Genomic DNA, 288358 nt, shown 5'->3' on the forward strand with positions numbered 1-288358 from the left:
TCTGTGGTTAAACTCCACAAGCGTGTCCTGCGGCTCACCAGCAAAGACCGTTGCAGTGCTTTCGTCACTCCCTTACCCCTCCTACCAGTCCCATATGGCCACTTGGCCAGTGGGAATGCAAACGGAAAAAAAGATTTTGGGGGAGAGTAGTTCTTACAACTGCTTAGAAGTGTACTTTTCCTCTAAAAAGTACAAGTACTATCCGGTCGGAAAGCACCTAATGATACCTCACACAAGGGTCTACCTTAAACGGTTCAAATGTTATGAAAGGGGGCGTGGCTTACGCATAAGGGCCGGGCCAAGCCATCACCAATGAAGAAGGAACTCTCTGCTGAGTTCAATGACACCTCACACAAGACTCTACCTTAAACGGTTCAAATGTTATGAAAGGGGGAGTGGCCTACATAAGTGGGCGTGGTTAAAGTATAGGGGGCAGCTCAGTATCACATGTCACACATTATATGTTTCATGTAAATCAGATGATGTTTGTTAAAGGCAGATTTCTTGTTGCCAGCTGGGGGCGCTATGACCAAAAGTCAATTTTGGCCTGTATATGTCCTCAGGCCTGGACTCTTTCGAGAAATTTCGGGCAGATACAACAACGTACACTCAAGTTACAACAACTTCTTTATTCATCGCTAAACACTCAAAATGGCCGCCACGCCCACACCATTTAACGAAAAGTTTTTCTTTTAATATCTTTTCATCTTTAAGGTGTTGAGATGACACAGACCAAGTTTGAAGTCCATCGGATGAAATCTCTAGGAGGAGTTCGTTAAAGTATAGCACCTTGACTTTTAGGCCTACTTCCTGTTGCCACTAGGGGGCGCTATGACTTTAAGTAAATTTCGGCCTTTAATTGTCCTCAGGGTGGGACTCTTATGAATCCTGAAAAGTTTCGAGCCAATTGGACAATGTACACTCAAGTTACACCCACTTTCTGTTTTGATGGCGAAACGCACAAAATGGCCACCCCGCCACAGCCACACCCTATGACGAAAAGTTTTTCTTTTAACAACTTTTCGTCTTCAACGTCTTAAGATGGCACAGACTAAATTTGAAGTTGATCAGATGAAATCTCTAGGAGGAGTTCGTTAAAGTACGACATGTGGAAATGGCCAAAATCGCAGTAATTTTGAACATTGAAATCAAAATGGCGGACTTCCTGTTGGGTTTAGGGTTTGTAAGGGGCGCTGGCGAGCCATTTTTGTGCGCCTATTTCCGAAACCCTTAAAATACGTACATTTTCACCAGACTTGATGCGACCACCAAATTTGGTGAGTTTTTGAATATGTTAAGCCCCTCAAAAAGGCAATTAATTTGCCGTAATAATAATAATAATAATTCCTTCAGTTTCAATAGGGCCTTCGCCGCTGTCGGCGCTCGGGCCCTAAATATTGCCATTGTGTAGATATAATAATAACAAAGACATTCTATGTGACCCCATATACTGTCCCTGGTCATTTTTTTATAGGACATGAAAAAGTATTCCCACACAACTTCCCGAAATCAGCTAGTAATCTGGTGAACAATCCCTCCTACACTGCCATGGTGATAATAAAGGGAGAGAAAAAACTAGCAGCTAATGATGTGCCAACACTCTCATGCATGGACACAAATGAGTTTGGGTTCATCTCACACACTGAGGCAGGTAAGTTTCCCTGTGGAAAACGTGGACCCACTCGTTAAGAAAACAGCCCCATAACGCTAATAGAGGTCAAAAGCTCCACAGGGAACCTTTAAGTAGCCGACGTGACTACAAACGTAATCCTGCTGCAGACTGCATGTGATCTTCATGTGATCCCAGCGTGGCTTAAGTGACAAAGACATGAGCCAAACATGTTTGTCAGCATAGTAGCAGTAAGGGACTGTTAGTTAGTTTTGGGACCTTTAGGCTAAAAAACCTTGACCCTCCCCTCGCCAGTAATAATTTTTCTATGACCCTCCAAAATGATTTGAAAAAATGGCATGACCCTCCCCTTATGTGCTAGTTTGCGCTTAGCAAAGAAGCACCATTTGATTTTTTACAGCTATGACATACACAAGTTAACCTCTGCATTCTCATCTTTACACATCACACTCCTCTGTTATGGTGTGGTGGCCATTTCAGTAGATTTAGTCACTAACGTGAAAACACAATAAGCATGGACACTAAATGCACACTTCCTACATTACTGCATTACTTCAAATACTAAGTTACTCCTCAAGTAAACCAGTATTCATATGAAATAAAACAATAAAACATTGAGACCATTCAGCAAAGCACACTGGGAAATAACCAATTCAACACTCGTTGCTATGGACTCGTCACTAGGCTTCCTCAGTCATTGTATATGTTAGCATATAGGTAAAGCTGCCGAAGCTGAACATTATATTCCAAAACATATATGTTTATTTTTAAAGCAGATTTTAAACTACATTGTAACAATTTAACAATTCGCCCTTATGAAATCCAATCGCGACACAGCTGTCTTGGAACACAATAGACAGACGGTGGCGGAATGCCCCGACACTTACATTCAACTAAAATGTAACAGTGAACAATCAGTGTTGGACCTCCAGTCTGTTGAGATGCCTCTCCAAACTCAGAAACGAAGCGCAGTCACACCATAAAATGTTAAGACATGTTGAGAAAAAAAGATCCTTATTTTGCCGTAATCCAATGACACAAAAAAAAGTAATCCACAGCGATCAGTAGGTAAAGGTAAATGACACGGTGTATCCAGCAAGGCCTATACGAGCGTCACATTCACCAGCCAGCTCCAAACAGGTGAACAAGGCTAACTTCGGCGTTTAAACTATTAGTAAGCTGACATCACATTTATATACATGGCATTTAGGAAACCTTTATTGCAACGTTGACACGGCAAGATTTCCAGACATCAGCAACAGTAATTTTCGTTTTTTGCGTCCTGCTGCTCCCATCGTCAGCCAGGTAATATTTTTTTTACTAAAGCAGTATATGAAATCTGATGTATTACCAACCTCTATTTAGTTGTTTTGTGTTATTTAAGATATTTATAAAATATCTGGTCATGCCAGATATAATTAATTCTTCCCCTCATTTTTTAAACAATGCAATTACCCTTTTCAGCCACCAGGGGGGCAGTGCTCCCTCTGCCTCCCAGCAAACTCATGGGTCAGACCCATCTGGTAGCGAAGGAGGCCCGAGACTGAGAGCTACATGAAAAAATATGCACCAAACAAGCCACTTTGAAATGTTGCTTTTTTCATAAATACAAAAGTTGGGTGACCGCCGCTCCTAGACTAAAAAATGTTGGGTGACCCTCCCCTCAACAAAGAATAAAAAGACATGACCCTCCCCTATTTTCCTCCGGTGGTCCATTCCGAACGGTCCCTAAGGATCAAGGGTCTCATTTATAAACGTGGCATACGCACGAAACGGGGCTGAAAATTTGCATACGCCACTTCCCACACAAAGGTTGTGATTTATAAAAAACAAACTTGACGGGAGAGTGTGCGGTCCTCCACGCAAACTCTGACCCATGCGTATACACATTTTGGAGACAATGGGAATTGGTGACGCAAATGGTGAGGTGGTGAACTGAAGTCAGACTGTAGAAAGTAAATGTGGGAATAACCATTACTCTTAATATTTTCAAGTATTGATGTCTCACGCACATTTCTTCACTCCATATCATCCACGTTGTCATGAAGATTAAATACAGCAGTGTTATTTGTGCTTGTACTGAGTGATACTTGTTCCATAAACACCTTGTAAAATCCAACTCAAATCTTCAATCAAAATTAATTCTTAATATTTAATCGCCGCTGTCTCACCGTCACATTGTCCACTACGGAGCGCAGGAGGAGGAGATGGCTCGACTCCATGGAATACAGGATAGCATCAAATACCCTAGCATTAGATAATGGCAGAACACAGTGTAAATAACTAAATATCTGTCTTTAATATGGTGCATATATCATCAAATGTCAAAGTATGGAAATACAGCCGTCAATGGAAGAAACAGGAGAGAAAAGAGGCTTCAGGGACCACGACAATGACTGGCTAATATGCCGATTTAAATTCCCTAAAGCTGTGCTCTTGGTGTTGTGACGAAAGAGAGCTGAGCCAGAAGGCAAAGCTCTCAATCTACCGGTCAGTTTTTGTTCCTACCCTCACCTATGGTCATGAAGGCTGGGTCATGACCGAAAGAACAAGATCCAGGGTACAAGCGGCCGAAATGGGTTTCCTCAGGAGGGTGGCTGGCGTCTCCCTTAGAGATAGGGTGAGAAGCTCAGTTATCCGTGAGGAGCTCGGAGTAGAGCCGCTGCTCCTTTGCGTCGAAAGGAGCCAGTTGAGGTAGTTCGGGCATCTGGTAAGGATGCCCCCTGGGCGCCTCCCTAGGGAGGTGTTCCAGGCACGCCCAGCTGGGAGGAGGCCTCGGGGAGACCCAGGACTAGGTGGAGGGATTATATCTCTAACCTGGCCTGGGAACGCCTCGGGATCCCCAGTCGGAGCTGGTTAATGTGGCCCGGGAAAGGGAAGTTTGGGGTCCCCTGCTGGAGCTGCTACCCCCGCGACCCGACCCCGGATAAGCGGATGAAGATGGATGGATGGATGGATGTGCTCTTGGATCAATGTGCTGAATTGGGTCCAGTAGAGAGGGCAACGCGCCGGAACCGTGCCATCCCGGTACAAATACGGGTCCTCGCCCATGCACCAACAACACCATGACAAATTCCTTGTATGTGTAAGAAACGTACTTGGCAATAAAGCCCTTTCTGATTCTGATTCAATTCAATTCAATTCAATTTTATTTATAGTATCAAATCATAACAAGAGTTATCTCGAGACACTTTACAGATAGAGTTGGTCTAGACCACACTCTATAGTTTACAAAGCCCCAACAATTCTAGTAATTCTGTAATAAAACTGATTCTGATTTGAGCAATGACCCAGTGGCGGGTCCAGCAGAACTGAAGAGGTTAAGTATATCCAACGTCCTTGCAGATACACACACACAAACACAGTTCCCAAAGTACACACTCTGGGTAAATACTATGTGGAAACCTTCCGCCCAAAATTAGAATCTAATTTGATTCAATCTCTTGCGTGCCAATCAGTCTTAACAGCAAAGTTTATGTACAGTGCATACTGAGGTTTCTGTTAACATCAAACATCCTCTCATTACATACCACAAGTTTCCTACCACTTGCTGAGTTTCCAATCTATGCACTCTGCCGCTACGCTAAGTGAGTGTTCCCTCGCGAGGAAAAGAAGCCTGTAGGGGGTCTGTGTGTGTGTGTGTGTGTGTGTGTGTGTGTGTGTGTGTGTGTGTGTGTGTGTGTGTGTGCGCGTTGCACATGAGGGAGCATGCTCACTTTCTAGAAAGACCTCACAGTTTAATTGAATTGTGTGGTGAATGCGAGACAAGGCCAAGAAATGAGCCATAAGCAACCCCACGGGTGTCACTTTTCTTTTCACTGAGCTGTGTGGGGAGAGGTGACCAAATATGAACACCAAATACTGCTTTTGTGTAATGGCAGTGAAGCAGGAGTCTGCTCATTTTCTATCAAAACAGGGTATCACTATTATGATGCTAAAAGACAACATAAAAGCGTCAGATACAGTGTTGAACCTCATGTCTAGATACCATAAGCACCACTCATGTACTGGTAATAGAAAAATGCATCCTGAAACACTTGAATGCAGTAATAAAGAACGTAGTGGCCAATATAACAAAAAGGGTTTTGTGTGTTACTGTTTTGTAGTATGTTTTGGGGTCACTCAGAAAAAAATCTTTCTTTGTACAGCAGGCAGCTGCCATTTTGTGCCAACACAGGAACAAATCCACAGTAGAACAGGCAAAGAGACCAATTAGACCATATATATATATATATATAATAGACCATAATAGACCAATAGACTATAATGCAACGCAGCCACTAGATAGTTTTAGTAAGGGACTCAGCCGCCAAACACACTTGCCCCAGTGTTCAAGAACTCATTGGTGAGACATTTATATTCCAATACGCCCACCTTTGATCAAAAGTAATAAGTTCATGCCGCCCTTCTCCCCAGGTTATGTTGTCTTTTTGGGTGACAAAGGAAATCACAAACTGAAGTAGAAGTGCATTAGCCAGGTCAGGGGAAGTGTGTGTACCACAAAATTAAATTACAAAGTTAAATAGAACACTTCACAAAATAACTCCTGAATGTCACTGAATATCTCAAATTATCTCAAAGTGATGATATCTGTCAGAGTCTATGAGGGCTGATTTCTCCTTTTAAATGCAAATAACTTCAGGGACAATAGTAATTGCAGCTTCGCTAATGGATTAATCAACACCCCTTTTGGGAGGCATTATTGTGAGAGAAGTGATGACAGTCTTGTTGTGAAATCACACAGTCAAGTGGAAACCCCTCATAAAGCTACAGGACCCTAAAAATGTAAGAAGCTGCATTATAATTAAAATAAAATAATGGCTTTCAGATAACGAAGGTGTAGAAGAGTTTGGGGCAACATATATAACAACACTGTTACGACTACAATACATTACTCTCTCCACATGTTAGTGAACACAAAGGGGGGCGGATACTTAACTTGCAATGACAATTTGAAAGACATTTTCAGTATGTAACACTTCTATAATTCTTTTATAGGTGCTGTGGAATTAAACAAAAACTTCACTGTGGTTAAGGTACATTTAGAAGAAAATAGAAGGGACATTTCAAGTCAAGAACACCTTGTCATTTGTAGTATTGTTAGAGACAAGAATGGATTCTAAGAAATATCAGCAAAATCTTTTAAGCCAATGTCCCAGAGTCCAGGAAGAAAACAAAGCTGAAAAAGAGAATGGATAGAGCATACAATGATTCTTTACATAACTTAACAATGAACTAGCCAATGAAAAACCAGGTTAGGTGTTACAATTGGCTTCACAGCCCACAAAAAGAATTGAATCAAAAATCTGATAAAAATGCAAGATAACCCTGAAGTGAAATGTTCTGCAAGAAGGAAGGGAAAATCAGGAATAGTGACTTTCTGCTGGCCTTAAGAAACATTTTGTGACGTCTGCTAAAGGAAAACGTAACTGTAAGTGAAGTAATTTTCCACAGTAATTAAAGTGCTCATATTGTCCTTTTTGGCTTTTCCCCTTTCCTTTATTGTGTTATATATCTTTTTTGTGCACATTATAGGTTTACGACGTGAAAAAGCCCAAAGTCCACCCCAAAGGGACTTACCATCTCCAACAGAAAATACTGTTCACAAACTGCTCCAAACAGCTCTATTGTAGTCCAGCCTTTACTACCGTGACAAACTTTGTAACACGTTATAATGCTCGCCTAGCTGCTAGCATGGCACGCCCTCATACTCTGCAACTGACTAGCTAGCAGTACTTACTGCGCATGTGCGACTCCCAACAAAGATGGAACAGAAGTGAGATGCCTCACTCTGTAGCTAAAACAGAGAGCTCAACACACAGGGTGAAAAGAGGAGCTGCAGCAATGTTCAGTACAACAAAAATATGGTGTTTTCTGAAAATTAAACCACATAAACCTATTCTGGTACAACCGCTAAATACAGTTCTGAACCTGAAAATGAGCATAATATGAGCACTTTAAGATTCAGTGTCTTATTTGTTATTTTTCCAAATTGGTAAATTAAGCAAATTAGGAGAAATGTGTTTACTTCTCCTCATCTAAATAATAGGCAGGTTTACAATTAGACCATGGGTGATTTCTCCAAACCACCGCAGAGCTTAATAGACCATATTCTTTCAAATCTTTGATTTAACAATTTCACTTCCCTCCTATCCATTTTTTAAGTTTTCTTTCAACTTAAATTAAATGATAAGCCTCTAGAAACTCCACACATGTGTTTCTTACTCCATTTATTAATATGAAAGTCACATTCATTCATATCTGTTTGTCTAGTAAACATCACGTATATCTTGCAAAACCTGGATGGATTACGCATGAATAACAAAGAGCAGTGCAGCAGCATGCAACCACACAAGATTGCTGCGATGGATATCGCTAAATGGAGGTACAGATTCAGATTCAACAGAATCTGCACTCCTCGGGCTTATGAAACATCTTTCCTCTCTAAAGCATCTGGTTTTCCTACACAGGCTTCTGTTTAGCATTTAATCATCTGTTGTATGAGAATCTTTGTGCACTAATGTCTACAAATACAATGCAATTCTGCTCTGGCGGATAAGAAACTACTGATGCTGTCTACTCTCTCAGAGGAAATTAAAGTATACAATCTAATAAAGAATCTGCTCAAATGACGAGAGTCTGCCACCCTGTACATTTATCTCATTCTACCACTGTGCTCTCTAGTAAAGACAAGGAGCACTGGCTTGGGAGCACAATTAATTACACTATGATATTTTTCCAGAGGGGAAAAGCTGAAAATAAAGTTTGCTGTGTGAATGACAACATCTCTAATTTGTTATGACCTATAGGCATAGACCATTTGGAAATTTCGGCTTCATGGCCACTGAACATTGTTATGAATCAATTTGAGTGATCTATTGGACTGTTGATGGCTTTATATACTTTTAATTTGTATTATTCATGAGAAAATGTTATAACTGTGTAATGAGGATGAGCATAATGATCATATTTGAAACTGTATCTGACATTTCTCTCACATGCACTGAGCATTTTCTACTACCAATGTATTAAAAATGGCGAGTGTGTATTTTAGGATCGCATTCAACATGACTGCTAATTAGTACATTTCTGGCCTCAAAGGCAGGAATTTAGTTTTAGCTAGCAGAGTGCAAGAAAGCAGCAAAATGGGAAGTTTTGTGGCACTCCATTTTCCAGCCAGTTATGCAACTCAATTGTATACAATATGTGTAGTAGGGGGTCCCTGCTCTTCTCTCTTTCAGGTTAGGAGTCCTTGGCCTAAAAAATGTTAAAGAACCCTGCCAAAAATCTTTCTAGGCCAGCTTGTGCATTATGGACATACATGAGAGCTTCATGGGACCACCATGAACTAAGCCAGTCTCAGAGATTTATAAACTGATTTATAGTGTTTTACCTTCCTGGATCGTATGTTATGTCTTACACCCCCACAAACCCAGCCCCCGGTAAGGTGAGGAAAGTTGTGTTATTTCTAATTTCTGAAAGTTTTTTACATAATGTTGCCTTGATGTGTATGAAATATTGATGTACCTCACAAGACAGACTCAAAGCGTGTATAAATGTGATTACTGTAAAGATTTTACAACCATAATTACCATGATATCAATGACATACACCATAACAAGGCTATTAAAAAATCAAGTTTGATTGGATTTTATGTGAATATCAATGTACAACCAAAATGATCACGGTTTTCGGTATTATTGCGGTATTCTTTTAAAAGTGTGTTCAATATGTTCAGAAAGCACTGATAGGACTACACAAGCTGAAATAGTTTCAAAAAACAGCGTTTATTATATTACAAAAATATAGGCAAAAACTTATCAAAAGTGCAACTTACTGAGCGCTGTCATCTCCTCCTTCCGCCATGATTCCAACTTCAAGAAATGCACGTTGTAGGCGTTGTGCGCCTGCGCGGCAACTTCAGGAGACTCGGATGAAGCTGGGAAGTATTAAACTCACGGTTTCCACAAATTAAAGCCAGAGCAATAATGGAATTTTGAGGGCCGATACTGGTATGAATCATTATGAGAATATCATAGAACAGACAATCATATATCGTCCAATATCTAAACACATAACATACACAAACACTTTGGATAAGGATCCCTTAAATTTGCTTATTAAAGAATTTTGTACTTTAAAATATGTCCCTCTAGTGAACAAATGATATACTAGTAATAGCAACATTGTTCCTAAATTACATAAAACATGTCTATCTTGTCAATTTCTGTACAGCAGTCTGTTGGTACTTATGGATATCATTAGAGATGTTCCAATAGGCAATTTCCTTCCCAATACGGATTCCGATACCTGAACTTGTGTATCGACTGATACTGAGTACAGATCCAATACCAGTGTGTTAAGATATTATTAGGGCCCGAGCGCTAACAGCGGCGAAGGCCCTATTGGAACTAAAGGAATTATTATTATTATTCTTTTCCTGGCAAATTAATTGGCTTTTTGAGGGGCTAAACATATTCAAAAACTCACCAAAATTGGCGGGTTCATCAGGTCTGGTGAAAATGTACGTATTTTAAGGGTTTCGGTAATAGGCGCACAAAAATGGCTCGCTAGCACCCCCTACAAAGTTAAAAAAAATTGAGCCCCTGCAGTGTGTTTAACGTAGACTCACAAACGTTGGTACACATATGTAACATGTCAAGATGTACAAAAAACGTCATTGGAGCCGTACCCTAAACCCAACAGGAAGTCCGCCATTTTGATTTCAAAGTTCGAAATTAGTGCGATTTTGGCCATTTCCACGTCATACTTTAACGAACTCCTCCTAGAGATTTCATCTGATCAACTTCAAATTCGTTCTGTGCCATCTTAAGACATTAAAGATGAAAAGTTGTTAAAAGAAAAACTTCTCGTCATAGGGCATGGCCTTGGCGAGGCGGCCATTTTGTGCGTTTAGCCATCAAAACAGGAAGTGGGTGTAACTTGAGTGTACATTGTCCAATTGGCTCAAAACCTTTCAGAATTCATAAAAGTCCAACCCCGAGGACAAATAAAGGCCAATATTTACTTAAAGTCATAGCGCCCCCTAGTGGCAACAGGAAGTAGGCCTAAAAGTCAAGGTGATTTACTTTAACGAACTCCTCCTAGAGATTTAATCCAGCGGACTTCAAATTTGGTCTGTACCATCTCAACACCTTAAAGATGAAAAGTTATTAAAAGAAAAAAACTTTTCGTCAAACGGTGTGGACGTGGCGTGGCGGCCATTTTGAGTGTTTACCGATGAACAAAGAAATTGTTGTAACTTGAGTGTATGTTGTCGTATCTGCCCGAAATTTCTCACAATTCACAAGGGTCCAGATCTGAGGACATCTACAGGCCAATATTTACTTTTGGTAATAGTGCCCCCCGCTGGCAACAGGAAATGCGCCTTATATGACAAACATCATCCGATTTACATGAAACTTAAATGTGTGGTAGACATGTGATACTGAGCCGTCCCCTCTACTTTAACCACGCCCACGTACTCTGGCCACGCCCCCTTTCATAACATTTGAACCGTTTAAGGTAGAGTCTTGTGTGAGGTGTCATTGAACTCAGCAGAGAGTTCCTTCTTCATTGGTGATGGTTTGCCCCGCCCCCTATGCTTAAGCCACGCTCCCTTTCATACCATTTGAACCGTTTAAGGTAGACCCTTGTGTGAGGTATCATTGAACTCAGCAGAGACTTCCTTCTTCATTGGTGATGGTTTGGCCCGCCCCATATGTTTAAGCCACGCCCCCTTTCATAAATGCTGACCATTCTAAGGTAGAGTCTTGTGTAAGGTATCATTGAACTCAGAAGAGAGTTCCTTTTTAATTGGTGATGGTTTGACCCGCCCCCTATAATTTTGCCACGCCCCTTTTCACAGCTAATGAACTGTATGACGTAGAGTCTTGTGTGAGGTATCGTTGAACTCGGCAGGGAGTTCCCTTTTCATTAGTGACGATTTGCAGTGTCTGAGTACCGCGCAAATGCACGGTCGCAAGGTGCGGCGTCCTCCAGTAACCCCGACACGGGCAGAGGCGCGAGGGCCCGTCCATCGCTTCTTGCAGCTTTAATTATTATTATTATTATTATTATTATTATTATTATTATTATTATTATTATTATTTTAACAGCTGTATACTACTAACCCTGTATGGATGTGATATGATTGCTATGGTTGTATGGCCTGGCTCAGGTTAAACCCTTAGTAATTCATGAACAAATACACACAGAGAATGAATGCAATACAACTTTCTTTTATTATCTAGTTTGACAGTCATAACGAAATAAGAAAATCAATAAACCGCTTTAAAAGTAGTTTTTTTCAGGGCTAAATTACATGGATTGTATCAGATTGATACTTACCGATACCAACATTTTAGGCAGAATCGGAAGCATTTTTTCGATACTGGTTTCAGTATCGGAACAATATATCTGTAATAAGCCAAATTGCCAATAATATCAACGATGCCGATGTAGTTCTGCACTTGATAACTGCTAGCTCATGCTAGTTATAAGCTACCTGCAAATATTTGTTACCAGAATTGTTGATCATGCAGAACTTAAACATTGTGATGTCAAACAAAAAAAATGTGTGATACAAATGAGTTCTGCTCTGCTATCAGTCAAGTATTTGAAAGCTGAATTTATTTGGCACACAGAGAACACTTACTTCCAGTGAGGAAAGTCAAGAGGCCTTCAATGTCATTAAGTGATGTTGGTGAAAACTGCAAGTTAATGAACCACAGCCATAGTAAATGAATGGCCTGTGCTGTGAGTAGCATGGTTATTTACTTTATAACGATTACTGGTATGTTAATTTCACATATTACAAATATTTGTGTACAATGTTATTACTTTTTTTAAAGTAAATATAAATGCCAGTGAAATACAGTGAAGGTCGTAAGAGAAATAAGAATTGAGAGAAGAAATGACTATTGACCATGGTGTTACTCGCACTATCAAGTTGTTGGAAAGCAATTTCCATGAGTCCAAAATTATTCTGAACCATCAGAGTTAGGCCTATAAAAGACGTTTGGAGCAGGGCTGTATGAGGAAATTGTTTTTCGGTTTTCAAATTATAAAACACTAATTTGTGAACACCACATTGGCATTACAGATGAGGTAATTACCAACATTATGTTCCCACTTGGACCAATAACAACAAACTCTGTGTGTTGGTGTGTGAGAGAAAAAGAGAGTGTGATGAGTGAGTATTGTATCAAGATAAAGGTTTTAACAGTATTCTGGCTCACCATTGATTGAATAAATTACCTTTTAATCAATCACACAAATGCTACCGCAGGTCACCACTTATCTTAGCTAGTTGTAGTTATTGCATAGAAGTAATACTTCATCCAAAATGTTCTCTATATGTACCCCATAGGGGTATAAAATGACAGTATTCTTTTGTTTTTGTCCTTCATAGGGAACAGCAGCTGTGGTTTCCTTGAATTCCGGTTGATTACAGTGTACTTCCTGATACTTGGGCAGTGTATTTATGTGTTTTGGCACATTTTGGTAAAATAATGCAGTAGTGGTTTGAGCAGAAATTTCTATTAACTTTGTATTACATTTGATGCACTAAGGTTGGGCGATATATGGCTGAAATAAATATCACAATATTTAAACATGCATTAACTGATTGTTGGCCCCAAGCTCTATACACAAAATCAATACACCATCAGGTTTTAAGTTGATATCATAAACTGCACGCATCAACAGACACGAAGCAACAATAACACCCATCAGTCGTGGTTTTGCGCCTGATGAATTCAAGTCCAATATTCACTCTTCTTTTGGTCTCCACTCATATCTGAGCAATATATCTCTCTGGTTCTTTAGCTGCTCAATGCTCCACTATGTTCACTAGCTAGTGACTAACTTTGTTTGCTGCCATTTGGTGCTGGGCAGATAGTGTACAGTGGCTTAATCAAAGCTTACACTGGCTTAATTAAAGCTTTTACACTTAAAACAGCTTCCCACTGCTGGAGACTATGCTGACAGCTTTAAGAGTGAATCAAAACAGTGTCGTCGTGGGCCAGAAAACCACAACAATGAGCTCAGGCGCTTGATAGTAACGAGTCAGGTGAAAGTTATTAAATTAATATAAAAATATTAAAAACAGTAGCGTTAACATTATTTTTCTGATTCATCACAGTGATATAATTATCTAGATCTGTGTTTAAAAACGAAACAAAAGCAAATTCATTTATCTCCCACCATCAAAATTAAATGAACACAGCGATTCAAAACATTAGGCTAAGAAGAGAGTACATTAGAGAGTAAATTGCAATAATTAGATGATTATCTCATTTGTGCTGGTGTCGGTAGCACGTGCACTGGAACCTGAACATGTGGAGGAATGTTATGTTCAGTGATGAGTCCAGATTCTGAATACGGCAGTTGGATTGTAGGGTCAAAGTGTGGAGAAGATGCGGAGAACGTTATGCTGATTGCTGCACCAATAGAGTAACATCTTTTGGTGGAGGCAGTTTGATGGTGTGGGGCGGCTTCTCCCTCACTGGAAAAACAAGGCTTGTCATCATTGGAGGCAATCTCAATGCAGAGAGATATAGATATGAGATTCTGCAACCAGTGGCCATCCCATATCTCCACAGTCTGGGACCAAACTCTATCCTCTAAGATGACCATGCTCGCCCCCACAGGATGGGGTTTATCAGAGACTACCTCCAGAATGTGGGAGTGGAGAGGATGGAATGGCCTGCCAGCAGTCCTGACTTCAACCCCATTGAACACTTATGGGATCAGCTTGGGCGTGCTGTTCGTGCCAGAGTGACCAACACAACCACGTTGGCTGACTTGAGACAAATGCTGGTTGAAGAATGGGATGTCATCTCACAGCAGTGATGCTGTGGAGGAGGTGCCAGGCTGTTGTGGCTGTGTATGGTTCTTCCACACGCTACTGAGGCTCCTGTTTGTGAAATGAATATATTGTTAAACTGCCAATATGTCTTGTTTCTTCAAACTTCAATCATCCAATCCACCAAACACCAAACGAGTCAATGGTAGAATAAGCTGTTTGGCATTGGCAGAGAAGATTTGGCAAATTTTTCATGGGCGCAACCCACATACTCAGCGCTGCTGCTCATCCCACAAATGCATGTTCCTTACAAATGGGGCACCATTTGAAAGGGAACTAAACAGGCTTTCCAACGGTATAAGATCTATTGCCAAAAAGCATTGTTAGCACAGAGAAATAATCTACCAAACACAAATTTCCTTAGTTTACATACAGATGCAGGAAATTTGAGGAAATAATCTCTACAAGTGTTGTATTCTGGATGGCTGATCATGGACTGATTGACTGGTTAGACGAGACGATCAAACTAGCAAGTCTTGACACCTTCGGTGCCTCTGCCTGAATTAACATGTAATGCTTTGATTTAGACTCAAAGGGATGTTATTGATACCGTATGCTATCATTAAAAGACGTACTTAAACATACAAGAGTTTACTTTCAAGGTTTGAGTCCGTTTATGAAGTTTTGATTAAAGTTTATTCCACTTCTCTCATGCCCGAATTACACCTCTTTTAAACCACAGATATTTTTCAAATCTGTTTTTATCACAGTAAATGTATTCATGTTGGTGAATATTCTGGTCTTGAGGTGCTCATGTGTAAAATGATCACTGCTGAACTCACTCTTTGTGGTTATCTTCCAACCCACCCAAATTCTCTTAGCTATTATTCACACTAAATTCCTCCAAGAGGTTATACAGGTTGTGGGCTCTTGCTTGCTGTCCATTGTGAACATCTTCTATCTGCTGATGGCATTCCTGATTATTTGAAAAGTAGCCTCCTTTGATCCATGACAACTTTACACATTTTTTCAATGCTACAGTACATGTTTCATCTTTCAGTATGTTTGCAGTCTCCAAGAATTGGCATGCAGATTTCCTTTTCAAAGAGTCTAATCACCTTTGATCACAGTATTCAACGGTAGCTTCTCTTTCTTCTGGCTTCATTTAAAACCACTACTTTAACCACACTGATATTCATTGGTTTTAAACACAACAAATTGAGCTTTAGCATCTACTGTATGACTTACCACTATACATCAAGGTTGGACAAGTTTCTCTTGATAAATGTTTGAACCAGAGTATAACCCTATTCAAAATATTCTATTTCACAAGTGCATTTCTCTCTGAAAAAGCTCCAACCATTCATCTCTGCACGTCTGTGCTCTGAATCTGTATGTGCACTATGTACTCGGCTAATAACGATGAACCTACTGAACCCTATAAGACATCAACAATACAGCTCCCCCATCCACTTTCCTATAGCTCAGAACAAATATGAGAAGGTATACAGTTATTGTCTAAAAATTATACATATTATACATTATAATTATACTTATTTGACGAAAATAGTTCACCGAAACTTGTTTCTGAAAACATTTTAAGCGAGAAATAGGCCATACAGTTGCTGAATCTGTCTTCATTTCAGATTGACAAAGGTCAGTTTGAAAGATTTTCGTCTACTTCTATTGGATGGTCGCGTTCAACGGATTCATTTGCATAAGATGGGCATGAGCCAGCTTTTTTGAAGCCCAGCATTTTTTGAAATGCAGCGCCGCCTTCCCGGGATGCTTTGCGGGCACGTTAAAGTCGCTTGCCGTCACCCACAGGAATAAAGTGGCGCGCGGCGCGACAGAAATGTTGCACGGCCAGGTGGATCTGCAGCGTCAGTCCTCGACGCGGCGGCCACGGGTTCGGTTCTGACCTGCGGCCCTTTGCTGCATGTCATTCCCCTTCTCTCTCCCCTTAAAGGCCTAAAAATGCCCCCCAAAAAATTGCACATTAGCAGGGATGTAGCACAAAAAGAGAGTGAAAGCAGCACTCTTATGCTTATTTAAATGTGAAAGGGCAATAAAAAATATTGTGTTACTTAAACCAGTGAATAATCGTGGTCTCAGTATTGATCAAAATAATCTTAAATTATCATTTTGTCAATAACCTTGCAGGCCTGAATTCATCTGGGTGTTCATTATATCACTCTTGCAGTTCTTATCAGTGTGCTATCGTGGTCCTGTAAAAGGCCCTCATATTCTCTGTCATTATACACCCATACAGAAAGAAATTAATCTACATAATAATGACCCAAGCTGGATGACTGCCCATATAAAAACTATTCAAATCCAACAGCATGTTTAATAGCTGGCAAGAGACACCAAATACTAAATGCATTATTTAGCTTATCCCAATGTAAACCCTTTCTTAGTTACCTCATGGCATAAAATAACTAATAAGAAACTCAGAAATGTAGTGCTTATCAGAATGTTTATGGATGCTTTGTGTATACCTTTTAACTCCATGTTGCTGTTGTTTAAATATTAGCCTCACACAAATATCAATGTGTAACATGCTGTCTAAAATAATTTCAAATATGACATGACAACATGTGCTGTAAGTCAAGTGCTTCACGAACCTTTGACGACATATGCAGCATTCGTTTATTAATATCATAAGCAAGAGACCACTACTCTCTCAACTGGAAAAATGACTTTGGCCAAATTTTATTGACCAGATTACTTAGACAAGTGAAGTGATAAGAAACACTGAAAAACCTGTAGCACAGAAAAAAAACACCGCACCCTCTCAACACAAAGCAGAAAAACAAAACTTAGAGAGGTTAAATAGATTTGAAAACCCCTGATGCAGAAAATGAAATCATGCATATGAGTATGTGATTGTGAGTGTCTTTTTAAGGGAATGGTATGAGAGGCCGTATCTTCTATCAAATTCATTTGCATTCTGCGTTTATCTAAGAGTCTTTCATTTGTTTTAACATTTGTTTCAACAATCCCTTTAGGATTTCACATACACTCAGTGGAAACGTCACTGCAGAAATACTCACACGTCCTTAGTATTCACACGAGTGTCACTGCATAAACAGGTAAATGAAACAGCAACAGATGAGTGAGAATGGGCTTTATAAAAGACATCATGATGGTGGGCATCTATGAGCAACCCCGAGACACTGGAGCTGTTTGGTTTGTGAAGGCAGCTGTCTCAAAAGGTGTTCAATCAAAAAAGCAGACCAAAACAAGACTTCCACTAAAAACATTTTCCTGGTGGGAGGTAGCCAGGGGGCTATCTATTAATCTGCTGATTACTTCCGTGATTAATCAGGTAATTGTATTTAAACAGCACACCAAAATTCACACTTGCCATTTCAAACATGGCATCTTGGAAAGAAATTCTAAAACAATGACAGCCTTAGGCCTCGATCAAACAGAGCGCCTTTTAGCAGCCTGGGGCGGCTTTTTGTAATTGTTTTCAATGCTCGCATGCTTTTGCATTGTTGAGCACCTCACGTTTTTTTTGTGAGTGCCGTGAACGCCTGGAGTCGAAAAAACTTAAAACTCAGAGCGAAAAAATAAAACGCCCAACGTCATTTAACACCACAGCAACATAACGGCTGGCTGAGGACGGGTTGTTCGTGGTTGTTTAGCAAGAATAACAAAAAAGACGCAACTGGTCTGATCGGGGCGACTACCAGAAAGGCAGTGCAGTGCACCTCGCAACCTGAAACCTGTCTGTCTCTCTTTTTTGTAGGGGCATTTTCGGCCTTTATTTTGACAGGACAGCTGAAGACATGAAAGGGGAGAGAGAGGGGGGAATGACATGCAGCAAAGAGCCGCAGGTCAGAGTCGAACCTGGGCCCACTGCGTCAAGGATATATCGGAGCACGCTCTACCAACTGAGCTATCTGGGCGCCCAAGCCATCCTCTTTCTGAGTTTTCTGTCCTGTCCAGTTTTTTGTCTTCATAACCTACAATATTCTCAATATGGACATATTCAAGTCTTCAAAATATTCATATGTTTGGTAATAAGATTCACATGAGGTCTCCTGGACAAATGTATCCCATTGAAACATTTGGGATGCACTCAAACACAGATCACAGGTCAGCTTCAACTTCAATCCAGCTGTTGTTGGGTGCTCCAACTAGGTCGTCCACAATGGTTGCTTTACTTGGTTCAGTTTTTAAACTGATGGCGTAAACAAAAATGTACAGACAGCTTTGAAAAAAAGAGTATTTCTTATTTTTGTTTATTATTTTTTATACATAGTAAATAGATGTCCTATATAGAGAAATGCCAAAAAACAGTAGTTAATAATTTTAAGAAATATATACTTTTATCACTAATCAACTACTGAGTGCCTTCATTTTCAGCAAATCTAATGTAATTTATCTGAGGGAAAAACTGAATAGGGCCAGAGAGTTAACTGTAGAGGCAATATTGCATCCATCACTTTCTCCGTGATAATCCGTCCATCCCACAAGACTGGATTTAAACTTAAATAACATTCGCTGCCTTTCTCTCCATCCCTAGACTGTGCATCACTATTACGGTAATGGTGTTCAGTTCATATGCTCGATAAAAAAATGGATTTAGGAACCATTAGCTTATTAGGCGCAAAATGACATTATCTCCCCTCAATGTGAACTCCATAGCAGCCATTTGGAGATAAATTATGGCGTAGCAACACCCCCCTGATCTGTCAATCAATCCTCTTATCAGTGTGTCTCCCGCAGGGATTGCAATCACCCATTCATTGCATACTTTAAATGAATGAAGTGCACTGGCTGATCCATGCAGCATGTTTGTAAGGATTAATCCAACTGATATTATAAGTATTAGAAATGCTTAAATAGAGATAAAAGCCTTATTGAGGGTGCATGGACTAGACTATATTTTTGGTAAGTGTTTATACTGTAGAGTTCAGTCCAACCTTGCAATCACCAGACATTGAACTCTTAACTTAAAAAAATCAGAATGGCATGAGTCTTGAATGCACAGCTTGAACTAACAACTAATAAGGATTAACAATAGAGCTGTTCAGAGTGTTCATTTTGTCACCAGAATTGAATTGAGTTTTAGTTCAAGTGATTTGTCATTTGATTGTTATTAGTCTAGTTTTAGTCAACAAAACTAAAAAACATTTTAGTCTTGTTTTCTTTAAACAGAATTTTTCTTCTTCATTTTTGTCATGCAGTTTGAATTATTATTCTATCTATTTATTGTCGGTTTCATCTATTGCAAGTTTAGAGGAAAAGGCACTGTGTATTTGTTCACACACAATGTCCGCTGTGCAGTAACAAACAGACTGGCTCAGTAACTCCAGCTGTCTGTGTAAACCCCCCGCTGTTTGAATTGCACAATCGTCACTCCTGCTCACCTAGCATTATCATTAGCATTAGCAGCTACCTGTTCTTTCCACTGTAGAGCAGCGGTTACATTACATTAATTTAGCTGACGCTTTTATCCAAAGCGATTTACAATTTATCACTCACTTCACTAAAATACTGTTTATTATGCAGATTTAGCTTAAAAAGAGGGGCTAAAACATTCCAGTGATATTTCCTTAGAGGAAGATACAGATGGATTAACCCTGGAACTTACTCATTCCTTCAGATAGCAACAGGAAAGATAACCAACTGACAGTAACATTACTGTTATATCCACAGCATGCATTTGACAGTGTTACCTTAGCCTACCTTTTCATAAATGGCAGCGTGCTGCCTGCATGTTGTCGTAGTCTTATTTTTATTGCGATTGCAATTTAAAATGTGATTATGTTTTTAAGATCTTTATCTGCTGTATTATTCAACAAAGATAATACATCATTGTGTAGTATGACCAACACAATATTTGATAGATGAAACATAAACTGTTCTTTCCTGTAGGCCAGGCATGCATGTTATTGTATCGATGATGCATGAATTTATATGAATGACATTATTATTTATTTATAAACTACTTCAATCACAGTGGCTGATTTGCCTGTAATACATGTAAACATGTAATAATTACCATGACAACACAGAGCACTGACAAATAAGCCAAGTCAAACGAATGTCTGCCTTGTTGACGAAGTGACAAGACCTTACGTGTAATGAAAGGTGCTTTATAAAAAAAAAAAAATGCCATTGCCAAAGTTAATCACTGAAACAGTGAAAAGCATCAAATATTCCCATACGAGAAGCTGGATCCAGTGAATATTTGGGATTTTTGCTGTTCTTATGTTGATCATCTAATGGATTAATCAACTAATTCTTTCAGCAATAGAATATACAGTATACCGATCAAATATACTGTATATGAAGTGCTTCCAGAATTATGTCCCCCATTTAATAACCTTCATAAATATGGTCTTTCATGACTACAGATTCACTTTTTAAAATCTTTACAATATGAGGTGGTTAAACTGAAACTTCCAGTGTGGCCTTGGGAGGATGAATTAGGAATGAATGTTAGCTGCACTCCAAATTGGAATCTCTCTTCTCCTTGCTTCATTATCACAACTTTCTCTTTGTGTCTGCTTGGAGGCTAATTAAGGGGGGGACAGAGAGAGCGAGAGAACAAGACCTCACTGATGGAAATCAAATGAGAAGGACAGGAATGGGAGAATAGAGGAATAATTGGTCGTCTGATGAACGCTTACGGTGCCCTTCATGAATAGCGCCAATGCCTTCCTAAAATGGATGAGAGGCGAGCGAGACAAGTACCAGGGACAAACTAGACTTTGTTCTTGTAAAAAAAGAGGTGTAAGCCGAGTGTAGGAAGAACCAAGAGTGGAATCAGCTTAACTTACTGGCTTGAGTCTTAATAGGTGTCCTTCTACCACCTCACAGTCAGAACACAGAAAAAACTAGCTTGCCAGCATTTATTCTCTCCCATTTTCAGTTTACACTGCTACACTAGATAGTCCTACACTGCTGGGCTTTTATGGCATCTCCAAGCAATAAAGCTGCAACTAACAATTATTTTCAGTATTGATTAATATGCTGAATATTTCCTCAGTTAATTAATAAATTGCCTAATTTTCAAAAATTCAAAAAACCTCAGAGCCCAGGGTGGCGTGTTCCAACGACTGTAACAGTTGGGAATCCAAAGATGTTCAGTTCATACAATGGTTCACAATGATTCAAACTGGAACCATGCAGAGAATAATTGGCATTTTTTTGGGTTGAAAAATTTAAAAAAAATGTTTGCTGAGCAATTTTCTGTCAATCGACTAATTATTCAACTAAAATCATTTTAGTGAACAAAAGAAACAAATCCTCACTTGTGAAGCTGATCTTTTTTGACAATTCAAGAAAAGTTAAAAATTGTGAAAGAATGCAATTACAATTTTCTAAAGCCCAAGGTACTTACTTATGCCTGACAGCATAAGCGCGAAACAACAAAGCTTGTCAGGAAAAGACGAGGAGGTGGAGCTGCATGTTTGTCTGATGATGACTGGCACAGTCGACCATGATAAGCCACAGCACAGCACCCACGGGAGCACTACTAATATCCTGAGCCTCGCAGCCCTTCAGCCGCTGCTTGAGAGCGAGAGGCAGCGGGGCAGAGGAGGCTGAAGCAGACCCTCCTCTGCCCGCTGCCACTCGCTCTCTCTCTCTTCTCTTCATCCGCAACGTTGTAGCCTACTCTGGCTAAAATGAATAGCATACGTATGGTCATCGAACTATAACAACCTTTACCACATTGTCAAAATCACTTAAATATTGAGCCATTACATTGAAAATCTTTTAGATAACAGGAGCCTATAATTTCTGTAGCCTACTCCGTAACAACAGACTACCTGGACGCCTTTTTCTCGTCTCTCTCCACACCGCTGTCTTCAGACTTTAGCGTTTTTACCCTAGACGGTAACGCAACGGTGGAGCGTTTTCAAGATTTCCACTCTGGAGGGTGGTTTCACTATTTCTGCGTTTTTAAGCCCCAAAAACGCAATCGCCGTATAAACGAAAGGCACATCCGATAAAAGATTTTTTCGTTTTCACCCGCGAGCGTCATCGTGTAAACAGGGCCTAAGTCCCTTTGGTTGCTGGGATCTGGGGATTGGCTAATGAGGACTGATGATTGACACCTGGATCAACTGATTGCTCACATGTCTATAATTAGGAGTGCTTAGGCAATCATTCTCCCGCTCCCTCCGCTTGGTTTGTTTGGATTTTGGCTTTAGTTACTTTTGCGGTCTAGCCTTGATACATTTACACACATCCATACATTACACACATTACTGATTAACTGATTGCACGTTTATCTTTGTTTATTTTAATAAATTGGATTTAGTTGAGCAAATGTGTGTTCTCCTCCTTTTGTCATACCTTTGAGCCAGGTCATGACATGCGTGCCTCGTCAACTCAGCCTTTGATAGCAATTCTTTATCTTGTTATGTTGGGGTGGAGTATCACATGTGACTTTAGTTGGTAAGAGTTTTGTTTGAAGACCTTAAAGGGGGGGGCTTTTCTTTTGCTCGATGTTGAGGTAAACAAGTAGTGTTTAAATGTTTGGTATGGCCTTGTTTTAATTGGGGTTCTCCTCTGTGAGGTTTAGCAGCAGGTTCTATTAGAGAGTCTCTTGCAGGGGACTTTGTTAGTGTGACGGGGAAAGTGGTTGGAGTTAAAAGCTCGAGATCACATCCGTGGTGTTCTGAGGGTAACTGCATAACAGGGGCTTTTTCAGACCCACTGGTTTATAGTGAATAAATACCCGTCACCTGTACCTGTCCGATTAGACTAGGGATGAGTTTAGTTAGCTAGTTTATTGTACTAGTTAGTTTAGAATGAGGAGACTCCGGTTTGTTTGGATATATATATATATATATATATATATATATATATATATATATATATATATATATATATATATATATATTTTGGGCCATTTGGTTTTGGGAGGATTTGTTTGCTTCACATTGTGTCATGTTTGCTACATTTGATTTGTTATGTCTAATATTGTTGACAATTTCATTCAGGGTCCATCTGACGAGTTGCTGGAGCAATGTAATAAAGAGCAGCTGAAGAAGATTGCTCAGCATTACTCTATTGATGTTGACCTCAAGCGCACAAAGGAGGCCCTGAAGTGTGTCATCATGGCCAACTTGAAGGAAGAGGGAATGCCGGGGGACGAGGGAGGTAAGAGTGGTGTAACTACTTCCACTGCTAACATTTGAAGAACAAAAATTATTATTGGTTTTCAAAATGGAACATGAACAGGAACTGGAGAAAATCAAATTCAGAAAGGAACAACTGAAATTTGATTTGGAAGTTCAAAAATTGACATTGCTGAAAGAGGGCAAAATTTCTGCATCGGCTTTGAATTTGGAAACGCCTCGTGTATGTTTTGATGTTGCAAGCAATTTGAGGTTGTTACCAAAGTTTAATGAAAGTGATGTAGAGATTTTCTTCAGTTTGTCTGAGCGGGTTGCAGATTCAAGAGACTGGCATGACAAGGAGCGAACTTTGTTGTTACAGTGCGTTTTTACTGGTAAAGCACAGCAGGCTTACTCAGCTTTGTCTTCTGCAGCATGTAAAGAAATCAGCTGTCTTGAAGGCATATGAGCTTGTTCCTGAGGCATATCGGGAAATTATTTTGGGAAATGACCCGGTAGGATGTTGTGTGTGTGTGGCCAGATGATGTGAGACAAAACGGTGTACATTTACCTGACCAGCCAATACACATACATGTCTGCTTTCATTTCAGAAACTCCAGAGGTCCCTGAAATAGAAAAGGCAGTGAATACAGTCTTGTCTTCAGAGACGCAAGCGGCCACTAATCCAGAGAAAAATGTTTCTACAGTCTGTGTTGTGACTCGTGCTATGACGGCTGCTCTGGCTGACAGTGAGGAGGTTCCAGAAAAACCTTTTAATGTGGAAAAGTTTATACTGTCAATGCCAACTGATCTTTCTATTTCTAGCTTAGAGTTAGTGAACGAACAAAGAGCCGACAAGTCTTTGAAAGATATTTTCGAGCAGCAGGTTTTGCCATTTCCTCAGGTAGACATTACACCGGGGTATTTTACGGGATGACCTGTTCAGAGTGTGGCGTCCACACCGAGATGGATTTAGTGGTGATCCAGTTGTGCAAGTTGTAATGCCTACAAAATATAGGACATCGGTAATGCATGCAGCTCATGATAATGTTGCAGGACATATGGGTGTAAAAAACTTCAATCGTGTGATCCAGCATTTCTTTTGGCCATATTTGAAACGTGATGTTTCGGCATATATAAGAATGTGTCACGTTTGCCAGGTTACCAGCAAACCCAATCAAACCCTGCTCCTTTGTATCCACTTCCTGCAGTGGGTCAGCCATTTGAACATCTCGCTATTGACTGTGTGGGTCCGCTTCACACAAAATCAGGTTTTGCTTACATGTTAACTGTAATGTGTCGATCAACTAGATATCCAGCGGCTTATCCATTGCGTACCATAACTGCGACATCTGTAGTTAAAGCACTGAGCCAGTTCATATCTGTGTTTGGGATCCCTAAAACATTAGAGTGATCAAGGGTCTAATTTTACATCTTGTTTGTTTGCACAAGTTCTTCAATAACTTAACATCAAGCAGAACAAGTCCTCCGCATACCATCCAGAGAGTCAGGGTGTACTTTCATCAGCATTTATAATCGTTGCTGCAAGCTTATTGCACAGAGTTAAAGGCAGATTGGGAGGTGGGTTTGCCGTGGGTTTTGTTAGCAGCTAGAGAAGTTGTTCAAGAAAGTACAGTGTTTAGTCCTAATGAGCTGTTTTTTTACACATTACATATGTAAATGGTTTCAGGCAAAGGCTTTATGAGGCTGGAAAAATGGCTAAACAAAAATTGCATTTGTCTCAGGAAAAAATTAAGACTGTTTGACCGCAAAGTGGAGCGTCAGGAATTTAGTGCAGGAGATCAGGTTTTGGTTCTGTTGCCACTTGTTGAATCTCCTTTTCAGGCAAAATTCTTTGGTCCATGTACAGTTATCTGTTGAGTTTCTGAACAAAATTACTTGGTAGAGAGGCCGGGTAAAAGGAAGAAAAATAAGATCTGTCATGTAAATCTGCTTAAACCCTATCAGACACGGTCTACTCCAAGTGAGACTGCCCATGTTGTCCGGTTTTGATGGCAAGTGGTTCTGTGGCAGTAACTGAGGGGGACAATGACATTTCGGAAGAGGTGTTACAACCGCGACTTAAAAACTCTGAAGCCTTTGAACAGTTAGATACAACATTGGGACATTTGGATGTAAATAAACGTAAACAGTTAATTAAAGTTATTAAGAGTTACCCCTGTCTGTTCTCAGATATTCCTAACCGCACTACTTTGATCGTACATCATGTTGATATTGGGGATGCTAGACCCATATCTCAGAGGTTCTATCGGGTTTCTCCAGAAAAGAGGAACATATTGGATTCTGAAGTCATTCGTGTTGGAAAATGGCATTGCCAAACCATCTTCATCTAGTTGTATCTCCCTTTCTGTTGGTTAGTAAACCTGATTCCACACACAGGCCCTGCACTGATTTCCGAAAGGTTAATTTAGTGACAAAGCCTGATTCCTTTCCTCTCCCGAGAATGGAGGATTGTGTTGATCAGGTGGGGGCAGCCAAATATGTCAGTAAGTTTGATCTTCTGAAAGGGTATTGGCAGGTTCCTCTTTTCGGAAAAGGCCAAAGAAATTTGTGCTTTTGTAACGGTGTATTTGGATGATGTGGTGATTTATAGTAACATGTGGGAAGAACACATTCATAGGGTACAAGCTCTATTTGACAGGTTGGTTTGGGCACGTTTGACTGTCAACCTGTCTAAATGTGGGTTTGCTAGACGAAAGTAACCTATTTGGGCAAGATAGTGGGGCAGGGGGAGGTTCGACCCGTTCATGCAAAATTTCTGGCAATACGGACTTTTCCTGTTCCGTCTACTAAGCAGGAGTTGTTGCGTTTTCTTGGAATGGCAGGTTATTACCGTGGGTTTTGTTCTAATTTTGCTTCTGTTGTAACCCCATTGACTGAGTTGTTGAAGGCTGGTGTTAACTATGTTTGGTCTCCAGTTTGTCAACAGGCTTTTGATCAAGTGAAAATTCTGTTATTGAGGACTCCTGTACTGGCAGCTCCCAGGATGGATCTACCTTTCCAGTTGCAAGTCGATGCGAGTGATTAGTTGGGGCTGGTGCAGTATTGTTACAGATTGATGAACAGGGAGTTGAAAGACCAACGATTTACTTCTCTAAGAAGTTCAAGGTGTATCAAAGACATTTCTCGGTCAAAGAAAAAGAAGTTCTTGTTTGGGCCCTTCAACATTTTGAATTGGGGCAAGTTCCTCATTGGTAGTGTACCCTGATCATCATCAATTCATTGACTTTCTTGCGTTCCCTTCAAAATCCAAATTAAAGGTTAATGAGATTGGCCCTGTTCTTACAGCCTTATCATTTGGATATATGCCATATTAAGGGCAATGACAACGTGGTGGCAGATGCCCTGTCGCGTGCACCATTGTCATAATGTTTGTTAGGGCTGCCTATCATTTTCATGTTTCATGAAATATTCCAGTGCTTCCTTGGATTTATGGCTACTGGGTTATGTAGATAATGTGCTGAACTGAATGGGTGTTAGAGATGATATAAACATGGTCGGATGTTTGATATAAAAATGTGATTTATTGTATCTAACAGTTTTTTGTTTTTTTTCAAGGGCATGGTGGGACCTCACTCTTAAGGAGAGGGGTGAGATGGCTCCTAGGCCTATTAAGTCCCTTTGGTTGCTGGGATCTGGGGATTGGCTAATGAGGACTGATGATTGACACCTGGATCAACTGATTGCTCACATGTCTATAAATAGGAGTACCTGGGCAGTCATTCTCCCTTCTCCCTCCTCAAGGTTGCTTGGTTTGTTTGGATTAGACTTTTGCGTTCTAGCCATGATACATTTACACACATCCATACACTACACACATCCATACATTACACACATCACTGATTAACTGATTGCAAGTTTATCTTTGTTTATTTTAATAAATTAGATTTAATTGAACATGTGTGTTCTCCTTTTGTCATACCTTTGAGCCAGGTATAGCCCATCTTTTTTATGTCTGTCTGAAACTCCCTCTGCCGGGTGTTTCTAGGCCAACCTCTCTTTCACTTCCCCTGGGGGTTCCACGTCAGAGCCTGTCTGGTGGTATTCGACATTGGTTTATGAAGGGTGTGCCCAATCCATCTCCATCTTCTTTGTCCAATTTTGTCTCTAGCTGGTGTTTTCTTTGTCCTAATTTGGGATCTTGTCTGGCCAATGGATTTTCAGAAGTTTTCTCATGCATCCGTTTATGAAGTTTTGAACTTTGCTGGTTGTGGAATTTGTTCTCCAGGCAGAGATGTTCACAAGTCATTTTTTGGAAGTCCAAGTCGAGTCTCAAGTCTTTTGCCACGAGTCCAAGTGAAGTCTCAAGTCTCTGGCCATCTGATCTGTCCCTAACACTGTATTGTTAAATCTTATGAATTCAAAACATGTCCTGTAGCTACCATCCATACAGTACAGTATCAAAATCAGCTGTAGGATAACTTTATGGGGTCTACTTAACACATCCCTCTAGACCTCGGACCTGGTGAAATATTAACCTAAGTCTGTCACATCATATGGATACAACTATAAAGATACAATTTGCCTGTTCCCAGCATTAGCACAACACTTTGCAATGGTTAGCTTGTTACCTGTGGTGATATATGCTAAATGTAACGTCTCTTTCACTAAAAAAAGTAATGTTGAAGTGGAAATCAAGAGAATAGTGGCAGCGCCACACCAGTTACAGAACAACATGCATCTCATGCGTGTCAGTCCAAATTATGCACAATAAGCAGTATGAACTCACTGATGTAATGGCATTTATTTTCTCAGTGTTAGTACGCTCAGTGAAACGGAGTCCAGCGCGAGGGAGATCCGACTCGGAGGAGGAGAGGTTAGTGAGCCCAGGCGTCTCCACAGCAGGTGACAGTGCGCACAGATCCGCTGCGCCATGCATGGATGAAATAATGAAATAGTAAATAGGACTACAGCAACAGAAATATGTGCAGAATTAAGACAGTCAAGACGGCCCAGTGTTTGGTGGACCGGGTACACCTTGTTCACTTAAGAGCCTACAAATCATGGGATCAATTACGTATCACATGAGTTTGCCCACCCAACACAGTGTTTGTTCCTGGGGAGATGGATTTGTGCATCCTGCCTCCTGTGCGCCATGGATGTCTGAGCCTTAGCAACTACTAACTATAAAGATACAATGTGCCTGTTCCCAGCATTAGCACCACACTTTGCGATGGTTAGCTTGTTACCTGTGATAATATATGCTAAATGTAACTTCTCTTTCACATTAGCATGTAAGTGACTGACCTATTTGGGTGCGTTTTGAGATGCCTGATGAAGTTCGACGTTGTTGATCCGGTGCCACATACCTTGCATGTAGCTGTTGGCTTACTGCCACTGTTTACCAAGTTATTGAAAGCAAAACTAATGACAAAAGGCACAACTCCGGGAGGACTTGGTGTCACCATGTCATTGTATTTTGTTTTATGTGAGTGTGCGCACATTAGGCATAACGCATGCGTTACGTTGCACATTATGGCAAGGCGCAGGGGACATTAGGCTCGTCATACGTTTCCCTGTATATGCGGCAATAACAGAAAATAGAAATACATGAATGAATTTAGATTTAAAAAGCAATAATTGCATGAAAACATGTTGACTTCTGTTGAGTATTTTGGGTTGAGTCGCAAGTCAAGTCTGAAGTCTTTTGAGTCGAGTCCGAGTCAAGTCTGAAGTCAGCTGTTTGTGCAGCTTAAGTGCAACTCGAGTCCGAGTATCAGACTCGTGTCCCCATCTCTGTCTCCAGGTCTCGGCTCCATAGAACAGGACTGATTTTACGTTTGAGTTGAAGATTCTTATTTTTGTTTGTTGTTGTACCTCCTTTGAGCGCCATGCAGGAAGGCTGCCCTTGCCTTTCCTATTCTGGCTCTGACGCCTGTATCTGTCCCTCCCTCTTTGTTGATGATGCTGCCCAAGTAGGTAAAGGACTCCACTTCTTCCAGTTGTGTATCTTTGAGTGTTATTGGCTCCCCACTATTTGTGTTCATCTTCATGATTTTTGTCTTTCCCTTGTGTATGTTAAGGCCCACTTGGACGAGTAGAGTAGTCTTCTCTTGTATCTGATGGTGATTGTGTGAAAGTAGTGCCAAGTCATCTGCGAATTCCAGGTCTTCTAGATGTGTCCATAATGTCCACTGGATTCCATTTTTCCTTCCTTGCAGTTGCAGTTTTCATTACCCAGTCGATGACTAAGAGAAACAGGAATGGGGATAACAGGCAGCCCTGTCTAACCCCTGTCTTGATTGCAAACTGGTTAGTGAGTTGCCCCTCATGTGTAACTCTACAAGTCATTCCCTCGTAGCTGCTTTTAATAATAATCACAAGTTTAGTGGGCACTCCATGATTTCTCAATAGTTTCCAGATAGTCTCTCTGTGCACACTATCGATAGCTTTTTCGTAGTCCACAAAGTTGATATACAACGGAGAGTTCCACTCTAAGGATTGTTCAATGATTATGTGAAGGGTGGCAATCTGGTCGACGCATGACCATTTTTTCCTAAATCCTTCTTGTTGGTCTTTTAGTTGTTGGTCCACTACGTCTTTCATTCTATCCAGTATTCAATTTAGCACCTTCCCTGGTACCGAGAGTAGTGTGATCTCTCTGTAGTTGTCACACTTTCCAAGGTCACCTTTCTTGCCCAAGGTGATTGCTTGTTTTTTTTCCAACCAACAGTACAAAACCCACAGATATTATCACTTTACATTGTCAAAAGCAGCAGATCCTCACTATTGAGAGGCTAGAACTATGTGATGTTTTATATTTTTGATTGGAAAATTACGTAAATGAGTCATAGATCATCAAAAGTAGCTGATGATTAATTTCCTGTTAATTGACAAACAACTGATCAACTTATTCTGCACGTTTTGACAGTTCAACAGCAGACGCAGAGAGCAATGTGTGCCTCTCTTTCTTTCTCTATACTTACTCTGGGAGTAACCACTTTGAGTTTTGCTTTAAATCTTTTTGACAAGTGACCTTGCAAAAAGGCTTTTGTTAACATCCCTGCATTGTTATTCATGCTAAACGACACAGCCATGACTGCGCCAGTGCAGCATCATTCAAATTGGTCATCTAATCTAATACAAAAGTCCACTTTATTAAATAAGCCATGCCTCCTGTCATGTCTGAATGGAATTAAGTCTCTAAAGTAACAAAAGAAAGTCAGATAAGTCAGAAGAAGGAGAACTCTTTTTGTTTGCGGTCACTGCTTTAAATGCAGAGCTTTTCAGTCTGCAATCAGGGTGAGGCTACTGAGCATTTACCTTTCCCTGGCAGGCTATACATTTCAGCGCATGCTGCCATTTGCTTAACATGTAGATGAATGTGCCTGTTTTTTTTTTTATTCTTCCAGGCATTCCCAGACATGATAAAAACTCAATCATGCCAAAAATCTCAATTCACTCAGCCTCTGCTTCGATAATTAAGGGGAAGCACATGAGAGCGCAGAGGCAAAAGGTTTCCTATGTACGTCCGGAATCACTGTGACAAGACAGAATGGCTGGCCGTGTAAAGTAGAACGGGTTATTTGTCCTCAAGGCAGAAAGAGAGAGAGCAAAAGAGGGGGGAAAAAAAACAAAGCAGCGGCTTTTGTCTGTCATCAGGGAGAGAATGATTTGAATGGCATTACAGTTTGTTTACTGCATTTGTACAATCACTCTATCAATAGATGTTCAATGTAGGTATTAGTCTAATGTCTTTGAAACAAAATTCTAAAAAAACACAATCTCTGATGAATAGACTGCTGTCATGTACAGACAAATAGCTGTACACACACACACACACACACACACACACACACACACACACACACACACACACACACAAACACAAACACTTAATAGTTATGTAATGATGCAACAAAAATAGCAGCTCAGGTTTGGGATCACTCTTTATAGACATATTTCAAACAAAGATACCAAAGTAGTTGGAATATGTAGTTCAGATTAAAATAGATATGCAATTGCTCCACAGGGAATGTGTTAAAGAAAACTTGAGAAAACAAGACCAAAAAACATGAAGGAAAATGTGCATACTGTTTGCATCCCATGAAAACTAAAAAATGCTACAGATAGCTTTATCTAAAGAAGATGGTTTGTCTTGAAAAATTAGTCTGCTTAAATGTGAGCACCTATACTGCTCAAAAAAACGCATATCTGACTGTCACCATTCATTTGCTTTTCTAACAGTGATAGGTTCAATATATGGAGATTATCTTTGTTTTTTAAACCAAATAGGAGGAAGAAAATAAAACAGCTGTTGTGCCATTTCTTGCCAAGCGCATATAGGCTTGGGCATGTTGTATGATTCATATCAGTTTGGCAGGTGGAGAGCATCTACACTGCAGCCTCTCTTTACGTAATCACTACAATCATAGAGAGGGGGTTTGTGTAATTTATATATGTATATCTATCTATCTATCTATCTATCTATCTATCTATCTATCTATCTATCTATCTATCTGTTACAATGCCTTAAACAACCCAAGTTTACTTGTTAGTAGTCTCGCATTGCCAGACCTTCCTCCACAGCGCTGCAGAGGAGGGTCTGGCGAGTCCACACAGCATTCCAGGGTGGGAGAACAACGTGCTCTGGTTTATTGGCATTTCTTTAAATCAATCATAATTTGCTTGGGCGGCGCTAAGCGCCGTACGGAGCAACAGCGCCTTTGCAAAATAGCCTCGGAAAGGAACTTGTTTTGGTGGAACATGTACGTTCAAAAGTTGTTTTAGTCGTGCAACAGAAAACTCAGATTGGACAGATAGTCTAGCTAGCTGTCTGGATTTACCCTGCAGAGATCTGAGGAGCAGTTAACCATAGTCCTCATAAATGGATCAGAGTTTAAATTGCCAACACAAAGGAAGCCCAAGGCAACAGATATCCGGCCTAAATGAGTGAAATCCGGCGGAATTTCCGTCGGCAAAGGAGCAATCCCAGAAGTGGAACTTTGAGGATATAGACTAACTTGACAGGAACCCCGTGACTTCGTTGTGGGGCTGTAATCAACATGCTCCGCTATTTTGGCGTACCTTTTTTTGTTGATGCAATCCTTGCCCCCAGAACTATGCAGCGGATCTGCCAAAACAACATGGAGTGCCTCGTTCTCACTGTATCCAGTTACCCTGCCCTGACCCAACAGCAGACATTTATCAAGGCCAAAATGTGAAGCTTATTTTGCAGAGCTTGGTTCTAATAAGTAAAACAGTTTATGTTTACAGCTGGACTTATGTTGTCCACTTCCTACTTACCACTACTACCAGTTGTAGTGATGGTCCAGTTTCAAAGAGTTTGGAAAAACCAATGACTTCCAGTCTACAGTACATTAATCCAACAATGTTGTGTGTAGTTTTTGGGGTGGATGGAGAGCTCAACAAAATGTTTAACTTGAACACAAGAGGCTGCTGTTTGTTTATTGTTTCCCATCTACAGTCATTGTACATTGCGCTCTTTTAACTATAACCACAGTCTTCTCCAAATACTTATTTTAACCAATCATTTTCTAAGCTTAATAAAGTGTTTTTCCGCCTAAACTAAGGTGTCATATGAATAATTGTTATCATTTGTAACGGTAGGAGGCAATGAGCTGAATCCACATTGCCCAATCAGGTGCTATGGTGCTCACAAAAACCATGCTTTTAGTGTCAATAAGGCACACAAATCCCTCCACCAGAATGAGATTTTTAATTTGCTGCAACACCATTTGATTTGAACAAAAAGATACTTTGATGATGAATAGATCAAAATAATACAATTTGAAGGGGAGCGTCCAAAGCTGTGAAATCGCATAGGCTCAAATTTCATCAAGAAAAAGTCAGACAGAATGCAAGGGGATCTGCAGGATAAAATACAGGCTGAATTCAAACTGCAAAATTGTTATAATCTACATTTTTACTATCTCACAGCACATAATGACCATCATTTATCTGGGGGGGAATGACAGGGTTGATCAGCATCAATAACTCAATGGTTACTTTGCCACAAGCTGAGATTTGTGGCTTTTAAAAGCTCCATTTTCAACCTGTACTGCCATGTACTTCAGATAAAACTACTGATCTCTGCAGGGGAACGATGAAGATTGTTAAAGTTGCAAAACAAACGGGAATTAGTGTGGATCAGGGAATAGAGCCAGGAAGCAACTAGTGGGAAGTCAAACAATAGACTATAACAAAGTTAATAAACAAACGCAGCCCATAATTTCAACATGTTACGAAGACTAAAATGGAAAACAGTCATTAACTGTTATGTTGCTCTCTCAAGGCGAGCACAGTATAAAAACACATGCATAGACTCAATCCAAGGACACCAACAACAGAAAGTAACACTGTTTATGCCACTAAACAGAGGTGAACTGCAGATAGTGTCAATGCATAAATTAACAGTCTGCTCTGTCAACAATGCACATTGAAGCTGTAAAGATTTTCTATGGACAAAGTCAGCTCTGCGGAGAGGTAATAAGAACATTTGCAATCTATTGCTTCAATTTCTCTCGAGAATCCAATGAACGAGTCTCAGCACACTCAATACGCACCAGTCTCTTTTATTCATTATTGGTAGTAGCCTAACCATAGCCAACGTTACTATGTTGTCTCCTGTCTCCAAGTTACCGGCTGTTTGCTGTCCAAAACGTGGAAAACATCCAGGAAACACAATAAAGATCTCTCAGGTTTAGAAATATATCATTATAGAAAGCAAAGTGACTCTTCCGGTCTCTAAACACTACCTTACTCATTTTCTGTAAATTCAACACCTGCTGGCTGTTCAGTGTTTATACCACAGGTCTGATTCATTTGAACAAAATGTGAGCAGAGATGCTGCAATATAAAGATCTTTATTTCCTGAAGTCTTGGCAACCATGGTAAACAAAAAACTATTTTGATTTTTTTTCCTAGAAAAGTCCATACGCTTTTATCTAAAAAGTCAGTTCTCCAATGCATTTCCTGTCTGCTATTAGACATCAGGGGGCCAAATCACATTCTTCCTGAATGACCTGCAGCTCTGCCTGCAAAACACGCACGCAATAAAAGAGGGTTGGAAATGATTTGCTTTCATTTGTTTTAAATTCAACAAGCAATTTGTTGTATTTTAGCAGAATGCTGAAAGCAGCCGAAATGCCGAACTGAGTACACTTTAATATCCGTTTATTTATCGCAAGGAATATCGTTTTCGTGATATTCAACAACATTAGAAAATATTGCATATTTTCCTCATATGGTGCAGCTATCACCACTGGCGCTGGATCACATCCATAGACTATTACTGCCAGCGCATTTGGAGATCTATAGTCGGAAAGACAGCCTCTGGTTGGTAGACACACTCACGCCACTGCATTCTTGGAGTCAAAATGGCAATGAACAACAAATCGACACGATTTCATGCTAAAGAAATTGTTAACCGTTTTTGATTTATCATTTTGAATTTATTGTACAAAGGTTCTGAAAAGACAGTGCCGTTCTGGGCTGGACGACATGGCTTCTGAAGGCCCTACGGTCTTATGGCAGCACTCGTCGGAACGGGGACGCTTTCAGGTTCCAGGTTGAAGAAAAAAAAAAAGAAAAGTAAGGCGCAACGATAACAGGACGCAGATATATCTCTTTTCAGGTAACAGGATGTATGATTTCGTCATTGTGAATTGATTGTACAAATGCTCTAAAATGACACTGCAGTTCCAGTTGGACTACAAAGCTTCTGGAAGGCCTACAATTGCAAGAGAGACCTCATTGAAATGGCGCAGATCTTAGCTTTCCCACCCTCCAGATGTTAGCCCCACACAGGAACACAATTCTTGGAAAAACTGTTTTGGGAAATAATTATATATTTAGCTGAAAACCTCTTAGTTTTGTTATGTTGAAATCTGGCATCCTGTTATTGCACTTTTCTATGCTATGACACATTTGGAAAGTCTTGGAACACACTTGGGTGTCAGACTGGCACTCTATTGGTTACACAATAATCAGGGTCCAAAAGTTCACACAAAGGATGGGGGGTTTTTTCTCCCTTTTTTAATCATACATGAAGAACATTCATATTAAAAGCATAGGCCTAACCTATGGTTTTCTACCACAGTACTGTTATTAAGCACACTGTCTGACATAGGCTACAGGGAGAAAAAGGCATTGTTTTTATTAATTGATTCATTTATTTTATTTCCGCCAACCATTGTTGCTCTGTATGCTCACAGTCAAAGTGGCAAGCTCCAATTGAAACTTCGGGCCATCATTATAGATAAAGTTAATGAGTTCACACCATAACAAAAAGCGGGAGAGTGGTGCGTATGAAGAGATTGGTGCGGCCTTCACTGAATTAATCCACAACATTAACTCTCTGATCACAGTCATTGATGCAAACAACACAGAGCTACTGAGACTATATGTGCAATATCTAACACTTAACTAACTTGAACTCAATGCTGACTCTCTTATCAAACTAAATTTAGCCTAGTGTCTGACCAGCAGTAGTTTTTTTTTGTCTCTTCTTTTCCCACAAGTTTTTTTTCAATCAATGTCACCCACTGAGCTGAATCAGGCAGATCGGGACACATATCTTGTGATCAATTTAGTAACTAGATGATGGTCTAAATAGTCCATTCACTGCTTAAATACATGGCTGTTTGAACTAGCATCTCTGCCTGTTTTCCCCAAAGCTAAATATATTTATATTTTAATTATTTTTCCCAGTGGAAGTGCTCTTTAAATCAGGAGAGGTGGAGCACCACTATATGGAAGCATATGCGTCCAACAAGACAAAGTGACAGACATAAAAAATGCTACCAGAGTGGATTGCCCTTTGAAATCACAATTAACTCACTAACCTTGTTTAGTGAAACAAAGCCCCATGGACTTTATTTTACCATCTAATGAGAACATTTTGCAAAACGATACAAAAAGTATTTAGTGTCATCCTGTTATGGATAACTGTGCATTACCTTATGGATAACTGTGCATTCCAGTGTTTCTGGAAATACACATATATTTGCTCTTATAGTTAGGATGCCATGACTATATTTTGCATTGCTGACACTAAAAATTACATTATTACAAAAAACATCACATGGGACTATTTGTAGCAATGTTTTTTAGAAGTCTGAAACATTGTTAAAACTTCTGTTGCTTTAAAATGAGTTCCTTTTCAGTTTTTGTTTTCGTTCCACTTACAAGGCTTGAAGTCCTTTTAGATTGCTTGCCTCTCTCCTCTCATCCAACAAAAAAAGAATGGCTGATTGCTTTGGGGCGGACAAAGTCCCACAGAGTAGCTCAATTATTGACTTTGCTAAGTCAACCTTTAATGTACAAATCCTGCTCAGACTCTTGTCCTTGTGGCGGCCGAGGGCCCATTGAAGGCACGCATTCAGCTCACAGTCCAGCAGACATTAATTCCTCTCAATCTTCACACTCAATTTAGTCTTGAATGTTCCTGCCAATAGGGCTGAGCCTTGGAATTAGAAGTGGTAAGTTATACAAATAACCCCTTAATAGCATGCTGTGCCCGAATGAAGTGAACCCGCCAACATGGCTGCGATTTGCAACGTGGCAAGTGAAATGGAAGTGCAAGTCCAATCATGTACGTACATGTGCTCGGTGAGCAGACTGTGGTGGGATAATGAGGATTGGTGGTCATAACGCCCAAGTATCCACAGTGTCTATTTTGTTGTTGTTTGTCGTGTCATTATTTTAGGCCATCCATCCTCACAAAAGCAACAACCCAGTGTCTGTGGCAACGGAAAATCAATTCAACACTTCTGTTTGACCCCATGATTGTGTCAAAACAAGTGATGGGAGAAATATTATAGTATAAGAAGAAAGATTTTCAACAAGGGACATAACATATGGGTCAAGATTGTACTAGAAGTTGCTATGAATACATAAGATAGAGTGCATTTCAACACCAGTAAGGATATAACCCAAATGGCCTGCATGAATCAGGATTTTGTGAGTAAATTGTCCTTCAGAGTTAATAAAGAATTTTAAAAGGATCATCCTTATTCATTTGTCAAGATGTGTAACTATTTTCAGACAGCCAATTCACATAGAACGGATTTATTACAGTACGTAAAAAGTATGTTCAGGGTTGATATGTGGTGTCAGACTCGATGCTCGTCGTTCCCCGCAAGCAAACACCAACCTCAGCACAGCAGCAACTGGGGAGTGACGATAATAAACTGCCCCCAGGGGGAACTTAGACTCAGAGCCTACAGGTAGATGCTGGGGTTTATAAAAGGCTCCAAGAGAGCAGCAGTGGCAGCAGGAAGTTTTTGCAGTAGTGTTACAGTTACCAAAATTGGCTGATGGCGTTAAACACTGTGTTGCCATTCCCATGCTGGGCACCTGAGACCACGAGAGAGATATACTGTCAAGTGAATTGTCAATTGAGATATATCAATCTAAACCCAGCATTCCACCGGATATGCAGCAGCAGGCTTAGACACATCAGCTATGCAGCAGATAATTATGAATTTATACATATTGAAATCATAAGACTTAAGGCTTGGAGAAGACAGTTAAGAAGATAAGCAGTAGATGATGGTTGATAATGAAGGAAGCAGCAGTGTAAAACGTAGAACAAGAGCTCAGCAGTTTAGATGTAATTATGATATGAAGAATAGTAGCCTACAGAAATATGCCAGATAAACCCATTTTACTGAGTTTCAACAATTCTATACTGAATATGACATATGGGAAAAATTATGAATGTGAATTTATGTTTTGTGACAAAACCATAGACTTTACAAAACAGGACAAAACACGGTCAGTTTTCAATGAAGCAAATATTAGGCTAATTATGGTAATATAATTTAGCCATGACAACAGTTAGCCTATGTTTACACCCCAAAAGCCAATGTAAAATGTTAATCTCTGTACAGGACCCAAGTTTGCAGTGAGCAAGCCATCCAAAAACAACAGCAACAACCAGTTTAGGGAGAAATATGCGCAAAACCACTTTTACCCCTATTATATGGGATTATTTTTGTGACTTTAATTCCAAAGAAAACTTCTCAAGTATCAAACAAAAATCACTAACTCAAGCAAAAACATTGTCATCTCAAAGGTAAAACTTAAAACTTGCAAACAAAACATATGTGTAGTCGTAAACTATTGGTCTTTTATTTGTTTGATATTATGTCCTTTTGTTTTCAGTTCCCTCTGCTTCTTTCTCAATGATCAGTCTTTTGCTCTCTCCAGCACGTTTGCAGTTTTGCTCCCAGCTTTCTCCTTTGCGCTTCCCAAATCTTTGTTTGCGCTTCTGACACAAAAAGGGGTGCGTCCCCATTGGCTAATTCGTTTCCAGTTAGTTTGAGTGACAGCTCAGTGCCTGCCGGCCCCCTGATGTTTCAGTGCAGCTGACGTTAGAGATTTTGGAGGACACACAAACCACTCTACAGCGGATTCCTACAAGATTAATAAAGTTTAAGTATTGATAATATATATTGTCTGTGATCTACGTTGCAAGCATGGTTAAGTTGTACAATGTAGAAGCTGTGCATATAATGTATTCTAAGATTGACACATACTGTACATATGCAGTGTTAGTTCTGCTTAACTGGTTAATCTTTATAGTTATGTGCATTATTATTGTATAGCATAAAAACGATAGTTACGTTATTGTAACTCCAGAGTCTATGAGTATAGGCGTAGCCCTCTAAGCCACGCTATGGGTTTATCCCTTCGCGCATGCGCAGTCGTGAAGATTTTCTTTCCCGCCCTTGCGTACCGCTCGGGCTTCAACTACGTCCGCAAAACTGTATATAAACAGAGCGGACCCGTTGCTCTGCTCCCAACATAAGCTTTTTCTTCAGCTAATGTAACTGGAGCAGGTGGCCCGGATCTTACAGGGCTACGCCTATACTCATGGAATCTGGAGTTACAATAACGTAACTATCGTTCTATTTCGTATAGGCGTCGCCCTCTAAGCCACGCTATGGGTTAGGGCGAAGCTGATGTAGTCAATGCCACCTGCGACCCAGAGTCCACAAGTGGAACACAGACTAAACTTTTTTCCCCTCACTGTCTCTCTCTCTCTCTCATGCACTGACAGGAGACTGTATCAGATAAGCCGTTATCTAGGTAACGGAGCCTGCCATGGTAATGATTTGGCCTAGCTTGCTGTAAGACCCAAGCCGAGAGTGCAGGCATGCATGATTGGTGAGGGTAATACATGATTGATAATTATGGGACGCCCGAGTTCCCCCCAGGACCCCAGGCAGTACACATGCAGCGGCACATATCATGATTGTAGGCGTGCATGGTAGAGGATGTGTGATAGTGACAAAAATATATACATATGTACATTATATATATATATATATATATATATATATATATATATATATATATATATATATATATATATACATACACATACATACATACACACATATTTGGGACGCCGCTCTCCTCCCGGCAGCAGACAGAACACACATACGACGGGGCATCATCGTCGTTGAGTGAGGATAGGACCGAGTGGGTCAGGGAGGGCTCGGACATAACCCGCAAATAGAAACGGATGAAAGGGCATGGGGATGCCCAAGAGGCCGCTGCGCAGATGTCGGCTACTGACATGCCTCTGAACAGAGCTGTTGGTGGGGGGGGGGAACCCTCGACCGAAAGGAATTTGTTAAAATTTTCGGTGTGAAAGAAGGGTTAGGCTGTAGGGTGGCTGCGTTCCCGTCCCCTCTAATGGAGAGGCAGGACGGCGAAACTGACCGTGCGCATAAGTCGCTCACTCGCTTGGCTGAAATCAGGTCAAGGAGAAGCGCCATTTTTAGAGACAGCAACCACGATATAGGGTCTGTTTCCCTCTCCGTGCACCAGCGCTGGAAAGCGGACCAACGCGCCGCGTAACATGCTATTGTAGAGGGGGCTCTCACACTCTGAATAGTGCGCACCACGGCAGGAGGCAAGCCTAACCTCTGCAAGCGTTCCCGTTCAGCAGCCAGCCCCACAGTCGCTGGGTTATCACCGGGGGGTGGGATAACGCGCCGTCCAGCTGTGACAGGGCGTCCTCGCGCCACGGCAATTGCCAGGGGGAAAGTACAATATGGCTTCATGTTGAATTTACTCAAATTATCCATCTGCTTTTCCCTTGGGTAATCTGCCAAGGTGGTCCAGGGCAGCCACCAGGACCCAAGCTTCATCAGCCATGCACATCGCTAAAAAACAATAATGATCACTTAGCAAAGTGTGTTAGTTAAAATACATTGTTTGGGCAGTAGTAACAATGTGCATTAATAAATAAATATTGTTGAAATTTACAGTGTTAAAAACAAAATACAAAAAATATGTCAGTTATCTGCCATCTTGCAGCGGTGCAATACAAGAAGATGGAACATTATCTAATGTATGTGTCAATCTTAGATACAATACATTATATGCACAGCTTCTACATTGTACAACTTAACCAATAACCCAGCATTGTGTATTATCAGATATAGCTACGTTACTGCCCTAGCTAACGTTACCTGGGACAACATCGTAGCTCTGCTGGGGGTCTTGCACGTCCCACAATGTTTCATTGTTCTACAGAGAGAAGATGATAATTAATAGGCTACAGCTCCTTGAGTAAGGCACTAAGACTTCATGATTCCCATGGCAAATTAGCTCAGTAGCCTAACATAGCTACAAGTTTTAGATAACGTTAGCAGTTAGCTAACGTTAAATGCTAAGTTAAACAGCTTTACTAGCTAGCTAGTAACTTAACACAACGAAACAACAAACGTCTAGTAACAATGCTTGCAACGTAGATCACAGACAATATATATGATCAATACTTACACTTTATTAATCTTGTAGGAATCCGCTGTAGAGTGGTTTGTGTGTCCTCCAAAACCTCTAACATTAGCTGCACTGAAACGTCAGGGGGCCGGCAGGCACTGAGCTGTCACTCAAAATAACTGGAAACGAATTAGCCAATGGGGTCGCACCCCTGTAAGACCCGCCCACGTGATAGCTTTGTGTCAGAAGCGCAAACAAAGATTTGGGAAGCGCAAAGGAGAAAGCTGGGAGCAAAACTGCAAACGTGCTGGAGAGAGCAAAAGACTGATCATTGAGAAAGAAGCAGAGGGAACTGAAAACAAAAGGACATAATATCAAACAAATAAAAGACCAATAGTTTACGCAATTAAAGTCACAAAAATAATCCCATACTATTAGCCTATTCGTATTGCATTACAGTATGAGAGGATTGTTATACACATGCCAAACAACAAGCAAGACAAAAATAAGCTCAACCACAGCAAAATTCCACAATTAAAACCAGTGCAAAAGCTGCGCATACAGACATGAAGCTAAATGAACCAAATCACTGGCAACCAGCGGATGAAGCAAGTGACTGTATGGGAGCCACGCAACGTTAACAAGCACACAAACAGCAGGGCATTCAACATTTGCACGAAGCAAACTTAACTTGATGAAGTCATGCAGAAACAAAGACAAGCTCTTTTTGAAGAGTTGCTGCTGTTGGAAACTCCACAGCAGGGGCATGAAAACTCGCCTTGGTGTTAGAGTTTAGATTCTCTGCCATCCTCGATCCGGGCCGGGCCCTTCATCAAGCATTTATGTTTTTTTAATCATTACTTTATTAGCCTAATTGAGAGAGTCCTGCACTGACTTAGCGTGGGAGGTAAACTGTGCTAAATCGTGTCTCCCCCATCTGTAGCACTGTCTTCGATAATTGCGCAACCAGGCCAGATTGTTTCAGATATCTCACGCGTCCTTTAGCAGCAGATATGATCCTATATCCGGCGCGTTGTAAGCCAGTGCGTCAGCATGCAGACCGTGGCGAAGGACAGTATTAATTACGTGATCGAGACAAGAAAGTCTCCTATATGGTTCCACGGCTTTGATTATGTTGCTGCCTTGATCTGTTACCCACAGGTAAAAGGAATTGTAGTTGAGAACGTCAGTTATAACGACCCACGTATTAAAAAGTTGTCGGGTTTAAATCGGGCTCGGGCTCATAGCTTTCTAAGCTTTACTTGGTGTTGAATTATAAAGCTGACAGTTCATTTGGCGAATCAACGGCTGATATCACAAACATGCTGTAGGCTAATTGATAGGCTACTATCATGATGAACACAGGAATTTAACTGGATTGTGGCAGCAGCACAAACACGACTATTCCTCCACAAAGCCACCCTGAAGCCACATTACCAGACACTTGGCAGGTTAGCTTGTTTAAGATATGCTACAGTGTATCAACTCTGCTGCACCCACAGCTGCAGGTAGACACAGCATCACGCGGTTTCAAAAAACCCGCCGCCATGATGAAAAGGGTGCGTTTGATGAATGGCGAACAGCAGGATAGCCATCACATGTGAGGCTGCCTCTATTTGTAGGATAAGTTAGCCTACCTTAAACAGACAGTAATGTTCCGTGCAGCATTCATTTTCATTCTTGACCTTGGACTTAGTTGAACTAAACTTTAGTTTATGACTACAAGTAGTTTAACAAAAATGTTTTATCAATTATAAGCGTTTTACTGCAGCTTTCTCCCATTTCTCTGCCTCACTTTCTTCTTCAGCAGATTGCGCCAATCTTAGCGAACCTTTTATTACATATTACATGAGAGGGTTTATTTTCAAAGTCCGAAAGGTGCATCACTGCAGTGTAGGCCTCCTCAAGTGTAATATTGTGATTATACAACGGTTACCAACAAAATAAGTGCTAATCAATCTGTATTCATATTGTGGAGCAATTCGCTCTTGAAATACAAAAAAAACTCTATTAAAAACTAGTCACTCCCTGTTTAGTCAGCCAGCCAATTTGAGCTACAGCTTTGTAGAGACCGTGGGATTTATCAAACTAACGAACAAATCCCGCCCGCACATATAAACACAAAACTGCTTTGCTAGCTCCATCGTGTTGTAACCAAGACATCTGCTGAAAAAATAATTGTATTCATTAGCATGATTGCCGTACTGTTTAGTTTAAAAACATCTAAAACACCAAAGTACGAAGACATAGCGGACCAGACGCAAGCTTTTATTTTGAAAAGTCGACGCTCGGGGACTGCATCAGCCGGGAGGGCATAAGACGGGAGGCATGAGACGGGAGGTCTCAAGGCTGCAGCCATACCGGACTCAACCATTTGGTCAAAGCCAATTACTTTGAGTGAACCTTAAGGTGCTGACACACCAACCCGATTATCGGCCATCGGACAGTTTGGCGAGGTAAGTGACTTAAGTCTGTTCGGTGTGTGCTGTGCCGTCGTCAGTCGGAGGAGCCGTTGGCTTTAATTTGGGCCGATTTGACTTGTTGAATCGGCCAGTGGGCAGTCGGACTCAATGACCAATCTGATTGGTGGAGTACTAGCCGGAAATGGCGAGCGGGATGAGCGTGACTAACGCCTCTCAGAATCTGCCGAAAATCTTTTAAACTGACCTTTGTCGATCTGAAATGAAGACAGATTCAGCAACTGCATGGCCTATTTCTCGCTTAAAATGGTTTCAGAAACACATTTCGGTGAACTATTTTTGGGTTGGTGTGTCAGAGCCTTTAGGTGTACCTGGACTTAAGATAGATTGATTGATTGATTGATTGATTGATTTTGTCAAATGCTTAGTGTTTCATGAAATTAGGCTACATAAATGTATAGGCTGCTACGCATATTGACACAATAATAATATAATATACTGTATAAACATAGACCATTTGACATTTACAATCAAAAGAAAGAGAAATCATTGTTGCATGCCATATACTACAGTATGCAGGTTTCTAAAGAAAAGAAAAAGATATAATATAATAGAGACCAACACCATATAAAAGCTTAAACATTAAAATATATTTCTCAGTGTCCCTGCTTTGTCTAAATAACCTGATTATGCCAAAAATGTATGTTTTCTAAAAATAGTCAGTTATTCTATCAAATACACTTTTTCTCAGCTCGTGACATAAAAGACAATATAAAACAAAATGTATGGACTGCTGTTTCTTATTCTTTTAGCTCACACAACATAACCTATACATAAGTGAATTAAACTATGAAATGTCTAGTTTGTCTACACAGTAATAAAACACAGAGGCAAAGGAAAGGTCACACGTTAGCTTACCGTATGTTGCTTTTGTTTATGCTTTCCTGCTATGCAACATGATCAACTGTCTCAGAAAATGTAGTATAACTATTGCATCTTTTATGTTTGCAGAATGACCTGTATGAAACAGCACAATCATTCCACAGAGCTTCACCGTAGGAGGGATATCCTTCATCAAAAAGGAGATTTTAGCAGTTTTCGTACAGAGCTTTCTTGCACTGTGTGCTTATCCTCCCTGTATTTGCTTGGGTTTTTTCATCCCACAGGCCAACTCTAAATTGCCTACGTCAGTGTAAGTGGTCTGTGTTAGGGCTCCTGCACGCTGCCTGCTATAGCACAGCTTAGTATTCTAGTCACTAAAAAGGTATGTAAAGGCTTTAGGCCGCCCTACACTTTATTGTATGCACCAGTTTTTACAACATATGTAGTAGGGGGTCCCTCCTCCATCTATCTTTTAGTTAAAGGGTCCTTGGTTTCAAAAAAGTTGACCAAGAGTCAAAAATGATGGTGGAACTATCCAGGCTTTGACTCTCAGTAAATATTAACCAAAACTCTTTTCTCTAATTAGTTTTAAGAAACAACGCTGTGCAATCTTGTTGAGCAAATATATGTCAAAAAAGTATGTTTATTCATCAGTTAGTTTCATCAAACTTAGATCAGGTGTTTTTTAAATGATTAAAGGTCCAATGTGTGGGAATTTCTCCCATCTAGCGTTGAGATCATATATCGCAATCAACTCTCTCGCACCACGCAGTTCAAAGTACGTATTACAGCTACGATAGCCTTCGCGCTTCAAAAAGCCGGTCCCTTGCTCTTTTCAATATCCTTTTTTTTTTTCTGGCCTGAAGAAGAAGACTCCTGTTCCTGAAATTTGGATTTTTAATACGTGTGGCCCTCCATGTTTCCTTCTTCAAAACTTATCGGGGGCCGGGAAGCGACGATACCCAACAAGTTAATCATGCGACAGCGAAAACGCGAAAGGCGGAGCGGTATGTCCTGTATGTCCCTTAGCAGCTAACGTATTTCAAGATGGCGCATGAATATGGAGCGTCTACCCCAGTTCATGCAAATGCAAATGTAAAATTTCAAGCCGAAAGGAATACTTGGAATTGATGGTGGTGGTAAATATTCATGGAAAAAAGGACAAGTTTGTGAACGCGTAACACAGATTTTGATAATGAACAACTAAACACTGGACCTTTAAACAAAACAGTGGACCACACAAAGTTTTGGCAGGAAAAAAAAAACAGCCTCTAACTTCAACACCAGTGCAGTGATCACTGAATTAACTGGAGAAAAACAGAGAGTTGTTCTCTTGCATGCACTCACAAAAGGCTCCCTCATATTTCCATAACAACCAAAGATGAAACAGGCTGCAGCTTCCATACAGTATCTGTAATTGAATACAAGCAGACATCTGCAGAGCATATTTAAAAAATATATATATATATTTGTTCCTATTTTCTGAAAACCATCAAGAAATTGAGAGTGCAATCCAATACACATCCATGATTCTAACAACTGTTCATTCATCTTGCAATAGCTGCTTCATAATTGTTTGTGAAAAGTATCACATTCTTTAGTGTGCAAAGATGACATAGAGCTTGACTGTATGAAAAAAAACAACCCAAAAACACCCTGAATGTAGCAAACATGGTGGGAATGAATTGGTCACAGGAGGACTGATTTAGTGATAAATAAAAAGGGAGCCAGAAAATAGTCTTCACAGTTCAAAGGGTGAAATTGTGTGTTTATTGCAAGGCCCGAGAAGTGCACTGCATGATAGCTGGGACATTCACGCCTCATGACTGTGATTTTGTTTATCGATTTCTCTGAAACAGGAGTTTTCTATTTTTTATTTATCTGAATCAAAGATAAAATAAACTCATGGCTCAGTTATATCAGAAATAGCAGGGGTCATTTACAGATTACACGTGTCAATGTGCAGTTAGGCTGGACTGAGAGGAGGGATATTTGTATAGTGCACTATAGTTTGTGCTATTTAGCTCAAAGACGTGTATCAATAGTGCCACCACATGGAAAAGCCTGACTCTAATGGCCTTCTGTGAGCCAACATTTCCCCTCAAAAACACAGCTTCTATTGCTACACTTCAAGCAACATTAATAGGACATTTGATGTGTAAAGTGTGTTTGAGTTGTCTAAATATAACGTAACTGATTTTTTTCTTTCTTTTACCTTTATAGCAGAGAAGGAAGACCACGAAATAAATGTTACAACATCAGCTTTATATAATACATTCAAAATCTTAGCAGCAGGCAATGTTATGAACGTTAAGAAAAAATAAATGCAATCATGTAAAACAAAACATAGCATTGTGAAAGTAATGCTTTGCAGGAAATCTCTATAAAGCTAAGCATATTTACTTTTAAAATAAAGATTAAATATGGAAAACGTTTTTCTTGCCAACGCCTTTTGACTAGCTCTTAGACGCGCTCCATCACAGTTCTTTAAGTGTTTTTTTTTGTTTTTGGACTCAGTGCAGTCTCATCCATCGCCATATATGGTGTCCATCAGTGGTCGACAGTTTCACCAAAAAGTTTCACCGTCGACAGATTTAAAGTCAGCATCCGTAATAGCGTAGACATCTGTTGGTCTCTAAACTGGTTGTAGGGAAGCCAAATAGGTCGAACATGTCACAATCATGCTTCTCTGGAGGAGCTCATCTGGTGCTCCTCCTCAGGCTCTCCACGGTCTGCAGGAAGGAGCGCAGGGCTTGGACCTCCTCCAGAGTGGAGCAGTCCTCCTCCTCCTCCTCGATGATGCCACACTGTACGCAGCGGAGGCGGGGTTCACGTTGTCCAGCCCTGCAGACACAAGCTGTGGACAAAGACTGGGGGAACTCCTCCATCACCAAAGGCAGCAGATGGGCAGGGAGCCTGTCCATGCTGGTCGCCATGGTGAATGGTGGCCCAAATGTGAGGAGGATGAGCTGTAGAGAGTAAAGCTCTAGGGTAGATGCTGCGTAGGATGTAGGATTTTCAAGCGTCTTTTTGTTGAAAATGCTGGTCTATCTGATCAGTTGTGTCCACAAGTTTTGGTAGAGATGATGCAAAAAAAAAAAAAGAATTGTAAAAAGAATATGAAATGCAATACTCAATCAGTGAGAGCTGTTTAATATTCAGTCCTGAGGGTTCTCCTTGATGAGATGATTTGAGAGATCCTGTTTTGCTCTTTTTTCCAATCTGCTCTTCGTTTTGCTGTGAAATCAGAGTGTGTGTGTGTGAGTCTGAGCGAGCTGTGGACTCTCAGCACCACTGAGCTCCTCTTTATATACATCTCTGCAACCCACTCACTTCTTACTTTGGGCTTCCCTCCACACACACAGCTCCTCTCCCCTCCTACATACTCTGTGACGACACATTTCCGCAGCTTCCATACCAGTGCACCGGAATGATCTCCCAGAAACTGTTGGCATGGGGACCGGACGATCATGTTTGGAAGGGAAGAGGCAGAACGTGAAAAAGCAACACATTTGTATGGACTGTGAAAATCATGAAGAGTAGTAAAGCCGCTCAAGGCAGTTCTACTGTATGAGCTGACTGATGTATAACATATTACAGAGAAGAGTTAGTGCACTTCGAAAGGTAATGTTTAATGTGTGATGGCATCTGACAGAGATGCCACTTACTGTAAGGAGATTTACAGACATTATACACTTTTTACATGCGATACCCGACTCCAAGCCCATTTATATTTCATCTAATTAAAGCCCAATGAGAATATGAAACTAAAACTGTTTTCTTATCAGGCCTTTCCATGAATTCAGTATGAAATAGGCTAAAATCAGTTCCCTCCATGGTCTAAATTGTGCAGCCACTTGATACAAAACGCAAGTGACAAGGTGAAGCCGAGCATAAGAAGTAAAAACAGATGACTGGAATAAAACCAGATGACAGAAGTTATTTGAATTGATATTTATTAATGGCTGGAAGGACAAATGCATTGTAGTTTTCCAGGGGTTCTGGTGTGCTCTGCTTTCAGCCCAAACAAAATGCATCCCAGGTATTAGGAATATGCTTTAATACCTAATGCATTTACCCTTGAGAAAAGCACTTAGAACTGAAGTTGGTCCCCTGCTTCTGCACCTATAGAGTTATTAAGAGTGAAATGCGAAGTAAAAGCTGATATCTGAGCAAATCAGCGAACACATTACTGTATGAGCAAACTCAACATGCATGTCGTTTTCAAAAGGGAAAGTCAAAGAAATGTAGCAGAGTTTACACCAGGCTAATGTCTCAACTTCTGGTTTGGTTTAACATTTTTAGTAAATCCAACAATACAGGAGAACGGATCGAGAATAATGTAGCACACTTACAGTCACACACAAACAAACAAACCAACCAACCAACCATACCGGGATCAGGTGTATTTTTTGAGAGAATTTGAAGAATATCAGTATATAAAGTCGTGCCAAACAATAACCGCTGTCGAAAAGAATGAATTTGAAAATCAACTTAACTTTGTAAACAAAACACCCATTTTCATATTCCACCATCAGTTTTCCCTCTGTGCTGGTTATTCATCTACAGAGCCTCCTCCATCATTTTTTACAGATGAAATGTGGTTTGGTTTGAAATTAAACATGCGGTCCCTTCACCAACATTATTGAGAAAATATTTAAAAAAGCAAACAAAAGATCTTTAATGGTTTTGAGTTGGTGCTTAAGAAGAAGTGTGTATATCTGATTGCTTTGAAATTGATATTAAATGGAAAGGTGAGAAAGAATGAGGAAATAAGCTATTAATGTCACAAACCCCCCCCATTTCTTTAAATTTTAATAAAGAAAATTGCGTAGTGTTAACAGTAAGGAAGAACCATATCCACTGCTGTGATACAGTAGTCAACATTGCTAGAAGCTGGTCCACATACTCACAGGAGGCCCAAACATACACCCACATATACAAATCATCTGTATCCTTCCCTCATCATCTAGGCTCCATTTTCGATCAGACAGATGGATAGTTTTGGGAATCGTTTTTAGTTTTCCACACTGGTATTCCATTCAGTAGAGCTGATCACTCGATGAAGAACACCACGTTTGTTTTTTTTCCCACACAACTGTTTGGATAGAATACTTGTTAACGGCAAATGTGGCCAGATGCCGCCTCGCATCATCTATGACTGGGAGTATCAGAGGGAGGGAAACGGATGCCCAAAACTGTCACATTTTCTCTTCTAGCTCCGTGATGATGGTAGTCGGACGCGTCGTTAAAACAGCTGGTCCCCTCTGTCTGCTGCCGCCGCCCCCAGCCACAGCCGATCCATCTAACCCTGCTTCTGCTTCTTAAGGTAACGAGCGCGCTGGGACAAACCCATGCCCATCACGTGGCTGTTGAGGATCTTGGCCGGGAGCAGAGCTGAAGTCACCCAGCCCTACGGAGGGAAATTACATGGTCAGCTGCTGGCATTTACAAATAACAGATTAGCATTCATTATTCATTTCCAACCCACAGGAGCAACAACTGTGGCAAGCAAAGGAAAAGTCAGACAATTGGGCTGTTTTAATGCCTATGCACTTAGAGCCAATTTGGCACAAGTCTCTGCTGTAGCTGCCCAGACAATGGCAGTTGAAACAGTTGACTTTGTTCTAAAGAAACCCCCTCACTGTCTTTAATCCTCTCTTTAAGTAGGTAGACGTTTATGAAGCATCGTAAATGGTTCTTTCATAGACTTATATTTAACTACTTACCAATACAGATTTCCTCTTAATTGAATTGTTTTCATTTCTACCATTAAATCCAAGGTGGATCTAATAATGGATAATGCATTTGAATTATGGACACGGTTGAGTATGGTCATTAACTGTGGCAAGAGACACTCAAACAAACTCTGCTTGTTGATCTGAAGATCGTTGGGTCACACCTGTCTAGTTGAAAATGATAAATGTGTTCAACTTCATCACCTCATATAATGTTTATGCTACCTGCAAACCAACTTTGTTTGAACTTTTGTTTGAAATGAACACAGCGGAAATGTTTATGATCACATGATTGAATTTGAGCTTGTATTCGTATTGGAAGGGTGACTCTTCATAAGCATTATTCACTTCCTTAGCCATTCGTTTTTTTATTACTATTATTATTATTGGTCTTTTGTCATGACATCGTAATTGTGCAAACAAAAATATACAGACAAACGAATCACAGCAAAGATGACAGAACATCTATTTGTTGCTGGAGAATATGTAGAAGGTTTCAGATTGCAGGTTTACAGCAGTCTAAATTACATACTGCTGAATTGTGGATTATTACTGGGAGATGGGGAGAGCTGTACTGCACAGTCAAAGTGACGGGGATTATCAGATAATCAGAGCAGATGCTACTTGTCTGCAGCTTGTGGTTTAGTGAAATGTATGGGCAGATGACAGGAAAAATCTGTGCTGAGTGTACGTTATCTGCAAACGGATGACTGTTGACTGCACAGGATCAACAAAGGCTTGTTTGTGCTGAATGATTTATTGACTACCTGTATACTGTAAACGGATGGTGTTGCCATTTATATGTAGATCAATAAACATGATCATGGGAAAATCTGAACTAAACTTTGTGGTTCCGTCTCATCTGCGGTGCCCGTGTCTCTACAGAGTAATTACCGTGGTAGGACGCAGACAATACTGCAAGGTAGTGGAGCATCCCACACAGAGGATGTTTACCTTCTAATAGATGCTTTAGCGACTGTTGACAACAACATTAATTCAGTGAATGGAGATGTGGTGAAAGGAAGCAGGTAGGAAGCTCTTTTGTCTTAAGTGAAATTGCAGCCTGATGAGGTTTTCCGTCCTGTTGCCATAACAGAACTTGACTATTACTCTATTATTATTGCAACAGAGAAACCAGTTGTGTTAGAATGGTATCACTCTTATGTGTTCCCCTACCTCCTACGGTCATTCAGATTGTCAAATACTCAAGGTCTATTTCAATTGGTCGTGCTGATTATATAAATGGACGCCAATGTGCCGAGGGAAAACATTGTTAGCAATGGCTAGTTCCAGCCGGGCATTGAATTAAAAGCCTTAACAGGTGGAGAGAGAATGAAGTTTTGAATTGTACAAAAGGAACTGTGGTAATGGTTATACAATTCCTTGCTCTTCAGCAGCCTGAAATGTGTTTCACCTAGTTTTTGGATCCTTTCAAAACTAATTTCAGCTTGAAGTTTGGTTCATGGGTAAATATTTGGCAAATCATTTCGGATGTAGGGCGGCTTTTTGTGAAAATTAAAATGAAGCCCAAAGAGGAGACTTGAAAAACACATGAGATGTACAGTATTTGACTTTCTGTTCTTTGCTCCTAGCATTACATACCCAGACTTACCATAATGGCATGGGGCAGGTAGCCATTGGTCTGGGTCTGTAGCCCCACAGTGTTGAGCTCAGCTGAAACGTAGCGCTCTGGACTGGGCTTGTCCAGCGTAGCCCGCCGAATTTTACTCAGCTTGGTTGCAACAAAAAACGGCAGAACACTCTGAGGGGGGGGGGGAGAAAACACATAAATACACCTGCAGGCCTGCACGATAAATCGTTAAAAATCGCGATCTCGATTCACCCCTGTTCGCGATTTAATAAAAGTAGTAAAAATAAAACATGTTTTAATTATGTAAATACATGTTCAAGGAGTTCGGATAGAGCCTGTATCAGAGACATATTTAGTTCAATGTGTTATATGTCACCATTTCTGGTAGCCTACTGTACTTAAATAGCCAGTATGTACTTTATTTTCTTTATTCATTGAAGCCTCTATGTTTACAGGCTTGTGGGGATGCCCAATGTGCTATAGGTGCCAAAAAAAAAAAAATCTATGTTTGGTACTGCCAATTTGTTTTGTCATGGTTCATGTGTGCAATAAATATTACACTTCGTGAGAAAAAAAATCTTGGCAGATAATCGTGATATCAATTCTAATCTAAAAAACTGTATCGTGCAGGACTATACACGTGTCTAGTTTTGTAGCTTGGTGAAGTATCAACACAGTGTTGAGACAACAATGCTTTTTCTTAAAGCTATAGTGCGTAGTTTCTGTCGCCCCAATGAGGAATTCCAAGTAATCTTATCATCTTATCATCTACATGACAAGTCTTCCGTAATCGAGCACGCGCCCCACCCCACACAGTTGCTAGTAGCCAAGGAGGACATGGCGGATTAAAAAACACAGAAGAGGTAATTATCTTCACTTGAGTTTCTGCACACGAAAGTCACCGGACGACACAATCTTGTGTACATAGCCCTACTGAGAAATACAGAGAGTGTTGTGTGGAGCCGATAGCTTTGTATCAACTCATTCGGCAATGGCTTGAATGTAACGGACGTTCAGCAATATAAAAAAAAAGTTACGCACTAAAGCTTTAAGCCTTAAGGATTTTCCTTCAAATTGCATTTCTAACTAACTATCGTCATGATATATAGCAGAAGAACTAAGGTTGGTCCATTTACCTGGATGATGATGCCTTTGCTCTTGTATTCAGCTTGCAGTCCTCGTGAAAAGAAGTCCACAAATGCCTTTGTAAGATAATGATAGGTCATTAATGCTACAATTCCAGATAAAGAAAGATTGAACCAAACATAAAAAAAAAACAAAAAAAACATGGGATTTCAATTATCAAAATAATAAGAACATGACAAAATCTGGAGTCCAAAAACTAGCAAAGGGGAAATATGTGCACCAAGAGTTCAGTACAATGTTAATGGTAGGTGTAATGAACCGTGATGATCGTTAAATTGAGCATTAAACTAAAGATTTACCCTGGATGGATTTTAGATGCACTTTTCAACCTGCATTGCAGGCACTGGGATTTAGTAGATAAACATGACCCAGTATTTAGACACTGGCAAATTAATCAGCTCAAAGTGTGAACAGCAGGCTGTTTTTAAGCTACCAAACACACATGAGACAGTTATAAAACATTATGACGCCATATGCTGCTATAAACATTTTTAATTGGTACACTACCTCGGGACCCGAGCTAGTCACCGACTTATTTATATTCAACAATTAAAACGGCAAATATGAAAAAGGACAATCCCTCACTTTACCCCTGCACCCAAATAAATGCTGAACTAACATCTATCGTCATCAGGAGATACTTTTTTTCATCAAGGTGTGATGGTGGATTAGACAGAGCAAGCCATGACATGAGAACAACCATTGATTTCTCCTCATGGGCCACAGTATATGCAATATACTGTATATATGTAATAAGTTTATGATGCTGCGATGCATCTATTGATAACACGTCAGCTAACACTTGTAGAAAAGGTCATAAACCATGTATTGCAAATTACCTTGGAGGCAGAGTAGACAGTAAGGAGAGGAACAGGGTACATCCCACTGGCAGATGAGATGTTGAGGATGGCCCCCTTCTGCCTGGAAACAGGAATATAACCAAATGCTCTTTTACACTTTAAAAAGAAACACAAAGTATGAGAGAAAGCGGGGAGCATGCTACAAACCCTTCAGCCTGACATCAATACCAGAATGATAAGACAACATGGTACTATGTGTGCTTGCAAGCTTAAGCTAAACCGCTCTTGTTGTACATCAAAGAAGAGCTGGTAGAGACTGTAACATCAATTCCTAAATGTTTACAATCTGATGATAGTTTTGCTCCAGCGTGTGGTGCTTTGAACGATGTTTAATCTAAACTAGAGGTGGATGATATTTTGAGAAAAAAAAGAAAAAAAAGTTCAAATTCAAATGATTTCAACTTTGACCTCGTTGCCACCAACCTTTTAGGGCGCAACCAAAGCCAGAAGCAATGATAACGTACACCTGCACTTTGCCCCTGTGCCCCTATTTTACCTCGGATTATGTGTAGGCAGCTTCAGACTTCATTTCCCTCAGCTGCAGACTTTTACTGTAGATGTATATGTTCTATCACATAACAATAACCAACATTACAGATGGCATAGTACGTATCATGAAAGAGATTATAGTTTCCCAAAAGCAGTAATCCTGTTCATTAAAACTCTCCTATTGTAGAGAGGTATTGCAAAAGCAAACAATTTAAAAGTTAAATATAACATGACATTTTCATGCACACATATTTTAGTGTAGATCCGTTAGTTCAATATGTGATTGAAACGCAACCGTGATTGCATATAAGCGTTGGCTGTCTTAAGATTTATTCACAAAAGTAGGTTTAAAATCAATGTCATAATATATATAATCAAATTATGGTAAATGTAGACGATAAGTGAAAATCGATGTTCAGCGTAATTAAAGGAATAGTTGATAATTTTAGGAAATCTGCTTATGTGCTTACTCCAGGAAATTATTGAAGTTGTCCGGCACATAACCCCCCCCAAAAAAAGTGTTATTACACTTCAATTTTTGTACTGATGAAAGAAACGAGATATAACGTGTTGATTGGACCTGTTGATTAGGCCAGTCTAGCAGTTTCCCCGTATCCAGTCTGTCTGCTAAGCTAAGCTCCAGCTTCATTGATTCAGACAACACAAAAAAAAAGGAAAACATGATCTGATATGATATATGTATCACGGTACCATTTCCATTAAAAGCCCTAAGTGCTGCTTAATGCATTTGTGCTGGTGTCTGAATGTTACTAAAGAGTCACAGACATCAGTAATGTATTAGTCATACAAACTTACCTCTCCACCATACGAGGTAAAACAAGACGCGTCATCTAGAAAAACAATGGTAACGGAGAGAGGGGGAGGGAGAGAGAGAGAGAGAGAGAGAGAGAGAGAGAGAGAGAGAGAGAAGGGGACACGTGTGAGAAAGCACTGGACTGACAAAATAAAGTCTATTATGTGTGTGGGTTGTGGACAAGTGTGTGGAGGTGTGCATCCACATTTGTAAACGTGTGTGTGTGGGTTGTGTGTGGAGAGGTGGTCAGGGAAGGTAGACAAAAAGAGAAAAAGGAAATGATAATGATAGCAGAGGGAGCAGTTCAAAGAAATATTGAATGACATAAATTAAGTGTAAAGAGAGTAGGTGGACTTTAGCTGTTGCTCTGGGAATTGCCGAACATGGAGAAGAGGGAGGGAAGTGACTTATTATGCTTTATGTCATTGTGAGTGCGTGCGTGCGTGCGTGCGTGCGTGGGCGTCTTTATTGGTCTGTGGGACTACCTGACAGTGGATTTCAATATCCAAAGAGTCCATGTTGTGCATATTTAATAGAGATCTCTAAGTTGACTATATAAGAGTATTTGAGACCATTTTCACACCCCTTAAAAGGGATAGTTCAGATATTTTGAAGTGGGGTTGTATAAGGTACTTATCCGTAGTCAGTGTATTACTACCTACAGTAGATGGCGGTCGGCACACCCCCAGTTTGGAGAAGCAGGCAGCAGTACCGACACAGAACCTAAGCAATGTACTGCTGTTGACTGTGTAGCACGGGTAGCAGCAGAACGCATTTTAGCCACCTAAAGAAACTCAATACATCGGTTTAACTATATGCTATATTCTGAATATTTTTACTGATTTACCTTGCTGTCAGACAGCCCTTTCGACGAGGGTTAGTTTGGAATTGTACACTTTTTTTAGGCGGCTAAAATGTATTTGCTGCCTTCCACAGCAGTACCTTGCTTTGCTTCTGTGTCGAGCACCTTTTCAAGGAAAAATTGGGTAAAAACCTGACGTGGCGCATAGACACAAGGCTGTAATCACTGCCAAAAGGTGCCTCTAGAAAATATCAACTTGAAGTGGAAATACTTATGCAATTATAAGGTTTGATTTGTTTCCCCTTTTACATTAAAAGATGCAATACGTAATACTGACAGCTAGTGTTTAAAATAGTTACTGCAGTACAAATTCAAAATACTGGAGAGAGTCGTCTCCCCCACCCCCTCCTCCCGAGACTCAAAGTTCATGGAGGTGGCCAGGCTGAGATCGCAGCATCCACAACAATGTTGCAAGACCCTTGTCTCGCATAGCCAGACATTACTTCACAGCACAGCGGAGTAGCTAACGTTAGATGCTAGCTATATTGACATTCATAAAAGCCCGCGCTCATGCGGAGCCCTGTACCCAACGGACAGACGCACTTCCTAGGCTTAGAATTATGGTAGGAACCGCTGAAAATAACACTACCTTGCCGTCCTCTCCACCCGACTGAACACACTTTATTGGCTTAGAATTACGGCAACAATCGCTAAACGCACTGCAAACTCACGGTCCTCTCTTCCTGATTTAGAGCCCCCTCTCTTGGCTTAAAATAACTCACCGTTGTCGGCTACGGCCGCTAAACAGCCATGGCCCGCTTGCATGGTCCTCCGGTAACGTTAGCAGTTAGCAGGGTTAGCATGGCGGCGTTAGCCAGGACCAGTCGGGATCACTTTACTGGCTACGGCCGCTGCACAGGCTATACGTTGTAAACAGCCATGGCCCGCTTGCCTGGTCCTCCGGTAATGTTAGCATGGCGGCGTTAGCCAGGACCAGTCGGGATCACTTTACTGGCCGTGTCTCAATTTGTTTTTGCGAGTAACCAACTTGGGTACTCTAGCTATAGTCAGGTCCATAAATATTGGGACATCGACACAATTCTAATCTTTTTGGCTCTATACACCACCACAATGGAGTTGAAATGAAACAAACAAGATGTGCTTTAACTGCAGACTTTCAGCTTTAATTTGAGGGTATTTACATCCAAATCAGGTGAACGGTGTAGGAATTACAACAGTTTGTATATGTGCCTCCCATTTCTAAGGGACCAAAAGTAATGGGACAGATTAACAATCATAAATCAAACTTTCACTTTTTAATACTTGGTTGCAAATCCTTTGCATTCAATTACAGCCTGAAGTCTGGAACGCATAGACATCACCAGACGCTGGGTTTCATCCCTGGTGATGCTCTGCCAGGCTTCTACTGCAACTGTCTTCAGTTCCTGCTTGTTCTTGGGGCATTTTCCCTTCAGTTTTGTCTTCAGCAAGTGAAATGCATGCTCAATCGGATTCAGGTCAGGTGATTGACTTGGCCATTGCATAACATTCCACTTCTTTCCCTTAAAAAACTCTTTGGTTGCTTTCGCAGTATGCTTCGGGTTATTGTCCATCTGCACTGTGAAGCGCCGTCCAATGAGTTCTGAAGCATTTGGCTGAATATGAGCAGATAATATTGCCCGAAACACTTCAGAATTCATCCTGCTGCTTTTGTCAGCAGTCACATCATCAATAAATACAAGAGAACCAGTTCCATTGGCAGCCATACATGCCCACGCCATGACACTACCACCACCATACTTCACTGATGAGGTGGTATGCTTTGGATCATGAGCAGTTCCTTTCATTCTCCATACCCTTCTCTTCCCATCACTCTGGTACAAGTTGATCTTTGTCTCATCTGCCCATAGGATGTTGTTCCAGAAATGTGAAGGCTTAATTTAGATGTTGTTTGGCAAACTCTAATCTGGCCTTCCTGTTTTTGAGGCTCACCAATGGTTTACATCTTGTAGTGAACCCTCTGTATTCACTCTGGTGAAGTCTTCTCTTGATTGTTGACTTTGACACACATACACCTACCTCCTGGAGAGTGTTCTTGATCTGGCCAACTGGGAAAATATTCTTCGGTCATCCACCACAGTTGTTTTCCGTGGTCTTCCGGGTCTTTTGGTGTTGCTGAGCTCACTGGTGCGTTCTTTCTTTTTAAGAATGTTCCAAACAGTTGATTTGGCCACACCTAATGTTTTTGCTATCTCTCTGATGGGTTTGTTTAGATTTTTCAGCCTAATGATGGCTTGCTTCACTGATAGTGACAGCTCTTTGGATCTCATATTGAGAGTTGACAGCAACAGATTCCAAATGCAAATAGCACACTTGAAATGAACTCTGGACCTTTTATCTGCTCCTTGTAAATGGGATAATGAGGGAATAACACACCTGGCCATGGAACAGCTGAGCAGCCAATTGTCCCATTACTTTTGGTCCCTTAGAAAGTGGGAGGCACATATACAAACTGTTGTGATTCCTACACCGTTCACCCGATTTGGATGTAAATACCCTCAAATTAAAGCTGAAAGTCTGCAGTTAAAGCACATCTTGTTTGTTTCATTTCAACTCCATTGTGGTGGTGTATAGAGCCAAAAAGATTAGAATTGTGTCGATGTCCCAATATTTATGGACCTGACTGTATATAATTCAATGTGAGTACACAAATGTTGAAATGACATAAAATGCCCATCCCTTGTAGCTGTGATAAATTAGCCTAAAGCTAATGCTTACTTGTTCAGGAGGAAATTAGCCAACTCGGCATCCTTTTAAGCTCTAAGCTGTCTCCATCTTTCAAATACATCTCCAATATTTATCCAGGGTTTGTTATGTCTCTGGTCATGCAACATGTCAGGGTTTTTTAGGTCGGGTAGAATTTATTCCGTTCCTTTGTTTGCTGCTTTCATGGCTGTACTAACGTTACAGCTGTAGCTCACTGGGTTTATGTTTTTACAGGTAACGTTATATCTGGCAACCCGGCCTGGCTGTCAAACTGGGCAGATGATAACAACACACAGGCCAAAACACAGAAATTCTATCACGGAACGGAAATTTCAAAAGAAGAAAATACTGGCATTAGCATCGTTGTCAGAAAAGATAGTATTTGAACTTAGCATGTTTCATTAATATCTGATGACGCATTGGGGTCATTTTTGGATTTATTACAGTAAATATATTACATATTGGACCTTGAAAAGGTCCTTTTTAGTTGAATCAAAAAGCCTCAATTACCTATCAACGTTTGAAAATAAAACACTCACCTGGCACACTGATGTTATGTTAATGTTGACCATGGTGTCGATGAACTGAAACAAGAAGCATTACAGGAGCATTACTACAACTTGGGTAAGGTATTTGTATTAATCAATGAAGTTTTGCTGCTACAACCTTATTTGGTCTGGTATGACCAGTAGCTTATGGTGGCTAATGTTAGCAAATTTTGGGTAGAGATTGCTGTGTAATTCTTATGACTCTCCTCTACTTATGCTACTATTACACTCCCTTTTACATGCCCACTTTTGGCCGCAGTGGCCACCTTTTAGCAAAAATAACACAGGCTCGCTTTAGGTAAGCAAAATAGTAGAATTACAATAGGTTATCAATAACAAATTTATTACAGTAGTACAGTATTTGATCAGGTCTTAGTCAGCTGGTCATATTTGTGCAGTTTTATTTGGTCTAAAGCGCAGTTCTATCTGCACATGAGGGACCTTTTATCTATAAACTGTAAGGCAGAAAACTGATCAGAGAGCAAACTGTCCACACAGCTAACTGGAAAGGATCCAGTTCGTAGTGGAGCTAGATGAATAAAACTTACATTTACATTACATGTCATTTAGCTGACGCTTTTATCCAAAGCAACTTGGACTTGGACAATTGCTATATATGTCGGAGGTCGCACGCCTCTGGAGCAACTTTGGGTTAAGCGTCTTGCTCAGGAACACATTGGTTGACATATCGCAGTGGGAATTGAACCCAGATCTCCCACACCAAAGGCATGTGTCATATCCACTGCACCATCACCACCCATATTGCTTTCATTCTTATTAAATGTTTTCCAAACATGTTATCCTTCATATTCCTGTAAAACATAATCATTTATACACTCATGGGAAACAGAATGTTAATAAACCTTCAACTTACAGTGTCGAGATTGGGGACGTTGAGGAAGAATTCCGGGTAAGAATAGGATATTCCAACATTGTTCACTGTTAACAAGAGATTAATAATAGCACTGTCACATCGAAAATACTACCTCATGTTAAACTGATGGATGAAAAGAAGATAACATTTCTGTAATGTGGGTTTCAGAGTGTTATTCTACTTTCCAATCTTAAGAGGGCAGCAAAGGGCTGAAGGAGCCAGGATAAATTAACCTTTATGATTACATGAAAGACTTGCTTTAACATTTTACAGCATTACTGATGTCTGTAGGTCTTGATTGAATTTCCCATCTGATATGACCAACTAATTCAATTTCACGAAAAGTGAGGTGGCACAAGAACCTGCTGCAGTCTTACCCAATACTCCAATCTCCAGTCCTGCAAGTCCATCTTCAATCTTAGAGTAGATATCTACAGCGCTAAAGTCAGCTGCAATCGTTTTGGTCTCCACACCACATTTGCTCGCTGAGGGCACAAAACATTTTAATCTCGCATATGTATATGAGAAGTGATGAAAGATACCAGAAATCTGTGCAAACTTGTGTGAAGCATTTATGAATGACCATATTGAGAAATAGTCACTTGGAAAGGGAAGACCAGAGCAGAGGAAAAAATAATTAAACCCTGAAATAATCCTCCTTCATCAATGAGGATATCCCTCCCTTAAGAGAAAGCTTTCATCTAAATGGACAGATTCACTTTCAGCTCCAGCAGGAGGCTTAACTGCCTCATAGCCAAAAGCATGCGAGTCCTGCTGAATCTCCAATCAATAAAAAGGATCACTTGTAAAAGAAACACGCAATTCAAAGCAATATCATTTAGTCTTATTCATTTAGCCCTACTGGACGATCACCCAGTGCAATATGGATGCAAGATTTCAGCTTCAGGATAAAAAGAGGCTGAATAGCAGCATGGATCATTAAGAATGAGCTCCGGTCTAGAAGCTGTCATACTTAACACGTGAACTACATTAGCCGTGAGCCTTTGGACCACAGGTACTGTTGATTTCCCTTGACGGTAAGACGTGGCATTAGTTTGACTGATGGATTGAGTCATATTGCGCTACATACTGTATTTCACCGTGACTTACAAAAATCGTCACGTTGCATTTATTATTTAATGTCTGGCAACATTTTTGTCCGCATTTACGCTGCATGTTTAAACAAATAAAATAAGCATTCACACAACTCACCGATCGCCTTGGATACGTCATCCAGCTTCTCCTGAGAGCGGCTGATCAGCACAATGGCAAAGCCTCTGCGGGCAAGCTGCAAACACAAAACGCGTCAACAACGGCGACATGGATGTATGCACTTCACGCATGTACTTGTACTATTTTAGGAGTCAGTTTTAGAGATGATAGAGTGGCATTAAACAAAAGTGTGATTTTATGGTTTATTAAATCATTCATAAAAGGTGTGCTTGAAAATAGTTATTTTTTCCTCGGTAATCCAAGTTCTGTAAATTTGTAGTACATTTGAGCCTGTAATTTCTGTTTCAGACAAGTTTTTAGTCTAAGGGCGTTTTCACACCTGTAGTTCGTTTGTTTTGGTCCGAATCGGTTGGTGAGTTAGTAAACTCGGAGCAATTTGCCCTCGGTCGGTTTGGTTTGGTTTGGTTTGACACCTGGAAAAATCCAAGCGTACCAAAATGCGTCATTACAAAATCAGGCAAGAACGTCCAGCCCTCTTTTTGGTTGGATATGTCTGGGGGCGGGAGAAAGAAAGTAAATACAGGAAGAAGGTCCTGTGTTCTGGTCTAGTGGTCAAACCAGCTCATTTCATTAAAATTATCAGACAGTTTCGCAAGAAACATTACTACATCTGCTCTGGTCACCGAGACTTCGCTCTGCTCTGCTCTGCTGGCGTCTGTCTCCAATTTTAGCGGCAGTTGGTTCGACCACGGACATACGAGTGACGGACAGGAAGCTTGACTACAGTCTATTTCTGTGATAGAAACACTGAAAGCTGCTACAGTTTGCTGCACTGCTGCATCGCAGATTGCTAAACACACCTGACTACAGGAGAAATTAGCTCAGACTTGCGGAGTACATATGGTTGGTCCGGTTCGAGTACGGATCACGTTCTCACCACAAACGAACCGCTCCAGAGTTCGATTGAAAGCGTACCGAGACCACCTCTTCAAGCAGGTCTCGGTACGCTCGTTTGGTCCGCTTTTGGTGCGCACCAGAGTTCGATTGCCGCGTTCTCACCTGCCCAAATGAACCGCACCAAAACAAACAAACAAACAAACTCTAGTTCAATTCAACCAAACTAAAGGCTGTCGGTGTAAAAACGCCATAAAGCTTTAGGCTTCTGCCTGTAAACTGTGCTTCGCAAGTTTGTGCATTCAGATCCATGCCTTTCAGCGTAGGCATTTTTTTTAAAATCACACGTAAGCATCGGACTGCGCGAGCACGTTTGACAGGTTTCCTGCGTGGTCTCCGGCAAGGAACTGAGGGTGGATCTTCTGCTTCTGACTAGGCCTGCACGATTCGGGGACAAATATGAATCACGATATTTTAGCTTAGAATTGATATCACGATTCTCTGCCACGATTTTTTTCTCACGAAGTGTAATGTTTATTGCACACATGAACCATGACAAAACAAAACAAATTGGCAGTACCAAACAGATTTTTTAAATTAAATGAGAATCAAAGTCATAAAAAAAATATATATATATATTTTTTTTTAAATCGAAGTTATTTAAAAATTTAATCGTGAACAGGTTGAATCGAGATCGCGATTTTATAACAATTAATCGTGCAGGCCTACTTCTGACCAATCTTTGGAAACAGTATAAACACCGTTGGCTAGCTAGACAACCCTGTCAATCGCCTACCGGTCAGTTCCTGCTAGCTCACCCGGCGTCCGACATGTTACTCAGGCAAACTGAATAATGGCGGATTCTTCCAGGCCTCGGCAACCGCCGGTAAGTCAGGAAAATACATAACCTGGTAAAACTTATTGAAAGTAACCAATTAGAGAGTTTTTTCAAGTGAGGGTATCCTGGTTAGGTAGCTAGCCAGCTAACTTACTTTACCTCGCATTTCTAAATGGCTTCTTTGAAATTAAATGAGATTAATCTTGAAGGCATGGATCTGAATACACAAACTTGTGAAGCAGTTTATAGTAGTCTAAATAGTCAGACTCAAGTAAAAAAAACCTGCAAGCAAGGACCTGAATATACAAACGTTCAAAACAGAAATTACAGGAACAAATCAAGTGTACACGTTTACAGAACTACTATTACAGCAACACAACAGCGACTGAAATTACAATAAAAAACCTAAAACGTTCAAGTTTACAAAATCAACATTACAGGCACAAAAGTCTGCTTTAAAGCACACCTTTAAGAATTTTTTATAATAAACTTGTATGTGTTTGGCATAGATAAAAAGAAATTCCGACCAACTCCCTCTTGTTTCACTGTGGCTCACTGTTTACATTAGGAGTCTGAAAGAGTCCGGGGAATCTTACCTCCTCCGCATAAGCTTTCCCAATCCCATCTGTGGCTCCTGTCACAACTAAAAAGGGAAAAGAGGGACGGATCGAGAGTGAATAAGCAGAACAAAGTGTATATTGTTCTAAGTCAAATATGAAAACGCAAACTTTAATAAAAAGGCAAGAAACGTATATCTCGATGTTTACTGGAAAATGCACGGTACAAGAACAAGGTATAGATTATTTTCATGAACATTAAAACTGTGGCTCGATTGGCTGATCCATTTAAACTGAGAAAAGGAAGTTACACTGAAGTTTTTTTTTTTGTCATTTTATACTCCTACACTACATTTATGCACAACTCATAACATAACTAACCTAATCGGGATGGATCCATACCACAGGATGAAAAAATAATATAGACATAAATTAGATGAAAAAAGGACCACAGCAAAACAATATACTGAATATACAGAGGTCATTAAACACTAATGACAATACTGTGCATTTGTCACTGAAAAAAGTCCTCTGGTGCATGGCCTAAAGTATGTGGACACCCAAACATTACAACCATGTTTAATTGTTGGACATCTTATTCCAGGACCAAACCATTGATCTGCTGCTATAACAGCCTCGATCCTTCCAGCAAGAGTAGACTCATAAAAAGAGATTAAACAGCTTTAACGCTGCAAAAAACAGTGCAGAAAAACTATGCAATGCTAGCCATCATATTTGAAGAGACATAGAGCGCCACCCCTAGGAACTTTAGCGCCACAGAAATCCGATGAAGATGTCAGCGGTACGGAGTGTTTGACTGATCCCTGAAAAGTGCAGTGCAAAAACACCAATGATGGCCGAGCACAAAAAGCTTTAGAAAAAGAAAATGAATTGACTTCCAATGGTAAAGGGCTGAATTTCAGCGTAGAAAGATGTACTGGAGGACGAGGTACACTAGGAGAGCAGCCAGGGTGAATAAGGAGGACAAAGAAACGGAGAAGGAGAGAGGGAGAGGGGAAGTTAGGCCCTCTCTGTCATCGGTGGCAGTCGAGCGAACGGATGCCCTGGAACTGCCTGCCACAAACAGCAGCAGCAGCCTATTTTTAGCATTTCCCATCTTTCAGAAGGAACTATTCATCACACCTCTGGCTAAATATAACAAAAAGTGGATGGGAGAGGGATGGAGAGTCAGGGCATTACAATATGTCCCTGTGTAACCTGTAAGTCCTGGCTTAAAGAGCATCTTATCCTTGTGTAAACGTACGTATCGTTGTTTTCTTATGTTTATAGGTGTAATTTGTGTGTATTTATTATTCTGTTTTAAAAGGGATGTTATTTTGTTCCTTTTTTGCACCGTGGCTTAGACCAACTTGTGAGAGTACAGTGCACTTAAGATATAATATTGGCGGTTTAGGTCAACCCACATCAGTCTGGCTGGGTGAACTGAGCAGCGCTAGCAGGGCTTTTAGACTCTTAGGCTCTTTAAATACTACATGCAACAACAAAAAAACAAAAAAAGTAGTCTACAAAAGATTAGAACACTATTGGAAGAAAAAAAAAAAAAAAGGTTCCATCGTTGTTTGGCATTATTTTGGTCGTTTGTGGTCTGCTGTCAGGCTCAGTAAAATATATGGACTTTTATACTTTTAGTTGTATACTAAAGCGTCATCCATTGTGTTTTCATTTGCTGGGACTGGTAATTAAAGAATATGAAATGCATTTATGGAGGCCAGATTAAGCATGTGACTGACATTGGCACTGTGGGGGGAAAAAAATGCATCCCCCATAGGAAACGCTATCACAAAGACACTGTTTACATTACAAAGTATACGAATGTGTGCTTTGATATATTTGATTGGCCGATGCAGTTTCTTGCTGAATGATGTTGCATTGTTTGTGTTGCAAGAAAAGTTAAGCCAAGCTAAACCTTTTATTTGCTGGAGGACGACCCTCTGTATTTTTGTGTGTGTTTTTTAATGCAGTGGAGACCAATAATTAGTTGTTGTTGTTTTTGTCTCACTTGTTATATTACTTAAATTAGTGATGCACCGATCCAACTTTATTCGCTCCCAACACCTCAACTAAGACTCCAGCAGATTGTAATAATTTACCTGTTGAAATAAGATCAATTCCACTACTTGGTTTGTTTAAACATGCCCTGTCTGCTCACTTTAAGATGAACTGCCACTGTTATTAATGACGCAGTCAATCCTCATGCCTACTGTTTATACCTAATGTTTATATTTGACTGTAGTTAGTAATCCACTCACACTCTGTTTACTCGTTACTTATTATTAGTGGTTGTAATGTAGTGATGAATGTTTGCATGTTTATTTATTTATTGTTTTGCTTTTTGTATACGTTGTCGTATTGCTAATTGTATTTTTTATTTATATTTTATTTTCTGTCACTCCTCTGTTATGTAATGATTGGGTTATATGTTGGGACCCCCTCGAAAACGAAATGATACATCTCAAGGGGTTTATCCTAATAATCAAATTTGAATATATATAACTCAGGGTATCGTCCAATACAGAGTACCAATCTAAAACCAGTCCTCTCTTTCTCCCAAAAAATGTAACAACTGTATTCCTCACTGCATGCATTTTGATATTTTGTATGGGAGGTAAGATGAGGCCAGGGATGGCTGTGGCACACCAATTAAATTAATTAACTCAATGTGAACTGGTCTCATCATGTCCAACACCTGATCCGCTTATTAAGGTCAGTATCAGCATTGGTACTGATCTGGCATATCAGCTTAGTGCATCCCTAATTAATTTTATATATATATATATATATATATATATATATATATATATATATATATATATATATATATATATATATATATATATATATATATATATATATCAGCCTGAATGAATGTTGCTTTCTTCATGACACGTTTGTGCTGTTGCCGCAAAGTCTACAAATATCCCTGCAAGAAGTTTATTTTAGGCAAATATTTTGTTCTTTTGACAATACTATTCATTCCTTCTCTTACTCATCTGTCTAACTACCCATTGCTGTACCTATATCCCCTTTGTGTGATCTTCCTAAGTACAGATGATGCCAAGCATCCTCTAGGGCTGCAGCAGAGCCAAACAGAAGGGAGTGGGGAAGAAAAGAGGAGAGAAAATGACTAACACAAACATGGGGGATCCTGGGGGCAACTAAAAATAGCACAGAGAAGAGGAGCAGAGAGTCTGCAGGCACATGGATGAGGAAAACATAGGCTGGGTTATTTTTAGTTGTTTTAAGAATGAACTGTTTTGCATTCGGAACAGAAACGAGCACTTTTATAGGCGAGTGCATGTTCCCTTCAGTCAAATGAAACAAGGTCTATTTTAGGAACTGCTGTCTTCTGCAAAGACTGGCTAGGTCTTCTGGTGATATGGCTACTAAGTGTCACCATGTGGGCGTTTGGTTTGATAGCCAGCATCATTTTATTGTTGAAAATACCTGAAGGACTGGGAATAATTGACCTTTCTACATCTTCTGCACCTAAAATATAAGTCAAATACGTTCTAGAGGAAAATAGTTTATTCTATTCATATGTATTCTATTAATAACTGCAATCTATGCGTGGGCATTTGTAGAACATACATTTATAAAAAGGTGTTGGTCTGTTAGCAAAACTGTACTGGCAAGATTAGCCCATATGGGTTAGCCAAACCTATGTCGTCATTGGAACATTGACGTACATGAGAAGCTAAAGCTCAGAAGCCGTCACATAACGCAGAGCCACACTGTAGACCGATACAGGACCTTAACAAAATGTAAAGTAATGCTCAGGCTCTTATTGCCACGGTTCTCCACACACTTTGGGGTGACGTTTCTAGAACCTTTTTAGAAAGGGATCTAAAGCAAAGTTCTAACAGTGATTGCTCAAGCAAACGTGAGCCGAAACATTTAGTCAATTAATGGATTAGTCGACTGACGGAAAACTAATCGGCAACTATTTCGATTATTCGTTTCAATCGAATGCCAAAGATTCTCCAGTACCAACTTTGAAAACGTGAGAATTTGTTGCATCGCTCCTCTGTTTTATATATCACCAGAAAACTAAATATCTTTGGCATTTGGATTGTTGTTCAGACAAAACGGGACATTTGAAGATCACGGCGCCCCGGAAGGGTCACGGCAAGATTCTTTCAGGGGACCACTTTTGCGTTCCCTCCCAATACTTTTCTTCTTCTATTCCTTCTGAGCCACGTGTCTTATTTCCACCCAGCTGCCCAGTGCAACGGATCAGCTCGCTGAATTTTACTTTCAGCTGGGAATGCTGATATACTGCTCGATGGGCACATTCATATCCGTTCTATAACCAACAGGCCTTTTTCATAAATGAATGAAAAGATTAGATGAGGCGATGAACCACCACTATTATTAGAGAACCTGAAGCGCCCCTCTGTTTTACGGAGCTTTATAGAGGCTCCGCTCATTTTTTTGCTAACAAGTCGTAGCTTGTATCCATTTCATTTCTATGGTTGTATCAAATTAGACAAAAGCTAATATGTTCTTTATCAGACAGCAAACAAACATGTAAAAAATAAAAATAATAGACTACCATATCTGCAACGACGACGACTAACAAAACGAAACTCTGGGAACGTGTACATGTTGGATGAGCAACAACGCCCAAGCCCCGATAAGATAGATGGATGCTATTTTATGTCACCAACAGACTTGTATTCATTAAGTGATCCAGTTTATAGTTTACGGTACTACTTAAATAGAGGAACCTAGAACCAAACACTGACAAGTTTTGCGTTTGTATGTACAGTTTGTATTTCTAATGCAAATGTTAGAAGATTTAAAATGGATTGTAAATTTACATCGGACAGCATGCGGACATATGTCATTATACAAGCACTGACATGATTGTGAGGAATAAACAGTTAGCTGTAACGTTCATTACATTGTCTTACGAACGTCAAAAATGTAAGCACCGTCTCAGATAGCAAGACACTATTTCATTAGGATACTGCTACAATGGTTCCGTTACCCTGCCACAGGCTCTCTCTCCCTCACTCTCTCACAAACACACGAGACAGTGAGATGTGGGCACCAGTGAACCTGAAACCCGAGGATCCTGAGTCTCATTTATGAATGGCTAGTCCTGTTACATAATCAGGCCGTCCTCTCAATCAAGTCCATTTAACTGAGACAAAGTTTGTGAATGAAAGCGGAAGCCGGCGAGGCCAGTGCGCTCCTTTGCCTCAGTGGATATTCTGAATCATTTCGCATGTGTAATCTAAAAATGAAAACCCGGCCCGTCTGATGCGTTTCCATTTTTACATGACTGACATGATTATGAGGAATAAACAGGTAGCTGTAACTTTCATTACATTGTCTTATGAACTTAAAAAATGTAAGGACTGTCTCACATAGAAAGACACTATTTCATTAGGATACCGCTACAGTGGTTCTGTTATCCTGCCACAGGCTCTCTCTCTCTCCAGACAGTGAAATGTGGGCACTAGGGGTGTAAGAAAAAAAATAAAAATAAAATCGATACACTTGAGTATCGCGATATTTTATTTTGCAATACTGTATTGATTTTCAAAAAAACGCAATATTGTTTTTTTTCTTTAGTTTACGTGCAAAAATATTCATGGTAAGACAGTGGTTCACGTTTATGTTGTGTTTAAACCCCCTACCGCTAGATGGCTATGCTGAGATGCACCACTAATGTCCTCGCCTAACAGTGCCTGACTTTTTGCTAGAAGCTAACAATGTAGCTATGTCCGAACCCCATATAAGAACGGCTCCGCTCTGTGCTGAAGTGTGGAATCATTTTGGTTTCCAGAGTAAAGAGGGCACTACCGATAGACAGGAACCATGCAGTTTGTAAACTGTGTCTGGCAAAAATCAAGTCCTCGGGTGATACCACGAATTTGAAGGCACATTTAGTAAGACACCATTCAGACACTCGGTTAAGCGAACAGCAAGCTAAACGAGTCGACCCCTCACAACTGACCTTTGCTCAAGTTCAAACGCACAAATTACCACCGTGTACTGCAGACGAGAGCGATGTATGACAGCCACACCGGAGAGAACTTCGCTGCCCGACTGAAAGAGGCCGTTGCTGAGTTGCGACTGGACACAAAAGATCCCGTCTTAGTTAGAGATGTTCCGATACTGCCTAAAACGCTGGTATCGGGAAGTACTGGAGTTAATGCACCAATCCGATACCACGTAATGAAGTCCTAAAGAAAATCTACGTTAAAAGTAGTTTATTTATGTTCTTTTTCCGTTATAACTGACTGTCAAACTGCAGAATAACAGAAAGTTCTGGGGCGTTCATTGTTCATGTTTCACAAAGAGTTTAACCTGAGCCAGACCGACAACAAAGATAGAAATCATATCACATCCATACAGGGATGGTAGTATACAGCTGTTAAAACATAAAATATATGACACACTGGTATCGCAAGTTCAGGTATCGGAATCGGTAAGCAAAAAAATGGTATCGGACCATCTCTAGTCTTAGTTACAGATAACGCCGCTAATATGCATGCGGCGACTGAACTTTCCGGCATGAGCCACATACGGTGCTTTGCACACGGTCTTAACCTCGCCTCACAGAAAGCGCTGAAAGTGCCATCAGTGGATCGACTACTCGGCAGGGTCAGACACGTCACCGCATTTTTCCAGACGCGGCACCATAGCTAGCCACCAGCTTAAACAAAAGCAGGACCTGCTCAAGCTACCAAAGCACAGACTAAATCACAGACGTTGTTACAAGGTGGAACAGCTCGTATGATTTGGTGGACAGATTTTTAGAGCAGCAGCCAGCCATCTGTGCAGCACTCCTTTCAACAGAGGTCCGCAAGAGTAAGAAGGATATTCACACTGACTGATGCTGACATCACATGTGCTGAAGCAGTGCTCAAGGCACTCAATCCCATGAAGGATGCTACCTTAGTGATGTCAGAGAAGAGCACGCCTACTGTTTCCATCATTGCACCACTTTATGCAAAGCTACACAATGCAACAGCAAAATCTGCACATTACACTGCAACAGCTGAGGTTAACCGTTTTAGGGAAGAACCCCCTTTGCCACTTCCAGAGAATCCTCTCAGTTGGTGGAAGGTCCATGAGCACGGGTACCCTCAGCTATCCAAAGTAGCGAAGTGCTTTCTTTGCGTTCCCGGTACAAGTGTCTCTTCGGAGAGAGTTTTCTCCTCTGCGGGAGATATTGATACTGCACAGAGACGTGTCTTAAAGCCTGAGCCTGCTGACCAGCTGGTTTTCCTCCACAAAAACCTTAAGATTAAATAAGCTGATTGATTTAATAATTAGTGTTACATTCCTCAATGTTTTTTTTGCAACACAAAGTGTTAGGCTATGTGTTGGATGTACCCTGTGTATGAATAATAGTGCAAGCTTAATGACATAGCCAAATGTCCTTTTTTTCCAGATTGTACCTAATGTGTTATGCATTAGCCTAGATGTCACAGTCAGGGACTATGTATTTTCTATAAACTGACAGTTTACGTTTGTTCCTCAATGTTTCCTTTAGGAATTGTGTTTTTGCAACACAAAATGTGTTATGTGTTGGATGTACACTGTGTAGGAATAGTGCAAGCATTTTTTTTTTTATTTTTCTTTATTGACAGACAGATGTCTTCTTTTTTTAGATTGCACATAATGTGTTATGTATTGTGACAGGGGCTATATATTATCTTTTATTATGGCCTACTTGAGCAAACAAAAATGGGCTCACTAAGAACCTGTGAACCACAATGTTCTGTGTACTGAATTGTTTACCTAAAGTAAACTTCTTTGACTTTTATGCAGATCGTGTCTTTTTTTTTTAAATATTAGTTTTTCTAAACTTATACTTTAAAAAAAATCCCAATATATCACCTTACGCACACAGTGTCGAAATATATTGCAATATATTGAATCGTGACCCATGTATCGTGACACGTATCGTATCGCCAGATTCTTGCCAATACACAGCCCTAGTGGGCACCAGTGAACTTGAATCCCGAGGATCCTGAGTCTCATTCATGAATGGCTAGTCCTGTTACACAATCAGGCCGCCCTCAAGTCAATCAAGTCCACTTCACTGAGACAAAGTTTGTGAATGAAAGCGGCAGCTGGCGAGGCTAACGGGCTCTTTTGCCTCAGTGGATATTCTGAATCATTGTGCATGTGTAATCTAAAAATAAAAACCTGGCCGTCTGATGCGTTTCCATTTTTAGCTGCACACGACAAGATCAAAAGGCAACTTGAGTTTGCGTCCTCAAAACATTTGGGTTTCTATGGCAGCCCGATGCGACTGTGACTGCAGGGGTTGAAAAAGACTGCTCAGATTTGTAGTTGTGCATCTTGACTCTGATTAAAATGACGAAATACTGAGTGTCCAGGTTAAAAGATAACACTATTAACAAGTGTTTTGTTCTTCATCTTGTCATTTCCACTGACAATGAAGGATGCAATGTAATATAACTGTATCTGAAAAAAAAACACACTATTACTACTTCTTTCCAAACAAGTGTATGACTATATTCCACCAACCACCTCTGGTGTAACACTTTGTTTGTATTATGATGTGAACCTTGAACACCAACATTACATTAAAACAAGCAGTCTGGTCAAACTTCAGGGTTCAGTCAGTGAGCAAGGCTGGACAGATGAACAGTATTCAGTCTGAATTGATAATCCCCCTAGAGCCATAATCCCATGACAGGATTTACTACAGTTCACACCAGATGACAAAAGGCTGATCAACCCCTGCCCATCCTTTATTTCTTGTGAAAAGTACAACGGAGACTGACACTGCAGTCTGCTGTTGCTGGGACAAAGAGGCCATAGTGTGTAATGAATAGCCAATGTGCTAAAGCAATATCAGACAACTGGAGACTTCACAAAGAACGTCAGGGTAAATACATTATGTAAGCTGTGACGCAGTGCAACAGCACAGTAGTGTAAAGGTTGTTCATGTCACGTTGAAGGATGCAAACATGACTTCGATAAAGAAAATGTGTCTGCTTGTAATATGCAGGGCTTTAAATTAACTTGTTTGAGCACCAGCCAACATGGCTAGTAGAATTTTTAAGTTGACCAGCCAATCAGATTTTCCACTAGCCACATGTTTACGTTACTTTCAACTAATCTGGTTTGTGTCGCGCCGTTCCGTTCGTCATGGGAAATGTAGGATTAGGACTACAAACAGTGTTGCTGGATAAAGATAACGTTCCCAAACTAAAACACACACAAAACCGCCCAAATTTCGGACTTGTCGCATCGTTTCTGCAGCTCGCCTATTCAAACAGACGCGGAGTTAGCTTCCTTATCGTCACAGGCCAAACTGGCTAGTAGCTTTAAAATGTTACCTGCCAAAGTTAATTTTTACCCGCATTTGGCAGGTTGGCTGGTGTCAATTTAAAGCCCTGGTAATATGCATTCAGTGGCCACTATATTAGGTACACCTGTACAATCTAATGCAATCTGTTACGAATAGACTACTGGTATACGTGCAGTTTAGTGTCCCAAATTCCCCATACAATGTCCTTAATTATGAACCTACTAAACCACCTGTTTAACAGGTGTTATGGTTATGGCAACATGTCTCAAAATAAGACCCTCATCATTTGGTACACTCAGTTTTTGGAAAATAGCTTGGGACACTAAACTGCACGTATACCCTAGACTACTAATCAAAATACATATGACGAGGAAGAAAAACAACTTTTGGCAATTTAATTTAAGGATCTTTTTTTTTTTTTTTCTTCCATTTGTTTGCAAATGGCACGTTATCACGTGAATGACACAAACCATCTTAACATGAGGCAGTTAACGTCACTGCCCCCCCCCCCCATAGTCTCTCACCTGCCCATTTTCCCAGTTTGGTGGGTGACACGAGCCGTCCGTTGCCCAGCACCCACACCCTGATCCCGGAGAGCAGCCGGCACACGGAGCACACAGACAGCCAGGCCGCGGTCACAGCACCGAGCCACAACAGCGGCGTCTCCACGGCCCGTAACACTGCTTCTCCGCTGGTCAACATACCTGTACCCCACACACACCTCTGTCTGTCTGTATTATATGATGATATAAACGCCTGGAATTGTAATATCTGTAGTCATGTAATAAGAAGTGCTCTAAGCGCAAATGCGTGCGTCAAAAGAAAGGAGTCTCTGTTGCTTCCGCGTTAGACGCTTCCGCATCAGCGCTTGGTTGTCTGTGATTGGCCCCTTTATCTTCTTCTTGCTTCAGTTATTTAGCAAGACATCTGAGCTTTACTACCACCTAGTGTTGTACCACAGTCCTCCCTGTCATCAAGCCCACATTTTGTAAAAAAAAAAAAAAGAAATACATTTTTTTTTAAATGTATGTGATATGACATTTCCTGAGCTTATGAAAAGGTATGATTTTCTTACCACTTTTCTCATCAACGTCCTTATCATAATAATAATATTAACAATAATAATATTTTATGTGTGTGTTTTCTTATGTAATTGGCCTAGCTCTGTTTTATTTATGATTGTTTAATAATATCAGTCAGCCTAAGATTTTTTAAATAGTAGGTTGAAATTACTTGTTTGAAAATGCAACAACAAAAATCCAATATTAACCCCAGCCGTTCATGATTATGGATATTATTTATGTTTAATAATGTTTTCTTAATACCTGAAAGTCAGTGCCCTGTGTAATTTTTACCCCCCTAGTGTGTTTTGGTGGATTTTGTATTTGCTTTAATGAAAACCGGCAGATTATATTGCAACATTAAGCTTGCTTTCCTTCATGTTTTCTGGTTTCATGGAAATACTGTAGAAATACTGAGCCTCAATGTTCTGAGATATTGAAACTTCAGAATCAGAATCAGAATCAGAATCAGATTTATTGGCCAAGTATACTTACATACACAAGGAATTTGACTTCGGTAGGTGTTAACTCTCTATACATTCAACAAATAGACATGTAGTAGTAGCATACTGTACAATAGAGACAACAATATACATATAGGCACATATCAACATAATATACAAAAATACAAATATACAAATAAGACATAATATCAAGACAAGTACACATGGAGTGGGATGTAAAGTGCACTTGGTAAGGTTTTTGCTTTAGCAATCATAAGCAGTATTCATGAAATATATTTATCGTACCGTGAGAAAGCCATTAATACGACAAATGCATGGCATATGTACACCATATTCACCCTAAGAGTTATGTGAGAATTATTTTGAGTGCATTTTAACAAATGGGCCCACATGTGGATGTAAATAGTAGGCTACTGTAAAATTGTTTACAAAACAGCCTCATGAAGGACTTTTCCTCAGTTAGCTATATAGTTTGATTTTATAGTTTTACCAACATGTACAATAGATGCTCAGCCGTGAATGCATGTTTGTTTGTTTTTTTCATTCCTTTCAATTTCTTTTTAATTCATAAAAGTTACAAGATATAATTGAATCTAACTTAGTTTACAGACACACAAACGGACACACACACACACACACACACACACACACACACACACACACACTACACAATTCAGCCAAGTGGAGCAGACAGCAGTGGTCCATAATGGGAGAGTGAGCGTTACATAAGAGCATTGCTGCATCTAAAAATAGAAATGCAGCAATGGTAAACAGGAGCCTAAACTGTTGGCTCTAAGCTTTCAAAGGAACCTGAATGAAATTTAGATTAAAGCGCCATCGGACATAAATGGACCCGCTGCTGATCCTAACCATGAGAGCCTGCAGGCAAGTACAAGGGGCCTGATGTCCACGTGTCACTGAGTGTGAATGAGGTGGATGAAGACTGAGAGTTAAAACTGTTGCATTGATAAATGATCAAATAAGAAGTTAAATTATGACTTTGACAAAACATATAAAAAAAACTGTTGTTTTATATATATATATATATAGTATATACAGTATATACAGTATATGTATCAAAAGTATATTGCCATATTTTAATCACACAACATGGTGCACTACAGATAGACATTCAGCACCGCGTGTTGATGGACAGCTCCTCATTGTCATTGTTTTTGAGAATGGACCTTGTTGATAAAGAGACGTGTAGTTGAGGGATTTACAACGGTATATATTGAGAACAACCTGTCTGTTATTGCATGAAAACACACACATACAAAAGGAAAACCACAGTCATAGAGCAATTGTACACCACAAAGGTACACACTGATTAAACGTTTCACAAACATGGCACTCCAAAATGCTGTGGTGTTATTTATTAAAACTACACATCAATACAGACACATTATGTAAGATTTCACGCTGCTTTTATTTTTTTTAAAAGGCTGCTGTATGAAAATGGTTAAAAGCATCGTTAATATTGAAACATGCATAATCTACAAAAGTTAATATACCAGTAAACCCATTCAGTCTTTCTTAAGGTTAGGCTTTCTTTTCTTTTTTTTAAATCTATGTATGCACATTTTCAATTAGTCCATAGACATTATGACATATTGGAACAAAAAAAGAGAAAAGATATGACAAAGTAAGACAAAATGAGATCAAATATAAAATTAGGTTAAATGAATTATAACAAATAGGGAGACAAAAAAAGCACACATGAAGAGAGGGAATAAAGTGTAAGGTAAAAGGTAACACACAGACACACACACACACACACACACACACACACACACACACACTAACACACTAACACACACACACACACACACACACACACACTCACACTCACACACAATCTGAAGATCATAACAAGGATGCCCATTGACTCCATGCATGTGCAACTTTCTCTCTGTCTTGTCTATCTTTGTCATCTGTTGTTAAATTGAGAAAATTACCACAAATCAATTATTCAAGGGAAAATGGAGAGTTGAGCTAAATGGCATATTTAAAAGAGTTTTAAATGTTGATCAGTTTGCTTTTGGAGCCTAACCAGTTATGTGTACCTGGTTGTTTTCCAGTTCAAGATAGTTGAACATTTCCTTGACCCATAGACCGTGAGGAGAAATGGTCGCAGCTTTTCATTTAATTCAGTGCATGTCTGGCTGATTAAATGGCTGCTCGGTGTACATCTGATAACTATACTGCTGTATTTTACAAATAATTGTGAAAACATTGTCTCTTTCTATTGCTCCTTTTCTCTCTCACACACACACACACACACACACACACACACACACACACACACACACACACACACACATATATATATATATATATACATACAGTATATACAGTCATGTGAAAAAACTAGGACACCCATGCTAAAGTTGACTAAAAAGAGGAATAAAAAAATCATCTTTTGCAAATTGATCTTAAGCCTTAATTAAAGAAAATGAGGAAAAATCCAACCTTTAAGGACACCAATTTTCTTTGTGAATGAATAATGTATCGTAAATAAATAAATGTTCTTCCTTAAAATACAGGGGGCATAAGTCAGTACACCCCTATGTTAAATTCCCATAGAGGCAGGCAGATTTCTTATTATTAAAGGCCAGTTATTTCATGGATCCAGGATACTATGCCTCCTGATAAAGTTCCCTTGGCCTTTGGAATTAAAATAGCCCCACATCATCACATACCCTTCACCATACCTAGAGATTGGCATGGGGTACTTTCCATAAAATCATCTCTCAATGCAAATCAAACCAGCTATTAGGCTAACTGAAATAAAACCATGCCAATCTCTAGGTATGGTGAAGGGCATGTGATGATGGGGGGCTATTTTAATTCCAAAGGCCAAGGGTACACACACACAGACACACATCTGCAAAAGTAACACTATAACATGAATGGGCATTAATTCCCTATACCTATCTTTCTCCGTGCGTCTTCCCTTTTAAATAAAGATTGCACTCATAGTCATAGCTGTGATACATTACAGTGATATGTTGTCACAGCAGAAAAAATAAATAAAGGACAAAGTCAAAGAACAACTAAGAGATGGCACATCCTACAGTAATACATTTAGAAATGTCCATGCAAGGTTTCTTTCTTGTTCAATGTCCCGTCCCAAACACTTCCATCACATTACGTACCGGACATGATTTACACGACAAGGACAAATACAGTATGTCCAATAATATATATATAATAATGACACATAAAATGTGAAAAAGAAAAACACACAAACACACACACAACTTCTTTAGTCCCTGGATCTGAACTCATCAATCATTTATCATTTTAGTATTCCTAATATTTCTCTAAAGTAGGAATTATATTGGTCAAATATGTTTGAAAGACTCTTTAAATGTGTTTTTGTAGTCTTTCACTGTAGCCATCACATTATCTTTCCACTATTTCTGTATTTTTATCAAGCTATTGTCACCAACCCCACACCTCACAAAACAGGGAACTACAGAAACAGGCTGTCCTGACCAGTGTGCGTATTCTGTCAGTTTTGTGTAACTGTTTGTACTTCTCCGTCAAGCAGGTGAGCTGATTTTTGCTCATGGGCGTGAGACCTGAGACCACAGGACCCTAGGGTTGGAGCCCCTAAGCCAGATCTCCTGTATGAAGTGACTCTCATTAAAATATTACACATTGCACATTTTAAGGGATCAGTTGTAATGTCAGATTACAAAAAAAAAAGCACATTTGTAAAGCCAAAGGAAAAGCTTAAACATTCACAAGGAAGTATCATTTATCACCTTAGGGTTTTCTAAAAGATGTTCAGGTCTAGTGATCTATTTTAACTAAATACTTTACAACTGCGTGGAGATTTTGGTTGAACAACTGATTTTCACATGGCAGTCAAAGTCACTAAGCGTGCTGCCAGTGTTCGCACACTGAAGTATTATGAATGATTGATTTTCAACACAATGTGTGTGTAACACTTTCTCCTTGTTTTAGTAAATGGGTGAATGAGAGGCAGATTGTAAAGGGCTGTGTCTATAAATGCAGTCCATTTGCCATTTACAGTAGTACTGAGCCTTAATCAGAACAAATGCATTTCCTTATATGGCTGGTAACTGTTGTGATTCAGGCTCATTTCTAACTTACACAGTGCTGTGTCAGCGCTGGAGAAACATCTGGATGCATGAGTTGACATTCTGGGATAGGGGAAAAAAACATTCTGGCTTGTCTGAATTTCTTTAAACCAATCGCAATCGCCTTGGGCGGCGCTAAGCTCCAGATGCAGCGACAGTGCCCTTGCAAAATAGATACCGGAGATAGCAGGGAGGAGAATGCCTGCTGAAATATGCAGCCAATGGCAGTCTTATCCTAACAGTCTACATCCGGTGAGTCAGACTGAGCTGGCAATAATAAGTAGACAGCCTTTGTTTATTACAGATAATACTGCTAAAGCAAGTCTAATAGCCTAACTCTTTTTTTTTTTTAAATAAAGCATGTGTAGACAAAATGAATTTCCATTCTTGTAATATGTGGTGATCAAAAAGAAGAAGAAGAAGAAGAGGATAAAGAACAAGACCATTTTAAATATAATACAATCTTAAGGTGACACAGATACATGCCCATCCATGCTGCTTGAGCATTTTAACAGAAGTTGTTGCTGAAAATGATGAAAAACTATTGTTTACTTCTCTTTTACAGTTTTCGCCACTCAGTCGGTGGATTCATCCTGCGGCCCCCAATTTAGTTTTGGTCAGTGCTCCTGTCTCCAGGCGTAGCGTGTGTGATGTGTAGACGGCCTGCGAGTTTAAAAGCCATAAACAAAAACAACAAAGACAATATGAGGAATCAGAAGCAGATATATACCTTCCATATTACTTACAACCGTTCCCGTTCCAGAAGGGAAACTGATGTGACATCGGTACACATTACACAGTGAGTTGAATGGGAAACTGTACCACAAAATCAAGAAGACGTTCAAAACACTGAGAACATCCATATATACAGTACAGTAGTATGCTGTGAATGTAATGAAATAGGAATTCTTGCGCTTTTGAATTTGCATTTTCTTGACTGTTGATTAGGTTCACAAAAGCATACAGAGGTGGATTTGAAAAACATGTAAGTGTAAGTGGTGGTGATGGCGCAGTGGATATGACACATGCCTTTGGTGTGGGAGATCTGGGTTTGATTCCCACTGCGATACATCAACCAATGTGTCCCTGAGCGAGATGCTTAACCCCTAGTTGCTCCAGAGGCGTGCAACCTCTGACATATATAGCAATTGTAAGTCGCTTTGGATAAAAGCGTCAGCTAAATGACATGGAATGTAATGGAATGCACCTCAGGTTTCTGTAGTGGTGCAACATGATTTCTAGTACATCGTTTGTTTATATGACATCTATACAGAAAGCCCCAAAATCCTGATTTAAGGTATATTTAAGTACCTTAAAAATGCTTGAATCTGTGACATTGTTGAGGAATATAATGCCTCAATAACTATTTCTAATGAAAGCAAAAAAAAATCCCCACAGCTGATTCATCTTCTTCTCTGTGACAGCTGTCAGTCTACGTCCCGGACGTTTAGTCAGCAGAAATGTAAGAATCAAAACAACCCGTTGCTAAAATAAAAGCTTCCCCCGTAGAACGTTGCATTTTCATCTGCTCGTAAACAAGAAGCTATAACAATCACATACACATCACATAAGAAGGCATTACCAGGCATGTCCAGAGAACAAGTCATGATGAAGATGATGCAATTCTGATGCAAATTAATGAATAATAATTTAAAAAAAAACTATTTTTGTTTATTCTAATAATGCATACATTCCTACTGTGTTGTGAAAAATGCTCCACATCTGTTCCTCTTATAAACATGTTCATTTATAGCACAACGGAAACCAACGTTGTGCATAATGGTGCATCACAAGTCTAACACCAAACGATCCGATGGACTGCTGAATGAGTGTACACTGCTGTGGGAGGTAGGAGATGGTGTAGTTTTTGAATTTGAGTTTGTTTATTTTGCACAATAAAATCAAGGCAGACAGTAACAAAAAATATATATATACAAAAAAAGATTGTGCAGGTGAGATTAAGAAAACACCTAAGGGCTTATAGAAGGGATCTCACCTAAGGAAGAGACGAAGAAGAAGAAATATATATATAATGAGCTATTCAAATTACAATCACAAGAGTCCTAAAATCTACAAATTGTACACAAGTAGGCACTACATTTAAAAACAGAACAAGCATACGGTTGGCTACATAAAACAACAAAGGCATAAAATACAATTTACATGAACATAGATACAATGATGATGTGTGGACTTATGTGTGTATGTGTGAGTAGTTATGAGAGACAGGAAGGCCAAAACAAAAGCAGATATGAATAGTTCAGATCAATACAGATGGTTACGTTTGGTTCATCAGACAGGTCCTAAGCCTCTTTTTTTTTTATCATTTTTTGACTGAAGTTGACTGAAATGCAGCATTGATGTAACTGTTCCACAGCTGCTATGCTCCCCTGTATCTAACAGAGAATTGACAGAGCCTGTACAGAACATTGGAGTGTGTTCAGGGGTGCAAGACAAAACACTCCTTATTATTTTAGTATTTAGTATTTTAGGTATCACAGCTGGAGAGGATTCATATTGAAATCCATTTAAATGTGTAACATCATGCTATTACAACTCATCACTCTGTGTGTGTCTGTGTGTGTGTGTGTGTGTGTGTGTGTGTGTGTGTGTGTGTGTGTGTGTGTGTGTGTGTGTGTTGAAAGCATGGGTCACACCAGACCCCCGTTGTTACAACAAGCCCACTGAGCCTGTCTTGACAGCAGCAGTGTGACTTCTCTGTCCCAACAACATGAACGACGTTCATATCCTCCACAAATGCTTTTTGGGGTAAGGGCTTCCCAGATTCATATATGTACAGCAAGCCCAGACCGCAAAAAGATTCGTGACGGACAACGGCTACGGCTTCCAGATCCACATCCACTCCAGTCCACGACTCCTCGAGGGTCTTCATCCTCACAGTGTTGTGCATTATAGGGGCGTTTACGCACAAACGGTTATTTTGGTTGCTCATCCGCCGTAGATGTTGCTTACCAGAAAGAAAAAAAACTAAACCAACTGGATTGGCATTGCTTTTGCAGCAACACGCATCCTTGTTATTAAAAAGAGCGGCGACGAGAAGAGGCGGCATCTCACTGCCGTTACAGACTTTAACACGCAGCAGGGGGATGGCCGCGGTTTCATTGGACAGGACGACTCGTCATCTACCAATAGCGATGCGAGGGAAAAGAGCACCTAAGCAGGAGGCCACAGCACCTGACAGTTTCATTACTCCCCTCCAACATTCACTATATGGACACCAATGCGACATGAAACCAAACAATAACCAATAATAGATGAGAAAATATACGAGACAACATCGTAATCTAAAGTGTGGTTTCCTATGTGTGGATCCTTTTTACATTGAAAAAAAAAAATAAAAATAGTTGAAAACGACCAGTGCCTCCAGTTTCATTAATAGTAAAGTTTCCTTTATTTGCAAAGGGTTAATTTGGCTCCAAACCTACAGCTGCCGTAGCCGGGGCCCCACCCTCGCTCCGTTTCCATTGGGCCGTCCAGCCTTTCATTCGAGGACGCGTCTCCCAGCCGGTCACGATTTCCCCCATCTGTCTCGAGCGCACCGGAGCCAGACGCCACTGACGCAGCACGCGCCCTTACTCACTTTTAGCTGTCACGACTCGAGACTCATCGTGCACAAAAGAAGAAAGAAGAAGAAGAAAAGAAGAAGAAAAAAAAACTGCAAAGAAGGATCGGATCGTAAAGGTAGCGCTGTGTGTGAGGCGGCGAGCTGCTTGGGATTCTCGCCCTTCAGCTTCTTAATTAAAAATCAACGAAATCTGAAGCGATGATGGAGCTTTGCACGTTTAAAATGGCAAAAGATTGAAAGAGCAAAGCATCGAGAACAAGATATCGTAAAAGCCCCCTCCCTCCAAAAAAAAATGTGAAACCTGGGGCATGGAACTTATCAGAAATGCCCACACTGGTTCTGTAAGGACGTTCCGCGTAAAAGAGCAAAGACAAGACTTAAAGCACTTCAGCACCACAGCCAGAGGACAGCTCCCCACTCACTCTGAAACCGCCTTCAGGATATGTCTATATTTTGGTCTAATAGAGTAGCTACAGTACACATTAGGATAACAATGCTTTTGTCAACTACAGCATACTGACAGGAGACACATCCACCCTATTTGAATCATAACTGAGGGTGATTCCCGTGCAGCTGCAAACCCAGACTGGTTAGAGATCCCTGTGTCAAAACAGCATAAATCCACACAAAACACTCAAACAATCGCATTTGCTACTGCCCTCTACGTCTCGCATTGGTGTGAATAAAACGCATACATAGATAGCAGAGCCGTAAGAAAGAAAACAGGTGCGTGCAGCTAGAGGAAGGTTCACACAACTCACCGTTGTAGCAGCTGAGGCTCCTTTAAAAACACGAAAAAGTGCCACAAAACCGGGACAAAAAGCCCGTTCCTCCATTAAACATGCTCTGGCTTTTCGCTTCTTCAAACTGTGCACACACTGTAGTCTTGAATGGTGTGCCTTTCATAGGAGTGATGCCCCCTATCTATTTCTGGATCACGATCCAACCCCGTTTCTATTTTTAGCTCGCGCGTGATAAAAAGAAAAGCTCGCAGAGGTTCCTTGGAGGAATTTCGAGCGTGCGGCGTTTGAGAACTGGCACGAGCTCCCGCGTTTCTCCCTCCCTGCACGATCGAATGCGCGTGCACGGTAGCATCTCCCTAATAACGGTGCTGTGGAAAACTGCGCGCCCGGATTTCAACGGAGTCATGGAAGCGTGCAGAATTTTTTTTTTTTATTTTTATTTATTTTTTTTTTAATTCATTTATGATTTGCTACTGAAAGCATATTGGCTATACTCTCCCCCCAGTAAAAAGATAGCTCATTGGCTTTTGGTATTTTTACTCGCCATGCTCTGTATTGAACCCCAAAAGAAATGGAAGAATAAAACGGGGGGGCTCTATTAACATCAGGTGGAGAATCTCCCACTTTGAAGGCGGAAACAGGAGCCTCCGTTGTCTGCACGGTGGCCAAAAAGACAACGACGGTCCAATGAAACATCCGCTGAGAATGTAAAATAGCAGAGGATAGGCTAAAAAAAGGCGGTGCCCCCTATCTCCTTTAAACTGATAAAGGCCATTGTTTGCTGGCTTGTAGTCAAACCTTATCTTTCATGCCATTTGAAGCAAAGGTGCCGTATTATAAATATAAAATATAATGGCGAGTAGCCTAAATGACGAGATCCGCTGGCCGTCAGACAAACCAACACCGAATGTCAGATGAAGGCGTTTTCATTTTATTCTTTTCCCTCAGACATAGCTGTAAAGGTGGTTAAAATGACTCCGGGTTGGGTTTAAGCCTCCAGTAGAGCCAAAAGTGGCCCTCAAGTGTGATGATGCGGAGCTAAACACACAAAGGTGGAAGGCTGATTACAGGCTGCCGCGGTCTCCGTCCTGCAGACTCCTCCTGCACAGGGCAGAATGCTGAAACGCGTAGTAACGGAGCGGCGCTTGGCCGACCGATGATGCTATTTTTAACTCCCATACTCAACATGCCTGGCGCTGCGGGTTTCTCTACTCAGGGTAGCCTACTACTGTACGAGAGAGAGAGAGAGAGAGAGACCAAACATAAACACAGCAGGACAGCTTCCAGGAGGACAAGCGGACTGGATCTGCTCTGCCAGAAAAAAAAAATATATAGACAAGATATAATTTGATTATGTTTTCTTAATTATTATTATTCTTTTTTTTTTTTTATCAATGCATCTCTTCAGAATGATTAATTAAAGCTGCAACCTGTAGGATTTTCATGACATTACAATTGCAGGATTCAACTTCCATTTTCTATGTCTATGTGTAGGCTATGTATGTAATGAAGATTTGTATTGATCCATGGTGACATGAATTATTACTACGTTTTTTTTTATATCATAATAATAACTATTTAAATGTTGATAAATTCAAATATAATTTGTCTTTGAAATAAATAATCAAGCCTATTTACAATACATTATATGTTCACCACACACCATCCTGCACACCTGTAAATACAACTACAACTACTACTACTACTACTACTAAAATAGTAATCTTTATTTATATAGCACAAAGTGTTGCATAAAATGCAACACAAAGTGCTCAACATAAAAACAGACAATATAAATTATAATGCATGATAAGACAATAAAAAACATCAAATTAAAACAGCAGAAAAAGACAAGATGAAACAACCTTTGGCTCAAAACACTTCAGGAGAAAGCAATTATGAGAAGATGCGTCTTAAGACTTCATCTGAAAGACTCAACAGATTCAGAGCCTCTGAGACCGCTAAGACCGTACTGATGTAGGTTACCTTGCAGCTCCTGCACACAATTGATGACAGGTCTAAAGACAAAGAAATGAGGACATGGTTGCAAACAAGGTCAGCTGGGTTAATGCAGTGTATGACTCTATCCTTACAGCTTTCAATCCCCCAAAAAAGTTGTTCTCTGTGTAAATCAAAATACACCCACAAAAAGTCAAACATTCTGAATGCAAAACCAACGTCTGAAACCGTCCTGAGAGCTGCTCTGAGACCGAGAGGAGAAGGAACAGAGAGTGCTAGACTCAAGGTGTGGACTCAATTCACACGGCTCAAATCATGAAATCTGATTGTTTCAGAGTCGTCCTGACAAAACAGAAAAAGAAGACTTAGAGCTTAGAACCAATACCTCCTCATTTCACTTACATTTGAGCCTTTTGAAATTAAAGATGTGATACCCTCCACAAAAATTGGCAGGATTTCTTCATGAGGTCTATCCATACAGGCACTTTATGTGCAATTTCACTACTTTTTCTGTATTGCGACATGTCGTCATCATGGTTGCCCATGCTTTATGGTTAAAGGTAAGGAAAACGTAGATAATACAAATTGTAGAAAGCATTTATTAGTTTTGTAAATGGCCTATATTTTGAGAACGTGTTATCGCGAGAAGAAAGCTACGGGTTTAGGAAAAGAAGAACTGGTTGGGTTTAGTAAAAGAAGAAAGCGACGGTTGAGTTTAGGAAAAGTCACACGCGGGACAAAGGAACATCACACGCTGTCACACGCGGGATACGCGATCCCCGGTCCTGTGTTTTACCCATCCTCCACCCTGACCAACCTCCCTGCGAGGATTTTCGCCGTTTCATACTACTCGCTACGGTGTTAAATTCACACGCAATCGCAAGGTAATGTTAGTCAATGGAGGCCAAACGGCGTTGATAAACACGCTAAAAAGCGAGTATGCGTCTTTATAACACGCCAATAATGGCATACAAATTGGCGTGTCATACATACGCCACTTACTGAGATCAGTCTGATATCCACAATGTTTAATAGCAGCTCCATGGTACAGTTACTCTACACCTCTGCACATTGTCCTAATTATAGAAAAGTGTAAGGACAGATGTAAGCTGTGCTATGTTAATAGATTTACAAGAAGAAGAAAAGAAAAAAACCTAATGAGAGGGGTCTATTCCACAATGGCAATGCCTTCAGTAGAACTCCAGGTCTGTAACTTCAGTGGCACAGAGATTGTGACGGCATTACTCTGGAGCTGTCCACGGTACTAAAGCGACAGCGAAGTAGTCAACACAGTCAGGAGTGAGCTCAGATTAGACTGAAGATGAAGACCAGACTTTGGTGTTAATGGCAGCGAACACTATTCCCCCCCACAGGGCCAATACATTTTTATTAAACCGAACTGGAATTAAACAGCCAGTAAATCCCTTGAGGATACAGCCGAGCAAAAGATAACGCACGCTCAATGAACGTAGTGAACTAGTGCAGTGTTTAGATGAATTGTTGCCAAAACACGAAGAGCAAATGGTGATGAAAATAGATTGTTGCTGCCATACTAGCATTTTACTTCACGGTATGGTCTTCAGATCTTCTATGGTGTGTATATGTATATATGCAGACTTAGTACATGTTTACACATAGAATAAGAACTCACATATCAAATACCTGTATGTAATACATTTTCTCCACTGACTTCTTGTTTTCCTGTTTTAATATAGATTTTTTTTATATTCTGCTTATTATGTGTGATTATATTCTATTTTCTAGTTACTTATTATTATTTTATTTGTTGAAGCAAGCAATAAACTGTAAATTTCTTCTGATATCTAGATAATTGACCACGTCTTACATATCCTGTCTCAGATACACTACTCACAAAAAGTCAGGGATATTCGGCTTTCGGGAGAGATTTCAGGATGAACCTAAAATGCACTATAACCTTTACAGGGGAACTTAATGTGACCTTCTCTAAACTTCTGAATGCGCATGTCCAACAGTGGAGAGACATATTGAGACATTAACATTTTTTGTTGTGGTATACCCACCACTGTTGTTGGCTTTTGTTTCAATACATTTTTTGAGATGAGGAAATCACCATTGCATGATTCTACTTAAATGCCCTACTTTCATGATATAATACCACTGTACCTTGAACTTTTTACATTTTTCATAAATTTCACCAGAAAGCCAAATATCCTTAACTTTTTGTGAGTAGTGTATATGGTCCAGACATTCAGTCATTCTGTCCTTGTGTTGGAATCTTGTTCCACTCTTGGTGTCTGTGTCTTTAAAATATCTTTTCATTTCCTTTCATGTCCATGTAGGAAATTCACTATCATTATGTAATCTCTAGCAGCAACATCCATTCAGTGTTACTATATTCGGCAGCGCTGAGCCAAATATATCTACACACTGTGAGCTGCAATAACGCATTCCTATGTGGAAATGGGCATCAAAAGTTTTTGAATCAGAATAAATGAGAACCTCAAAAACATCGCCCACTCGTTCTGGTGTTCCTCAACCCTAAATGACTTTTCAGCATCTATTTAGCAGCAAGTGTGACTGGCCCATATATCAACAGTTGCAAACAATGCTAAGAAAACAATGTTATTCATTTTAACACCCCAGAGTGTTGCACAAAAATAGATTATTTAAAGGAGAATTCCGGCCAATTTTTACGTTAATCTTGATCGCTACAGCTACTCGAGTACTTTCGATAGAAAAAACCCCGACCCGAATCAGTGCAGGTAACACGGAGAAGCTGCAGCTACGTACTACAAGCGTCCCCTGAGCTAAAACGGCAGTGGCGGGGCAAGTTTTAGAGTGCCTTTGTGCCTCTTAACAGACACAAAATGCAATTAATATGTCTGTGCCACATGAACATGGCCCTTACGTGTCAACAAGATGCGTTTTCAACTCAGACATTGTTTAAATTCACCTACCCCTGTCTCGATCCTACCGGTAGCTAGCTTGCCCTGCTAGCTGATAGCCGTTAGCTGCTAGCTGCCATCAGTGAGTGTATTCAGACAGGCTTCTGTAATAATCATCCCAATAACAATCCACGGAGCGGCGGTGGTGTGGCTATGTCCTCCAGAGAACAGGTCATGTCAAGTCTTGAAGTGTATTCCCCCATAAAATAAACAGTAGTGCGGTAGTAGCTGTTAGCTGCTAGCTGCCCTCCGGTGAGTGTGTACAGCCAGATAGTGTTAGCCGTCAGCTGCTAGCTGCCGTCCGGTGAGTGTATTATCACAGAAGCCTGTCTGAATACACTCACCGGACGGCAGCTAGCAGCTAACGGCTAACGGCTATCTGGCTGTACACACTCACCGGAGGGCAGCTAGCAGCTAACAGCTACTACCGCACTACTGGTTTTAAAGACGTGAGCTAGCAGGGCAAGCTAGCTACCGGCAGGATCGAGACAGGGACCAGGGTAGGTGAATTTAAACAATGGCTGAGTTGCAAACGCATCTTGTTGACACGTAAGGGCCCCGTTCATGTGGCACAGACATATTAATTGCATTTTGTGTCTGTTAAGAGGCACAAAGGCACTCTAAAACTTGCCCCGACCACTGCCGTTTTAGCTCAGGGGACGCTTGTAGTACGTAGCTGCAGCTTCTCCGTGTTACCTGCACTGATTCGGGTCGGGGTTTTTCTATCGAAAGTACTCGCGTAGCTATAGCGATCAAGATTAACGTAAAAATTGGCCGGAATTCTCCTTTAACTATTACTAACGTGCAAGTGCTAAGACTGCCAGATTGGTGCCACACTCTGTGCATAAGGATATTTGCTTTACCAGTATCATGTAGTTCAACTACAACAGTGCAATATATGGATACTACAAGTTCATACAAATGTGGATATGGACAGTTTGTCCAAATGAAAATGTGTATTTAATCAATAATAAACATAGATGAGCATACTTTACTGCTAATTTATATCTGTATAAACATATGTATGCATTATTTAACCCTTGTGTTGTCCTCTGTCTGTTTTGCCCGTTCATAAAGCATAAAGTATAAATTATGACCCAATTTTGTGTTAGATCTTCTGAGCCAACTTCATTCCACTATAGTTGTGCACTTATTTATGGAAAATGAACTTTTTGTCACTTAAATTTAACGCTTTTTTGAATTCATGGTCAATAAACCTCATTTATATTAAATTATACCTAATTTCTGATAAAAAAAACAAACAAACAACAGAAATGATGAATTATTTTGACTAATAGTTACGATCAGAAGAACGTATGTTGATGGATAATCACAGCCTGTTTTGTGTATGGAACCATCAGTGGTATTTTTGGGCAACTTGGTTGACAGAAACCCAAATTTTTGACATAGAAACTTTGAAAACGGGTCAAATTTGACCCGAGGACAACATGATGTACAAAGGTGCATGCAAGGTTTGTGTTACCAATGCAATAATACAATAAGCTGCCTCAGCTGCAGCAGACTTAACAGACTCCCAGTAAGTATACTATCACTCTGAAAACACTCAATGGGAACAGAGCATCACACGCACGCACACACACACACCAATCCAATGCAGTGTCTCTATGGTGTGCCAACTCACATGCCTATTACATAACAGAGCTCCTACTCCCAGGCCTAACGCCCCTGACAAATCCATACACGCTTTGCTGCACATGAGCTATTTATATACTGCACCCAAGACAGGGCTGGTCAAAAATACCACTTCAGTCAATTATTTATTAAGAAACATTCCAAAACAGTGCGTGGAGTGTGTTCAGCTGCACAGGAATACACCAGGGGGCTAACAATAAATAATGTCCATTAGCAATGCAGCAGCCCGTTTGTCCTCAGTTGTACCGAATCTGAAAAGGAAGAGCGGGAAATGTGGAGCTGCAAATTTGCCCTCTCATGTGTTGTGCTTGTATTTATAGGAGTCTGTGCATACACTTCAGCTCCTCTGCAACCATCTTGTTCCTTTACAAGATTCTAAAAATAGCAGACTGCACTGTGCTTGGGCCATTTTTAGGTTTTGTAATTTAAAAGGGGAAAAAAGGCAGCAGGGGGGAAAAAGGGCTGCTTCACAAGAATGCTAAGTGGACACACTTTTTTGTGGATGCACTGTTCTTTGTTCTAAGAAGCTCCACGCTGCATCGGCAACATTATATTCAAATAAGCAGCTTTGAACTGCCTGGTTTTAATTCACGTCTGCCATATTTACTGCTTTACACATTGTCTGAAAGTAAAGCATTGTGTTTTGTAAAGGGCTAAAAAAACAACAAAAAAAACAGTTATGGTTGCCAAACTATGACGCTTCTTAAGTTTCTTATTATCATTCATTTGTTTCTGACTACAACTATGGATGGCAAAATAGCTGGTTAATTAAAACTGTAGGTGGAAAAAGTAGATATAAATGTTGGTGTTTTTATGTCCTCAGGTCAGAAAATAAAAGGAGAGACGCACCTAAAACATGACTTTATGATCGGATTACTGCAATTTTAAAATATTGTCACTGCACCACAAACTGTTTGGCCTTTAATAAACAGGAAATCTATTAATTTGGTTAATTCACATATCTGACACATATCACATCAAAAGAAAAATGCATCTACTCATCTGTTTTGAGTTGAAGCTAACTGTTTTCACACCTTCAAGTCAAACTCCTCAGGTTTCCCAAAGGGGAGTAGATCTTTAATCATTTAAGCTATTTCAAAATGTTTCATGAACCCATCATCACAGTTGCTGGATTGCTTTAGTAATGTGAACTCACTCCCCCTCACTGCAGTGCAACCTGACATTTTTTAAAATCAGTTCTACCTTTTATATATATATTTAGAATATACTGTATATACAGTATCTCACAAAAGTGAATACACCCCTCACATTTTAGTAAATATTTCATTATATCTTTTAATGGGACAACACTGAAGAAATTACACTTTGCTACAATGTAAAGTATTAAGTGTACAGCTTGTATAACAGTGTAAATGTGCTGTCCCCTCAAAATAACTCAACACAGCCATTAATGTCAACAAAAGTGAGTACACCCCTATGTTAAATTCCCATAGAGGCAGGCAGATTTCTTATTTTTAAAGGCCAGTTATTTCATGGATCCAGGATACTATGCATCCTGATAAAGTTCCCTTGGCCTTTGGAATTAAAATAGCCCCACATCATCACATACCCTTCACCATACCTAGAGATTGGCATGGGGTACTTTCCATAAAATCATCTCTCAATGGAAATCAAACCAGCTATTAGGCTAACTGAAATAAAACCATGCGGTTTAGACATTACTGGCTGTGTTGAGTTATTTTGACATAACAAAAGTTCATCTCAATACTTTGTTATATACCCTTTGTTGGCAATGACAGAGGTCAAACGTTTTCTGTAAGTCTTCACAAGGTTTTCACACACAGTTGCTGGTATTTTGGCCCATTCCTCCATGCAGATCTCCTCTAGAGCAGTGATGTTTTGGGGCTGTCGCTGGGCAACACAGACTTTCAACTCCCTCCAAAGATTTTCTATAGGGTTGAGATCTGGAGACTGGCTAGGCCACTCCAGGACCTTGAAATGCTTCTTACGAAGCCACTCCTTCGTTGCCCGGGCGGTGTGTTTGGGATCATTGTCATGCTGAAAGACCCAGCCACGTTTCATCTTCAATGCCCTTGCTGATGGAAGGAGGTTTTCACTCAAAATCTCACGATACATGGCCCCATTCATTCTTTCCTTTACACAGGTCTGTCGTCCTGGTCCCTTTGCAGAAAAACAGCCCCAAAGCATAATGTTTCCACCCCCATGCTTCACAGTAGCTATGGTGTTCTTTGGATGCAACTCAGCATTCTTTCCCCTCCAAACACGACGAGTTGAGTTTTTACCAAAAAGTTCTATTTTGGTTTCATCTGACCATATGACATTCTCCCAATCCTCTTCTGGATCATCCAAATGCTCCCTAGCAAACTCCAGACGGGCCTGGACATGTACTGGCTTAAGCAGGGGGACACGTCTGGCACTGCAGGATTTGAGTCCCTGGCGGCGTAGTGTGTTACTGATGGTAGCCTTTGTTACTTTGGTCCCAGCTCTCTGCAGGTCATTCACTAGGTCCCCCCGTGTGGTTCTGGGATTTTTGCTCACCATTCTTGTGATCATTTTGACCCCACGGGGTGAGATCTTCCGTGGAGCCCCGGATCGAGGGAGATTATTAGTGGTCTTGTATGTCTTCCATTTTCTTATAATTGTTCCCAGTTGATTTCTTCACACCAAGCTGCTTACCTATTGCAGATTTAGTCTTCCCAGCCTGGTGCAGGTTTACAATTTTCTTTCTGGTATCCTTTGACAGCTCTTTGGTCTTGGCCATAGTGGAGTTTGGAGTGTGACTGTTTGAGGTTGTGGACAGGTGTCTTTTATACTGATAACAAGTTCAAACAGGTGCCATTAATACAGGTAACGAGTGGAGGACAGAGGAGCCTCTTAAAGAAGAAGTTACAGGTCTGTGAGAGCCAGAAATCTTGCTCGTTTGTAGGTGACCAAATACTTATTTTCCCGAGGAATTTGCAAATAAATTCATTAAAAATCCTACAATGTGATTTTATTTTTATTTTCTCATTTTGTCTCTCATAGTTGAAGTGTACCTATGATGAAAATTACAGGCCTCTCTCATCTTTTTAAGTGGGAGAACTTGCACAATTGGTGGCTGACTAAATACTTTTTTGCCCCACTGTATATACACAAAGTACTGTGCAAAAGTTTTAGGCAGGTATGAAAAAATGCTGTAAACTAAGAATGCTTTCAAAAATGGAAGTGTTAATAGTTTATTTTCATCAATTAACAAAATGCAGTGAATTAACAGAAGAGGAATCTAAATCAAATCAATATTTGGTGTGACCACCCTTTGCCTTCAAGACAGCATAAATTCTTCTAGGTGCACTTGCACAAAGTTTTTGAAGGAACTCGGCGGGTAGGTTATTGAACTAACCACAGATCTTCTGTGGATGTAGGCTTCCTCAAAGCCTTCTGCCTCTTCATGTTATCCCAGACAGACTCCATGATGCTGAGATCAGGGCTCTGTGGGGGCCATGCCATCATTTCCAGGTCTTCTTTACGCTAAAGACAGTTTTTAATGACCTCGGGGTCGTTGTAATGCTGTAATAAATTTGGGGCCAATCATACGCCTCCCTGATGCTATCTGCCTGTATTTCTCAGCATTGAGGACACCATTAATCCTGACCAAATCTCCAACTCCATTTGCAGAAATGCAGCCCCAAACTTGCAAGGAACCTCCACCATGCTTCACTGTTGCCTGCAGACACTCATTATTGTACCGCTCTACAGCCCTTCGGTGAACAACCTGCCTTCGGCTACAGCCAAATATTTCAATTTCATTTGACTCATCAGTCCAGAGCACCTGCTGCCATTTTTCTGCACCCCAGTCCCTATGTTTTCGTGCATAGTTGAGTTGCTTGGCCTCGTTTCTATGTCGGCGGTATGGCTTTTTGGCTGCAACTCTTCCATGAAGACCACTTCTGGCCAGACTTCTCCAGACAGTAGATGGGTGTACCTGGGTCCCACTGGTTTCTGCCAGTTCTGAGCTGATGGCACTGCTGGACATCTTCCGATTTCAAAGGGAAATAAACTTGATGAGATTTTCATCTGCTGCACTAAGTTTCCTTGGCCGACCACTGCGTCTACGATCCTCAACGTTGCCCGTTTCTTTGTGCTTTTTCAAAAGAGCTTGAACAGCACATCTTGAAACACCAGTCTGCTTTGAAATATTAGTCTGGGAGAGACCTTGCTGATGCAGCATAACTACCTATATAGTATAATTGGTTGATCATACACCTGACTACAATCCTACAAAATCCCTGACTTTTTGCATGTACCTATAAGAATTGATGCTGGTTTGAAGGCAAAGGGTAGTAACACCAAATATTGATTTGGATTTTTCTTTTGTTCGCTCACTTTGCATTTTGTAAATTGATAAAAATAAACAATCATTATTTATATTTTTGAAAGCATTCTTAGTTTACAGCATTTTCTCACACCTGCCTAAGACTTTTGCACAGTACTATATACTTTTTTGTTGTTGTCAATTAACAGATTGTTGTGTCTATTAATACAATATGCATCACATTCTGTGCAATATAGGATCCAAAGCTTGTATCAACTGGCTGAAGGTTGTTACAATAGTGTATAGTAGTTGGTGACTGGTGCAAGGTAGAAAATCTATTCACAAAAAAAAAAAATATTGCGTTATTTTGAGTGCGGTATCGTTTAAAATAACATAAGTAAGACTGGCCTGAAGATGCTCATCAATCTCCGAATTGATCTATAAAAGGCCAGAGTAGTGTGAATCTGAAATCTGCAACTCATTCATCTGATCAGCTATGTTCAAGATAAGATGAATTTCAATGCACAGCCCGAATGTGACCGAATGTTGCTGTATTTTACAGTAAATGATTAGAACGTAACTAAGAATACAGGTCTATGTCAGGTTATCATGAAAACCATTATAAGAGTGTAAACCATATACTCTCCTTTCGATTAAAACAGTTTAAGCTGAATGTTTGGGTGTTATGACTGAGCTACAGTTTTGGATGTTTGAATCACGTATCAGTCATTACAGAGCTGATGACTTGTGGCTGATATTTAACCCCATATACAATGCATTTTGGGCAATCCTACAGAAAGGGAGAGATTGTAGGAGTTGATAGAAGTGTGCCTAAACAAGGTTGACATTGTCACCATTAGGCCAGTTTTAAAATGTTAACTAGGGGAAGGTTCCAGTCATGTTTATGACAGCAGTTCTCATTCAAGGATTTATTTAGTGTGGCTTTAAAGTATTACTGCTAAAATGCTACAACTTCTATGCTTTAAGCTTCAACAAGTCCAAACACTTTTTATTTCACATAGGAGACAAAGAATTGACGCAGAGAAATGAACTAATGAAATCCACACACTGCCTTTAATACTGTACATTAAATACAGATTCCACTTTTTTTTAATTTTTTTTTATAGATGGTCAATGGCAAATCCTTTTCTGCCTTATGATTTCCATAAGTTAAGAAGCAAATGTTATAGCGTATTTCAGTTTCTCTCTTTTGTATTTAAATTACCTTGGAGCAAAATCAACGTTTGAAGGTCCCAGATAAATAGGAATGATAAAGAAAAAAAGTGCAAAAACTGAGAATTCCCATCCATTTTATGAAGCAGAAATATTGAGGGCATATAACGTTCAATTCAAACTCCTTTAACCTCTGAGTCGAGAGGCACATTCCTGACCATCTCAGCAAAAGACTGTATAACGTTCCTTTTCGTTTAAAATGTCCAATCAGGTTACATTAAAACATGGCGCCATCTCCAGGCTGTATGGAGTATGTCATTATCCTGGAGAACCTCCTAGATGCCACCTCCTCATACCAAAATGCTAAAATGTCTTAACGAATGACAATCAGTCCCTCCAGGATTTCGCGGTCTTTTTTATAGATTGTTGCGGCCCAAAATGCCTGATTTCGCGGGAGCTTTTGTAAAAAAAAAATTGCGATAAAAGTTGAGATGTCTTTGTCTATTTGTTGCAATGTTGTGGGAGACAGAGAAAGTTTTTTTTTTTTTTTATAGTTCTTTCAAAATAAAAAGGGAAAATCCTGGGCTGAGTTTTCCTAGTAACCTTACCAAAAAGGCTCAGGATGCTGCAAATGTTGGTATAATATGAAAATGGCTGGTGGATTTAAGACAAAAAATGAATTTTGAATGAATCAAATTTGTCAGTAGCTTGTTGATCTTTACATTGTTAGTTAGTTTCCTATCCTAACCTGGCCTGGGACACACATTCATACGGTTTGATAAAGTACTGACTTTAACTTATCATTGCACTTACAATAACGAGCGTAGCTGTCCTCAATTTAGGTAATCGTGTCGTCTCATTTCCTTTTTCTCCTGCATCCACCGGGTGTGTGTCGTGTGTGTGTGTGTGTGTGTGCAAGCGTCAGTCGCGGGGGGTACAAAGCAGTAGCCCCGCCCGCTGCAGAGAGCCGACAGCCAGGATGGAAACGGCAGCAACTTCAGCGACTTTTAAATCGTCAAAGTCTACGTTGATGTTAAAATGTATCGGACGGTCTGAAATGTTTTGCGCGGTCTTTCGCTGTACGTTTTGTTGGTAAATGAGTCACACACACGTCTCGTCTTCATATCAAAAACAAAAGGAAATGAGCAACCCCGTTCTCACTCCCGCTTGCTCATTGGCTCTCAGAGTGCACGTGGGACTGCTGTGATTGGTTGAAGGCGCGGGAAACTTCAGGTTATTGGACAAATGTGCGGAAAAGTTGCGGTGATTGGTCAAATTCGCGGTGATTGGTTGAATTTGCGTGAATTGGCACGGCCGCGACATCGCGAAATCCTGGAGGGACCGGACAGTGGGAGTTTTCTTCCAATTAGCAGCGGTTGAAATATCGCCGAAGAATTCACTGGGATTGCAAAAAAAAAGTCTGACAATCCCAACTTCTTGATTGTTTGATAACAAGAGGTCCTGCATTTGACATACTGTAAGTAGTGGGGGGGCAAAATTCTCTACAGTTGTACTTCTGTGACGTTTCGAACCTAATTTTCCGGAGAGTTAGAGCCCAGATTCTACGGGAAATGAATCTTGACACCTCACCTTTAACCACGTAAACGTTTCTTACACTTTTATTTTGTGCTACTTATCTGTGGTCTTCAGATGAGTGTGTGTGTGTGTGTGTGTGTGTGTGTGTGTGTGTGTGTGTGTGTGTGTGTGTGTGTTGGTTATCTAGTGTGTGCATGATTGTGGAGTACTCCTTGTCATCAAACTGGTCGAGTGGTTCAGGGCTGACGGCGCTCCCTCTTGGTGAGCAGGTAGCACTGAATGGTTCTTAGCCGATCTTTGGCAGGGGCGAACTCTGGCTGCAGCTTCAACGTAGACTCGTACCAGCGCATGGCTTTCTCAAACTCCTCCTGTCGCCGAGAAACACAACAACCACGTCACCATGAGGACACATGACTTGCGTCGCTGCTTGATAAATGCCTCGACATTCCGGTTGCTTTCAGGTTGAACTTGACAAGCTGAGCAGTGGGGTCATGTCGGTACAAGCAAACAAATAATGAGCAACACGATGAACAGTGACAGAAAGTGTGACTGTAGCCATTACCATTGCTATATAGACGTTGGCGAGGGTAAAGTGGTTCACGACAAAGTGTGGGGCAATTTCTACCGCCATACGGGCGACTGTGAGAGCGTCCTCCCATAGCCGAGCGTTCTGGAAGATGTTGGCCAGGCTGATAAGGGGCACGTCCTGGTTCACAATTCAGGAGGGAGGGGGAAAAAAAGGAAGAAAAAAAAGAACAAATTATTTTCCTGTTTAACCCTTGTGTTGTCCTCGGGTCAAATTTGACCCAACGTTACATATCAAATATGGATGCATGGATGTAGGGCTGCACGTTATTATGAAAATATCTAATTGCGATTATTTTGACTGATATTGCAATATGAGTCACAATATTGGAGGGAATGATCATTTTTGTATCATTATTCTCATTTTTATTGAAAAAAAATAAAAAAAATAAAAAAATTATATATATATATATATATATATATATATATATATATATATATATATATATATGCATATATATGTCAAAAGCGCCAACAAAAGTTCATTTGCTATTCTGACCCAGAAGGACGACAAGTTCATGGTCTACGCGAAGACAACACAAGGGTTCAAACAACCCCTTTGTTCGGTAGAAGTACCCGGTGGGTTGGTGTTGGGAGCAGCTGATCTTTAACTTGCCTTCATGTGATGGGGGGCGTAGTTGAGGGCCTGTCGCAGGCAGTCGATGGCTCTCTTGCCTTGACCTTTCACCCTCCAGTACAGAGCGGCCATGCTGGATAATACCCATGATGTCTGATTCTGCAGTCATGGATCAGGGAGGGGAGATACATGTTCAATTTACATCTACAGTTATTTGGTTGTGTGTAGTAGTAGTAGGGTGTCACAATGGCTAGGTGTTACTGATAAATTACAAACAGCAATGACACTTGCTTCAAATCCTTGCTAATATTAGCTTTCCTCCTGCAATTGCCCCAGTAACGTCTTTCACATTACTACGATTTCCAGCTAGAGCACAAATAATGTGCTAATTGCATCTTTATGTTTATATATTTCTTCTTCTACTTTAGTCTACTTGTTGGCATTTCACGTTTCCTCAGTGAGAAAAACCCAGTCTTCAATCAGAAAATCTGAAAAAAGTTTGTCAAATTGAGCTAAAAGAATCATATGAGCTTTGGCACATACACTTTCACAACGGAGTGCTTCCGCTAGTCAGTTCCGTTCCGTTCCGGAGCACTGAGGGTATTCTAAATAGTGGCAGCAGAGCTATCAAAAGTTCGCTAATGAGCAAGTGTTTATGCAACCGTATTTGTTGTTACACAGCACACAATGTGTGCCATTTGATCCGTCCATATTCACATAAACATTAGTATTTTAATAGTAGTAAACTGTAGCAGTGTGCCGAGTACAGTAGGAAGGAACCACAAACGCAGGAAAAAATAAAGCTGCCCTCTATCTTTGCCGTTACATTTGGGTGATGGTCAAGATGATACAAAACATAATTATTTCAACACAAACGTTTTTCTCTAACTCAGAGATGTGAGAGCCCTTACCTTCTCCAGTACTTTAGCGATGCGCGTTCCCACCTGCTCAAAGGACTGAGGGGAGAACTTATCTTTACCGAGATTCTGCAGGACCTTGGGGTAAGGATAACAAGAGACACTTGTGAGACTATTAACTAACGAGTGGGGCTGTTCTGATTATTTAATAGTAGCCTGACTGTTTTTCTACACAGTATGAGAATAATGTTCCACTTGAGAGTTTCAATACATTAGGACTGGACTTGAGGAAGGAATCAGTTTCAGGCACGATCATGGCGAGGCACTGGTAATGACATCTCAAACATGTTTAGAGGCTAAAAGCACGTTTAAAACCTGCCCCGTTTCAGCCGCCTGGGTGCGAAAGCTAGCAGTAGCATAACTCGTTGTAGGCAACACCGATTATTTTCGTTTTTCCTTGCTACTGACAGCACTACGTGACAACAAACAACATAGCTACGTGTTGAAATCGACCAGAATTCTCCTTTAACCAAGGCTATTTCAGATGTTAACTTCTGTATGCTATACTATAATATACTATACTATATTTTGTGGTACCCAGCACAAGTTATTTGGATTCTGGTAACAGTGCAACTCCATACTGTTAAGGCACAGAAAGGGAAGAGTATGCATGTTGATTCTTGTAATCTTCAGCTTCGGCCTCAGCATACCTCGCGCAGTTGGCTCTCTCCAGTGTAGTGGATGGCGGCACGATTGGCCACCCCGGCCAGGTGGTCGAGGGTGTGCATACTGGCAGCTAGGTTGGCGTTGCATAAAGGTTCAGCAGCTGGCTCCTGAAGTGGAGTGGCAAAGTCTATGTGCTCTGTAATGCTAAAAACAAAAAAGGAAGAAATCAAAATCAAACACAAGACTAAAAACTGGATTTACTGAATGTTGGTTGTTGATATGCTGTGATGCAAGAACATCAATGAGGCAGCAATGTTTTCTTTTTTCCTTTGTTTTCCTGTCTCCGTTTCCTATTTCTTAACCCTTAAAAGGTTTTAAATTACTATGCTAAATTACTCCACACATTTCTAAGGTATCTTGAAAGCTTTGTAGGTATTATTGTTCGTTGTTCCGTGAGCAAAAGAGTGAAAAGTGTGAAAACACAGTGTGTAGATGGTCAATTTTTAAGTGCTAACTAAATTCCCAGATATATATCTATCTATCTATCTATTACTTATAATTAGGGCTGTCAATCGATTAAAAAATGTAATCTAATTAATTACATACTCTGTGATTAATTAATCGAAATTAATCGCATACATAATTAACGGTACCGATACTTTTTAAGAAAGTAAAAAAAGAAAAGAAAAAGGGTACTAAACAACAGTCGGTGACATTAAAGAACGGCTTGTTTATTGCTAAGGCCAAACGTTAGCTGCTGTTGAGTATAGTGTTAACTAGCGTCACATGCAGCGGTGTTTGTGTTTGTTGTTTCCTGTAACGTCTGTTTCAGAGCAGCAGAGAGAAGCGCAGACATATCAGTGGCACCAGATTTTCGTCTGTATGCAAACATCAATATGGAATGGATTAATCTGCGTTAATTTTTTTAACGCGTTATTTTGACAGCCCTACTTATAATACAAAATAAGATGAAAACGTGACCATGATCTTACTCAATGTTCTTGGCAGAAACAGCCAACCAGGTGCTAGCTACAGTGGTAAGGTCTACCCTTCGTGTCCGCTGGCACTCCTCTGGCCCTGGCCAGCCAAGACTTGTATAGTCCCTCCAGCGGCCTGCCCAAAAACACACCACAAAACACAAAAAGACATCTCTCTCAGTTGGGTGAGGTCCAGCACAGCAGTGCTTTTTCTGTGGTCATGCGGTTGTAAAAAATGTATAAAGAAAATGCAGGTGTATGTGGTACCTGAAGGGCCAGGCGATGGGATAGTTGGCCCACTTATCTCCAAGACAGAGTGTCCTCCAGGCAGTGACTCCCCATTCTGGCCATCATCAGAGCTGGCAACACTCTCCATGCCATCCACCTTAGCCTTCCTGACCCGCTTCACCTGGAAGGTGATCTGATGTACAAAAGGCGCTCCAATTCAGTTCGGCTACACACACTTCAGTCACATCAGTTCCGAAAAATCACACATACTTTGGCGATTAGAACTCAAACATAATTTTATGTCGTGAAAAGGATGGGGCATGTACACTTACCCACTCAGCTCCCTCGTCATCCTCACAGTTTCCGAAGCAGGGCCCACCACCGGCACGGGCACCCATGACACGGTCATTCTTTAGCACCCGGATACCTCGCAGGTCCCCTCGTTTGCCTCCGACATCCAGTGCTCCCTCGAAGGCTCCCATCAGGTCCTCTTTCAGCTGCCACTCCTCTTCCCCTTCCACTCCTCCGCCACCAAAGGGGGTGGCCATCTTAGCTGTTCCTGAGGCAGAGGGAGAGGCCCGCTGCTGTCCAGCTGCCTCACCTGACCCGTTGCTGTCCAAGATAACCTCTGGAGTGGGAAGGGGGGGGTTAACAGGTATAAACACAGGAGAAATTAGAGAATAGATACAAGTGGGGTGGAGCTATAGGAGCACAACTATTTAGACAAAAACACTATTTAGAGTCGGATTATTTTTTTCAGGGCATCACGTTAAGCCAACTGACTTGAATCCTCAATGACATTTTGTTCGTTAACTCAAGACAATTATACCATTAAAGTACATTCAACTCCAGGGCCCACAGATGCCCATGCTGTATATCAAACAGTGCTCATGCTTGCAATCATTGAAATGTATTGTGCAGTATAAAGTAGCAAATACGGCTGTTACTTTAAAATCTTGTATGTTCACTAGAGGGTGACAATTTTCACCGTTGGTAACGTGATAGGGACGGAATAGAGCATAGAAACGTGATCGGGATATGACGAGAGTACTTCCGGGGGCTCGGGATGGGATGGGGGAGACAACTGATTCCTGTGTCACCCTCTAATGTTCATGTTGGATGCAGTAGGGCTGCACAATTAATCGAATGTTAATCACGATCACGATTTTGGCTTCCCACGATCAAATTCACGTGATCGAGCGATATTTAAAACGCTTTATTCCGTTCATAGAACGCTCTGTATCGAAGTGTTTAGTTTTTTCCCCAAAGCTCCGTAAACCACTCTCTGATCACGTGCCTCCATGAGCCAATCAGAGTGGTTCCCTGCACCGCGCAGCTTAGTTTAGATGTAGACAGTCACAGAGGACAGAGTAACGTGAGGAAAATTCCACAACAGATAGCAGTCGGTCATAAGTCGTCACGAGGTTTACCAGTTTACCAGTAAACGCAACATTTGTCCCGTCTGTGTTGTTTTTCAGACAACAGCAGTGACCAGTGCTAGTTTGACTCTTTTAGCTCATAGCTTTAGCGGCAGACTGTTGTACGTCCCGCTGTTGGAATCCTCTACGGTGAAATACAGTCACACTACACCGTTTAGCTGTCAGCATTTTAGCCGTGTTTAATCCAGTTACTACTGTAGCTAACGGTAGGCTACCGTTAGCTGCTGTGTAACGTGTTGTTGGTGTTTACTAGCGTGACGAGCAGCGATGTTTCTGTTGCCTCCAACGTCTCCTTTGGGGCATCAGAGCTCAACGCAGACATTTAAGTGGCACCGTAATCCGCGTTGCTATTTCGTCCAGTAGATACCGGGCACCGGTGCCCTATTGGCACCAGATTTTAACATGCGCCGTTAACGTGAACAGAAAATTGCGTTGCCTGTATCTTTTCACGGCAAACGCGCATGTTTGGAAAGCGGTCGCACAACAGCTGAAACGGCTCCTTCAATGTATCCTTCAACAAAAGGAGGAATGTAGCACAGTATGGATGTGAAAGCAGTTATAATTAGCCTATGTGACAATACAATTTGTTTTGGTTAAAATCAACAAATAATCGTGATAATTAATCGCGATCAATATATTGATCAAAAATAATCGCTATTATCATTTTGGCCATAATCGTGCAGCCTCTAGGATGCAGTATACATTTGTTGACTGTGTCATATTGCCACTCATAGTCTTACTCTCAAACAGCAAGGAGTCCTCCATGGCAGAAATGGCTGGCACATCCTGCTTCTCTTCGATGCCCTCCCATTCCTCCAGCTGTATACCAAGGTCCTTCTCAGCCACGCAGGCAGCACCCTCTGGATAACACAAGTTTAGGCACACTTATTATCCAAACCTCACCGTGATAGTCGACCTGCAGCAGGAATTCTATTCGCTGGCAGCAAGTCAAATGTATTTGTAATCAAATGTATTAAAAAAAAAAAAAAGACTGATTGAAATGTATTCTCAAACAGTGACTTAGTGCACATTAAGTGCATCTGTAAATCAAATCAATATTCTGAGACTTGAACAATTAGCCCACTCTTATATGGGAAATGATGTGATCATAATGTTATTACAGGCAAGTTACTAAGGATAGGACAGTTTGGATATTTACCTTGAGTTCAACTTTTTTTCTATAAATATGGTTGTTGTTATTACTCTACTACGTCACTGGCCAATATATTGGTTCAAACCAAAGACAGACCATGAAAAGCTTCTGCACTAGATCTTCCTTGGGAACAATTCTCTCCAGGACAGAAAATGATGCATTTTATATTTCAAACCACAGCAACTGTGTTTGTTTATTTGGAACAAACAAATCAGTCCCTTCAGAGCCTCTCTCTATACACTCTGCTGACTCCATTCACTGTCTCAATTTACTCTAGAAAAGCTCAGGGTTTTTTTTTTTTTTCCAACTTGGAAACTCCGGCTACTGCCAGGAAGACATTAGATCTGTGCACTTCATTACCGGATGTCACAATCTTATAGGAGCCATAGGAGAGCCATGAAAACAGCTGTATAGGTGCAAGAGACACCATGGATGGCTAGTTTGCAACAGCCAAGTATTTTCTTTATTTTCATTTGTTACAACATTTAACCTAGTAGGACTGTTGCAGGCTGGACGCAGCTTTTACAAGCAATAGTAAGAAGATAGTAATGATGGGAACATGCTATGCCATGGATTATACCTCCAAACGACGTAGTATTGCAATAACGCTGCTGTTGTAACAGCCCTGTATGGCTCTTTGTTGCGCTGGTATGTTTTTTCGGGTTACTTAACAAGACTATGTGTGATATGATGTTTTTCCACAACCGTTAAAAAGACAGAGCGCCTAAATAACGACCATTTATTTTACTGTAGCAATACCCCTAACAGGATCAAACATGTGGGAGGAACTGGAGTTAAAAAATTAACATGGGAAAGGTTTGTGTATTTGTTTTTGTATATTTTGCCCTAACTTGAGGTGGGTGTGTGCTTTATAAGTGCTTGTGTGACCTCGTGTACTCAGCATACTTTAAGAGTACAATATTTAGCTTTGAAGAGTAAAATATAGACCCTTCTAAATTTGGCATCAGCTATTTTCTGCAGTCTAAATTATTGAGTGGCAAAATTTCTCCACTTCAAAGCACTTTTCTCTTAACTCCCACTGATATGAATGAAAAAGTCTCACACCAGAAGCACGACATACTACTTGTTTTTTGTTTTTGTTTTTTGTCACAGCTACTCTTCCGGCTTCAAGGGACAACAACAGGGACAGACGTGCAGTAATTTCCACCTCAACACAGGTGGCTGGTAGAGCTGGACAATTTAGCAACAAAATATTATATTAGCATTTTGCTTTTGTAAGCCTTAAAAAAAGGGGCTGTACTGGAAAAAGAAGTTGTCTTGGATTGACCCCACATGTTCTCTCAAAAACTGTTTCCCAATTCTTGAAATACCGGCGTTTTGTCACGGCCACATGCACGTGCGGCCGGACCGGCTATCAAAAAAAAAACAACAACATAGAAACTCGGATTACACCACACGCACAGACAGACAGACAGAGAGAGAGAGAGAGAGAGAGAGAGAGAGAGAGAGAGAGAGAGAGAGAGAGAGAGAGAGAGAGAGTGTCTCTCTGTTCAGGGCACCATTACTTTACTTTTTCTTTACATAGCAAATATGTATATGTTCTGAATGTTGAGTACAGAAACTTTAAAGTAATGGTTTAGACAAAAGATTGTTTGCAATCACAACAGTAACGTGATGTCTCAGACTAAATGAAACTAAATACAAACTTAGAGCTGAAATAATAGGTTGACAACTGACAAGTTGTCATATCAATCAGAACATGAGGTAAATTATATGTTAAGTGTACGCAATATATACATCTGTTGTTTTCCATCATGAAATTAAAGCAAGGATTAGTGTCTCTGGTCTGTCCATCTGCTATCTTTATGCTACAGCTTAGATACAAAAAAATAATAAAATCATTTCAGGAAATGATTATCACTGCTATATCCTTGCATGTTTGTTAAATATGGCAAGATTTACTAACAACGGTTTGTTTTGGCCCAAACGCGGTCAAATTATGCAATAGTCAGGCGTTCCAAAACCAAGAAACATCTTTAAAACCTACCCTTTACTTTGGTATAGCTTTCTAACAGTGTCTCCAAATTCCTAATTGTTATCCCAGATTAACATTTAGGTTTGGAAACTTTATCACAGTTAAGTTTAGTTGCCTGCTATAACAAAATCAGGGATGGTACCATTATAAGTAGTGCAATTCTAAGAAAAGAAAAAAAAGTAAGCAAAATAAAAAATGGGAGTAAAACAAGTCTACTTGTGCGTTTGATTCACTTACGTGGGCAGGGCTGCCGGTGGGAGAGATTGTAAAGGAAGGGGTAGAACTGCAGACAACGCAGCAGAGGTAGGCTGGTGCGACACTGTTCACAGCCAGCAAAGGATGAGAAGGAAGAGGAGGAGGAAAGGGCCGTCGCCAGGATGTGGCGGAACAAGGCCAGAGCACCCGTCACATTGCCCTGGGCCAGCTGCACGCTCACCAGGCTGAGCAGGGTGTGGGGCTGAGGAAGGGAAGCAAAACAAAACAAAACAGGGGGGACATTAGCTGATGGGTAACATATGTGAAAACTAACAAACACTCACCTTTAGCGGATATGTGTACCTACTAGAAAGAGCTAGAGACGACATTTCTTTTTCATAAAACTGCATCGACAACAAAACGTTGACGAGAGTGACGCGAGTCGTGTGCTGTATTAATATATCACCATACCCTACTAAGCTTTACCAGCTTCAGTTCTTACATATATTCCACCTGCGGCTCCTGGATTGGGATATCATCAACATCAGCGGTGGGAATCGCTAGGCACCCCGCGGTTCAATTGCGATTCGGGGGGGCTGCGTGCGATGATAAAATGATTATTGATGTATCTTGAGTTCTATAGATGACTGTTTTATTCACTGCGTGACTACTTGCTAAAACATAGCGTATGTGTAATAACAAAAAATAAACAATTTACTTATTATGAATATTATTATTATTATTATTATTATTATATTATCTTTTAGTTTAGTTAGACACAACTTGCATTAGGGATATAATATATACAGTATATATATATATATATATATATATGCATTGTCATTTACATCTACAAAAATTTGAAAACATTCAAAGGTGGCTGATTGGCCATAATTCTTAATGTAAGAGTTAAGGTACTCAAATACTGGCATTTTGTCAATCAGAAAAAAATAATTAATCAGTAATGTTCCATCATAAGATTCTGACCATTTTCTGATCTGCAGCTTTCGCTCGTTTATACAGGGCAGACACAATGGACTGATTAAAACACAGCAGGCGGGTTATGCACGTATGAAGGCACACTGTAGCGGGGCTCGCACACTTTGACCACGTGCTCTAATTCTCAGCGATTAACACTTGGGCACGGTCCCAATCTGCAGCGGGAGGCCACCTAAACGCTGCGGGGAGGAGGACTCGCCTTCCCGTCTGTTTTTGTCTTGCTCTGCTAATTTGCACAGTCGGGTGATGCCGTAGATAAATGAAATGTTTGTTCCGAGTGTGTCACTGCTGCCTTGAATGTGGGATCTGCAATCTCAGGTTTATTAGCAGCCATCCTGAGAGCTCAGCTCTTAACGAGAGCTCAACGGCAGTACATTTCCGATTATCGACTTTGCTGCATCGAGCCATAGTCTTTCAAGAGAGAATCGCGATGCGTCCAAGAATCGTATTCCCCTGTCCCTAATCGACATGCATTGCATAGACACCGTTTTTTTTTTTTTTTACGTCTACAAGTTTTTCTCAAGGCTTGATTAAACAAGAAGTTGGAAATCTATATCGATTTTAGTCCATGCTGACTCAATAGCATCTTTGCAGATCCTGCACATTTTTCTGCCACACACTCATGCTTTAAATCTTCCGAAGGTAGTCCTTTGGGGTGAATTGTGGAGAATCTGCAGGCCACTGGAGAGGACTAAATTCATATTCGTGATCCTGGAACCACCTTGAGATGAAGAGTGCTTTGTGACATGGCACAATATACAGCTGGATGCCTAAAACTGACAAAAGGTACAGTGAGTAGCCATTAACAGATGTGCTTAGTGAGCAAAGTTTTGGCATTAGGTGCCATTTAAACGTTGCTCAACTGGTATTCAGGGCAGGATTTCTTTTGTGTCAACTTGTATTGCTAGTAATGATTTTGGACAAAGTACACTTTGTTCCAGACACTTATAAACATATAAAGGCTAAAATAAATGTACATTCTCTTTTACAGTCCTAAACAAAGAAAGTGTCCAACAATTCTGTTTCATTAAGATTCAAGCCAATATTGCCCTTCTTACTCCTTATGCAGTATTCATTTCAGCCTGATTTGCCGGTTTGATTTGTCCTCCCACCTATGAGATCCAACTTTAATGTGGATCTCTAAGAATAAATGCATTGCTACTATAACATGTAATCAGCTCTGCATAGGTTTATTTGATAGGGACCATGCATATTTATGAACACTGTTCTGAAAACACCATGTAAATATGCCAGAATTAGTAAAGAAATAACTACTTCTCATCTGCAGTCCCTAGGCAGGTGACATAGGACTAACATAGGCTGCCAGCTGTCATGCAGCACTCATTCACTATAAATTAAAAAGGTACACATAATGGTGACATATACATTGACCAAAACAAAACAAAAATACAAGATGACAGAGACATTATTCATCCACTTCTATTAAGTCATTAATACTATGTGGTGTAATGGCAGATTTTGCTTTTGGCTAACCTGATGAATAAGAATCTTTTTACGCTCCAATGGTAATATTAATGTTTCATCAACACCGGTACACCAATACCAGTTAAAGTCGTATACTACATTGAAGCCATGTGACTGACTATCTGAAGGAACTGCTCGTATTTGTCTGTAAAGTAATTGTAACAGTGTATGAGTGCAACTCTAAGAGGGTAAAACCCAGCAGGTTATGTATCCAAAGTGCCTTTACCTCTGATGCATTGAGAGCCAGTGCTTGCTCCAGCAGTGTTTGTGCGTGGGTGGTCAAGCCGTGATGTAGCAGCAGGTTAGCAGCGTTGGTGAGGGACAAGTGGCGGTGGGAAGGCGCGGCTGAGCTCAAAACTTGGCGCAGGCACTGCAGGGCACGGCTGCCATTGCCTTTGGCCCGCCAGAATAGAGCTGCCTCATTCTGGACCTGCCAGCGGGGTACAGTGGCCTATATATACAAACAAACTTCTGTTAGATCTAAAAAATGAATGACTAAAGATGCGTTCAGACTACTGCAGTTGGTAGCAATTTAGAGTGATTCATCAATCACATTCTCAAATCTGATTCAATAGAGACTTTTTCTCTAAACAACAACTCTAGTTTGAGTGCGTGAGCATTGCCTCACTTGAGAGTAGAAATGTCCAATGCCGATCCTAGCGGCATCGGCTAAAATATAGCTGATCAAAATCTGATCCCGTTTTGTTTTTTTACTGAACTCCACTGTGTTTAGTCCACCTCAGCCTACTAGTGTTGCACTACGACTCCCCTTCAGCCAGGCTCTACAGTGTGAGCATTGTGCTCGGAATGAGAGATCGAATTAGAGTGTGTAAAGGTGAAAAATGATTTCATTGCAGACTGATTTGCTAAGCAGAAACAAATCTGTCACCTCTCCTGCCCCTTTCTCATTAGCAAAGATCAGTGTGCCAAACCTTCGGGAAGCAGCTTCTCATTTTTAGCCAGCTGAACATCACTTTCGCAGGATATAAAAATGAAAACGGGCGCTGGCAGCAGGTCATATCAGCTTCCGCTAATTAACATTCATTCTGTGAGCAAGTTGATTGTAGGCCAATACAAAACTTGGCCTATGTGAGGTTTACGTACTCTGCCAAAAGATCCTTTATGGAAGTAAAAGACGCATCATTCTGTCACACAACTACAAGTGGACGGAGTGTTTTTGTAGTCCAACAACAACAGAGTGACACATCTTCTCTCTAGTGGATCGCTTCAGGTCAATTTCAGGAATCACATTCTCCCAGTAAACTTTCCTTATCAGGATATCTATAATTTAAGTTTATGATTTTAATAGTTTGGTACCAGGGTCTTCAGTAATTGGATCAAGTAGCTGAAATAAACGTTTAGCCATTTCAGTTGTTAATTCAATGTGTCAAATACACATTTAATCAACATTTAGATAAATAGAAGCATATAATCGGACTTGGTAGCGGAGATGCACAATGTTAAAAGAACCCGAATCGGAAGTAGGCCCAAACAAAAACAAAAAAAAATGTAATCAAGTAATCCCTACAACAACAAAAATGTATGTGCCACTCTCTACATATTTAAGACTTTCAAGCATTTCATTTCATTGAGGTAGTGAGATATATTATTGTGCAACAAGAGCAGAAGAGTTAGGAGCCCTCTTACTTGTTTCATAGCTTGAGCTATTCTGGAGCCAATCTGCTCCAGCGTCCATCCGCCACTACGTAACTGCAGTATCTGTAATCACACAGTGATAATAATGATTGGATATTCTTCTGCACAGATCCACATACCATAGACAACACTCATACACAGACATACAGAGTAAGGTAGGGCTGGGCGATATGGAGAAAAATACCTCGATATCGATACCGCGACGATGTTGTAGTGTTGACTATCGGTGCTTTCACAAAATATTCACACAATGAGATTTTTGATAAATAATCATCAGAAATGTGGATATAATGACTAAGTGGGTAAGGGCAAATAATAGAACAGCTACAACAGTCTGGTAAGTTCAGAAAATGACATCGCTTTACTGTAATGCAGCCTTTAAAACCAGGAAAAGACAACACTTATGCCTTATTACGATATTACGATATCCAAAAGACGATATCTAGTCTCATATCACGATATCAATATATTACCCAGCTCTAGAGTAAGGGCATAGTAATTCTGTGAAACATACTGCACATGATATGCATGCTCCAATATTTTCCTATTCAAATATATATTACACACACACACACACACACACACACACACACACACACACACACACACCTGGGAGGCATAGGGATCTGGCAGCATCTTTTCTTCCAGAGGCCAGTCTAGTGAGGCAGGCAGGAGGGCTGGATATGGTTGGGGGACGGGACCACAGTTTGGCAGAGCTACTGTCAGAGGAGGACTGCTGCTCCCATAGAGAAGAGTTGCCACTGGGCTGAATATACACAATTAGACATATTGCACTCATAAGTCATTTTTTATGTGTTTTAAGTTTAGGTGTTTAAGTTTTGATATGCAACTCTGGAGGCACGAGTTGACCCTTTTCTCACTTGAGCATTCTTTGCTTTGAAGATCATTCTGTCTGCGGGAACTTCAAACTCAAGCGGAATGCAGCTATGCTGTTACTATGTACCCACACCCCCCCCCTCACCCAGTAATATGTACTGACCTGAGGCCCTGTGTTTCAGGTGGAAGGTAGTAGGTTGGCAGCAGGTGAGCAGGGGGAACACTTGGGTACTCGTGGACGCAGTTAGTCCTCGGGGGCCACAACATCTTCTGTATGTCCTAAAGCGAAAACACACTTTGCTCTCATTCCGCAAAACAACTGCATGGTTGAACTCAGGTCTATTGCAACCTATTCTTAAATATTGGTAGACTGTTCTCGCATTCATATGCAAGACTAAACACGATCCAGCTTTTTTTTTTTTTTTTTTATAAATGGTAGCAGAACTTTGGCAGGTCCAGTGTGATCTTTGAACGTTTTTTTTTTTGTACATTAGCATTGCAGAGGTATTAGGGGTGCACGATTCAGAACATGCAACGATTCAATATCGATTTTTAGGCTCAAGATTCGATTCAAAAATGATTCTTGATTAAAAAAAAAAAAAAACGATTCACGTGCGCCCGGCTAGCTCAGTTGGTAGAGCAGGCGCCCACATATAGAGGTTTACTCCTCGACGCAGCGGGTCCGGGTTCGACTCCGACCTGCGGCCTCTTGCTGCATGTCATCCCCCCCTCTCTCTCCCCCCTTCCATGTCTTCTGCTGACCAATCCAAATAAAGGCTGAAAATGCCCAAAAACATAATAATAAAAAAAAAAAAGATTCACAGTATGTAAATGTAATTACTTTCCCCATGTGATTGCAGTAGACATACAATTAAAAAAAATAAATAAATATGAATCGATTTTTGGAATTCTATGAATCGACTTTAGAGCTTGAATCGTGATACGAATGTGAATCGATCTTTTTTGCACAGCCCTAAGAGGTATCATTCGTCCTTTTGGTTTTAATTTGACAGTGTGCTCCACGGTCACTGAGCCGACCTGTGAAAAACTAATTCAAAAGCGTGATAGAGAAAACAATCAAATCCGGTTCTCCGTTCTCGCCTGTGTGTAATCCTGATGGCTGCTCCAGAGGGCAGCAGCAGGGTCGTGGTCTCCGGACACGGAGGGATGAAGCTGGGGGCTGGCTGCCGTCTGGTTGGAGTTGCGCTCGGACACGAGTGCCACACTGGACGCCACCGACACCTCCTCCCCAAACTATGAACAAAGAGAGAAACAGAAAGAACTGAGGGAGTTTTTTGGGGGGTTTTTTCCACTGGTAATGTGGCCCTGTTTGTTTGCTTTCATTTATAAAAATCCACTGAAACTGACAGATTATTTTCATAATGAAAAGGAATTTGTGCCTCTGTGTCCTCCCTTTAAATTCGTTACGCAGGAAAATAATTGGGGCTAAAAATGACCAAAGTGATCAAAAGTTCTCCAATATTGGAAAACGATATTCACCCATAACTTCATGGAACAATAGGGTCATTATAAATCAATAGGAAATCATTGTTTAAGTGTGATTGGTATGAAAAGGGCGTCGCGTGTGTGAATGACGTTACAGATGATAATGGTAACTTTTTGGAACATAAAGCTTTCTTAGACAAATATAATTTAAAATGTACTTCTAGAGAATACAACGAGATGTGTGAAGCAATACCTACACCATTATTACAGTTCAATCAAAGCACATTACCAAACTTACCAAATGTTGTTATTAATGATTGTACTTTATTTGACAATAAATGTATTATAATATATATTAGTGATGCTTTGAAATCTAAATTATTGTTTTGATTATAACAGAGGACTGTGTGTACAGGTTCCGAACATGGTTGCATTGTCCATAGAAAAGAAAAAGTTCATTACAGTAAATGGCCCATTTCCCCAAAAGTCAAAGAAACCCACTTTAAAATAATTTATGAGATTATATCCGGTCGCTGACTCTCTTAGAAGAAGATTCAAATTTGATGGAGGCCTTTGTGTATTTTGTGAGGTGGCTGATGAGACTCTGGAACACAGGTTCTTTTTTTGCCCCGTGTCCGACAGCTTCTGGTCCGAGCTACGTAATTGGCTGTCACTTAAGACTGATAATATCCCTACTCTCACCTTGCCACACAGCCTCTTTTATATGGATGATAGAGATTCATCAGTATCAGATTTAGTCAATAGGATTATTCTTTTTAAAAGATTATTTTTTGGGGCTTCACCCTTTGTTTATTGTGAATAGATATGAAAGGGGGGAGAGAGATGGGGAACGACACGCAGCAAAGGGCAGCAGGTTGGATTTGAACCCTGCGCTGCTGCAGGACTCTGCCAACATGGGGCGAGCGCTCTTACTGGGTGAGCTAGAGGCCGCCCCAATAGGATTATTCTTAGGGGTAAATATATTCATTGCAGTAAGTGGAGATGTTCCAAGCCTTCCTCGGTTTGGTTTATAAATGATGAAAAAGCTCAGATCAAGTAAAATTGTAAGTAAAAATGTGTAGCGACATATCTAGGAAACTACTGTTTTGATTATTCCCCCCTTTCTGGTTTGTTCTTTGTCGTTTCTTTTGCCTTAGGTAATTCTTTCTTGTACATGGACAACAGTTGTATTGTATATACGCATGTATATTCTTTTCCCCAACGAGAGTTTTGTATGTCGTCTTTTTTGTCAAGAAAAGAAAAAGAAAAACAAATACATTGTAATATCTCAGACTCACTTGGACATAATGGACATGCTCAAACAGATCACCGCGGTGATAGCGCACAGGCAGGTCAAAGGGGCAGTAGAGGCTGCGCTGCTGCTGACCCAGCCGACACATCTGATGGTTCCCTGGAGCACATATGACACATAGTACTCGGGTGCTGCGCTACACTGCCAAATCAAGGCATGTGTATGTAGCAGTATGCATGAATATCAAGCTAGATTAATGGGACACCGCATCTTTTCAAACATGCCTCTTATGAGTTCCATACAATCACGTTTATCTCGACTCCACAGTATTGCTACTTCAGTTCTGTTAAGCCGATAGAGCAGCTTTACTTTTCTCCAAAATTGTTATCATTTTACTGCAGAGCACCTGCCTGATCATCTCACTTCTGTTTCTGCATTTATCTGGCATTAAACATGCTCAAAAAAATCACAGCCGGAACAAGTCTACATGTTTTTCTTCACCAGTGAAAGCAATTGGCTTTTCTTCAGTTAAAAATATAATGATACTTTCCTATACAAAATCCAAAACGTAACACACACCCTTTCACACCTCATGAATGTTATGTGTTCTCAGTTGTATATGCATGGCATCTTACCAAGTTGGGCTTCCTTAGCCATCTGGGTCTCATGGATAATGTTGCGCAGGATCTGCTCTTCCTGCAGCAGCTTGTGTTTGTCCAGTGCCTCCTGCTGGCGAAGGTAGTGGTCATGCTGCTTCTGGTACTCCTTCAGTTCATTCAGTGTCCGCTGCAGAGATCTAAAAATATAGTAAAATGAGGAAGCGAAATACAGGAGAGGCACAAATGCACGGCAAGGAAACAAAGCGCATCACATGATCCTTCTACAACCACAAGACCTATGAAAGGTAGAGGAGGCTTTAAGGCCTCGGTATCTGCACACAATCCACTCTGCACTTATGAGCAAAACACGGACTCTCTGCCAGCTCCAGGGACTTTTCAGACTCCTCCATGGGGCCGGACATTTTCCCTACAGTGTTTTGGTTTTACAGTTATTAAAAATCCCCTATAAGGAATGATATTTTGCCTTTACGATTATTTTTTGGGGCATTTCCGGCCTTTATTTTTTGACAGGACAGCTGAAGACTTGAAAGGGGAGAGAGAGGGGGGAATGACATGCAGCAAAGGGCCGCAGGTCGGACTCGTACCCGGGCCCGCTGCGTCGAGGAGTTATACCTCTATATATGGGCGCCCGCTCGACCAACTGAGCTATCCGGGCGCCCATACTTTGACATTTTAATGAAATCCTACACCAACCAATCCTTCAAAACAGAAATATAGTGGACAGTCCCAGGTAGTCTGAATTGCTTACCAGTTCGGAAGCCCATTTGTAAAGAAAAGTTATGAGCGATAAATATGATATACCTGTGCTGGGCTTCCAGGCGCTGCTCCAGCTTTTGCTGACAGAGCACGGCATGTTTCCTCCTCAGGGCCTGTTCAAAGCCTGGCTGGGCCTGCAGTGCCTGCTCGTAACATAGCACTGAGTGGTTGTATTCCCCAAGCATCTGGTCAGACAGCCATAAAAATAAAAATAAAAAAAGGAGAGAAACAGACCATGGATATAGACAGAGGTCAAACGGTGATTTGTCTCATGTAGACATCATGCTGTAAGAAAATTAAAAAGTCTAAACAGACTAAATACCTTTATACCAGTGTGTGGTACTCTGTACATATGTACAGAGTACCACACACTGGTATAAAGCTTTGGGCACTCACATAGAAGTGTTTTGTAAATATGAGTTTAGTAAAACCCAGGTGATTTAAAAAAAAAAAAATCATGTTTTTATGGGTCTTGAATGGCAATATGCTGTATCTTTACATTCCGAAAATAGTATCGACCAGTAAGAAAATAAATTGCAGACCACTGAATTCAGTCTCGTTTGTGTTATGGGAACACTGAAACTCAACCACAGATGGTGGGATAGCAAAAATCATTATCAAAATATTTTGCCACCACTTTAGGTACACATCACTCTCCAGTGAGCTACTGTAGCAACGGTACAGTAATAGTACAGCTAACTAAACTCCAGTAGTTTAGATAGCTAAGTCTCAATTAGCTATGTATTTCTAACCAAACACCTGAAAATTAGCATTGGGCAGCAAACAAAAAAACTGGTAAATTGAAAGCATTTCTCCATTTGTCCAATGCACGTTGCTCTACCAATATATCGGATTAAATGCTGGATGCGTTGGATATTTTTTACTTTGAAATAGTTCTCCATGGTAGACTAAGAAGATGAAGAAAAATGCCTTTATTTATCCCGCGAGGGGAAATTCACAATTTTCACTCTGTTAGTACAGTTGCACACACATTGAACACATTGTCAGAGTGAGGTGGCTACTCCTTTGAGGAGCGCCCCGAGCAGTTGGGGGTTCGGTGCCTTGCTCAAGAGCACCTTGGCAGTGGCCAGGAGGTGAACTGGCACCTCTCCAGCTATCCACACTCTGTACTTCGGTCCGTGAGCTACTGCCACCCACCTACAAAAGTCTGTAAACTATCTTGTTTCATACACTTTCAGTTTTTTTTTTTTTACTGCTTTTATAAACACGTGCAAACATACTTAATATTGAGCTTATGCAAGAGAGTGTATGGACAAATTGCTGAAGCAATAGCTTTGATCCTAATAACCAAACGGTAGGTAAAAACCCAACTAAATAATTAACCTTACGTGGTTTAAGTTTTAAATTCCCATGCGTCTAATGCAGTGGAATGATTTGCCCGTTTACTTACAGCATAAATGTTGCCTAAGGTGTAGTGGCTGGTGAACAGATCGGACGTTAGGTCCAGGGCAGCGTGGGCAAGAATAGCGGCATCGGCTGAGAAATGGGCACGGTGCAGGATGTTGGCCATGTTGACCAGGGCTACATCCTTGTGCTGCCTACAAGTACAACACACACACACACACACACACAATGAGAATTTGAACACCTGTGAGCAGTCTCAAATAATAAACAGCATGCTACTGCAGTGGCCTTCTGACCAGCCCGACCAGTACCTTGGGGAGAAATGCAGAGCACGCACGACACAGTCCACTGCCCTCTGAGGCTCGTTCTTCATTCGCCAGTAAAATGATGCCATGTTGTACAGCACCCAGGACGATGAGTTCTGGAACACACACAATCATAAAGACGTGCACATACACACTTTCATAACTACTTCGAGGGACTAACTGCCAGGCATGGAATCTTTGTTTTTCCCAACGTAGTTTTGCTGCACTGAACAATGGATCTTGGCCACGTGTAATTGGGCTGACTTGCTAGTACTCTGAATGCGTCTGGGCTTGTCATGCTAGCTATTGCTACAGTATCTTGGGAGTCATTAACCCCAGCTTCAGAACAACGCAGCTCTTTTTTCACACGGGTGCTGACTGAGAGGAAGGCAGATAAGTACACATGTACACAGACACACGCATGACAAAAATCCTAAAAATATGGATATGTTCCCAATTAGCAGATATTATGCATTTTCCATGCTTTACAATTTCTATAAAAAGGCTTTGTCCGAATTGAATGTGTTTTCTTTCTCTGCACATTCCATGCTTTGTCCAATAAATGCAAAGGGCAGAACACAGGTATTTAAACAGATTTGTATAGTTTAGTGACGCAAAGTTGTACAGGCAGACCTTACCCTCAGTAACCCTTGATGGATGCGATGGCCCAACTCATCAACACTGCGGCCCAGCTTATGAGACAACGAACTAAAAATGGGATCCTCCTTAGAAAGCAGTGGGGAGGTCAAGTTTGCCCTCTCCTGCACACCCTGGAACAGACAGGAGGGAAGAGTCACTTACTTGGAATTTTAGCATGCAACATGACTGTAACAACATATCAACTTTAGTTATTGTTGCTTGCTCACAAAAAACACCACTGCCCTTTTATCTTTACCCAAGGGGCCTCATTTATGAAATGGTTTGCTGGACTTGAATGCAACCGTAAAACACAATCAAGTTATTCTCAGGATTCAGAGACACAGATTACGTTGATTTGCATATCTCCGCAGAGACCATTTTTATTGTTAAAAAAGGGTCACGGAATATAAATGTCCCGATGAAAGACTCGCATTTAAATATCATACAGATAACCTTGTTGATAAACTGCAACAAAACGGCCTCCCTCTGAGCACTTCTTTTTAGTCCTGGACAATTGGGATGTAATTTATTGACATGCAGCGACCTCCACTCTAGGCCTTTAGATTGCATTTCCCATTAAGCTCTTTAGCTCATTACTGAAGATAATTACAATACTCGCCACTGCAGTTTATTTGCTAAGGTCGGCTGGGCTTCCCTTTCTGAGAAACACAATACACTTCAGTCGTTATAAATTTGCAAAGTGCAACTGCCAAAGAAAATGGCCATCTTATATCTTATCTTTGGTGCTTGAACTCTGTCCATGCTTAACTTACTTTAGTGACTAGCTGATGCTTCATTAACCCCTTAAAAAAAAAAGAAATCTGCAAACGCTACCAACAAATCAAAACACCTGTATGCACACTTCAAGACAATCTTTGACAATCATCCCATATCTGCCTATGGCTGATTTAAAAGGAGCGTTATGCATGTTATCCCGTTTCTTCGCAGTTTTCTCGCTTTTTGCTCGCATGTTTCTCTATAGAGCTCCCCCTACAGCTTCGGAATAGATATTTGGCAGCTCCTATGTTTACTTGTGTCTGACTCCTCGCGAGGTCAGTCTGCCGCTTCCTCTTTCTCTGTTCCTCCGACAATGCTTTCCTAGCTTTCCGTTTCTTTTTTGCCAGCGATAGTGTGAAAAACTCCATCGCTACCTTGTTAGCCGGTTCCTGGATGGGCGTATGTGTGCAGTGCCGTGAAGGAATTCGTTACATCGCGAGACCTGATATCACGCGATACTTCCTGACGTCGAGGCCGCCGGCCCGCCGGCCGAAAGTTGCAAGGGTGGTTTTTTCCGCTCACAGGCGCTAGGGGGGAGCGAGACGACCACCGTTCAACCCGAAAAACTGTTTCTGGTTGTATATTTTTTCTCTCCTGTATGTCCATGTTCTTCTTACATTATTTAAATAATTTCCCACTGAAGATGTATGCAGAGCTTTGCTGTAAACTGTCAGCTTTGCCAAACTAAAAGGTTAATACATCGCCAACAGGATGCTTACATTTGATGGCGAACAACTGTTGAAAAAAGAAGTATGTTAAGCACCTGTAACTAATGAACATGTATGTTCCATTGAACAACATCAATGGAACATACATCAGAGAACTGAGAGTTCTTTTACACATAGTTACAGCACAGGGCTGCACGATATCAGGAAAATATCTAATTGCGATTATTTTGACTGATATTGCGATTGCGATATGATTCACGATATTGGAGGGAATGATCATTTTTGTGTCATTATTCTCATTTTCATTGAAAAATATTGACGATTGAAGTGTGATTTTGTTGCGAGGATCTGTACCAAACAAAGATTGTTTTCTTTAGTCTGTAGGATACCATTTGTAGGCCGGGACATCTCTGCAGCCCCACACTACTTTATTTTCGAATGGTTTGACACATATTTTGCCTTTACCAAATATTGCACCCCCCTACGATTTGGATATTGCGCTAGTCCGTATTGCGATTTGGATAAAATTGCGATTAACTGTGCAGCCCTATTACAGCATTGTGACTCATGAGTCATTCCCATCTACTTCCATTCCGAGCAAGCTAAGTTTGGCCTCTACTCACCCTGAGATGTTGAAAAGCATGGATACTATAAGGTAGTTCAAACACTATGGCACAGTCAGGCTTTTCTAGATCCGGGGGCAGAGCTGACCGGGAATCCACATATTCTTCAGGGCTATTGGAGGAGGGCAGAGAAATCTCTTTTATGACGACAGCGTCTTCATAATCAAATCATAGAGACGCTAAACACAAATGACGACTCAACCACTTTACAAAAACATTGTCAAGATAACAAGAATGTTTGGCAATTACGTAATTTACTGAGGAACGCGTACCTGATGTCTTTGCTTTCCAGGGAAATATAAGTACCGTCATACAGGTCCAGGTCTCCCAGGGGCACCTTAGCCATGACACAGTCCGCATCCTCTTTGTAGTGTCTCTGCTCCAGCCCTGTGTCTCTGTCCTCGTTCTCCTCAATGTGAATCTTCTGTGCCACAAGCTGCTTCTGAATTAAATCAATATCCAGAAACAATCAATCAGTGAGGACAAGTAAGCACAAGAAATGGACAGTTGACCAAATAAAAGATAATGCTCCCCAACCCCCCCCCAATGGAATTGAGATACTGTTACCATCTTTTCTGCACATATTAATCTGAAGTAGGGCTGGACGATATGGAGAAAATCAAATACCTCTATCTCGATACCGCAACGATATTGTAGGGTTGACTATTGGTGCGTTCACAAAATATTTACACAATGAGATTTTTGATAAATAATCATCAGTAATGTGGATATAATGACTAAGTGTGTAAAGGCAAATAATAGAACAGTTACAACAGTCTGGTGAGTTCAGAAAATGACATCGCTTGACTGTAATGCAGCCTTTAAAACCAGGAAAAAAACAACACTTATGCCATATTACCATATCCAAAATCTAAGATGATATCTAGTCTCATATCACGATATCGATATATTGCCCAGCTCTAATCTGAAGGCAAGAAATGCGGTTGTTAGAGAATAACCAAAAAAAGAACCCAAAGAAGGAAACCCTTTGACAACATCTTTGCACATGACACCGACAGAGTGAAAGCCACAAACCTCCAGCTTCTTGAGGTAGTTAACACGAGTCTCTTGTCTCATGAAGATCACAACGTCGTGTGGATGCTTTAGATTCAAAGGTGAGTCAACCTTAAGCAAAAAAGCAAAAACAGCGCGGTAAGGACTAGCTAGCATAGATTGAGTAAAGTCACTCCAAGTGAGTGCGAAACAGGTTTAACCAGCTGTAGAGTTAGGTCTGGCAATGCAAGAATAATTTAAGGATATGACAGTAGTTTCAAGTTCTTTTGAGTCATGTTGGAAAAAGCTATCTATCTATCTATCTATCTATCTATCTATCTATCTATGTTACATTAACATAACATACAATACAACACAACTCTAAATGAAGGTAGCAGTTCGCTGGTAGATGTCACCAAGCTACATCAACGTTATCTCTAGCATAATAAATAAGCAGGTTTCCAACGCGGATGTTGACATGGGCCTGTAATATATGTTGGTCATCTTGACCTCAGACACCTAACGATAACGTCAGGTTTGAGGTAAAATGAACGTTAGTTATTGTGAGTTAACCGATTTAGCCAAATAAAAGGTTTGGAATGCTACATTATCGCTGTATGTAACGTTACCGACACTGGCAAACGAGTCTTGATGAGATCAAATTAACTACTGAAAATCACGTTGACAAACCACATAACAAAAACGTTAACTGTTAATGCTAACGAATATAGCTAGCTCCACAAGCTAGCTAGCCACCTAACGTAACGTTAGATAGCAGGTCAATGAGCTAAACGTTAACTGTCATACTTGTTGTTGAATTTTTCCATCCTCTGTGACAACCCAGTGGGTCGTAGCTCCTCCGGAGTCCACTATGAGGATGCAAAGAAGGATGAAAAGCTTTCCCTGAAATGATGTTTTTCGCGAATAGTTGACACGACAGGGCAAATACTCAGGACAGATTTTCCTGACGTCCGCCATTTTTCCGTCTCATTTTGCTCTGTAGCAGGTCGGCCTCCGGCCTAGCGGCGGCGCTCACGTCCGCCCCTGGCAAACACTCAACAGGTTATCTTTGATGACGTCTGGAAAGGAAAACAGGAAATTCTGTGTAGAAACGAAAAGTTCGAGACGTTTTCAAACGCAAAGGTGGGTATTACATAAAAAAAGAATATATAATTTCACGGAAATAGGCAGTATCTTAATGCCGTTGTTGCTGAAGAGGACGTGTGTTTGTTGTCCCTGCTGTTTTGGTCAGTAACTTTTCTTTTAATCGCTTAGCACAGTTAACGTTAGGTTTAAAAGTTACAGTTCCGCATCCAGGGGCATGACTAAGGTTAGTAGCTACATCAAGTGACAACATTGCCAATACAGTTTTTGTGTGTACAGTAAGTCAATAATATGCGAAGGCGCCTCAGTGTTAAGATAACGTTACCACCTTAGTTAGGACCTCGTTGAGTCATGTTATTCATCAAAACGTATGACTTCCACGTTACTTTCCATTATAGGTGTAGCTTTACCTCATTTTTTTTAGCAGGAGTTTACAGCGCCAAGCTAGTAAAATAATAGTGATTTTAGCGCTAATGTTTCGACACCTCCACTATATATTTACATTACACTGGATAACAGTACAATATGAGTAATATATATGGCTTCTATGTACACAGATGCAGCTATACAGTTAACCGTTACTTAATGAATATAACGTGAGCTGCACTGCGATTGTGTTGATATTATTGTGTGTGTGTGTGTGTGTGTGTGTGTGTGTGTGTGTGTGTGTGTGTGTGTGTGTGTGTGTTAAGATACAAATGCTCAGTATATTTCTGCATATAAGGAAGTTCCACGACCAGAACAAATATTCAACTCAGTTGACAATGTTCCTCTGATGTCGAATGTTTTAATGTTAAAGGCCACATTATGAATTAGTTATTTGAACGCTAACAGACTGATTATTCAATGTTAGTGGCATCCTTTAACCATTCCCATATTAGCACTGTAAACCAACTATGACGTGTACTAATTGTGTACATAACAAAACCGTATCTTACGGTAGAGAATAATAACATCTCTGCCGTCCTTTACAGCTGTCTCGCATAAAAAAAAAAGTATTTGCTGAGCTTTCTCAGTACTGTTGAAATATTGACTTCCCTCTTTAAGAGATGAAAATAATGGCGATTTCCAACTTGGGAAAAGTAATGAATATTTACATCCAATATAATGCTTGATTTATTCTGCCACTTTCACCCTTTGATTGCCCATTTTTGTCTTGCTCTCCACAGATGGCGTGCTTTGACAGCAATAAGGGGAGTTTGGAGGAGGACAGCTATGAAGGAGCTGTCGGTGGAGAGCTGTCCGGCTGTGCGTTGGCAATGCTGGAAAAGGAACGGGAATCTCTTCCCAGCCCTTCAGAGAGCCCTGGCACCTTCATCAGCAGCACCGCCACTAGTCTTCTGGCCACTGCAGCCCTCCAGGGCTATGATGTGGAGTTTGACCCGCCCCTAGAGAGTAAATATGAGTGCCCGATCTGTCTCATGGCTTTGAGGAATGCCATTCAAACACCCTGCGGTCACCGTTTCTGCAAGCACTGCATTGAGAAGTCTATTCGGTATGCTATTGTTGCAGCTCTCTTAAAATAAATGTGCTCTAGGTACAGTATGTGTCCGACACATTATCACACTGACTTTCCTGAACAAATATGAAATGCGCTGCTTTAAATGATGACTTTTCTTCCTCTTGCAAAACAGTGATACAGGACAGAGGTGTCCTGTGGACAACGAAAGGCTGTTAGAAGACCAGTTGTTTCCGGATAACTTTGCCAAACGGGAGATTCTGTCGCTAACTGTTCGCTGTCCAAACTCTGGCTGTGCTGAGAAAATGGAGCTCCGAGGTTTAGAGGTGAGTGCTTTAAAAGTGAAGGGCATCTCTGATTTTAAGCCCAACCAACACCATGAAAACAGACAAGTTAAAAGTCCAGAATTTAAAATGACATCGGGTTGCATAATACTATTGAAATGATACCACTACTTTAAAAGCACTGCCTCAATAAAAAATAAGGTAGTAAAAAAAAAAACAGGCAACAAGTAAGATACTTCCCCCGTCAACGCCACCATAGTCAGCACAGACTCTTCCTGCTGGCTGTTCCAATATTTCCTCACACTGTATGTCAAAAAAAAAAAAAAAATAAGTAAAGCACAGCATCTTTCTCCGGCGTGGACGATGAACTTGTTATATGGAAACCACTGCCGTCTGAATACAGAATAAAATCAACTGCATTGTTTCGGCGTCTTATTTTTTCCCCTCCCAGAACCATTTGGCGCAGTGTCAGTTTGCCACTGTGCCGTGCCCACAGTGCCAGCAGTCTGTGAGAAAGAGCCACCTCGAGGAGCACACAACTGTTGAGTGCCAGAGGAGACCGGTGTCATGTCCAGATTGTGTGGCACGCTTTGTTTATGAGGATAGCGAGGTAATGTGGACTCCCTTATCTATTTTATAGAATAGTTTCTACTGGGAAAAATCGTACAGCTGCATTGTGTCTCAGTGAGGGTAAGTCTCCTTACATATATCTGGTGTGGTTGCTCCTTTAGCTTCATGAGCAGCAGTGTCCCTTTGCCAACGTGAAGTGCCAGTACTGTGAGATGGATCTCATCAGAGACCAGGTGAGTTAGACGTCAGCGTCTGCCTTGAAAAAAAAAAAAAAGGGCCTCTGCTATAAAGTTTTTATAGCTGTGTGTTGTTAATCGTTTAAGGTAACTACTGTCAACAATAACTTCTCTTTTCATTAAAAAAAAACGCAACGCACCTAGCCGCAGTGCATGTCACAGTTGATGTGGGCATCCACCATTTCTGCAGCGAGTGCAATTGATGACGTTAAAATCATTTTCGGTATGAGACAGAAAAATTAGTTATTTCCAAGAGGGTTTCCTCATTACTTTTGTCCACAATTATACAGTAATAGCTGACTTGTTATAACAGATTTTTTTTTTTTTTTGGGTTTCAGATGGAATCTCATTGTGATACAGATTGCCCAAAAGCACCCATTGCCTGTAACTTTAGCACCTTTGGATGTAAGGAAAGGGTAGGTGGTCCGATGTTGATCTACACACTGTTAACTATGACTAATGACTATTAGTCGTATCGGTCCTGCAGCTCCAGTTGTCACAAAGAAAAACAATGTTTGCCTCTGCAGATGCAGCGCCACAACCTGGCTCAGCACATGCAGGAGTTCACGCAGATGCACATGCGCTACATGGCTGAGTTCCTGCGTGGCCTTAGCCTCAATGGCACCACACCCAAGTCCCCCTGGACGCTAGGACCTTCGGTTTCCCCTGAGGACCAAGGAGCTGCAGCATCAGGATCAGCCTGTAGCGGGCCCAGAGGAGCTGCGGGCTGCAGCAGCAACTGTGCCCCGTGTCCGCCTAGTGAGGAGACGCAGAGGCTCAGGGAGATGGATGGACGATTGGTAAGGCAGGATCACCAGCTGCGTGAGCTCATCATCTTAAAAGAAACACAGGTAAAGTATGTCCTCGAGCCTTGGATTCCAAATACTTGCATGCGGTTTTGTATGTGTAATCGCGATCCCAATTTGTGACGCACGTTGCCCAGCTACATTCCGCTGCCATGTCTTTGATCTCTTTCACATGTATCAGACGGTGCAGAAATGTAATAGGAAGTTACAGCAGATTCAACGCTACGCCCCCTGAGTAGACACGGGCATACGTGCAGTTGAGTGTCCCAAATGATGAGGGGTTAGGGTTAGGGTAGGGCAGGTTCATAATTAATAAAGGACCATAGACAACGTGTAAGCCTTTTGTCATTTGAAACCATTGTCCCACCTCTTCCACAGGCTGGCCATCTTGCAGAGTTAAGGCGTAGAGTGTCAATGCTGGAGGAGACAGTAAGGGAGCTGGAGTCGCAGCAGTGCAACGGTATCTTCATCTGGCGCCTCAAAGGTTTCTCTGTCCACCTGCGGAACCAAGAAGCGGGCCAGCCAGTGGTCGAGCACAGCCCCGGCTTCTACACAGGCCGTCCGGGCTACAAGCTGTGCCTGCGCTTACACCTGCAGACCCCCAACGCCCCGCGCTGCTCCAACTACATCTCCCTCTTTGTCCACACCATGCAAGGAGCTTTTGACGGGCAGCTGACCTGGCCGTTCCAGGGCACCATCCGCCTCACCATCCTAGACCAGGGCCCCGAGGGCCAGCACCACACGGAGGCGATGGAGACCAAACCAGACCTGCAGGCCTTCCAGAAGCCCACAATCCAGCGCAACCCCAAAGGATTCGGCTACGTCACCTTTCTGCACCTGCACCAGCTGAGTCAGAGAGCCTTTGTCAAAGATGACACTCTACTCATCCGCTGCGAGGTGACACCGCGTTTTGACAATATGCTTCACCGCGAGGGACCAACGGTGCAGCCTAGGGGGCACGAGGCCTCAGTTTCGAGGGACTGAAGTCAAACTCCGATCTATAGGATTATCATCATGCTGAGATGTCAGCACAGTACATCTGCCAGAACTGTGTTTCAAATACTGCTCGGTTCATGGTAATTCTTGGACATCAGCGGGGAGGAAAATCGATGTTCACACCCATTTTAAGGTTTGGACACTGCAAGTATGCTAGTATTTATTTCTTCACCAACTTTTAAAATGTCAGTGTGTTTTTTTGTTTTAATAAATATATACAGCACAATCCTTTTAATATATTTGAAATGGATGTAGTCACCCACAAGGTACCAACATTCAGCAAGCCTCATAAAATCAAATTTTGTACATTTTAAACAGCTCAACATCACCAGTTCAAGATGTGCACTTTAAAGATACCCTGTGGAGTTTTTGACCACTAGTGGCGCTATGGAGCAATGTTTGTTACAAGCAGATCTTCATTGTATTTTTAATTATTATTATTTTTTAATCTCATGCTCTACTATCAGACACAAGGATAAGCATGTATGCACAGGGGGCATGTGGGTGATGACGAGACACAAATTGTCAAAGACGCAGAGGGTGCTTACAAAAATGAGTAGTGCATACAAGCCATAAAAACTAAAAAGAAAAAGGCTAACCGGTTAAACTAATCCCCAAGGAACAGCGCCGGGCTGTGTAACAATTGTTGTTACTTGACCACAAGACACTAATGAAGATGGAAAAAGCAACTCACCACTGTGTCAACTCTCCTGCTGATTCCTGATGAACTGGCCGGTCAAAAATGTTCAAATGTAAACTTCAAAGAAAACGCCTAGCAAATAAAAGTAGGAAGGATGAACTTCAGCTGTGATATCTCTGCAATCGGAGCAGGCATCGGGGCAAGCGAGGAGGGATTAAACGCCGGCTGAGATCCCGGCCACGTGGAAGTTCTCTTGCCGAGCATCTCCGCAAGCCAAAGTACAAAGCGTACGAACCGTAATGTCCTTTTGTTTCGCCGAAACTTGGCTTAATCGTGGGAGTAGCGGACAACGCCGTTCAACCGGGTGACTCTTTTTCTACATGCTGTTGTGACAGAACAGATGACTCTGGGAAGAGGGGGGGAAAAAAACAAACAAACAAAAAAACGGGAGGAGTGGTGTAACTGCAGGAATATTAAAATAATATCCCGTTCCTGCTCACCTGATCCGGAGTTAACCGTCAAAACAAATGCAAGGCCGCGCGTCCTACGAAAGGACGTTTACGCCGCTCATTATCACAGCGGTCTACGCTCCACAACGGGCAAATACAGAGAGCTATAGGAGAATTATTACGGATCCAAACCACCCAGGTAACCTGGATACACCAGGCCAGCACTGAGGAGGAGCCTCTACCCTCAGGCCAGTAGGATCTCTTCCCTCTCCCACTGTGTAGCGGCCACAGTTGGAATTGTGACATGCTTTGATCCAAAATGACATTTTCCCATACCAAATAGGGCTGCACGATATGAGGAAAATATGCAATACGCGATAACGTCGTCGAATATCGCGGTAACGATATTACTTGCGGTAAATTAACAGATATTAGAGTGTACTCAGTTCTGCCTTGTTGTCGCTTTCAGTATTCTTTTAAAATACAACGGCTTGCTCGTTGAATTTAAAACAAATAATCATTTCTAACATTCTTTTTATTGAACAAATTGAACATTGACAGTGACAGGCACTACTAAAAAGAGAACGACACACACACACACACACTTTTTAAAGTGCTGTTTTCTACTGATATTTTCTTTCAACTAACACACAAAAAAAAAAAAAATCTCGTAGTGTCTTATGTCACAACCTTTCGCGATACGTACATCGCGCCAGTTGATGTTGTTACATAAGTTGATATATCGTGCAGCCGTAATACCAAATCATACAAGAAATGCCTGCAAAACAATGTAAGTGCCAAAAACACAAATGACTTCTGATCACCATTTGAGACCTTAGTCCAACAAACATACAACACATGCCATTCATGCGTGCAGCGAGTCAGCCAGAAAAGGATTCTGAAGTGCAAGGATCCCAAAATATGGAAACCTGAAGAACTTTATTTTATTTCTGCGTATGCGCCAGGTTAGCAACTTTCACTGGAATGAATCGGGGTGGCTATCTCGGAATACAGCATCCATTTATTTTAAAGTATCTATGGGGGAAACCAGATGCTGAGGAGTATCGTGTCAACTGGAGAAGACGAAGCAGCGAGTCTGTGCGTCAAACAATATACGTGACATCTGTTGGTTTCATGGTAGTACACTGTATATTCGGTGGCGGTGACATGGCGAGCAAACTTTAGCAATGTTCCAGCGAAGGATGAAGAAGACTACTCATTGATGTTGACATAGCTAATGCAAGATATTCAAAAGTCTTGCTTCGCAAATGTTGGACCTCAAGGAGACGTACGGTGTATTTTGATAAGAAACACTGACCGTAAACTTAGAACTCCCAGGGTACCTTTTTTAAAGTAAGCACATTTTAAAGAATAGGAATAGCAAAAGACATTAACGTGCATTCCAAATTCGGCATTTCGTGCCTCACTACTTTTGACTGCACTGTTCTTAGAGCGTCACGGTGACCTATCAGTTAACAAATGACAGCACCATTTGGTTACTCAACGTGGAGTTTCTGTTTACCTGGTTTCATCACCACTGCAGAGTTTAGCATAATACATGTTACAAGTTGCTCATTTTGCTTTTGACAGGATTGTTTTGGTGCCTTTCCTACCTAATGTGATCTGAAACGTGTTTTAAGAATTGATTTAAATCCATTATCATGGGTCAGTGTCTTTACTTCAAACCAATATGTTGCCTTGCTAAGTCTTTACGTGGTGTAAGTAATGTATTGTATTTTTTTGTTGTAGTATTGTTTCTCCATCTGTAACATTGTTGTGATGCCATTCAGTGATTTGACTGTAAAAACTTGATTCCTGTTATCAATTGAATGAGGTGTTTCTAATGAATTTCAGCATATGATCCGATACTGATGAAATTAGCCTTGAATTAAAGTTGAGCTCACTCACAGCTACTGTAGTGTCTGTCATTTGATGTCTTCTACTGACTTGGACCATACCTTAAGACATGAAGGGGGGGGGGGTGTCATTCCCCTCTCCCCCCTTTCAAGTCCAAGGCCAGCCACACACTGCGTGTGTGGTGTGAGCGTGGCGTTTCTGTTGCGTGGCGTTTTCTATGTCTTGGCACACCAGAAACATGTCTGACGCGGCGCTGCTGCTGCTGCTAGCCTGTTTCCCATTGATAACATGAAAAACCATGTTAAACATAAATATATACTGATTTGACTACAGCAAAGACAACGTCGGCAGTATGGACCGCAAAATAGGCTACAGAATATTTTGTTCTGTATTGACAGGTGCAATACTTGAAAAGCGATAATTATTTTTTTTGAAATTACATTTATATCTGCATTTATGTCAAAACATAGAGACTTTCAAACATCAGTGTCATTTATTAATATGTATTTGTGTGAAAATGACATATAAACATCTTTTCCTATTCTATTTTGCCTGGAAACGCTTCCAACACGCTTGCGTGTCGCGTGAAAAGCAGGCGTCGGTCCTATTTTTAGCATGCACGCGTTTTCGGCACGACTCGAGCCGCGCCTGAGACGTGCGTGTCACGCAGGCAGTGTGCAAGCTCTAACCTGTTAACATGGGAGCCAAAATAAAAACGGACACGCCACGCAGCTGACACGCTCACACCGCGCAGCCAGTGTGTGGCCGGCCTGTCCTGTACAAATAAAGGCCTGAAATGCCCCAAAAAATAAATCTTAAAAAAAAAATAAAGACATGGGGGGGAAATATTTTTTTATTTTCTATTTTTGCTTTCTTTAAACCAATGAGCCAAGCGTGTATACTTTTTGCTGCACTAAAGGACCTTGGTGAAATATTTGATATGAGAAAGAGAGTTGTCTCTTCTTACAACAACAGGAAGCTTTACAAGTGTTGAAAATGTGTCCTGAAATGCTGAAGTTATGTTTTCAGATAATTAAGATTTAGTAAAAAACATTTAAAGAGCCCATATTATGCTCATTTTCAGGTTCATAATTGTATTTTAAGGTTGTACCAGAATAGGTTTACATGGTTTAATTTTCAAAAAACACCATCTTTTTGTTGTACTGCACAGCTGTCTCTCACTGCTGCAGCTCCTCTTTTCACCTGGTCTCTGTTTTAGCTACAGAGTGAGACCTCTTTTCTTCTTCTTCTGTACTATCTTTGATTGCACTCGCACATGCGCAGTAGCTCAGATGTAGCTCATGTCAGCTAGCTAGCTCCATAGACAGTAAAAGAGAGGCTGTTTCTCCAACTTCCGTCAGTTACAAGGCAGGATTAGCTGGGAGACTTCTAAATGAGGGCGCACATGGAAGTAGTTCTTTTGTAGATTATGGTGAACTTGTGTGTGTTGTAGCAGTGCTTTGCTATTGAGAACGAGGTAGCATGCTAGCATTAGCGTTAGCATGCTAACGCTACCAGCTAACGGTTGCGGTTAGCCAGCACGTTTCGGCTTGTGATGTCACAAGCCGTGCCGATTTTGAACAGCTCACCCGGAGACTGAAGGCAGGACACATTCAGAAACCGTATCTCACTCAAAACAGCATGGATGGATTTTTTACAAAGTTTGTATGCGTGTGGAAGCAACAGAGACACAAAAGAACACCCCAAATCCCAGAAAATGTGTTTTTTTCATAATATGGGCACTTTAAACTTGAAAGCTTAACTTGTAAAAAGAATGAAATTCTTAAAGTGAATTGGTTTCTTAAGCTATATAACAAACAAACAAACAACACTCAAAAACCAAGGAGACATCTGTCAATACATTCAACATCATTTTGTCAATTTAAAGTCCAAACGCGATCCATGTCCCCTCTCCCCCAACAGCACCAACATCATAACCTCAACGTATTCTGAACATCTTACACATTGTATCATAAATAGCTGTCTGGGTGCGACCAGTTACTGAAATCACCTTTATGCATCAATGTAAGGGAACTTTTTGTTAGCTCCATATCCTGAGGGACCTGGTCTGGCTTCACCCTCTTCTTGTTTGACTTCTTTCTCTGGTTGATTTTGAGGTGTGTCCTTGGTGCTGCTTGCCTGGCAGCCTGTTAGAGACGCTGCAATTTCATGTCGTATTAATATTAAATTGGATCACAATGCATACAGTGAAAAGAGTATAATCTCAGTATTCTAATGTGTTAGAAGAGAATAGTATTTTCTTTTGTCCATTGTCACATGATTATCAGTTATGAGTCAATCTTTCCTGTTTCAGATTTGTGACTCACTTGGAGCTCTTGGAGCTTCTTTCCTGCATTTCAGCGTGCTTTGAGCAAAGCACTCTGCCATCCAGGACAACACCTCTCCACAATATCTGACCTAGACAAAGCCAGAAATGACTGAGGGTTATGCAAACTGTCTGTCAGATTACTTACAAGCTAATGTTATACAGAGGTGGAAAGAGTACAAAAATATTCTACTTAAAGTGACTATATGTAACTTTTAAAGGTCCTACGACATGCTGCTTTTTGGATGCTTTTATATAGGCCTTAGTGGTCCCCTAATACTGTATCTGAAGTCTCTTTTATATAGGCCTTAGTGGTCCCCTAATACTGTATCTGAAGTCTCTTTTATATAGGCCTTAGTGGTCTCCCTAATACTGTATCTGAAGTCTCTTTTATATAGGCCTTAGTGGTCTCCTAATGCTGTGTCTGAAGTCTCTTTTATATAGGCCTTAGTGGTCTCCTAATGCTGTGTCTGAAGTCTCTTTTATATAGGCCTTAGTGGTCCCCCTAATACTGTATCTGAAGTCTCTTTTATATAGGCCTTAGTGGTCCCCTAATACTGTATCTGAAGTCTCTTTTATATAGGCCTTAGTGGTCTCCCTAATACTGTATCTGAAGTCTCTTTTATATAGGCCTTAGTGGTCCCCTAATACTGTATCTGAAGTCTCTTTCCCGAAATTCAGCCTTGGTGCAGAATTACAGCCACTAGAGCCAGGATGTGCTTAGGATGTGCCATTTCTGTGTCTGTAGCTTTAAATGCTATTGAGGAGGAGAGGGGGGGGTGTGGCCTTGACCAACTGCCACTTTGCTTGTTTGAAAGCCATGATGCCTCTCTCTCATGGGTGGGCCAAATTCTCTGGGCGGGCAAAGCAGAGAAAGAGGAGGTAACCTTTCCCCTTATGACATCATAAAGGGAAGATTCCAGATCGGCCCATCTGAGCTTTCATTTTCTCAAAGGCAGAGCAGGATACCCAGAGCTCGGTTTACACCTATCACCATTTCTAGCCACTGGGGGACCATAGGCAGGCTGGGGGAACTCATATTAATGTTAAAAAACCTCATAAACTGAAATTGTCATGCCATGGGACCTTTAAATGTTTCTGAAACTGTATAATTGTTCATCTGATGATCATAAATGACCTGTAACAGCAAACGAGACTAACAGTGAAAAGAACGCTATTTTTATATAGTTTTTTATTAATGCCTCTGCCCAGGTCCGATTTCCCCTGCAAAGTCACAGCATGATTTACGGCAGGTAGACGGCGCTACAGTAACACATTCTGAAGGGTCACAGATGTTAGCGTTAACACCGGAAAAGCCCGTGTTATTGTATCCAGCCAGGTAACAAGTAGCAGGAGATTTCTTCATATAGGCCTAACTGTATTGTAATTTTCATTTTAGAAGTTATGACTGTTGTAGTAACGGCTGACACTGGGGCAGGGCAGGGCCATCACAGAAGAAAGGAAATTAAACGAAGAACCACTAAAAGCTAAAAAGGGAAAGTGAAAGACGACGGGCAAAATCTGATTCACACTCGTTCGGGCTTTCAACAGATGGAGACAGTTACAGGATTGTAAATGATTCAAAACCGACCCCGGATTGGCCCTCAGGTATGTAATATGTCTATTTCGTTCATAAAATAACTTTAGATTGCGCAATGTGGTTGTACGTCAGTAACCTATATTGAATGACGCCCCCCTTCCATTTAGCGCGCACGTTTTATTCCTTTTGGTCCGTGTTTGTGTTGGTCTACTGTTTTCTTTTCCCTTGTCCCCCTGTACTTAAAGAGTCCCTGGGTCTCATGAAATGCGCTATATAAATCAATATTACATTATTATATAATATTATTATTACGTTGGCTATAACAAACTCGTAACGTTAATGCTTTGGCTTGTGACACAGTGACAGTGATACCCGGTTTAGCTCATGATTTAGCCAGGCTAAGTTACTGTATGAAACACTTGAAATGCAACGATGCATCTGTAACATATTCTCTTCTTGTAAATTAATGATTTTCATCACAACTATATGACCTTCCCGGTAACAGTGACTGACTCAGTATTCTACAGTGGGCAAAACAGCACCGTAAAGAAAAGACCTTTATGACAGCAGGTGTGGTAAAAACACTACCGCTAGAATTTCTAACTGCGTGTCAATCACTGCTCATGCACACGCATTCATTCTCCCTTGTGGGGGGGAGGGGCTTAGGAGACCGTTTTGGGCTTTAGCGGAAAGGGGGGAGGGACTGAGAAGTTGTCAGTGTTCACATTTTTTGGCTAAGGCCTGGATCTTCACAATCCTACCTACAGCACCTTTAAGTAAATGTACTATTACTTGGATGAACCTTCACTTACGTACAAGTAAAATTACCGGTATAAAAATAGCTTATATAAAATTTTATCAGAGTAAAAATGACTTAGTTACTTTTTTAACAAACTAGTTGTTTTTATTTAAAGGAACACCTTACCTTTACAATTTAGAGTGCAATAACAAAATAAAACGTGTAGACAAAAGGCTTTTAAAACATTTAGGGAGGTATCATGGGTCATTTTTCCTTTGAGTTCAACCACAGCAGAATTTAACGGGGTTTCGCTTTTAGCTTCTAGCTCTACACGGTGTCTGACTTTTCCATCTCCATCTTTCTTGTGATTTAAGCGACAGTAAACACAAACTGACGCTGCCCATCCTGCCCATTATTCACTGTAGTAGTTTCCGGGGAGTTTTCCAGTAACGTGAGTAATTGTAATTCGTTACTTTCCACCTTTGGTGTTATATGAAATAGGAAAATGCAACTTGATTATGGGCCATACATGGTGCTGTTGAGGTCACTTTTCCAGGTTTACCTGAGCCTCCATGGATGCCATTCGTTTCTCTTGGTCCTTGAACCCACCAACAATCGTCAGCAAGCTCTGAACCCTTGGTCACAAACACAAATCAGTTAAAATTCTATTTAATGTTGCAATCATCAATTTCTTACCACTGTGAGGCGGACAAGCTTTAAAACAGGCTACAGTCTGGTGCTGGGCAGGTAGTGTCCAGTGGGTTTATCAGAGCGCGTTTGCTTAAAAGATTATACCTTCTCATACTCCTACTATATAGACAGTTTACTGATTTTTACAAAATTACAAAAGAACAATTACTTTGAGGAGGTACTCTTAAGTCTCTCTTCACTGCTCTCCCAATGCTGGCGCTCCAGTTTGGTCAGGTAGTTCTCTTTCTGCACCGTCTCCCATGTTATCAGCCTCTGGTCTAGCCCCGCTGGCAGCTCCTTCTCTGGCAAAACACACAAGGAGGCAGTCCAATAACCAATTAACCAACAGCAGCAATTGCCATGGATAAAGCAGGTGAAGGACAGCGATAAGCACACAGTTTGTTTTTCAGTATTTCTTTTTAATTTAGCCAGATAAGACCCAACAAACTATTTCAATATCTGTTTGAAATAAAGTAGGATGGGCGTAATAGCTCCTCATTAAAATATGCAGATATAACCTCCACATAACAATCAACTCTGCAACCACTAACATCCTGCTTATTTTACTTTTATTTTTGGTGCTGAACAGGTGTGTGTGTGTGTGTGTGTGTGTGTGTGTGTGTGTGTGTGTGTGTGTGTGTGTGTGTGTGTGTGTGTGTGTGTCACAATGTGCCTTATATTGATGTAGGATTTGTGATCTTGTGGTCTTCTTGTTTTGTTAGATGTTGTCATGTTTTTACTGTTGGATTTAAATTGTGCCCTGCCTAGGGACTGCAGATGTAAATTAGCCTAAGGCTAACTCTGGTACAGTGCATCAAATGGCAACATTTATGTTAAAAATTGCACATGGTCCCTGACAAATAAAATGAATAAAAATAATACCAAGGTGCTCCTGCTTGGACGCAGGCTGTTTAAACAGGCTGAGGAGAAGCTGAGAGAGGTGGCTGATGATGATGAAGGGTGGGGCTAATGCTGGACGGCTGTGGTATTCTACAATCAGGTTGTATCTCTGGAACTTCCAGAAGATGTCTGCGTTTTCTTGCACTACCTGGAATGTGTAGCTGCAGATGGTTAAAAAAAGAAAAGAAAAGAAGAACAAAAAGCCAATAAAATCAGTTTGTGTTTTTTGATTTTATAATGTACAAAAAAGCCACAAGCATATGTAAACCCATGTCATCAGACAAGACAAACATATGGAGGGGTTTCTGGATTCCCAGCCTCTGACCTGAACATGGCAATGAGCAGGTTTAGCAGCAGGACATTGGTGACAAGGAGGAAGATGACCAGCAGCAGGATGACGAGCCAGTTGGCATAGACGTTGGGACATGGCGGCCGTAGGCCCATGATAATCTCCTGTGAGTCATTGGTGCAGTTAATGTCGGGCATGCGAGCAGCTGTGCTCCGTTAAATGAAAGAACAGTAACATTAGATTAGAAGACATAACATTCAGGCCAACGGAAAGCATGGCAGATTGCATAAATGGTTCAAATATAGCATTTACAGTGCACATTTTTCTAAAAAGGTTCATGTTCTATACCTTAAATAAATACAGAAATGAGTATTTACAGTAACACTTTACTTGAAGGTATCTACATAAGAGTGACATGACACTGTCATGACCACAACAACCCTAACTCTAACACTAACCCTAACCATAAGTTGTCATGACAAAAAACGAATGACACTTATTAAAAGAAGCGTTATGTCATAAACGTTTATGACTTGTTTTTAATGTTTATGACACGTTCATGACAGTGTCATGTCACTCTTATGTGGATACCTTCAAGTAAAGTGTAACCGTATTGACTGTAATTTACCATCTATTTCCTCCAAGGGGATCTGGCCAAAAATGTGCAGGTATGGGCGGTACAAGGCTCTGCGAAACACCCAGTCAATCCTTGGGTCATCTGGGTGGAGAAGAGCCTGGGTGGCAACACCGTATGCAATCATCCACACACTCAGGAAAAAAAGGAAGAAGAACACATCCTTCATCTGTAAAGGAGAAACAGACGCGTTTTTAATCGTCCTAATTGGCTACACGAGGTCTACCAATGGTTTCGTCTATGACCACGAACATCGCTTAAAATGTTCATAATTAGAATGTTGAGATATTTGGTCACCATTCTTTCCACGATGATGATCTTGGGGCCCAGCTGCTTATGAATGGCAAAGATGTGGATCAGACGTAGAGTGAATACCATGAAGTCTATCGCCAGAACTGTCCTTCCTGCCTCATACGTGTTGTTAGCCATCCTGCGAAATCAAAGAAAACAGATATTATTTACTGCGTGGTTCCCTACCCCTTCCCGTTCAGTAATTTGTTCACTTCCTCCCTTATTTTAATGATCTGGCCTCCCCCATCGTAAAACAACAAAACTAGAGCCCATTGTGTTGTGTTTTATTTCTTCAGTGTCACCGATGTCATTTAAGGTTAATTACCTGCATGAAACCCCAACGACAAAGAGTGAGATGGCAACCATGTCACACTTGTTCCAGTTGTCCTCTACATAGAGTTTGAACTTCTTCAAGATGTTAATCTCTTCATCCGTGAAGAAGCTCTGCATCATAAAAGATAGTTTATGCATTACTATAGGACATCATTTTTTTTTTGTAAATGTGAGACAAAAAAAAAGGTAGTTCATTAGAAAACCAGAGCCAGCAATTTTCCAGCAACCTTATCTTTGGTATGATGAGTGTGATGTGAAATGTAGTTCTGTTGCCACACTGAGTCTGGCTTTGAAAAATCCAACTCTAAATCCAACATTTTGTTAGCATATTCATTAGCTTCAGTAGCATTAGTAATTTAATAGGAAGTGATATGTGTAACAGTTTTGTTTTGCTATGACAGAAATTAAAATAAATTGTTTACTGTGCCTGGTCTTCATGTGTATCCTTGAGATGTTTTTTTGAAAATATTGGGACTCTTTTGTGCAGTCGGACTGAAATATTAACGTTATGAACTTAAAAAAAACAATTTCGAAATGTATGTGCTACTGTAAAGTGTTTGTGTGTTCACACCATATAAATAGTTGCAGTTGTTAAGAAATGAGGCTATAATAAACCTTTTCAACCTTTTTAAACTAGGTTAACCATGTAAAAAGGCCCTCTGCCAGTTCATACACTGGAGTCCTATTCAGACACACCTGCAGTCCAAAGGGATCACAGGTGCACAGCCCTGCTGCTTTACAAGCACCTGCAGTGTCCCACATACACCTGTAAGTGCATCAAAAAAAGCAGTGCTTGGTCCCTCAACGGCACAGTTGGTTTGAGAGCAAGCTGAGGGAAGTATGCTGTTTTCATAAAGTGATAGACTGGTGTGTCCAACCACAAAGCCCAACATGACGACCAAATAGTCAAAGTACTGATGACAAGTTGTCAGAGTTGTCTTAAAGGACAAATCCGGCGCAAAATGAACCTAGGGGTTAATAACACGTGTGTACAAAGTCGACCGTTCTCTGGGATATGTTTTCATGCTAATCGAATGTGACCAGTTTTAGCCTAAACCGCTAATTAGCTTATAACGCTAGTCGTCAGGGCACGGGTAAAGTAAAAAGAAATCACTATTTCTATACCACTAACGAGGCTCAAAATAGCACCACACTTCCACGGTAGCATAATGAGGGTCACTACGTGTAAACCGAAGCATGAAAAGATAGTTTATAAAGACAGTACCGTTCACGTATACGGGCAGGCGCCATCTTGGGAAAACAGTCACGATCAGTCGAATGACGAACGCCGTGCTTGAGCTATGTTACTATGAGCTATGTAACTGGTCGCTCAACTGGTCGTGACTGTTTTCCCAAGATGGCGCCTGCCTGTATACGTGAACGGTACTGTCTTTATAAACGTAATAAAAAAATCTTTTTTTTACATAAATCTTTTTAATAAACTGTCTGTACACTTACAAAGTTCTCAATGCTTCGGTTTACATGTAGGGACCCTCATACCAAAGCATTGAGAACTTTGTAAGTGTACAGACCGCAACTTGTCATCAGTACTTTGACTATTTGGTCGTCATGTTGGGCTTTGTGGTTGGACACTATGTTTAAGCGGCAGAATTCCCCAACAAACTGTTTTGATAAAAGCAGTAGTGGAGTCTGCTCCTCAATGGCTATTTGCAGCACTGCTGATGGTGTCTGACCTTTGCAGGGCATAAATGATTCGCATTAGTTTCTGTAAACTAGGTATAAGGTGTAGAGTTAGATACTCACTATAAACCAATCAAATGTCATCACAGATGCATTGGTGTTGGTTTAATATAAGGATATAATTATACATTCTGTACAAATAACAATAGTACAGCTCTGATTATCTAAAGTCTCTCCTAGACTGACATTATACACATTTCTGGAATAATAAACTAATAGCACTAAAATGTGAGGACACCAGTGACGACTGATGCAATGAGACACTACATATTGCTACCAGCTTATATCAATTCAGGCAATCACATATTGGTTTCCACATCTTTGAGAAGTATGGTGAGAATAGAGGCCCCTGTGGAATTGTCTTCCTTCAGGGAGAGGTATGCAGCCCTGGGCTTGGTAGCATGGTATAGGGCCGCCTGCAGCAGTGTGGTTCTTTATTTGGAAACCTGTGCCATATTTCTGTCAGCTCAGGGAATTTCTGAGATGCATGTTGAAAAAGTGAGCCGAGGGAACAAGGCCTGTCTCATCTTGGGCTTTTGTGCCCAAGGGAGAAGGCTCAGCGGCATCAGTGCAATAAGGGATCGTGCTTGTCTGTCCCAGCTCACTGGGAGGGAGTCAGGCAGAAAGGTGAAAGGCTTATGAATCCTTAAAACCCCAGAGAGAATGAGCTTATTGGAGCGATTCACACGACCTCAGAGATGACTGACTTTTCAGGCCTGAATGCTGTCGTGCAAACCCATCTAATAACAGTGCTTCAGAATGGGTGTGACACTGCATGGGTAGATGTAGACAGATCCTTAACAAAAGTAATCACTAAATAATGATCTGAGGAACTCGAAACGTGTTTGAAAAGATGAAACGGCATTACAAAAAGGCACCAGTGAGACTGGATGCTTTGACGTTCACCTGTCGAAGTTCCTCCAGCACCAAGGTGAAGACCCAGAAGTAGAGAATGATTTCTTGGGCTCCAGGGCCAAGGGGAGGCGGCGGACGGAAGTCTAGCAGGAGCACGTAGGTGAAGAGGAAGAGGAAGGCAAAGTACATGATGACATTACCGAGGAACACAGTGACAGCAGCACTCCAGAAGCGACGCCAGCGGCGGAGCAGGAAACGCCACCAGACAGAGGCACAGCTCTGAGTTGCTGGAGCTCCAGGGGAAGAGTCCCTGGGGGGGGGGGAGAGTAGGAAAGAAATGCTTCTTGAACTTTTTTTTTTTTTACACACAAAACATAAGTTTTATGTTGTGCCGTCACTGTTGAACACAGTGTGAGCACATACGGGAGTAAATCTGTTTCATCGGCTCAAATTCAACAGGCCAAATTCAGCTGCAAATGTAATGTTTAAAGTGTTAACATCCGGGAACCCAAGGAAAAGCAATGGATTCTAGAATCTAGATTGGGAGTTTGCCGTAGTAGCTGCAGCCAACAACTGGAAACTTTTTACAATTTTCGTCACTTCACTTCTGAGACTTTTTTATGCGAGAAATCAACTGCGTAGAGTTTGAATATGGGCAGTTTTACAAAAATTGATGGCCATCTGCACATTTGCTCCGATGTTGTCGGACTTGAGAAGCTCCAGTCTGACGAGACAGCCAGCTGGTGGCGGCCGGGATCGCTTGCTCGCCGGCTGACCAGTGATGCTCACAGACCCCGCTGTCAGCTGCAAGTCTCTCAGTAGACTCATGGACAAGTTTATTTCCTCAATCGTTTGTTTAAACAACAAAACACAATTGTCCATTATAAAGGCCCTGATACACCAACCGGATTCTCGGCCGTCGGACAGTCTGGCGAGGTCAGCCACCCGAGTCTGTTCGGTGTGTACCGTTCCATTGTGAGTCGGAGGAGCCGTTGGCCTTCATTTGGTTGTTCAATGGCTTTTTACTTTCAAAATCCGATGAAACAGATTTACTTCCATTAGCGCATGTGGTGGGTTTTAGCGCGTTTTACTCATTTTTATTATATGTCGTTTGCATTTTGTTATGTTTTTGTTCAAGTCTGCGTGTATTCAATAAGGTTGGAGTTAAACTGAAAATGTGAATCAGTGTGGTGCATCTGACTTTTATACTTTTATCCAGCACAGCTTTATTGTTAGTATACAATGCAGGGTAATTCATGCTACATATTTTAGAAAGAAATAATGAGAATAAGAATAAGAAATTGATCAGTCAGACATCTTAAATAATGATTAACAAAGATATTTTTTCAGATTATGTATCAGGAATTTCAGCTGCAAACTCACATGTGGTCATCGTCGTCAGTTAACAGTAAAGCCTTTTCTGTGTCCAGACTGTCCAGCTCCACAAACTGCTCGCGGCTATTACGATTATCAAGTTCCTCGTCACTGAGAAACACATAAGAGTGTCAGCGCACACGCCAAAGAGGCGTACAGTGCATCCACGTTGATAAGACAAAATGGTGGGGCAGGATGAGATTGATCACCTGAACTTTATGAGGTTGGTCCAGATGAGTGGTGGACAGAAGAAACACACCACGAGTTTGGAGATGGCTGTGTCTGTCGTCATCGCCCCCCACCAAATCTTTGTGAGGAGGGCCTGCAGTAAAGGTTTCCTTTTGTGTCATTTGGGTTCAAATCAGACAGGGTTACACAGCAGGGACAAACTAACTTAAAGTGCTCATATTGTGCTTTGGGGCTTTTCCCCTTTCCTTTATTGTGTTACATATCTTTTGTGTGCATGTTATAGGTTTACAAAGTGAAAAAGCCAACAGGAAATCTGGAGGAATCTCCAACAGGAAACACTGTTCACCAACTGCTCCAAACAGCTCTATCGTAGTCCAGCCTTTACTTCCGTGACAAACGTGCGTCACTTTGTAACACACGTTATAATGCTCGCCTAGCGGTGCTTACCTAGGTACTGCGCATGTGCGACTCCCAACAAAGATGGAACAGAAGTGAGATGCCTCACTCTGTAGCTAAAACAGAGAGCTCAACACACAGGGTGAAAAGAGGAGCTGCAGCAATGTGCAGTACAACAAAAATATGGTATTTTTTAAAAATTAAACCATGTAAACCTATTCTGGTAGGACCTCTAAATACAATTATGAACCTGAAAATGAGTATAATATGAGCACTTTAACATCTGAATTAAGTTTTCCACAAGAGGGCATCATAGGCATAGAGTACTTCTGCCTTACAGTCTTGTGGCTAAATCCATAGAAGCATCATAGAGGGAGTTACTTCAACTGAGACAGAAGAGCAAAAATTTTCATTTTCCCCTCCTCATTAAACCATTTCATAGGACGTGTGATCAGTTTCCTTTTCCACAGCTGACTAGTCGCAGTGTGATGAGTCAGTTACATGCAAGGACATCTGATGCTTAGTCATGGGTTTGTCCATCTTCTGTACCAGACCAGTAAAATCCCCATTCTCTTGAAACATTGTGCAGCTTTAAATAACTTTTAGTTCCTTTAATAAAATATGACTTTGATGTCAAGAGGTTCCTGCATACTAACCTTCCCTGCTGACACTGAATACCAATGAACTCTCAATGATGGCTTTGTAATGACAAGGACGTCTATTTAGGTCAAATTGTATAGTGATGGGAGTCCAGTGATCAGCAAAATGATATGACTTTGAAATAAGTATTTGATGCGTACAATGTCCCGGAACATCTTTTTTTAATAACTGCAGGCCAACACCAGTATTTCAATACAGAAGTCGGAAAAATAAACTGCATAACTCTCTTGATCAAATGCGCGATTCTTTGAAACTGTTGGGTGAAAGTTAAATGATTTACATTAGCTAAAAAAAATCATTGAAATTGGAGACACGAAGCCGGAGAGGTCGTTCAGTGAATTGATGACTACTTTGATTGATTTTGGGAAGTTATCTGGCTACAAAGTCAACATTTTAAAAACTCAGGCGATGACACTTAATTATGCAGCTCCTGCGACTCTACGTAAGAAATTTAAGGTAAACTGGGAAAATGATAAGATTAAATATTTGGGGATACATCTGACTGGGGACCTCTCAGGGCTCTTCCGGGCAAACTATGAGCCAATATCCTCGAATATAAAAGCAGATTTACACAGATGGACTCTGGTCCCCTTCCTGAGCCTTAGTTCTAGGATAAGTGCAGTTAAGATAAATATGCTCCCCCGTCTACTTTACCTTTTTAGAAACTTGCCTATAGAGGTGAATGATAATCAATTCAGGGAGTGGGACAAATGGATCTCCAGATTTATTTGGCAGGGCTGGAAACCAAGGATTAAATATGCTACCCTTCAACTTGCCAAGGAAAGCGGAGGGTTGGGTCTCCCTTGTCTAAGGAACTATTATTATGCTGCACAAATAACTCCCCTTTTATACTGGTGTAATGAAACTTATATAGCTAGGTGGAAGGAGCTGGAGTCCAATCTGTCAAATCAGTTCCCTATCCAAGCTGCAATAGCGGATAAGGGTCTAATGTGTCGTTTAGAAAAGTTGGGGAACCCCTGGTTGACCCACACACTCCAAGTGTGGCAGAAGGTAATTAATACTTGTGAGATACATAGAATGCTGAGAATCTTCAGATGGTTTGCTTTTGACTCAGATTTTATTCCCAACAGACACGACTCTAGCTTTAAATCATGGACAATGTATGGTCTCACGACCCTCCTCTCACTCACTCAAAGAAACACTGTGCACAGTTTTGAGACCTTGCGGCTCAAACATGGCTTGGCACGAAACGAATTTCATAGATACTTGCAACTACGATCATATATTGATCATGAATGCAAACTGACTGTCCTTTCAGATGTTGATTCAGATTTTTACTGCATTCTGAAACATGCCATGACCATGATCCCTTCTAACTCCATTTCAAAACTATACACAGCTCTCTCCCATGCCAATGATAATAACACTTTATACATCAAAGGTAAATGGGAAAGGGAATCAGGGCTTGAGATTTCTGAGGAGGCGTGGGGCAATATCTGGTCCTTCCAGTGGACAACATCCAACGCCATGAGCTGGAGAGAGCATTGCTGGAAGAATGTTATTAGATATTTCAAGACACCGTATCAGGAGAGGTATAAAGGTGCACATGTGCAGTACTGGAGACAATGTGGCTCAACTGTCGCTAACCATTATCATATATTCTGGTATTGCCCCAAGTTAAATGTTTTCTGGAGGGGTATCCAGGCTTCCTTAAACATGGTCTTTATCACTCAAATACCTCTGAGCTTTGAAGTTCTGTACCTGGGTCGCGTCTCTTTTTTGGAACGTAGGAGCGAGATAAAGTTGATGCAATTACTCTTGGTGGCAAGTAAGAAAACAATTACAAGTAGAGATGCACCGACAGACCGGCCGATGACCGGAATTGGCCGGTTTTCACGCGCTCGGCCATGACCGGCGACCGGCAGGTCAGTCTGACATATGCCGATTTCATGCCGGTCAATGCTACATTTAACTGACAACATAAGTTAGACGAGTTACAGTTCTCAAGGACGCACACGCACGCACGGACGCGACAGCACAGTCTCTTTTTCCTTTCTCTCAACTTTTCCGCCGTGTGTCGCGCGTACCCGTTCGCGGTGTGAAGCGCGTGTCCGCGCTATTTTCTCACATGTAGGGAACCTCGTGAATTAACCTGCAACATGTCAGCTGTTTGGAAATTCTTCAGCGTGTGTGCAGAAGATAACAAGTTTGCAATATGCAACACCTGCAAGGAAAGAGTAGGGCGTGGAGGGACGACACCAAAAACCAAAATCACATTTTTTTAGTTGGATATTGGATGTGAAAAGAAGGAAATGGTTCTAACGTTGCACTTTAGATGTGTGTGAATTCCCCACACCAGGAGTCATTTTATATAGTTCTATTTTATAGTGATCCATTACCTGTTCAAAAAATGTTCTATGTTCTGTGCAAAATGTTCTATTAAAGAAAAGATAGAAAATAAATATTTGTGTGTGCTGCAAAGTGGTTAGAAAAAATTAAATCGGAATCGGCTAAAATCGGTATCGGCTGGCCTAACTTAAAGAAAATCGGAAATCGGAATCGGCCTAGAAAGTTGTAATCGGTGCATCTCTAATTACAAGGAGATGGTTAAGCCCGATCCAGCCTACCCTGGATGATTGGATTGGAACTACTCTAGAGATATGTAGGATGGAAAAATGTACCAAAATTTTACCAAATTTGGAACAACTGGATTTCATTCATAGCCCCCACGAGAACAGACTTTATTTGATCTCAATGGTAATATTGTTTTGTAATTTACTTATTTAATTTCTGGCTGGTTTTTGATGATTATTTCTATGGCAGCAGCAGCAGGCGGCCACCCTGGTTCCTGTACATAGTTTCATATAACCTGTTCTATCTATACTTAAGTTGCTTCAGAGTTCTCTCTAAGTGAACATGTGGACCTCATCTGGCTCTGTTTATCCCGGGCTAACTGTCAGTACTGTCCTTAAGAGGATAATGAGTACCTACTGATGCTATTCTATCACAATTGCTGTGAAATCTAAGTTAACAGAGGAGAATGGGCAACACAAAGGATGAACGTCATCTGATCCACGATCCATGACTATACTTCCTTTGGCCCCGTATGCCTGGATGACTGGTGATGCACTTATTCTGGACTCAAAACAAACAAAACTGGAAGGACATGTGTTGTTATTTTTACTAATGTTGCTATATTTCCCTGTTCATTCCAAATAAAGATACAATTTAAAAAAAAAAAAAAAAGAGATTGGAGACACGTGAGCACATGGATGTGTGTCCTTGTTACCTGAACTCCATCGTGGGCAAAGAAGGATTTGGCATCTGCCTCGGTGGCCAGGTTAAGGACCGTAGATTTGCTCCAGCAGTGTGTCCTTCTCACTAACAAAGCATACGCCCTGTCTTCACTGTTGGAGTAACACTCTCCGAAGACATCTGCCACAATAAGAACAATAGGTACACAGCGTCAACCACTCGGCCACATTTGAAGAATTTGCACATTCCGATTCCTATTTCATTCCCTTGGGATCCGTTTGTGTTGTCTGAGGTCAGTGAGTGCACCTCTTGCCATGTTTGACCGTGGCTTTTGCGGATCACACTTTCAGCTGTTCATCCGACAGTTCGTGTACTCACCGAGGGCGAACTGCTCATACTTGGCCTCCTTCATACTACGTGCAGACTCAGCCTCAGATTCCAGTCGTGCCATCTCTTTCAGAATCTTACAACCCGCCAGCGCTGCCGCAACCGCCTCAGGGCCCTGAAGGATTAAAAGAAAGCTGGATCCAAGAAATAGGTCTGACAGAGCGATCTGAGAAATCTACTGCATCGGGCTGCAACAGATACATTTCTACCTGCAAGTCAACCTACTCAGTCTGATTTGCTTGAGCATGTAACACTTACACTCTAATATTTACATAAAATGTAAGCAGCCTTTGTAATTTAAGGTTATAGACATCTTTACCCTGTATTTACCACAGATGTGAGCACGCCTTTAGCAGCATCAGAAAAAAAATATATCTTAAATGGAGTTGTTGTTATAGCCCGTCTACAGCTGTTAACAGTTTGGGTATGATAGCAGGTTTCAAAACCTATGTTTTGAATGTTGGTTGTGGACTCGTCTCACCTTGGACATGACTAATGTGGTGTTTTTACAAACCTGAGATAGAAAAAAATCTACCTACAAGACTTTAGCAGTGTTTGCCCTTTGACTAAAAGCATGCATACTTCACTTTTCTGCTCACTATTGTTCAGATTTCAGATTGATTTACTCATAGACCACACATTGTGTTATGGAGTACAAAACATAAAACCAGTATCAGGCTTCAACTGGAAAATCAACTCTGAGACATTGTTGAGAAGAGGTAATTCATCATAGTGGACATCAGGGCTTCATTCACTTTAGTCTAAGTAGCATGCTGTGTTGAAAAAGTGCAGATGGATCTGAAAAATCTACCTGTTGATTTTACTAACTTACTCAAATGAATGGAGACAAACCACTCTCATATTTTGAAAAATATTTGGTAGTTTTTTGCAAACTAGCAATTTTTAGTAAATGAGTATGCCAAACCGCTCTGTGGTCCTTTCTTTTGATGAGAAAGATAGATACCACTCTCCGATATCAATCTCCTCATTTAAGACGGCTAATAAACTTATTTCCGAAAGCGTTGACCTTTCTTCCAGTGTTCCAACATCAGGTTGATTTCTTGACAGAAGGAAGAGGGTGTTTAAAGGAACACAGAAGCCAAAAGATAACGAATGTACTCTTTAAAAAAAAACGGATATGCATGATATGCATTTCTGATAAGAGACTGGCATTGTCTATTATGACATTATTAGTACATTATGTTTATTGTATTATATTGTAATTTCAATCAAAAGGTAATAGCAACCTTTAGTGGCCCGATACTTGTGTGTTGCGTGTGGACCTCTGTCCTCTTTATTCAAATAATCAATATTTTTATACATCCCTCTATAATGTTTCACTTGTGCTCATTTATATGTACAATACATATGAAATATGTTGCTAGCATAAGCCAGCCTGCACTTCAAACAATGGGAATTATGAATGCACATATCCCAGCCAGAGTGTGAGTGGTAAAAAGATTTGCAGTGGGGGTTGTACACACACTGAATGCAATTACCATAATTTCCGATGTTTGAAATAAGACGCAGGAAAGGAGCACATGAGGGTGACCGCTTGTGAGATTACAATAATTGGTTCCCTTAGTTCGGGGAAGGGCAATACAGAAATGAAAGGTGTCTTGAAAAGATGTTGAAAACAAAGAGCAATTATCGTTTATTTGGGTCTTTTAAACTATTCACAGGGCATCAATCCTATGTCATTAATTTCATTAGGACGTTAGATACGCCTGCACTACCTCACAGCTTGTTGAATATACTGCCCCACAAAGCAATATGACCTTCATTTGAGTAATGTTCTTGGAGATTAGATAGCTTTTATAGTTCACCTGAGTTCTTGATAAATATGTATGTCATGTTTGCTGTGCTCTTTTATCTGGAGTGTAATTTTCATATGGCAGGACTGACCTGCACCTGCGCTGTGCTGTGCTGTGCTGGCCCACAACACTCTTGTTCACACTAAATTCAGAATACAAACTGGCACAGTATAATTCAGCTCACTTCAGTTTGTTTTGAATCGTTTTTGCCAATGCCAGTCACATTTGGACTTTTATTGGTTGAACCACACAGAGCTGAGATAGCACAAGTTGGAGCAGAACTGACATAATTCTAAAGAAGCTAAGCAAACAAAACTGACCATAGCCCAAAAGTAGTTAGCCATCTGCTGTCGGTTCTGAAGGACGGCCCAGAGGAAGAGATCCCTCCAAGGATGCTCGCAGCGTTCCTCTAACTCAGGCAGGTTCTTCTGGCTGTGGAACAGTCGACCCTTCGCTGGCTTCTCCTGGAGCGCACAGGCAGTATTAAATGTGAATAGCAAACAGGCTAGCTACAGAGTTTACAGAAGCAATTATCACATGAGTCATTAGGGCTGTGTATTGGCAAGAATCTGGCGATACAATACGTATCACGATACATGCGTCACGATTCAATATATTGCAATATATTTCGATAAGGCGATGCATTGGGATTTTTTTTAAAGTATCATTTTAGAAAAACTAATATTTAAAAAAAGACATGATGTGCATACAAGTCAAAGAAGTTTACTTTAGGTAAACAATTTAGTACACAGAAAATCAAACTGCCAGTTTGGGATTGTGGTTCACAGGTTCTTAGTGAGCTAATCTGTATATGCTAAAGTAGGCCAAAGTTCAGCCATAGCTACGTTGTTAGCTTCTAGCAAAAAGTCAGGCAGTCAGGCACTGTTAGGCACTGTTAGGCACTGTTAGGCGAGGACTCTAGTGGTGCGTCTCAGCATAGCCATCTAGAGGTAGAGGGTTTAAACACAACATAAATGTGAACCGCTGTCTTACATGAATATTTTTGCACGTAAACTGAAAAATCAATATAGTATTGCTAAATAAAATATCGTGACCTTTGGTCATTATTGCAAAAAGAATGACTTCCTCTGCCAAGGAGGTTATTTTTGCCTGGTTGTCTGTCTGTCAGTCAACATTATATGTAGGTATTTCAAAAATGTATGACAGACAGATCTCCAGCCAAGTAACAAATAGATTTTGGTCATGATCTGAGCTTTCTTCCCCAAGATCATGACCTTTTTTTTAGCTGCACAGCATAAAACAAACAACATGCTGTACATTACACAATCTATAGATAGGTAATTCATTGCAAATCCTGAGGGTATAGTTAGGGTGTAACAGCAGGTTTGGTGTGTGATGATGATCCAAATCTTTCTTTCCACCATTACGGTGAAATTGAAGGCCCCCTCCCCCAGTGCTTCCCAACTTGGGGGTGAGGACCTTTCCAGTGGGTCACAAGACAAATCTGAGGGGTCTCATGTTAACTAGCAGGATAGAAAAATACATTGTTCTGATACACAATTTACCCCTAGATCACCTAAAAATTGCGATTTAGATTAAATTTGATGTTTAACTCTGACAAGTGCAGGATGATGTCGCCATCAAAGATTCACTGTTTTCAAGTAAGTGAGTTTACTATGAAGTCTGTGTATTGTCTATTTCATTGCATCTTTCAGGCCTTTACCACTTTCCCAATGAAACAGTCTGAGAGGGTTAGAAGGGAAAAGCACTCTCCGCTCACAACTCAGAAACAAATGCAAACTGTGACAAGGGGGCACAAATAGACACTGCTTCATTTTAAGGTGTCACAAGCCAAAACGGATGAGAAGCAATTCAAGGTGGAGCATCATTCATCAGTTGAAAGGATTTCTTATTCAGTGCAGTATATATGATTTACTAGAACATTCGAGACAGAGTATATCACTTACTGTGGGAATCTTTTGGTAAAAGCCTTTGCAGGAGTCATGGAGAAAGTCTTTCAGCACTTTGGCGACTTCGAAGAGGGTGAAGCGGGGTTTCCGGTCCCCTTGCTCAGGCGGATGGTGCCCAGGTGGACCAGGGGTCCTGGCAGCTCCAAGCAGAAGCTGCTTCTCCTCGTACTTTTTGAGGAGCAGGTTGTGAAAGAGGCTCTTCTCCGACACGGACCAGTAAAGCTCCTGGAGACGACCGTAGGTAAGGAACTCGCCCAGGTTCACACCGTTGTCCACAAAGAGGCGCACAAAGTCAGGTTTGTCGTTGATCAGTGCATCCATCATCACCTCCTCAAGGTCCGATGCCTGTAAAGTAAGTTAATAGTAGTAACAGTAATAGTAGTTAACCATGCCCTTTCATATTGATTGCATCCAAATGTAAATAAATAAGATTAAAAACAAAAGACATGCTCACGCAAAATAGATTTTAGCCACGCTAGCAGCATGGCTCTAGTGATGGAAATTGGTCGATTGATTGATTGATTGGTCCACAATTTGGCTCAGACTGAAATATCTCACATTCGTGGTCCCCAGAGGATGAAACCTACTGAGTTTGATGATCCCCTGATTCATAAGCGGAGTTTGACATTCGAGCCAGGGAGGGCAACACTCATTGTAGAAGCTGAGACCTGGCCTACCACTTGGGGAACACAGCACGAGCACATATGGACAAAACAAACATGCTAAATAAACATATGTTTATTTTTAAAGAAGATTTTAAATTACATTGTAACAATTTAACAACTCGCCCTTATGAAATCCAATCGCGGCACGGCTGTCTTGGAACGCAATAGACAGACGGTGGCGGAATGCCCCGACACCCCGAACAATCAGTGTTGGACCTCCAGTCTGTTGAGATGCCTCTCCAAACGCAGAAACGAAGCGCAGTCACACCATAAAACGTTAAGACACGTAGAGAAAAAAAGATCCGTATTTTGCCGTAATCCAATGACACGAAAAACAAGTAATCCACAGCGATCAGTAGATCCACGCCGTTTAAACAATGTGGAATAAAACGTATAAAAGTCCAAATCTACACAAAACGCGCAATCAATTAGTAGGGTGACAGCAAATTTATATACATGGCATTTAGGAAACCTTTATTACAACGTTGGCACGGCAAGATGTCCAGACTAGTGCAACAGTAATGTTCGTTTTTTGCGTCCTGCATATGCGTCGACAATGGTCTCAGGTGAGAGCCAGAGCCCTGAAAAAATGTTTTTTTTTTTACTAAAGCAGCAGGCCTATATGAAATCTGATGTATTACCTACCACCATTTAGTTGTTTTGTGTTATTTAAAATATTTATAAAATATCTGGTCATGCCATGAAACAATGCAATTACCCGCTTCAGCCGCCAGGTGGGGCAGTGCATGAAGGCACTGAATGTTTAATTATAAGAGTGTGACAAACCGCTTATCAAATAACTAACTGTCTCACCTTCCACTCCACATCTCCATTAAAGATATCACTCTTGGCAATATCCACCCTGTTCCAGGCCACAGCCAGCTTCAGTTCATCCAGGAAGTCCTGAGCCTCCTGACTTTGGCTCTTACATGCTGAGACACACACACACACACACACACACACACACACACACACACACACACACACACACACACACACACACACAGTCAACAGGTTCACATGTGGAACTCAAAATGTCAAGGCTCTCTCTTCATGCAACTCTAAAGTCAGACTCAAATTGCAAGTTCTTTGCAACATATCTCTCAAAAGGTACTTTACCCTTGACTAGCGCTTTGAGGATGACCGTGGACAGCTCAGAGCTCTCCTGTTTAGGGTCGTGGACAGTGAGGAGATGCCCGTGATCAAGTATCTTCTGGATCTGATTGGCAGATTGACAGTCAGTTATTACTAATACCTTATTTTAGTTGAACAATGTACAATTGTTTTATCACTAATGCACTGTTTTCTAAAATAACAATCCCTTCTCTGTGTACGTTAGCTTGATCAAATATTCCATCATCAGTATCCTTCCCTCCTCCTTCATATCCTTAATTAGGGCATCACGTACAAGTTTTGAAGATAACTATAAAAAAAAATCCCACATAAGCTTCCCTCACAATCTTCCCCAGTGTGCCCCATTTTTCTCTGGCAACGTTTAAAGTCTTGTGATGTTCATATTCGTGTATGCGCCTGCCTCCATGCTGTGCACATCGCTCTCACCAGCTTGACCCAGTTACTGATGTCTGTGCTGTGGTGGGCATTTGGAAAGGTGTCCAGCAGCAGCTCATGAACGCTGTCCATATCCCAGCAGCCCCTATTCATCAGCGTGACGAGGATGTCAGCCACGCCTCCCGAGCCTGCCAGGATCAGCCATGGTGTCGAATTGCCAATGCCTTTGTACATCCTCTGCAGACAGGGACATAATGTTCAGACTTGCAGGCAAACTCACGAACATCCTCAGTTTCACGAAATAACATCTCAACTAAACACAAACAAAGACTTATATTGATCAGTGTTAGCTGTATTCCATAATCTTGTATGGCTCTATTTATGCTAATGTGGTGGCTTTGACAGGCTTTCCAGCCGAAGAGATTAGTTTTGTGAAAACAGAAAGAATTTGTTTCTCAGTCTGGGTTTTGGCCAGCGACTTCGGGAAGTGGCACAGACAAAATCTGATTTGGAGCCTAGTTCTCAAGCCTCAGCTACTGCTCAAAGTCAGATTGTGCACATTCATATGACAAAAGATATCTAGCTCTCAAAAGGTCCTTTTTGCAGTGTCTTTAAAGTTCTTGAGTAACTACCGTATTTTCGACTATAAGTCGCACTTTTTTTCATACTTTGGCTGGTCCTGCGACTTATAGTCAGGTGCGACTTATATATCAAAATATATATAATTTAACATGTTTTAAATGTTATTTCATGCTGAAAACATTACCGTCTACAGCCGCGAGAGGCGCTCTAGGCTTGTGACAACTATATGCTGCTCCTAAAGACAACTGAGAAAGAAAAGAAACTGCAGGCGACTGCAGGTAGTAAAATACGCAGCCGAAAACGGTAATCGAGCAGCAGAACGAAAGTTTGGAGTGAGTGAGAAACTTGGGACTGGCGAAAAGGTTAGTCTTACTGCAATGAAGAAAACAAAGAAACCTAGTCGCGCGCTGAAATCCAGATGGCCAGAGCTGGAGGAACGAGTCCACAGATGGGTGCTTGAACAACGTGCTGCTGGAAGAGGCTCGTCAACAGTGCAGTTACGTTACGTTAACATACCGGACACCTACCGTCTTCAGCCCCTTGTTCTGTGTGCTATTGTGCAGTTTAATAACTTGCCTTTCCAGATTAAATGTCTGGATTTTGTGAAATAAATTTCTAAATAAATGCGACTTATAGTCCAGTGCGACTTATATATGTTTTTTTCCTCTTCATGACGCATTTTTTGACTGATGCGACTTATACTCCGGAGCGACTTATAGTCCGGAAAATACGGTAACACAGCATAAAGAAATGAAACTGACCTTTAGGATCCTGGGCTCCCCGTGGACCAAGAGACACAGAACAGGGATCTCGAAACTGCCTGTGCCTGCAAGCACCAACAAGAACATTTATAATAATATCTCATGCATCTCAAAGTGTCTCAAATTATCACCACACTGGTATTACACCCCACTGTTGCGTGAATGGAGCATAGGCTTCTACTGTCAACTGTAAAACAAGCATTGTCTGATCAAAGTGATTTTCATAAATATAGTGACAAATGTCTTTTTCACAGGTTCCCTTTGTGTCTGAGTTGTGAGCAGATAAACCAAAGAGTGATGTTCCCCTCTCAGATTGTTAAATTTGAACAGTTTTGGAGACCTGAAGAGGTAAAACTATCCAGATTTCAACAATAAAACAACATAAACTATGTAAAAATATGTACATGTAACTCTTAATATTTATCTTGTGACCCCTTGGGAGCTCCCGTCCCCTAGCTTGGGAGCCAATATAATAATACAGTAACTGCAATAATCCTACAAAGACAGCGGAGAAGGGCTCAAACTAGCACACATGTCACGAATCATATCATATTCATAATTTACATTATTGGCTTAACAAATGTTATATGAGGAAGGAAATGCACTAAACTAAACCTCAAGGGTATATACAATGTGTTTTGGTGAATGTATACCTTGTTTTTTATAATGTAGGCCTACATTATTTGCCCCCTTGGAAAAAAAAACAAATTTCTTTCATTCTCAAGAGATGTCAGATGTCATGATTGATCGCGACAGCACATCTGCGCCGAACAGTTAGGGGGTCAGTGCCTTGCTCAAGTGCACCAAGGTGAACTGGCACTTCTCCAGCTACCAGTCCACACTTTGTACCGGTTACCAAGCCCAGTCCTTACAGACTGAGATACTGCTGCCCCGGTAATATTGTATTGTACAATTTCACCTAATTTTGTTAAGTGCACAGGTTCATTTATTTTTCAGTCAGCCACACGCCAAACAATTCATGTTCAAAAAGGTACACATTACACTATTTATATGATTTGTAATCTACATATTTATTTGCACTTTTGGCCTTACACTGTTCAAATGGACAACACAGATTTCTACATTGTAGGGTTAAATAATGATTATTATGTAATAATAATATAATTATTTGTTTTATTCATTATGTTTTTGTTCTTGTTACCATGCTGGTGGGCATGTCCTTCCTGGTGGAGAAAAAGGTGTGGCCATGGGTGGAGGACTGTTAAATCCTGTGGCCGGCCAACTGAGCGATACAATGTGCTGCCATGTTGGAGGGGGTATTTAGGTATAGTTTGTTTTTCTTTGTATTAGTTGTAGTTCATGTCCATCTTGGTTTTCCCCTTGTGTGTCCTTTGGTTTGGCCAAGCCAGTATATACATGATGTCCCCTTGGGTCTCATTCAGTTAGGTCAGTTTGTTTAGTGACCATCCGGTTTTTGTTGGTGCTATTTTGAGAATAGTTATATTTTGTTGACCTCTTTAATAGGTCTAAATAATACATTCTTGATTTATATTGTTTTGCATTTTTTGGGTAAATACAAAATAACTATTTTCCAATGAAAACTCCTGTTCTCCTCATTTCCTCACTGCTTTGTAGCGCGAAGCGAACAACAAAAGCTGACAATTTTGTCTGGACAGACGAGGAGTTATTGCTCCAAACAATGCACACACAGACACACGCGGCGCACACACACACACACATGCACACATGCGGCGCACACACACACACGGCACACAGCACACACACACACACACACACACACACACACACACACACACACACACACACACACACTCGCACAGTGCGTTTTTACCCTTTAGACGGGGACGCGTCGGTGGAGCGTTTTTAAGAGTTCCACTCTGGAGGGTGGTTTCACTTTTTTGCGTTTTTAAGCCACAAAAATGACATCACCGTCTAAACGAAAGGCACATCTGGTAAAATATTTTGACGTTTTCACCCTCGAGCGTATTCGTGTAAACAGGGCCTGAGTTAATTGGAAGAATACTACAGGGATGACAGTAAGAAAACACCAAACGCTGGTGAGTCTACTCACTTGCTGTTCTTTAGGAGACAGTTTGTATTCCAACCTTTAATATATATATATATTTTACTACCCTTGGGCAGTGAAAAGTCCATACCCAACACACAGAATTTCAATTGCAGACGTACTGCAAACCCCCGTTCTGAGCAGATGTGCATTCCCTCGACTACAGCACTGTGTACAATTTTGAGGCATGTGATTTTACAGCAAGCCATACGAAAAGGTCATTAAATATGAAGCAGGGCTTTTTTTATGCTTTTTTCAGTATATGAAGCATCCACCTGTACTACAAACAGCTCGACAGTGAAATAATCCGTAATGCATCTATAATTTAACACTATGAAAGGGACCATTTGTTGGAATGAGTACTCCTACTTTTAATGTTTAAGTGCATTTTACTGTTTATATTTTTTTTTATAATTATATAAGTAAAAGCAGGACATTAACATTTAATTATGTCATTTTAAATTCTGGTACTGCTATTACTGCTTAAGTAAAGGATTCTGGTTCTATTTCTGTGAGATAAAGGGCTTTACCTCCATAACCAGTGCGCTGAAGAGAGATGTGTTTGAGCAGCTTCACCCTCATTTCACTGGTGGCTCCTGGTCTGTTGGGATCCTCCTCCACCAGCACAAAGTGGGAGTGGTGGCTGTCCAGAGAATACACGGACCCGTGGGGCAAGTCCTGTGGCTTGTATACTGCAGGCTCGTCCGCCTTGAGCACATGAATACAGGTATGCAGACAGAGACAGAGGACAGAGGACAGCATGGACACGTTTATTGTGAAAGGTGTAAATCTTTGCTCATAGACGTTGCTGCTGTTTTTGAATCAGCTCTATATTGTCTGTGTACGAACAGAGACCTTGGCGTAGTGGCTAGTGAGTAGTGCCTCTCGGTTGTGGATCATGTTCCAGGGGGCGATGCCAATGGCCACTACCCGAACTTTAGAGGAGGTGCTGGCCAGCGAGTGATCCCTCACAGCCTGGCCCAAGTGCTTGGTGATGCCAAAGCGAAGGCCATTAGTCAAAATCCATGCCCCTATTGAACAGAGAAACAGTTGCATGTGTGTGTTTGTGTGTGTGTATGTGGTATAGAGAGAATTTTATGCACTTAATAGCAGGATCTAAAGGAAGTTATAGCCAGTCTCTATGTGTATATCAAACCAGAAAGTTATATCCTGGATTCTATACATCACAGCTGGCCTATTGATTATGCTAATTAGGTTATTGCCTTATATGGTTATGAAGCATTCTGTGTTTGTCCTCCTAACAAGCATTAAACGTCATTAAAATGTTGTACTTATCATGCATTTTAAAAACATGAAAAAAAGACTTTACATTTAAATAAAAGAGTTCATCTCAGTGATGTGCTTTTAGTAATTCTGCTACCAGCCAATAGAGGGAAACAGAGAAGCAATTCTTTATCAGTGGCAGGTTGATTTTAAAAGCCGAGGCCAGTTTTAGCCGCTTGATTATAACCTGTGCTCTGTGCAGCCTTCACGAGTCCTTTTCTCAGAGTGTCCCTGAGCCAGGGCTTCATCTGAGCCAGCTCATCTCCTCCGACCAGGGCCACCACCAAGTGTGGAGGAGCAAGGCCCCACTCCTCTGTCAGCATCTGGTAGATCAGCACTGGGTCTGTGTTGCTGCGCACCCTCACAAACTGGGTGTAAAACAGACGAGTTGTTATGTCGTTATTCTGCAAAGTCTTTCTATGCTGTTATGAAACCGGGGCTCCAGACTAACTCTTTGCCTTGGTTGCACTGGTGCGCCTAACTTTTTTATTTAGGTGCGCCAACACAAAATTTAGGTGCACCCAAATTTTTCCTCGCGTCGCCGTTAACGCTGAATGGCGATACACAATATATAGCTCTGTATTTTTTTTACAAAGTGGGCTAAATGTTCAGTTTTAAGTCAAAGCCACTTTTCACAAGCTCTTTTATTAAAATAGATTGTGATTCAAATAAAATGCAAAGACATGGTTTCCTTTACCAGTTTGAAAATATACAGCTGCAACACATGTAAATGAAAGTTATCTGAAATAAATAGCCTAGGATATATATATATATATATATATATATATATATATATATATATATATATATATATATATATATGAGAAAGCTCCTTCACTTGTTTTCAACAACAATAACAGACTGATTAAAAGAGAGAGATGACGCCCGGGTTCTGCTCCGACCTGCGTCCCTTCGCTGCATGTCATTCCCCCCTCTCTCTCCCCTTTCATGTCTTCAGCTGTCCTATCAAAATAAAGGCCAAAATCTTAAAAAAAAAACAAAAAAACAGACAGACAGAAAGACATAGGGAGACAGAGGGAGAGAGGGGGGAGTGCGATGGACTGAAGCGTATGCTACTCACAGAGTGACGGCTGACTCATTATGAACGGGTCCAGCACGGGTCGAATGCACTTTGGCGGGTCAGCGGCGTTACACACGTCTTGTGTAGGCTATGAAATGTCTGTATCGTCACTGCGCTGCATTTTTATGAACTATGATATTCTGGCGGGTCACATCTCCCGCCCAGGTCCAGCAGACTCCGTCTCACACGCTATTACTCAACGAACTGAAGTTAGTTGCATTTAATAACTTCTAATGTGTTTTTTGCCATGGCGGCCGCAATAACAGAGAGTTATCAGCGGAAACACTAGTACCAATACAGGTTTCCCCTCTCATACTTAACAATATACAGCTGTTTACAGTATATTTAACAATTAAAACTGTAGACAAATGTCAGCATGTGCGCGGAGGAGAGATCCAAACACAGGCACGGCTTTACAGAAGGAATGGGTCATGTAACGCAACATTAAACCATATCGATATAAACGACATTGCTTCGTTCGTGGAGAGGCAGCGGATGCGAGGACGTTAGGTGCACCAATGCGACCTAGGAAAAATCTTAGTCGCACCCTTACAAATTTTGTTCACCAAATTGGTCGCACTCTAGAGCCCTGAAAACCCTCAGTATTTGTTATGTTATCTGGTTTCACCTTTCCTCTTGTCTTAGTATGGCCAGAAAAGTCAATGTCGCCCACTCTTCCAGATGCCCAGTGACTCTTTTCCCTCTTCATTCTGATGGCCATGCCTCTGGCAACATTCTCCAGAGTCTCATCCACCGTAGAGCAACAGGAACAGCCCAGCAGGACACTGAAAGAAGCACACAATCAATGGCTATGGGTATTGTATACAGTAGTTTCTACCAATTATTATTATATATAAAACCATGATTCATACACATAGTATCCAGCTTTCACCATAATTGGCAATAAACACATTTGAATTATCAGAAACTTATTCTTATGTATTTTTCATGTCATATTTGATACATAATTGGACATAACTCACTAATCTACACCATATGCTATAACCCTCACTTTTATCCTTAATTGGGCAAAGCTTACAGCATCACAGTGCATATTATGTTAAAAGAGATCCAAATGCAGAGGTGGATTACAAATATACTTGTATACTATGCATTTAACAGAAAGCATTCTTTGTCTACAGCTAGGAAAGTATGACCAGCTCTCATGAATAACTTAAATAGAAAACTATGCTTGGAATTAGCAATTAGCTTCTTAGTCCAGTACAAATGTTTGCTTCCTGTAGCAAGTCTTCCTTTTATGGCTTGCTTAACCACAAGTCGGATCTGATTGCTTGCAAATGATCTGATAGGGATTTCTTTATCATGAATACTGAACAGCACTGTAATGTGTTTCAGATAAGAGCTTCTGCCAATTGGCATGAATGTATTGTTTATATCGCTTTATGAGGAGGGAATAGGCCTACTGTATCTGTTCGAAGCACTTTCACACAGACACACAGACACATACACATGCACACACGCACACACACATACGCATACACACACACCTGTGCTCCTCTGACCACTCCAGCACGTCCCCACATCGCAGACATCGTGTCTGTGGCTGCAGAGGCACCTGTAAACAAATGAATAAACAGATAATATGTTGGTTTTCTATTTTCCTCTAAATCCATTATGACTCACTCGCACACTCCTTTAACAGAGGGGAAGGCTCTTAGAAATACTTGTGGTCAATGCAAAGTTGGCAGAATTTTCATCCTCGCGTCATATACAAAGTGCTTCCTGCATGATGTTTGAATTAGAAATTCACAAAACCCTGTCACTCATATACATGAAACCAAGAAAACTGGGCCACAATACTGTAGGCTCCCAACAGAAGTTCTAAACATAAAACCCCTCTAATATGTCAAATGGCAATCAGTTTTTATTAAGCAGCCGAATGTGACATCATGACTTGGTCTGTATGTAGTTATTGTTGTACAAAGAAAACAGCCAGTCTGATTATATCTGAATGGTTATTTTAATAGAAATAAATGACACTGAGTTCAGAAAAGAAACTCATTCATTATTGATAAGATTTTCCATTTGCATGAGTAAACACAGCTTTATTTGCGTGGGCTGTTTGTGAAAGATGATTAGAACAAGCGCATAGTTCTTTGACAAAAAGCTTCTGTGGGTACCTCGAATTAACGAAAGTGACTTAATAGAATTGTGGTACAATAGTTAACACACACACACACACACACACACACACACACACACTGAGAGTCAATGTGCGATTAACCTGGAGGCCTTTATTTGACTACAGGTCTAGATCTGGGAGGGAAAAGAAGACTGGGTATGCAAACAGGACGATTTGCATGCAAAGGTATGGTCAGAGACACCCTTACACACCCAAACACACGCACACGTGCGCGCACACACACGTGCGCGCGCACACACACACACACACGCGCACACACACACACACACACACACACACACACACACACACGCGCGCACACACACACACACACACACTGACATTTTGCTTGAAGTCTGGCATAATTAACCGAAACGGAAGAAATTATGATCTGGGATTTCTTAATTCATAGTGTAGCTTACATACAGACAGCAAACACACAGCTACAGTATGAGTATGTGTAAAACTGCAGAGCCCTTAAAATATGTATTCATGAGGCAAAAAGGAATATACTGGTTAGAAATCAATACTTGATTTCAACATTTTACAGCACTTGAAAATATTATTGTGGAAGGAAAAATCAATCTTTCACTTCACCATAAACCAAGAGAGACAAGATATTGCACATAAAACGAGATTGGGTGAGGGGGTGATATGTAGGAAATATGTGTCTACATTTTTAATAGGCTACTTGTGAAGAAATACTGTAGGTAGGCTACATAAGTACGTCTCTGTTTGTTGTTAAGGCTAAGAAAAACACAAAATCCACAACTTCTGCTTAACCTTCATGTCAAAATCTTCAACTGTGTTATTAGCTACATCCTCCAGTTATGAAATCATATACAACTTTTTTTTTTATTATAGAATGAATTTTTCATACATTGCCTTATCACTCTTGACATATAATATGATGTCTATTATCAACAGAAACAATTTTGAAGTAAAAAACGTTGGTCCCCCACCCCCAACCCCCCAACCCTGTCAGATGAACTTAGCTACGTAGCCTAACGTTACCCCTTCATTGCAATTCACAATGTATGTGTCAAATTTAACACGATTCATTATATAAAAATGGATACTATTAATTATTTTATACACTTAAACTGTCAAGTTGGTTTGGTCAGCAACCATACTATAGCCTTCTAGGCTACTAGCTAGCTACTATTTGGAGAAAAACTGAATGTTTCAACCATAAAGCTAGCTAGCTATTTATTAACGTTAAGCTAACGTTGGTTCTATTTTAGCCGTTAGCGAACTATTTCAACTTTTAGCTAGGTAGCTATTTTAACCGTTTCCCTTTTACTTTAGCTAAGAATTTTAACTGTTCAGTCATTACTTTTAACTAGTTATTTATACCTATCCATCTATTCATTACTTCTAGCTAAACTTCTGTGCTCGCCTGCTGACTAGTTTTCACACCTTTACATAATGTTGACTGCGACATGTAGCTAGCGTTAGCTTTTTCGTTAGTTTTCAGGTGTACACTTGACTTCATGTTAATATGTGGATATATTAACGTTATTCACATACTAGCTAGCTAGCTAACTAATAAAATACAATACAATACAATACAATATATCTTTCCACGTAGGCTACACCCTGGTTGGGAATCACAGATATATAATCTTTTCACTTGGCCAAATGTAGCTAGATAGACGTCCCTATAGTGAAACAGAAAAGAAAACAGCTGCTACACTGTACAAACTCACCAGAGGTGTGCCTTGTCTCTCCTGCATGGCTCAAATAAATGTTTCTTCTCCTCCTGCTGCTGAACACCTGTAAGGCATTTCCTTCACAGCCCTCAGGTGAACTACCTGGACCATCAGCTTGTGGTACAAAGGTGGGGCTCTTCCTCCTGTCCAATCCCAGACACTGCTGTGCACCATTGCTTTGCATGTTGGTCAGCTGCTGCAAATCGCTCTCATCAGGACCACATCATCCTGCTGCCCTATGAAACGCTTGTATTTCAAATACTTTACTTTTAAGGAACTCAAACTGTTTTTTTTTTTAACATAGGCTATATAGTTTTGCATTTTCTCAAACATCTAACAAATTTAAAAAAAAAATGCAATGGAAAATAGATTCACATAAAAACTGTAGGCTAATTTAGTAGGATATTACAACCTATCGCTAAGCCTCAGCATTGATCCTCACTCCGTCAATGTGACAGCGCTGCAATATTTAATATATGAGCTGAATGGAAAGAAATATTTCAGTTCAGTTTAGTTTATTCTTTGTCCCAGAAGGGCAATTTGTGTGCAGCAGGAAATAGCAAATGAATACACAGAGAATCAGTTTATCAGGGTTGTGGCTCATATCACCAGGCTAGTCACACTAGCTATTTGCATTCTAGCATAAAAGGGCCCTGTTTTTAATTTTTTAATGTAACCTTTATTTAACCAGGTAGGCCGTTGAGAACAGGTTCTCATTTGCAACAGTGACCTGGCCAAGAAAAGCATAAGCGTACAAGACAGCATACAGTTTCACCTTTAATATCTGTATGTTGTCTTGTACGCTTATGCTTTAAGTATACCTATGCCTATAGGCCTAGTACAAGAAAACAGAATACAATAGGCTACAAAGGTAAGCTACAGATTAAGTAGGCAGTTCAAAACCGGCGCAAAGTGAGGTGTAAGTAAGTCGATGGATATGCGAAAGTGTTATGGTGATAACATAATATACATGAATAGACAATCTATAACATTGCTGAGATGTAGTAAAGAGTCAGAATACAGTTAGTGCAAATTGTGGTCAAGATAGTGTTGTGGATCCAGTGATCAGTTATAATGCAGTATATATACTGCGTTATATAGACTATATATATATATATATATATATATATATATATATATATATATATATATATATATATATATATATATATAGTCTATATGAATGCTGAGAAGTAGTGAAGTCAATATACAGTTTGACTGTGTGAATGAGGCCTTCCTGTAGTTTCTCAGCCAAAGTTGACAAAAACAAACATTTTCTGTTTATTTAAAACAGTTTATTTAAGTATAGGCTATAATTATCTAGTAGGAACATTGATTTGGGGCTTTAAAGCAATTGCAAAAATTAGAAACACTATAATCTGTGGAAAACTCTTCTTTAATTGTGTAAAAGAAAAAAGCAATTAAAGCAAGGTCTTTTTAATTGCTGTAGTCGTCTTGACCTGATATGTAATTAAACAAAATCTCATCTCCCGATTTGAACTATTTTTTCATTTTAGACCATACATTTACTTTCCCATTACACTTTGCCATTATCACTGCAGTTCTCCGGAGGCTAAACTGCACTACTGCTGCATTTTGTTGCCCTTTTTCATTCAGATATTGTGACTACAACAATGAGGTTTTTAGGGTTGTTTTGCCCTTGCTACGCCAATGGTTCCTGTAGACTCTTAATAGCCTACATCAATGGTCTGAGCGTTCAAAAGCGACGCCAAGGTGTCCTCAACCAAGCGTCAACATAAAACGGCCTTTTAATGTGTTGGCTAAACGGTTGCAATCATATGCAAGTGAAAAGTAGGAAAATGAACTCACAATGACAACATTTGTCAAATTGTAGGCTATGGGATAGCCTATGTGCACCAAGAATGCTGTCAGTCAGATAGAAGAAGGCAGCTGGTGTAGGCCTAGTCTACGTGATGCAGGTATACGCAGTAGCCTATAGGCCTACCCACTAGGAAAGCTCTAGGATTTCCATATTCCCACTTAAAAATGCCCAATGACACGCAACAACATACCATTACCATTATATTTTTGATGTATTTTGAATTGTCATCTGTTATTTTCTTCTTCGCACAGGCTAAATAAATGTATTCCCACCGTAAATTGGTGCATAAAAGTGTATCTGAATACAGGAAATGAAGTCGTTGATGCTCAAGACTTCCACAGATGTATTAAGAGAACACACACACCCCAAATATGATATCCCCCCCCAAAAGGGAGATTCTTGCCCCTTTGGAGTGATTAACATGCAGTTAGACACCCCCCCCCTGGCCCTGAACACCAAAACAAGCATCAGCTGCTAGATAGCCAGTAATATATAGTACATTATTATAGTACATTAGAGTATACCACTGGAAGACCACTATAGGCCTATGGTTAATTTTAACAGCTCGTCACTTCATCAAAAATATTGCACAATGTAAAATGGAACCTTTGATGGTCTCAGTGGTCTTCATCACACAATGACTGGATTTTGCCCCCTCCCATTATCCGCCAATTCAGAGAGCTGCAGCCAATCAGCAGCCTCTGCCCATTGTGTACTAAACAGAACACCGTGAGCCCTTCATCCTTTAAATCGTCCTGCAGAAAAGTGATGACCAGAGCAGACCAGAGGGAGACAGCAGCAGCAGCAGCAGCAGCTTCCCCTTAAACTACAGGAAGACCTTCCCCACCAGAACTCCACCAGAACTACCCTAGAAGGATGAATCCCATCAGGCGCAGAGAGTCGGTTTGCAGGAGTTTATTTGGCCCGGTGGACCACGAGCAGCTGCGCCGGGACTTGACGCTGAAGCTGAAGGAGATCAGTGAGCAGGACAGCCGCCGCTGGAACTTTAACTTCCACGCTGAAACGCCGCTGTGCGGCAGGTTTCAGTGGGAGGAAATACCCGCAGACTGCGCTGCTACTACCTATCAGGAGTCCGCACAACTGAAGGACGATGTCTGTGAGGAAGACGACAGGCTGAGTAAAGAAGAAGAAAGCGCAGCTGGGATCGACCAGGAGAACTGCTCCAGCGTCTCCAACACACACAAGTGTCCCGCTGAAGTGACGCCCGTCCGCAGGAAGAGGACGCTCTCAAAACCGGCAGCCAAGAACAGAAACAACGCCCGAATTACAGGTGAGAAACCGATCCATAATACTTTTTTTTTTTGGGGGGTATTTTTTAGGCCTTTAGTGACATGACAGTTGGATAAATGTAAGGGGAGAGAGGGGGAATGACATGCAGCAAAGGGCCGCAGGTTGGAGTCGAACCTGCGGCCCGCTGCGTCGAGGAGCAAATCTCTATATAAACAGGCGCCTGCTCTACCAACTGAGCTATCCAGGCGGCCAGAGCCGTGATACGATTGTCACACGTATTCGATTATAATGATGACTATTGAGTAAACGTCGTATTGTTCTTGCTTTTCCTGGCAGATTTTTTCCCAAAGAGAAGGAAGACTACAGAAACCAAGAGCACCCAGAATCCTTTCCACACAAGTTCCAATGAAGCAGCTCTGTGCAAAACAATAAGATGAACATCCTGCTGAAAATATATAAATATATTTATGATTTATGGACTGGAACAAGGCCTATTCACTGCACCAAAGGATTTTGTTATATGTTATTTTATTACACTTTATTTGATTGCCATTTTTAGTATTTGTGAAGTATTTGGGGGTTACATTATACCACTTTTCTGTTATTTATTCTATTTATGGACTTTTATTTAATGTCTTTGCATTTTTTTCATTGATAAGTTGCTGTAACAGATTGTTTATAGATGTTTTTTTTGTTTTTTTTTCAAAATTTCATCTGTTTGTTATGTGAGCATTTGAAAGACTTAATGACATTTTGTTTCTGCGTGTGTCTTTTTCAATCTTGTTGGTGGATTTCTGCAATATGAGCTGCTTGGGTTAACTATACAGAAAAGCACTGTTTTGTCCTTGTCGTGTTTGCCTAAATGAACTGAGATTGTAAATGCCTACAAATACTGCAATTTGAATAAACTGCTTCATCACTATAGTTGTACATTCTGATTGAATGATTATCATTGCTGCCATCTTCCAGGAGAATCATTCCTCTGAGAAAGGCCTATATAGCACGTTGAAACTGACAAAAACGCAATAATCTGTAGTCCAAATTCATTTGTTGATAAATGCTAATTTATTTATAACGATTTTTGCATCGGCCATCATCGAGCCGGTTCATTTACAATCATAGCATCTTAGTTTTGTTTCCTATCTTGAGTAAAACGTGACAAAATAGCTCCGAAAACTTCATCAATTCTCCAAACAATGTTTCACATTCTATAGTCCAGAATATATTTCTTCCATCTAAAAGCTTCTAAATGAACTGGCCCCTGCAGCATATACTGCACACAGTTTAGGATACAAAAACACTGATTTGTAATAAACAAAATAATGTGCTGTGGCATTGTCTTTAGGAGAAATTCTTTTTACACTTTACAGAGTTTCAACTTTCTAATCCCACTCTGTTCAACATCTTGTCAGCCTCGCCTTTATACGTTGAACACTTCAACAGTGTTCTGTAGTGATTTGTAAACAGAATTTCAAATGATTAGATATTCAATATGACTGCAGTTCTAAGGGAAAGTCCATATTTGGTTTTATGCTGACTTTGTAGCAGCCACACATGAGTAAGCTAATGATAAGTGTTCGTCTAAAGTCGTAGAAAAATCAATTCAAGGTGCAAGTTTGGCAATCAAAAGAAGAAAAACTTTTTAGAGTAATTGCATTTCCTGGGTTGTATTATGAGATATTTCATATTCTCAATCATAAGGACTGTGCTGTCAGGCTTGAAATTATACCCTTTAATGTGAGCTGTAACTGCCAAATTAGCTCATTAGAGAGGCCAAATCCCACAGAGGCGTATTCACCCCCACGGTGCTGCGCTTTCAGCTCAAGAGAATTTCAAGAGGCCATCTGGCCACAGAGCAGGACAATTGCCACAAAGCAGAGTGTGCCATTTATTTCACCCGCAAATCAGCCTTTGGAGCTCCCTAACCCCCCAGGTCTTTTCTTAACTTTTCTCCTTTCACTCTGTCCCTTTTCAAAGTCGAAGCAGCTATTATCGCTGACATGTCCAAACCAACCCTACTAATGCTTACTCTGACTTTGGCCCCTGGTAACTTATATGCTACTGCAGCAAAGAGACATGTGTTCAGACATAAGAGAAAGAGCAAACACCACATTTACATTTTTTAAAAGCCTAAATGCAGAGGACAGCCAATGTTAAGTGTGTTATTTCTGCATTAGGAACAGATGATCTTACATTCTGCTCTAATGGATGCATGTTACCAGTCAATAAATCAATAATCAAACTATCCCTAGGGTCCAAAAAGTCTCATGGGATTCCAATTTCTCCACCCAATACATGAATTGAATTCCCTTAAAGATGTACACTACAAGCTGCTCAGTACATTGTCAGTGAACGAAGCTTTCAGTAGTGCAGCGATTGTGTCAATTAAAACTTGAGCGATGTTGCTGAATGCATTAGAGATGTACCGTGTATGTTTTCGCACACTAAAATAAATCCGGCTGTAAAATTTGACTCAGGAATGGAAATTGTCTTAATCTTCATGCTCGTGGCTTCTTCTGATCAGGCTGTGATCAAACTGTTCAAATTAGAAGAAGCTAAATGAGAAAACTGCAGAAGGAGGCAGACGTTAGGATTTGCAAGTCCAATAAGCCATTTGCGGAGTGTGGATTCAGGAATGCCCTTTGAAATTTTAAAGTGAAATAAAAGCACACAAAAAAAAATCATTAAGAATGTATCTACATTCGTAGCTTTGTACATTTTATTCACGCTGAAGATTCCGCAAATAGCATCTTAGTAAACTGTAGCCCGAGATGCAAATATTCCTTTTCTCTTCACACTTATTCAACCATATCAGGTGTTCACGTACTATTTAGTTTTGCTGTTTTTTTGGATGGATCGATCCTCTTTATTGTGTTTATGACTGTTGGGGTGGGGTGTCTTTTCTTTTTTTTTAAAACCTCCACGCCCTCCCTGTAGTGAAACTCTGCCCTCCCCCAACTCCGGGTCATAACAAAGGCCAACCACCCCTCAGCACACTTTTGGAGGGTGGGACCCATTGTTATGGACACCAGAGGCAGATGGTCATTTGGGCCTTTACTCCACATGGACACTTGTGTGGAGGAATGCCTGGACACCCCATGGATGGCCGGCGGGGGGAAAGGGTCACCATCTGCTGCCTAAAGGTCACCCGTGTAAAGAGCATGCTTTTAGCCGTGCTTTTGGCTATTTTACATAAGTCAGTGAGGACAACCACCCCCACCTAGCAACAATAAAGGAAATGCTGCTGCCAGCACGAGTGATTCACACATATTAAGGAAACAGTGACTTGAATCTCATTACATTTAAAAGTGAAGCATCTGTTTGATTGATGACTGAGGAGAGAAGAAACTTTTTTTCTATTTAATCTAAAACCATAACTTTTTGCTTCTATCAAACCATCTCTGGCAAAGGGAAAAGATCTCACTGTAAACTGATATTATTTTTAGCTCATTTGTTTTAGGCAGAGATTTCCCTTCAGGCACCAGACACAACACATAAGACACTTGGTGAATAATTACCACAGTTCTTTATTGCAACAGAAGAATATTTCTAAACACGTGAAAGAGTGAAAAGTGAAAACACCATTAGACTAAGATTAAGTATTGAAATGTAAGGCCTCTTCCCTAAAGATGAATTATGTCACAAGAATACAGCATACTGAATCACAGTACATGATGGTGTGGCAGGGGCAATGTCTTTGGCATTAACCTGAATAGATTTCAAGAATATATATATATATATATATATATATATATATATATATATATATATAAGGCAACTAGGAACCCTTCAGGGAAATCATTTCTAAAAATATTTTGTCCTTATGCTGATACAATATGCTGAGGTGTTGAAATGCCAATAATGATGTTTCTCTCTCACATGTTGATCTGACGAGATGTTGCACGTAAATGTCATGGTGCCAAACATTCAGAAAAGCATCAGCTGCTAGATAGCCAGATAAATGAGTAATAACGGAGCCAGTCAGGGTGAGAATTATTATTATTGTTATTATTATTTTTTTCTTCTATAATTTGGCAAACTGTGTAACAGATAAACAAAAATGGATAATGCCTTCATTTTACGCATTTTTAAGCTGATAATTAAAATCATTGCCATCTGCCTTTTGATATTCTTCACCTAATGCAAGGGAATAACACATTACCTTCCAACAGAATAAGCTTTTTCAGCTTTTTTGACCATTTGAATTAGTTTGTTAAAACATTTCAAATGTGTACAGTCCATAGCTTTTATGAATTAAGTAAATCTGTGTTGAATTCCACTAGAGTCAAAAGCTAAGATGACAGAAATTTACCAAGCTAGTTACATCTCACAAAAACTCGTGCAGTATAATTCAAGTGTCGTTCATCCAGTCGTATGCTCAGTGCTTTCCAAATGCATGCGCTTTTGCTAAATCATTACTATACAGTTCACCTCTGCTACTCGTCCGAGAAGCTCGAGCAGGCGCACTACTGCGACTCCGGACAAGCAGAATAGGGAGACTGTGTTGCAGTAAGTTTTTAGTTTGTGTTTGGGAAGTACAGAGCAGAGTACAAACTGCACGAGTTGTGTGAGAGATTGTAAACGGATGTTTTGATATAGTTTTGCTGTCGTTAAAGGTGCCGTAGGTAGGATTGCGAACGTCCAGGCTTTAGCCAAAAGATGTGAACATCGACAACTTCTCAGTCCCTCCCCCCTTTTCCGCTAAAGCCCAAAACGGTCTCCTAAGCCCCTGCCCCCACAAGGGAGAATGAATGCGTGTGCATGAGCAGTGATTGACACGCAGTTAGACCCCCCCCCCCCCGGCCCTGATTGGTGCATCTGAACAGGGAGCTGTGGATTTTTGCAAATCACACTACAGGCTGTAGGTGGAGCCAGAGGAGCTGGATTTTTTTTTATTTTTTATTACCTGCTTCATGTAGTTCTACTGGAACATAGGGTCAGTTTCAGCAAATATGACAGAAAGTTAGTTTTATAAGGCTCACCTACTGCATCTTTAAACGCAGCCTCCTATTTCTTCAAATACATAATTCAATAGAATACATCAGGACCTTTCTCCGTTTTTTTGATTCTCCTTGCACCGTGGAGGAATGCAACAAAAGTCTCATGAATCCAAGGCAGCACTCGGTGAGTAATCAACATACAAATGGTCATTTTCTGGGTGAAGTATTCCTTTATAATCATTTTAATAAAAAAAGATCTAAAAAAGTCAGAATTTGGTCTTAAAGGATATAATTTAATCTATTTTGAGAGGGCAGGTGGGTGGACAGACAGACTGACTGACAGACAGACAGACAGACAGATAGATAGAGTTAAAACTGCATTTGACATGTTATACATTCTACTAAAAAGAGAATCACTTTGAGGCTGTTTGGTTCCAGGTTTCAGCTGCTCTCATCCTGACTGGCGGTGCGCCTGAGGGGAGGGTTGGGGCAGGCTGCGGTGCTGGCGCTGTTGGAAGAGAAGGGCGAAGGTGATGAAGACAGCTGGTCGTAGCTTGGCAGGCTGTCCTGGCTGGGGAGGACATTGAAGGTGCGTCCAGGCCGTGGCCTCGACCCGCCTCCACCTTCGCCCTCGCCGACGTTCCTCTGGCTCAGCACAAAGGCAAGAGACTCTGCGATGTGGCTTAGCGTCTGGTCCATGTGCGTTATCTATGACAGTGGAATCAAATATTGAAATAATACAATAGAACTTTAACTGAAAATGACAAGCCCTATAAGCCACACTTTCACAACCACTTGATACGTGGAACGAAAAATCACCTCAAACTAACTAAACTAAAAATGATTTACAAAATTCAATACTCCGCAGGAATGTGAGGCACACTTGGGGAGGGATTTGGGGAGGAGGCTGTGATACAACATTGGAGTTTTTCTTAGTTTTGACACAAAAAAACAAAAGAAAAACAACATCAAGGTTTGTCTTTTTGCGCTGCAGAACTGGCACAAACTGTTAAAAGATTTAAATGGAATCAACAATAACAGGGCCACATGTCTGTGCACATAAGTTTTTTGTGTTTATATTACAAAGCCAGTTAAACTTTTGTTGCTTTATCTAAAACTATTCCCAATTTGAGTTTCTTTTGATAAGTGAAACTGACACTGTTCACTTTTCATAAAAGTTCAAAATATGGGTACAAGACGGTAATGGCAATGGAAGTGTTTGACTTTGCTCTTCCACAAACAAAATAAATGATCTGAAAGAGTTAAAGACGAGGGAATATTGCTCTAGTTTTCCACTGAAGTTGCATAAAATCCCACCTTGTCCTCCATCCTGTTGAGTCTGGATCCGATGGAGTTGGTGCCTTTGTCTTTCGCTCGGTCTTCAGAGGGAAGTAAATAATAGGGAAGGATGATTAGTGGTTTCTTCCAAAGTTACAGTAATACATTTTGAGAGATCAGTGGAGTGATTCATTACCGGAGCCCGACTGGAACAAAGTTATCTTCCCTATAGATTGGTCCAGTCTGAGAAAACAACGGGAAGCTCAAGTCAGAAGAACATACATTTAAAAACCCTCTCTGTGTTTCCCCTCTCATTCCCCCACCCTCTTGTTTTTTTGTTGTTGTAATGATTGTAGAAAAAAAACATCATCTAACATTGCATAACTACGGGGATCTAATTCATATGAAGCTGTTTACCTTCTTTGCAGCTCCTTGATTCGCACCATGAGGTTGAGGTGGCCCTGGGAGTATTGCTCGATCACGTCGCGCACATCATATGGCTTACGAGCTTTCTACAACAACACACAAAATGTTTGAAACTGTTACATCAAAAATGTATTTTCATCATAAACTCCTGTTAGGTAGCCTGACAAGCCTGACCCACATTGGGTCTGGGAACACACCATTGGCAGGGCTCAATCAGAGGGGCGGGATAAACGGTTGTTTTTCAAATTTCCTCTGCACGCAATAGGGTAGCGCTACAACCAGGCAGAGCAACGAAGAAGGTAGCGGAGCTAGTTGATAGATTAAACTTTTGCCTTAGCCGGTCGGCAAAACTCCGAACACATCTTCCTTTTTTAAGAATGACTTCAGTGCCGTTCTTTGTTCTTTTCTCAAAGAAAAGCTTAACTCCAAGTCTTCCAGAGTCGCGGCCAAAACCGATTCGAAAGGCCGCTGTTCGCCAGCAGCACCAGCAGCCATCTTCTTTGTTTTCAAGTAGCAGGGAATTCACAAGGGGGTAAGCTTCTTCTCGGACCGCGAACCTCCTATGGCGCCATTTTGATGCTAATAAGCCATCACCTCCCGTTAGCATTCCATTGACTCCCATTCATTTTGACGTCACTTTGACAGCGAATAACTTTACATCTGAAGCGTTTAAAGACTCTATTTGTCCATTGTTTATTTTTTAAAGAAACACGACAATGTATAAAAGGCTCCGTTACCTTGTACCTCACGTTATGACTCCATAGTAGAAGTTTTTGTAAAAATAGGCTAACGATTGTGTCATAACCACATGACTTACTGTCGCATAGTAGAGGAATTACCGTACACTACAGGAGAAGCTTGCAGGCAGTTTCGTCTCACATTAGCTGTTTAAATGTAATTACTAATGTTAACTAGCATTTTAGTTAGCAATAATTAGCCTGTGTCTATGTTATCTCCTTACATATACCTACGCTCTCCGTCTCTGTAATATTCGGAATGATTGAGATTTCTCTTGGCACAGCTACCAGAAGACTTACAACTTTCAGACACGTTGCTCACGGCACATTTATGTCGTCTCTCTCAGTTGGAGGCTGCACAGTAACGCTAGCCATCACCGGAAAAGTGCTCCTAATGGCCTTCACTGGTCTCCGTCCAGAGCAACAGGATCTGTTGGTCCATTATATATATGTCAATGGGAATTCACACGGAACCGTCGCAACTCTGCCATCATTATGTTAAGCCCGCCCACCGACTCTATACACGATGTGATTGGCCTGACTAGAGTTTGCGATTTGACAAAATGTGTGTGTCTGAAAAAGTGTTAATTTTTACCCGGGAGGACAACACAAGGGTTAAATTGGGCTGGGGCTGTCTGGGGCTCCGCCACGGCACATAGGCCTACGCTCTTCTATGTCACCAGGGGACGCTGCACTTAGCACATCTTCAACAATGTATATATAAGTAGGCCCATTCGAGATGAGCTGCACCTCGCATGTGAAGTGGACGAGAGCTGGCGGCAGCAGCAGGAGGCGATGACAAAACGCCGCGGTCAAGTCGGACAGTTTACTACCGTATCAAGCAGCCTTCAGTCTGAACAGGAAGTCACAGAAACACTCACATCTTGTTGGGTCCCATTCCGATTCAATAAAACAATTGTACACAGTTTTATTTTGACAGAGTAGCTGTTAAAATGCTCTGCATGTGATCTGTCGCTGATGTTAACATACAACAGACAGACAAACACATCACAAACATCACTATCAGCCACACAACATGTGTTCTGTTAACAGAATAAGCCTTCAAATCAGAAAAAATAGCAATTCATTTCTTAGCAAAAACCCCTTTGTTCTTTCACAAGTATGTGCTCATTTATGTGTAATTACTTCCACCAACTAATCAAAGTATTCTCGTAAGCGTAGAATCTGCCATTTAGAGTCATTCAGAACACATACTGGCGAGTTGCTCGAATGACAGCCAGCATGTTGCGCCTCCATCTTTAAAATGCATTAGCCAAAGAGGGACATACCTCCGCTTTTTGCACTTTTAGACTCACTGGCACCGTGACGAATGTCAGGGGGGAGATTACTCGCTAGGGAAGCGAAAAAGAGAATTAACAACGCGATAGGCTAAGCAACAAGACCAAAGTTAATACTGGAGTGGCTAGAACAGCTGCGTGTAAACGATGGAGATACTAAGAGCTAATTTTGGGTTCGGCCAACGTAGGGCTTAAAACGCAATCGCAACCAACTGAAAGTAATATTCAGTTGGTTGTCATATACAATGTCACTGCTAGATGGGAGAAATTCTTACACAACGTAGCCTTAAGATTATTTTTTGGCCCTTTTCGGCCTTTATTTTGATAGGACAGCTGAAGACATGAAAGGGGAGAGAGAGGGGGGAAATGACATGCAGCAAAGGGCCGCAGGTCTGAGTCTAACCCTGGCCCGCTGCGTTGAGGAGTAAACCTCTATATATGGGCGTCTGCTCTACCAACTGAGCTATCCGGGAGCCGTCGGACTGCGCAGGCCTGGCTCTTTCACCTGTTCATCGGCCCTCATGTCACCTGTCTCTCGTTACAAAGCTCGTCGCCTTGTGTGTTTAAGTCTGCATGCTCCGTTTGCCCGGTGTCAGTCCGTCCACTTCCCAGTGTCAAGTTTAACAACCTTTTCCCTAGCGTGAGTTTTTGTGTTTTTCAGTGTTCATGGCTTCATCGCGGGATCTGCAGCTTTTCGATGATGTTCACGCCGCGTAATTACGTCACTTCAGAACGTTCTCATGGCAACAGGGGGAAATGGCTGCTCTTGTGTGAAGTAAACGCAACATTTTTCAACTTTCTGCTAAGATATGTGTGACTTTTTGCAATGAAAATGCGGGGATTATGAAATCATGCAAGCCCTGCATATTTTGCGTGAAAATCTGCAATTTATGCGGCGAAAGTGCGGCGTATTTGAAAAAATATGCAGACTTTGGCTGATTATGCATTGAATTATGCATAATCGCATAATCACGTTTTTCTGGAGGGACTGTTTATGAATTTAATAGTTAATAAAGGCCCTGTACGGTAAAAAGGTTATATTTATTTATTTATTTATTTTTGTTTTGATTGTTTTCCCAGCTGGTCTGGAACCCTACTCAACTCAAGAGTGATGAAGAGTGGTGGATTGCAAGGTAGAGGGAAAATATGTCAGAAACTGACAGCTTTATTAAAGTGCTCATATTATGCTCATTTTCAGGTTCATAATTGTATTTAGAGGTTATATCAGAATAGGTAAACACCACATTTTTGTTGTGCCGCACATTGCTGCAGCTCCTCTTTTCACCCTGTGTGTTGAGCTCTCTGTTCTAGCTACAGAGTGAGACATCTCACTTCTGTACCATCTTTGTCGGGAGTCGCACATGCGTAGTAGCTAGGTAAGGACTACTAGCCAGTCAGAAGCAGAGTACAAGGTACTAGCAGCTAGGCGAGCATTATAACGTGTGTTACAAAGTGACGCACGTTCGTCACGGAAGTAAAGGCTGGACTACAATAGAGCTGTTTGGAGCATTTGGTGAACAGTATTTTCTGTTGGAGATGGTAAGTCCCTTTGGGGTGGACTTTGGGCTTTTTCGCTTTGTAAACCTATAACGTGCACAAAAAAGATATACAACACAATAAAAGAAAGGGAAAAAGCCAAAAAGCACAATATGAGCACTTCAACAGAATGTTAATTGCTCTGATATTCTGCTGAAACATGATGATACATTAACTCTAATTGGCATCCTCGTGTTCAGAGCAGAGGGTTGTCTCACCTTGTTATATTTTATTTACAGTTTGTCAAATGATATAAATCAGATTTTGTAGTCAATGCGCACACACGGGCACCCATGGCAACCAGTGCTTAATAATAAATCAATTTCAGGTTAGTTGGATTACTAAAACGAGAAAAGGGCATTTCCTTTAAGACAGTGTCTTACTCACCTGGAAATTTCTCTTGGCCACAAAATAACGCATTCTCTGGATCACCCGGATGGCTTTCCGATGTGACTCCGTCAATCTGTGTAAAAGAGTTTCATGTGAATGAGTTTGTGTTACTGGAAAACGTTAACATCTCGGTAAGTCTTCTTAAAACACGACTTAGATTAGCTTGAGACCCCTTGCTCTATTTGTCTTGCATGAAACGCGAATCACACTGAAAAGATGGCCGACATGGCCTTCACACCCAAACTTGGGAAGAAAGTATTCAGTGCAGCACAGTTCAGAGGGGGGGGCAGGGGTCCATGTAGAGTCTAAAGATACTATGTTACACAGGCTCTGTATTCTGCAGACCACTCTACCTCTGTTTCCTTTTAAAAACTCACTCGCCCCTCCCCTCCATGAAGTATGCTGGATGAGGAGTCAGTTGGGGAAATGTTGCTAGTCCTCGGGTGTTTGGGGTCGGGCGACTGAAAAAAAAATCAAAATTCTCTTTTGAGACATTGCTAAGTAGCGCTGATAGTAGAAACTCATTTGTCGTGAGTGTGCGTGCATGCTATGCGTAGGCTGAATCGCAATCGCGTCAAAACAAATCTGATTGGCCAATACACACCAAAATTAAAATTACTAAAATGATCCCTCTCTTCATCAAACATGACATACAAAATGTTGTGAAACAGAAACAACAACCAGAGATGCTTGGCCACCACTGTCCCGCGCCTACGGCACAGTTTCATGATGACGGCTCAGTCTACATCTAAAGCCTCGTTTCCACCAAGCAGTCGTGTTCAGTTCAGTCTCACGATGGACTTTTCACAGGCAAAACAGTGGGCTGATTTTCAAATGCTGCTTTTCGTGACATTGTCAAATATATCATGAAATCTAAATACTGTGCTCTGTGACCTATTATCGAAATCCATCTCCACCACAAATGGCGGGGATATAACCAGAAACAGACAGTGAGGCAAACAGGTGGATACAATGTCTTTCAACTTTAGTTAGTTTTGTTTCAATTCACAATGTTAACCACCTGTTTAAAACTGCGACCGTTCGCTGGAAGATACCTTTCCCTCGAAATGTAATCGAGAATGCAGTCCCGTTGTATGGGAACATACTTTTTAGGAGACAGGGTTGTCTGAGAAGGTACAGCACCTTTCTCTTACTGTGGCTCAACTTGGTGGTTTCCCTTTGTGTAGAGCAGAGAGACCATTTTTATTACCATCAGTGTTGAATACTAATATTTTGTTCTTGCCATTCTTTGACAGTTCAGAAAGTTGTTGCATTTCTGGTCAGTTTTGAGCAAGCAGTTACTGAATAGTTGCTGGCCTTATGAAATTGCATTATTCCTTGTTTCAAAAATTGTGCTCAAAATGTAATGTAAAAAAAAAACTTCTGTCACAGTTGAAGAAAAAATTACTAATACTCAAACTCAGTGCATGAATGGAACAGCTTTTGTTTTCTCTTGCGACTGGTCCAACTGCTCCATGAGACAACAAACAAGCAACACTGGCTGTAAACTTTTACTTCCCACCTACCTATCCCAATCCCATCCCAATTTTGTGGTTTCAAAAGACCATGTCTGCTGTGATACCTGAGGTGTAATTTGTGCTGTTTGTGACAAATGTGTGATTGTTAAGTTAAAACATGCAATACCGTAATCATCTTCACTTTACCAAAACACCCTTCACTGTGCTGTCAATACCAAGGCAGCTGCAGAAATATGACTTCTGTGAACTATTCCACATCCAGACTCTATACTGCATCTTAAGGCCAAGGTGCACTGAAAGTGTCTGATGCACGCATTTTAAAGTACACCTATTGTTTGAAATGGCTGAACGCGCACTTTTGACCACTTCTACTCCGACCTTGTTTCCTTGTTTACGCCTCTGTCTCTCCTCTCTGCTTTACTATATAACTGAAATACTTCATTTAGCTTTCTTCTCCGCTGTAGACAATACGGACTATTTGACTATTTGGAATTCAAGCTGCACTTCAGCTTAAAATTGAATTTTGCCAAACCTAGGTGTTCTCTCGTCATAGATAAAACAACAGTAGTATCTCATAATGGTTAAATTTAGCATGGGATTTGATGTGGCATTGCTCTACGTGAACAGCTGGTTACATATTTTGGAGTCGACAGAGCACAGCGTGATCTTTGCCAACAATGTTGCTGCATGCAATATCCACTCTGCATCATTACACCACCGTTTAGAAAAGGAAGTCCCATGGGGTCAAAACTGCCGCGCCATTCGTTTCACTTACTGTGCACTTACATGACACTACAGTAACTTATCACACATTTCCTTATATCAGTCTCCGTCTCTTGCTGTGCAAGTGCCTCAGCAAGCACAAGCACATTTCCCTAATAGAGAATCATTTCGCAGCAGAGACAGAGGCGCTCTGGGGTTTGGCTCATTACAACGGTTAATTACAAAGAGCAAAAAATACATGCATATGTTCTCTAACATGGTCATTAAAATACACTCACACATAAACACAGCATCAATGCAATTGCAGTGCAATGGTGGTGAACTCACTGTGACAATGAGGTGATAGGAGCCAGCTCATTGTCTCGCTCTGGCTCCAGCTCGTCGGCAAAGCTGCAGTTTCTCTGCAGGGGGCCCGGAGAGTGGACGTCCAAAAGGCCAGGGTTTCTTTTCACTGCATGTTCATACACAGAAGCACACGCACACACACACAAACATTAGACTTTAATTATCAATAAATGTGTGCATCCAAAACAATCAGTGTTTCGGCAGACTAAGTCTGGACCTAGTCTCGCATTGCCAGACCTTCCTCCACAGGTCTGGTGAGTCCACACAGCATTCCGGCGGGGTGGGAGAAAAACGTGCTGTGGTTTATTGGCATTTCTTTAAACCAATCACAATGGTCTTGGGCGGCGCTAAGCACCATGCGGAGCCACGGCGCCTCTGCAAAATAGCCTCGGAAAGGAACTTGTTTTGGTGGAACGTGCTCGTTGAAAGGTTGTTTTAGTCGTGCAACAGAAAACTCAGATTGGACAGATAGTCTAGCTAGCTGTCTGGATTTACCCTGCAGAGATCTGAGGAGCAGTTAACCATAGTCCTCAGAAATCCACCAGTTTAAAATTCCAACACAAAGAAAGCATAAGGTAACGGACAATAGTAACCGAAAAAGCAGCTTAAACTCACATAAGAAATAGTTATTTGCCTTTTTCCTGTTGCATAATACAAATTGTACATTTGTTTCCCAGAGTACAATGTCTATTTTATATTTTTTTAACATATGTAAACTTAAAGGTGCAGTAGGTAAGCCTTATAAAACTAACTTTCTGTCATATTTGCTGAAACTGACCCTATGTTCCAGTAGAACTACATGACCTACACCTACAGCCTGTAGTGTGATTTGCAAAAATCCACCACTCCCTGTTCAGATGCACCAATCAGGGCCAGGGGGGGGGGGGGTGTCTAACTGCGTGTCAATCACTGCTCATGCACACGCATTCATTCTTCCTTGTGGGGGGAGGGGCTTAGGAGACCATTTTGGGCTTTAGCGGAAAGGGGGGAGGGACTGAGAAGTTGTTGATGTTCAAATGTTTTGGCTAAGTCCTGGATCTTCGCATACCTACGGCTCCTTTAAAATGGCTGTTTGTAACTTTCAGTTTGTGTTGATTCTAGTGGCTGCATTGGACAAAAGCGGTAGTGTTTTTACCACACCTGCTGTCGTAAAGGTCTTTTCTTTACGGTGCTGTACTGCCCACTGTAGAATACTGAGTTACTGTTACGGAGAGGTCTATATACCAGTAATTGCAATGAATATTTTGCTCAAACAGAAAATCATTCATTTACAATAAAAGAATAAGTTACAGATGCATCGTTGCATTTCAATTGTTGCATATCACCGTCACTCTGTGTCACGAGCCAAAGCATTAGGAGTTTGTTGAAGCAACCAACGTAATTCGATTAATAGTGCATTATATGAAACCCACGGACGCTTTACACAAGTAACGTTACAGGGGGACAAGCACTGTAAAGTTATTTTATGAATGAAGTAGACATATTACATACCTGAGGGTAATTGGGGGTCGGCTTTGAATTATTTACAATCCCGTAATTGTCTTCATTTGTTGAAAGCGCCACTATTACTTTCCCTTTTAGATACAGATAACGGGATGGCGGAGGTTGGGTTTAGGAAAAACACTACGGGGAAAGGACGCTTCACACGGCGGGAGACGGCCGCTGGGGACGCGCCACAATAATGGGATGGTTGTGATTAGGAAGACTACAGGGAAACCAAACGCCACACGGGGGACGCAATCCCCGCTCGCCCGGGTGAAAGTCCTGTGTTGTTTTTTACGAACTGCCATGAGACTGGGCTGTCTGACCTGTCTCGTTGCCGTCGAGGGGGACAGTAGTTTTCACGGCTACACAGCCTGTATGACACGGAGAAAGCAGCCCAACTGGAACAGCTGCAAAGTGCTGCAAGCGCTGTCTCATTAACCGGTGATCACTGAACGTCAGTGAGTAAAAAAAGAGTAACACTATTTAGGAGTTACTAAACACTATATTGACTCTAGTAAGGATAGGGATTTTTAGTTTTTTAGTTAGGTACTTGGAGGAATTGTGCAATAATGACAGATTCACACATTTTTATTTTGTTTACACAGTAAACAAATAATTACAAATCTCAAAATGAAGTTCATAAAGTAACTTTCTTTGCATTCATTTGATTCCCAATCAAGATACACTGGTAAGAATTGCTTTCGATTGTTAATATGTACTTAAAAACTGTTCTGAAATGCAAAATAATAGTATTTTAATCATGTGATAAAATATGCGATTAATCGCGATTAACTATAGAAATTGAGCGATTAATCGCGATTAAAAAAATGAATCGTTTGACAGCCCTAATTAAAATACAATTAGGCCTACATGAAGAAATCTCCTGCTTCCTTTTACCTGGCTCCGCTGGCATAGCCTACGCTAACACTGGCTTTTCTGGTGTTAGAAAGAAATCTGTGACCCGTCACAATGTGTTACTGTAGCGCCGTCTACCTGCCGCAAATCATTCTGTGACTGCGCGGGAAAAATCGAACCGGGCAGATGCATACTAAAAACTATATAAAAATAGCTTTCTTTTCACTGTTAGTCTCGTTTGCTGTTACAGGTCATTTATGACCATTGTATGAAAAATGACAGAGCTTTAGAAACATTAAAAAGTTACATATAGTCACTGTATTTGACTCTACACCTGACCCATGTGATGCAACTAGATAGATATTTATTGTCCCATGAGGGAGATTTGTTTTCACAGTCTGTGTCATGCACATGCCAATATACGACGGACAAATACATCAACAGATAACATAAAGACAGGAATATAGACACAGAAACAACCACATTTACAACAACGACAACGGATCTATACAAAGCCAGCGAAATAGTTTGTTACTATTTACTTCTGGAGAGACATAGGAACCTAAAAACCCTCATAGCAACACACATTGTTACCTGCAGGTGGTGAGGTGAACTGAAGGGAAGACAAAGACGTCCAGGACTGCTGGCAATCTGAAGCACACATGACGAGAAACACAAATATGTTCAAATGTTTACCACAGGGCCAAAAAAAAAAAAAGGGGCAACAGCAATGATGTTAGTCACAAACTATGGTGCTGAGCATGCAATGATCTATCATCACATCACATAAACAAAAAATAACTGAACATATGACAACAGGATCATGCACTGATAAAACAAAAAGATGCTGTTAGTGAAACTGAGAAGATAAAAGGAGGCTGTCGAAATGGACACAAGCAAGAAAATAGGCAAATTAAGTTCAAAGAAGCATATTTAGCGACTATATACACAAACCCACAAACATACATGATGATACATAATATAAATGCGTACACGTGTCAGTTTAATGTACTACAAGTAGCAACACAAACTGCGTCCTCGAAAAAATCAACACCTCTCTAAAACAGTTCCCACAAAACTGAACATTATGATCTTGATGAGAGTAGGATTTATTAGATGGCATTCCTTTTTGATCGGTGTACCTAATAAACTGGCAACTGGGTGCAAGTAGTTGTAATACTTAGTTCATTTCCACCACTGCTCAAACCAGCACGTGATTGACTATATATGACTGTATCCAGTCTAATAATCCTGTTAATCAATTACAGGTCAGAAAAACCAACAACCTTAAATTATGACTGAAATCTCTATATATGAGGTTATGTTTTCTGAAAAATCCATTCTGGACAATAACGTTAGGTGACTGTGGAAGCAGCTGAGCACTTGTGTATCCCGTCAATATCACCAAACACCAGATGGCAACGTGGCAATCTAGCTAAATGATTCATAGGTAAAAGCAGCATGCTGTAGACGTTAGATGTGCAGTGCGACCTGTAGAATCTATTTAGCGTCACATCAAAGACACTGGTTTTCATTGAACACGAAGCGAACAGACACGCATACATCTTCACAACGGAGCAAATTAAATTCTGCTGTCTCACTGAGACCTGAGTGCAAAGCAAATCCATTTGCACAGCTACATGTTGGTGGCAGAACTGCAGTCACGCATCTAGGCAGCTTTTCAGGTTACCATGGTGTAAAATAAAAAGCTTATATAACTAAGCACAACAAAGAGTGTGATCCAAATAGATGTTAACACATTATAGGCATGCTAAAATTATCCATATTGATCTCCTACTGAAAGAATCTCATTTTGTTCATCCACACTGAACAGAATGTCCATTAACGCCCTCCATGCAGCACTGATGATAATAATGATGATGATTCATTTTATTCATATAAACCTTTTCAAAAAAGTTAGGATTTACAAGTAAAATATTGAATGAGGAGAAAACATTAAGGCACAAAATCAAGAAGGAAATGATTAAACCCCGAAAATGAAATGAGTGAATAAGAAATGAAAGATGAGATTTCTGATGATGTCTGTGAGAAGGACTGTCAGAAGGCCGCTGGCTGAGGGTCATTTATGCTCTAACTCACATTTGCAATGTGCTGTCTGTCTGTCTGTCTTTCTGTCTGTCTGTTTAAATCACATCTTCTTGAAATCCTTGTTTCTGCACTCTGAACAAATGAGGGATGCGAGTGAATCACGGCAGGCAGGAATAGAGGGAGATGAATTTATAAGATGAAATAAAAGTGTGTTGATGTATTACAATGACTAGAATGAGAAAAGAGGGCCAAATAACTCAAATTGTCATTCGGTAAAGGGTTGCTTTGAACAAATAAAAGTAAAAGTAAAAAGTATGCATATAGTTAGACTGAGTCTACAGCGCAGACTGTATATGAAGATAGACAACGCGTCTCCCACACTTCCTCCCACTGTACAGACGTGAAGCCAAAAATAACAAAGCACGGCGGCCCAATGGTTAGCACTGTGGCCTCACAGCAACAAGATACCGGGTCCGAACCCTGGTCGTCCCTGGGCCTTTCTGTTTGGAGTTTGCATGTTCTCCAGGTGCTCCGGTTCCCCCCACCACTTAAAACATGTTCCCCTCCCTCTCTATCGAGGTGATGAATTATGGCCTATACTGCAGCCAACCACCAGGGGGCGATCGATATGTTGCTTCACTTATACAGTCGATGTGTCAACCCCTAGGTCTACAGCCCCACTAGCAGCTCTGTGGGCATTGAGCTAAACGCATACATTCTCAACATGACAATGCTAACGTGAAGAAGTCATGCAGGAATGTTCATTATGTCCACGAGCTTGGTTTAGTGCGTTTTGCATGCTACCAGTTGCTAATTAGCACTTAGTTTTGCAGCTATTTGTTCCTTAACCAAAGTATCGGACAAATAAGCACACCTGTTCCCCATGCCCTCATTATCTCCCCTGCAAATATATGAGCCCTCTCTCCCCAGATAGTCTAATGTGCTACACAGTCTGAGTGCTCAAGGCTGCGTTTCTGTTTCCTTCCAGCCAGTTCCTGGTTCCGCCTGCCTGCCCCTTGCCTGCTTAGCTCGCCCACACTGACTGATTACTCGTTGCTGAACTCTGGCTTGAACTTCCTACCCAGTACACAATCGATTGCTTGGAGCTGCTCTGCACTGCCTGTGAGTCCTGCTTTTGAGTCCACATCTCTGTGTGCAGAACCGTTACCGCACTGAAGGCAAAGACAATTGTAAAATGAAAGTCAACTGAGATTTGTTTCATTTACCTTGAACCAATACTTCCTTTACCAGTTTGGCTTTTCTAAAAACACATTTTTTAATATATTGATAGAGACATATGGAGTGCACAACGCACAGGCCCACCCCCAAATGACTCTTGAAGGATGCAGTATATGATTTGAATTGGCTTCTTAATATCACTCTCAGCTCAACAGTATTGATCCAGGAGTTACAGTATGTTGTGTGGAGTTTTGCGAGTTCAACAGTGCAGCACTCATCAATGCAACCTCACGTTGTATTGCTGCAATATGCTCATCCATTTTAAATGTCCGGACTTTGTCCTCTTCCCCTCCTGTGGCTTCAACTGAAGCTTAAATCAAACATTTTTCTTTACTGTATCATCACTGAATGTGTGGTTTGCAGCCAGTGCAACATTAGGCAATTCTTGGCATGGCTTATCTGCCTCTAGAGTGACATTGTGAGAGTTTATTCAGATTTTAATGAAACCATGTACATGACTTAGAAACTCATTAACCAGTTTAACATCTACCACACATGGAAAGATGCTTTAGATTATGACAAAATGTGCCCTATTTACTGTAGCATCCAACGTTAAGCGTATTCTTAAATATGTTCTGTTGTAAACAAGGTTTTTGGCAATGATTAAAGTGAACTGGAACACAACCTTAATGCATCAGAGATAAGCATATTGCACTGTTTGTCCTTTCTTTAGTACCTGTGCCCACAGTGCTGTAAACATCTGAACTCAGCTCCCTCCCACTGTCAAATACAGAGTCGTAGGTGATGCTGGGGATTGTGGGAGACGTTGGACTGTTGTCCTTGTCAGTGCTCTTCAACTTCCTCCTTATCTTCACCTGCCCAAGAAATGCAAACATCTCAGCTCAACAAAGTGTTCCTGTTGATAGCGAAACCACGTTCACCCATATGTGGAAAGATTTGAAAAATGCAATTCATCAGTCTGTCATTGACATGGCCAAAATATTTCTGCTTCGCAGCGATGTCGCCGTCTTTATGTGTTAAAAGAGCCAATAACACAATAAAGGAGTCGTCGGTGATGTCGTTTTCTATTGTTGTTTTCAGATGAATGTTTGAATATTGAGTAACACGCACAGGAGTTACTGTTGCAGCATCGGGTCACAAAAATCAGTATTTTATATTTGAGATATTGCTGTTATTGTGACATTTTACAACTTTAAGGTGAGACCCCGCAAAGTCTAGATGGAGCAATGTTGACACATAAACAACATTTTAAAATGTATGCATTAGTGTGGGCGAGGTCTGACACCCAAGTAATATTGAATAATCAATATTAATAATACACTGCTGCTGTCTTGGTTTGATATCTTTTTTTTTTTTTTTTTTGCTTTACTTTCTTGTATTTTACCCTTACAGAGATTTCACATCAACACACCTATCACAGTAATGATGATGACAACTTCTTTCGAACTTAAATCTGAAGTCTAATCAACCAGTTTGGTTTTTAATCATTCAAATCCCCACAACAATACATTGTGACAAAGTTATAGTAACATCAAATAATGTTATGTAGATTGTTGTCCCTTTAGTCTGTCTTACACTGGACAGTTAGTGATGGGGTTGACTTTGATTTACTTCATTTATACATTACAGCTGAACTAAGCATTGCAGAAGTCAGAACTGTGGCATACTTTGAATTCACACAAACCACCAGCCTTCAAAATGACCATTAACTTGAATCAACCCCTCTCAAAAACTGTTTCCAATAACCTGAATGTTGGAACCTCTACATATTGCAGGGCTGTTGCTTCATATTGCATTAGTTGTGCCCTGGTGTACCTACTACACTGGAAACGGAGTAGAAGAAGCAGTTACAGTGAACTCTATGAAATGGTTACTAACCGATTTCTTGGGCTTGGGGCTGGACAGAGAGGAGGCGGGGATGTTGGTTCTCTTCCTCAAAAACTTCTTGAATGTGGCAGAATCAAAGTTCTCCACCGCAAAACATCTCCATGATGTCTAAAGGGCCATGAAAAAAGCAATATATTGGTTGGACAGGACTAATTTCATGCCATGCTAGAAAGAAAGTAAGGATGGTCTCGATAATAAGACAGGGGCTCAGAGGCAGTTCGCTCTCCCCCGGCTGTATTGTGGTTCTGCTTCATCATTTTTTGGTCAAATACCTGAATGAGACAGGCAGCTGCAGGGATCTGTCGGTTGAAGTGTTTTTGTCTTTGCTTCTGCTGCACCTTCAGGGCGAAGCCTGAGCCTAAGATTCCCTGTGAACGAGAGCACAGCAGAGTTACTGCTCATTAATTCCGATTTGACGGCACACTTACAGGCAGCAGCAGCATGATTCAAAAGACAAAAATAAACACAAAGTTAAACAGAAAATAAAGGAATAATGGGCTACTTGCTGAAATGCTGAAACATTTATGTCTATTATTCACTTTGTCTATTTATCAGAATTTAACAGATTAAATGTTAGACAGTTACGTCTGTTCTCTACTAAAGATACACTGTATTATTTATAGAGATGGCCCGATACCATTTTTTGCTTTGCGATACCGATTCCGATACCTGAACTTGCGTATCTGCCGATACCGAGTACCGATCTGATACCAGTGTGTCATATATTTTATGTTTTAACAGCTGTATACTACTATCCCTGTATGGATGTGATATGATTTCTATCTTTGTTGTCGGCTTGTCTCAGGTTAAACTCTTTGTGAAACATGAACAAACAAACAATGAACGCCCCAGAACTTTCTGTTATTCTGCAGTTTGACAGTCAGTTAAAACGGAAAAAGAACATAAATAAACTACTTTAACGTAGATTTTCTTTAGGGCTTTATTACGTGGTATCGGATCGGTGCATTAACTCCAGTACTTCCCGATACCGATACCAGCGTTTTAGGCAGTATTGGAGCCGATACCGATACCGGTATCGGTATTGGAGCATCTCTAATTATTTATTGGTTACAGTTGCCTTGCTTTTCTAAATTTCACATCACTGCAAATTGTTATATATAGTTTGAACTTGATTTAATAAAAAAAACGTATACACTACACTATGAATATTGAACCAAAGAATCATTTAATAACTGATCATGGTATAGAATAAGGTGACAAAGTATTAGAGCGCCAATTTCCGCGTAAAGAGGGAGGTTGGGATGGTAGATGGGTCAAACAAACACAGGACTTTTATCCAGGAGACCAGTGTTTGTGTCGCGTTTCAAAATAAAAGTAAATGGCGAGTTTCATTTTTACTTTACGGAACAACAGAACAAACGGAACACTGTCACGTTCTGCATCACATACGTAACCGGAAGTGAAGTAATGTAACATACTATGTACGGATTTGAACCCAAACTACGATCTCTTTCTAAAGTTAACTAAGTAGTTTTGAAAAGATTTTAAATCAAATTAACACTAACAGACATTCAGTAACGAAAATGATAAATATCTGTTATCCTGTGAGCTGCAGCAGGAGAATTATAGTACAATTTAAAGCCATTATTGGGCTTTTCAAGGTCCTTACAGCGCTTAAGTAACAATATTATGAAATTATGTATATATGTATGTGAAGTATGTAAGTTCTCAACACTCTTTAACTGTAATCCTTTCAAATCTTTGCATTGGCTGACAAAACATGTGCGAGCCTTTATTAAAGGTTTTGTGGTTTACACATCACACAATCATAGCTACACTAAAGCCTCAATTAGGCAATTTGTGTTGTCTTAATACATTAAAAGACCAAACTAATCCTACCTTAAGTTCAGTAGGAATTCCTCTAAAGGAAACATTACAGTATAGCTTAAAAAATGGTTCAGCAATTTATAGTTCCACTCACTGCAGGCAGAGCAAAGAAGGAAATGGCAAAGACCGAGAAACAGGATGCAATGGTCTTTCCAATCCAGGTTTGTGGCACTTTGTCTCCATATCCAATGGTAGTCACTGTCACCTTTGAAAGAACATGGGAATTATTACATGAAGCTTAATTCTGGCTCATTTCATAAATACTAACACTGCTCATACTGTCCCAATGCATTTGGTTAATAGCTGTTGCAAGAGAGAAAAAGCAGCCAAACAGCTATAGACATGAAACATACTTGAAATATACTTAAAGGAGAAATCCGGCGCAAAATGAAACTAGGGGTTAATAACACATGTGTAGGCCTACCGAGTCAATCGTTCTCTGGGATATGTTTTCATGCTAATCGAATGTGACCAGTTTTAGCGCAAACCGCTAATTAGCTTAAAACGCTAGTCGTCGTATTTCTATACCACTAACGAGGCTCAAAATAGCACCACACTTCCACGGTAGCATAATGGTGGTCCCTATATGTAAACTAAAGCATTGAGAACGTTGTAAGTGTACAGACAGTTTATTAAACCTTGTGTTGTCTTCCCTTCAACCTTGAAAAAAACTAATTTTAAAATTTTTCTTCTACACATTTTCAGCGCTTATTTCTACGTCCCATATTTTCTGATATAATACAAAAATTTAAAACGGGTCAATGTGACCCGAGGTCTTGAGAAAACACACAGGCATAATAACAACACATAATAACAATACAGGCAGGCGCCATCTTGGGGAAACAGTCACGATCAGTCGAACGCTGTGTTATTATGAGCTATGTAACTGGTTACTGATTGCACGGCGTTCGTCGTTCGACTGATCGTGACTGTTTTCCCAAGATGGCGCCTGCCTGTATACGTGAACGGTACTGTCTTTATAAACTATCTTTTTAATAAACTGTCTGGACACTTACAAAGTTCTCAATGCTTCGGCCCACACAAAAGTATGTTGAGCTTATACATTTTGAGTATGTAGTGCATGGTATGCAATTTTGGATACAGCCTGTGAATTGCCTCAAAAAACAGCCCTGGTTGGTTTGAATAATTCTACATTTATTTGTGTTTGCTGTAGCGCATGAGACCTATGTTTTCCCTGAACGTCCAACTACAACTCTGACCTTTTCACCCCTCTGACTTTTACTTACATCTTCATGCACTGCGAGTACCCAGTGTTATTGCAACATTGCAAATAAACCTTCATTTATATGAAAGAAGTGGTTATGACTCTGCTGTGTGTGTGTGTGTGTGTGTGTGTGTGTGTGTGTGTGTGTGTGTGTGTGTGTGTGTGAGTGTGTTTTAATATCAGAGTCCCTGAAGTTCCCAAGAAGCAGAGTGGGTGGTGACTTATTGTCTGAAAATACATTTTCATCCTGTTTTCTCTGCACTACTTGTTTAGCTGCCCAGGGGTCTTCACACAACTCCTTCCGTAGTACAGATAAAACAGTTTATGTTTGACCTTTAACATGCCAAATACTGACAGTGTTTTCTGCAAAATCTTACTTTTGACAAGACGGGTAAATCACTAAAACAATATTTAGATGTTAATGTTAGTAAGATACTAGTTCTGTGGAGTCTGATCAAAATGTGAGGATGTGTGATGATGAATGTAAAAGATGTAAGTACTTTTACATTCATCATCACACATCATCACATTTTAGTTTAACAAAGTTAAACAAATAATGAAAATAGGCCTAAGTGAAATGTATTTAAACTGGTAATCAACATTACGGCATTCGGCTTATTCGGCATCTTGCTAAGAGTTAAATGAGATGAACGATACCACTCTCATGTCTGTCTGTTAATCATGAAGCTACAGCCAGCAGGTGGTTAGCTTAGCTTACCTTAGCATAAAGACTAAAAGCAGGGGAAAACAGCTAGCCTGGCTCTGTCCCCTGCTCCTGGCCAAGAAATAGTCAGGCACAATAAAACCCCAAATTGTTGTTTTTCGCAAGGCTTTTTGTATGGATTAAAGACATAATGTGTTAATTAGTGAGCTTTAGAGGTGCTGGTAGGCACATCTTTTTACCCTTGGACAGAGCCAGGCTAGCGATTTCCCTATGCCTCTAGTCTTAATGCTAAGCTAAGCTAACAGTCCTCTGACCACAGCTCTATATTTATCGTACAGACATGAGAATGGAATCTTCTCATCTCACGCGTATTTCCCAAAATGTCAAACTATTTATTTTATTTGATAAATCAATGAATTCAACATTCTACAAAAGGAACACAGTCAATACACCTCATCAGATGTACAATACTGACTGGACCAAGTCTGATGTACATGTAAATATTGGGGCCCTGGTCTAACAGTGATGAAAAGAAACACACGCTTTTGACTTTTAACTAAGCCCCTTACAACCATCTTACACCCACACACACCCACACCCACACCCACACAGATTCTTACCACTCCCCACCACAGGGCATCAGCATAGTTTCCAAACTCTGTGGAGCCGCTGCTGTCGACTGCATCTTTCTCTGCCAGGTAGACAAAGTACGATGAGAAGATCAGGCTCAGAAAGCCAATGTATAATGTGGTGATCAGCTCCTGAAATACATATGCACAAATGCATGACATATTGCAAACTCAATAAACAACAATGGGATCATTTCAAAGAAGATTATATGATACATCTGTGAATCTATTAATATACTTTCTCACACAATCCCTCCTGAGTGGCAGGAGATCAGTTATATCACTTTACCAGTTACCTGCCTGGAGACTAGTGAGGCTGTATCTGCTGTTAATATGGCATATGGATGTGAATATTCATGTAAATGTGCTGTGAATATGATGAGTAAATATTTTTCTGAGTATTCTGCTGTCTCTGTTGGCTCGATGATGAACCAAAAGTGTATTCACCCTTTAAGGTCAGGAGCTACTTATCAGTTTGGTAGAATAATGCTGTACTTAAAGGATAAGACTGGCATTATTCTCTATTTTCCAGTGAAAAGACCAAAAGCAACAATTTGAGTCCATTTCTCAACACTGTGGCTCTCAGCCCCAAGCCCATTTGCTCTTACTGAAGACATAACTCTTTAAAAGTGGGTCACAGATAAATCATTTCATGTTTTTAAACAGCTCAGAAATGTCCTGAAACAGGGCATTCTAGTTTCTTGAAAATGTTACCCAAAGAGGAGTACATGCATTAATTAGCTTGTATTAGGATTCTAGCCACAGATTACTACACACTCATTTTGCTAGTTCAAAATAATTGTGTTAATTGTGTCTTCATTGTAAGAAATAAAAATTGAAGAAATGCGTCACAGGGCACCAGTGCGCCTCATTGTTTTTAAGTTTTGGAGAACACTGGAGTTTGATGGAACAGAGGTAGGACCAATTCATTGTGGATTTTGAACTGAATTTGTTGACATGCTATCCATGCTAAAGCCTGCATAAAATAATTGTAAAACACATTTAATAGTCAGGTCGTATCTTATTAATCCTGCTGCTAAATGCAGTCTATTCGGTATATATGGTAGTGCACAAACTATTGTAAAAACGTATAGAATTAAATCGGCACCTCTGACACAATCAGAGAGGAGTCTGTTGTTGTTGTTGTTGTTGTTGACTGTCTTTATAATTGCTGTCTATTGTAAAGACCATATGTTCCAGTCACCCAGGGGCCTCATTTATTGAACTGTGTTTGTTCAAACTTAATATGCAAATCATAACATGTTTAATGCCTGGATGTAGTGCTTAAATTCACAACATCAGACCAAACACCCTCGCTGCATTCTTAATCTTACAACCTGTAATTTTGTAGCTAATTTTCAGTGCCTATCAGTGTCATGTTATTTGAAAGCAGTTTTGTGAAATGTAATTAAAATGCTCATTCTTGGTCTTGACTAAAATGTTGACAGCAGCTTTTTCAGCTAATCTTTTGATGACTAAAATGTCAAGTGTTTCCATCAACCAAAACTAGACTAAATGTCGGGACTAGTGTTTTAGGATAAAAAGAATGAAATTGACTAAATATGACCAAAACTGACAAAGACTTTTGATTTCAGGACTAAAACTAAATCTAAAAATAGCTGACTAAGTTAACTCCACTTCACTAGTTATGTATGTATTCCTTATCTTACAACTGATGTGAAACTTTAAGTTACAAAACAAGATCTGTACCATTATGCTTTCACTGCTTTTAACTGTTTAAACTTCCAGAGTTTAAACTGAAAGTATGTTCAGTAATAATAATTACTCGCAAGAGGGATGTGGATTGAATTCAGATGGGCACTGAATCATTATGAATGAGTTTGAAACCCAGACAGCTGATCTCTCCCGGTGTATTTAAGATAATATGAAGCATATTATTGCAGATTCAATAAGGAGCAGTCTGTAATTTTCTCCGGAGGTCTAATTGGGATTGGTTCCTGTCTGACTGGAAGTGGACTACTGCTCTATAGAGCTCTTAAAGTGAATGTTCCTCTCTGCACTCACCTACTACTTAATTTAAACTGTGTTTCACCAGTCGGAGTGCCAGAGCGCTCACTGCAATAAATCTGACTGAATTCCTGATGAGTAAAATACTTATTTGTGTCTCGGCCCAAAACTGTCATTCCCAGATTTTTCAGAGCACCATGGAGCAGCAACAGCAGCAACAGCAGCAGCAGCAGCATTTTATTGCAAAACCAATCTGGGAAATGGCTGTATTTGCCTCCCTTGAAATAACATAAATCTATCCTTACATCAGTCCACACAAATAGTACTTATGGTTCATTGGCACTCAGCATCTGACTCTGTTTTTCTTTATATGAGTACACATTTGTTTCTGAATGTTTGAGACATTTCTGGGCATTAAACCTTTGGCACTGAATATGAAAGCCTGTAACAACTTCAGCTAACATCACTGTTTACAACTTGTGTGCGTGATTCTTGGAAATAAAAGCTTTCAATGCATTCAGGTACATCATCCTTGAGTCACTACCAGAGGTTTAGTAGAAAGGTTGCTGCTGCTGTGACCTGGCGAACACATACAGGAAACAAATGCTTCCAATCTGCCAGGGAGCAAACTAAGAGCAACAGTGCAAATTGTGTTTACAAGCCACAGAAAACTATTCAGTGCGTACGTAAATGTTGTAATAACACGAAGACTGGATTGAAGTGACTGAAACTCCATTGGCTTTAAAAACTCCAGCTGTTGACACAGAAGGGCGGCAGTTTCATGTGTTTAGGTAAGAGAATGGCTGAACAAAATATTAAGGTCTTGTGTTGACTCAACCGCAGAAAATCACCAAGGAACAAATACTGGAGGTACTGCACAGTAGCGTCCAGCTGGTTTATGGCAATTTGAGCTCTATTGTATTGCCTGTTGGTTGAAAGCACACTATAGTTCCCTGCGCAGGGCGTTTAGGGGATGTGTGGAAAAGTTCAAAAAGAAACAAAGACAAATGAAGAACATGAAAGCACCAAGCTCTTTCAAAGAAGCTCCCTTTACTAAACACACCTCAGCTTATGATGCCTTTAGAGCCCAATCAGGACTAATTATAACCTGGCCTATCCACAGGTCAATCTCATTCTGGCCTCTGCACACTTTCTATCTCCGTTTTGCATCCATTTGTACGTTTGTGTGAAATGTTTGCCATATTAAGGTCAATCCCAAAGCACTGGCAACTTAAAACCCTTTAAATAGTCTACACCAGTGTTGATATCCTCCACTACCCTGAATGCATGGGGAATACAGGTATTCAGCATCATATGAATCATATGAAATTCCATCTTGCTGCTAAAATATTATTTGGTCATGTATGCATACGTAGCCTAATCTTCTCTACCTGGGGTTCAATCAATCTGTGGGGTTCACTAGATAATTCATGGCATATCAATGTAAAATATATTATAAAATATGTTGAATTATGTTCATGTGTGTGTGTTTTTTTTTTTTTTTACTTTTGTCTCAGTTTCATCTGAAATATTGGATGTCAACCTCTTAAGGCTTCTGAAAAATTAAGCAATCTGAGAAGGAAACACAACTAATGCACACAATCAAGGCCTTAACCTGTCAAGTGGGCCACAAGCAGACATTGCTTTGTTTGATATATTTAATCACAAGCCAAAAAGATAAGGAAACTCTAGCCTAAAACGTTGTTACACTTTGGCCCCACTGTCTTTTTATGGTGGGTTCAATATCACAGAATGGTCAGTTTCATTGCTGTGAAATAAAAGTAACCAAGACAATATCTCTATCTAAGTTACAAAACTACACTGCACCTTTCAATCTGTTAAAAAAAAATCAAATCTATATACTGTCTATATATAATTGTGCCCCTTGTCTGGTGGGAGAGTGGGGGGGACTGGTCTTGTGAGATTGTAACTTATTACTTCTTCTAAAAATCATTGATACTCTTATTCCTATATATCTTCTCCTGCTTACTGGTCTTTGTTTGAGAAAATGAAATACATACAGTTACACTGTTAAAAATTAAGTAAATAAAGAATGCAACATCTATTTTATTTCAAAGGGTGATTGCTCTCAGTAGTTTATGCATTTGCAGGGAAACATAAAACATAAAAGCTTAACAAGCTATCGTAATCTGAAAGTATCCACGGTGACAGATGTTTCCTGGTTTTGGAGCAACAAAAAAAATCGCAAAGTTGACCTTTACATTACATTACATGTCATGTAGCTGACACTTTTATCCAAAGCGACTTCCAATGAAGTGCTTTCAACCCTAAAGGTGCAAACTCCAGACAACAAGTAGTAAGTGCAAGTACATTAGCTTATGATAAGCAAAACTACAAAGACCCATATGAAAGTGCAGCTTCAAGAAATATATATACATTGTTTTATTTAACTTTTTGTAGTCGGAAGAGATGTGTTTTTAGCCTTCGGCGGAAGATAAGTAGGCTTTTGGCCATCCCGATGTCAATACGGTGCTCATTCCACCATTTAGGAGCCAGGACAGCAAACATTCTGGATTTCGTTGAGTGATTAGTTGTCCCATCGCTGTGAGGGGGCAGCAAGCAGGTTGGCTGATGCAGAGCGGAGTGGGCGGGTTGGGGTATAAGGTTTGACCATGTCCTGGATGTATGCTGGGGCTGATCCGTTCGTGGCCCTGTATGTGACCTGTCAGTTTATATGCTCAATCTGAAGTGCCCTCTATAGACTGAAGTATTATTTTATGCAAAGTGCTTTCTTGTAGGAATCGGTATAGGAAAGGGCCTAAATATCTCTCTGCACACTCTCTTTCTTTCAGCTGAGGTCAATGGCTGTTGATGAGCAGCCTCAGCCAGGATCAATATTGTCATAAGCCAAGCCCAACACAAGGAACAGGATGACACTCTGCTCACCTTCATCACTCTCTGTTTTTATACAGACATGGAAGACAACTACAGTGGCCACTGGGGATAATCCCAGCCACCTCTGTCTCTCAGCTGAATGATACTCTGGAGGGGCTACAGTCATCTCTAGCAGAAGAGCTTATGCCCATAACCTACTGCACACAGTGGCTCTTTTCCTCTGGCTCTGCTGAATATTAATTTTGCTGTATTGTGCACTCCCACGTGGAGATTCTGCACAGTGTAGTTGTCAAAAAATAATACATGAAGAGGAGAGGCTACAAATCCCCTGACAGAAAGCCTCCAGCTCAATAATAACAATCAGAAGCCTTTATGTGTTGTGATTTCAAAGCTATAATCGTGTACCTGCCGATGGATGAAGACGACGGAGCCGAGGAGACGCCAGGTTCCTCCCTGCCGGTCCACGTGGAGCATTCGCAGGATCTGCAGGAAGCGAATCCCTCTGAAAAATGTGTTTATATAAAAGTGTTTATATGCTGACATTGTATACAGATCAAATGCAGGTAGGCATGTTTATAGACACACAATGAGGTCAACATTCCATGGACACCCAAATAATCTACCTATGTGATTGCTTAACATCTCATTCCAAAACCATGGACATTGGTCAATTCATCCCAAAAGTGTTGGATGGGGTTGAGGTCAGGGCCCTGTGCAGTTCTATCATGCCCTTCCAAACCAAACTGGGAAAAAACATTTCTTTATGGGACCTGGCTTTGCACAGTGGGACTTTGTCATGATGAAATAGGAAAAGGTCTTCCCCAAACTGTTGCCACAAAGTTAGAAATAACACTTACAGCAATAACATTATGCTCTAGCATTAAGATTAGGGCTGCACAATATCGTTGTTTTTTTTTTAATCGTCATCGCAATATCAACTGGAGCAATAAACACATCGTGAAAGATACTCAGAGATTTTTAGTGTTAGTTGAAAGAAAATATTTGCACATTAAAGATGCAGTAGGTAAGCCTTATAAAACTAACTTTCTGTCATATTTGCTGAAACTGACCCTATGTTCCAGTAGAACTACATGAAGCAGGTTATTTAAAAAAAAATCTGCCTCCTCTGGCTCCACCTACAGCCTGTAGTGTGATTTGCAAAAATCCACAGCTCCCTGTTCAGATGCACCAATCAGGGCCGGGCGGGGGGGGGTCTAACTGCGTGTCAATCACTGCTCATGCACACGCATTCATTCTCCCTTGTGGGGGGAGGGGCTTAGGAGACAGTTTGGGCTTTAGCAGAAAGGGGGGAGGGACTGAGAAGTTGTCGATGTTCAAATTCTTTGGCTAAATCTTCACAATCCTACCTACGGCTCCTTTAAAATGTAACTGTCATTCTTTTTTTTAGTGGTGCCTTTTATATTAAATTTGACGTTCAATTTGTTCAACAAAAGAATGTCGGAAATGATTTCCTTTCACTTGTTTAAAATTCAACAAGCAATTTGTTGTATTTTAGCGGAATACTGAAAGCAGCAGAACTCAGCACACTTACATCTGTTATATTATTGCACGTAATATCGTTATCGCGATATTCAACAACGTTATCAAATATATTGTATATTTTCCTCATGTCGTGCAGCCCTAATTAAGATGCCCCTTCATTGGAACTACAGGAGGGGGCCTAACCCCAACCACGGAAAACAGCCCCAAGACCAGAAGTACGCAAAGTGTCCACATACCTTTGACCATATAGTTTCCTCCTGCACACACACTGCCCCTTACCTTACAGCAGAGGTGGCAAAGACCTGGCCTTTGGAGCCCACTGACAGCACAATTATTGAGGCAACAACTACAATCAGATCTGTATTGATAGAGAATGAGGGGGCTTTAAGCATAATTAAATATGGCATAAGCATGCAGATGGTCAATATACGGAGGTTCAGCATAACAAGAGCAAGTGTTTTCCTCCATATGAGGTTTGGAAAAGTCAAAAAATAAAGTGGATGGAAAGTGTGCTATAGGAAATTATCATTGTTTTTTTTTTTTACAAAATGATTCCCTATAAATCAGTTGAGGTGAGAAGGGTTACAAATAAAAAATATTCTCATATGCATATTTTCTGTATATTTAAAAAAAAAATTGGAGGTTCCAATTTTAAGAATAAAAAACTGAAGGTTACAAAAACATTGCAGTGACAGCTTTAATTTCATGCTAAATTTGTCTGAGACATCTCATTTTGGGATGAGGCCCAGGATATATTACAGATATTGTTTAAATACTGTGTGTGGGTGAGGAGCGATATGTCTGTTTGGGTGCATGTGTATAGACGTGTGTGTGTGTGTGTGTCTGTGTGTGTGTGTGTGTGTGTGTGTGTGTGTGTCCCACCTATAATAGATATTGGCTTCCTGGCAAAGCGTAGTCGGCCACAGATGCCAACATATTTACTGCGACAGCCGGCTGACCAGAGGCGGACAAAATATTCCACACCGAAAAACACCACAAGGACGATCTCCTGTCAGAGCAATGAGGGAAATAGACAAATTAGAGAGGACAGGTGAAAAAAACACAATTACATCAGAGCCTGACCACCTAACCACTTCAGAAAAGTGTACTTCAAAACAGATATTGCTGAATTAGTGTTCACTCAACTTCCTCTGTTTATGTAAAGTGCGGCTTCGCACACGAACCTGTGCCAATTAAATGAATTAAGGATTATTGATTTCAATCAGCAGCTGCACCATTTGTCACTGTTTTATTTCTACCACACCATTGATTCGTCTTTATTCGAGTGGCTACATGTACTTGGACCTAATAGATGAAAAAGATGATATTGTAACCTTGACAAACATGAATAACAGTTATCTTTATTTGTGCATTTCAGTGTTTACTTAAAAAGAATAGTTCTAAATTTTAGGAAATGTACTCATTTGCTTTCCCACTAAGAGTTTGATGACTAGATAATTACCACTCTCATATGTGTACAGTAAGTATGACGCTACCTCTAGTAGCCAGTCAGCTTAGCTTTACACAAACACTGGAAACAGGGGAAACGTAAGTCTGGCTCTCTCCAAATGTAGCACAATTTGCTCACTAATTTAGTCATATCTTACTTGTTTAACCCATACAAACACTGTAATGTAAAAACGACATGTTGTGGTTTAACAATGTGTTTTTGGTGGACTATTTCTTGGCCGGGCGCAGTAACCTGGAGTCTCTGCTGATTGCCTGGCAACCTCACAGTGACATAAAAGACTCCATGAAATAAACACACATACGACCCTGCCCATAACACCATGTCATTTCTACACTTCCGTTTTTGTACAGATTGTTAATTGTTAGTTTAGAGGTACTGGTAAGATGATTTTGTCACCTTGCCAGACCGTCCACAGCGCTACGGAGGAAGGTGTGGCTAGTCCAGATAGCATTCCGGGATGAGAAAAAATATAGCCTCGGGAGGGAACTTGTTTTGGTGGAACATGTGTATGTTCAAAGTTGTTTTAGTCGTGCAACAGAAAACTCAGATTGGACAGATAGTCTAGCTAGCTGTCTGGATTTACCCTGCAGAGATCTGAGGAGCAGTTAACCATAGTCCTCATAAGTCCACCGGAGTTTAGAATGCTAACACAAAGAAAGTGAAAGGAAATGGACATCCAATTGTCCGAAAACCGTGACATACGGCGGAATTTCTGACGGCACTCTAGCAATCCTGGAAGTGGAACGTCGTGGATATACACTACCTTTAGACAGAGCCATGCTAGCAATTTCCTCGTTTCCTATCTTTGTGCTAAGCTAAGCTAAGCTAACAGCCTGCTGGCAGTACTCATATTTACCATACCACTGTCACTCCCCGATGTGAGTCGAGTGCAGATGTGAGTCGTGCATGCTCAGATTTAAACGGTTTATGGCATAACATGTCATACCCGTTGTTAGTCGAGTCAGACCGGCTCTGGTCGAGTGCAGATGTGAGTAGCGCATTCTCAAATTTAAACGGTTTACGGCATAACGTGTCATACTGAAATTTGTGAAATCCATAAAATAATAAAAGAAGAAGGAAATCATTTCAAAAATGTTTTAGCTATCTATGATTGTTTGATTGCTAACGTTAGCTCAAAACGCCATTCAAGTGACAGCCTTCATTGTGTTTGATTGCTAACTTGTAGCTAGCAGTCATTTCAAAAACATTTTAGCTATCTATGATTGTTTGATTGCTAACGTTAGCTCAAAACGCTGTTAGCATCTTGTAGGCTACTTGTCGCGAAGTGACGCACGCACAACTCACATCTGCACTCATCGCAAAGTGACGCATGCGTGCCTCACATCTGCCCTCGACTCACATCGGGTAGTGACACCACATTTGGATTACTTCCTCCATTTCATCTCTTACTTATATAATTAGCATCCGACCCCGAATAAGCGGACGAAGATGGAAGATGAATGGACAATAACTGAAACAAGCCACAACAGCATGTGTCCAATGCTAAACATAAAGCTCATACAATTAAATCTTCTCAATTAAAGCTGCTCCATTTCAATTCCATGCAAGTTTCCTCCTGTGCGCCTCAAAGATTTATTCATCTTTAATTAATTAATTCATTATAATTATTAATTAAATTAATGAACTGGCCTAAATGAAAATGCAATTACCTACGCATGTCTCTTAATCATTGACAAGCATTTGGAAATGAAGCTGTCTGAAACTGACTCAATGCCCTTTCATAGATTTGTAATGGTGACATGATCATTTTGCAGTGAATAATGGGAGGAACAAACTGGGGGATTCAGCCAGAAGATGTGTTCCATGTTGTACAGCAGGAGACGTTTTCAGCTTGGAATTATTGGAGGTGTTTGTCTTCATCAGAGCCAAATATTAAAGCGTCAGTGAATATACATCGTCTTGTAAAACAGAAATTGGATTAATAAATTGTGATTTTTGGAAGTGAATATGTAAAATGTTGTATTCTTTAATTTATTCATAGAGGATTTCTACTTCAAGGTTGCAAAACAAATGGTCTATCCAAAAAAAGCAATACATTAACAAACAGGAAGGGAGCGGAAACAGGCACAGAGGAGAGTCTTTGTTGTTTTTAGTCGAGTTGGGCACTTCATTCTGATGTTATGATTTGACACGATAAATAAAATTGAATTAATACCTGAATAGATCTAAATAGATCTGAGCATATGAGTGTCAGCTCTGTATCACATGGTACGTCATAATTACTGCAGGAAAAAATATTTAAAGCTCCATTGTGTAATGTTTTTAGTTGATTCTTAGCAAAACCCCCTTTGTTCTTTCACAAATATGTGCTCATTCATGTGTAATTACTTCCACCAACTAATCAAAGTATTCTCGTAAGCATAGAATCTGCATTTAGAGTCATTCAGAACACATACGAGCGAGTCGCTCGAATGGTGGCAGCCATGTTAGGCCTCCATCTTTAAAATACATTAGCTAAAGAGGGACATACCTCCGCCTTTCACGCTTTTACACTCAGTAGAAGATTACTTGCGATTGCTGGCAGATTTGAAAGCCTATTGCGGCTATTCTCGAAGACATGTATCAGAGTCGCCAAGGAAGTTAAAAAGAGAATCAAAATGACAACGCGAGCAAAGCAACAAGACCAAAGTTAATATTGGAGTGGCTTTTCCAAGATGGAAAGAGCTCATAAGGAGCAAGGATTTTAAAAAGGGACACCGAAGTTGCTTTCTTCTCGACAGGTAATTCTGCCTATTTGTGTAAATTCAAAGTTTTATAGTAGCTTGGCTAACTACAGCATGGTTGTGCATAACGCTAGAACGACGTCTAGGATACTTTTCCTCGCGTCAATGATGAAAAAGGTTTTCTACCTTGTAATATAAACGTAATCATATGTGTCGTGATTTCCCTGGCAGTCAACTCACGTCATGTGCAGTTGTAACACAGACTAGCTACAGCTAGTACAGCTGCGTGTAAACGATGGAGATACTAAGAGCTAATTTCGGTTTCATTGACATTGTTCATACTGTTAAGAGAAATATATTAAAAACACAAACCTCCGTTGCTTCTCTCCTACGCTGTAAACATTGCCATACACTATTAATCTCGTACAATATACAGAATAACGATAGCACTGATACTTTACTAACATTAGCTTGCATATGTCTGGGAGCCTGATAGCTGATGTTAGCAATGAAATGGTACCAAATGTAAAACTATTATTACACTGGAAGGAACACTCACGGATGAAGTCGTACTTCTTGGAATAATACGGCCACCGTGGGAGTTAGAACGCGCTCGGAATGGGAGGGGCTAGAAAGTAATATTCAGTTGGTTGTCATATACAATTTCACCGCTAGATGGGAGAAATTCTTACGCAATGTAGCTTTAAAGAAATCTGTAGCTGTTTTGTTTTTATCAAATGACAATTATATTTTGGACTTTGATTCACAGATATTAAATTAGTTACATACATATACTGTATCTCTCAGCTCTCACATCCCTCAAATCCCCCCTTCTCTGCTTCCTCATCTCCTCAATATCATTACAGGAACCACAAGGCGGACGATAAAACTAGGATACCTCATCTAGTCACTGCCTCCACACTGACTCGCACTCCCTGAGTTCCTCTCCGCAACATCTTTCTACCTAAACCCATCATTAATCCTCATTCGACCCTCGGTTCACCCCCCGCATGCTCGACCCTTATTTCATCCCACTCTTCAATCTCGACCTTTGTTATCCCTCTGTCCCCCCAACCCTTGTTAATAATAGTCATTTACATTTCTAAGTAACTTGATGGTCTTTTTTAAGGAAAGTCGCTATTAAAACATATTGTGTTGCCAGGATTTGATTCCAGAATGAAAAAAAAAAATCTAGCAATAACTTTATTTGGATCCTAAAAAACAAACAAGGCCCTTCTGGGAATGTGGATCCTTTGGGCAAACTGCCAAGCATCTGGCCAAACACACTCCTACAAACACCGTACACTCCCAGTAAAGAACGGAGTGGTCTCTGTTAACCTTGAGTGTGCAACAAGACAAAGAAGATGCTCCTGTGGTGGGGGAGGAGAGAATGAAAGAGTGGCAGGGTCACAGCAAATCTCTAAACTACAAAGCACAAAGTACAAAAACAGCCCCTCTGGGATGGAGGATGGAAAAGATGAATGTTTGAGATTTTGGTGGGGTTTAGTAGCATGGCAAATATTAATTATTCATTATCTGTGCTGAAGAGAAGAATAGGCAGATTAAATATATCCAGGGTGAACTGAAGGCAGGAAAACATTTTGCCATATTTCATGACAGTGTGGTATTTATTAACAAATGTCACACTTTTCTTCAGAATCACACTTCTGACTCATACACGCGAGCCTGAATCTCTATGAATCCGACAATGAACCTGTAGGATTTGAAACACCATGACCATTTCATCCCATTATCCTCAGGCCAAGGTGAACTTGCCACATGTGGCACGCTCCACGCTTCCTCGAAGAAAATCCTCAAGTCCTTTTTATCCTTTCTTGGGGTTTTCTTTTGTCTCAGCTTGAGTGACTCACCCATCACCCAAACAGTTCTTGTGCTCAGCAGCTGGTGTCTCAGGGTTAAGTTTATTCCATTTACTATTGACTTTAGAGGGGGAACCACCCACCCACCCTAGGCCAGCGGGACGTCCTGAAATTGTTTGCAGAAAGAACAGCCAGTTGTTTTTCGTGAGGCAACGGTTAGGTCAATCAATCCATGAAATAGCTTTTCAAAGAACAGAAACTAAGGTTTGATATTTCTTGTTTTAGCAACATCTTCCACAATCATCGTGTTGATTGTCACAGCAATACCTTTGGAAATATACACTCAATACACAGTCAAAATACTGTGATAGAAATTAATTTGACATCATTTGGGATTTATTTAAATGGGTTGTTTGACATGGAACGGAAACAAAACCAACCAGAAGATCAGAATTGTGCCTGTTGACAGATGCCAGCCACAAAAACAGACAAACAGAAGTGCTGAGCAGATGGTGAAAGTCAAAGAAAAGATCAGATCAGGAGACCACAGAGGGAGAAAATGCTACAGGCTGTATCTGCAATGTAAACATTGCTTTTATAAGACAACATTTAGAGTAGATAGAGATTCAGATTCTTTCACATCTCAATCATTCTCCTAGTATCTGCCAGACACATGTGGTTCATGGACCACTGATCAGGATCATTAAGGATACACTGTGGAGTTTTCTTGCAAATATACAGTGTTTATATGCATTCAATGGTTCTTGCCCAAACACACATTCGGTGCATCCTTAAGGCCTAAAAGAATATATGGGATGCATAGTACCTCATAAAATACCAATTAAGCTGATTGTTTGATTATTTATTTATTTTTGGAAAACCTGCCTTATTTACATCGACTGGCTGTCTTCTTTTTCTCTTGTACTGGTGCACTGCTACCTTATGGAACATCACTGCCATCGACTGTAGAAACAGATACTGTGTGTGCAATTGCATGGAAGTGAAGGACAAACCTGTAATTATTGGGATTGTTATGTGTGGGAGCTCTGTGTTTTCAGGGTTGATATACTAAAGCTCAGAGGCAACCTGCCGCAAACTATCTCACATTAAAGTTGAAGTATCATTTTGTAAAAGCAGTTGTTTAAGCAGAATATCAGAGCAATTTACATTCTGTTATTAAACAAAGTCAGTTTCTGACCTATAACTCTCTGCCGTCTGTGCGGTCTGACTGAGCTTGCTCTCTTTTTTTGTTTTATGGCGGGTGGCAGCCACCATTAAGGTGTATTACCGCCACCTAGACTGAGGTCGCTGATCTGCTATATAGATATATTTTCAGGAAACCCAATGACAAAAAAAAAGGAAACCCCGTGAAAGTTCTGATGTTCGCAAGTTCTTACATCACCTCATTTAGGACTATGTTCCCTACAGCTATGAAGAAAAAAAACATACAAATAGACAAAGTCATTGTCTGAATTATTAAGACAGAGAAACGTGTAAAAATGTATACATTGTTAAAGAAGAGCTAAGTTAACAACCCTGATGACATAAAAGAGCATAGGCCTATGAGCCGGGCTGAGTCTAGGGCAGCCTTGGCCCTATTTAACCCCTGGTTATCGTTACTTTCATTTAGTAGATATATGAGCCAATTTGGCTAGTTACAGTATAACATGCAGGAAGTTTTTTTTTTTTCAAACTAATAGCTGTTGCTGCGATCACTTTCAGATTTCAGACTTTGATTGCTTCATGACTTGAGAATCCAAAACCACGGTACTATTGAAAACTACCCTGGTAGTGCTGACCTTCACCTGGAGAGTCCAACAATGGGAAGGTTATCCTATTAGATGTTTCACTCCATCCAACTTTATGTAACCCTGGTCTGCTGGAGTATAAACTGCGGCATGGATCTGCAGACTGCAGTTGTGGGTGAGCAGCATACAAATGCATCTCTTGAATGAGCTAAGTTATCTTATTGTTCCGTTTGAGACTGAGCTAGCTAGCCCCATATATAATAACTACATCAGAAAGATTTACAGCACCATCTATTCATTTCACCAAGCAACTTTCTGGTGGTCTGACCGGGACTTTAAAGTCTCTAGTTTTGAGCCCACAGTCCCTACAGCATCATCTTCACCCATCTGACCCTGAGGAAGGATGGTCCAATTGGATCAATCATCTTCAGCTTTTAATGTAAAACCTCTGTTAGAAGTAGAGACCTGCTCTGACATTAAGACAAATTAGAGACAAAACAATGTTTTTTATGGTTAATCCCAGGTGTTACTTTTCAATTTAATCAACACTCACCACCCAGAAGAGTGTTGTGTGAGCCAAGGCCTGGTACTGGTCGATGGTAGACAGAACACTGAGGATCAGACAGGCCAGAACTATGAGAAACCTGTTGGATATAAAGCAGATAACACTTTAATCTTGATTAAGTCATAATTCTAAATTTCATGTCGGTGGCCATTCTTATTTCCATTGTATACATTCTTTTATAATCCAATTGTAGTCCAATCTTTCCTCGAACCAAAGCTTGAGTTGTCATCAGTCCAGTCAGGCAAACACAAATCTCCTCGATCCACTTCCCAGCTCATATTGACGTGAACATTTTACAGTTTGATTTAAACAGCAAAACTTCATTCAACTTTGGTGTCTGGTTCAGGTCTGAGCTTCCGAACAACTTTCAAAAAGTGAGTTTCAAGACAGCATAACATTACTTTATATTTTTGTCATAAAACGTACCTGACTGAATTTGAGCAAACATTCAAGGACAGCTCTCTGGAGGAAATACTGTGAACCTTTTGAACTCTGCCACATGAATGCAAAGCGCATGATAAACTTGTCAAATAATGAGCACACAGATTCGCGTGCGCACACACGCACACACACACACACAGTATCAACAAACACTAAATTGCTCCTTAACATTCTCCTTACTCACCCCCCCCCCAAGGTCACAAATGTTTCAACTGCAGCAACAATAAGACGTCTGTACCTCCTCAACCTACTTAATAGAAAGATATTTTATTTCTTTAAGATCAGGCTTTAAGCTGCTGAACCTCTCTCATGTAGCCTTCAGTTTTTGACTTTTAAACTCTTTACAGTAAAAGAAACATTTCAGGATTTTTTTGGGGTTATTTGGAAAAAGAGCAGCTTATGAAACAAAGGCCTTCCTATAGTACCTTGTAACTAGGGCTGCTCGATAATCACAATTATTTTGGTCAATATTAAAATCCAGATTATTTACAGACTCATTGTCTTTTGGAAAGAGGTTGCATTTATTGAACTGAAAAAAAAAACAGTGAAAACAAATCAATAGCGAAAACACCTTGAACTGTGAAATTTCCCTCTACACTTTTCCCGTTTTAACATTTTTTTTTCTTCATTCAGAACACAAGACAAAATAAGAGTTGACTTGCAAAACGTAATGCGCATAATAATCAATTTTCTTGATTTCTCTGATTTTGTGATCATTAGGAAAGGAAATCGTAATCGCGATTAATTTGATGGTAGAGGAGGAAGATGGGAGTGCAGGGCTGACTGCAATCTGTGATGATGGGCCATTCTTAAACTCCTAACCTCGTTCACACGTGATTCAGCACCGCAGAGCCAGCCTCAGTTCCTGTTTTTATTTTCATTACTGCAGTATTGCCTCCGCTATCAGATTTGAAGTTGGGGGTTATGTTTCAGCCCCTTTTATTATGTTTGTCTGTTAGCAGTTTATCTTAGGAAATGAATAATGAATGTGCATTTGACTTTGTAAAACAGTTGGCATCGTTGCAAGGACAAACTGATTAACTTTTCATTTCCGTTGGCAAGAGATGTGGCGGTGAAACTACTGAATGGATTTACATGAGACCATCTGAATTAATTTGCCAATCAGCTGACAGAACAAACATCCAATCAAAAAACATGGAGGCACTGGAAAGTTGGCTTACATGTAACTGCACAGCCAGTATTTATTTCAAAACTTGGTACAGTTACAGAAGAGCAACTTCTAAAGCTGACTAAACAAAAATCAAGCTGGCTGATTGAATAAAATGTGATTACTATATTGTATGATGATATATATATATATATATATATATATATATATATATATGTATATATATATATATATATATATATATATATACATATATATATTTACCTGGGAAGGGTTGATGGACATTAGGGGTGTGCAAAAAAATCGATTCACATTCGTATCGCGATTCAAGCTCTACCGATTCAAAATCGATTCACAGAATTCCAAAAATCGATTCATATTTATTTATTTATTTTCGTTTCGTAATGGAGTGTATACTATTGTCCTGAGTTTAACTCACCATTCCCATAGATGGCGCTGCGTCAAATTCACACCGACGCCTGGGCACTCATATAATTAAAAGAACAAGTGCAGCAGAAGTAGTTTAGTCGGCGCAAACAACGGCAAACCTCACAGAAAGAATTACTCAACCTGCTCCATCCTCGCTCAACGGTGTTCTAAGCCCCCAACGTCGACTTCAAGGCAGCGCTGCAACCGTCGACTTCAAGGCACCTAACCCTAACCTTAACCCTTGGCACTTTGCAGTTTTTAGTTACAAAAGTTTTTATTTTTGTATGAGGACATAAAAAAGTAATATCAAACTACATTTCATTTGTCGTGTTTCTTTTCTTTTAAATTGTATGTGTACTGCAATCACATGGGAAAAGTAACTACATTTACATACTGTGAATCGTTTTTTGAATCGAGAATCATTTTTGAATCGAAAATCGATATCGAACGGAATCGTGACATTTTCTGAATCATGCACCCCTAATGGACATACAGTATGAGAACACATAAAACTGCAAAATCTCCAAGATCTCAAAAAAAGATAATACCGACATGTCATTGAATGTGATGTGTGGCTTGAAAACTGGCTAGAATGCCTGAAATCTTTGCATTGCAGTTACAATGGCAAGTGTTACTGTGTAAGTGGTCCTAGGGCACGTAAGAAACCCAATATGGAACTGGCACATCGTAACAATACTGCACAGTGTTGGTGGATGTATTTGTTCTACTGTCATCTAGTTGATATTGTTTTAAACCATTGTTCAGAAAACAGCCCTAAAGAATCACGGTCTTGTTCCTATATGAGCACATTTGATGGAAACTATGTGTAGAGGAAGTTATAGTTTCCAGCCAGTGTTTGCACCATTGAGGCTCTCATCGCCACATGCTACAGCCTGTTTATTGAAGACTGGCCAGGAATCCAAATACCCCCCTCTAAACTAACACATACACATGCACACACGCGGTCTTGAACGTGCACACCACACGTCAACACAGATAAAAGACCGAAGATGGCCTGGTGTGTAACACAGCTAACAAAGCAGCAGGTTCTGTCTGAAATAGCAGCTGAAGTAGACAAAACAACACAGCAAAATGACTGTAGTTTGGTGCCTGTGTCTTCCGCAAAATGGCATCTAAAGGCTGCTACTTGTGCACTATAAATGGTATGTACATATGTACAAATGTGACAGAGTTGAAAAGAGGATCAAAAGACATACAAATGAACATCAAACTTTCCAAGCCAAACACTCCCGTATGCTAATGATGGTAATTTGTCAGTGAAGCTCTGCTCAAATTCTTTCAGAGCATTTGAAATGCCAGTAAACATACACACTTAGTATGCTCAGCATACACTTTTGCTTCACTTTGAATCCACCTGAAGCGGTCTGACTCTAACTGCACCATCATACTTCACTTCCTTTACCTCCAGAGGGCTAGGTGTAGCAACAGACAAAATAATACATTGGCTCAGCTACATAGGAACGATTGAACTCTAAACAAAAGCTCAAAGCATCGCCCCTATCTATTATTGATAACAGATTCACTTGCAGTCTGTTGTGCAGTGAGTGTAGAGACAAAGCAAGCGCCAGGAGAAGAGTTACATGCAGGGACACTGCTGACCATGTCACTTGGTGTTACCATCAAATATCCTGTTTGGAACAGCAATCATACTTTATTAGTATCACTGTGCTTTTAGACAGATAAGACATAAAACATAAATTAAACTAAAAGCAGATGAATGCACTGTGATAAAATGTATTAAAGGGAGGTTGTAAGGCCTTGTCTGTAATTTGGACAGCCAACTGGAGCCTTTGTCAGGGCCTCAGCCAAGACTTTAGCTAGTATGGGGTTAATAGTTTAGAGGTATAAGGCGGTCACCAACAAGTGACTTGGTCTCTGTGCTCCATTAATAAATCTGAGCTCCTTTTTTCCCCAGTTACTAAAATATAAGAAGAAATACAAACAGCTAAAGTCAAAAATATTGCTGAACTTGAAAAGAAAAATAACACATGGACTTGTAGTTAAATCATTAAACTATTCTTTGCCTCGAAGCTTCGTTAAATCAATGTAATTTACGGTTGTACGGCTCACTGTGTTTCCGCACGGAGGATAATTACTAGCGCGCACAACAGGTTGACGCTTCTGTGGACACAAGACCGTTTATATACTGTCTGTGCACGAGACTGGCGGCCCAGATTACAAATGAACGAAGACGGAAAATAGCGAGGGTCTAAGAGAAGAGACAGGCGAGAGAAAACGACAGAACGTTTGGGATCATTTTAAGCTGCAAACATGCTACTACATCATCTCTGTAGAAAACATCCAGTGTACTCATCCATTCCACGGAGCGAACCCCACACAAGGTAGCTAACTAACGTCTGCTGCTCTCGTCCACCGCGCTGTTTTACACAACTAGCCTACAGCATGCTACTCTGCTAATAGCGATGTTTTACCAACAAGCTAAAACGAAATCTGTCGGTTTGTAGTCTAACTGTTTATTAGTTCGCTGTGTATTAGGCTTCTGAAAATGTGTCCCCCAGAACAGTGTAGTTGAATAGCCCTGCTGTAAGCTTTTTACCGTCTGGTTAGTGAACAGCTCTTTTGCATATCCAGCGCAAAGAACCAGAGGCAAGAAGGGGAAGGGGGTGAAAAATATTAACATTTAGGCCACCAAAAATGTACCTGGAATTTGGCAATAAAAAATGTTGCTTTTTCAAAAAAAACCTTCCTTTTTTTTTTGTACACAGCAATAATAAATACTTACTATTGCTGTTTACTAAGTATTTCTTATCCGATTACTCGATTAATCGCTGGAATAATCGGTAGAATACTCGATTACTAAAATAATCGATAGCTGCAGGCCTACATTAAACCATTGTGTCAGAATTGACTTCCTCCAGCTCCATCTAGTTCAGTTTAATGGCGCTGAGGCTGAAAAACACTTTCTGATTTTTGGGTTTTCTCTTAACTCTCCTGATCGACTCATGTATAACATAAGCATGTGGGATGGATCCACGCTGCTCCAAACCAACATACTGCATTCACTGTTAGACTGTAGCACACTGCAGTGCAGACAGACAACCAGCGGGAGCATGGGATGTACTGAATAAATTAAAAAACTAAAACATACCATGTTCCTTTCCAGGGTCATGCACTATTGCTTTCTTTTTTCGTTAATAAAAGAGACCTGAGTCCCTGTGAGCATACTGTATCACCACACATACATTAACTGACAAAATGCAAACACACGCACACACAGGGGTCCCTCTGATAAGGACTCAGGTCACTCTGACGTTCGAGTTCTGGGTCAGTGATAAGGCCATGCTTGTTCTTAACTGCTTTTCTCCCACTGAAAAACAAGGTACTGAACTGACCCCAAAAACCTGCTGGATGGTTAGATGTCCCAATAACATGGTCCTACAACTAACCCCTGCTTGTATTATAGAACTGAGAGAGTTTGGTCTACTCTACACTACTAAATACTCTCAAATCAAACCTACCTAATGAGATGTAACAAAGACAGAGACGTGTTTTTTAATTATACTGAAGATTTCTAAAGGTGTGTTTTTTGAAGCCTGGATTTTGGCGCACAGCTTCCTGCCATCTTTGTCAGTAAAATGTACCATCACATTACACTTCTGTTCTGCAAATACTGTCTCTCATTTACATCAATTGAAGCCCACACAACATACAAATTCAAGGATGCGTTTCCTTATTTGGCTCCAGTGGACTTGTGAACAACTTGGTACAACTTTGACTATGTGCCTGTGTAATAGAATCAGCATTGGACATATATAAGTCATTATTCCAGCATGTACCATCCCCATGTTTTCAAAAATGTTGCAATATCAGACTACAAAGTGCAGCATCGCTCTCACAGACTTTGTGATCACTTTGCTTAAAAAAAGAATTACAAATGGAGGAAACCGTTCCATCACATCCTTTTTTTTGGTTTAATAGTCTAATGTTAAACCAGAAATTTATAATCTGGGCAAAACAGGTCTCTGGATGGAGCTGAGTTACAGCAAACAAACAGCTTTCATGGCTGAGTGTCGCAGACTGAAAGACTTGTAAGCCTCGAAATACACTTGTTTAATCCTCGACATCTTCATCACTTGTCAAAATTATCACCGTCATACACACCTGACGAATGTGATGTTTGCTACTGACACTGGGGCTTATGAGAGACATATTGATTTTGTATTTTAAGAAGCCCTTTGTAGTGTTTCCTGTCATGTGTGCAGTCTGAGCCTTCTTGGAATCAGCCATTACAGGAAGGTTAAGGCATCTCATTTTGCTGGTTTGCGCCTCATCTAGTCTAATACTATAATATTTGAAATGTTGATGCTTAAACAAACATTTTCTGTGATAACAGCAGCCACTAGCGTCCCTATTTTTGTACATTGTGCAGTTATCCTTGGTGATGTTCTAATGTGTTTGACTTGCACTGTGTTGGCTCATGCTCCCTTTGAGTCACCGAGACTCTAACCTGCTCCGACAGGCTGCGTTCCCCTGCGTCCCCTCCGACACTGCAGGGTCACAGGGTGGCCGCTACCTCCTCCACAGCACACACACACTGCCATGTTTAGCTTCCTGCTATCAGTACCAGCAAGTGGGGGTAGACAGCACCCACGAGGGTGAGCTGGAATATCATATTCCACATTCCAAAACCTCTGCCTGAACACTCCCGTCTGGATCTACGGGACTGTCAGTTTCCCGGATGTGGGTGATACCAAGAACAGTGAAATGTATCAGTGGTGCATAGAGAAGTGTTTATCATGAGTAACATTTTGTCAGAAAAAGACAAATTGTCAAGCTATCTGTCACAAAAAAAAAGTGACATCTTCATGATATTGGAGCTTTACAGATGAAATCCATCCCACACTGGATTACTTCAAGATTTATGTTCATTACTAGTTGTATTATTTATATTTCATTTTGTCATTTGCCTGTCATACTGTCAGGAGGGTACAAAAAAAAAAAAAACACTTAAACATCCTGTCAGGTTGAAAGGTTCTGTTGTTATTGACTTACTGAATGCGAACCAGAAAGCCCTCTGTGCTGTTGTACTCACACTGTTGTGGAAAATGAAATGTTCAATGGTGCTGAGGAAAATAGTCTCCCAAATGAAAGATCTGTATAATACCCCTTTAGTACTCCTATGAGAACGTATTTTCTCTCAGTTTTTTTCTGCTATGGCTAGACTTAAATATCTTTTTAATATTCCAAGAGGGACCTCCAGTTGTGCTGTGATATCTGTGCAGCATCTTTCTAAAATTCACAGGCTTAACTGTTCTTTGTAGTGAGGGCATCCAAGGCTCTACATGCGCAATTAACTCCCTGTTTAATTAGGATCTTAGAGTTGAAATTACACCCTTGAATACCCCATGGATCTGGATGATTAGGAGAATAAAAAAAATATATTAAAAAAACCCCACTCACACTGAGAAGTGATACACGAAGCATTTCCAGCCAGACGGCCTTTCCAGAAAGTTATACACGCGTCCTTGGACGTAGGCGCGGGTGAGGATTGGACGGACCCCGGTGCTGTACACCGACATCCGCACAGACATCCGGGGGTGAGATAAGTACGGGTGGAGGTGAACAGTTGGTACGTTTGTGGTAGTGTTACCGTCCTCTGGCATTTTGTCTCTTTCAGAAAACGGGTTGTTTCCCGCAGGTGTCCCCGGTTCAGGCGCGCTTAATGTGGTTTGCGACAGCTCCAAATCAGGTGGTCTCTTCCCACGTGCCACACCAGAAGACCTCCGTGTCTTCCCTTGATAGGGGGCGGAATTGGACATCGCAGCTTCCCGTTATTCTTCTGTCGATTGGTTAACTTTTTCACGGTAGATTTGTTTTTGGTCACTGCATGACTCAAACGGACAAATGTTCGCCCATGTGCGCTTATCTTCTGTTGTGCGCCTGATTTCACCAGGGCGCATAAATATGTCAAATAAACTGAGTCAGTGATGCCCTAGATCACCAGGACGGCGTTTCTTTAAATTAACTTTACAGCTCTCTGGGTTGTTGAGGTGATGCCGAGTCTCAGCCCTGAATGAATATCGCCTACCTCTTTCAGAGCACTTATCAGCCTGGAGAGCTGTGGGGGCCAGGCGGTGCGCAATGAGTCGCCAGCTGTTGAAAAACCGCTCGAAAGCAATCTGCAGCTCATCCTCAGATCTGCGTGAAAAAACACACCACACCATTAACCTTGTTTTCCCCCAATACTTACTTTTCACACAAAATGCAACTACTTTTTGCAAACCGGTAAAAAACAAATGTCATGTGGTTGACTTTCTACTGTACCGGCCTATATAACTAATACAAGTCTTACTAGTCAAATAGATTTGGTGGTGTATTGACGTGAAATGATGTCACCCTCACAGGCATTTATGTATGTGTGAATGTGTTTAGATGCACATACTAAATGAGCGACAAACAAAGCACTTGTATACCTCAAGGTTACCAGTGAAATGTGTTGCATTACTGTAAAAGTCTATTGCATCAATCATACACTTAACCCACATGTAAACAGAAGGGTTTACATTCAAAACACAAGATTGGAAACTGCTACCATTCATACATTGATTGACATGTCTTTTAATAACAATATAAATCAACATAATGTGTCTGTAACTTCCATTATGACCAGTTAGAAACACAAAATGTTGATTTTTTTTTTATTTGTAGTCCAAGCTCCACACTGGTAATGCTCTTGTTGGCTATAGCCTTCATATGTTCAAAATGACAGATTTGGGCTTTCATGTGAGGTATATAGTATATTTGAGGGTTTTTTTTGTGTGTGAGGACTAACTTATGTACTGACATTGTTTCATAATACGCTCACAGCAATATACATAGAAGACCACTATGGTGTAAATTAACGGAAGATTCATTCGCGGGTTGATTCAAGACCTTCAGCAGGTGCAGTAAACTGTGTTGTTGCACATGCATTGCACATATATCCCCCTTCTATACTGAAATGAGTATAATGAGTTCAGTTAATTAGTAGTGCTGTCAAACGATTAAAATATTTAATCGCAATTAATCGCATTAATGTCATAGTTAACTCGCAATTAATCGCACATTTTTCTCTATTCTAAATGTCCCCCTAAATGTCTTTTTGTCCCATTATTTTTTCTCATTTTAATGCTCTTATCAACATGATACAACGATAGGCTACTTTTAAAACGGTGCCTGAACCGAAAGATATATATATATATATATATATATATATATATATATATATATATATATATATATATATATATTTAAAAAGCAAGCACCTTGTTCAATTGTATTTGTCTGTTCTGTATGTTCAAAAATATAAAACAATAAAAAGCCACAAAATGGCTTTCAGCTGTCAGCATTTTAACCTTGTTTACTCCAGCTGCTAGCTAACGGTAGGCTAACGTTAGCTGCTGCTAAGTGTAGTGTTGACTAGCGTCCCGTGCGGTAATGTTTCAGTTCCCTCTAACGTCCGTTTTCGGAGCATCAGAGAGACACGCAGGCATTTAAGTGGCACATAAATAAGGCACCGAAATCCGCGTTGCTATTCGGTAATAAAAACTCTTCGGATCTACACGATTCACGTGGATGACATTTTCCCATTCAAAACGGCGATTTTCGCCGAAAAGCTACTAGTTTGCAGGTATGTACTACTCTTTGGCCGGCTCACAAGCCCAAACAAGTGTGTCTGTTGTTTTGTTTCCAGTCTAGCTAGATGCGGTGTGGTGTTGTAGTTTTTCTAACATTACTAGTTGTTGCAACAGCATGTGTAAAAAAACTACAAAGTTTGCTAAATCAAAAAGTTAATCTCGCGCTAAAAAAATGTATGCCGTTAAAATGGGTTTGCGTTAACGCCGTTAATAACACGTTTAACTGATAGCACTATTAATTAGCAATGCATTAGTAACGTTTTTGCGCATTGTCGTTCATCATTGCCTTTATTATTTAGAAAAGATGAATCCCTCAAGAAAAGGTGTTGATTGGCTGAGTTCATTTATGCAGAAGTGTAAAAAAAGGCCTCCCATTGTTTGAGATGACAGACGGAGGCTGTGAGTCCTTTTCCCTCATTAAACTGTCAGCCGGAAGGAGGTAAGAAGTGCCTCTCATTGGGAGAAATTCTCTGACATGTTGGGAAGCTATACCCACTCTACATATTTGTTGTCACCAACAGTACTCAGATGAGTTACTGCTGAGACTGTTATAGATGGAGCAACTCAGGCCACAGAGGAGCTCTGCATTGTGTGCACTTAACTTTCCATTTAGTTTTTCACCTAAAAACGTTTCCTATCACCTCTCCACTATGAGCTGAATAGGAAGAAAACGAAACACCCCACGAATGATAAAATATAGCTCATATTACCATTAGTACATACCGGAGCTGGAGTATTAAAAACATGTTACTGCTTGAAAATCATGCCTGTTTCCTGACGTATTTGTGTTTAATTACAGTGTGAAAGTAGCTTTGTCAACCCTGGTGTTGGTGAGATCCAAGGAAACTCTGGGGACACATGCAGCTTAGTTTGACAAGGTTACCCTGTGGTTATATTTTTAATTTTTTTTTTTGCAGTGACCTTGGCCAAGGTGGAGGAAACAAGTTCGCCGCAGCGGATTTTAATAGGAGTCGAGTGGCATCCATGTGATGACAGGATCTGTTGCCAGGTAGACATTAAACACAACTCTAACTGATTCCTGCTGTTAGATGTCACCCATTACATTTGAGTTCTTGTAGAAAGTGCAGTTATCTTGAAGGTCACCCATGCTCCTATATTTGATTGTGTGAAGGAAATAAAATATTTAATATAATTTAATATTAAATGAGTAATAACCATCTTGGTAATCGATTCATTATTGAAGTCATTTTTTTAAGCATACATGTCAAAGATTCACTGGTACAAGCTATTTAAATGTAAACATTTGTCGGTTTAAGTCTTTTATGATAGTAAACTGAATACCTTTGGGTTTTGGATTGTTGGTTAGACAAAACAAGCAATGTAAATGTTGTCATTGTCATGTGAAAAACCATGTATCTCCAGAATACTAGCATTTCATTGTCTAAGGCAAATTGCCTTGTTATCAGTGTTGGGACAATGCATTTTTTTAAGCTAATCCAATGGGGTTTTAAATGGTTTCTTTAGCTTTAGAAGTTTATTTGAAAAAATAAAACATGGTTCATGGTTTTCTTCGGACAGCGATGATATGTCAACTTAAATGGGCTGTTCTTGAAATACTGAAAAAAAGTGGCCTACGATTGCCTCCACATGGCTCTCACAGACCATTCCCCAACTCGTAAATACCGACGCTTTGTTTTATTTTAATTTTTTTTATTTAACCATTATTTAACCAGGTAGGCTGTGGAGGAACAGGTTCTCATTTGCAACAGCGACCTGACCAAGAAAAGCATAAGTGTGCAAAGTTTCACATTCAATACAATACAGGAATACAGAATACAATAGGCTACATAAAGTGCAGATTGTGTAAGCATTACAAAGCCGGTGCAAGGTGAGGTGTAAGTAAGACAATGGATATGTGAAATTGATAAGGTGATAAGACAATATACACGAATATGCAGTCTATAACACTGCTGAAATGTAGTGAAGAGTCAATATACAGTTAATGCAAATAGTGGTCTAGGTAGTGATGTAGCCCGACGCACAAGGTAGTCAAGTAGAAAATAATGATCAGATTAATACATAATGCATATTATTGTTTATGCCGCATCATTGATGTTAGGTTCACCCGCAAAACAGGGCTCATTATAGAAATGTATTTTGTAGATCAAAGTACATGTATGTTTATTGATGTTGCGCAATAGAAGAAAACTGCTCTCGATCAAATCAAAGATGTGCTGTATTTTATTTATTTTGTTTACCCATCAGGACAGGTATTATATTATAGAAGTTCATCTTCCTCTATAAGGGCATATGAATCAAGCAGTTTTTTTATTAACTGGTATTTACCCAGGCTGATCCAGATGATATTAAGGGATTCTTTTTCCCGAGCCCCAGCTGACACAGCAGCAACACCTAATCTAGTTTGCAACGGGAAACAAACAACAACATTCCGTAGTAATTAATTGTTGATCTCAAATAAAGGAAAATGGAAGGCACGAGAGAAAAAAGAAACAGTGAGAAGGAGGGATGATACAGAGATGACATCCTAAAAATTACAACTGGAATATCAACACTTTCCTCAGTGTTCTTGTCATAAATGCTTTGAACTCATAGGCAGTTACATAAGGTTGAAATGTTTCTGCAGGGTCAGTCAGCCTTTTCAAACAGGCTCTGTGCAAGCGTTCTGGCCAGTCAGTAGAAATAAGTCATGGGACCTCAGACTGTACTGTCTTCCATATTTATGAGTAATATAAACACATAAAGGGACGGGAAGCTATCCCTCAATGGCGGTATAAAACAGATAATCAGTGACTAAGCCTATTCATGTAAAGACATGGTTAATTAAGTCATGGCATGCAATGTGTAAATATGGATGAGGGTTTTGCATTTTGTGATATAACCCAATTAATAATGATGAAGTGTCTCCTGCATGTGCATCACTGAGTTGAGGCTTGTACACATATTCACTGTGGCCCAATTCAGGGGCTGCATCCTTTGAAGTCTGCGTTTTGCATATGACAAGGCCGTCCCTTTCCAAAGGCTCCTTTGAATGCAGCCTCAGAAATGAGTCCTGCTTTTGCCTGACTTTGAACGACACAATTGGTGTATCTTCTGTGACCCTTATTCTACGTGCAGCTACTTGAGGCTAAAACCAACGCGCTAAAATGCACTGTAGACTGGAAAGAGACCAGAGTCACCTAACTGCTATCGACTCCCATTTGTAAACACTCTTAGTGCACAACTTTGTCTTGCTTTGACTGGCGTTGGCTGGAAAATAGAACTGTCCTATCTTTTTTCTTCTTTTGTGTTATGTTGCAGTCATATGCACTAGCACTTTTTGGTTGTCCTGGTCAATTCATGTGACTGCAGCTTTTTTGTGAGTCGTTTGAGATCAAGTGATCATTGCCTGGTCATAACGCACTGAAAAGTGGAAAAGTGGAACTAACTAATTCACACATTTGCAGCCTGGAAACATTATAATTGAGAAATACAGTTGTGCAGATATAACAACCCAGTCTCACGGCAGTTCGTGAAAAGTTCACGTAATTTAATCTATTCATTCAAGTACACGGACACCTTTATCTCGTTTTATTTCGTGACGGTCATCACGTTTTTTAAACTTTCTTTCTGCCATATCACGAAATGTGCTTCCCATTGAAATACATTAGAGCTGGATATAATGTTTTAGATTATATCATTATACTGGAAACGTGTTCTGTCTACAGAGCGATGTTTATCTCCCAAAGGAGATACATGTCGTTTACATGTGAGACGACCACAGCAAATGTCTCTAAATTTACTGAAATAATTGTTTCCAATCCTCTGAATTACCACCCACATCTCTGTTTTGTCTGGCACATTTAGGCCATTGATGGCTGTTTCCAAGCGGTTGGATAATTGACCAATCAGAGATTTTTAGTAGGTGGTACAGTAAGAATGGAAATGTCATCTTCCTTCATAGCAAACTAGCGATATCCATGAAAAATAGCAACAGAAATATTGCGACAAGCGTATACGACACTGAAACAGCAGTAGAGGTCGCTGTAAGTGGGCCTACAGAAATAAATCTCTTGATTTAGACAAATTGCAAAAAAACATATCTTCTTGTGGTAACTGCCTCCACAACTTTGTAACATTGCAACTTTGTTACAGAACAACTATATTACACTTTGATTGGATATGGTAAAACACGTCTCCCTTCCAACAAGAAATAGACTAACATATACATATTAGGCTGGATGAATGAATTGAAACAAATATTGAATATTTACCATTGCTGTGGCCTGCCCATTGTCCACCATGTTAACGTGAAACATTATTAATCATCACCTCTTGATTTACGGCAGATACTTCAAGGAACAGATTCAACAAAGAGCTGTGAATATTACACAAACATATTGGTCTATCCTGACTTAAGAGCATCACATGTTTCCTGCACATATTTCAATCTGTTGTGACTCAACTTGCACTTGATGTCCTTTATCGATTTACCTACTTATGCTTTTTATGATGTTTTTATGATATGTTTAAGGTTATAATATATGCCTTCATGTATGGTTGTTGATGTTCTTTATATATTCTTTCATGCTCTTGTGCAAAGCAAATTCCCCTAGGGGCAAAAAAAGGCTTCATTCATTCATTCATTCATTCAACCCTAAGGTTTTTTGTTGTGTTGAAATCCAATGACTGGGGAGGCCATTGGAATAAACATAAGTCAATGCCGTTTTGCATTTTCTTCACAGAAGTACCGTATTTTCCGCACTATAGGGCGCACTTAAAAGCCTTTCATTTTCTCAAAAAATGACAGTGTGCCTTATAATCCGGAGCGTCTTATATATGGATTAATTCTGGTTGTGCTTACTGACCTCGGAGCGATTTTGTGTGGTACACGGCGCTCTGTCAAGATACCGTAGTCAGGAGCATCGCGGAGTAATACATAGGCCTACTGTGCTTTAGAGCCCTGCGCGATACTGTTTTCTTCATCCCGCTCCCGCTGAATTTCGGACCATTACTGCCCGCACCCGCAACGTGTGTGTTACACTGCCGCCCGCACCCGCAATGTGTATGTCCAGCACCAGCAAAACTTTTTATACCCGCACAATAATAGAAATGCATTGATTTTGTGGCTTCTCCCGTCCCGCAGGGGAAAGCACATGATTTTATAGGCTATTAATAAAGAGATTCATGGGGTTGTTTGTTTCGTTTTCCTGACAATTGAGAACTTTTTCCAAATGTCAAACTTGCCTTGCTTTTTTTTAGTGCTGTAAATACCTTCTTTGAGTTTCCTTTCGACATCATTTGTTGACATTCTGTCGCTAGGCTACGTCCCGATCCTGCAGTGTTTTGCTTAATGCGCCTTATAGTCCGGTGCACTTTATATATGAAAAAAGTTTGAAAATAGACCATTCATTAAGAGTGTGCCTTATAATCCAGAGCGCCCTATAGTGCGGAAAATATGGTATTAATTTGGAAAAGGTAACTTAGCATTGTTGCTAACAGCGCCTTGTTAGCGACAATGCTAAGTTATGCTATTGTATTCGGGACATGCAGCACTGTTATGGCACCAAGAAAACCTTTACCATCATCAGATTCATTTTTTAGATTATTGTCTCATCTGTTATCACTTTGTAGTTTTGCATTATTTCTCCCTTTCTCTATGAAAACAGCATACAGCTGTGCCCTCTCGGAATCAAAAAGATCAAATTCAGGATTGAAAAAGATAAAGGAACCCGGTTTTTATGTTCTGCAACAGGAAGAATAATACCCTTTTCCCAACCCTTCATCTGCTCTACCTCCTATTATATCACATGACATGGCCACAGAAAACACTTGTTTATGAGAGCTACATATACGTAATTTTTGTCCAGTGTGAACCACTACACATTTAGAATAAGGGAATTATATGCGATTGAGACACAGCAGAAGCAGAAGAGAGTCTCAAGGGAAAACACAGTGGGGGTGACAGGTGGACAGGTGGGATATGTCAGCATCTGAAAAAGAGATATAAACACAAGCACAAAGGGAGGCGAAGGTGAGACTGACGACAGGAGCAGCTGTGACAAAAACAAAACTTGTAACTGTGTTGTGGGAACTAAAGAGATTATTGCAACCTCAGACAGATAAACATTGTCTGAATGTAGCGTGGGCAGTTTTAACATTTGTTTTTTTGCTTTAGTGCTTACTCTCACCTTTTACATTATTTAAATACTTGACATTACAGATTCACAATTTCCAATATAAAGTCAAGGACGTTTTTTAACTCTGAATTAGGAAAATGCAGTACTTGGCCTCAGAAAATATGTTTTTATTCAATCACTTTCCTGTGCAGCATCTTTGCATGTTTTGCATATGTAAATTTTAAATGTACAGCCATTTCAGCCAGAACCACCACAAAGTAGATTTTAGCCTCTAGAGACTCTCAAGACTATTCCACGGAAATAAAGCTTTTTACAAGGTTACTTGTAATATGTATTTGCTCTCACCGAGTTTGTGTACATTGTTCTTTGGTCATTAATTCAAAACACGTACATTACCAGTCAAAATTTTGGACACACTTTCTCATCAAAGTGAATGGGACCTTTGACTGGTACTGTACATCTAAGTGATAAGTATTTGTTAGATAGGATGTAAATATACCTTTATCTCTGACTTACACAACATCTAAAACATTTTTCAAGGCAGGAACTTGCAGCTCTGGAACAGTATATTTTGATTTACTGGCCTTCCAGTCCATTATACGCATATTTTCAGTTCCCAAATAGCCATTTAAGAAACTAACGATACCTTTGTTTCCTTAAACTGTACCTTTAAGGGTCTGACTATGTATAAGCACTTAATGTGACCTTAAAGAAAACAACATACGCAATCCAGGACACTACCCAGAGCCCATATATGTGCCTGATTTAGATGTAAAGAATAAAATTCAAAAGGCCCTTGAAATCAAACCTGAAGAACTGCCTGTTTCTATTCCACAGTTGGAGACTTGGCAGTGGTAAACCCATAGTTCACACTGATAGTTGTCTCATCTAGTTAGCATGCTGTGTCTCAGAAAGCAGATTACTGTATTTCTTAAGCCCTCTGAACAAAGAGGAGCAGTATCTGTTCAAAATAGTAACTCAACATGCTTGTTGTGGTGGCCCCGCTCTGTGCTAGCCCCCTCAGGCAACGACTTTACCACTTAACACTACTCGCTGCTACAGGTTATTTCTGAATCAGTTTCCTTGTCACTCAAATGCCAAGAGTTAAGTGTAATTGTGGTTGTTGTGTCCTCAGGGTGCTTGTGCTCCCCATGCCGCCCGTTGCTGTGTGGCCTGCAAGGGCAGTTTGCATTTATGATACTGTCAGCAGAGAGACAGCTGTGGAAGCGTATTGTTAAAGCTGATTTGAGTTTGTGTAGGACTGCACATAACTATTGAACTTGACACATGGTATAAGAATATAGTCGCCAGGCATTGACAATTGCGGTCAGCTAAACAGATAAGACTGGGGTTATTCTATGTTTTTCTTGCTGTTAACAAATCTCACAAAAAGACCAAAATCAACAATACATTTATTTCCCTAACGAGTATTGCATATGTAACCAAAACCTGTTATACTGTAGCTTAATTTAGCTCTGTCTCCATACAAACTGAGCCACACTGGATGTCATGTTCCTCCGTTACGATTACCTTGAGTATGTTATCATGACTCAGTCTCACATTCACCATCCTGCTGCTGTAAAAACTCACTCAATATCAAATGTGTATTAATCCACAGCTGAAAATAGTCCCCATCAAATGAAGTGTTTACTTCCGTCTGAGAAATATCTGCAAAAAAACTTATAGTTTCCAGCTTTTTAGAGAATTATTCAGCCCTTTTAGAATAAAAAACTAAATGTATTGATGTACTGAATGTATTGATCTCCAGCAGGAACAAAGGGACTTGGGGCTGAGTGCCTAAAGGCCCGGACACACAGAGCCGATAATCGGCCGTCGGACAGTCTGACGAGATCAGTGACTCAAGTCTGTTCGGTGTGTTCCGTGCCGTCGTCCGTCCGAGGGGCCGTCGGCCTTCATTTTGGCCGATTTGACATGTATAATCGGCGGGGCGGGCACTGCCGGCAGTCGGACTCAAATGACCAATCTGACTGGTAGAGTGCTAACCCAGAAACGGGGAGCGGGATGAGCGTGACAAGTCTCTCAAAATCTGACGAAAATCTTTTAAACTGACCCTGAAATGAAGACAGATTCAGCAACTGCACGGCCTATTTCTCGCTTAAAATGTTTTCAGAAACACGTTTCGGTGAACTATTTTAGTACAATATGAGATCGTATTCTGAACAAGCCGCCATGACTGAGTCTGTCTTTGAATTTCCGGAGAAACCAGACCCACGTGACGCGTTCGTCCAATCAGCTGCCGGTTTTCATTTTTGGGCGACAATACAGATTAGCGGCGCCTGCTATTATGGAGACGTATTACGTCTCGTCGCTTTGGTGCGTTCCGAGGCACTTTTTTGACCAACTCGGGGACACTGATCTGTCCAACTGCCTGTCCATCCTAATCACAGGTCAGATCACACACGCAACATATACAATTGGTTTAAAATGAATTTGTCTCTTTTGCAGATTACCCCTCAGCTACGACTGCATTCTGTCATTACTTCCTCTTAACTAGCAAACATTACACAACTGGGTTTTCTCTGAAAGTATATACAGATACATGGATAGGTGTCATTAGAGATTTTGGATACAAACTCAGTCATGATTATTTGAGATTATTTCATATGGGAGCATCCGTTTAAACCCAGATAAGCCAACTCGCCATGGAACATTAGAATTTCTCTTCTGTCGCCATTGATTGACTTTTGTAAAACTGGCACCCTGCAGTAATGATGATAGCACACAGCTGCAGTAGAGAATACTGTCATTGCTTTTTTTTTTCAAACAAGTTCTATATTTAGCTTGGGCCTTGTGTTCTGTAATACAGTTTTATGCAGTCTGAATCCCATAGAAATGTTGTAGAAGAAAACATGGAGGGGGGAATACAAACAGTTAAATGGCAGCACATGATGGCAATCAATCTAAGGGAACAAAATAGTCATATTTACTGCTGGTTTTCATTCTTGTCATTCAGATCTAGGAGCTCACCAGTACTCACAATACCACAATGTCTGATCACCATTGTGCTATGCGACACAGCCAATTAAAGAACACAGTCTGGGGAATTCTGATCACAAGCTCATGATCAGAAGAAAACAAAATGAGAACTGTATGGAAGATATAGGATCCACATTGGATCAAGCATTACAAGTGATCATTCAAATATCAAAATCAAATCTAAACCTAACAAGCAGTTATTATCAGTAATATTACCAGTGTCACATTACCTACTTACTGGGGAGCATCTTGGGGAGCAAGATTAATCAGATCAAAATAACATAACGCATTAGTCTTTGCCTTTAAAAGACACAACAGATCTAATTATTGCCAGTTTTCCAGGATGATAGAATGATCCGCAACTGAATTAGCCTTTCAGTGCGTTGGCCAAAGCTTAAGTTCCACTACTGGGGCACGGAAGGGATGAAATGGGAAGTTGAAACTGCAATAAGCACACAAAACATGGATTTTCACTATTGCTTGACATTGTGCACAGGCATTGTGCATGGCTCTGCAGCATTATTAAAGTTCTGGGGAACTGAAAGATGTCACACTCTCCTTGAGGGGCTGACATTAACAAACGTGTCATGTTTGATCTACTTTATTACACTTGATGGATTCAGTACTAAATGAATAAAAAATATATACAGTATGTGCATAGACTCAGTCGTTGCTGCAGCGGCCGCAGGTTTGATTCCAACCTTGGCCTTTGCTGCATGTCATTCCCCCTCTCTGCCCTATTCCTGTTTTCAGCTGTCCTACATAAAAAGGCCTAAAATGTCCCCAAAACATAATATTGAAATAAATACCTGTAGAGATCTCTAGATGAAGTTCCTGACACAAGGATCGAGAGATGGACGGATGGATAGCCTATCATCCCTAGAGCTGTGACACTGGCATGGTTAAAAAAACAACTGATAGACGGAGTAGCTAAATATCAGGCTGAAAGTGTGTTGCACATGTGACCACACTTCTATATCCCTGCAGCATGGTGAGACGTTAACTACTGGGGGGTCAGCAAAGACAAGATTTTTAGTTTGTGTTGAGTTGCTTTTTAATCAAGATGAGGTAAGAACCATTTGCTTCCGCTTGGCAATTATGTAATAATATCAAATTATTCTTTTAATTTGGTCTTAATGCACATCTTAGCCTGGTCAGAAGCAGAAGACAAGACAACGGTGACTGAAACAAGAGAGTTGGTCCAGGACTTGGTCAATTGAATGGAGTTTGGTCTGCTTAGTTCAATGAGAGGGGCACTCCTATGATGATCTCGGTTCTGGAAACATCGTCCAGCACTTGTCAGTAGATAGAATGATTAAAACACCATACCTTTGGCTTGCAATTATATGATATTTACTGGCAACGCTTCACTGTGTTTCCATTTAAATTTGCTTGCCCAGATGACTGAGGTGAACAAGGATATCAAATCAATATTCTCTAGATGTAAGAGATGCAAGCTATGCTAAACGGATTAAGATATTTATCTTAAAAATGTATTTGCAGGCATCATGTCCACTCTCAGCGTGACATAGATTTCCTTTAATCAGGCTGTTTGCGTTACTGAAAATTTGGGACACAATGGCTCAATAGCTTGGCAGAGAAATTTGTAAGACGCTGGGCCTCAGCCCTGTGTAAGCCCAGTCAACATGCTCAGCACTCTAAGATGTGCATTGTGTGGGTTTTTGTCTTGTCTTGTGCTATGGAGCAGAAGTAGTCCCTTCCTATTCTGACATCCCACAGCATTGTCCTGTCTGGGATGGAAGATGAGCAACTGCGGGAAGGAAAGTGAGAGCCAGAGAGAAGAATAGCAGAATGACAACAAAGAAATAGGGGAGTGTTGTATAATGAATAGGGCAAAATAGAACACAAACATGAGCCGAGAACTTTTTAAAAAGAGAAGACAGGAAGGAGGCCAGAGCAGAGATTGTTTGTATGAGATAGCTCCGGGGAGAAATTGCAGTAACTGTAATTGCTCCGACCACCACAGACATGTGGACTCATGAGCAGGACTCAGAGACAGAGCAGTTGAAAGCAATTAATTGTTTACTTTGTAAGAGTTCAAAGCAGAGAGGCAACAGGTCATCAGTCAGTCCTAGCATGCAAGAGGCAAGCAGGCGGAACTGGAAACAGGTTGTGGTCAGGAAGATGGCAGGCAAGAAACTAGAATGAAGACTGGACGGCTAAAGGCTTGATTATACTCCCAAACGGGCACGTACATGGACAGCTGCAGACACAACGGACGCATAGTGATTCTGTTTATACTGGCTTGGAGGACGTGTTTCACATATGCGCAGTAGATCGCTAAGCTACCACTTGTAGCTGTTATGTCCAAACCATTGACTGTAAAAATGAACTACGAAATGCATTTCCTGCAGAAAATGCGTGGGAATGCTGAATCGCTGAATTGCTAAAGCTAAACTGGATGAATAGCTTAAATGCGTAAGAAGAAGTTAAAGTAGTGATAATAGTTGAAAAAGTTGAAACTGTTTTAATAAGTATGAATTTCCTTTAAAAAAAAAAGACGCCAAACTGAATTGTTGGCTTTAAAAGTTCAACGATGCCATTGATGTTAAACATTGTGAGTTCTGAATGTATCTATTAAGTATGGAAGACTTACAAATTGAAAAATCTCAAATGGTTTGCACCGCACTGCTGAAAAACTTGGAATTTGAAATGTAAAAGTGTCAGTTGGAAGCTGAACTGCATTACCTTAATAAGCTAACAGTCGAAAAACATTTCTATAGAAGCTGGAAGCTGAACTGTAATACCGTGAAAAGTGGAAGTTCCAATAGATTGACTGAAAAGGCTTAAAGTATACATACTTTGTATTATTATCAGCCATATCCATTGCGTAGAACAAACAAGCATGACCCTAAAGAGCCTAGAGGTGAATATATTGCCTGAAAAGAAGCAAGGATATATACATGGATGAAATCACAAATGACCCTGGAGGGAGGGAGGGAGGGAGGAAGGGAGGGAGGAAGGGAGAGAGAGAGAGAGAGAGAGAGAGAGAGAGAGAGAGAGAGAGAGGGAGGGAGGTGGACAAAGACACAGACAGAGAAGGATGGATGGAGGGAGGAGAGACAGAAGAGGGAGAGAGAGAGAAAGAGAAAGAGAGAGAGAGAGGGAGGGAGGGATGGAGACAGAGACAGAGGGAGGGAGGGAGACAGAGAGAGACAGAGAAGGAGGGAGACAGACAGACAGACAGAATGACAGACAGACAGTAGTGGAATGCAAAGGATATAGACTAATGTTCATATTAATGCCTGTAGTATTCAAGTTGACTGTCTGTGAAAGTGTTGTCATGGCTACTAATGGCCCGTGATTAAACGCCCTTTGATCTCTGTGATGAGATCTCTAACCTGCCGTTAATATGGCAGCCTGCAGCTATTCAGATACACTGAGATCGAGCTCTCAAATAAAGGCTCAGTCTGCTAAAACGATAAGTGCGATCAGTCAGATGACCTCATCTTGAGCACCACAAGGCCTTTGTGAACGTAATCATATGAAATTCATATGGATAAACTTAAGAATGTGGGCATATCAGTGTTTTAAAATAGCGGTTCGCTCTGCATTTCGCTCTGAAATGTGAAGGATCTTTAACAGGGGAGCGAATGGAAGAACATTTGGAACTGTTGTCATTTGGAAGCTCACCGAGCCAAAAGTATAAGTCATATCGCATAACTGAGCACATTGGCGGAAACTAGACAAAAATACCTACGTTAAGATGTATTCATTGTGTATGACAAGTAAAAATTGTGGGTGTCAGAGCAGTTTATAGAGCAAGGACAAAGATCATTTTTTCGAAGCTCCACTCTAATCTGTGACATCACTCACTCTAAGAAGCTACATACACACTCTGTTTAATCGATAACATTTCCTGAAATGTACACTAAACTTAAATAGCTTTTTTACAAAAACTGTAAAAGATATCAAAACACTGAGCACACCCCGAATACCTGAATATTTTGTGAATGGTTTAAAGTTCGAATCGATTCTGTAGGTGAAAGAATGTAGGAGGAGATACATTTTGAAGCAGAAGAGGATTTGAAGGATTTGAAGCTTGCTCTCATTGACGTTAATGTTAAAATAAAATGTTGAAAAGCTTAATATTTAAAAAGGTATAAATAGTAGACAAAAAGTTGAAGAAGTCCCATCATTAGCTGAAAGAGCTGAAGATTTTAAAAGTTGAATGGTTTTAATAGCTGAACGTATGCAGAAGTTACGGAGAGCCAAAAAACGTACAGAATAATAATAAGAAGAAGCAGAAGCAGAACAATAAAGAACCGAATAATAATAGTTGGAATGCTGCTGAATCAGCATTCCCACTAATTAACAGTCTATGGTCCAGACAAGTCCAAGCACTACTCATTTTCGGGTTCTCCCTCTCCGTAGACAACATGAAATCAAGGAAAGGGTTAACTTTTCCTGCTACAGCTTTGGTCAGAAAGCACAGGGGAGACACTTTGTTTCTCCGTCGACGCCTCAAGAGTCGGCACTCGCTCTACCACACACTCCTCACACATACACACATGCCGGCTCTGCTATTCTCTTAAAGTGATACGTTAGAACGACGCAGACACCAGCGCACAAGTATAAACTTCAGGCAATTTACGTAGGCTACGGCGTAGAGCCCCCCCCTCCCCCCAGAACCATAAATCCTGCTTTACGTGTACACCATCTGATGGCAACATTTACGTTACACAGACTGTGGTGCACTCACGGACGCGGACAGCATGCACTTTATCATGTTTTTTTGCACTTTTGGCACTGGCTGCACTTTAAAGGTTTTGTCAGAATAAAATAGGATGTATTGTATTTGAAAACTTGTCTTTTACTGTTTACTGTTCTTTTAAACTTCAAATAAAAAAGACCTTTAAAAATGCAAATGACTGGGGAGAGAGGGCTGGTACATCAGCAGGGGAGATAATGAGGGGATGCGGAAGAGGTGTGCTGGTGGGTGAAGGGATCAGAGGACTGGATATGGTGGGAACACACTGAGGGCAACTGCAGGGCAGGTGGGAAATGTCAGGTATCTGAAATGAAAGAAGAGGGTAACGACTGAAAAACAAGAAAAGGAGCATAAATGTGCAAAATGCCTAAACAGTAGTAGCTGTTGTGACAGCAACAGATTAAGGGACTGACTGAAGTGACTGTGTGACTCATTGTGTTTTCATTGAGATGGAGAACTACTAAACTACAGTAATTGGATCAAGTCTCTAAGTCTATTTCGTCAAACCTTGATGAAATCTCAGATAATCCGAGGTTCTGCTGTACTTGTCTTGAATATTTTCAAGCCCCCAGGAATCCAAATGTTCAATGCCAGTACCATTCATTTCTCATAACAGTGTTTGGTTTTGATCATGCGCATAAACCTGACCAACAATCTGAAAACAAAAATCAGTCCAACGAGGATTTTGAGGACGTGATACAATTAAATAAAAAGGATGTGGGGAGGGATGATACAGACTCATTTGACTTGGTTTAAATGGATGTCGGAGAAGTGAGAGTTCTATATTTATATTTTGAAAGTATCCTTTACTTATTGAAGCCAAGCACATGGCAACTGGGGATAAGCAAGGCGGAAACATGGCTGAGAAGGTTCAGCTAAGGCTTGGAGTCAGCACAGTTATCTGAGGCTCCAGAACTGGGGAACTTGAGGACACATTCACAGGGATGAAAAAAATAACATGAACGCCTGCACAGTATACACTCACCTAAAGGATTAATAGGAACACCTCTTAAAGTTCTCATTTATGCAATTATCTAATTAACCAATCACATGGTAGCTGCTTCAGTGCATTTAGGTGTGTGGTCCTGGTCAAGACAATCTCCTGAACTCCAAACTGAATGTCAGAATGGGAAAGAAAGGTGACATAAGGAACTTTGAGCGTGGCATGGTTGTTGGTGCCAGATGGGCTGGTCTGAGTATTTCACAATCTGCTCAGTTACAGGGATTTGGACGCACAAACATTTCTAGGGTTTACAAAGAATGGTCTGAAAAAGGAAAAACATCCAGTCCTGTTGGCGTAAAAGCCTTGTTGATGCCAGAGGTCAGAGGAGAATGAGCCGAGTGATTCTAGCTGATAGAAGATCAACTTTGACTCAAATAACCACACGTTACAACCGAGGTATGCAGCAAAGCATTTGTGAAGCCACAACACGCACAACCTTCAGGGCGGATGGGCTACGCCAGCAGAAGACCCCACCGGGTACCACTCATCTCCACTAAAAATAGGCATAGGAAAATGAGGCTACAATTTGCACGAGCTCACCAAAATTGGACAGTTACAGACTAGAAAAATGTTGCCTGGTCTGATGTCTCGACTTCTGTTGAGACATTCAGATGGTAGAGTCAGAATTTGGCGTAAACAGAATGAGAACATGGATGCGTCATGCCTTGTTACAACGGTGGTGGTGGTGTAATGGTGTGGGGGATGCTATCCTATCAATATGGGCCAACATTTCTAAGGAATGCTTCCAGCACCTTGTTGAATCAATGCCACAAAGAATTAAGACAGTTCTGAAGGCGAAAGGGGGTCAAACACGGTATTAGTGTGGTGTTCCTAATAATCCTTTGGGTGAGTGTAATGCAATCACTTGCTCTTTAGTCACTCCTTACATATCTTTGCGTTCCCTTTCGATGAAGTTAAACTTTCCAGTGGATAAAACAAGTGTACTCATATGAAGCTCAGCGTAAATTCTTTCAGGAAGACTTCATCGTCATCCACGGCACCCTTGGTCCTCCTCCAGCGGACCGCTCCCGTCGGCTCCTTCCATCGGTCTTCAGGCTCCTTCACCACCACCAGCGTCTAGACTCCATCGGGGGATATGCCTACTCCTGGCTTCTCTACCCTTTATAAAATTATTTATATAGCGATGGAGTCTAAACGCCGCTGATTGAAATGTCTAGGAGGCAGGAAAAACAGTGTATATACGTTTTTAAGATTGAGATCACAGCATCAGGCCATGCAGGCGAATCTCATCCAAAATCTAACCAGTCCATTGCTGATGTCCGATTGCTCATTACAAGCAATTAAAATGAAATGATATGATTGACATGGTCAAAAGCGTTTGATCCAATTTTCTGAATTTGCAGACCACAATATGGCACTAGCCTTCTGTTGTAAATAATAAAATATAGGTACTTATATGCTACTATACCCAATACTACCAAATAGTCCACCTATAATTCACTGTTCAAAATCATGTTCAAAATACACATGCTATTGTATGAACTTCAATGGTATCTCATAATTGAATAAACTGTGCTCTTACTTTAAAAATGTGTACTATCTAGTAATTTGTGCTCTCAATTAAATATCATATTATATATTTTGCCTCGTTAACTCTTGTAGAGGGAAGCAAATGCCTTTGGCATGGTGCATTTAATCAGCCATATGTTAGAACAAGATAAAGGAGCGCTGCACAACCCTGGAGCTGAGTTTTTATCAACTGGATGACATCTGCAGTATCACATTTTTACGGCGAAAACAATCCGTTATCCTGTAAAATATTTTTAGGGGATGTCAAAGATAACACACTGTTGTGTTTAACAGCGAAGACAATTATTTACCACAAGACTAATGGCATGAAGCTGATATACGTTGTGCCAAATAGATAGCATAAACGTTTACATTGTATGCACAATTATTATTATTGTTTATGCTCCATGGCAACTTTCTGGCTCTGTAGAACATACAGAAGCTTGCAAAAGTATTCCTACCCCTTGAACTTTTCCACATTTTGTCACGTTACAACCACAAATGTAAATGTATTTTATTGGGATTGTATGTGATAGACCAACACAAAGTGCCGCATAATTGTGAAGTGGAAGGAAAATGATACATGGTTTTCAAATTTTTTTTTACAAATAAAAAACTGAAAAGTGTGGCGTGCAAAAGTATTCAGCCCCCTTTACTCTGATACTCCTAAATAAAATCCAGTGCAACCACTTGCCTTCAACCACTTCCCCTAATTAGTAAATAGAGTCTACCTGTGTGTAATCTAATCTCAGCATAAATACAGCTGTTCTGTGAAGGCCTCAGAGGTTTGTTAGAGTAAATGTTGAACAAACAGCATCATGTAGCCCAAGGAACATACCATACCAGACAGGGCAGGGATAAAGTTCTGGAGAAGTTTAAAGCAGGGTTAGGTTATAAAAAAAAATATCCCAAGCTTTGAGCATCTCACTGAGCACTGTTCATTCCATCATCCAAAAATGGAAAGAGTATGGCACAACTGCAAACCTACCAAGACATGGCCGTCCACCTAAACTGACAGGCCGTGCAAGGAGAGCATTGATCAGAGAAGCATCCAAGAGGCCCATGGTAATTCTGGAGGAGCTGCAGAGAGCCACAGCTCAGGTGGGAGAATCTGTCTGCAGGACAACTATTAGTCGTGCGCTCCACAAATTGGGCCTTTTATGGAAGAGTGGCAAGAAGAAAGCCATTGTTGAAAAAGACGCCATAAGAAGTCCCGTTTGTAGTTCGCCACAAGCCATGTGAGGGACACAGCAAACGTGGAGGAAGGTGCTCTGGTCAGAGGAGACCAAAATTGAAGTTTTTGGCCTAAATGCAAAACGCTATGTGTAGCGAAAAACTAACGCTGCACATCACCCTGAACACACCATCCCCACTGTGAAACGTGTTGGTGGCGGCGGCAGCATGCTGTGAGGATGCTTTTCTTCAGCAGGGACAGGGAAGCTGGTCAGAGTTGATGGGAAGATGGATGGAGCCAAATACAGGGCAATCTCAGAAAAAAAACCTGTTTCGAGTCTGCAAAAGACTTGAGACTGGGGCGGAGGTTCACCTTCCAGCAGGACAACGACCCTAAACATACAGCCAGAGCTACAATGGAATGGTTTAGATCAAAGCATATTCATGTGTTAGACTGGCCCGGTCAAAGTCCAGACCTAAATCCAATTGAGAATCTCTGGGAAGACTTGAACTGCTGTTCACAGATGCTTTCCATCCAATCTGACTGAGCTTGAGCTATTTTGCAGAGAATGGGCAAACATTTCAGTCTCTAGATGTGCAAAGCTGGTAGAGACATACCGCAAAAGACTTGCAGCGAAAGGTAGTTCTACAAAGTATTGACTCGGGGGGCTGAATACTTTTTTTACAGCACACTTTTCAGTTTATTTGTAGTGTTAAAAAAAAAAAAAAGTATCATTTTCCTTCCACTTCACAATTATGCACCACTTTGTGTTGGTCTATCACATAAAATCCCAATAAAATACTGTTTATGGTTGTAATGTGACAAAATGTATATAACAAATCTCTGTATAACAAATGCAAGTATTTGCTTTATCTGCTCTTACATAACCCAAAATCCTCTATGGTGAATCCATATTTGAAACTATTCTGCACCACTAGAAGATGTCCCCAATTTGCAGACTTGGTGCCCTTTTAAAAAATATGCCATTATGTCCACATAATGAAGGATCACGAGTTAACATTTATATAACCCACTATGCAGAATGAAAGTCATTCTTTTGTCAGCTGTCACTGGCCATTTAAACTATCCACCGTTCCTTTTGGAAGTGGCTTGCCTTGAAGTTGAAAAAAGGTCTGTCAGTCATGATTTATATTTTGTCCCTCTCTCGCTTCAAGCAGCGGCCTGCAGTGATTGGCTGCGCCCACAGAGGTCATCGCAGATTGGGTCAACACACCTGTTGCTCATTAAGGACTTTCCTAAACAAGCTAGCAATGTAGCTTCGGGTTTATTTGATTTGATAGGAGTTTGCAGCCCGTTCCCTGCTGCTATTGTCCGAACATTTGATTCATTTGACGGCCTCAAAAACAATTTTACGCCACATGTGAAGTTTTCCTGTTCTGCTTTTGGCAGTTTTGGTCGACGTTGACTTTCCCCACAGATGTTATTCTGTAGCCTCCTAGGGTGCTGGCCGGGAGCCCCCTTGCTTCACTACACGAGGTAGGAAGGCTATTTAGTGCTTTTTGCTATCTGTGAGTGGATGACTTGGCTGTGAGTGTGTTTGGTAGTTATGACGCTACTGAGGCTACTTTCTGTTTTATTGTTGACTTGCAGTGCTTATACTGGCTGCTAATGACTGCTGTTATGCTAGCTCTGCAGTGACATTGGGAATTCATGTCTCGCTTTTTTTTTTCTTTTTTTTTTTTTGGTTTCATTGTTTATTCATGTTGTAAAAATATTGGCCTTATTACAAACAAACATTACTGTTGTCCTGCACAGAGCCAGTTTCTGTGTAATAGTATCTTTTGAGACACACAGTAGATAGTAATTCACATTTTCTTCATATTCAGCTTCACTTTAGAGAAATGTTTCAACTCAAAGCAATCCATTTATGTGACAGCTTGCTTTACTGTTCTTCCTATCGTAATTACATCTACTGTACACTCTTCGCTCAGCTGCGCCCTTTGTCAAGCTGAAGCTTATATCTATGTAGGCTACTGATGGTCATCTGCTGCTTATCAACACCCCATAACATTTAATATGAAGAGGCTGTCTGCTATAAGATGCAACTTGTTGCGATATTGATATGCTTAATTTATCATTCTCACTTCACTAGATAGCTATATATCCCCAGAAATGGTTGGACGTGGATTATTTTTTAATATAGTCACTTCATAGTCTCTGCTGTGCTGCTGAGCTTGGTGTTTGCTTTATGGGTGGTAGGCCTGCACGATATTGGAAAAAACTTACGTTGCGATTGTTTGCCCTGCTATCTATCTCTATCTATATCTATCCATCCATCCATCTATCAAAAAAGACCTATTTAGAAATACTAAATCCTTCTCAACTACTGGGGTGATTTTTGTAGGGGAGTGCATCTACAAAGAAAATGAAAAAGGAAATGTTCTTATGTAAACCAGTCTTTGTTGAACTTTAATGCTTTACAAAAACCAAAGCAAGTAAGCTCTGTGATTACTCTTCTGAAGTGATTTTTGGAGAGGGAAATTAGGAAGAAATACACTGGTTGACTGACATGACACCATTGTATTCATATATCAATCCAGGCTAAAGTGAATGATGATAATAATGCATGTTGCTTCCTCTAAATGTCAGGTTGTGGTCGACTAGCGGTGCCTGCTTTGGTTGTTTTGAATTGATTAAAATTGATCATGATTGTTGGTTTGCCGTGCACGCAGAGCCTGCGTGTCACACTCTTGCAACAAACTGTGTATCCAAGAGCACTTAAATTACGTTGTATCAGAAACGGACTGCTGTTGTAGATTAGTGTTACGTTTCCAGCGTCGCGGCACCGAACCATAACGTTAGTTGGGACAGACGCCTTCTTTCTTTAGGCTAACTATGTTAGCTTTAGCCTGGCTGGTAGCAGCTTTCTGCGGTGAAAAATGGCCGGGTTATGTCGTGATTACGTTGCATTAATCAGGTGATTTAGTTTGTCTTTGCAGCGAACATGAAACACTGACTACTGTAGCTTCACTACCCATGGAAATGTGCATCACTGTCAGCGGCAGCTGCCGCTTACGGTACTTTTCTACACACGGGAGAGCCTCACTTCCCATCCCCCCCCTCGTCGGACTAACGTTAAGTCACATGACCACCTGTCCTAAAGGGTAAGGGTCGGCCGGTAACAATCATGGAAAAGGAGAACGGTGAAAGTTTTTTTTAATCAAGCAGCAAAGAAGTTGTAGCGTCAACATCGCAACGTCCTGCGATGTGACTAACGCGCATGCGCACGTCGCGACGTAGATGATGAAACAAAATATCGTGCAGCCCTAATGGGTAGTGACAGTGTAAGGCTAGATGTCAAATATCAACTTATTTAGCATATCGCACAACAAATCCATTCTGTGAGCTGGCTGAGTGAACTTGGTTATGGCCATTCAGCGTTTTCCCAAGCTAAGTTAGTGGTTAGTGCAGGCTGTGAATGTTGAACAGCATCAACTTCTCTAAATGACTTTTCATGCACACTTATAATTGCTTACAATTACTGCAATCAGTGCAAGGACAACATAGTGTTATGGTGATGAGTTTAAAGGGGGGGTAATGTGTTAAGCAGCACACAATGTTCATAGTATTTCAAAAGAGTTTGGAATCAGTAGGCGTGACTGAGACGTTACTGGCCTCACAGATGGGGCCATTAAGTACATTACAGAATATTGAGGGCTGCAATGATATTTTCTTCTGGGTTAAAACAACTGAATTTCTCTAACTCTTTGGAATTGGTCAGCCATGTTGGATCATTATGACATTATAACGAAATGCATGCCTGGTTGATTTGCCTGCTGTTTGTGTCTGAGAGGTTTCAATGAAACAGATGGCAATTAATCACTACACTTATTATGGTTATCAAAATTGCATGCAAACAGGCATCAGTGAATTGTTTGCTAGATTGATTGTGCAACTCACTTTGCTATGTGGTGTAAACACATTATTTCCTCTTGCTTGGGTAATTCTTCTTTCTCTCACTTAATGCCAACAGCCCAGACATTGAGATTGTTATGCATAGTAGAAACTTCTGTTTATGCATCATTTTGTAGGAGACAGTGTGTTTACTGGAGGCTCGAACCATTTTATTTATTTTTTTATGTCCATGACTTGCCTAATCTCCATATCTAAAATTCTGTTGGAAGAATACTTCAGCGGGATACACATTCAATAGCCGAAACGTATTTTCTAAAGAGTGAGAAGACTCGTGATTGGAAAGTTACTTCGTTGGTTGAACCACAAAGAAAAATGTCAGCACTTGTTCATAACTTGCATGCATGAATAAAAGTATGAATAAAGTGAAAGACATTGTGACTTTTGGAGTCGAGCACTATCTCAATAAAAATGACCATGCCAGTTCATTCTCTACAGACACAAATCTGGTCGGTCTGTCGGTTGGCTGTGTTGTGCTTTTCCCCGGCTAAATCCCATGTGACGATGTCGTGTGGCCGGACCTACATCTGAGAATTTCTCTGCACACTTGACGGTTGCGCTCCTCTGAGTTGACTTCAGTCTTCAGAGTGCCATGAAATGACGTGTGTATATATATATATATATATATATATATATATATATATATATATATATATATATATATATATATATATATATATATATATATATATATATATATATATATATATATATATATATATATATATATATATATATATATATATATATATATATATTTTATATATATATATATATTTTATTTATTTATTTATTTTAGTATGAAATGAGACAAAGCCCCTGACGGGGACAGGACCAAAGTAACCAAAGATGTCTCTCCCACCAATTTGACCCATTTTCAAAGTTTTGCATCAGAAATGTGGATTTCTTTCAAGAAAATTTGCCCAAAAATAACACGGATGGTTCCATACAACGCTCTCTGCAAGTAAAGTTAAGGCTCAGGAATTTGTTTCTATATTAAAATCCTTTTTATAGCATTTTGAAAAAAAAAAAAAATGAAACGGTATCCTGACTAAACTTTGACAGTCTGATTATCCACTAAATCGTTACTATTTGTCAAAATAATTCATAATTTCAGCTTTCTGTAACTAAAAAAATGAAGTGTAATTTCATATAAATGAGGTTTATTGATTATGAATTCCAAAAATAAGTAAACGATAGTTTTTATTTGTACCTGGGAGCACAAGTTGCCTGGGTGACGGGAAGACAACACAAGGGTTAAAGAGATTGGAAATTAAATCATGGAGGTGGCATCAAAGTGATTGTTTATCGGCAAAATTTGAGTACATTTTCAAAGGACTGTAAAAAAAATCCATCTGCAGAAGTCCCACGCTCAGCCTTTGATTATTATTTTCATAGAATAACGGTTTAAGATTTGACAAATTTGTGAGTAAAACACAGAGTGAAGTGGAGCTGAAATAATTGGTTAATTGATTTGTCAATCAACTGAAAAGATTAATACACTTTTTGATAATTATTTGCTTAAGGATTTTCTAAGAAAGAAATGGCAGTTTTCCCTCCTAACTTCTCAGTTGTGAAGATCTTCTGCTTGTGTTTGTGGTTGTCTGAATCTGCTGAGGTTTTGTAAACGGACTAAATGGGACATGACGATGTTGCCTTGAGTAAAATGTCATTTTTCTGTCTTTTTATAGACCAAAGAATGAGCTGAAAATAATCAGCAGATTAATTATAATGAAAAATGTTAGTCAAGTACTGTACCACTGTACTTACAATCTTTTTGAAAGGACCCACACAAGACAGTATGGACTCTTTTTAATACAGGTACTGTATTTCCACCAAAACGGACCGCGACATGACAGCAGTCTGGGATATTGTAATTATATCGACATGCTGTAGTAGGGCTGCACAATATGACCTAAAAATCAAAGTCACAAGTAATTGTACATTTTACCTCCAATGAACGATAATTTAAAAAAAATTGTGATTTTTTTTTGGTCCTCAGTTCATTGGCAAGGGTTGTGCTGTAAAAAGGCTCAACTATTGAAGGTGAGATTTATTTTTTTATTTATTAAATAATTGAAGGAAACTCTCAAAGCGGGAACTACTATGGCTATTTATTGAAACTGTAAAATTGAAATGAAAGCACACATTGCTTGAAATTAAAATGTTACATTTTAGTTTTATAAAAATATCAAACAATGTGTCTTAACAGCTTCAGAATTCTGCCCAGCCCTAATGCTGTAGTGCTGTATGTCTTGTATGATCAGCTGTTGTCTGAGCTGGTAAGACTCAGGATCCCACAAGAACCATTAGTGTCTTTAAGACTGAAAGCACATCTACTGTAGGCTACATATTAGAGTTGAGGTTAGGAACACGGTGACATCATATAGCCTACTATTTTAATCCCAGTTCTGTGTTAAAGATTACATGATGATAATCGACAAACACAGACTGCAACAGATTACCAGTTACTAAACACAATTGTCACATACATATTTATGTATGGTTTTGATTTGTATTTTGTTTTTTTTAACACTGAAAGTGGAGCTCATAGAAAGGATGCCATGTAAATGACAAAATGTTGATTTGTTACCAGCAATCTACATCATTGTCGTATGTATGTATATGTGTGTATAACTCATCTCCATGTTGTGCAGTCAAGTGTAACATCGTACACTGCAGCTCTGCTCCCTCTGACAGATTATGATCTACTGTTATATTGTGATGAAAAGAGCAATGCTTGGATTTCAAGTTGATGACATGCCGGAGGGCTTACACAGTGGCTGTTCAGCATTTTCCCTGCAGTGAGTCCTCTTTTATCTTAGCAGAAACGGGACAAATTCATTAGGGCTGTTGCCTATACAGTGGTTTCGACATGACGACTCCTCACAGCGCAGCTAATGAGTGTGAACAAAAGAAGTGTCATATATTGGACTGCAAGGGAGAGGCAATGTGGCCTGATGGTAGTACAGAGGACTAGAGGAAAGGTCACTTAACACTGGTCCTTTTGAACATGAAACGTAATGCCAAACAAAACAGTGGTAATGGGCAGGACAGCCAGGTAGGAAAAATTGCACTTCAGTTTTTGCAAACTATCAATTACACTTTAAACTATTTATTGTTTTTATGTCTTTTGTGTTTGGAATATTTAATCAGTTGCCAGGTTATTAAACTTGGCACAAAAAGTAAGGAAATTTGTTTCGTAGATTCTGTGGTAACAATGCTTTTTGGCAATAAATCTTAGACCGTTGGAAAGCCTGTTTAGTTCCCTTTCAAATGGGGCCCCATTTGTAAGGAACATGCATTTGTGGGATGATCAGCAGCTCTGAGTATGTGGGTTGCGCCCATGAAAAATTTGCCACATCTTCTCTGCCAATGCCAAACAGCTTATTCTGTCATTGACTCGTTTGGTGTTTGGTGGATTGGATGATTGAAGTTTGAAGAAACAAGACATATTGGCAATTTAACAATGTATTCATTTCACAAACGGCAGCCTCCGTAGCGTGTGGAAGAACCAAACACAGCCACAACAGCCTGGCACCTCCTCCTCATGCTGGTCACCAGCCTGGTCACACACTGCTGTGGGATGGCATCCCATTCTTCAACCAGCATTTGTTGCAAGTCAGTCAACGTGGTTGTGTTGGTCACTCTGGCACGAACAGCACACCCAAGCTGATCCCACAAGTGTTCAATGGGGTTGAGGTCAGGACTGCTGGCAGGCCATTCCATCCTCTCCACTCCCACATTCTGGAGGTAGTCTCTGATAAACCCCGCCCTTTGGGGGTGAGCGTTGTCAGGATGTGAGGATAGTTTGGTCCCAGACTGTGGAGATATGGGATGGCCAGGTTGCAGAATCTCATCTCTGTATCTCTCTGCATTGAGATTGCCTCCAATGATGACGAGCCTCGTTTTTCCAGTGAGGGAGATGCCGCCCCACACCATCACACTGCCTCCGCCAACAGGCGTTACTGTATCGGTGCAGCAATCGGCATAGCGTTCTCCGCGTCTTCTCCACACTTTGACCCTACGATCCAACTGCTGTAGACAGAATCATCCAATCCACCAAACACCAAACGAGTCAATGGGAGAATAAGCTGTTTGGCATTGGCAGAAAAGATTTGGCAAATTTTTCATGGGCGCAACCCACATACTCAGCACTGCTGCTCATCCCACAAATGCATGTTCCTTACAAATGGGGCACCATTTGAAAGGGAACTAAACAGGCTTTCCAACAGTATAAGATGTATTGCCAAAAAGCATTGTTACCACAGAGAAATAATCTACCAAACACAAATTTCCTTACTTTTTGTGCTAAGTTTAGCTAAATCGTATGCAGTGAAATACAACACTGCAATAAATCCTACCGTTACGAAGGTTATAATGTATAGGCCTAACGGAAACCATTTAAGAGAGGTGTTCAGGGGAAATAACATCTCATTTACTTCTCCTCGAAGTTCTAAATGTCATTAATAAGAAACCTCAATCAATCTAAACTTTTCTTTGTCTCAAAGAAGCAGACACTCTGTTGCCACTTGACTGGGTACACCTGACTAGGACTGGGTAGGATGTTGCTGAATTCAAGGATAGATTCAACACGGGATTTTGAGTTTTAGTTTTGGAATGAGTTCTGATGATTATTATTTAATTTTTTTTTGGCATATAAGCTGCAAATATATCTCGTAGGAAAGTAGCTCTCAGTGTTGCCAACTTAGCGACTTTGTCGCTAGATTTAGTGACTTTTCAGACCCCCTTAGCGACTTTTTTTTCAAAAAATGCGACTAGCGACAAATCACACTGCGCACAGTGTGCAGGTAGTTAGGAGAGGGGGACAGGGTGTGCGGGGGCCAGTGTAGGTAGGCGAGACAGTGGGACGCGATGTGAGAAAGGCGCCGCTGAGCTGGACCTGGGCAAGCCAGCCTTCTTTGAGAATTCTTTGATCTTTTCCCCTCCCTTTTTGTAGAATTTCTTAAACTTCAAAGAGACTACCTAAGTAATAGAGGTAAAATAAATTCCTGTGTTGAATTTGTGATTATTCGGCTAAAGAGTTCTATTTCTTTCTACCTACCTTGCTGACACAACCACTACGCTTTATACTAAATATTGCATAACGGTGTCAAAAATATGCAAATGAGCGTATGACGTCATCTAGCGACTTGTAGCGGCTTTTGGAGCTGGTGCTAGCGACTTTAATTGGAAAAGAGTTTGCAACACTGGTAGCTCTGTGGTGTTTGAGACTCACCACTCCATTTCATCACAACCACTACCAGCCTGACATTTCAGACTAGACGCACTCAGGGTTTCCCGCAGAACTTTGCAGCTAAGGCGGTCCGCCTTAGCAACACCAGCCTGCCGCCTTAACTACGTCGTCAAAATCAAGAAGTAATTTATCTTTCGGTGCCAAATTTCGGTTCCAAAAGCGTCGGAGCGCGTAAGTGCAAGCTTATCTGTCCTCTCTGCATATTGACAGAGAGCGGCGCTCCGACACAGACATACACACGCACGCAGAGGTGCGGGCAAACTACGTCGGCTCTGCAGTTCTGTTGAAGTTCACGCAGACTGCGTTTTCTGCAATATATTAATGGAGAGGTGAAAGCGATTGCTGTTGACGTTGCACTTCCTCTGAAACAAGCAGGCATAACAGTGGTTTCTATGCCCTGATGTCTGACTGACAGGCTGAGGTTATTTCTACAGCACCTTTCAGCAACAGGGCAATTCAATTACATTCCTTTGCACTTAAGTTAGTTCTTCATTAGTTGAATGTTGACAACAGGACAGTCACCAAGTTTATTGCTAAAGGTTTTACAGTTTGCACTAAAAAGTCTTTGTTATTTACATTCCTTTTTATTTTAGTTGGTTCAATATTAGCCTGTACACAATGTCATTTGTTTATAATATGTTCATGTTGTGGCAAAAAGGCGCTGTGTGTGTGAGATAATTGGAGACTGTCACCTCAAAGGTGAACCTGACATGTACGTATGTGACCTTTTTTTTGAGGGACTGCAGCAGAGATGCGTCACTGGCACCACCAGCACACTGCAATTGAAAATGCATCTCAGTAGGGCTAGAACTGATGTTTTCACTAGAGCCCGACCGATAAAGGATTTTTAAGGCCGATTATCGATACAAATATTTGGTGATTTAAAATCACCAATTTGTTTTTATATATTTAAAAAAAAAATAAAAAAAAATCTAGAAACACGTAACAAAACATTAGTTATTTGTAGATATTTATAAGTCATCACTAAAATATGATAATGCAGTTTTTTATTGTCAGAACAGAGGAACATCAAAATATATTAAAATTCTGATAAATGTATAAAAATTAGGGCTGTCAGCATTACACGGGCATGATGATGAGCAAAACGCGTTAATTTTTTTTAAAACGCTCTCCATTTATTAATTTTTCACTCCGCTTCGCGTCGGGCCTAACTGGGCTATATTTTGACACTTTGCCATACTTCCTCGTAACACACCCTGCGGCTGCAGGCATGATGGAGAAAGACGGCAGCAACACAATCTGAATGTCTCTTTTTATTTTCCAAAACTCCCGGACGGATCGAAAGCCATATGCACATTGTGTAAAGCCGAATTTAAATATCACCGAAACACGTCAAGCTTGAGCTACCACCTTCGAGCTAAGCATATAGTTCAGTTAACGTGACTCAGGTTGATGCTAGCAGGCTCAGGCAAAGCTCTATTTTGGAGAGTGCTACTTGCCGACCTGCGGATGAAACCAAATCTAAAAGAATTACTACCGCTCTTGCAAAACGGGTGGCAACTAACTGCAGACCTGTCAGCATCGTAGAAGACTCGGGTCTTAAAGACTACGGTTGGCATGTTCTGACCCGTCTTATACACTGCCGTCGAGGGGGACAGCAGTTTCACGCACACATACACAGCCTGTACTCCACGGAGAAAGCAACCAAACTGGAACTGCTGCAAAGTGATGCGAGGTGATCACTGGACGTCGGTGAGTAATCAAAATGATTTAGGAGTTACTGCACACTATATTGACTCTAGAATAAATGTGTGATTAGAAACACATTTTCTTCTATTTACAGTAAAATAAATAAAAAAAATTAAAAAAAATAAATACAAATCTTAAAATCAAGTTCATAAAGTCACTTTCTTTGCATTCATTTGATTTCCAATCAAGATACACTGGTAAGAATTGCTTTCCATTGTTAATATGTACTTTTGTACGATTTAATCGTGATTAACTAGAAATTCAGCGATTAATTATTAAAAAAATTTATCGTTTGACAGCCTTAAGATATGAAACTTAAAGGGTTAAACACAAGTATTGCCCACTACGTTGTAGAGCACCCTCTGGTGGACAAACTATGCAACGCCAACACTCATAACATGGTTGAAGGGCGTTTCGTCCGTTTTTATTTTTTTAAATATTCTTTTATCGGCCAATATCAATAGTTTGGGAAATGCCTAATATCTGAGAGCGAGCTAGCTAGCTAGCTATCAAGCTATCTATCCCCTTCTTCTTCTTTGACGAGTGTAAGTACATTTAGTTTACACATTCATCTTAGTAGTATTTTTGTGGCCTTGAACAAAAGTTCACCTACTGCATTAAACATTATACCTTAAGAGTGTGTGGAAGCAGAGAACATCATTATTCCTCATTAGATGTAGTCATTGTAAGTGCATTATCGTGCACTTAGAACATTACCACTGCCCTGCGTGATAAAATATTTGATTTCCCAATGAGATGGACTTTCAGTATCAGTAATGATGAGCAGAACTCATTACGTTCAGCAGAGGGAAGATAACCCTTGCTCAAGCTTTTTAGTAGTATGACACTTTAAATGAAAAAATGTCATGGAAATGGCACGGCTTCCTTAATTAGCATTCTTCACTACAGACCAGCCAAGACCTTTCATTGGTCGTTCCAGGGCAACTCAGTAATTGTATAATGGGCGCTTTATTCAGTAGCCATTTTAAATGCACCTCACATGTGCTCTTGAACTTAAAGATTCATCATAAGATGCACAGCTACGCGACTGATCCTAATATTGGATGCATTCTCTTGACCAGGGGTCTCCTCCGTGCTGTCCTGATTCATAGATTCTTTCACAAAGAAAGCAAGCAGTGGAAGTGTTCAAGCATGTCAATATCTCAAAATCTAAAGGTCCAATGTGTGGGAATTTCTCCCATCTAGCATTGAGATCATATATCGCAATCAACTCTCTCGCACCACGCAGTTCAAAGTACGTATTACAGCTACGATAGCCTTGGCACTTCAAAAAGCTGGTCTCTTGCTCTTTTCAGTATCCTCCTCCTTTTTCTGGGCGAAGAAGACTCCTGAAGCTACGATACCCTTTAACTGCATTAGCAGCACCTGTGAGTTTATCATGTGACAGCGAAAACGCAAAAGGCAGAGCAGTATGTCCTGTATTTCCCTTACCGGCTAACGTATTTCATGGCGCATGAATATGGAGCGTCTACCCCAGTTCATGCGAATGCAAAATTTCAAGCCGAAAGGAATACTTGGAATTGATGGTGGTGGTAAATATTCATGAAAAAGGACAAGTTTGTGAACGGGCAACACAGATTTTGATAATGAACAACTAAACACGTTACATAATGGGCCTTTAACACACTTATACTGTATACACAGTATATTAATTGTCTGTAATAAATTATTTTGACGCGGCTACAGTCAATATTGTTATGACAGTGTATGTGAATGGGCGCTCATGGTGATGAATCAACTTACCACGGACTCTGTAGCTCCCCTTGGCTGTACTGAGCTTTATAGCGAGTTTTAGCTCATTGTTTAGCTGTCCGGCCAACACTTTACTGTTTTGGTTCTCTAAAAAGCTCTTCTAAAAGCCTGCTGTGCACTCCCTGCTCAGCACCAAAAGCAGACAGACACAGTTAGTGGCTAGCTGCTTTTAGCAGATTAAGAGCCAGAAAAGTTCCCCAAGGAGTTGGTAGGTACCAAAAGCAGAGCTCAAAGGAAATAGAATTTTGGACGTTCATCACAAACACGACTCCCAATTAATGACAATGTTGCAGATGTTATTCCAGATTTAGGTAAACTGAAAAAGAACTGGCCAGCAGCAATTTGTTGTCCGTTGCATTATCTTGCCCTGCGTAAAAAGTTTTTTTCCGTAATAATTGGGCAAACATGCTAGCACTTCCCTGTTGTAGATATATGTACAGTAAATGCCGTAAACACATTCTTTGTAAATCTTTACAGTCATTCATAGGGCTGTGTATTGGCAAGAATCTGGCGATACGATGCAGATCACGATACATGGGTTACGATTCAAAATATATTGCAGTATATTTTGATACTGTGTGTAAGGCGATATATTGGGATTTTCTTACATGAATATTTTTGCACGTAAGCTAAAAAAAATAAATCGATACTAGGTTTTTGAAAATCGATACAGTATTGCTAAATATCGCAATATTCAAGTGTATCAATTTTTTTTTCTTACACCCCTAGTCATTCACTGAAAGAACCAAGCAGGCCTGTCTTGTTGCAGAATCCAAATTTCCGTTAAACTTACCATTTTTTGCAGTTTTACTTTTTTCTGGATTGTGTGGTTTGGAATTCAATCAAAGCCTGAATAGTTTGTGTGCCCAGTCATGTTGATCTTTCCGTTGATCTTTTTTTTTATAAAAGACGTGTCAATCTCAGATTTTAACGATTGGTAATTTAGTTTCATCAACCTAGACCAAGGTTATAAAAACAACCATTTTCCTTTAAGTGCAGGGCTGTCTTTAAAGCAATCCTATGTGATTGGGAGCACACACTAATGCTTCGAGTTTATAGCTACTGGGAAAAGACCTGTGAAATTGGAAAGCTTGCCATCTTTCATTAAAGCATTGGGGACATCATATCTCTGCCAAACAATAGTCAGGTTTGCAGAGTCTGTTTGTGTAAAGAGAAATGTTTGGAGAGCAATATCCTTTTATCCTGCACTCTAGGTGCTAACAATACTATATATATATATATAATTTCCATGAAAATAGAAACTGAATTATGAACCTCAGTTGTTACTCACAAAAATTGTCAGTCATGCTAATACTGCTGAAAGAGCATTTGCTTGTAGCAAGTAAGATTTTAGATGCGTGAGTGCAGATTTATCATCTTGTCTCTTTGCTCTAGGCGGCATTTTTTTGCTGGCTGATGCACCTAAAGGAGCCAGGCACTGTCCAGAAATCTGGAGGTTAGGAATAGACCATTAATTCAATGAATTTGCTTAATAAGCCTACTGCCTCATGCCAAACTCTTTATAAAATACCCTGGGACTTGTAGTCAGAGGTTGCAAATAACTTTCCAATGCAGCCTTGCCCTGCTTTAAAGCAGGCGGTGTTCTTTTATTTTTACAGCAGCGTATACAGTAGTTGCCAGTGATGTCGCCGAGAAGGACCAGTGTTGGGGCAGTTTGACACCGTTATGTCAAGGTGATACCATATTTAATACCGTCTTGAACTCTGATAAATCTGGGGGTTTCAATTCTTGATGCATCCTATTTTACTACTCGCCTTGATCCAGGACAAGTATGTGGCTATGCAAACTGTCTGAAAGTAGTCCCCAATAAGTGCACGCTTTACTCCTTGAGTAATGTTTGCGAACTGCATTTAGGCCTGTCGCGATAACAAATTTTGCTGGACGATAAATTGTCCCCGAAATTATTGCGATAAACGATAATATTGTCGTTCCGAGACCATTTTCATCTAATATAATGATAATGGCATAATAATGCAGGTACACCTTTTCAAAGATCAATACACTTTTATTTCTAAGAGTATTTAACACTGGAACTGGAAGACATTTTAAATATCCACGATATGTCTTTGCTCTCCTTTTTAGTATGTCGTCTTTCAAGCTGTTGTACATTTGTGGAATTTTCGTTTGTGACACGTATGTTCTTCCAGGCAATTCATAGCCTACTGGCTGTCAAATGTTTGCAGCATTCCTCGAGTGTTTGTGCGATAGACTACAGACTCTGTACTACATTTAACAATTATTTAACACTAAATATTAAATTTAAATGCATAATTAATAAATTAAATCTATCTATATGGCTATCTGCCACATGGCGAGTACATTTTCAGTCTTCATTTTGGCGAAGGTGCAGCTTCTGCTCCTCTGCAGGTCAGTGCTTCGTGGGGGCGGGCCGACGCACGCACGCACAAACAAACACTGGCGCAACTCTGACACACTTTCCGCACTCGGTGTCCGGACAGCTGTAGGGTTGTATTGTTAAATGTTCTGTGCATTGTCTGACACATGCAGCCACTTTCCTGAAACCGCTTGCGAGACTGACAACTCCACAGCGGCGCCCAAGTCCGAGCCTGTCTCCACCTGCAGGTTGTCAACTGTGTGCTTTGGAATGAAAGGGAGAAAACGGGATGCTGAGTAACACAGCGGATATTGCTCATAGACTTTTTTTTGGGTTTTTTTAACGCCGCCTTAACTGCAAAGTGCTGCGGGAAACCCTGCTCCAAATCTCAACTAGTTTTCTGTCTCTCTCTCTGCCAGGAGTCCCGCCCACACAAAGACTATGAGAGAGTGAGAGTGAGTGAGAGAGAGCTCGATAATTTTTTTTTTATTGTGCGATTAATTGATTTATTGACTATCGTGACAGGCCTAACTGCATTGTCCCGTTGTTTCAGTAAATTATTTAGCACTTTAAAATAAATGCCCCTGCCAAATTCCTTATTCATGTCGGGCTACAGAGATGTGCTCCAGCTCCCATGTGACCTTGAATATGTTTATTATTTACATGTATTACCTTCTTGTAATAAGGCTTAGTATTCATGATAAAGGAATGGCTATCTGATCGTCAATGTATTTGTTTGTGATTGTCATGAAAACAGCAGTGATAACTTTTCAGCCAGAAATCTCAGCACCTGAGACTCCTGCAACCTGTACTACGGAGCAAGATTTGGCGATAACGAGGTAACTTCAGGTTCCACCCGGGGTTTTGTGTATTACGACGGTGGATCACTTGTTAGTGGGTTAAATTGCTGTGATAACTTGTGCCGAACACCTAAACTGCACGGGAGCAGCTTACGTTGGAGATTAGAGATCAACCCGTGTAAAAGCACCGCACTGACCAATCAATACTCGATTGGTAACGGCGTCACCATTCTTAGAAGATCCGGTGGAGCACGGTGCGCAGAGAGAGAGGTGCGCTCTTAAAAGTTAAAACATTTAGAGAGCGATAACCCCATTAACATTCCCTGATGGGTATTTCTATGAAAGATATATAGATTTTCAGCGGAGGGAATTACGTATAGGCTATTTGTCGGCTTCTTGAGCCGTGTGTTTCCGATGCCAAACATCGGTTTGTGCTAAAGCAACGACAGTTTATGGAAAGCACAAGTGTAATTATGGTCAGATCTTGTGCCTGACTGATGGGGAAGTGATATTGATAAGCATTGTGATTTAGGCATAACAGTTGGCTATTTTTTTTGCTAGTTTTCCTTCCTGTTTTAGGAAGCAGTGACTGTATTTCGTGTTGCCTGTTAAACCGCGTCTGTGTTCGTCATATTTACAGCGGGGAAAATAAGTATTGATAAACATTTTTCCCAGTAAACATATTTCCGATGGGGCTGTTGGAATGACATTTTCACCGGCGGCCTGTTGCACAAAAGTAGAATGAAGAAATCCAGGATAACTGAAAAAGCGCAGCTTGACTTAGTGTGGTCCGCTCATCGCGGCTTAATCGGTTGCACATTTGCCGAGCCAGGATGAGAAGGTGAAGCTATGTCAAGCCAGGTATAGATAGCTGGGATAAGTGCACGTTCACGGCTTTCTTAAATAGACCACGGTATCGATCACAGATTTACTGATGCAGAAATGGAGAAGACGCTGAGCAGCAGCTTTTAATGGAAAATTACGAGGAGGTGAAACATATATAATATGCAAAAAGGGAAACACGGCTGTTATCAGACAGAGAAAAAAAGCCCAACAGACAATAGCGGACCGGCTGAATGCGTAAGGATTTAAAAAGATGTACTTACTAGTCACTTCACATTTTTACAAAGTTGTACACTCTGTTTTAATTGCTTTTAATATGCTTGTTTTATGTGTTGGTTGTATTGCTGTATCTGTTTTTATGTGCTTAATGTGCTGGTTTTACTGTAAAGTGTCTTTGAGTAGCCTGTAAAGCACTATATAAATAAAATGTTTTATTATTTAGCCTACTTTGCCTTAAAAGTGAGCAGAGGGAATTAATGTTCCTCGGGAAATTTACCCTAAGGACTAGGCTTAATTTCAAACCAGTATTCACAATGCGAGAATATGTTTTACAACCATATGCACAAATCTCTATACGCTATGTCTAATTCTAAATGTCTTTCTACAATAAATGTTCATACAGAACAAACATGACTGGACAAAAACTACAAAAAGAAGTGACTTCAAAACCCACTGTAAGCATATCTGTAAAACAATATAGCCTATTATTCATTACCAAGGTGTCACTCAAGAAGCATTTCATGATGGGTAAAAGCAAAGAGCTGTCCCAAGACCTTCGCAAGCTTAACCATAAAAAAAAAAAAAATGGTTTGGTTCTGGTTGGTTGTCAGTTGAGGTCATGGGTCGATGGGGAATTTATTTTATTTTTTATTTTTTTCCCAGTGGCAGCAAGCGATAGGTCGGAATTTTTTTTTCTCCATTACAGTAGCGATGGATACTAGCGATATTCTTTACATATAGCCTACCTGTTACTACATGTACAGCTGTCGCTAAGTAAATTGAAAACATGGTGAGGCGTCATTCACGTGCATATTAAGTAGCCACATGTATCTGTTTTGGTCTTATACATCCACAGGTTTACCGCTCCAGCGGAGAGGATGGTTCGCTTAGACAGCAGCTAAGTTTACAAGAGTTTGTCCAAAATTCAAGATTTGTTGCAAACTTAAGAAATGGACTACAAACTGACATCTTTCTTTTTAGCTTGTTTGTAAAAAGTCGCTATCTGCAGAGTAGAGCCGTGTTTGCACAGAAAATAAAGAATAAATTTGGGTCACACAAATTTGGGTCGCACGTAAATTGACAGGGTCGGTCGGAAACCAGAACCAAACAGTTATTTTAGTTAGGCCTTATTGTAGAAAAACATACGGATGGCATTAGTTACAGACGATTATCTAAACTTCTTGATAAACTTGGGGCCATTATCCGGAAGTGCATAAGAACACCATTTCACCATTAACCGGCCACGACCAGGTGCTCCTCGCAAGATTTCTGTAGGAGGAGTCCATAGAATACTTAGAGTTGTTGAAGAACCAAGGACCACTCGCCGAGATCTTCAGAAAGAACAGAGGCCTGTACTATGAATCAAGATCAACATGCCCTGGATTTCTTTCAGTTATCCGGCTTCACTAACCCTAACAACCGCGGTCCCGCATAAGCTGTGTCACGACGCCGGTTATCAACTAGATCAATCAACCCAGGGTTTCCCAATCCAGCAGCGCGCGCGTTCACATAAAAGAGGCGGTGTTTGCCCACCACGACCAATCGCAAACATCTACCAGAGCCGCATATTTTAAACAAGAGCAAACTATAATTCTACATAAATATGAAGAACACAAACACGTTTCACAGGCAAAATGCAGGAAGGAAAGCTGGCAAAAAAAGCGGACGCTGTTTTACGTAAATCACAACGCTTATCCTATCAATATCACTTCCAGTGGTGTAGTCTACGTGATAGTAAACTCTAGGATTTCTATATAGGCTACCCACTTAAAAATGCCCAATGACACGTAACATAGGCTACTTTCCATTATATTTTTGATAAATTTTGAATTGTCATCCGTGCTTTTTTTCTTAACATCTATAGGCTGAATAAAAGTATTTTTACCGTAAATTGGTGCATTAAAGTCTGCCTGCCTGCCCAGACTTTACATCTGAAGTGTTTAAAGACTTTATTTGTCCATTGTTTATTTCTAAAGAAACACGGCAATGTATAAAAGGCTCCATTACCTTATACCTCACGTTATGGTTCCGTAGTATACGTTTTTGTAAAAATAGGCTAATGATTGTGTCATAACCACGGGACTTGCTGTCGCATAGTAGAGGAATTACCGTACAGTACAGGAGAAGCTCGCAGGCAGTTTGGACTTACATTAGCTGTTTACCCTTAATTACTAATGTTAACTAACATTTTAGTTAGCAATAATTAGCCTGTGTCTGTTATCTCCTTACATATACCTACGCTCTCCGTCTCTGCAATATTCGGAATGACTGAGATTTCTCTTTGCGCAGCTACCAGAAGACTTACATCTTTCAGACAGGTTGCTCACGTCACATTTACGTCGTCTCTCTGTTGGAGGCTGCACAATAACGCTCAGCGCTCACCGGAAAAGTGCTTCTAAAGGCCTTCACTGGTCTCCGTCCAGAGCAACGGGATCTGTTGGTCCATTCTTTTATACAGTCTATGCTCCCGACCAGGTTAGGTGTTCAGCATGAGTTACCACGGCGATTGAACCCAATAACAACTAATCCACCTTCGTGGTACAGAAAATCCTGGGTTGAACCTGAAGTTAGCTCGTTAACGCCAAATCTTGCTTCGTAGTACAGGCCTCTGGAAGAAGTAGGTACAGTTGTTTCAAAGAAAACAATTAGTAATGCACTCAACCGCCATGGCTTCTATGCACACACCACGCAAGACACCACTGCTCAAGAAAAGGCATGTGGAAGCTCGGTTAAAGTTTGCTGCACATCTGGTCAAGCCAATGACATACTGGGAGAATATAATCTGGTCAGATGAGACCAGAATTGAACGCTTTGGCTGTCATAGCATACACCATGTTTGGAGGAGAAATGACACTGCACATCACCGCCCATGAAAAATTTGCCATTTCTTCTCTGCCAATGCCAAACGGCTTATTCTGCCATTGACTTGTTTGGTGGATTGGATGATTCTGCCTACGGCAGTTGGATCGTAGGGTCTCAGTGTGGAGAAGACGCGGAGAACGCTATGCTGATTGCTGCGCCGATACAGTAACGCCTGTTAGAGGCAGTGTGATGGTGTGGGGCGGCATCTCCCTCATTGGAAAAATGAGACTCGTCATCATTGGAGGCAATCTCAATGCAGAGAGAGATAGATATGAGATTCTGCAACTAGTGGCCATCCCATATCTCCACAGTCTGGGACCGAACTCTATCTGACAACGCTCACCCCCACAGGGTGGGGTTTATCAGAGACTACCTCCAGAATGTGGGAGTGGAGAGGATGGAATGGCCTGCCAGCAGTCCTGACCTCAACCCCATTGAACACTTGTGGGATCAGCTTGGGCGTGCTGTTCGTGCCAGAGTGACCAACACAACCACGTTGGCTGACTTGTGACAAATGCTGGTTGAAGAATGGGATGTCATCTCACAGCAGTGTGTGACCAGCATGAGGAGGAGGTGCCAGGCTGCGTGTGGTTCTTCCACACGCTACGGAGGCTCCTGTTTGTGAAATGAATACATTGTTAAATTGCCAATATGTCTTGTTTCTTCAAACTTCAATCATCCTATCCACTGAACACCAACCGAGTCAATGGCAGAATAAGCTGTTTGGCATTGGCAGAGAAGATTTGGCAAATTATTCATGGGCGCAACCCACATACTCAGCACTGCTGCTCATCCCACAAATGCATTTGTAAGGGAACTAAACAGGCTTTCCAACAGTATAAGATTTATTGCCAAAAAGCATTGTTAGCACAGAGAAATAATTTACCAAACACAAATTTCCTTACTTTTTGTGCTAAGTTTATTATAGTCATAAGGCAAAAATTGCACAGTACCACAATAGTGTTTTTATCTTTTTTTGAACTAGTGCTGGTCTAGTGCTGCTTTCCTGTAGTTGTCTCAAAAACCACCATTATCTTCTACCTAACATTTGTCTCTGGAATCCTCTCCTCCATGTATGTTAATGTTGTTCTTTTACTCTGAAAACTCAGTTAAGTGATATGTGTGCACAAACACGCCACACTCAAAGGATTTTTAATATTAATAAATATTAGCCATTTGGCATTCATTATTTTTAACTTTATTGTGCAAGTTTTATCATTATCAATTATCACGCCTGCTTGAGGGCAAGTTGGTTCCATTTTCAATCCTCTGCTCCCACTTGCACCCTGCTCTGCTGCTCTGAAATTTGTCATTCACGTTACGAATTCCATGTGCTGAGGGGAAGTGAAGGATGAGCTGTTGAAAACGGCAAAGGTGGGTGTGACGGAGAAGAGAAATGATGGAGATGAGCAAACCTGAAAACCCAATAACACAATTTTATGCCTTTTCGTAGATCTATATTTGTATAACCCAATAATCTTGGTATCTATGTGAGAAGGCACTAGCTAACTGGCTCAGTTTAACAGGCCTCACAGCAGGCATATTGGGTGTGGGTCAGATGCCTGCAGGCTGCTAATGATTAATGAATTCCACCACTGTCATGCTGGGACTATGGTCACACAGACAGAAGCTGTCTGTCAGCCTGTTCATCTTGCTACAGAATTATTAAAATATGCTCTCAAGGTTTCATGCAGGAAGAATTTACAAAGCAAAGGGAAAATACTGGCTGTTGTTGAACTGAAGAACATGCATTGCTAATTACTAGAATAAAAATAATAAATAAATCTCACATTCTCTTGAAATTTTAGCAGCACTGCTTTAATTATACTACTGCTGGCTGTGAATTTGAATTAAATTTTTTTTCATTTGCACGAAAACATTCAGATGTATAGCTTAAGTACAGTTCCTCTTGTTCATACTGGCTATAAAATGATCCCTACCCAATGCACTTCCAATGTAAGAGAGAGGGGTCACAATCCACGTTCCTTGTTCTGTGCAAAGATTCACAAGCTTATTTGAAGGCAATATGAGGCTTCAGCAGTCTGAGTTATCCAAATGAAGTGCGGATCTTCCAAATGTAGTCTTTTAGTACAAAATTCTCTATTTCTGAATATACCTCCACTGTACTGCAGCTTAGCACTAGAACACTGTCTGGGGAATCGGAGGAAATGTCATATTAAAAAGAATGTAACTTTGGTAGATGCCCACTTAATTTAACCGTAGTGCCCAGATCGAAAAGTGGCTGATAGTCAGCCACTGTGGGACATGGACATATGCCGATCCCCTGGCACTGGCCACTCACTACACCGACTGACCTTTTAATGTCAGGTGGATGTGTTAACGTTAGGCAACGGTCAGTGGCAAACAGTTAAGTAATTTAATATATTTTTGCAGATGTACTCAAAGTATTAGCTAGCATGGCTATTGTTAGCCTCGCTAGCATAGTGGCTTATTCCCACAGACTGTGCTTATGCCACGAACCGTTTACTCATTAAAAGTGGCCTTATGGTGAATAATAAATAACGTTACGCCATACGTATGCCCGGTTAATGTTCCGCAATATGGCGTTTGCTGTGATGGAATGTGTGATCACGTTCTATTAAACATGCCAAAAGTAATTTTTTTTTCATTTTATTATGGTGTAAAGTACAATTTAGGTTGCTTTAAGGTTGTTAGCTTTTAATCTGTTATGGATTAACGTGAGTCAGACTGTTAGCTATAGCTCTAATATTAGAGAGAGAGAGAGAATACATGGGTTACTCCTTTCAAAAGCATCACTCATATCCCAGCAACGGAACGGACGAGAGAAACGTTTATTGTTGCATGCCTTTTTTAGTTGGCTAATATTTCTGTTATTGATTAGTCAGACTGGCTACAGTGGTGAGCATAGACCTAAAATAAATGTATAATTACAGTCTATGGTAGTCTTTGGTAACACCAAACGAGTCAATGGCAGAATAAGCTGTTTGGCATTGGCAGAGAAGAATTGGCAAATTTTTCATGGGGGCAACCCAGCGCTGCTGCTCATCCCACAAATGCATGTTCCTTACAAATGGGGCACCATTTGAAAGGGAACTAAACTGGTTTTCCAACAGTATAAAACGGATTGCCAAAAAGCATTGTTACCACAGAGAAATAATCTACGTTTATATAATTGTGATCACATTGATCCAATAGGCCTGCAACTTGTTCAACTAAGCATTTCTTGTCAAATACAGTATGAGCTGTATCATGTTAAAGTGAAATAGAATCGCAGGCTTTGCCATAGGGCCTTACTGATTTCCCATTACTTTTTATTTAATGAAAAAGTAAATGGTACTGTAAACACATTTGTTAAATGGAACATGTGATTCGTTCTCATTGAGCAACACCGAGTGATTTAGAACTGGGTTTGGAAATCTGAAAAAAACGTAAAATATCGCTGCCCTACAGAAATGTCAGGCGCAGTTATAAGGCCGCCATCATACTCTAGTTGACTAGTAATTAGGTGATGATCGTCAGACATTTTAGAATTGTCCTTTTGTGATTTCACAACACAATTTCTTGCAGCACACAGATGTGTCAACATGTTTCATATTGCAAACTGTACGGTCGTTTAATAAAGCATATAAGAAATAAGTGCTTGACATTTTTTTGCTTCATATTTTATGACTTTTTTTACTAATTTAATGGAGACAACAAGGAAAACATAAAATGAACATATATTTTCACTGACCTGTACGTTTTTTTACACACATTCATGTAGTTAGTTTTTGGCTAAAATTTAAGTCACTATCACATGCATGTTAATAATCTTTAGGGCCCTAAGCTGCCATAACCATACCTGTACTGTAGTAGTGTGAGAACCCTTCATATGTCACACACCGTGGGGGAATGGAAATATGGACCCTGTGTGAATACGACATAACATCAATCACAATGTCACTATGCGATTACATAACTGCAAAAATTGTGCTGTGTGTGTGACACTGTGTACTGCAGTCTCCACGTTGTAACACTCTTCACTTAGTGTTCACTTTTAACTCCCTTTTACATTGTCCTTGCTGTCTCGCAGCTTTTCTCTCACGCAGTCGCTACGCTAAGTCCGACACCGCTCACAGTCGCTTTCCTCGCTTCACCACTCACACACTGACGTCACTCATTTGCCTGCCATTCTCGCTCTCACTAGTGCCTGATTCATGGTTGTGTGTTGAATCTGCCCTGTGAATTACGCTACCCCATGGATGTATTGAGCTCGTAACAACGTCCACAAAAGATGACCATTGACCTGTCGGTCTGTTTAGGGAGTAGCGCATGTGTCGTGTATGGTCACGTGAGTATCATAAGTGTAGAGGGGTTCAGAGCATGTTGTACAAAGTATAACTTAATCACTAGTTAATATATTACACCCATCTTGATTGTCATCGTTTATGAGCATACAAAATGTATCATTTAACAACAATTATTTAATTTTCCAAAATATGAACTTATTTGAAAAAGTATTGCACAGTTTTGGTTATGTATTTCTTCTTATGCTCGTTTTAACTTTTATGTTCAAGTTAAAAAATACACATTTCAAAATTTTAGAAGCTTATTTTCTGCAGTATTGCAAAATGACTTTCTCCAAATCGTTACCTACTGTTAGGGCTGCTAATTCGGTTCTCTCTCAGCCTCCAAGAGTGGACATGTTACCTTTTTAAAAAAGGAAGTTATTGTGGTCCCTCTCCCCACTTTAACTGTATAGGGACAGTTGGAAAGACTTGGATGCGACCCACTTGCACGCCTACATTGGGTTGCCTATTTTGGTAGGAGTGCCCAATTCAACAGGTGAAGCAACATCAAGCCTTTGGAATGCTATCACTGAAAGGACAGTATTTCCAGCCATCATGTCTCTGAAGATATTCTATGTTTTGTCCTGTCATACGCTTTGTGACAAACTTGCAGCAATACAAGATGTATGGGACAAGTGGGTCCAGCGATTACCCTCTCATTACAATCCAGGCCCTCATGTGACTGTGGATGACTGTTATGTTGCATTTTTGTCAATTCAGATAATGCATACCAAACAAACCAGACAAATATAGAATCAAAATATGGGCAGCATGCACAGTCCAGGTGCAGGTGTTAACTGGGAAACCCCCTGGGGAAGCAACTGAAGAGAATCAGGTCATGAGGGTAGTGCTAGGCATGGCCGAATGACTGACTAGTCATTACAATACATGTGGTGATTTTTTTTTTTTTTTTCACATTGTACGCTCTGGGTTAGAAACTGCTGAAAAGGAAGGACGGTAAGAAAAAACAAGCCAAAGCTTCTTTATGAAGCCATTATAACTATACAAAAATAATCCAATTTATGTAATTTGCATATGTTTTCATAGTCACATAATGGGTATTCTGGTAGTCAAAAAAGAGAAAGTATCTGACACATACAAATGAGTGATAATTCATGGAGGTTTATATTGCTGTGGTCAAATTGACCCCAAGGATAAACTGTCAGTACATTTGAGGCTAACAGGATGGTTCATAAACTGATATAAACAGACCGAAGTGGACTCTGTGGTGCCCTAAGGAGTACTGCACTCAAGAACAAGATTGGTCCTGCCAGATTATTTAAATTATATTTTTTTTGCAAGTAGCAATTAACTTAAACTGGGTTGCCCACATTTATGTCAGTATATAGATGTCCATCTCACAAACAACTGTGAAGCATCAACAAATCTTACTTCTATGCCAAAACGCTATGCTTTAAGCAGACAAAAGTGTGAAAGGAAAGTAACCACAGACTGTCATAACAGATTAGAGTACACACACACACACACACAGCCCAACCTCCTCAGACACCCACACACACACACACTCTTCTTCTCTCCGATCTCATTCTTATTCCCTGGTTCCTTATTTCCAGTGGATTTGTGCTCTGGGAGTTCTTAGTTTTTAAGCAAACTTTGAGCTGTGCTAAAATTTGACCCTGCATTCATGAGCTGATGGCAAGTCCCAAATTATATTATCTACACTCTAACGTAAACTTCATTTTAAACACACAAGGTGCTTAGATGAGGATAAGTAAAAACACATTTCAGTGGAGAATATAATTACATGTTGATAGCACAAAACTACAATTTGAGCCTAAGTAAGTGTTAAAAGGTGAGGACATACCTGCACTCTTTTTGGTGGGTTTGTATGATCGCTGTAAACAATAACAACTTAACAACATAGCATTAGCAGCAATTACGTACCAGCCCCGCCTGCTGCAGATGGCCGACAGGATTGAAACGGCAGCAGCTTTCAGCGACTTTAGAGTGGAAAAAGTCATCACAGCGTATAGGTTGGCAGGACGGTCTGACATTTTTGCACGATTTTTCGCTCTACGTTTTGTCGGTAAATGTGAGATGTTCTAGTCACACACGTCTGGTCTTCATATCAGAAAAAGGAAATGAATTTGGCGACGTACGCGTGTTCCGTCAACCCGTTCTCACTCCCGCTTGGTCAGTGGATCTCAGCGCCACATACTGACGCAAAGTCTGGCACGTGGGACTGCTGGGATTGGTTGAAGTCGCGGGAAACTCCATTTATTGGTCAAAGTTGCGATGATTGGTCAAAATTGTGAGAAATTTCCACATTTTGTCACGTTACAACCACAAATGTAAATGTATTTTATTGGGATTGTATGTGATAGACCAACACAAAGTGCCGCATAATTGTGACGTGGAAGGAAAATGATACATGGTTTTCAAATTTTTTTTTTGTTACAAATAAAAAAAACTGAAAAGTGTGGCATGCAAAAGTATTCAGCCCCCTTTACTCTGATACTCCTAAATAAAATCTAGTGCAACCACTTGCCTTCAGAAGTCCCCTAATTAGTAAATAGTCTACCTGTATGTAATCTAATCTCAGCATAAATACAGCTGTTCTGTGAAGGCCTCAGAGGTTTGTTAGAGTAAATGTTGAACAAACAGCATCATGTAGCCCAAGGAACATACCATACCAGACAGGGCAGGGATGAAGTTGTGGAGAAGTTTAATGCAGGGTTAGGTTATAAAAAAAAATATCCCAAGCTTTGAGCATCTCACTGAGCACTGTTCATTCCATCATCCAAAAATGGAAAGAGTATGGCACAACTGCAAACCTACCAAGACATGGCCGTCCACCTAAACTGACAGGCCGTGCAAGGAGAGCATTGATCAGAGAAGCATCCAAGAGGCCCATGGTAATTCTGGAGGAGCTGCAGAGAGCCACAGCTCAGGTGGGAGAATCTGTCCGCAGGACAACTATTAGTCGTGCGCTCCACAAATTGGGCCTTTTATGGAAGAGTGGCAAGAAGAAAGCCATTGTTGAAAAAGACGCCATAAGAAGTCCCGTTTGCAGTTCACCACAAGCCAGGTGAGGAACACAGCAAACATGTGGAGGAAGGTGCTCTGGTCAGATGAGACCAAAATTGGTCTGAAGTTTTTGGCCTAAATGCAAAACGCTGTGTGGTGGAAAACTAATGCTGCACATCACCCTGAACACACCATCCCCACTGTGAAACGTGTTGGTGGCGGCGGCAGCATGCTGTGGGGATGCTTTTCTTCAGCAGGGACAGGGAAGCTGGTCAGAGTTGATGGGAAGATGGATGGAGCCAAATACAGGGCAATCTCAGAAAAAAAACCTGTTTCGAGTCTGCAAAAGACTTGAGACTGGGGCGGAGGTTCACCTTCCAGCAGGACAACGACCCTAAACATACAGCCAGAGCTACAATGGAATGGTTTAGATCAAAGCATATTCATTTATTGAGAATCTCTGGCAAGATTTGAAAATTGCTGTTCACAGACGCTTTCCATCCAATCTGACTGAGCTTGAGCTATTTGCAAAGACTGGGCAAACATTTCAGTCTCTAGATGTGCAAAGCTGGTAGAGACATACCGCAAAAGACTTGCAGCGAAAGGTAGTTCTACAAAGTATTGACTCGGGGGGCTGATTACTTTTGTTCGCCACACTTTTCAGTTTATTTGTAAAAAATCCCAATAAAATACATTTACATTTGTGGTTGTAACGTGACAAAATGTGGAAAAGTTCACAGGGTTTGAATACTTTTGCAAGCCTCTGTAGCTAGAAACCCATCTCATGATGGAACCTACTTTTCGGGACTTTCCATGTGCTGGGCTATTTAAACTGGGTGTTTTCTGTGCCTCGAGGCAGACGCTGTGATCCTTTTTGTTCATCGGCCCAGATTCCGGATGACATTTCTGCATTTCTATTAAATATGTGCAGAGGAATTAACGCCCGCTTGGTGCAACATCTTCCAGAGGTCTGCAGACTCTTAACTTTTGTACCTGCAATGTGGAGATATAACACACTCACCAGTGGTCATCCATGTCCATACCACTGTGCAGCTGGACTGCTACAGGTACCTGTGCATCCACATGGATGACAAACTGGTGTGGAAGGTCTGTGTGGAGGATATCTGCTCCAGGGTGCAGCAGAGGCTGCACTTTCCTGAGAACCTCCGAACCTTTGGTGTGAACGGGGAGGTGCAGCTTCTGTTCTATCATGTAGTAGCGGAGAGCATCCCGCGCTATGGCATCTCTGCGTGCTTTGGTAACCTGATAGTACGGTCAAATGCCCAGGTCACCGGACTTTTATACAGACAGCCATGAAGATCATGGGAGCCCGATGGGCATGTGCAATTGATGGATGACTATTTTTGTTGTGTTCTTCACGGTTGTTTCTGCTGTGATTTTTATACTGCAGACATTAATGTCCAAGGCAAATTTCCCTCTGTGACACAAAAGTCTGTTTTATCTTCATCTCTGTGCCTGTCCAGCGTGTTGCCAATAAACCTCCTTGAAAATGCAATCAACTTGTGGCATGATTGACCGATTCCTTCTTCATCGGATGAGCATCACATAACTCCTCTTTCACAAATGAGGCGACAAGTAGATATCTAATTGAACAAAAGATGAGATTTTAAATGCTTGGAATATTTCAGCAGTTATTTTTTAAGGCCGTATATCACCAATGCCCTCTTTCAAATTGATTTGAAATTGTTGACAGCTCATAATAACCCCCAGATGCAGCTCCCATCTCACCTGTCAAAGAGAAAATGTTAAGTCCTTGGGCCTGTATACTTCTCTTGCTTCATTATTTACTTGTGAAGTGCCTATTAGTTTTTCTCCCCTTTTTTCTTGGCTGTTTGTATTAACTTAATCTCCTCTCCTACAAGCTGAGATGAAAATATTCCACATTTTCTTTTACATAGGCCTAAATGCATCTGGTAACAATGTGGTTTCACAACCCTGAAACTGTACATCAAGTTGGTCCAAATGAATTTAAAAGGGTATGACTAAACCAGGGCATTACTTAAAATTATTAGATCGAGATGACAGCTTTTTTTATTCCGTTTTGTCCTCAAGCTGTTGCTCAGCTCCAGTTTGTGTGTATATCTGCTGCCAATACGTTTCTTATTATTGGTAAAGAATAAACACGTTTCATTCATCCACAGCAGCCTCTCTTTCTCCGTTTCTCTACACTGGTTTTTATTACAGAATCAATTTTAAAGTTTCAGTGATTACTTGGCTCAATAATATCTGGCTGCTTACTGCTTGTCTCTTTATGAGCCCAGAGTGCAACTGTAATTCCATAAAGTGTGGCCTGCAAGTTTCCCCTTGCTCGAAATTGAGGTATGAATAAAATTCCATTCTTAAAAGACTCTTACAAACCAGCTACTGTATTGGAGAGCCTCCAGTAGCTGTTATGTTTCTAGTGCAGCTGCAATGGAGTGTGGTAGTGGAATAACCTTTTCATTAATCATAGTAGATGGCCAGTTATGGTGTTGGCCTTTCAGAAAATGGGTTGCATTATAAACATTGGCTTTTAAACCTGTGTAATAGTCATATAGGGACAATTCCATCATAGAGGAAAGTGTGGGATTTTTCTCTAGTTTCAAGAAGGCAGAACACTTAAAATAGTTGTCTTGCTGTTGTCAATGTTCCTTTGCCTTCATGCTTTCTTGCTTTTACGAGTGTTCTAGTTATTGCTATCTTTATTGCTCTATCCATCAGAGCACATAACGCTGATGCAACAGGTCCTGGCGAGTTCTGTCGAGCGTGTCAAAATGCTTATTCTCAGAAATGTGAGGCAAGTTGCTCAGCTGATACAAGGCCACTTTGCTCACTTTTAATCTCAAAACAAGTGCTGGAAAGCATAGAAACGTCCCCATTCATGATGTACTGTACGAAATTAAACTGAACGACCAAGAATTTTTATGTATGCATCTCAACGTACGAACTTTGAGGAATGCTTCACCGTTGTTTTTAACCATATCTCCATGTCGTAGAGGTAAAGATCACTACAGTGCAGTTGGTCAACTCTCAGTATTCGTCACGATGTAACTGTCACTGCCAACGTACTTACATGCATTTTTTTTTTTTTACGTTGGCATGGATGTTAAGCAATTCATCCACTAGAGGGGGCACTAACAAATAGGTCTCGCACGGACCTCCACTTTTCCTTCACTAGCATCCAACTCTCTAGTTTAATTCCCGTACAGTCTCCTCCCAGCTGTTTTTGTATTTACAGTTTGTGCCGGGCGAAGTAAGTATAGCTGTTTTAAAATGTCTAACTTGCCTAGCTTCGGCATTGTTTTTATTTATTTATACGTTGTTTCCTATGGTCGTGTCTCACTTGAACTACTGACTACACTGCCCGCACAATTTGCGGTGGTCTGTCTGTATACGTATCTTATGTTGAGCCTTTAGACAGCCCTTCAAAATCACTTCATGTTGCTTCTCTTTTCAGTAGCCTTTGGGAGCTATTACAAACCTATTTCTGCATTCTTAGACTTATTAATCGAGTCAATTTCACAATTCATTTTTGCAGTTTAATCCATGTTTTTCTTTTTTTTTCAAATTAATGAACAAGACATCCAGTCTGCATGTTTGGTAGGCAGACAGGAGTGACCTTCTGCTTACTCTGACGACATGTCGAAAATGTTTTTTTTTTTTTTTTTTTAAAACTCGTCCACAAGCAAGCAATTTCTTCATGTCCTTGTTTTTGATCAGGCTGACAGTTGCTGCTTAAAGGGGCTGTACTCGACATTCAGAACATTCATATAGCGGCAAATGAATATTTGCTATATAAATATATATATATATATATATATATATAGTGGTTAAGAGAATGAAGTCACACTCCCACTATGTGTGTTGTAATCAAGCTTTTCTGTTTTGTTATGGTAGCAAGTCCGGCTGTGCATGCATGTGGCTGTGAAGAAACGTAAGTATTTCACATATTGGGGAACAGCTGCCTGGAGACAATCCCAGCCTGCTGTTTTTTCAGTATTTTAAGAACAGCCCCTTTTTTAAAAAAACAAAAAAGGCATCTTCATGACTTCTAGCTTTCAGCGTAATGTCATGCCCCCAATGTCAACCTGACGGTTGAATGATATGTTTCTGTTTTGAGCATTTGTTGTCACGACAACCAACAATTTAGAAGCACTGCAAGGCTGCTATCACAACTTAGGCATTGCCATAGCTAACGCACTTATCGTGCTTAGTAGGCAATGTTGTTTTTGTGTTAAGCTCGAAAGAGAGCTGAAGCTTACAATATGCAGCTTAGGCTGATGAACACGGAGCCAGGTGTGACAATAGAAGTGATACCAAGGTCTAACATGATCTCACTTTGACATGCCATTTTGGTTTACAGTGCACAAGTACAAGGATCCCTTGGGAAAGTGTATGGTCTACATTACCACCAATTCCGAATACACAATTGTATGACGTTTTATGACCCCCATTGGCAAGAACCAACATTAAAAGACTACAGTGAGATGAGTATTTAAGGGGTGTGTTCTTGCTTCACTTTGTGAGTCTTCAGTAAAGCAATTAACTCTGGACATTACTTTACTTGCAGCACAGGAGATCACCTCTTAAGAGTTGAACGATGCGTCCTTACATTCATTTTTCATAGTAGACTAGCATAAAACAAGCACCCCGTAGTATAAAATGTTATTTATTTAATAGAATTTCCATCTGCCTGTCCCTTTTTTAAACAAGTACTTTTAGAGTTAATGAACACACTATCTTCAGAGCAGAACGGACTGTGAAATTAATTACATAAAATCCTTATGAGGCATAAAAGTTCATTTTACACATAAATATTGTATTGCTTAGCTGAAAGCTGGAAAATGTGTTACTTAAGGCAACAAATTAATAATGTCAGCATTTTTGCTACGCACTGGTGACAATATAACCTCAGGACTTAGAGTGCTCATACTTAAGCTGCCGAATAGGTAAACAAATACATTTTGCACTTGATCATAAATTGCTAATCTGATGATTTTCAAGGGTACTCCGAAAAGTTGTAACTCTCTTTTGGTTGAGTTACATCAAAAACATGAATATCTAATCTGCTCCTTAGATTGTAATGTTTAAAACTCACAGCCATTAAAAAAATTGCTATTGTGCCATAGCATAAAGTACAAGGAAAGAATAAAATACAGAAAAAATATGTATAGCTGAATATGTTAATACATTTAATGACAAACTTCCTTTGCTGGCAGAAAGGAGCACATATTGTAGGACTTTTTTTCTTCTTTTATTCAGTGTGTTAACATGCACGCTTCTAATTAGACTGCAACCAGATTAAAGGTGCACTATGAGTTCCTGCATGGTTTCAGCGCAAGTTCATTTTTTTCTCATATTGTAGGCATCTGTCCTTGCTCTGCTAGCTGCCTGCCCCCTGAATACACTGTGAAACTGGAACTGTGGAACTGCTAGCGGATCAAGGAGAGATGCCTACGATTTGAGACAAATGAAATTGCGCTGAAACCATGCAGGAACTCATAGTGCAGCTTTTTAAGGGAATACTCCAGTTATTATAACTGATAATTGAAGCCCAATTGACAACATTGCTCATCTATGACAAGTAATGGAGAAACAGGCTTCTACTTGATTTTTTTTTGAGAGGTTTTCTTGCACACTGCAATGCCGAAGTGTGCAGAGAAAACCTCAAAACACAATTTAATGTTGAATGCTTCTGCTCAGTGACACACGAAGACATAACATTTCAATTTTGGAGAATTGCTGTTCAAAAATGTTTTTTAAAACATGATGGTTATAATAATGTTAAAACCTATTTCTCTAAACAGTATCATCTTATTTTCAAAGATTACTTTAAGTCTTGTAATACTGTTATTTTCCTTTCCAAGTTTCAAAGTTTAGCCTCTTTTGTAATTTTACAACTTTCTTGAAAGTACTTCTTTATATCCTCTATCCCTTTTTCTATCCATCTAAAAATACCTCTAATACTCATGTCACATGAGTCAATTGCTTGTGATGGGACAATATAATACAGAGAAATTGCTTTCAACTTCAAGCATCTCAAGCAGCAGAACTTGGGCTCTAATAATGGGTTATTGTGCTTTTGTACATCCATCAAAGCAAAAGACAGCAGCAAGATCCTAACAAGATATTTTTCTTATTTTGTGCTCAAACTTGCAGACTAATCTCAATATCTTTTCAGACCGTAACTCACGTATCATGTAAACAGTTTATTTTTGGAAATCCATATAGTGTGATCCATGTGCTTATTCAAACTATTAGCGTAATTTGGTTAAACACAGTCATCAGGTTGTTGAGTGCATGTTAACATACTAATTATTGCCAATATAAATTTACAGAAATTTGAATATTTTAAATTCAACATTTGCTTTTAAAGATTCAGTCCCTCAAGTAAAAAAAAAAAAAATTGAGGGTATAGTGTCAAGATGCATTTGCTGCTGTGCAATTTCTATCGCTTTTTAAAGTGAGTACATATTTGAAGCGAAGATAGTATGCATCCCGACTGCAGTTTATAAGCTTACACGGCCTCCATTCGAAGTTCACATGATTTTCATGTTGAATTGTATGGGTGCCTCGGTCGGACTGGCCTCCTCTGGTTCCTCTTTACGTGGCACATATTCAACCTCTATACTTGACTTAGTATTGTCTTTCCCCCGACTCCAGAGAAATAATATTACGAGACAGAAGAGGACAACTCCGAGGAAAGAGATAAATCCCATAGTGGTTGCAATGATAAGTGTCTTTACATCAAACGGAAATGTAACTGTGGCCCGGGTCACATTAGCACCTTCATCGCTGGGCTGGTTGGAAATGAAGGCAAATGTCTTGTTTGGCTGGTGGGGCCAATTGGGGGAATAGCTATGCACAAAAAGGTGAGCAGCTTTGGTGTCGTTGCCTGCTGCATTGCTTGCAATGCACAAGTAGGTGCCGTTGTCTTGGATTTGGGCGTAACGCACCTCCAATGTGCCCTCATTAGACACAGAAAGCCTTGACCCCACAGTTTTGGTAGTGATGTATTCCTTCTTAGGGGATAGCCACATTATCACAGGGACTGGATCACCCTCAGCTTGGCAAGCAAAATGAACCGTAGTTCCTTCATCTACGTGGCTTTCTTGAACCTTATAATCCACGATCTTTGATTTCTGGCAGATGAAATAGTCAGAAGGGAGAATGTCTGGGAAGTCCTTGAACTCTTTTCCTTGAACAACCTCAGGTGAAGCACACATGGGCTGTTGTCTGTTAAAGTTGAGCCTCCACCGCCGGCGGAAGACCCAGAGCAAGCGACAGTCGCAGGCCAACGGGTTGTCATACAAAGCCAGAGTCTCCAGGTTTCCCACTGAGTGGAAAACGGACTCCTCTAGGGTGTTCAAGCTGTTGCTGGATACATTGAGTACACGGAGGTGGTTGAGTCCTCGGAAAGAGTAGGGCTCGATGGCAGCTAATCTCCCACCAGCCAAATAAAAAGCCTGGAGCTTCTGCAGATTGAACAGTTTGTTCCCTTCCACAGTATGAATGGGATTGAAAGACAGATTCAAAAACCGGAGATATCTGAGGTGACTGATGGCTTGGTAGGGGATGACAGTTAGATTACAGTTTGTGATGGACAGTGATGTGAGGTTGAGTCCAAACAAGCATTTTGCGGTCATGGTATCCAGGGCAGGCATTTGAGAAATCTCCAGCACTCTGAGCCGATACAGCCTCTTAAAGGAGTAATCCTTCATGACCGTGACGTTCAGATAGCTTAATCGAAGTGACAACAGGTTATGCAAATGGCTAAGGGCATCAGTGGGTACTGAGGCAAGATTGCATCCCTCGATGTTGAGGCTTTCAAGGTTGCTGAGGCCATGGAATGATCGGGGTGAGATGAATACTAGGTCATTGTCACCAACCTCCAGAGCCCTCAGGTTGTACAGCTCCTGGAACATATAGTCGAGCAGAATGACAATTTTGTTCTCACTAATATCCAGCTGGGTGAGGTTGGTCAGGCCTGTGAACACCCCCAGCTGAATGAGCTTCAGCTGGTTGTTGCGCAAACCTAGAGTTCGAAGGTTCATCAGGTTGCTAAAAGCTCCAGGCTCAATGGATGAAATTGTGTTTTCGTTAAGTTGCAGCTCCTCCAGCTGGGGGTAATTGATGAACTCCTCGTTCCCCAGAGTTTTGAGACGGTTCTTGCTGAGGTCAAGCAGCCTTGTTTCTGTGGGTATGCCCTCAGGAAGACCTGCCAGTCTCCGTCGATGGCACACGACTGAACGCTCCTGACCGTTGCAGTCGCATCGGGAGGGGCAACCGGTGGTGGAGCCAGAAAGGACGGTGCCCAGCATGAGGATCAGGATGGGCTGCCAGCATGCCACCAAGTAGCTGTGCCCTCCTGCCTCCCCAGACACCATTCTACTGCTTACCTGTGGAGAAATAGAAATAGAGTAGTTAGTAGAGTAGTTGCGGTATACAAATGGCAGCCACAATTTTGAGCAATGCCAAATCATACTCCTAACAGATCAAAAGAAAAGTTATGAAATGAAATCTGTCATTAGTTTCTTAGAAAAGAAATGCAACACACATTGATTCAGTTCAGCCCTTTAATCAGGTTTTTAGTTTGAATGAGTGTGAATAACTATTGTGTGTCATTAATTTGAATTGAACACAAAATAAAACCGCTTTCAGAAAGCAAAAGCTGTCTATTGACTGATTTCGTTTTTCATTTGTAGACATATGTGGCTAGATATGGCTGCCTAAATGTACTGTATGTAAATAACTAGAATAAATTGCATTTCTTTTAGTAATTTTTTTTACTTTTAAGTAACTTTTTAATAATTGTTTTCCTGAAATGCTTTTTACATTTCATAAAAAAATGATCTAAAATATCATCATTAAAATGCCTTTCTGTGATTACACTGTTTCCTAACATGCCATTACAGTTTGATCAGTTCTTGTTTTGCAATTCACAATTTTCCGGAGAATAAATCCATTATCTGATAGTATTGAGTCCTCCCACGTTTCAGGCCCTTCTTATTTTTATTTTCTGACATAACCTACAGTATAAGCTGAATACATCATAAAACCTTTGAAAAATCTATTTTCAGAACTTTTGCAAAGTCAATCTAAATGTGGCTTTTATCTGCACGGCTTTTCAAAGACATAAGCCTTTCCTTGCATAAGATTTAATTATGGTGACTTTACTCACAAGTAATGAAATCAGCCAATCAAAAGGGCTTGGTCAGACAATATAACCACCCTGCTGTGCTTCTGACTTAGTATGCTGGGAACAATTACTGCCAATATCAGTGACACATTGTCTTCGCCTATACAAACAGTTTTTAATTAGCAGCCAAAAATGCCATGTTATCTCTAAATGGCTCCCTGAAATACTTGCAAACTTAACACATCCCATGCCACTGCTGAGCTGTTGACCTTGCAGTGACATAAAGATTGCAGCCAAGCGGTGATAAATGGACAGAGGGATTGTCGGATGACTTAAAGCCCCCTTTTTGATTTTGACTCGGGAACTTTTACAGCTAAAACCTTCAAGCTCTACTTCTCACATCAATCATGCGATTTAAGTCACATCTATATCAGTGGGACCCACTCTTAGAAGAACATCATGCAAAGTAAGATAAATTACACTGTGACTTGGTTTTTCTTTTATCTAAACAAGTAATATCTGTATTGCTTTACAATAGGTAAATTGAATTCCACATTTTCATGAAATTATTCAACAGTGTAAAGAAATGTATCTTTAAATTCCAAAGAGGAAATTCCATTATGAGAGGATAATACTTTCTCTAGTCTCTGTCTGAATATTCATCATGTTGTCACATGTGGGAGCTGAATAGGCGCTATGTATTCCGTCTGTAACTCATTCACCACAAAAGTGTTCTGGTGAGAGCGCTTCAAATTATCAGTGTAGTGCCTTTTTAAAACCTCTTTGGCTGTCTACCACGCTTATGTAGTGTTCAACAAATATTAGACTTGATAAGTAAAGATTAAACTGATTCTGCTTTTATTGCACCAACACAAATTAAACATCACTCCTGGTGAATTACTGTAAAGGCATGGGACTGAAGCAGCTTGGATTGTGGTCTGAGTAGTTCTAGTGGAACAGTCATTGCAGCTTTTTATTTTCACTTCCTCCAGCACTGCTAATTTCAGTTGGCTGTATATGTCAGACGCGTCGGGCATCAGTCCAGTGTGTATAGAGCATTGTAAAAAGCAGACTGTCAGAATGAAAGCTTAAGTGTCTATCGTTGGCTCCTTTGACATCCCAGTCTGTTCTGTCTCTCGCTAATTGCATGAATTTGCAGATGGCTAGCATGTAGGCTTGTCCAATGGGATGGTGAGATATTTTCCAAAGCAGACAAGCACACGTTTAACTTTGAGCCATTGTGACAGATGCTAAACCTTCTAGTGAAATGAAATATTACTAAGATACTCGATGCAGAAAATGGGTGACGGCTTTATCTGTTTGACACATAATGTGATTTTTATCTTGTCAAGTCAGGCATATGAACGCAGATGAGGCTCACTGACGTCCTTGCTAATCGAAAACAAGCTAATGCAAATGCGGTTGTGATTTTCTTACCGAGTAGCATGCATGATTTATGGTTCAGAGCGTAGTAAGGGCAGGGGTACTATCTGTGTAATCTGGCCTCACAGCTCAGATCTGCTCAATATTTCACCACTTTGTTTGGAACTTGAGCTGAAATTCTGAAAAAGATGTTGGCAAATAAGCTCTCAATTACTGGCTTTTATAAACACTGTCTTTAGTCTTTGCATTTTTAGAGTGGGGTTTAAAGTATTTCTTTCCATTCATCTTTCTGATGGTGTTGTGCAGGGGAGGAATATGAGTGGACAAGTCTTTTCTCTCCTGCCCTTTTATGACTGCTTGCATTTTCTCCGTGGACCTCTCGCACTGTCAGTCTTCTCTCAAAAGCTTGTCGCGGCTCACCATTAGTCTCTTGTTTTAACTCTCTGCATCTCCTGTCTTATGATGCCATGTGGCTTGATGCAGGGCAAACCGAAGAGAGGTGTGCACTGCTAATGAGTCACTGAATTTCTGCATAGAGACAAATGAGCTATACGCATCAGTGCATACATGTCCTTCGGTTGTTTTCACATGTGTACCCACCCTGTCTGGGACATGTTTTCATGCTAATCGAATGGGTTTTTAGCTTGCAAGACGCTAGCGCGGACCGCCGATTAGCTTACAACGCTAGTATTTGGGGCACAGGGAACGTAAAAACAAATCGCTATTTATACCACTGAAAAGGCTCAAAATATCAGCAAACTTCAAAGGTAGCATAATGAGGGTCCCAAAATGTTAACCGAAGCATTGAGAACTTTGTAAGTGTACAGACAGTTTATTGAACGAAGAGCTGCGGGGGCTCCGTGAAAGGGCTACGAGAGAGAGAGAGCTACCGGTAGTCAATGCCGCAACACAGCCTCGTACTTCAGGAAACTGGTGGTGTACCTGCGGACATTGTGAAGCTATGGCCACCGAACAGGAGTGTCTGTGTTGCAAGGAGTGGAACCTGTTGCGTCGCGATGCCCAAGAGACGCAGAGTTTTGTACGGTCTGAAGATTTCCCCTCTCTGATAAACAGGGCTGCACTTGAAACTTTTTTCGGCGACCCAGACCGGAGGGACCAGATGGACAGTTATCCACTGAGTAAGTACACTAGACAAGTTATGCAGAGTGCGATTTATTTCTATAATATATATTGAGCAAATTGCTTTTGATTTTAGTTTGCATCGCCAGCTGTAAGTCATGACTGGTTTCCAAGACGGCGGCTGTATGTAAACATGAACGCGAGTGTCTTTATAATCTATCTTTTCAATAAACTGTCTGTAAACTTACAAAGTTCTCAATGGTTCGGTTAACATTTAGGGACCATCATTATGCTAGCGTTGAAGTTTGGTGATATTTTGAGCCTTTTTAGTGGTATAAATAGCGATTTCGTTTTTACGTTCCCTGTGCCCCGAATACTAGCGTTGTAAGCTAATCGGCGGTCCATGCTAGCGTCTTTCAAGCTAAAAACTCATTCGATTAGCATGAAAACATGTCCCAGAGAGCGACAGAGTGAGTACACATCTGTTAATAACCCCTAGGTTCGTTTTGCGCCGGAATTGTCCTTTAAGTAAGTTTGTTTGTTTGAAGCATACTGTTGGGATATTTACATTAAACGGGGGAAATGGGAATAGATTATTGAACCCTTTTTATGTACAGGAGGTAGACAAATAACCTAAGTAGGTCATGCAAAATTACTAAAAAGTAAGTCATTGTTGCAAATATAAAGCTTTGTCATTATTTGCAAACCAATTAGCGTTCTTTTCCAGTTCTCTATAAACTGTAGCCTACACTGTATTTCTCTACCATGTCCCTGTTAGATAGTTTCAGCTTGTGACAGCTGTCATGAATCATCAATGCAGCTTCAGTTCTGAGAGTGTTTGTCTTTGTAACTATGACTCAATTACATCTGAGCTGAGCTCCTTTTTCATAAAGGTCTCACCTTTTAGTTTCAGCCCTATACACGTGAGCATTAAATCTTTTGGAAACACTATGTAGTGACGTGAAATAAGCTGCAATGTCTTTGTGGACAAAGTTTTTGTTCTTAGTTTACAATAGGGCTGTCAATATTGGCCAAAAATGACCTTCAAATATTGCTCCTACTAAAACTTAAACATTTAAAGACCATAGACCTCTCGCCCCCTCTTGCTCTAGAGCGTGCAGGAGGCAGGACATGACGCGAATTAAACCGCTCTCACATTGCTGGTTCGTTATTTGCTCAGAAACAGTCTCTTGCCATTCCTTGAATTTGGCGTTGTCCCCGACAGACGTTCCAGCATCTCGTCATGTCTCTAGCGATACATTTTCGTTGGCGTCTTTGTGCAAATGACCCTTCTTTTTCACCCTTGCATGTTTGTTTCCTTATAGGTTCACGCCAGCCTCATGATTCGTTGATGGGCCTTTTTTTTATACTACAGTATGTATTACAAAACTCGATCTCTTCGAGATTCAAACTTTAACGATCCATAATTTATCTTGTGCACCTCACACATGTTGATGCTTTCTTGAATTTCCCCTCTGGGGATCAATAAAGGCTTATCTTATCAATAAAGGCTCATCTTTAATTTGTTTATGACTGATAATGAATGAATGCGCTCTCTAGACAACTTCTTGCTTCTGTTCATAACGGTCACGAACAATGTGCTCATTAGCACCTCTCTTATACATCGCTTGTTGTTGAGTGGCAAACATTTCCCGAACAGCTTATTATTCTGTGTTTTAGAGGATGAAACAAAAAAGGAAGCTACAGCTACAAAGTAACAAGTAAATATGTATAGGGTTTAAGAGATACAATTTGCTTCCACTGGTACGTTTGTGTTCAACTGACACATTTAAAGCAAACATTTAAAAACCTTGTTTGTTGCATCACAGTGGGTCTCTTTTAGGAGACTGTTCTGCAGTATGTGATATCTAAACGGCAAACATGGTCAGTGCTTTTGGTGCATTCTTTAATTCAATTTAATCAACTCAAAAGTTTCCATCTTATATCGGGGAATTTTCTTTATCAATCAAATGTAGGTGTTTACATCTAGCCTGTAATTCATTGCATCACATTTAGCATGGAAATATTTAGATGGAAGCCAAATCTCTAGCATATGCAGATCTAGACATGAAACAGTTTAACATACCAACAGAAATGATATAACTAATGTACAATGACCTGTATTAATAATTATATTACAATAAATGCTTGCTGGTTAAACATAGGCACTTCAAAGCTGCATTGCCAGCTCATCTACATCATCCAGAGGAATGAGCAGTCTGGTATGAGAAACAAATCCCCCAAGGAAGCCTAAGATAAAGGGAATGCCTGCACACCTAAAAAGAAACCGCATGGCCTGATGATCCACCATGCCAGGATCAAATGCTTAGAGAGAGACAAAATGGTTCAGTGCATGGGAACTACTCCTGTTGAGATGCAGAGACACACCTGCATGGGGTCAGCAAACTCCCGGTCTTTTTGACAGCCACATCCTCTAGGTAGTAGGGCTCTCAGCCACAAAGGCATACACTTTTGCCTCAGAAGTAACTGCACAGAGCATACCCCCACCCATACTTATTTTGGAAGGAGATGGTGTCGAGAGAGATTTGGAGGAGTCCAAGTGTTAGTGTTAAGACAAACGATTGTCACCAATATTCATTGAAACCATCTTTCTGCAGTGTTTTTGCAGAATGGTTTTTCAGGCTCTTTTAAGAAGCAGTTTATGAAAGCAATTATGATGACAGAATCATAATATTGTACATAATATTGTACATTATACAATAATTAACATTAAACATTATAATTATAATGGCACACAAAAAGGTAGGGAGAGGAGCCAGTGATTCAGACCGATTTTTAACTGGAAAAATACTTGTGTTCACTCACCAGCTGCTTGGACATAAAAACTATCAAACTGTACAAGAATTAACCAGAATGTTAGCGTCTTGGAGAATCTTAAGGTGATGTAAAGCAGAGGTCTGCAAGTGGATCAAAAACAACCCTAAAGGGTGCTTATCCAACACATTCAGGCAGATACTGAAGCGTTCATCAGCATTCATGCTGGATAGTTTTCAGTTTGACAGGTGACATTGTAGATTAATGGACTCGAAGATGCCAGGGGACGTGGAGTAGATGATCATAGAAGCCTGTTCTCTATCTAAACATCACTGTGGTTAATGAAACTGAAAACAACAGTCTCCGTTAGGCTGTCCATTTGACTCATAGTACCTTTACTGCACTTTGACCTGTTGTAAGGAATAATGGCTGGTAGTGGTGGACGCTGGCCAAGCAGGTTGTATGCTTTTATTGTAATGTAATACTTCTTCAATCCCAAATCTAATAAAAACTAACTTTTAGTGCCACCACATGAAAAGCTGTTTTTCAAATTGCTTATAAATAAAAAAGAAATATTTCCTCTACATGGTTCTAAATTTCTCGCACTATAATGCAACACTTAATGTGAGCTTTAAAAAGTGAGGTTAAGATTGCAGACTGTTTATGCACCCCCACAGGACCAGCGCTATGTTTAAAGGCACCCCAAGGGAACTGGCCAATAGCAAGTAATTAAGAATTGCATCCTTCTCAGACGTTCATCCTACACTACTGATCTGGAAATAACCAGCTTCAAGATCAGAAGTGCCTTCTCATCGCCTGTGTGATCACTGAACGAGACTAATTCTCTTTGACCCTGCGTCTTTTGTAGTGCAGCTAAAATAATTTGATGGATCCTTGTGTGAGACACTCACCTTATCATGACCTGATTAGCGGTAGGTCATCATTGGCTGCCACATTTTGTCAGACAACTCAAGTGCCCAGGTCAGCTGACTTCAGTAATTTCAATATTGTCCCATCAAGTCTTTTTCACAAAAGGCATTTTGTCAGGTCACAGTAAGAAAATGCACAAGAGTAAATGCTAATAATGGCTGAATTCCATTTAGCTGCTTCGGTTTAAGGATCCTCGTATTGTGCGTCCATCTTTATTAGTAATAACTGCTCAAAAATTTGTGTTGGCCTGAAGGTTAGAGAAGCAAGCTTGTGACTGGGAGATTGCGTGTTTCATCCGCCGACTGGCAGGAGAAATGTGGTGGGGAAAGTAAAGAAGCAGCGCTTAGCCCTCCCTTTTTACCACTACTGACGTTCCCTTGAGCAAGGCCCTTAACCCCAACCGCTCCACTCAATGCAAAAGAGAGGCTTCCCCTCAGTGAAACTCCCCTTAAAGATCCCATGGCACGAAAATTTCACTTTGAGGTTTTTTAATATGAGTTCCCCCAGCCTGCCTATGGTCCCCCAGTGGCTAGACATGGCGATGGGTGTAAACCGAGCCCTGGGTATCCTGCTCTGCCTTTGAGAAAATGAAAGCTCAGATGAGCCAATCTGGAATCTTCCCTTTATGACATCATAAGGGGAAAGGTTACCTCCCCTTTCTCTGCTTTGCCCGCCCAGAGAATTTGGCCCACCCATGAGAAAGAGAGAGACATCATGGCTTGCAAACGAGCGAATATATAATATACCACTAATATAAAAACATCCAAAAAGCAGCATGTAATAGGACCTTTTAAAAAAAAAAAAAAAAAAATTACCAACTACAACTTCCTACTACAAAACAATCAAAATGTCTACTGTGAGAAGGGCCCCTTATGATTCCATGCAACACCAGATAAAATAAACTAATGTGGATCACCCCAAAAACAAGCACGAAGAGACACCCAGTACCACAGTGCAAGTCACTAAAAGAAGGCCAAGGAAGGCAATGCAAGACTTACTACACTTTGACACTTCTATATGTCAAAATAAAACATGTCACACAATTCTTCTCCAGCCTTCATCATGGTGGTGCAATGTCCTTTTAATTGTGATGGACTTGGTTGGTCTGTACGCTGTGTGTGTGTGTGTGTGTGTGTGTGTGTGTGTGCGCGCGTGCGCATTTTCAAAATTTAGAAACAGTCATTATGCCAAAAGAAAAAAATCCATACATTAAACATGTCTAATCCTTTGTCTTTGAGAACAATCAATAAAGTATGTTAGCATCTCAGAAACGAAAAAACTGGAGCGCTATTAAAACATTGTGTTTTTAAAAGAAACAAAGTTTCTATTTATCGAAGGCTTGAGGCATGTAGAAAAATCAAAGGGGAAATCCTAAGTAACCAGAGTTCTGAGCTGACACATATCACGCTGAAAACGATTACTGCTGAAATGTGGGTGTCAGCCATGCTTGAATAAAAGCTTTTTACTACACTCGGAACTCTGAGTGCCTCATAGTCATCTGTCTTAATTGTATGTTGAATGTATGCCAAGGTAATGATAAGCATCTGTCTTTGTATTTGAATCATCATTTTTGGAACTGTTGACCTCAAGTTTTAGGTGGCTTGTTTCTGTACATAAGCTATTCTAAAAATAATAATTACAATTACTGCCGACAATTCCGCCGTCCCGGTCCCCAATATCCTCTACCCTCTCTCTCCCTACGTGATCCGCTGATCAGAGGTATGAGCAACGCTCTCCCTCAGAAGCCCGGCCCGGGTGCAAAAAGACTAGACTGCGTCCTTGGCTGTCCTTGGCGTTCCCCACATACAACAGTATATTAAATCAAAGTATTGTGTTAGTTTTTACCTCACACCACAGGACAATCTGGCAAAATAATCTTGAGAATCCTCAAAAATCTGGGCTTTCTGATGATTGTCAGGAGGGCGGGAATCGGGGCCCAAAATCAGCTTGATTCTTGTGTGGTGTGTACCCTGCATAAGGTGTAGGAACAAAGACTCCCAACAAGTGTGTACCAGGTATAATGTGCAGTAACAAAGACACACAATACATTAACATTGTGTTGACTTCGGGTCACATTTGACCCGTTTTTTAGTTTTATATCAGAAAGTATGGGACGTAGAAATAAGCACTGAAAATGTGTAGAAGAAAAATGTAACCATTTTAAAACGTTGGAAAAAGCAAAACCCTTTTTTTTTTTTTTTTTTTTTTCCCCCCCAAGGTTGACGGGAAGACAACACAAGGGTTAAAAACATTTCAAATTCTAAATGAGCCTTTTAAGATTGTATTGTCGAAGGGGCCTTGTATTAACAAATGAAAATTAATTTTGAGCTAGAGACTCCGAAAGTAGATGTCAGAACAAAGCCATAGCCCTGAAATACTGAGATGTTTTTTGTGATTAATGTGTTGGACTCTGCACTTAAGGACAGTTTGCGCAACCATGTGAGAAATGGTCCAGTATTCACCTTCGTTTTAGCCCTTGTTTGGTCTTACAACTCCTGAAAAAGTGTCTCTTTGTTTTTTTTTTTAGATGTTCGACCGCCTTGAGCAAGGCACTCAACTCTCCAAAAGATATTGGCTTCTACTCTACTATTTCACACTGGGCAGGTAGCATACAATCGGATCAGTGTGGGAGCTTTCGAAAAGCTTTTGAGCTGGGTGCAGCTGCCCACGGTTTTATGCCAGTGAGAGCCTGAGGGACAACCAGACGGGCTGGTGAACCAAAACATTTAGCTGAAAGCAGCTCAGAGCGGCAGACTGGGCTATTCATTCTCGAGATCAGCAGTACTAATAACCCTTTTACACAGTCATTTGATTTAGTGTTTATACGAAGAATATTGCTTAATGGCGTTTTAATTTGCAGTCCAAGAACGTTTTTTATTTTACATTATTTATCATATAGAGATCTAATTAAAGACGCTGAGATGGTTTCATCCTTTTAGACTCCTCAACAAGAAAAGTCAGATCCATGACAAGGGATAGCTAAATGATCCTGTTCCTCATTAAAATATTGGAAAACCAGGGCCTGGAATTAACCTTGCAGTATATTTAACCTGTTATGTGGTGTTACTATGCAGATCTACGTCTTGGTTCATTGACCAAGTCTAACCATAATACTAAGAGGCTCCTTTCTCCATTAACAACCAATCCTCTTGAAAGTCAAGTAGGATAAGCTAGAAATTACACAAACCGTTATCCCCTGCTCACCATCAGGGAATATAAGATGTTTTGGACTGGAATTGAAAAGAAAGGGCTAAATGTCATGCTAAAGGCAATTTTACCTCTGACAAGCCTCTTACAGCCCTTCATAGAAAGCACAACAGGAGATTTTGAGAGATTTTCACACCAAAATCACCCAGGCAATAATCACCGGCGACCGTACAAATATTAAGTTGAAGTGTCTTGGCATTGTTTTACCCGTACAAGGCAACCTATACCATTCATTTGAGTAGGATGTTCGAATTACGTTCTTTGTATCAGTTTTTTTGAAGGAACGTGTCAGCTTTGGTGTTGATGTAGAAAGAAATGACATAAAGATTCCAGTGGCTTAATTACTTACTGCCCCAGTCCTTACAGTTTTTGAGAATACAGAAAGGTGATAGCCATAATTCATCAGGGTTTTTTTTTTTTTTTTTTTTAAATGAAAGAAACCAGACCACTAGTGTCAATTACATTATTAATACACGCCAAACAAAAGGACGAGATGAACAAACGGACACATGAATGGGAAGAGACGGTCTTTGCAAGACTTCCACTGTGATCAGTTCAATGCACAGTATTTTTCAGGCTCTGCTAGAGCTTGGATCCAGCGAGGAGCATGAACATGAGGCAATCTCAGTCCTCCATACCAGCCCCTGACTCTCATATTTTGCATAAAGCTGTTATAATTAAAAGTAGTACAGTGCCCGATTTAAAAACATGCTTGTTCGGAACGAAGCCGATTGCTGCTTGCAGCTTTCCAGAGAAATGCTCATCCAAACAACTTGACACTGCGCTTCCTTGTGTTCTAAGCAGGCCATGACATAGTTGCATGATATATCCAAGTCGCGGCTACTCACGGTGAGAACGGCTATAGATTTATTATGATGTTTAGATATGAAAAATATTGAATGTTACTATTCTAACTTGTACCCTGAAATAACGTACAGAAGGCCCCTGAAGCACTTAATAAATATGCAACTCAACTGTATACTACTGACTTACTGTGTACTTCTACTTCAGAGGAAAGCATTGTTCTACTACATTTACCTGACAGAGAAAGGTTAGTGGTTACAATGCAGATTTAGATTTTTACTCAGAATACAATTAAAATATGATGCATTAGGCTAATATACATTAAACTATCCAGCATTATTAGAGTTGAAAGCTCCACTTTGAACAGTTGTGAAGTACCTTTAAGTGGATTGGGCTCATTTTCTTCCTTCTGCTTAGAAGTGGTGAATTTACAGCTCACATCAACTTCATGATATAGTCTCAGGCTTTTTGTTTGATATCCAAACGTTGATGTTGGCATCATGAAAGCTATTGAGGTTTCTCTTAGTGAATTTAAGTTGGGCTTTTATTGTGATTGGTAAAGGTGGAAGAAGTGAAGCTAGCGGTATGCCCTGCTGTTGTAATATAGGAGTTATCAAAAGTGTGTCTTGGTGCAGTCACTGGTCTTGTTCCATGTTGGTTCAGATTACGGAGCCTCCGTGTTTTGTTTCATAACCCTCGGCTAGAGCAGTTTCCACACATTATGGTAACATTGCACACAGCTGCAAAACCAGACCCAGGGGGAGTCTGGTTGAGACGGAGGCAGCTGCCTGGAGAAAAGCGAGGCATTGCCCGGTCAGGCTCCGAGATAACGTTATCTTCTGCCTTGTGCTTAGAAGTGCTGAATTTATAGTTGACCGCAACTTGATACGATATAGCCTCTGGCTTATGTTTGGTATCTAGTGTCGGCAATGAAAAAAGTTTAGCGTAGGGGTAGCTATTTTATTGAGTTGCCTCGTGAATTTAAGTTGGGCTTTTATTGTGAAGGGTATCGGGAAGAAGTGAAGCTGTAGTTATACCCTGCCATTGTCAATATGGGAGTTAATAAAAGTGTGTTGGCCGTCTTGGATCACGGTGGTTCAGATTACGGAGCCTCTGCGTTTTATTTTATTAATACACTCGGCAGTTATCCTTAGTAGTTAGCACGTATGAGCTTGAAGGGCTAACTTGGCTTGTTTATTTTACGTGATTGTATTTGTCACCCTAAACATCCCGCCAAACCCTGTTCAAAAATCTGTCCGTTTTTAATAAAGCGTTGCGCATGAAAAAACTGGTTGCTTGAAAATAAAGGAAAGAATAGTCAGAATATTTGGTATATCCAGCATCCAGCAGCAAAAGTGAACTGTTTATTCACACAAATGCATGTTGAAACAAAGTCCACAGTGGCTTCCCATGTTTACTTGTGCTGTGTGTGTGTGTGACAGACGTCTTTGTTATTGTTCTTTTGCGCATGCAGGTCTGGTCATGCAGATCACATGAGACAGACAGACAGCCGGACAGACAGATTGACGGACTGAGACTCCTTCCATTTTATAGATGAAATTAGAAAGGCTGCTGCAGAGCAGCAGGTCTGTGACCTTCTGAATACATCAGTATGTCACCTCGACACTCAGCAGACACTGTGTAAACACGTGGTCTGGCAGTCTTCACCACAATCATTCTCACCATTTCCTTTTCAAGGTGGCTGTTACCCATTATGTGGCAGCATCTGGATTCCAGATGGATCTTGTTTCAGAGAATGCCTTAATCATAACACCCTAGATGTTTCCTGGTCACTTTATACATTGGTCTTTTCTGGGGCATCACACATGAACTGTTATGTGCAGAGTGCCCTAATTTTAGCTGTAAATAAAATGGGCTATAATTGGAAGAACACAAAAGGAAACCAAAAAAAAATAAAAAATAAACCAGAAGAGACCAAAGGCTTCAGATGCAGGTGACATCATTAATTCTCTATCATCTGTTACTTACATAAGGCTTAATGAACTCAACCGAAAAGGAACATAGGAACAAAACAGCCTGCTTCCATTTAAATAGTTATTTATGTCTCCCTTGAATTAACCCACAAAATTGTAACTTCCAACATGTGATTCGTCAACTTGTCTATTATTCCATTTGAACTGGGAAGAAAACGTAAATCCTGCTGTAATCACATTATGGTGGCTTTGATGATACCCATTTGATCCTACTGTGAGAAAATTGGCTATTGTTCAGTGTTATGTATTCCGCTATGTCACAGAATATTAAGCATATGACAGCATGGAACAAAGCACTGTGAAAAGAACAGCAGCACTGCTTTGTGTGTTTTTTGTTTGGACGGACTCCATTGGTTTTTATAGTATGTGTGTGAATTGTTTTAATTATTTTACTAGTATTATAATTGTATTACTAGTACTGGTGAAAAGATTATACACAATGTGTCAGTTGCTAGAATCGTCATATATTAGCTCACTAAGAGAACCTTTTGAGCTCATTTTCCCTGAGATATCGTGTGTGTGTGTGTGCGCGCCTATTTTTCAAGTATATAGGTAAGAACCTCTCTCTGGATCCTACAGATTCCACAAGATTACTTTGCTTTAATATTTATAGATAATGTAAATATATTAGCATGGATTGTTGCATGCACACATTTTACCCATTAGGCTACTCATATTTGCAGCTGCCCTGTACTGTACAGATAGTACAAATAGACGAAGTTGGTGTCTAGCTGGTGAACATTTAGTAGCTAAAGACACAGATATTCAGGAGTTGGTGAAGAGCAAAAACGGAGCTAAAAGGAGTGAATATTGGATTTATATTTATTGGGGCGAAAAATGATTCCAATTTAATGCTTATGATGCTGAATATGTGAATAGGTTACTTTTTGCATCAAACCTGCCACATCTTTAAACAGTGATAATATGTTAGTGTTTCTTTGTTTATCTGCATAAACCATTTGATGCAAGTTGAATATTGTGGTAATGCAAAATTGTGTACTATTATATATGTACTGTAATGTGAATTATATACTCTCCAGTCCTGATATACAGCCGTAATATGCGCATAAATGGCGCATAAGTTGTATAATTAACAACTTGTGCTGATACTGCATTTACATTTACACACATTGGGAGACATGCAAACTGAACAAAGACAATGGGTAGATTGTTGAATAACAGTTTGCCCACTGAGAGGTGGTACTCTCTGGAAATTGATGGAGATGCTCACAGACGACGACTCCGATGATTTCAGATTATAGGCAGCTTTGTTCAATATTGAACAAGATTGTCATGAGGGAGAACACAGGGACATGCCGCGTTGCACAGACCCAAGTCTTCTCTCCGAACCTAGGATAGACCCTACAGTCTTGTAGATCCTGAAAACGCCCATCAGAAAACCCTTATTCATGATCTCATAACAACTATGGGCTTCCCATACTCGGTTAGACTCAGATATCCTGTGGGCCCCACCAAAGGTCATAGGTTAACATTACCTAAGTTGTTATTCAGCCATATGCTCTCAGAATACATAACGACCCTGGACAGCTACTCACTCAGGGGCCCTTAATCGTTATTTTCATACCCCAAACATCAGGATCAGACACAACCTTCGCACGCATAGGGCCTCTTTGCATCACTCTGTCCAATAGTTCACATCTGAACTTCTACATAGGTCTTAATGAAACACATACGATATGACGATATGAAATATGAAACTACATTTGAGTAAATGCAGGCTTGATTATTTCCACCTATCACCCACTAACGAACTAGTTTTATTCACTCCTTTGTTCACCAGATGTAATCAGAAATTCCAGTCATAAACATGCCTCTTATTGCAGTTCGTTGAAATTGCGTCGAGTGTTCTGAAACGACAGACGTATGCACACAGTGACATGCATTAATAACCACAAAGAAAAACATTCCAATTAGCTATCACAACCTGATTACAGGACCCCAATCAAGGGCTTTGTCTAGCTCATAAAGCCTTGACGTGAGGAGCAGACCCTTCACTCAGACTATCAGGGGTCTGTGGCTTGCAGAGGTTGTTACTGCACTGTGAAAAACTGAGAGGAAGAGTCCCCTCATCGCGGTCTGCCTGCTGGAGCATTGATTATAAAAGCCATGAAAGAGCCATGATTAAAGAAATGCAAATATAACGAGCAATAGAAGATCAAACTATGAGAGATTGATTATTTGGCCTGCATAAATACTCATTGGGCATATTTCCCCATCACCACCACTGCCACCTATCCTAACTTAACCTGTGGCAAATCAAACACCTGCATAGGACCACCCATACCCACTGGAATTAGCCAACAGCAAAAATCTGCTGAGAATGAATGAGTGTGAATGAGTAAGTGTGAGTCTAGATGAGTTTACTGGCATTGGAAGGAACACGAATGTTAATCGGGGCAGATTAGGAAGCAACGACGACCACCCTGGCAACTCACTCGGGGAGAAACACAAAACAGACACTCTGCTGCTCAGCCTCACACCTTTTAGCTGTGTTATAAAAAGGCAGGACATAGGTGTGTTTGCATGCATCCATGCACACGCATAACATTCACAGTATATTCCTGTATTTATATATACACCATGAACAAATATCTAAGCTACATTCTCTACATTCAGATGTTACACACCATATGTGTGTGTTCCAAACACAGCACAAACCCAGATTGCATAGCACACAGCAAAATGTAACCCATCTGGATGACAAAGCACAAATAAGATCTGAAGCCCTCCTCAGTGAATAATACTCCCTCTTTCCATCCCTTTTATTCCTGACATTAATTTGCTCCCTGGCAATCCCCTGGCCCCACCACTGCACCATAATAAATCTGATCCAATGCCTCAGTGCTCAAACCTACCATAGAAACAGAGTACTTACCAGGACTGTCATGCAGAGAATTCTAATTCAGGCAGCTCCATGTTGCCAAGGAAATTCAAAATGCCTCCGAAAGCATGGAGACAGGGATGCAGGATTCAAGACAGCCTGGATTCAAATGGGAAAGAGGGATCTACACAGCGATGAGAACCCCTTGTTGGAGGGGCATTTGAGAAATGCCTTCGTCCTCTCCAGATGTGCTAAATCCGGCAGCACTGATAGGCTGACATGTAAACACACAGGCAGCTCGGCTGGCTCACACACGCTCACATACATGCTGCACCTAGCAGAGACAAAGAGGGAGGGGCAGCTGATGAGAGAGTTGGAAGGAGGAGCTGCAGTGTACTGGGAGAATGAGAGGCACAGAGCACAGGCTGCGAGGGGAGTTGAGAAGAAACAGAGAGAAATGTTCTCTTGATTGCACTGGCAGCATCCCCCCCTCTGATTTTTGTTTACTGTAGTTTTCCTATTTATGGAAGGATTGGAATGATCTGGTTGACTGGAAAACAAGCTGCTGCGTGAGAGCGGTAGAACACTCTGTGAGAGTGTGTGTGTGTGTGTGTGGTGAAGAAAAGACGTTAAAGAGGAATATGAACGGGCAAATGAAGCAGGGTGATGAAGATGAGGGGAAGAAAGTGAGAGTTATGAAGGGGAAGAGGGAGTAATGAAACTACGGGGACATAGAGCAAATGCTATTCAATTTCTGCAGTATGCAAACCTTTGCTGATAATGACAAGCAACTTAAGACTGTGGTGGATAGGGATGGATAAGTACTTTCTGTTTTTAAAGATTTCTTGCCAGAGTTGAGGATTACCGCCACCCATAGTGCAAAGTGAGGTAATCATCACACAAATTCACCTTTGCTGTGAGGAATAAGGGCTGGGGATGAGAAGCAGAGGCTTAACGCTGCTAATGGGTATATAGAGCTGCCACACACATGCTGGCAATGCCAAGGAAGCTTCACAGTCAGGGAGTGTTTACGGGAGATTAGGGGGCTGAGAATTTAGTGCATTGGTGGTGGACACGAAGGGCTCCTGGCCACAGAATGAACTGTGTGACAAATGTTGTAAGGCTTAGAAAAAGACATGTACATTTTATTTTATACATTTTCTGTATGTATTTAATTTATTTTAGACCAAGTTATGATATACCTTCTACAAGAAAGCCCATCCTGCTTTTGCAGTAAATCTGTTAGACAAACAGCAGTACACAGAGCTGAAGACAGCCAATGGTGGCACATCTCTGCTGTACAATAAAACACACAGAGGGGAGGAAATTATTCAGGCAGTTGGAAAAGGGAAGCACTCTACACCAATACAACATAAAAGATATTTATGGCTCATTTCGCCAACTAGAAGCTAATCTAAAAGAGATGATTTATGCCTAATGTAAGAAATAAAACCAGATGAAATGTGAGTGAGTGGAATTTGAATGGGTGACGCCAAGTATAAGAACCGCCCGACATGGAGCAGGATGAATTCATCTCATTTTTTACGTTTTGAATTGTACTGCGCCCACTATGGCCACTTAGAAAAGATTGGACAGCTGATTCATGACACCTTCATTTACATCCAGTGGTGCTATGAATTTTCTTATTTCTGTGTTGGCAGATGAGGGCCGAAGAAACCGTGTGACGAAACCTATGATTAGTGGCTGCATTTGATCCTAAGATTTGTGACTGAATCAGTTAGAAAAATATGTCTGTATTGTGATGTTACATAATTTAATCCCAACTATGTAGATAGTTGAATTTGTTAAAAATGCAAGCACTCTTTTCCATAATTATATATGCACATAGACAATGCAACTTTCTAATAGGATGCTTTTTTTTTTATTTATTTTTTTTATAGAATGGTACAAAACTAGCACAGAGCTACGAGTTACTTTCTTGAGGCGAGCCTGCTTACCATGGTGTGACAACACTCGTTTTCGACCGTACCGCAGGTACCGTAGGCACCAGGGATGAAATTCTTTTGGACCTTACGTTGGGGAGCATTTACGCCTATACAAGTGTTGTAGTCATTAAATGCCGAAGAACGCCTACCAGCATGGAAGTACAGTGAATAGCCTCTCATCTCTGTGCACTCTAACTGCAGTAAGCCTCTGGCTTTACCGTACTGCTATCTGGAAATGGATTGAGGAGACTTCACAGACGACCGATTCAGATGTCTTCAGATTAGATGCAGCTTTATTCAGATGCATACATACACACTCGAGTGGGAGAAAACAGTCACATACACAGAAGCATGCACAAACCAATTTATCACTGAACACTAGATGAACAGACTCTTTTATACTGTCTGGCCTCACATCTGGAGAACTAGTTGTCAATCCCATAATCATAACAACTTAGGGTCCCCCAGTCAGACATAAGTTACAGTCAAACACAGTTACATAAGTTGTTATTCAGCTCTCCTTTGCACAAAACATAATTATAATACCTGGAGAACATTAGTTCTCATGGACTCCCGATCCTGTTATGTCATACCCAGATGTTTCCCATAACTCTCACCACACAGGGCCCCCACATCAACAGTCAGTCATCAGTTGACACGTGAGATTCACACACACATCCCATGTAATATATTGTATAAGTTATCTTTGAAAGCATGCAGACTTAATATTCAACCTATCACATATGTCTACGGCAACAGCTTTCACATGTTCACCTAGGACTCCCAAACCGTCCGTCCGTCTGTCTGTCTGTCCGTCTGTCTGTCTCGTCATCAGATATTAAGGAAACATGCTAAATTGAAATACTATCTTTTCTGACAAAAATACCAGTATTTTCTCCTTTTGAAATTTCCGTTCTGTGACTGAATTTCTGTGTTTTGGCCTGTGTGTTATCATCTGCCCAGTTTGACAGCCAGGCCGGGTTGCCAGATATAACGTTACCTGTAAAAACATAAACATAAACCCAGAGCAAAAACAATTGCGACACCGCCATGCTAACCCTGCTAACAGCTAACGTTACCAGAGGACTGTAGACCAAGGCAGGCAAGGCAGCTTGTATAGCACATTTAAGCAACATTTTTTTTAATTAATTCAAAGTGCTTTACATAAACATTAAAGAGCAGTTAGAAAATGATTAAAAAACTAATTAAAACATCGAAGTGAAGGTAAAAATGATAAAAAAATATATATATATTCTCCGACCACAGGTCCTTTTGGCTCTGGTTACTTGGTGTTTTCGTTACCCATTACAAGATTGCTACTTTTCGCTACGATGTAGCCGTCGCTACATCGTAGGTAAACCTTGCTAAATCCGGGACAGTTCAGTCTGTCTCTCCAAGAAATATCTGTTCACAGACGTTGTCTTTCTTATTGACCTAGTTCACAGACTAAATCTGACCAGTTCACAGACGTGGTCCTTGTATGGATAATCTATTGTCATACCCGTGTTGGAGAGGTAATCATTTCTCTGACCACAGGTCCTTTTGGCTCAGGTGACTTGGTGTTTTCGTTACCCATTACAAGATTGCAGTAGCACTAGATACAGATAAAAACACTACTGTGGTACTGTGCAATTTTTGCCTCATGTCTATAATAGAACTGCAGGAGTATGATAGGGTTGTTGATCAATACCAGTGAATCAAAATTGCTTCACCAGTGGCCTGTACTACGAATCAAGATCAACATGTCGACTTCCTAAATCACAACGCTTATCAATATCTTCGACATCAGTCAGGCACAAGATCTGACCATAATTCCACTTGTGTATTCCAGCCTACAAATAGCCTATATGTAACTCCCTCCCATTAAAATCTATATATTTCATAAAAATACCCATCAGGGAATGTTAACAGGGTTGTCGGTCTCTAAATGTTTTAACATTTATGAGCGCATCTCTCTCTCTCTCTCTCTCTCTCTCTCTCTCTCTCTCTCTCTCTCTCTCTCTCTCTGCGCACCGAGCTCCACCTGATCTTTTACGAACAGTGACGCCGTTATCAACCGAGTATTCATTGGTCAGTAGGCGGTGCTTTTACACCAGTTGATCTTTAATCTCCAACATAACCTGCTCCCGACCAGGTTTAGGTGTTCAGCATAAGTTATCACAGCGATTTAACCCGGTAACAAGTGATCCACCGTCGTGGTACAGAAAACCCTGGGTTGAACCTGAAGTTACCTCGGTAACGCCAAATCTTGCTTCGTAGTACAGGCGTCTGGCAAGCGGGCCACGGCTGTTTACAACGTGTAGCCTGTTCAGTGGCCGTAGGCAACAACAATGAGTTATTTTAAGCCAAGAGAGGGAGGCTGTAAATCGGGAAGAGAGGACAGTGAGTTTGCAGTGCGTTTAGCGATTATTGGCTTAGAATTACGGCAACAAAGTGTGTTCAGTCGGGTGGAGAGGACGGAAAAGTAGTGTCATTTTTAGCCGAGGAAGTGTCTGTCCATCGGGTGGAGAGGACAGCGAGGTTGTTGTGTTTTTAGTGGTTCCTACTGTAATTCTAAGCCCAAAAAAGTGCGTCTGTCAGTTGGGTACAGAGCTCCGCGTGAGTACAGGCTTTTATGTCAGTATAGCTAGCATCTAACGTTAGCTACTCCGCTGTGCTGTGAAGTAATGTCTGGCTATGTGAGACAAGCGTCTAGCAACATTGTTGTGGATGCTGCGGTCTCAGCCTGGCAACCAACGTGAACTTCGAGTCTGGGGAGGAGGGGGTGGGGGAGACGACTCTCTCCAGTATTTTGAATTTGTGCTGCAGTAACTATTTTAAACACTAGCTGTCAGTATTACGTATTGCAACTTTTGCAATTTATCACTGTGGAAGTAAATCTGTTTAATCGGATTTTGAAATTATAAAGCCATTGAATTTCTAGCACTGAATATCTATGCATTGGAATTATGTATCTGCATTTTTTTTGCTCTTCAAATTTTCAACCAACTAATTCTCACCTTTATTTTTCTAAGTTCATAAATTCTGAATCCAAAATTCAACAAATAATTCAATATACCAAATTCAGATGCAAAATACAATGTCAACTAATATATCTTCAACTTCCTAAAATTCAACAGGCCAAATTCAGCTGCCAAATTTAATGTTTAAAGTGTTAACATCCGGGAACCCAAGGAAAAGCAATGGATTCTAGAATCTAGATCGGGAGTTTGCCGTAGCAGCTGCAGCCAACAACTATTTTGTCTGCTATTTCACCACTAAATTCACTTTTTGAGCTTTTTTTATGCGAGACTGTAACTGTGTAGAGTTTGAATATGGGCAGTTTCATAAAAATGTATGGCCAATTGCACATTTGCTCCGATGTTGCTTGAGACGCTCCAGTCAGACGTGACAGCCAGCTGGTGGCGGCTGTCCACTTGTGTTCAGATCACCTAAATGCATTTTAAAACCAAGTGTAAACGGGGGGTCATAAAATCATGTTTTCACAGTGATAAGAAGGTTGGCTAATTAGTGCAAATCCAGGAGAAATTCTTAAGAACAGAGTGTCTTGCCAAGACATTCACTCACATGTCCCAATACTTCAGTGCAGAGCTGTAAAGTAGGTGAACAGTGGTGGTATGAGGCAAAGAGAGAGATTAAGTAATTTGTGTCACGTGTATCACAGGGTTCTTAAAGCCCAGCCTAAAGATGGTAAAAACAGATTTCACTTGCTTACAAGACCAATGCAGTTTTAATTTGTTGTGGTTGATTATCAGTGTCAAAGCACAGATAAAAAAAAAACACAAGGACAGCTCTCATAGGACTTTTCAGTATTCTGGTAAAGCAAATGAAACAGCGGTAGGTAGATGTTGGTGCTAAATTATTTAGTTTTTGGCAGATGGTGACTAAGTGTGTGAAGAATGGCAACGATGTAGCTGGATAAAAGGATGATGGATGATTGGCAGCCAAATATGCACAAAGTAATGAGGCTGATGTGTTTCAGTGTTTAACTGTATCTCAAGACAGTCACACAAAGCAGTGATCATTAAAAGTATGGACGGACTGGAGGGATAAGATCAAAATGGTATTTATGTTTCAGTTAAACGGTCACGGCCTATTGTCTCGGTAAAGGCAACAGAACATTTTCAAGAAGAGCCCCGACAGCTCATCCATTTGGATGAATACATTTGTCCCCAAAAGAACTGTAAAATGTACATTTGACGGCTGTCACAAAGACCATGGCAGTAAATATTTCATTAGCTGACACCTTTGTTCAGGGCACACATTAATTATGACTGACATGACATTATTTGATCAGAATAAATTGTTGCATGTCTAGTGTGCAGCACCCAGACACGTTGGTTTTCACTTGGGCATCATTTCCTATTCTCTCATCATTTTGCTTATCTTTAAATTCATATTCATAATAAAATACACTGTCTCACTGAGATACGTGTTCTATATCAGGACAGCCAGTTTAATTTCTCAGAATGACATGTTTGGTATATCTATTTGCCGTTCGCACTACAATCTATTGACCAACTTTACACAAAGGTCAAACCATAACTCAAAGACCTTGTTTTAATATCCACATCTAAATGTGTGTTAGTTTTAGTTCATCTGTTGTCGTGAAAGTTCTGCTTACACTTGTAATATTCATAAATACAGCCTGTGTTTTTAATATAGGATGAGAAAGTCTTTTATCCTGAAGTCAAACTTTTCAAATATAAATGTGAACAGAACTGTAATGTAAATGGTCAAACATTGAACAGAACCCACCTTTTTTGAGCCAAAATCAAATCTGGAGGGTACATTTGTTGAAATACTGTAAGTCACAAGCTTCTCTTTTGCTGCCCAAAATTAATAAAAGAGCACCACCGTGTGGATGAATGTAGTAATGACAATTGTTTTATTATATTCTGTATTTCTGTCTTAATTTATGTATTTATGCCTTTTCTTTGCACGTATTTTCCAGCATTTTGTTGCTTTTGTTTTTGTGAATAAGTTAATTTACCTGCAGCTGCTTGCCATGGGCCTGGAGCCAAACAGAACCATAATGAGAGCCTTTACATCCAAAACAAAACATATTACAGCTTAAACCCACAGTCTCATTATGCTAAAAGTAGTTTTACATTTACATGATTTGCTGGACACTTGCAGGAGGAGAAGTACACAATTTATTTAGCAGCAGTGTTATTTTAAAACAATCATACGAGCTGCACAGCGGACACAAAAAACAAGTCCACATCGCTGCTAATATTATCACATGCAGCCAAGGATATTGTTTTTTTTTTTGCAGGGACAGGTGCAATTTTATTCAGTGAATAACTCTCAGA

General features: G+C 40.5%; 7 protein-coding genes across 10 annotated transcripts; 2 read left to right on the top strand and 5 right to left on the bottom strand.

Moving 5' to 3' along the window:
- Positions 1 to 48492: 48492 nt before the first annotated feature.
- hsd17b12b (hydroxysteroid (17-beta) dehydrogenase 12b) lies at positions 48493 to 73841 on the bottom strand. Of its 2 annotated transcripts, none has more exons than XM_078264715.1 (11): positions 73493 to 73841; positions 63683 to 63729; positions 61394 to 61469; positions 60559 to 60666; positions 60182 to 60246; positions 59299 to 59343; positions 55194 to 55228; positions 53868 to 53949; positions 53019 to 53084; positions 51894 to 52053; positions 48493 to 49966 (listed from the first exon to the last, which is right to left on the bottom strand). In XM_078264715.1, the coding sequence occupies exons 1-11, from the start codon at positions 73668 to 73670 to the stop codon at positions 49878 to 49880; spliced, it is 951 nt and encodes a 316-aa protein (XP_078120841.1). In that variant the 5' UTR covers positions 73671 to 73841; the 3' UTR covers positions 48493 to 49877. The 2 variants fall into 2 exon arrangements, with proteins under 2 accessions (XP_078120841.1, XP_078120755.1); XM_078264629.1 differs by having other exon boundaries at positions 51904 to 52053; positions 73493 to 73840.
- Positions 73842 to 94798: 20957 nt separating this feature from the next.
- ttc17 (tetratricopeptide repeat domain 17) lies at positions 94799 to 120573 on the bottom strand. Its single transcript, XM_078264972.1, has 25 exons — positions 120357 to 120573; positions 119592 to 119681; positions 118829 to 118998; positions 118557 to 118668; positions 116488 to 116619; positions 115856 to 115965; positions 115591 to 115738; positions 114225 to 114364; positions 113439 to 113599; positions 112850 to 112962; positions 111207 to 111359; positions 110269 to 110384; positions 109878 to 110034; positions 109260 to 109331; positions 107839 to 108063; positions 105171 to 105390; positions 102525 to 102644; positions 100678 to 100973; positions 100385 to 100538; positions 100133 to 100253; positions 99185 to 99344; positions 98529 to 98612; positions 97657 to 97776; positions 97018 to 97161; positions 94799 to 96823 (listed from the first exon to the last, which is right to left on the bottom strand). The coding sequence occupies exons 1-25, from the start codon at positions 120525 to 120527 to the stop codon at positions 96692 to 96694; spliced, it is 3621 nt and encodes a 1206-aa protein (XP_078121098.1). The 5' UTR covers positions 120528 to 120573; the 3' UTR covers positions 94799 to 96691.
- A 33-nt stretch (positions 120574 to 120606) lies between these two features.
- On the top strand, positions 120607 to 126080 carry traf6 (TNF receptor-associated factor 6). Of its 3 annotated transcripts, XM_078265094.1 has the most exons (9): positions 120637 to 120692; positions 120825 to 120879; positions 121823 to 122148; positions 122288 to 122438; positions 122848 to 123006; positions 123128 to 123199; positions 123541 to 123618; positions 123730 to 124053; positions 124387 to 126080. In XM_078265094.1, the coding sequence occupies exons 2-9, from the start codon at positions 120871 to 120873 to the stop codon at positions 124990 to 124992; spliced, it is 1725 nt and encodes a 574-aa protein (XP_078121220.1). In that variant the 5' UTR covers positions 120637 to 120692; positions 120825 to 120870; the 3' UTR covers positions 124993 to 126080. The 3 variants fall into 3 exon arrangements, with proteins under 3 accessions (XP_078121335.1, XP_078121304.1, XP_078121220.1); XM_078265209.1 differs by lacking the exon at positions 120825 to 120879 and having other exon boundaries at positions 120607 to 120692; XM_078265178.1 differs by lacking the exon at positions 120825 to 120879 and having other exon boundaries at positions 120630 to 120796.
- A 530-nt stretch (positions 126081 to 126610) lies between these two features.
- On the bottom strand, positions 126611 to 160106 carry trpm5 (transient receptor potential cation channel, subfamily M, member 5). Its single transcript, XM_078264843.1, has 26 exons — positions 159997 to 160106; positions 157653 to 157720; positions 156773 to 156929; positions 155251 to 155431; positions 154635 to 154810; positions 154310 to 154487; positions 151733 to 151797; positions 150441 to 150626; positions 150000 to 150099; positions 149694 to 149812; positions 148213 to 148560; positions 146605 to 146748; positions 144462 to 144585; positions 144118 to 144263; positions 139832 to 139944; positions 139632 to 139733; positions 138300 to 138558; positions 135685 to 135803; positions 135366 to 135498; positions 135063 to 135237; positions 134471 to 134639; positions 134128 to 134306; positions 133415 to 133547; positions 133118 to 133190; positions 130278 to 130368; positions 126611 to 130109 (listed from the first exon to the last, which is right to left on the bottom strand). Exons 1-26 carry the CDS (start codon positions 160021 to 160023, stop codon positions 129964 to 129966), a joined length of 3711 nt encoding a protein of 1236 aa, XP_078120969.1. The 5' UTR covers positions 160024 to 160106; the 3' UTR covers positions 126611 to 129963.
- Positions 160107 to 162641: 2535 nt separating this feature from the next.
- On the top strand, positions 162642 to 163970 carry cdkn1ca (cyclin dependent kinase inhibitor 1Ca). The gene is made up of 2 exons (XM_078256777.1): positions 162642 to 163133; positions 163430 to 163970. The coding sequence occupies exons 1-2, from the start codon at positions 162719 to 162721 to the stop codon at positions 163528 to 163530; spliced, it is 516 nt and encodes a 171-aa protein (XP_078112903.1). The 5' UTR covers positions 162642 to 162718; the 3' UTR covers positions 163531 to 163970.
- A 4434-nt stretch (positions 163971 to 168404) lies between these two features.
- On the bottom strand, positions 168405 to 210501 carry kcnq1.1 (potassium voltage-gated channel, KQT-like subfamily, member 1.1). Its single transcript, XM_078256790.1, has 17 exons — positions 210143 to 210501; positions 202690 to 202780; positions 195296 to 195422; positions 194693 to 194771; positions 193316 to 193412; positions 188078 to 188218; positions 185663 to 185773; positions 183993 to 184088; positions 183712 to 183828; positions 182549 to 182687; positions 179179 to 179235; positions 176227 to 176350; positions 173696 to 173771; positions 169729 to 169823; positions 169508 to 169554; positions 169351 to 169412; positions 168405 to 168741 (listed from the first exon to the last, which is right to left on the bottom strand). The coding sequence occupies exons 1-17, from the start codon at positions 210499 to 210501 to the stop codon at positions 168475 to 168477; spliced, it is 2085 nt and encodes a 694-aa protein (XP_078112916.1). The 3' UTR covers positions 168405 to 168474.
- A 51137-nt stretch (positions 210502 to 261638) lies between these two features.
- Positions 261639 to 281409, bottom strand: lingo1b (leucine rich repeat and Ig domain containing 1b). Its single transcript, XM_078265335.1, has 2 exons — positions 281152 to 281409; positions 261639 to 265342 (listed from the first exon to the last, which is right to left on the bottom strand). Exons 1-2 carry the CDS (start codon positions 281161 to 281163, stop codon positions 263483 to 263485), a joined length of 1872 nt encoding a protein of 623 aa, XP_078121461.1. The 5' UTR covers positions 281164 to 281409; the 3' UTR covers positions 261639 to 263482.
- Between the last annotated feature and the right edge of the window lie 6949 nt (positions 281410 to 288358).

Source organism: Sander vitreus, chromosome 1 (assembly GCF_031162955.1).
Source record: "Sander vitreus isolate 19-12246 chromosome 1, sanVit1, whole genome shotgun sequence".
NCBI lineage: Eukaryota > Metazoa > Chordata > Actinopteri > Perciformes > Percidae > Sander > Sander vitreus.

Coding starts and splice junctions, on each gene's coding strand:
- hsd17b12b (XM_078264629.1), bottom strand. CDS start 73,670: ATGTTGACCAGCGGAGAAGCAGTGTTACGGGCCGTGGAGACGCCGCTG. Junction 60,247..60,558: donor ACTGGAGATTGGAGTATTGG/GTAAGACTGCAG, acceptor TCTTGTTAACAG/TGAACAATGTTGGAATATCC. Junction 53,085..53,867: donor CTGTCTACTCTGCCTCCAAG/GTAATTTGCAAT, acceptor TATCTTACAAAG/GCATTTGTGGACTTCTTTTC.
- ttc17 (XM_078264972.1), bottom strand. CDS start 120,527: ATGGCGGACGTCAGGAAAATCTGTCCTGAGTATTTGCCCTGTCGTGTC. Junction 116,620..118,556: donor ATGCTTTTCAACATCTCAGG/GTGAGTAGAGGC, acceptor TGTCTGTTCCAG/GGTGTGCAGGAGAGGGCAAA. Junction 97,162..97,656: donor ACGCCCCCCATCACATGAAG/GCAAGTTAAAGA, acceptor ATTGTGAACCAG/GACGTGCCCCTTATCAGCCT.
- traf6 (XM_078265094.1), top strand. Junction 122,149..122,287: donor TGCATTGAGAAGTCTATTCG/GTATGCTATTGT, acceptor CTTGCAAAACAG/TGATACAGGACAGAGGTGTC. Junction 124,054..124,386: donor TCATCTTAAAAGAAACACAG/GTAAAGTATGTC, acceptor CCTCTTCCACAG/GCTGGCCATCTTGCAGAGTT.
- trpm5 (XM_078264843.1), bottom strand. CDS start 160,023: ATGCAGGAGAGACAAGGCACACCTCTG. Junction 135,238..135,365: donor TCATCATCGTGGAAAGAATG/GTGACCAAATAT, acceptor TCTCCTTTACAG/ATGAAGGATGTGTTCTTCTT. Junction 130,369..133,117: donor TGGCATCCATGGAGGCTCAG/GTAAACCTGGAA, acceptor GGCTTTGTCTAG/GTCAGATATTGTGGAGAGGT.
- cdkn1ca (XM_078256777.1), top strand. CDS start 162,719: ATGAATCCCATCAGGCGCAGAGAGTCGGTTTGCAGGAGTTTATTTGGC. Junction 163,134..163,429: donor AAACAACGCCCGAATTACAG/GTGAGAAACCGA, acceptor TTTTCCTGGCAG/ATTTTTTCCCAAAGAGAAGG.
- kcnq1.1 (XM_078256790.1), bottom strand. CDS start 210,501: ATGTCCAATTCCGCCCCCTATCAAGGGAAGACACGGAGGTCTTCTGGT. Junction 185,774..188,077: donor ATGCCCTGTGGTGGGGAGTG/GTAAGAATCTGT, acceptor GTTCTTTCAAAG/GTGACAGTGACTACCATTGG. Junction 179,236..182,548: donor TTACAGCACTGTGGGCACAG/GTACTAAAGAAA, acceptor TGTGTGCTTCAG/ATTGCCAGCAGTCCTGGACG.